We start from the raw sequence: 288,358 nt of genomic DNA on the forward strand, positions 1-288,358 counted from the left end.
CGAAAGGGATCAAAGGGTATGGGGAGAAAGCAGGAGCAGGCTATTGAGTTGGATGATCAGCCATGTTCATAATGAATGGCGGAGCAGGCTCAAAGGGCCAAATGGCCTACTCCTGCTCCTAGTTTCTATGTTTCATCAGCACCAAATTGAACCCATCCTGTTGGCATAGACTCTATAAACTTTACATCTCTTTTTCAAGGAGTCCTGAACTGGATGGATGATCTGGAACATAGAAGCACTGAGCTCCAGAGATGTCTGAACCCCAGTGATGTCTGAGCCATTGTAGCGCCCCAGCTTTGCGCCGGAAGTAAAGTCGCTGTCACCCGGAAGGACTGACCCCAGCAACTGGGTGCGCGTCCCTTAGCAACGGCCGGCCGCCCACCCGCCGGTAAATATGCCGCTGCTGGTCAGAGATTACACCTGGGATCAGACTGAAACTCAGTTGTTTATAACGGTGCCACTGAAGGGGGTGAAGGCCGGGAAAGCGGATATCTTCTGCACAGAGGATTATTTAAAGGTGAGGGGTCGGCTTGTGTTCCTTGTTTGTAATAATTTAAAGCTGAGGTGAGGGGCTGTCTGTACATCTGCCATTGGTCTATGGTCTTACATAACAATGTCAGCAAAGTGTAGGCTAACAGTTTCTTCTATTACTAACAATTTTATTTTGTGCATCTGAAGTGGTTCAAAGTTTCAAATGTGAATTCGTATCAAAGGCTTTCTGAAAGTCTAAATATATGCTATCCACTGGATAGCCTTCGTTCACTATTTTTCAAAAGTTATACTTCATTCATAAAGTACGTTGCATAACACAAAGTACAATCTCGTTCAATATCTGTCAATTATAGTATGTGGCACTTTGAGATGTAGTAGACAAAAGTATGATGACAAAAATACATAAATAGCAGCGCTGATGTCTCCCTTTAAGATATGTAGGCTGGTGGAAAAGGGCAGCAGAATCCACTTCCTTTTTCAGCAGAAAGAACTCTCTCCTCATCTCCAGATAATATACACATATCCCTATTAATGCTGATTTTTTTAAGCGGGGCACTAGAAAGTACACCAGAACCGACAGAATGATTCACTCTCCTTTGTAGAGGTTCGCAACCTTTGTTTGAATCTCCTCCTGATTTTACAGCCAAGATAAGGAAGTCATGTTTTAGGAACATTTTAAAGATGAAAACAGTGAAACTAGTGATGCATCATCAATATGTATGCCAACTTAAATATACCCTGAAAATGCTGCTTGCCCTGCTGCCACTGCATTCTTTATGGCATAAAAAAACTATCCTCCATCTGTGGGTTTCATACAGGCATCATTCTAGTCTGGTGCGGCCCAAAATTGGCCATTTTGTAAGATTAGAGTCTGTTACTGATCCACAAGGCAGTTGATACAATAATACCATTACTGTGACAATATCTTTATACTGTTAAAAGATCTAAGATGTTCAACAGTTTGAATGTTCATGGTTGTAGATTGTGGGCCAACATTTGAATGTATTGTATCTATTAAAGTCACACATGAATGTGGCAGCGGGGGAACCCTTAAAATATTATCCATCAACAAATAATTTAATGAAATTGCAGACATATTGGTACCCAAAATACATTCATGTTTTTAGTTTTTGTTAAACTAAAGAATTAATTCACTTTGTATAGTTTGGAATTGCAAATCTACATTTCACTCCAAATTTTGATTCTAAATGGATTATTTTAACAGGTGAACTTTCCTCCATTTCTGTTTGAGGTGGTGCTATTTGCTTCTATCGATGAGCCAAAAAGCTCAGCTAAAGTTGGCAATGGTGTTATCATCTTCGCCTTGCGTAAGAAAGAATCAGGAATGTGGGAGCAACTTACAATAGTTGAAGGTGAGGAAAGTGTTAGAGATTTTTGCTTTATGTTGATTCCAAGAGATGAAAATTTGACTGAAATGCGCTCACAACGCTGTTCATGACAATTACTTTAAATCTTGTAGTCATGGCAAAATTAGTTTTGTCTTTGCATCATACAATCTCATTGACTTTTCTTTGATAGTTAGTAAGGAAACGTTGCAAAAGAAGAGGGAGAGTGCAATACTTGCCGCTCAAGAGAAGGCACAAAAAGCTGCAGAAGAAAAAGCAATTAAAAAACGAGAAAATAAGAAGTACTCATTGGAAAAGATGATGAAGGTAATTGTTGTAAGAACTGTTAAATATTTAATTTTTCTTCTTGTGCACAAGATTATCTGTTTAAAATTAAGTTACTGACAGAGTAATTTGGTATAAAACCATTCATTGTCATAAAATTCAAACCATTATGTGCAACAAAGCTAAGTTATTAAAGACTTAAAAATGCAGTTCAAGATGGTCATATGTGTAGTAGTATAGTAATTTAATAATTTCAGTAAAACAAGGCCATTCTCACATATACAGATTTCATGCATTTCCTGTGACATTCTTTTCCTGTCACGTGACAACACTACAAGTTATAAATTTAAAACTGAGTGATGGTCATGGGAAATACTAGTTCAATCTCATGAATTAAAAGAATGTAAAATTGCATAGATAATCCACTTAATCATTATGAGGCTTCTCTCATATTTGTACTATAAGGTTGTTGTATTAAATTACTTCAGCAAACCTACCAAAAATGAATACTAGAGCAATGATGAGATGGATTCATTTATGATCGGGACAGTGGTGTAGTGGCATCGTGGGGAGGAAATTCCACTATTTTTATCTCGACAATCACAACCTCCACTCTGAATCTGAACAGATTATCATTTCTTCTCTCCTCCACACAATATTTGCCATGCTCCAATAGCTTCCACTGTATAAAGCTATCTTCATTTCTCTATATCTGAACTATGCTTGCCGACACAGTTGGATTTTGATTTTCTATGCTAGTTACCAGCATTACACAAAGTACCAATGTAATTTTCACCTCTGCTTTCTCCACTAACATTGCAACGTGCCTCATTAGAGATGTAGACCAATCTTAAAGTGCTCCTAAACTTCACTGTGAAGCTAAGGTATATTTGGATATATAAAGTTCCCAGATGAAACTTTGATGAATGTGTGTTTTAGTTCAAGAGAAGGTTAGAAGCTATGGAAATTTGGTAGAAACATGACACACATGGTTAAGATTGATAAACTTACACTAAAACTGTACAGATAGAGGAAGATAACAGAAAACAGATCGAAGAGATGAAAGAGCAAGAGCGAAGAAAAGCCACTGAAGAGTTGGAACAGTGGAAGCAGCGGAAGCATGAGGAAGAGGAACTAAAGAGAAATGAGGAACTAAAGAGAAAGGAGGAACTAAAGATTGCAAGGCAGAAGATTGAGGCAGAGAAAAGGAGGAGGATGAGGAAGGAAGAAAACAAAATACAGAATTTTGCCTCTCGAACTCCAGACAAGCATTCTGTTAAAGGAGGTAAACCTATTTCAAATCCATGATTCAATTCCGAAGCAATCTCACATTCCTAACCTGACAAATGAATGTGAAGTCTCTCCCTTCCAGAGAGGAACAAAATCAGCAAAAAAAAAATTAAAATAGTATTCATGCAAGTCATAAGAATATTAATAAAAGATGCAGTTTATGACATTAGACCAGATGGATTTCAGATTTATCATTCTATAGTAATTTTTCTCCCTTACTTTGGGTTCCCCCTCTCCTATGCTCTAACTCATTCTTGACCAAGAAAGTTTAGGATAGCCCCTGCTATATGGAACGATGTATCTAGATTGACAGAATGTTTACAGGTAGAGCCAGCATGACTGTCTCCTGATTTCCTGGTAGTGGGAGAAGGTGGAGGGATGGGGTAACTTCTGTTTTATGCTTCCCTGCATGACTGAACATTGAATTTGATGGGATGTGTGGGGCATGCTAATTGTAATTAAATGAGTAATCAGTAGTCAATCCCAAGAACATCTTTATTTTATGACATTACTTGCTGTATGTATAAAACAGGTGCTTCTAAGAATGCCTATTTCTTTCAGTCAGGTCGTTGTTTAAGTTGCATTGCTGTTTTTCTTAGCAACTGACTTCAACAAAGGAAAGACGATTTGCGAGAAGATGGGTTTTACCGACATGCCCAGGACAATAGCAACCTTGTGGTGTGTGTGAACTTGCAGCTGTAAGAAACCTTGTTGGCATAGTGCTTTATACTTGACCCATTTAATATCCAACATGGGCAGCTCTGTGTTATAACAACAGGGCCCAGTGACTCAAAAGAAAATGAACATCCCTGTTCGTATACTAAGATCAGGGTTTGCAAATTTCCATGACTTCTCCCTTTATGGTGGTAGACCAAGTTTACAGTGAACAACAATAACAAATCCTGGCAATATAATCTATTAAGATATCATTACATTAGTGTACTTACGCTGTTGATCTTGTGTAGCCCAAAAAAAAAAATTTCTCACTGGCTCAAGCAGTGTTTATCACCTCCACCCATGACACAGAAGAGTGGTGCTCTCCTCCAACAAGAGGCACCTTTCATTGTAGGACCTACAAAGCCTGCTCACTGAAAGAGCTAATTCTGTCCAGAACATATTTTGAATGAAAAAGAATTAGTTTTTTAAGGATAACCAACAATCTTTAAGAGCTCTGGCACCATAAGTACTATGCCCACAAACTTGTTGCGTCACATCAAGCAGACGTAATATGCCAGGTGTGACATCCAAATATGAAAATTGGCTGACCTTGCATTATTGGGATTAGTCAACCTTGTGGCCTACAGGTGTAGGATATGTTTGGTACACAGTAGTCCCAGTGCCACCTTGACACGACCACATCATCAGCTCCAATATCTTCTGTTTAAGTAAAGTTAGTTAAGATGGATTAGCACTAACTCTCATTTTTCAGCATTCTACTTGACAATAGATAGGTTCTATGGGTTGAAGTTCCTTGTTCTGTGCCTTCAACACAGGAGTCAGTTATTTCCTGATACATCTATAACAAGTAGAGATCATATCACAATAAGTTTCCTTTTTCTCATATTTTAGTTCTATCTCTGCAAACAAAACGTGTAGTCATTTTTATACAGGAAAGTATTTAATAGTTAGATTCTAACCATGGATTAATTGCAGGTACAACTGGCAATATATTTGCTGAAAACTCCAAGGAGAAAATCATCCCAGCTCCTCGTTCAGCTGGCAACATTCAGATACACTTCACGCCACGAGTTTTTCCTACTGCATTAAGAGAATCTCTTGTTGCTGAGGAAGAAGAGGTAAGGATTTTGTTAAAATGAATACGTTTCTTCAAACACATGCCATAATTAACTGAGATATTGTTATTTATACCTTGTTAATTCTGTTGATTTGGCAGCTCATGTAATTGGTTAAAATATCAACCTGGAGATGAATTTCAAATTGAATAAATTGAAAGGAGATCATGGTTGTTTCTTATTGATTTTTTGTAAAGCCTGTTGTTTGGAGAAGAAAAGAATAGGTAGAAGAAAATGAAGCATCTCTGATTGGGAGTTGGGAATTAATACTGTTTCTGATTGATTCTTTTACAATTTGGTTACCTTTTTCTCCCCTTTGTAGATACTTATGCACTTACACACACTTCCCCATCCGCAGCATGAATAGGCAGATTGTTTTTGGGACTCTGCCAGTGCTAGTTTGTTATGGCTTGGAGGAGGTGTGCAGGAGTGCCATGATTAAACTTACACTCAGACTTTTCTCTGATTCATTTCATGTCTCACTTTTCATCAATCGGTGGTCCAAGTAAATTCTGGAACTCACTGTGTGAGGAATCCTGAATGTGATTCTCTGTGGTTCTGCTGGTCGATGTGCCGGTTGCTATATGTGCTTTTTGGTTTCATTTAGTCCTGTGCTTTTGTCATGCATATATTATGAGAGAAAACCTAGGATGCAATAAAACTTTACACTTAAAATGTTACTTACAGGTTTTTCTGAAAAAAGAGACATGATATCTAAGCTTTCCGTCTTGTATCCATCAGGGTAGCTCACAAGGAATTATCCAGTTGTAATGGGAGAACAACAATTTATACTTCATGAGAAGAGAGTGCTAATTGGTTGGCACATGGACTCTGATTGTTTGAAATGTTGCCTTGGAGAATGCAGCATGGAGCAGTTAGGTATTCGGCTTTGTTCAAATTCAAACTGGGCCAGTCGACTCTGGTCAAGGCATTGCCCTGGGGAATGAACCAGTGAATGATATTCCCTAAGCTTTTGTTTAGATGAACAAGGTGCAAAGTGTGTATTTGTTCCTTCAGTTTGCAAATGACAGGGCCCTGTGTGTGAATGTGTGTGGCTTCTCGCATGCGTAAGTGAGCCACACTGCGAACCTGACTGACAATCTTAAATTGGTTTTCAGTGTAGTTCTTAGCACAATCAAGATTGTTTAACAGGTGTTGTACATTCACAGAATCACATCTAATGTTGGACACTATGTTTTGAGTTTTGCTAGCACGGGCTGGCAGGGTGTGTTCTGTACTTTGCCTGTTGCAAGCAGCTGAAGGAGCATGCTGTTTGATTCGGTCCAGGCCAATCTTTGGGATGTATGGCCTATATACCTGGCATCACACTGGCACTGAAATTCTTGTACTACATTGCACCTTTGTGTGATAGGCAGAACATTTTTTTGGCTTGACAGCAACATCTTGTTAGTGGAGAATATCACTTGCATTGCTACTGCATAGTAACAGCATGCAATGGCTAGCTTTACCCATTGCTCAAATTTATGAGACACCTCACCCTTCCGGGGTAATCTGAGGGAGACTAGGCACTCTTCAGGGCCAAAAGTGGCGGCCTTGGGTCCATTCATGCGTGATATACAGCAAGTGATGATCTGATCAGGGTAGCCATTATCCCGCAGGATGGCTTTGATGCGCACTATTTTGGCATCAAGCTTGCACGGTGAGCAAATGGCTTGGGCCCACTAAAAGGATGCTGCTGTCAAGCCAAAAAGATGTTCTACCTATCACACAAGTGAGCTATCCAGTGATGTGATGCCAGGTAAAAAGGCCATACATCCCAATGACTGGCAGATCGTATCAAACAGCATGTCCCTTCAGCTGTTCTTAACAGACAAAGTACTGACTGTACCCAATTAGCCTGTGCTCGCAAAACTCAAATTGTCCAACATTAGATGTGATTCTGTGAGTGGACAACACCTGTTAAACAATCCTGATTGTGCTAAGAATTACACTGAAAACCAATTTAAGATTGCCAGTTGGGCTTGCAGTTTGGCTCACTTACGCATGCTAGAAGCTATATATATTCACACACACACACACACACACACACACACAGTGCTGTCCTTTGCAGACAAAAGGAACATGTGCAAACTTTGCACTTTTTCATCTAAATAAAAGCTTAGGGAACAGTCATTACTTGATGAATTCCCCAGGGCAATGCTTTGACCAATTACAGTCAACCTGCCTGTTTTGAATTTGAACAAAGCTGCTGCATTTCTCCATGGCAACGCCTCCCCAATCAGAGTCCACTTGCCAACCAATCAGCACTCTCTTCTCATGCAGTATAAATTGTTGTTCCCCCATTACAGTTGGGTAATTTCTTGCGAGCTATCCTGATGAGTGCAAGATGAAAAGCATAGCTTGCATGTCTCTTTTTTCAGCAATACTCAAGTTCTGTACTATTAAATGACTGCTTACAGTTTTGTTTCAGAATTTTTAGAATATACATGCTGGGTTTATAAAGCAGTTCTGTACAATGATCTTACTTTGGAAATTTAAGATATCTTCTCTGTCATACCGCATGTGAACTAAGGTTCTTCAATGGTTTACAGTGGTTAAGAAAACAGGCAGAAGCTAGACGAGCTAAAAATGCAAATATCCCTGATCTTAAAGACCTGAAAGAAGAGGAAAAAAATCCAGACTGGCTGAAAGATAAAGGGAAGTAAGTTTTGACATTTTAAATCATTAATTTTAATTTTAAAAGAACTTTTCACACCTCAATATCTCATCAGTAAAATGCAAGGAACAGCACCAACTGCTTTTGAGCTCACAAAAGCCTTGACTCTGTCAACAGTGAAGGCTTATTGAGTATCCTCCTCTAAACTTGGCTGCCCTCTGAAATTTGTCGCCATCTTCCACCAGTTCCTTGATGACACAGAAGCTATGATCCTCGACAATGGAACCACCACAGATCAAACAAGGCTGTGTCATCACAGTAACCTCTTCTCCATTCTCCCCACTGCAATACTGCATGGGAAACTATTCAACCTATTGCCACCTTCAATTCCAAAATCAAAATCACTCCAACATTAGTCATTGAGCTCCATTATGTAGATGATGTTCGTGTGTGCACTTACTCAAAAATTGAGCTCCAGATCATTGTCGACTTCTTCTCTGAAGTGTATGAGAAGATCGGCCTTTCACTGAATACCCAGAAAACTCAAGTCCTTTTCCAACCAGCACAATACTTCCCTCACCATTGATAAAGATCAGTGGTGAGATCCTGGACAATGTGGACCATTTCCATATCTGGGGAGCCTCCACACGACAAAGGCAGACATAGACAATGAAATTTATCATTGCCTCCAATGTGCCAGCTTGACCTTTGGAAATGAGTTTTCGATGACCAGGATCTCAAGCCCAAGATTAAGGTCATGGTTTACCAGGCAGCAGTGATCCCCATGCTCCTATATGATTTAGAGTCTTGGACAACCTTCCGCAGGCACCTCAAAGTACTGGAGAAGTACCACCGAAGTACCACGAAGTTCCTTCGTAAGATCTTCCAAATCCAGTGGCAAGAAAGGCAGACCAACAGCAATGTCCTCTTCCAAGCCAACATTTTTTATAAACTTATTCTTTTCACAGAATGTGAGCTTTGTTGGCTAGGCCAGTATTCATTGCCTATCCTTAATTGCCCTTGAGAAAGTGTTGATGAGCCCCCTTCTTGAATAGCCACAGTCCATGTCGTGTAGGCACCTCCAACAATGCAGCACTCCTCAGGACTGCACTGCTGTGTCAGCCTAGATTTAGTGCTCAAGACTCTGGAATAGGGCTTGATTGCACAGCACTCTGATTCAGAAATATTTCTTTTGTTTCTGAAATGTTTGTAGTAGTACAAACTGCTCAAGGAATCAGTCCTGAATTACTCAAAACATATACTGCTCTTCAGCTTTTCTTGTGTCATTTTTTCAATCTGCTTAATTGAAATCCCTTATGATTAAATTCCAGCCTTTTTACAGGTTCCTTCTGTGATCTGTAAAAAATATTTTCCTTTTTATCTGCTATCCAGGTGGTTGGAACTAATTTTCCATTCAGAATTTGGGTACAGTACTACAATTAGTCTAAAAACAAAAAACTACTGCGGATGCTGGAAATCCAAAACATGCTGCCAGACCTGCTGAGTTTTTCCAGGTACAATTAGTCTAATTGTCTTTGGAAAAGGATGCATGAGTGGATGTTAGGTGATGGAAGAACATGTTCAAATAGTTTATTAACAGTGACTGCCTGGTCTCTTACATAAAGATATGGCGCTTGGAAAACAGTGCAATGATTTGCTTATTAAATGTATCCTCTGAAAGACATTCTGGAACCTATCACATGATGTTGACTCCTAAACAATGACTAACCGTAGTGAGAGATCTTGATTTATGGCAGTTAGCACTTTGCTAGCCTGTGAAGGTCTGATTAGCTTCTGTATAATAAACTTTAAATCAGGTTATTATAGTTGTTCAAATATTATTTTCCTTTTTCAGTAAGCTGTTTGCATCAGGAGATTATCTTGCAGCTATTAATGCCTATAACCTGGGAATACAATTGAATAATAAACTTCCAGTCTTGTATCTGAACCGGGCTGCAAGCCACCTTAAACTAAGAAATTTACACAAAGCCATTGAAGACTCCTCCAAGGTTAGTTCACATTCAGATTAATTAGTTAACACTAATTAATTGATTAAGGCAAAAATTGACCATCGATAAAAGCAAAATACTGCGGATGCTGGAAATCTGGAATAAAAACAGAAAATGCTGGAAACACTCAGCAGGTCTGGTAGCATCTGTGGACAGTTTTTTTTTCCAGCATTTTCTGTTTTTATTTATGATTATTAAAAATTAACCATAGTTTAGTTTATTTTTACATTGGGGCACCTACCTGTGTCAACTCAGTTTTTGAATAAGGGTCAGTCACAAAAATGAAGGCAATCCATAAACTTCCATCTGTTACAGAACAATATGAAATAGTACCTTTATTATTGAGGTTGGTACACTTTGCTGTTTGATTATTTGTCCCATTTCTTATATCTTCTCTTTTGTGGAACACATCACCTCTTGACTCAGAGGATACACAGGCGACCAACTCTTTCCCTCATTTGTGCCAGTGCAACTCACTAAATTAAAGATGGCAAGAGCATCTAAGCCAAAATGACAGAGTTCTCTTTAAACACATGGATTAAATTCTAGTGATGTCACTGGGGCCTGATCTGCTATTTTAATCTGTGGGTTGAATTGGGGGAGCAGTGATTGCTAGGCTGGTACATGAAGCTTGAAATTACATCCCACCCTTAGAAAATTTATACATTTGGTTTTTGAAACATTAAAGGGAATCTAGCACTTTTGTATTATACCTTTTTATTTGTTTAAGTAACATGTTTATTCTTTCCTTTAGGCACTTGATTTGTTAACTCCTGCTGTTACAGACAATGCAAATAGCAGACTGAAGGCCCATATTAGAAGAGGTGCAGCATTTTGTGAACTGGAACTATATGTGGAGGGTAAGGACTTTTTAGTAATTAAGTACACAGAAATTGTGGAAACATATAATTCGCAAATGTTGGAGTTAACACTTGGCTACACCAGTTTTCCCTTTTCCAGCTTTTTCCTGCTTACTCCTTCTGGAAATTAGTACTGTAATTTGTGAAGACCCATGTAAGGTACTAGTTAACAAAGCCTTTACGTTATTCAGAACACATTTCAAGCATTGTCATGTAGAGAACCGAATACGTTTCTTCATAAATAGTAACTGCAGTCAGCAAGACAATAGCACATAGTCTTTTCCTTCTGTTTCTCTCTGTCCATCCCTGTCTCTATCTATCTTTCTCACACAATCTCTCTCTTTAAGCTCATGCTTTATAAACCCAATGGGGAGAATTGGGGAGTGGGCGCGGGTGGGCACGGAGCCGATCGCCACCTGCGATCGGCTCCACACTGCCATTTTACATGGGTGAGCCAATTAAGGCCAGCATGAAGCGCAGCTCCCGAGGATAGTGGGAGTGGGTGGGCGGCAGGTGGGGGAGTGTAATGACCATCGGGTCCAATGGCGACCCAGCAGCCTGTTCAAATAGAGTGCTGGCAGCCTTGCAAAGGCTGTTCATTATGGCCAGTAAAAAGGCTCCCCAGAGCGCTGCTCGAGAGCAGGCCAAGCAGGAGGGTAGTGCAGCGGGACAGTGTGCCCCTCGGTTTTCTGATGAGTGCCTAGCTGCCCTCCTGGAGGAGGTGGCAGCACAGCGGGAGGTCCTCGTTCCAAGGAATGGGAGGCAGAGACTCACCTGACCAAACGTGCCTGGGAGAAGGTGGCAGGCATAGTCAGCTCCCATGACATGGTGCGACGCACATGGGACCAGTGCCACAAGCGATTCAACAACCTCTTGCACTCGGAAAGGGTGAGTACCATATTGGCAGAGGTCACTTAACTCCCCCCAAATACCCCCCCACCCCCCAACCCCAACCCCAACTCTGAGTGCAGTTACAGCATTGAATCATTCATGGCATGTTCCCTCGCTGGGTGGGATATTGCCCGTGCCTAGTTCACCCTGAGAGGGTAGTGCTGAGATGGGTTCTGCACCCGCAGCATGTATGACACTGACACCCAGAGTACTGTTTTAGGAGCAATCTCAAGGATCTGCACCTAGGCGCAGTGCGGGAACTGCGAAACATATCAAAGTCAGGATGCTGACATGCTGGGAGGGGAGCTTCCAGGTGGCGGGGAACCCATCCATCTGCTGCCCTTGGCGTTCCACGTGCTTGCTCCTTGTTGCTTTGCAAGGTTAGACCGTGTGGTGCCAAATGCGATGGAGGCAGCATGTGGAAAAGGGGGGTCAGCCCTGGCTTCTTGGTATGAGTGTGCGGCAGCTGCAGGGTGACAAATCACTGGAGCCCTGCAATGTCCCACTCTGGTTGGGGTGGCAGGGATGCGATGGGAATACAGGTACACGGTGGACTAATCAATGCTCGTCTCTCCTTTTCAGGAGAAGACCACACACAGTGCCGCCAAGCGGATGCGGACTGGCGGAGGCCAGGCCCTGTTGGCCATCATCACCAGATACGAGCAGGAAGTGATGAATATGGAGAGGCGCCATGCACCCAGGTCCACCGGTGGCAGTGAGGCTGGAGTGCCACGGGGAGGTAAGATTGCCGAGCACTGAGGCCACCATGTGTGTCCCAGCAGCCATGGCACTGTTGAATGTTCAGTGATTGAAGCTTGCAACATGGGTTGACCATTGACTATAGAAGGATGAGCGCATACTGATCCGGGGAACAGGCATGTACATTGATGTTGTCTCCACTTTAACTGATCAAATGTCCTTGTTCTTCCTTTCAGCATCATCGGAGCAGGGCCGGGAGGAGGAGGAGGCAGATGGGCCACCTCTCACACCTGAGGGCCCTGAACAATTGGACTCACCAGCGTCACACCATTTCTGCCAGACAGGCACCAGCGCAGATACTAGCACCTCGGTGGGAATTAGATCATTGGCTAGTATCCCGGGGCACAGCGGTGAGGGCACTTCACACTCGCTTGAGGTGCAGGTGGAGACAGAGTGCCCATGGCGTCGGCAGTCGGAGGACTGCTGGGGACCAAGCACATGCTCGGTCGGATGCTGATGATGTGCCTCTAGAGTCGTCCGTGAGGCAGCAGACGCCGGAAGTGCAGCAGGGTAGGCGGGAGGATCTGGCAGAGATACAAGAGGCAATGTGTGGCATGGTGCCCATGCTGGAGGAGTCCACGCGGAGCATCACCGATGCAATGAGCCTCATGGCCGAGCGTTATGCTTCCTCCATGGAGAGAGTGGCAACTCTCGTGGAGAGGATCTTCCAGGAGAACAATCAGGGCCTCCTGGGGTTGCGCTCGGACCTGCAAGCCCTCACAGCGACATTGACCTCAGCTAGTCAGTGCCAGTTTGGGAGATGGTTTGGGCACCAAGTATCCCAGCTCGGTGCCCATCCATCAATGGTGAGCAAGGAGGTCCAAAGCGACCTCACGCCGGCGCAGGAGCTGCCTGTCTCTGTGGGCTCCTCTCAGGGTGCTGCAGATGAAAGCAGCAGCTTCTCCACCCCTCTGCCAGTGACTATGGGATCCGATGATGCTGCAGTGATTGGGGAGATGCCAGCTGTGAAACTGGCCACTCCCTCCCAGGCAGGGTCATCGAAGGCTCCACAGGCCAGAGGACTCCTGCCAAGGTCATCGAGGCCAACAGGACAGCACAGTGAGCAGGCTGTCTCAGTTGCAAGTGCCAGCGAGGGAGGAGCACCTAGACGTAGCACCCGGAAATGTAAGCTTAAGGCACTTTAGGCACACTCCCGGTTTCTCATTGGTGATGTTATGTTGCCCTGCTATTAGTTGATGACCACTTGGTGTGATGTGTAACACCTTTGCAATTATTTGTTTTTGTGCCTCATTTTGTTAAATCATTAAATTTTGATATGTAAGCATGGCTCAGGGTGATCCCTTACTTCTGCAGGTGGACAGGAACCTATGATGTTATGAGGGACTTGTTTGACATTGGGCTTTATTGACAAGGCACTTAATGTTCCTACCCAGGCAGATTTTGCACTCAGGTATTGAGTATGGAGCCTGCAGCTCTGGCTTGTGTTGGAGGTCTAGTTTAAGGTTTGTTGGATTAAAGCCTCCCTGGAGGATGCCCAGGTCAGCATCTACCCCCTCAGCATTCTCCTGTGCATGCTCATCCTCGGAATCACTACTGGACTCATTGTGTGCAGCTGGAGCAACTGCGTCTCCATTTTCTTCCTCCACTGCATCCCCCCTTTCCAGCGCCAGATTGTGGAGAGCACAGCATGCAACCACTATCAGTGACACATGATCTGGAGGGTATTGGAGTGCGCCCCCTGAATGGTCCAGGCATTGGAAGCGCATCTTGAGAAGACCGATGGTTCTCTCTGCCACAGCCCTTGTGGAGGCATGGCTCCTATTGTACCGCTGCTCAGCCTCTGTTCTTGGATGGCAGAGGGGCGTCATGAGCCACCTTTTGAGGGGATAGCCCTTGTCATCCAGCAGCCATCCATCCAGCCGGGCTAGAGCACTGAAGAGCATCGGCACCTGGGAGTGTCTGAGGATGTAAGCGTCATGGGAGCTGCCTGGGTACCTTGCATAGATTTGAAGAATCTGCATCTTATGATCACACACTATCTGCACGTTCAAGGAATGGAATCCCTTCCTGTTGACGAAGGCACCGGGCTCACCCGCTGGCACCTTGATGGCCACATGTGTGCAATTGATTGCACCCTGGACGCGGGGGAAGCCAGCAATCGCTGTGAAGCCTCTGTCTTGCTCTGTCTGGCTGGCCTCATTCCAGAGGTAGTGGATGAAAGTCAATGCACGCCTGAACAGAGCATCCGTCACCTTGACACAAGTGTGGACAGCTGATTGAGAGACTCCGCAAAGATTACCCACCAACCCCTGGAAAGAGCTGGAGGCATAGAAGTTGAGGACAGCCGTGACCTTCAAAGCCACTGGCATGGGGTGCCCACCCACACAGTTGGCGCAGATCTCAGGGCCTAGCATCTGACAGACGGTGGTCACCGTCTCCCTTGAGAGATGGAGCCTCCTTCGGCACTGCACCTCAGACATATTGAGGTAGCTGCTTCGCCGCCTGTATACCCTGGCAGCAGGATAGTGGTGTCTTATGCAGCCCCTCCCGCCTTGCTATTCCTTATGGCCCTACGACCCTTGTGCCTGCGCCTCTCCTCCCAAAGGTGGCTCTCCTGGAGGCTGAATGTGGATTCCTGGCCTCCTCCTGTTTCTGGCCCTCCCTTCCTCCTCAGAGGAGGTGCCTCTAGCACAACTCCCATTCTCAGGCTGAGGGAAGGCTTCCTGAAACCAGCAAGGCCCCAGAAATGATGTTTACTCAGAGTTCTGAAGGCTGTTACTCCTGTCCAAGCAGCTGTGAAGAGTTTTGAAGTATTCCTGTTCACACAGGCAAGTATCAGTAACTTTAAGCATTAAATGTCTGACAAATAACACTCGCGACCCCACTCACCCCTCTTATCCCACCCGTGGATGAGGTTTATACAAATGTGGCCTGCCCATTGCGCCCATGCAACGACCTGAAGATCACGCGGGCTCTGAAAAATCACCATCAGTTGCTGCCTTAAGGGTCTTAAGTGGCCTGTTATTTAATGGCGGGCGCGCATTGGAGATCATCGTGCACCCGCCCATCGAAATATCACGATAGCGCATGGTAACGTCAGGACGCTCACCCGACGTCACCGTGCGCCACTTTACGCATGCCAACGAGAAAATTCTGGCCAATGTCACAGGAGTGAGAGAAGATAAAACTTCTCCTTTTCCCAACATAGCTTGTCTATCTAAACCTTTACAAACTCATGTGGGAACATGGATTTATGGGACTTAGGTGTTTGTGTGACTGTCAGTGTTGGTGTATGATGCAATTTTGAGGTGTGCTATAACCAACTTTCAACTTGCTATCATCGAAGATCACCCAGAAAGTGTGCAACATCTGCAACTGCTTGTTGATCATGATCTATAATCCTGACAAATTTTTCCTCTTCCTAGCCTGCTACCGTGGCTGAGATCATGCAACCCAGTACATTCTGGGGATTCAAGCTGGACCCTTCCTGATCTTTGTGGCTCAGTATCGCATCACAACTGTTTTGACTTATTCAGTAGATGCTTTTATTTATGCTCTGACAGGCCTCCAGGATTATGAAGCTGCTCTTAAGATTGACCCAAGCAACAAGATAATACAAGAAGATGCAGAGAAGATACGTCAAGTGATTCAAGGAACACCTCCAGATCCCTAAAAACCATGTGAGAAATGTCAAAGACTTGCTGAAAATGTATTTCTACGTATCACCCTTTTGTTAGGACACAGGCATTGTATTCAGGGACAGTGGTAAATCCAAAGCCTAAATCCAAACTAGCATTTGATTTCCTGAGGAAAACCTGAATTGGGATCAGTTTGAACTGAAAGGTGCTAGAATCTTTAACTAAGATGCTGTTGTGTCTTAATTGTTGGTGCATTTGCATTTCCCCTTTCTTTTGGAGAGTAGAGGCCTTTTGTGGTTTATGATAATCCTGTTGGGAATTTAGCATACGGCTTCGCTATAATGGGAATAGAATATTTAATCATATGCCTGTTACACTACCAGATTATAGAGTGGTTTATACAGTTGTCACAAAACTAATAATTTTCATAATATTATCATGGTTTATTGTAAAGTAGATTTAGGGTATGAGTGGTGATGGTTCTGTTGATTTAATTAAATTGGAGTCAGCTGGAATGCAAGCTTGAAATTATGATAAGGAGTTAGATATAGAAAGGTACTTGAAATGCTAATGAGTAAACATGGATGAAGTCTTAGCATATAAGGTATGAAGGAAATTTGCATTTTTAGATAAGTGAAGGAGTTGTTTGGATTTCAAAGGGATGGTCGAATGCTTACAACTGGAAAGGTAGGCAAGGCCAAGCAGTGTGTTTATTTTTACCACAAAGAAAGAGATCATATTGGCAACATGAAAGATTTTTATATTATGGGAAAAGTAAATTTGGAAAGACATATGGAACAATGGAATTTACACATTAAAGAGAGAAAAATGTATATAAAGGGAAATGTAAGATCTAACAGGAGTGTGTGAAACAGCCTAGAAGAAGTCTCCAAGCATTTTTGCAAAAGTCTGCTGTGTCCAGTAACTAATGTTGGAGAAAAGCCTTTGGAATTCGACTGTTGAGTGGGTGCTGTGGTAACTTGCTGGCTTGCTTTTTAAATTTAAAATTTATTTTGGACTGTTGTCTTAAAGGGGTGTATATTTGGGAGTTAGGTTAATTAAGAATTTTAGGATTTGCATAGTATTAAGTAATTAAGAATTTTAGGATTTGTTATTGTATTAAGTAACTGTAATCTTATGTATATGCTTGAAATCTTTGCTTTTTATAATAAATATTTTAATTTAATTTTTAAAATATCTAAAGGTCTTACTGGACTCGTTACTTCTGAATTCAGTGCACAAATCTTCTTGTAATAAAAACAAATTGCAAAACCATTATGATAGCATGGCCAAGTTTCCCTTGTGGATTTGGTCCGCCTGGCACACACCACCTGCCACGTCATAATAAGAGGATCTTCGCCTGCTCTAGAAAGTCTCCAGTCAAAACTCCAAATGGTGGATGTACTCACCCATGTGACTTTAGAATGGCTTCTAAAGTTAAGTTCAGTTAAGAAATACTGCTATTTGAAGTTACACATTTGAGTCAGTGGACCTTGTCCCCATTATAGTGAAGCTGCACGTTCAGTTTCCAACTGGACTACCATGACTATTCAGTAACTTATTCCTAAAAGTATCTTTGTGGAAGATGAAAACAAAATAAGTCTTAGTTGTGATGCCCGTGATAAAGTAATAGCCACTAAAGTAAAGGGGTGAATTTTAATGTGTAGGAGCAGGTAGTGTTTAAAACTAGGGAAATGGACAGTGCATTGGGAAGCTGACTCCAACCCACCAACTTCCACATTTCACCACAGCATGTTAGGCTGCACGCGAACAACCCCGCGGGAGAGGCAGAGTTTCAATTCCAACATGCTAATTGGTCAATTACAGCATTATTAACATGGCTTTGCAATTTAACTGTGGATCTATGCATGTCCCAAGCATCCTGGAACCTGCCAGTCTAAGTAAGGTGAGTACACAGCGGCAATTGAGGGGGCTAAGGACATGGCAGGGAAATGTGTGAATGAAACCTCACAGCTGCTTTCTTGCCTGCTTGTGTGAAAGACTTTGTTCACAGTACTTGTGTTGAGAGGTAGCTCTGACAACTGTGGTGATTACTTTGACAACTTGGGAGATTTGTATGTCTGATCTGCATTTTGGAACTGAGCTATCAGATTAACATGGGTGTCCTTTATGTTGTATCACTTTTATTTACTTAGATGAGGACTAAGATGACCAACACCAGCAGGAGCAGCAATAGCCTGCTTCTCTCATACCTGCAGCTCTACAGGACAGGTGGAGTTGTGAGCAAGTGCATTGGCAAAGAAGGATAGGTGTACCTGTGTTATGACACATCAGTTGGTAAAGGCTGAGTTGTTTAAATCCCAGAGGGAAACTTGAACTGTCATAACCTATATTTTCAATTGGTATGTTTGAGATGCAGCTCTGAATTCAGGAATAAGACCACCGAGCCTGGAAAGGTTTTTTATATAAAACTAAATTAAACATTTATTAATTTAACAACAACATTCACATCTACAAATTACTAACATAATAACTTTTAAACTAATCCCCAAATTAATCACTCCCAGGTAAATCTTCACCAAGGCAACAGTAACCCATAGACTTTAAACAAACACCAGGCAAAGCACATTTGACCTTACAAATTCAAAATGAGGTTCCTTGCAATTTGGTTCCTTTGCAGACACAGTTGCAGGCTTACAGGCTGGTTAGATGTTAAATGCCACTGACTTACACACACAAACTCCTTTCTGTTCATACGTACTTTTTCCTTTGAATGTACAATTTCCATTGTATTACTAGGTTTTTTAATTTTACCTCTCCTAACAATAATCCTTTCATTCCACCAATTTTATTAGTAATATAAACACATTGCATGGCGTTTCCCAGCTAGGTGCAAGATTTTAATCTATTCTTTTGAATGGTTTATTCAACAAATGCAAATTTACATCTTACCTCCTCCTTATGTTTATATAATTAACATCTCAAACAACTATACATCAAAGCACCCAGACTAGCTGGCTTTAATCCAATTAAGACACACATAGACACAGACCCTACTACAATTCCAATTTAATAATAATTTCCAATAACATTTTAGACATTAATATCTCTTCATGACAACCTGTAAGGTAACTTGGTGTGAAGAGTGCTGTGCTGGTGTATGGTTGAGAAAGCAAAGAGGGGTTTGGGTGATACACACATCAGGATGTAGGTGAAGTGCTATTGTACTCACATTCCCTGCCCTACTTATGTTATTGAATCCATGAGTTTAGTATCACAATCCTGCTGCTGAACACATGGGCAAGCTCCAGGCACACCTTCTTTGTTTCATTGGCAGGCTTCTTCCTCCTGTCAATAGGGAAGCGAGTCTCTTTGTTGGCCCTTACAGCCTCCAGCTTCACACCCAGAAAGGCATCACTGAAACAAGGCATAGCCTTTGAACTCTGGAGAAGAGTCATATGAACTCAAAACATCAGCTCTGTTTCTCTCTCCACAGATGCTGCCAGACCTGCTGAGTTTTCCCAGCATTTTTTGTTTTTATTTATTATAGCCTTTGAACTTATGGATTCAATTCTGCCAGTTCCTTTCGCTGTGCTCCCAACTCCAAAATCCATCAAATTACATGGTTGGAGTGTCCCTTGGAGTGTACTGGAGTTGAAATTGACTCATCTGGGTTGTCATTAAGCTGGTTCATACTAATTGGTTGTAAAACCAAATGATGTAATGCAGTGGCTGGATTAAAAACCCGATGGAACCCTTGCTCCTAGCAAGTTGGGAACTTAAAATCTAGCTGAAAGTTTCAGAGACCAGCAGAAATATACCCTAGAAGAATGAGTTATTGCAAATTGCATTTTATGCAATCTTACTATGAGTACTAGTTCGTCACACTCTATCTAAATACATGCTAGGACCAAACAAAAGTTAAAGCTTTTGTATTGTCCTTCTACAGCACTAATATCAATTTGGCTGTTCAGATACAATAATACTACATATGCAATTTCAGCCAAACAGTACTGCTTTGCCATTTGTAAATTAACAATAAAAAAACCCACAAGTTTTTGAGGTAACTACCAGAATAACATAATGGAGGCTTTAGTCAAACAGGATAATAATGCAGTACTCGCACTCCTGTATTTCATTTGAATATTATTCATCAAAAACATTAATGTTTCCACATATTGGTAATTGTTTCAAAGCCCTAGCAGAAGCTGAGACCAATGGAGTCTTTCAGTCAAACACCACAGTGTATTTGCTTCAAATGTAAATGAATGTTGCAATGATACATTGGAACATTGTATTGTTTACACTACCATTATTGTATTTTAAAGATGTTTTAAACCTTAAGTTTTGATTGAATAGTGAAATTAGATAACCCATCTGGAGTAGAAGACAGGTGTTAATGAGAATATAGAAAGGAGAAAAATAAAATTATTATTTAAAGAGGAAAGGGAATGCATCCAACTGTAACCCATGTTTTCAATATCACAGAAATACTCAGCAAAAGAAGAAATCTGCTGACAAGCCAGGAGAGAATGAGATTCAGGACAAACTGCTGACGACACAGATTGGAGATAGACCCAGTTCCATAGAGGAAGACACAAGATTGACATTAAACTGCTGATGGACTAAGGTGATCAGATCTTATTCTGAACCTAATAAAATTTGGACAGAACTGTTCTATTGTTAATCAATACCATCTTATTTTTTAAAAACTCCCAAAATATGTACTGTGGTATTTTAGTTATAAATGTAACATATTAACATGAACTGAATCTAGCACGTGTTACACCTTGGTAATCTTATACTAGACTGTTGTGCTTTAGTTACTAAATTGATATTATCTTGTTTATTGTAGTTAAATACATAATTGTGTCTGTCAAATGTGATACCTCAGAATAGGGAAGTTTTATTGGTGGTTCACATAATGATATGTTGTACTGGTAGCTGAATAAAACTGAATGAAAATTTTCTAACCTGAATTGGGTTTATATTGAATGACTCAGAACAAGTTAAGTCAGTGTTTTATACAGTATCTTAGATAAATGTAAATTCAGATACTTCTCTTTAAATATATTCTGGCATCTCTGAGACAGTTGGTATATGATAACAATGAACATTCTGACTTTATACATTTACATTTTCAATGAACATTCTGACTTTATCAGGCATAATATAATCTAAAACAGTCAGGTTTTAGACAGATGCAAAGGATATGGGGCCCTGCCAGCTGAACAGTTGGTGAGGAACACATCCCTGAGGAACGCTAATTAGCTGGAGCAGGGATTTCAGCCCCTTATTAGGGCGGAAGTCCTGCCTCAAGAGCTGCCAGTCAATCCGATTGGCCGGCAGCTCTATAGTCCCAGAAACACCAGCGGCCAGCACTGGGACTACAAATGCTCCCCAGATTCTATGTCCTGGAGTCCAGGGCCAGGTAAGTGCAGGGGCTCTTACGGCGAGGAAGGCAGATGAGGCTGGGATGTGGGGGTGGTGGGGGGAGAGGGGGGTGTGGGAGGCTGGGCGTTGGGGGGGTGAGGAAGCACCCATGGGGTGCTGACTTTGGGAGCGGAATGTGGAAATGGGGCCCTTGAGGGAGGTGCTCCCCACTTACTGTCTGAGGCTTGAGCAGAGTGATCTGTTGGGCTTCCCCCCTCCCCCCGCTTCCCCTGAAGTCGTCCCATCAGCATCAGAACCTCAAATACCTGATGACAATGTTAACTGGTATATCTATTGTTACACTCAAAAATCATTTTGGTTTTGAGAATATATTGAACAATACAGAGGTATTTTATTGAACAGCAAGCTCCATTACAAATACAAAAGCATGTCTATAGCCATCTGTAGTGTCATTTTAAAAATGTATTCATGGGATGTGAGCATCAGTGGCAAGGCCAGCATTTACTGCCCATCCCTAATTGTCCTTGAGGATGTGGTGATGAGCTGCCTTCTTGAACCGCTGCAGTCCATATGGTGTAGGTACACCCATAGTGCTGTTAGGGAGGGAGTTCCAGGATGTTGACCCAGTGACAGTGAAGGAACGGTGATATATTTCCAAGTCAGATGGTCTAATAAATTCTGGCTGTTAGGACTTCTTTTTGATTCCAGCATTATTAATTCATAGCCTAGAAATACAGGTATTGTTTCTAACATTTGGGTGTGCATGGTGACTGTTTATCCCATGTACATAGAACTGTTGATAATCAACTCTATTTTAAGTACCTCATGCAGAATGGAAAGAATGCTATTCTTTCAGCATCCAATGCAAAAACCATTTCAAGCAGTGCATCTTCTTAAAATAATCCATTTTTAAGTTAAGAAAAATAATACACCCAGAGAAAAGTCACAAATGCACATAAAAATTTCCTGTTTTTGTTATAACCACCTCCTAGTACCCTTACAATAATACAGTAACAGAAAAGGACCAGTGATTGGCTTCAGTAGTGAAACTGTCCTTTAACTTTGATTCTGCAATTGACAGGGGAAAGTTACTTGTTTCATTGAAAGTCAAGTTGTATTTAAACAACAGCTATCAGTCTCAGACCAGAAGCTGCAATGTTACTTCAAGTCAAGTGCACCCTGTTTTTGGTTTCTGGAACTCCAATTCTACCGCCCACAAGATAGTTTGGCAAATGCAAGTTATAGCCATCAGCAGAGGTCCTCTCATAACAGTTAGAACTTCAAATGTTTAGAATGCATGTAGGATGATGCACACTGCCTAAACATTTAAATTAACTGAATGTCACCATTTTTGAAACCTGCTTTGACAGCGCACTAGAGTTGTAGTACACGCAGCATCAAAGAATTGTGTACAACCATTTTGCTATCTGGAGTGCAGCCAGACACAGAGCCTGGATTTAGACTACACCTTTAGCATTGGTGCAGCACTAAAGTTGTAGGATGAACAGACACTTTGTATAAAATCCATTTAAAAGTTAAAATATTACTCATTAGCAGATCCCCAATGGCATTGCTAATGATAGTTGAATCATACGCTGTTATCTATTAGAGGAGTCATCAACAATGTATGATTGGGAAAGTGATACAGGAAGTAAGTGTGACATTTTTAGGAGGCGCATTATATATGCAAGAATTTTAATGTATTACTTAATCAGCAAGAGCAGGGCCAACAAAATGGGAGTAGGACCAGTGCGTCTTTAAATAGTAGGATGGGGCTGGAAAGTCTTTTAATTCATGGAGGTATTTTGAAGTTAAAGTAATATAAACAATAATGGTATTTCAGAGCATAGATGATCACAGATTGGAAAGCAGTGCCTAAACAAATGGCTGACATAGAACGGGGTAGGAGCTAATATACAACTGAAGTCAAATCTGGAACTATTTTGCCAAACTACAAGCATAAGGGATATGGGACAGAATAGAAATGAAATGGGAGTGGGGACGGGGGAAATCAGAAAGCAGGGCAGAGCAAAGATTGGAACCGGGAGGTATTTTAAATTCTAATACACCCAAAATAGAAAGAGGAGTCAGGCAGAGCTGAGATATATTCTGCTTAAACGACTGGAAAGGAGGAGTGGGACCTAAACAAACAATGAGAAGCAGTCAAGAACGGGAATAGAGCCTAAAGCGGGGTGTGATTTGGAAGGGAGGTATCATTCTTAAATGATTGCCACAGAGAAGGGTTATCTAAATGGTTAGGAGGGGGAGATGGTTTTGAGCTGGGACACTTTTAAAATTCAGATGTAACAGAGCAGTTCTTCAGAGTCCTGCATTGTATTGGCCAGCAGAAGTAGAGTGCCAAGTGAATGCAAATGGAAGGTGCAACAACACCATCCAGTATAGGGGCTCTGTAAGACTTTATATTAAATGTATGTGACTGCTAGTTCTTGACATTTAAGATGTTGGGCCTGTCTGTATTCTTCTGACTGCTGCCCTATCAAGCATGACTGAAAGAAATTTTGACACAAGAATAAAGTTCTATACAGAAATATATACTGCATGAAGGATTTATAAACACATATCCATATATATGCACATAAATTCTAGTTTTGCACATTCTCTCCCAAAAATTTCCCATAAACAAAAATGAACTGTTCTATTCACTATGCCAACTACTCAACAAATATTACCATGGTATTTCTTCCAGTTGGCTATGATAAAACCATGTGGACTCATGAACCATGCTATGCTGCCTTTGCTCTTTTGAGTATCAAATCAAAATGGAATTAAATCGTGCACTCTGTTCCTGTCTGAACCAGTATTCAAGGATCGGTTACGGTACATCCCGCCACTTTGGAGTATTGCAGAGAAGGACTGCGATAATGGTTTGAAGACAGAAGGTGCAGTTTCACAAGTTGGTTGGTTGGATCCATATGCCGCAGAGGTGGTTCTGTAAAGTGGGTTTTGAGGTTTAACGAACGGAACTGGGGAATATGAAGATGTTGGGATCTTTGCCATGCAGGAAAAGATAGGGTTTCCGGGATTCACACAGGGAGACCACAGCTTCTCCTTGGCCTCTGCCTTTGCAACAACGGCAGGGATGGGATCATCATCACTCGTTTCCTTTTTATGCTCAACTTTTGGAGCAAAAGATTGATTGTAATCATCACGCACCAAGTCTTTACACTCATCCTTTTGAGCAAGGGATAAATTGAGATCATTACACACACTGTCTTTACATACCTTGACAGTAAATGATGGATTGAAATCATCACGCAGTTCGTTCATCTGAACCTGCTGAGCCTGGGGTAAGTTAAGATTATCACACAAAAGGTCTTTAGATTCAATCTTAGGAACAAAGGATGGATTGAGATCATTACATATAGAGTCTTCACTCTGAACCTTCTCGGGTTCAACGTTTGAAGCAAAACGTGGTTTGAGATTATCACACACCGAGTCTTTAAAGTGAACCTTTCGAGCGAGGGATGAATTGATACGATCATTTTTGGGCTCAACCTTTGAAGCAAAGGATGGAGTCGGATCATCACACGTTGGGTCTTTAAACTGAACGTTTCGAGCAGACGTTGGAATGGGATAACGACTCATGGTCCCCTTAAATAGGTTGATCGGATCTTTCCAGGTGGAACAGTAACATTACACGGTCACCTTTCTGGGAATGATCACCGATCTCTCCAGCTCATCATCAGTTTGATAATGGAATGCAACAGTGTCCACAGGGAGGTGATCCTAGTTGTATCCAATGCAGTCAGCTGTCCCCTTGCCCTAGTCGCTGCACTCCCTTACCCTCCCGCTGTCTGGTTGCCATGGATCCATTGTGTGGCTCGAGCTGTTTGTTGTGACAGCAGTGCCTTGGTAACGGCGTCTGATTGGCCCACTGGAATGACGTGTGCGAATTCTCGAGGGGGTCCCTGGGAGCTGTAGTCCGGATGACGCGGCGATCGGCGGTTGGTCGGCGGGGCCGGGACTGCAAGTCCCACAATGCTGCGCACGCGGCGTGCCGCCCCCCCCCCCCACACACACACTGAGGGAGGGGGCGGGGTCTGTGTTTGTGCTTCGCTCGGTAGCGTCACCGCTCGTCAGTCAAAACATCACAAGGGGGCCACGGCTGGAGGCTGTTGTTTTTTAACCAGTCAACAGTGTTAGTTATCGCTGGGTGAAGGGGAGGCAGGTAAGGTGCTAGGCCCGGCTTGGGTGCGAGTTGCCGGAGCGATGTTGTTTCCCCAGGGGCTGAGGGAAGGGGAGAACGGCCGATGTTTGCGGCGGGTCCGAGGTGTCAGATCTGAAGGGCCGCAGCCGGGAGGGGGTGAGGGCTTCGGCCTCGGCTTCTCCATCAGGGAGGGAGGGCGGGGGGGTGGGGAGCGATGGGGCTGGAGCCGGAGATTAACCTGCCCCGAGTGACCCATTTCCCTGCCACCGTGTTTCCGACAGTCCCGAGGCTAACGTCAGGGCTGGTTTATATTTTTTTATTTTGCACCGGTGGAAGCGTCAAAAGTCACCGCACCACCGGCTGTTTGTTTTGGTTGAGCAGCGGATTCGCTTCCTTTTGGCTTCAGATCCAGGGGTTAGTTACGCAGATTACAACCGATCGCAAGATCTGATTGTACTCATGTAACTTCCACTTTCTCCCGATATCTGTTGTAATAATGAATAACACACGCACTCCACACCACAAATATCGAGGGATGGTGTAATTAAACTTAAGCTTCTTCCTCAAAACCTTTCATCGCAATCAGCTATTGGGCGAGGGATAGTTGCTGCAATTATAGACACTTTCTTTTGTATTACTTTCCACATTATTTTTAACCACAGACAAGATCTATCTGCATTTGAGCAGCACTGTCCACACTTCCCTAATTTTCGTGGAAAGAGAGGTTGCCACTAAGTAAATATTCCTGAAACCTACAATTTTCCGCAACCTCCAGCGGCTATTTTATTAATCATTTCCCTCACTACTTGATCAATAATTTTTTACAGAAGTGTGGAAACAACACTCCCTATCTCTGTGGTTTGAGTGAAGCTTTACACTTTGTACCCATTTCTCAAAGCAGAGTTACCGTGAGATATCGAGGTCCTAATTTCGGAATGGAACCGCTTTGATGTAAAAATTCAACTCCTTTGTCTTCAACGTTGTTGTGGATTTTAAATGTGCAGAACAAGTAACATTTCTAATAATCCTAGATTTCCTCCGTTGTTGTTATTAACCTACCATGGATTCAGATAGAAATCTTAAGCTTTAATGGAGCACACTGTGACTGTCATGGTGAACAGGGGTATCATTACTTCTGAATATTCTTTTTATGCTTGAGGTTATGAAACCTCTTATTTTATAAGGTCTTATAGGCTCATCCTCCTCTTCCCTCCCCCACTTGATTCCTGGTTTCTGCCTGGCATTTTCTCTCAGCAGCACAACTGAAATTGACAGCTCAACAGAGGGGAAGATAACATGATTACACCACAGAAGATGATCATTCAGGCTTGCGGGAAGACACTCTTGTGGGATGTGGGTGGGAAGACAATGCATTATCTCAATAACTGTAATCTCAATAACTATTTTGGATTTTATTCAACTGTAAGATTTGGAAAAGGCCATTTGGTCTGTCAGGCCTGTTTCACTTTCATTGACTTCAATCCTCACTTTGTCTTATCGCTTCATCCATACAAATGTACTTGTTTTTCTTTTATATTCATTTATATTATGACTTTGGTGGCTTTTCTGGGAACTTATTTCACTGATTTATTTTTCTTTATGTTAAAAAAAAAGTTGCCTGATTGCCCCTTTTGCTTCAAATTTCCTCTTTGTTAACTTGTGATCCCTTTGCAACAGTGAACAATTTGCCTAGATCACCTTAGTTAATCCCTTTCATCATTTATGATTATGAATTTAATCTTTAAATTTCTGTCTGGTTTGGGATTAATGGTTATTATAAATTTTCTTGCAGTAATAAAGCTACTGAAACATATGGCAGAGTATTAGCATATTTAAATTGATCCTACACTGCAAAGATTTGAAGCAGTTTTTATATAAAATAATGACCTTTCTGCCATGTCATCTCATTTTGTTCCTATTCTGTCTTTCACTTTTTTTCTTTCTGCCCTATATTTTTATTGGCATTTTGCTGAGCGCTTGATTTTTTACCATTTAATTGTTTAAAATGCTTAGCTTGCTTTTATTCTTCCTGCTTGCATTGCCATTTCTGGAAGTGAGAGCAATGTATTTTTGTTTAAAAAGCAGGGAGGGATATTCATTGGCTGGAAACCAGCGTTAAAGGCAGGGTTCCACTAATGAAAAGCCTGAATTTGTTGACATGGTTGCATCATAGATGTGTAAAATGAAACCCATGCAAACCAAAAAATGAAACCAGAATTCAAAATATAATGTTAACTAAAAAAAAAACCACTTCTGCTTGCAATATTGCCTTTTCTGTCCAATATTTTTATTCTTTACCCTTTCCCATTTTTTAAGTTCTAATTTCATTTTAAATTATATTTTTAGACTTTTTTAAACCTTATCTTTTCTACGTGCTGTTTTCTTTTTAAAATGTCTTACTTTTTTCTTTCTGGTGACTGTGATCCATTCTGTATTTGGGAGCAACTTTCAAAATACACTGGAAATACTCAGTTGAAAGTCCAGATTGTCAATGTGTGACATGTGTAAAATGCTGAAGATGCTGTGTTGTTTGAGTATATATTGTCAATCACTGGAGCTCAGCACTGGCAGGATGTGAGATCTCATCCTGAGTGTTGTGAGAGCAAACACTAGCAAATTTTTGAGTTTAAATAAATTGGTGATTTAAGCAAAATGGTATTTGTGTTTATATATTTGTTTTGAAATTAAGAATTTTGACAGGATACATTTAATGTAGTAGTGTAATAACTTAATTTACAGAACTATACACATAATTTTCCCTGTCCTTCTGTTTGCAGTATAATTGTTACTATGAAGCTTGACTTTTAAACTAAAAGCTTAACATTTCTAAATATATGCTCACTACAATTTGCAAGTGTATTAGGCAGTCCTTTTGGCAAATTATGAAAGTATTGATTCAGATACTATTCACTTCACCTATAATTTATAAGACAAAAACTTCAAATAACTCACTAAACAGCGAAAGTAACTTTTGCTAGTAATGTACATTGTGTTTTTAATGTAACCAGGAAAACAAATTGTAGCTGAACTTGATAATGTGTGTAGCATCACAGTTATACAAAAATAAATATATTTTATTAATTTACCTAAATTACATGAAGACATATTTCAACAGTTGAAGAATCAATTGTCAAGTTGGTGTGACTCTTTGGTTTACAAAGTAACATTTTTCAAAGAGTGCTATTAAACATATAATGTTTGGTAGTGATGATTCAGAATACAAGATCTTGGTTAATGGATAGATAGCTAAAATTAGATAGTTTATTAAAAAATGATTAATATTGTTATTATTCAGCATTTGAATTTTTAAGGAATGTCAAAGGTTGTGGTCAGTTCAAGTATGTGACTGAAAAGCTGACACATGGAAAAACATAGCAGCTGGTTATACCTGGATGTAGCTGGTTATAGCTGGATATCTTGCCATTTTTCTATTACCTATCTGCCATCCCAGCTAAAGATTATTCAAAGCGATCCAGTTTGGCAAAGCTATTAATATAATTCACAATCCTGATTACATCTTCCTAATCATAGCAATTACAGCACAGAAGGAGGCAGTTCCAACCCATTGTGTTGGTGATAAATCCTTAATTGGACCTATCTCTTGTAATCCTATTTCCTTAATCTTTTCCTTGTACCCTTCAAATTCTTTCTTTTCAAATAATAATCCAATTATTTTTAACTGATATGGTATCTGCTTCAGAAACCTTTTGTGGGAATGGATTCTATTTCCTAAAACCACCTGCATGAGAAGAAGAATCTTCCAACTTGCCCCTTTGTCTTTTTGGTAACAATTGTGAATTTGTGCTCTCACCTGTTTCCCCCCCTTTCCCCCTCTTATTACTGATTTACGAATCAGTGAAAACTTTCTGCCCTTCCAAAACCTTTCATAATTTTCCAAACCTTTCTTAGGAATTACCTCCTTAATCTTCTTTGTTGCACTGAAAATAGCCCCAATTTTTGAGTATTTCTGAAATATATATTCATAACCATTATATGACAATGGGATTGATAGGAGTTGGGGGTTTGGGGTCAGGCCATATCTTTCAGCTTCTGAGCTGCAACTTGGGCCTTCCGTGCACTTCAATGAAACCTCCATGTACACCTTGGTTAGCCTGTGTCACACCTTTTACTGGGTGTCAAAAGCTGTATTTGGAATAAAGTTCACTGCATAGAATCATGCATCTCAAGATGGGTCCCATCATTTGTGGGGACCTTTTAAATTTGAACTGCCACTTCAGTGCAAGGACTGTGGTGCGGACTTGTATCAGCATTGAGCTCCAATTCAGTTATGCACCAATTATGATTATCCATTTGACTACCCTTCATTATGCTGGGTGATCAAAATTCCACTGTAATTTGAAAAGGAAGATATAATGTTGATTTGTTTTTTAATGTCAACAACATATTAGTGACTATTATTTACAAGGCATGATAATGGTTTCCTCCATTTTGATTTAATACATCCAGTACTGGATTCCTGAAAATTGAATGTGATAGTCTGAATGGATGCTGATCTTAGGGTTCTTGATGTAAGGATTCCATTTATTAAAGCAGTTTGTAATCCCACAATCAAAATCTTTTGACATGCCTATCATCTAATAGTTTTCTAATGTAAAACATTGACGTGTGCTAAAATTTTGATTTGCTGCTGAATATTGATCAGTAACATCTGGGGAAAGGTAACGCACATGAAGGTGAGGTCCAAGTTTTTGCTGTCAGTTTAAATTGCTTACATAATGACATACAATTTTAGAATAATCTTGCGAGTGCAGAGCGGCATAGCATAATTTTGCCATCAGTGCCATTAAACATAATGGGAGGGTATGAAAGGTTTTCAACCCCTATCAAGTCCCATGCTAGTTATTGGGATACATGTTTTTTCCATTTCATCCAAATATAGCTTAAAGCTGTATTGCTGTATAAATTTTATGACTGAAACCTGCACATGTTCAACAGTTGCAGTAAACTGGCTTAATTACCTGTATAATCTTTTAATAGTGGCTTTGTGAGTTTCAATGTCACTTCCATTTTGAATGCAAAGTTTGACACAATTGAAAGGTTTTCTGAAATGTCAGCAAATCTGGGTTTTATGAATGTGTGAGGGTAGGGTGGGTGGTTGTGAGAGAAAAGCAAAATACTGTGGATGCTGGAAATCTGAAACAAAAACAAAAATGCTGGAAAAACTCAGCAGGTCTAACAGCATCTGTGGAGAGAGAGAGAAAAAAACAGTTAACGTTTCCAGTCGGTATGACTCTGAAGAAGAGTCATACGGGTGTGAGAGAAGTTGGGTGAACCTTGGAAATATGTCTGGCTTTTTTTTGCATCTGGTCCATGAAAGAAAATTGAAATAGGAAGAGGTTGCATTTAATTTTAAAAAAAGTCAACAAATGGCTGTCTTGTAGCTTTAAATTCAGGTTGATATTGGTAACTGTTAGAACACTCTTGAGTTTTAGATTGGCTTGTAGCTGTGGACTAAAGGTGTCATCACAAGGATATATTTAACATCTATATATAAGTATATAGTGTTGAAAGCCCCACTTTTATTTTAAGTTTGTACTGTGTGCAGCTGCTTCTGTGAATAGGGAGATTGCCTTCTAGATAAAATGCAGGGAGGAAAGATGGGTCACATGCTTCATCAAACAATAACAGTCTGTTATTACAGTGCAGTCTACAATCAATCCAATTTTTAAAAACTGGAACAAATTTTAATTATTCACTAATATGAATTAAACAATTTTAATTAAACAACATAGAAAGTTTTCCTTTGTGCACAAATTAAGAGCAAACTGTACATGTTGGCTTTTAATGGGGACCTGTCTGGTTCAACTAATGTTGTCTGGGTTTTAGGAACTTTGATTAGAAGTGTTATTAACAATAGACTAAACCAAATGATTGTTGCATAGCAAAGTGTTGGTCTTAAGTTAAACTTTGATTTTCTTTTGCTGATTTTGATATACTTTGCTTTGCAGTTACCTTGGCTGAAGATGTCAGAGAGTTCCAGTGATAGTGAATCATCCTGTGGTTGGACCATAATTAACCATGAAGTATACAATATTTTTCTTGTTCTATCTCTTAAAGCACAAAGATAATATTTAATTGTGCACTTGAAGAATTGAGTTTTTAAAAACATGAGAATCAAGAACTGACTGTGCAATAATTTGCATTTTAAAAAAGGGAAACATTTCCTCTACACATTGTTACAGAATCATGTCTCTGGTCTTTTTACAAGTGTGTTTACAATTTTAGAATGCAGGAGTAGATAGTGGAAACCTCCCTTCCTCCCCCATCCTACCCACAGTTCTTTCAAGTTGTACACTAGTTTGCATAGTAAATTCAATTTGATATTTGCATTGTTTTCTTTGAAGCTGGTCACTTGATTAACTATCTTGCCATGCTTTTATTTTGTACCAGGTGTCTAGCAATAGATACACATGAATAGTTATAATGTAGCATTTCAGATATATTGTGGAAAATCCCAGCTATGTTCTATTTGGAGTGCAGCATTTCTGCATCTACGCTGATGTAGCAGATGCAACATCTTCATAATTGTTTAGAATTAAAAATAAATCCCACAGTGGAAATTTTTTAAAGGGCTCCTGGTTGAAATATATCATACGTCATTAACATACAAGGGGAAGCTAGGTGTTATGTTATTTTGAGAACTAATAAAGCGTTTTTGATGAGTAAAATTTGGTATTGTCTATTCAATAGCTATTGCAAAAGTTGTTCAAAATAACACAGCAAGCTGTTTTTTTTAATATCAATAGTCAAGTCCTGGAAGTTTACTCAACTTGTACACTTTTTCAAAAATGGAAGTAGATCCATCATGTGCAGAATTAGGGCATAATGGTTTCTGCTCACCATTGTTTTTATAGTGGCTGTCTGGTATGCCAGAACCACCGCAGAATGGTTTTAAATCTGATTATCTGCTGTATTTTTTTCACTTACAAGTATATATGTAAATGTATGTTTGAAAAAGTACTTGAACAGCAGTGAGATTAGATTGGAATAATACTGAGCATATATTGAGAGATGTGATTTCTAGTCAAACCTATTATCGTTCTTTAGCTTCTAAGGGTGCCTGTAGTTGTCTACCTTAAAGATGGAGAAGTTTGCCGTAGAAAAGAGCATGGCTTTCCATCCTTCCCAACCTGGGCGAAAAGTAGTAGGCATTTAAGCAGGAAAATATAGATAAACACCATCCCATCTGGTTAACTGACACTGATAATTTTGGTTTTGGATTCCTTAATGTTGGCAACAGAACAAGAAATTATGCTGATTTGCATTAATTATTGATGCCCACATCTATGAGTCCCTATTTGAACAGAACTAAAGTTGTAGTTTTCTGGAAGAAGGAAAATCTGAGATGAATATCAACCACGTAGCTAATGGTGGTGACTTTTTACATTCAAAATATTTTCCCCTGCTTTTGGCTTCCCCATTTAATAAATGGAACCCAGGAATTAAAGAAACTAAAATGGCTGCTCTTGAGGATATTTTGTATTGGAAATGAAAAAAAGACTTATTCTAAGAACTGTGTGGCTTTATTCCAGTATATGGCTGTGCAGTTTTCACATACAAAATTACCTGTAAATTTTCCTTAGCATAAACGAGAAATAGCTCCAAAAAAATGCTCTCACTGTATTTAAGCCAAAAAGCTGGATTGGCTAGAAGTTTTAGTAGTGATATTTCTACAGGAGGTATTTAATTGGAGTGAGGTAAAATTGTACCACGCACATCAACTGACACTGGAATTTCCTCGATCCTAATATTGAAATATATGCTGGTTTCCACATCAATCATGTTGACAGCAGCTGATGCAGAAACTTGTGAGGTTCTCGTTTGCATACACCAGAGTGCCAGTTTTTACAATCGGGCCCCGAGGAAAGGGTGGATTACGTGCTATCTTTCTTCTTTAAGTCCCTCCTTATCTAATTGATGTTATGAAATTTAAAATATGAATCCATCAAATTATTTATGTACATTAAGAAAATGCAGCTGTGGAAGCTTTTTTTTTTAAAGTAACAGGCTATGATGCATTAAAAAAGCATTTAAATATATAGAAAATACTGACTTCAGTAAAAGTAAATGAAAGATCACAAAAAAAATGCTATAATGCCAGAAATAGAGGACTTTGGTCTTGCTGCTTTTAAATTTTGGATGTCAATTTATGTCTGTTCAGAATGAGCTTTTGCTTGGGGGAAGAGCTATGTTAATGAGCTAAGTGGGTTTCAGCAGATGTATCAGGAGTAGTGCTATTGATTGAGGAAATTTGTGCGTAGAGGTTCTGGTGTAAAATATGCAGAAATTTCCTTGGAAAACACGACTTTGCTGTTGCCGTTGATGCGTCTAATGCTGTTGGTGCATTTGATGCCATTGTATATGGATTTGGGAATCCAGACAAGTTGCCTGAAAGAATATTAGAAATAGGAATAGGCCATTTAATCCCTTGAGCTGGTTCACCATTCAGCAAGATCATGGATGATCGGCAACCTAACTCCATATACCTGCCTTTGGCCCAATATCCTTAATACCTTTTGCTAACAAAAATATACCTTTGGATAACAAAAATAATTGGGGAACATTCATATATCATTGAACATGGGACTGATTCCTGCTAAAACAAAATGTGCTTTTGATATGCTGATTTTGATTGAATGTTGAGGCTGTGGGGTGTGCTGTACATGTTTGATGCTATGTTTGATCTCCAATTATCACAAACATTTCAGACTGAGGCTAATATCCTAATGTGTCTCTTGAAAGCATTGTTTGACTGGTTATGAAAAGTACAGCATCTCATGATTTTTGTTCTGTATCTTAAAAAGATCTTGCAAAAAGTTAGTTAAGGTATTCTGGCACAGATTAGAGAATCAGGGCTCACTTCCTGCCAAAAGAGGGCCAGGGATAGTTGACTTCATGGTTTTTTGGCACAGGAACGAAGCTGCCATTTTCGAGATATAATTATGATGAAAGATGGCTCAGGATGACAATGTTATTGTTTTGATATATGTAGTGTGAAGGATTTGTAAATATTGTACACTGTTTTGCGCTGAATATCTTCCACCTTAAAATAAATTGCCTAATGGTTTGAAGCTGGACTCTTGATCTGAGAGAATGTATATTCAACTTGCCTTTTGAAGAGAGGAGAATCAGTTTGTGGCATAATATACAGTCTAGTGGTAAGGGATTTGTGGGTTTCCCCATCGATTACCTAGATATAGGGCAGACAAAGGCACACTCTGGATTGTAGGAACCATGAAATCCACTTAGGGAGAGGTCAGTGATCCTGAACCCAAGTAAAATAGCTCGTGTAAAATGCAAGGCCATAATGTGCACATCTTCAAATTGATCTCTGAATGGAGAGTTACAAACTGTATCCCTATTGATACCAGTATTATTTTTAAATGATTAAAGTGGTACTTGTTAACTGGTGATCTCCTTTGCTTAGGGTTCTGATGTGGAGGTACTCAGTTCAGACAAAGGAGAGGCTGAAGGCACATCACACTCTTTACCAGATCAACAATTTGACAAACCTTTTGAATTGCAAGGTAAGCAACATAGCTAAGTGGAAATATCTAGACACGTTCTTATTTTTAATTTTCTGCTACAAAAGAGACGCATATAAATAAGTACATACAAAATCACTATTTTGTTTCCAATTTTGCCCTTTCCTCTCCTGCTGGGATACAGTTCCATGAGCACTGGATACCCATCAGTAGCTTGCTCAGGTGGCTGTCATTCATGTGTAAGCCTTGATAGACGATTTCTGCGTATGGAGAGGAGCAATTCATTGTGCCCAAGTTCGTTCTTGTCTGGCATCTACTGTCCACTTTTCCTGCAAAGTTCTGTTGCCTGAGATCAGGAGTGGGGAACCCTGGCTGGTTTTTACCTTTTTAAGCAATAGGCAGTTTTGTTTCTCCATCTCATACTCTGGTTGACATCTGCTAACAGTAGAGACTGTGAAGTAACTCTGGGACTTTTCTGGTGCTTATGGCTCAGCTGTTCACTGGATAAACTTTCTGTCACATGGGGATAGCAGGATCACTATCAAACTTTTGCCAAAAGGGGAAATTTACTACTATAGTATAAATTGTGATTTATGAGTTAAGTTTTGAAGTTTTTAATTCCTTCATTTTTTTGTCTCAGTAGATAATCAGCTTCTTTGTGAATCTTATTAGGCAAAATTACATCTTTAAAAATTTTAAGTGGAAAAACTGTTTGGTGACACGGTGATCTACATTTTAGACATTACATGTAATTTTATGCTGGGAAATGTAGGATGCTATAGTGTAGATTTCATTTTTCTTAGTTTGAACAGAGTCATTAATCTACCTGCTCACTCTCCCTATTTTCTAGGTTGAGAAAATTTGTATAAGTAAAAACCTTGTTTAGTTTTACTACATGTCAATTAATTCCTGTGAAATGCAGGCCAATAAATGCGTCTCCGATAGTCAGATGGATTTCAAATGGGATGGGGATTCATTGGGTCTTAGGAATCACCTGGGGATGTAATCCATCCATCTTAGTTTCCACTGTCTGCTAGCAAATCTTGAGACCTGAACAGACAGTTTTTGGAAAAAGCACTAGTAGCAAAGAAGCAACCGGCTAGTGAACAATTATCTTTCCTGCAAAGTGATATATTTAGGAGTTTAAGGCTCACAGTGCTATTGCCCCAAGGTGATTTAAATGGAAGGAGGGAATCCTTCAAATTGTTTACAGCCATATTTCCCACCAGCCATGCTCAAGGTTCCATTAGTAATGGTGTCAGCCTTGGCTTGGTGGTCTCACTCTTCTCTCCTTTGAGTCACCAGGCCATTGTGCTATGATCCCTATAGAGACCGATGGTGTTTAAAAATAAATTCCACTTCCAGTAATAGAAGCCCTTAGCTTGGGTGGAGGGATCTAGAACCAGGGGACAGTCTCAGAATAAGGGGCAGGCCATTAAGGACCGAGGTGAGGAGGAATTTCTTCACTCAGAGGGTGCCCCAGAGGGTTGTGGAAGCTCAGTCATTGAGTATGTTCAAGACTCCAATCAACAGATTTCTACACACTACAAACATCAAAGAATATGGGGATAGTGCAGGAAAATGGTGTTGAAGTAGATCAGCTATGATGTCATTGAATGGTGCAGTGGGCCCGAAGGGCTGAATGGCCTATTCTTGCTCCTATTTCTTACTGTAATAAATGATTAAAAACACTATTAACTAAACAATATTTTGTAAGCAACTTGTGCTTTAAAGTACAGAAAGGAACATACTACTTTTATACTTTTCACACATTTCATGCTCCATGGAATTGCAATCCTTTGTAGCAAACAGTCCACAGCGGCTCCCAGCTTGCAGTGGGTTCACGTTTCCTTGTTTCGATGAATAGTAGTGTCACTTGACCGTTTCCTGGCACTTCCCTTGGTTTTAGGAGAGTTTCCCAAATCTACTACCAAAAGAAAAGCCCGCTCTGATAATTCTTCTTTACCCCTCCCTTCCCCAAACCCCACCGCCCCAGCCATGCTAGGATGAATCTCCTGGATTCCTTACATTGCTGCAGAATGCGCCTCTGCGAGCAGAGATTGTTGTAAAAATTTATGGTTTGTGTTTTAAAATACAACTTTTTATTTTAGGAATAAATGGGACATCTGATTGAGAAACTGGTAAAAACAACTCCATAAATGCAACTCTCATACAAGCCTAGGTTTATTACAAAGTCAGAGTTGATAGTGAAAAAATTTGAACAATGAATGATCCATATGGAGAAAGGGTTGTAAAATTCCATTAGCGATACATATTATTCATTCGGGTTGCAGAATCAAAGAGTTGTGTTGAAGTTAAAATAATTTGTTTGCATTTCTGTTTAAACTATTGCAAAGCATGCAAGTTGCCATAGAGATAGTGATTCAGGATGGAGCCTTAGTTAGAAATTTCTTTAATTTATCTATGTATGTTTGCTGACAGAAGCAAGCAGTTCAGTTTGGGGAACAGACAGAGGCAGTTGTAACTTTGCTTTGGTGTAGACGCTGCATCTCACTGGATTGTGAGAGCCAACAGGACATGATAGTCAGTTAGGCCTTCAAGCAGAGAAACTACTAACTTAATTGTTTACCATGTGGAATGTGAGTAGGGTTCTATCTCAGTTTGGATCTTGTGAGGGAAAAGCAGCTGGAAGATTCGCTGTAGCTTGCAGCTAGTGCAAGAGATCTACAGTGGCCCTCACAGAGCCTTGTGGCAGAAAGAAGTCAGCAGAGTTAGCTTGGAAAGCTATGGGAAGGCAGTTGCATATCTGCCAGCAACAAGGAGTTGAGATATCCACAGTTGTGAGGCCTGTAAAGAAAAAGTGGAGGATCGCGTGACCGAAAAGCTAATGGAAGGACCTCCATAGAAACTTACCTCAGAGGATATCTAGAACATGGAAGAGAATTAGTGAATTCTGGAGAACTCTAGCATACCTTTGGGATGGCCCCAAAGAAAGTTAATGAACCTTCAAGATTTCATAAGATAAAAGGGAATTCTTAGGGGAAAGTAACAGGTAGAAGTAGTTTATAGCACAAGTCTTTGTAAACGATATTGTTTGCTCAAATATTTTTGTACACAATAAAGTTTGTTTTTGTATTAAAACACATGAAATTTTGTGACATAGCTCTGTCAGTTAATTATGGAGTGTTTGTATTTCTTTTTAAACGTTAACAGTCCTTAACAGATGGTAACAAGATTGTCTCCCTCCCACATCTAGTTTCAATAGCTCGCAAGGAGCCTGCAGCCTCTTCTCTCTGCTGACCGCGCCAAATGATTTTCTTTTCCTCCCTCTCTTTTCCCTTCTGCCCCAAAACCTTGGACTGGCAAGTCTATTTACTGTTAGCACAACTGTCTTTGCCCATTGTTTCCAGGGATGAGAACTTTGCACCATGCTTAGCAGGCCCCTTGACTTAGCCAGGCTTTTGTCAGGCAAGATTCTGAATAGTCACATGACCCTTTTCATTTTAAGTTAAGTTTAAAGACACAGTCCAAAACATATTCATTTTATAAACCTCATAATTGTAACAATTGGTTCAAGTCTCATTTAAGGAATTAGGCACATAATCCAGGCTGACACATACTTTGAGTTTTAAAAGAATGCTGCATTATTGGAGGTGACATCTTTCAGGTGAATCGTTAAACTAAGGCCCCATTTGCACGCTCAGTTGGGCATAAAGATCCAATGGTGCTATTCATTGAAGAGCGTGGAGTTCTCCTGGTGTCCCGACCAATACTTGCACATCAACCAACATTACTAAAACAAAATATTTAATCATTTATCTTAAAGATTCTGTGAATTTCTGCTGTTTGTGTTTTCCTACATTACAATAGTAACTGTGCCCTAAAAGTGCTTCATTAAATGTGAAAAAGCTTGGTGTGTTCTAAGGTCCTGAAAGAGGCTATATAAATGCAAGTTCTTTCCTTTTCTTTCTCGCTTTCTCCTTTCGTTTGATCCTTTTTTATTCTTTCATGGGATGTGGGCATCGCTGGCTAGGCCAACATTTATTGCCCATCCTTAATTACCGTTGAGATGGTGGTGGTGAGCCACCGCCTTGAACGGCTGCAGTCCATGCGGTGTTGGTACACCCACAGTGCTGTTAGGGAGTTTGTTCCAGGATTTTGACCCAGTGACAGTGAAGGAACAGTGATTATAGTTCCAAGTCAGGATGGTGTGTGGGTTGGAGGGAAACGTGCAAGTGATGGTGTCCCCATACATCTGCTGCCCTTGTCCTTCTTGGTGGTAGAGGTCGCAGGTTTGGAAGGTGCTGTTGAAGAAGCCTTGATGAGTTGCTGCAGTGCATCTTGTAGATGGTACACACTGCTGCCATTGTGTGCCGGTGATGGAGGGAGTGAATGTTTTTTGTGGCGGATGGGGTGCCAATCAAGTGGGCTGCTTTGTCTTGTCAAACTATGTGTTACCATTGGTTTCGGGTTCTGTCGTTCTTAATGAAACACATGATATGTTGCATTTGAAAGAGAGAGGGCTTTGTTCCAAGGGATTGCACTGCATTGTTGTGGCCAGAGCTTTCTAATTTCAACTGCTTATCTTGTTTATCCTAGCAAACAGGATGCTCCACTATGCTGAGTTCCAAATATTGGCCATGTTAAGCAGAAGAACAGTACCTCTTCATGTTTATTGCTTTCCTATGAATGAGCCTCTCACTGGTTGGGAGCAAGCCAATCGCAGTACCTTACTTTCTAAGGGGAGAGAGACTTACTAATGGGGAGAAAAAACTCCTTAGAATATGAGAGGCTAAAATCGCTAGAAGCTACAAGACACTAGCAATTTTAATTGTATAATGTATATTTAATTATAATAACACAAAATTTGAGGTTAAAAGTTTTGGCACAGGGAAAACTTTTGTTATTAATATAATTTGAGTTGGCAGCATTCTTATTGAATAAAATCCTCACAATAAGAGTTTCAAGTGATTTGATTTTCAATTAATCAAATTGTCCTATGTGTGATTTAATTCAATCCCTAATACGTTTTCTATGATATAGCATTATGAAGGGATTATAATCAGCTTCTACATTTTCATTATATTTGAATGTTAAATTGTAATTTATTAGAATAATAACTTGCAATAATCTGATTTGAATAGTTTAAATATTGATTATTTTATTAAATGGAAATGTTGCATTGCATTCTTTGGTTTCTGCTATTTAACCCTGCAATATGAAGTTTTTTTTAAGAACTGTGGTCAACCCTGGCATTTGTAGAAAAGGAACAGACATTTGTCTCCTGGGATTTTCACTGTGCTAACTACTTGGCTTTATGTTTTAGAATAATTTGTTGCACTTGTTACATTTAGTAAAAGCTTGAAACACTTTATTCACCATAATTTGCTTTTCACCAGATGAAACTGGGCACACAGAACTGCCAATAGAAACTCTCAGCTCCTCTGTTACATTAGCGGAAAAGGAATTACTCTCCGAGGTGAGATTACAGTGGAACCATCTTCTGTTATGAACACAGGCACAATATTCAGTTGGTCAGGTGATAACACATTGTAGCTTTTGGGTGAAGTATAATAAATTTAAAGAACAAAACTGAAACTCATCAACAATTTGCAAGGTATTGCCATTACTTTGTCTATAAAATGATTTAATAACGATAGTAGAATTCACAAGAATTCTGATTAAAGTGATTATTTGGATTACTAGTTAGTATTTAGGAATTGATCACGCTGTGTTGCACATAATCTTTAACGGTACATAACTGATTTTAACAGAAGTTATACTGCATGCATACCTATGGGAACGATCTAAGATACAAGCACTTGAAAAAAATCTAGAGTATGGAAGGGTAAAAAAGAACTAAAAATATAGCACTGACTTTTCATCATCATATGAGGTCTGCACAGTGGGGCTCAGGAATGCAGAGTACCTGAATAGTATAAGAATCCTGGGGGTATGTCACAGCACTACTTAAGCTAATTGGTCCTACCCTCAATCACACAGGAAGTTTGAGTGGAATATGGCTTGCTTGCATTTGTTTCTCTCTCTCTCATTCCACTCGAGCTCTAAGTATTTCTGCAAACTTCATCTCTTTCCTGAATCCTGTAATGAAATCAAGACATTGCATCATCTCTACTCCAATTCAGCCTTTCCCAAGCCAATGGAACTTATTACATGTCCTTTTATTCAACATTTTATAGGAAAATCACTAGTTTTTGATTTACTGTATTGTTTCCTTTATTGTTTTATAATTAGTGGTCTCCTATGCACTTGACAGTTTGGGAATAGACAAAAGATCTTTCTCGGAAATCAAAAGCTTTGTATTACTGCAACTCAAACTATTAAATAGTGATGAAAATCATGTTGCCAGAAGTGTTCTACCAAATGTAGCTTTAAACACCTGACATGGGTGTAAGATAGTTAGATTCTGTTTGGCTGATTTACAGGAATAGGTTGTTGCTGATGCTGATTTTTTTTTTTAAATGAAAAGTTAACAAAAGATTCCTGTTTGCTTGTTTCAGGCACCGAAAGAAAAATTGGCTGATGACAGTACTTTTGTTGGTGCAACTAGTGATGATTCAGATATTGTTACCCTTGAGCCACCACCTGTGGAAGATCTTCAAGCTGTCCAGGAGGAACCTGAAGTTGCAGCAGAAGAGCAGACAAATGATGACGAATTGAACCTAGGCTCATCTTCCAGTAGCCAGTATACCTTTGCCCCACCAGAAACTGGTAAGGGCAGGTCATTTAGGGTATAACTGTGTACAAGCTAACAATTTTGGACTGCAGTAACTTAATTCTGTATTGTAGATGTTTAGGTAAATGTGAACTAAACACTAGTATTATTTTCAACTAGTTATTTGTGTTCAGCTGTTGGAATACTATTGAGGTTAAAAGTTAATCATTTTATTATCCCAATAGAAGTTACTTTTATTCTTCTTCGATGTTCAAGTGAATGATTTTTCTGTTTGCTTACATCAGACTTTTTTGATGCCTCCTTAATAATATAGCTGCCTTAGACTGCATTCTGCACTGCTAGGTTATTGAATTTACAGCGTTCATGATATTAAATTGAAATTACAGGCAAAGAGTAACAAATACTTGAAAATACATTTATAACACATTAAAAGAAAGTTAACTGAACCTCAAAAGTAAACATATGTATTTTGTATGTACATTAATTGCCTTTTCTACCTGTATGTGACATTCTTGCCATGCTTCACCCACAGAGTTCAATGCAGATTTTTGTTTCTTCTATTTTTCGGGGTCTCCATCTCCCACAACATTCTTGCCTCTGTTGACTTGCTCATTAATTCCTTTGGTTATGTCCTTGATGCTTGTGCTCCCACCAAGTCATCCATTGTCTTCCACACCTCTAGTTCCTCTAGTAGAGTTCCCAGCTTACATTCAAAAGTCTGAGGGTTGCACTTGAATTTGCCTAATGCTGCACCAAAGTTGGGCTTCTATATTTGTATTGTGATCTCTTAGTTACTAAAGTAAACAGAGCTTCACAATCTTCCCAAATAAAATTTGTTTAATAATCACACTTTCTTTTTTAAAAATGAAATTAATGTGTGGTCCGCACATCAGGAAAGTGAGGTAAATGTTTTCGGAAAACAAATGGGTGAAATGAAGTATGCAGGAGCAGCTGTGGAAGACTCTAGAACATGTAAAAGAATTGTGTAGTTGAAAGAGCATCTGTCTGGCAGTCTGATTTTCCCAAGTGGCGTGATCAAACTGAACCAGTCGGCTTTATTTATGCAGGGTGACTAATAGTGATTCATAGGACTGTTGTTTATACATTTTTTTTAACTGAGCCCAATGCAATTAACTTAGTATTCTAACCTGCAAAAGCTTTACATTTTATTTAAACCTAACTATCTAAAATTATCTATGATTTTTAGCTGTACTGTGAATGATTGAAAAAAGCATGTTATGCAAGGAATGAGATTTTCTCATAACTTGTTCAGACTTGCCTCAGAAACTTGTATGTGGGTCATACTGATATACTATTTGTTTGTGAATTAGTGACTTCATGCTTATCAAGGTAGGAAATATTTGTACCAGAAGTGGAAGTTTTTGCAATTGCTCAACAATAAGTACACCTTAATAGCATGGTTTGGTTGCAGAGTAAAACTCCTGCCCTGGCCCAACAATAGTCTTTTTAACTCCAATTTCAGAAGAGTACTACCTTCTGAAAAGGGTAATCATCAATTTCTTATGTTGGGCATGTTGCTCATTGTGCCTAATCAATGACATGGACAGAATTTAATGTCCACAACTGTGGTGAGTTTAGTGGTGCATGAATGGCATCCCCATCCCATTGTTATTGATGCCCTTAAGTGAGCAATTAATGCCCCCTTAAGGGCATCATCCCTCTGCCACTGGTATTCACCCATTGGCAGGTGGTGGACTTGCCGTGCGAGAAACCCAAAAATGAAGCCCTGTTTGGGTTGCTTGTGGGCTTCGAGGATGGGGTCCCTTGTTGTCAGGCACTCAGTGCCTGATTGAGGGATCCAGCATCAGGAAGGGAGGACCCACTGAGAGCCACCTCTTTCCCTTGCTGCCTTCCCCACCCCGCCATCACTCACCTGTGGCATGGAATTCAGCAATGATAATAGGCCTTGGATGGGTGTTGCTGTTCAATAGAGGTGCCAGCCCCTGATTGGCTGACAGCTCTCAGGGGGCAGGACTTACGCCCCCGGGGTCCCTGATCTCGGGGAAGGCCCACCGCTGTCCAATTAAGTGCCTGAGTGGCACTTAATTAAGTGGACCTTCCCTAAAAGAGGTGACGTGTGGGGCTATTGCTGGCTCGCCCCCTAACGGGCAAGACCCACCCACCCCCACCTCCATTAAACACCACTCCATTAATTCCACCACGCAATTCTATTTAGAACCAATTGAGATCATTTCATTCTGAGTCTTTAGGAGGTAAAATGACGACAGCAGCAAACTATATTAGTGCATTTCAAATCAGTGATTTGCTAACCATTCCAGAACTTTGCAACCATTTACAAGATCACCATTTGTTCCAATTTTGTTCAAAAGTAGTCAGTAGGAGACACGTTTCATTTTAAAAACCATGATATTTTTAAAACAGAAAACTTAATTATGTCACTGTCCAGTGTTTAATCCTTTAATTTATGTTCAGTTTTCCATTTATGTGCTCAACCCAATTAAATCAGTTGTAGATTCTTCTGGCTTTATTTTTATCAATACCTACATAACAGTAATTACACTTCAAAATGCAATTGATTGAACATATATGAGAAAAGGAGCAGGAGTAGGCCATATGTCCCCTCAAGCTTTCTCTGTCATATAATAAGATCAAGGCTGATCCTCGATCTCAACTCCACTTGCCTGCCTGATCCCCATTTCCCTTAGAATCCAAAAATCTATCACTCTCAACCCTGAACATACTTAATGACTAAGCTTTCTCAGCTCTATAATGTAGCTCCAAAGCTTCATGACCCTTTGAGTGAAGAAATTTCTTTTCATGTCAGCACTAAATGGCTGACCCCTTCTCCTGTGTGCTTTAGGACATCCTGTTTATAAACTATAAATGCATTCTTTTTTTCTTGCTTCCTAAATATTTGTATAATTTCTGCCAAAACCAACCTGTTAAGCTTTTGTCTCAAACTCTGGGTGCTCATTCCTGATTCAGTTCCTTCCAACTCCTCCTTTCAGGCTGAATCTAGCAGTCTGTATCCTCAATGCTCTGCTCCATCCTGAGCCAAGCTTCAAACTCCAAATCTAGTCCATTATTAAGACCACTCATAACTACCTTTGAAACATTATTTGCCACTGTTTCATTCAACCTCCCTCCCACTGCTTCTGGAACACATATCCATGACTTTGCGATCCCCAGGCCTGACTTTTCCAACAGGGAAAGCTTCCAAGAATCTTCTAGCCTACACAAAGCCCCAACTTATTCAGAACTTAACTGCCACATCTCATCTGACCCATCAGCTCAGTCCTCATGAACTCATAAACCCCAATGAATTCATTTCCAAACATTGCCCTTGTGTACAGACCCATTTGTGAACTTTCCTCATCCACCAGCTCTGAGCCCCATTTTGCAATCTGCGCTGTTACGAATCTTAATCAATATGAATGTTTCCTCCAGTGGCCCATCTGTGTGGCAGACATTTTGCTGTCATGCCCTGCACTCTGGAATTCAATTTCTTAATCCATTCACCTTGTGGCATCTCTATCTGCCTTCAAATGCTCCTTTGAAAACCTACCTTTTTGAATATTCCTTTGACCACTTCCTCTAACCTGCTCAATGTCTACTACCCCAGGTTTTGTGAAGTGGACTAGTTTGTTACTTACAAGATGTTAGGAATATAAGCTCTTAACTGAACTGAACAGGGTTATGTTTTCTTTTCCCTCTTCAATATTGAGTAAAAGCTTGGAAAGGGGAAGAACAATCCACTGGGGGAAGGAAGTTCTTTATCTTGGCAAGCTTGACTGTATTGCTTAAAAGATTAATGTGTTAACTTGTTTGTCTTCCTTGTCCAATTTTGAAATGAGCTGCACAGTGTAAATGTTATTTTGTTTTTTGCATTTGACATTTCAGTGTGTGTGTTAAGTATGACTTACTTCAGTTTTGAAGAAAGTGGATCAGGTGTCATAGAGTCATAAAATACAGCACAGAAGGAGGCCATTTGGCCTGTGGTATCCTTGCCAGTTCTCTGCAAGTGCAAGTCACTTAGTCTCACTCCCCTTTCCTTATCCCTGTAGCCCTGCAAATTGTTTCTGTTCAAATAATTATCCAATTCTCTTTTGAGCCTCAATAGAATCTGCCTCCACCGCATTCTCAGACAGTTCATTCCAGATTCTAACTGCTCGCTGCATTGAAAAAGTTTTCCTCATGTCACTGTTGCTTCTTTTGCCAATCACCTTAAATCAGGGCCCTCTGGTTCTTGGCACTTCTGCCAAGATCCTCCCTATCTATTATGCCTAGACCCCTCATGATTTTGAACACCTCTATCAAATTTCATCTTAATCTTTTCTTCTCTCGGGAGAACAGCCTCAGCTTCTCCATTCTAGATTGTTTTCTGAGTAACAGCTTTGTATAAACCCTGTTTGGTTCATTTCGGAGAAGGTCCTGAGCAGCCCCATCCAACCTAGTTGCTAGGATCTTGGCTAATATTTCATAGTCAGCATTGAGCAGGGATAGGAGTCAACAAGCATAGAGCCTTTTTCCTTTACAGAGCTTTATAAATGATCCCATTGTCCCATGTGATAAATTAGTAATAACCACAGGTAGACTTTATTGCATTGATGCTTATTGTACAGTATCCTATATAATCTTTATCATAACTTTTTCAGTATCTGCGATTGAAGGAAGCAGAGAGGAATCAAGTAGTGATGAAACCAGTGGTAGATCCAGCCCCACACTGCGAAGACGACGAATTAGGAAAAAAACTATCTCTTCTTCTGAAACTGAGGATAAACCTGATGAGGATGTGGTGGATGGTGAACAGCAGCAACAGCATCGGTTCAATACCACTCTGAATAAATGCATTTTACTTGCACTGGTTATCGCTTTCAGCATGGGATTCGGACACTTCTATGGTAAGCTTAACAGAATCAACTTGCGTGTATATAGCCCCTTTGCCATAGTTAATGTTCCATAGTGTGCCACAGAAGAGAAAGGGAAGAGGAGAAGAATATTTTGTTGTACTGGAGAATTAGAGGAAAAGATCGAAGAAAGAAATTTTGAGAAGCGTTTGAAAGTGGGGAGAAAAGTAGCAACATGACAGCTTAAGGCTCTAGTATGGATACTGGAGTTGAGAGAAGGGAGAACACATAGAAGGGACAACTCAGTGAGATAATTAAGTTGTGCTGCAACATTGGATAGTGCAGTCTTGTGGTACACCAGTTTGACTTCCTTTTTATTAACTTTGACATCACCAACTGAAACAAGACAAGTTTCTACAAATCTGCAGCTTGTGCAGAGTCATCTGCTGAGTCTCCATTTTCCTGTCAATCTTGAAGGTATGTGAGCTTAACAAACAAAAAGGAACAACAAAAGCTTAGGGGAAAGAAAGGAAATAATAAGCCAACATTGATGTTTACAAAGGTCCAATGGAGTGCAATGTTTGTTCAGGGTAGGTGGGGGGTGGTCTTATCGGCTTGAAAGAACGTTTGCTACATCTTTGTCATTGTTGGAGGCCAGAATTTGGAGGAATGATTATTTTTAAATCTTGAATAGTAGTAATTTTATTGGAAATTGCAATCTTGAGGATTTCCCCCCAAAAATACTGTAAGTTGAGCAATAAACAGAATTTAAAAATCTTCTGTATCAGTAGTTGAATATAGTTGATGCTGCTGGGAGCATTGAACCAGGTATAGAGATGCCATATTTTACTGTTTCCAGGTCCTGGGAAGCCAGTCAGTAGTGTAAACTGTTTTGCTTGGCAGAACAGAACTTGAGCATTACTAAAAAAAGAGACATGCTGTAAAAGCTTTTCATTTGCACTCATCAGGACAGACACAAGAATACCAAATTTCAAAGAGTGCAACAAGTGCAAGCCAAAAAGCGTCGCTAGCATGTCTTTCTTTTCGGCAATACTCAAGTATAACCTTACTTATTGTTTGCTAAATTTTAAAGTAGAAGATGGAAAAAGACACTGCTTTTTATTAAGAACATGCATATTCTGACTGTTATAGTAGAGCATACCTTTCAAAAATCTTTCCAGTCATGAATTGCACAAGGAAATGTAGTGTCACTTGCTCACTTGTATGATTTTAGGGGACTGAGCTGTTGCATCTTAGTTGTGCATTTTGCTTGTAATGCAGTTAGTTTAAAGGCCATTCTGGTACGTTGTGTCATCTAAGTGCATTTTGGTTTATGGTTAGTTTTTTTTAATGTATTTTCAGGTGAATTTGAAGGTAAAAAAGGCAGTGAGTACAATCACCAAAGTTATGAGAATTGTGTGGAAATATTTTATCAAATTTACATGCATTGGAGTGGTAACTAGAGTCTTGGAACCTTTCTCGATGCTGCAAGTTTTATTGCTCTAATGGGTTCCTTTTGATTTTTAAAAAAAATGTCAAGACATTTTGTTTTTTAAGTTTAAAAGAAAAATTAGTGACTTCTTTCAAAAGAAATGAACACCAGCAATGTCCCAGCTGTTTACATGTGTGCAACACAGAAGTGCATAACTCCTCTTATTTTTGAATTTCAAGGGGATATTGCACCTAATATTGGACAGACATACTCAAGACTCTCCCACTGTTCTGATGGTCTCCAAAGATGTATGAGATTTTAAAGTAACACCCTGCTCCATAGGGGAATGATGGTCTTCTACCTGACACCCTCACTCGAGCAAGCGAGACTACTAACTCAAGAGCGTGGGGTGGATCAGGTCTTCATTCTGTCACTTCACAGCACCACATGGCAGTGCCTCAAAGCGTATTCTGTAACTTGGTGCCCCTTTTCTTTGGAAGTTGTGATTTACAGTATTTGAAGAAGTTATGTACATAATCATCCACTGGAGCAAGTGGTAATACTTGCAGTAGCCAAGATGAGGTTTTTAAATTTAGGATTTAAGTTGGTACTTGAAAGCATTACGGAGTGTATGCAGCATGTAAAATTTGATTCAATATTGGTTGGTTGTCCACATACAGCAGCAAATGCCCCTAACGTTTTTTTCAGGTTTGGCTGGCTTAAAGCATGTACATTATTTATTGAGATTAATTAATGTAATATATACCATTTGTAATCTGTTCACTTTTTTCCTGTAGCATGCAAAAAATTCAAGTATCTTTATATTGTAATTTGAATGTATTTGATATAGAAAAATATCATTTTCTTTGAACATCTGTGCATGAACTTTCAGTAAAATAAGTGCTGCTGTGAAGATCTGTAAATTTATTATGCATGGCTTTCTTCACAAAGTGATGGAAGTAGCTTGTGAACTCATTTGCTTGTGATAATTCTTAACAAAAAAAGTGAAAATGAATGGGAAAATCTAGACAAACTAATATTAGAATGAGCTAATAATGTTGGTATTCAAATCCACACTACTTTTTAACTTGAAAAATATTGTACATAATAAATTAAAGTGCCACTGTACATACACTGTGACCTGCCTAATTCAGGTTTTATTTAGATTTTTTCAATTTTTATAATCTGCACATTCAATTAATTTTTTTACAATAGTAAATCAATGCATGTACTTAAAAGTAGAGCAATTAAGATAAACCCTAAAGTGAATAATTGGATTGTAAGAACAGCTCTAGTTATTTTTAACGATTAGTTAGATTTTTCAGTTGGTAAGATATTTTGTATCATGTATGTTCTTGAAACTGGCACCCTTCCACATATCCTCCATTTTTTAGTTTGAAGCACTGTTACTGCTTTTCTCCTAATCCAGAATTCCAAATACCCATCCAAAAGCCAATTTGAAACTAAAGCAATTGGCTCTTTTGTGGCCCCAAATACAATTAATACAAATAGGGTTTTACGTCTTTGACATGATTATAGAAATCAAAAATAAAGGCAGCAAAATAAGAGTGGTAAGTCAAACCTGCACAAAGCTTTGTAAAATTTTCAAACTCAGGAATGGTTTAAAAAGTGACCAGTATGCCAAGTTTTACAATGCTGCACTGACTGGCGTTCAACTGCAATACACGTTTGAGCTTTGCACAGGGATGCGGTGTGAAGCTGCACTTGTGTAGTGGTAAATGAGACTATATTGCTACATTTTCAGCTGCCTGTCATATTGAACTGAGACAGTAAAATGTGTGTGCATGTATGTATGTGTGTGTGCACAGAGCTGATTGTAAACTTGGGCATGTAGTTGATTTTTAAAAAATACTTGTATCAAGTCTCTGTTGAAATAAATTGTATTTGGGGTTGAGACTAACCTGCGAATTTAATACTTGATCCCCGTTTAGGAGACTTTCAAGATGGCAGCCAGTTGCCTCTGAAGAGGGGTGAGACGAAGCTCATTTGAAATAATGGGGAGTATGAGAGGGCCATCCTTGCTCTTGATAGCCCCCATTAAACTTATTTTTAAAAAATGCTTTAAATGTATATTTTAAGTTTATACTTTAGAATTTCAGCAGTATAGAATGCACCTGGGGATTATTTGTCACTTAGAATGTTATATTCGTGCACATTCATACATTCTGGCACTCGATCTTTCACTTGCACGTTTATTTTCTCCTTGGTGATGGGTATCTCTCCGTAGTGTAGCTGTATTCATTTCATGTTTCTACTATAGTCCATCAAATTGCATTAACTCTCTCATAATTCACGGCAGACTTCATACACACATTGGTGTGCACTTTTTAACTTTCTGCAATGTATGAAAAATGGGTCACTTTTTGATATGTGAACCATGCTTGCTAGAAGCTGACTTGAGGTTGCCCAGTTCATTATTGTATAGGAGCATTACAATTAATAGAGAGAGGAGGCTTCTATGCTACCAGATCATGCATGAATAAAACTAATGTCTCTCATTGTGCTAACTGTTCTTCCCCCTCTGTCCCACCAGAGTTTGTTTTACAGTGCAGTCTAATGTGACTAGCAAGAAGAAGAATAATTCTAGTTCCCACAGCCATTTAGCAGTATTACTGAACTATTTCCAATAGAGGGCACTTTTTCTTAAAAAGAACATGAAAATTATTTTAAAAGTAATGTGCTTTGTAACATGGTATACTTCAGAGTAGTAGCAAATTAGAAAAATGAATCAATTTGATGTGTTTCAAATTAATTTACCTGCAATATTCCTAAATTACGTAGCCATTGTTTATAGCTTTCTGCTTTCTTGGTTTTTTTTTGTTTTTTCCCTCATGATCCTACCCAATGGCTGCTGGTTGCTCTGTTACCACAACTAAGTAGCCAATTTTACTGTATAATCCTGGATGGTGAGCATGGTCAGGTTTTTCAATGTGGGACCACAAAGCTAAGTCTGATCCTGTTCTCATGTGATATCCTTGCACGGGCTCTTTCCTGCACTGTTTGCTGGAAAGAAATCGATAGCTGATCTATCTTTGCCAGTCTCTCAACACTGAGGCCAGATCAAGCACTCCATCCTGACTGAGATTTGCTAACTCCATACACCAGAAATCACACCTGGGATCTTCTGGGCTATGTAGCAGAGCTCTTCATTAGGTGGTGCCTTTACCCACTAAGCATCAGCAGAACTGCCAGTCACAACTCTCTGATCCCAGTTGCAAGAAAGATTATTAACTTACTTGTCATTAGAATTCTTGAGTTACTTGTTTGACTTGTGGAAGTCACGTTTCATTGTTGGCCATAAGTGCATTTATTAGAGTGAAGGATTTTCCTCTCTAAATCTTCAAAGAGTATTACAAAACATTATCAGAAGTAGAAACCTAAATCATGGGGATGTGACTGAATAAAATTTCATATTCTGTTTTATGCTGTTCTTTAGAGATCAGTTTGGGGTTTAAATCCACATTGTGCATCTCAAATCAATATTACTTGTAATTAAATTAATTTTGGGTCAGCTTTTCTGATGGAGCCACTACATGCTGTGGCTCCCCTCTTATTTCTTGCCATATCCCACCCCCCACCCCCGCTCCCTGGAATATGATTTGACTGCATGTCTAGTGTGCAGCGGTTGCAAAAATTTATTTTTGTGTGTGTGTCTCGCAATGAGATGACAGTTTAGTTGAGACCAGTCCACTGAGGAATATTTTCCTCCAACTGCTAATATGAGTGAACCTCAGCTGTGCAGTATTTGTATTGAACTGGGGCTCCATATGTACACAATGTTAAATTGGTTGCTCATTAGTTATTAACAAGATAACTTTTTTGGATGCTTGGGCAACTTGTTCAAAACTTGAGGCAAATGTTTTAAATAAATATGGGCACTGAGATATGTATGTAAAATAATTACTGTTGCATTTTTCTGATGCCTTATCATGTTAAAATAGAATGCTTCACATAATGAATTGCTTTTGAAACAAAGTAACTATCAGCAAACATTTAAAAACAGGCCTCTTTTAGCAATACAAGAATGTTTAAAACACATACTGGCTACTTTAATAAGCATAAATTAAAGATGCCATGCCAGGGCTAAGAACTGTAATACCAAAGTTCAATGCTCAAAAGAATAGAAGCAGGGATGGGGAAGTTGCCAACTGGGTATTATCTCATAGTGGCAGGAAAAAGGGGAAATGTGGCCTGCCTGCATATTTGGTAGCAGAGGTGTGAATCTGGGTGGACTTGAAGAAATAAGGGAATCATTTGCATCAGGAAAAAATTACATAAAGCTATGCTTTTAAAAAAAAATGTAATTTTTTAATTGTCAGGCAAAAGTGGAACAAAATATTTATCTGATTTGCAGAAATCCTGAACCATTGACTTGCTAGTTGAGCTACAATGGAGAGGTTTGTGTTGGACTTTGCCCTGTGCAGTTTAAGACGTTGCTCATCTTTGGGAGGGAATAATTGAAGTGGAGCACACTGTTGCAATATAATACTCTACATAGCATAAAGAGAGAGAATTGGATAAAACAAGTGGGTAATCTCAAAGATAATTTAGTGCAATTTGAGTTTGTAACTTAATGTCTGCGAGCTCATTACTACTGGATTATTATTTTATTTTGTATCTGCAGTATGTAACAGTGAAGACTCAAAATTCTACTATTCTTGGGAAATCTATCTACATGCTGAATTCATCAAAATAATTATTTGTTACAATGCAACATGTATAATTTACTTCATTCTGTGCACATTCATGTTTTATTTGGAGATGATATTAATCATTGGGATTTGAAAGGAAGATAAGACAGTGAATGCAAGCTTAAATATAATTATATAAAATTGCAGTGACCTGACGGGACAAACTACACCCAATGAGAGAACAATCACCGGATTTATATGAAAAAAAAACTTGGCAAAGATTTGTCCCTCAGTTTTATTTGTACCAATCATGTTACATTATTGAATTTATTTCACAAATCAGCATCATCGTCATTTGCATGTGCTACTTGTGAATGATGGATCTTTCATTTTTATCAAGTAATCAGCTTTTAATGCAGTGATAAAGGAAAATCCAAAAGTCTGTCTTTTTGATAGTACCATGGTGTGTTTTCTTTTGACTGATTGCAGGAACGACCCAAATACAGGAACAACAGAAAATGGTGAAGAAAATTCATGAAGATGAGTTGAATGATGTTAAAGATGATCTTTTTCAGTGTCAAAAGGATCAGGTAAGTAAATGCCAGAAAGTAATTACAGGCCTACAGGTATTAATGCTGTCCTGTGTTTAACCCTCACTCCAGCTGGAAAAAAATAAAATCTTCATTACAATAAAGCCTCAATAAAACAGCAAAATATTGATGCGATGTTTTAGTTGAATGAGTATTTTATACCGTTTGTCGAGAAGTAGATTGTTTGGCACAGTAGTTGTGGTTGGGAGAATAAAACTCTGATGCTCTGCAGTTTCTGATATTACTACTTAGTAAGAATAAAAAGTGCTTTGCATTGTTACATGGCTTTACTGTTGCTCAATTTTCAGAAAGGTGTCAGAATGTGTTTTGGCAATAAGATTCACAAGCAGAGCCATTGAAAAATTGTGGCAAACAATTGCAAGGATTTTCATTCACTTTTCACATGCGGAATAATGTGCAGAGGTGTGGATACTCTCTTCCCCTGTTCCCGACTCTTAAATTGTTTTATTAATCCCCCTCCCTTCCTAGCTAGATCATGTAGCCAAATTTTTCATCTACTCATCCACAGTTCATGCCAGTACAGCACTCCACTGCCTGCATCAGTTCATCTTGGCACTCTTCTTTTCATCTCCTCCCCACTGCCCCAATTTATATTGGCACCTTTTTCCCAGCTCTCTCTTTTTGATTCTGGCATTTTTGCATTTTTCCTCAGTTCATGCTTGTTACTCTTCCTTTCGCATTCTCACTCCTCTAGCCACAAAACTATCGAGGTCAGAAATTCCTGCCCAAAGAATACAGTATAGATTGCGTTAGGGAGTGGAGCAACAATATGTTTTTGCAGATTCCGTGATTTAAAAACAAAGCCAGCGCTTTACAGTGGCCTTGCTAAGAAATTTATGAAGCAGTGTTGCCCAATTCCATTTGGACTTTTCTCTATCAAAACAAAGTTGATCTTCAGCAGGATTTGATTTTAGCAATTTCTGCAGATATTTTTCTTTCCAGAACAAAGCATACATTCTGCCACTTGATGGTGTACCACGTCGATCATTTTACTTAAAATAACTTACCCTGAACTGCCGGCTCCAGCCATACCAATAAATTCAGTGAAGTAGCTGACTTAATACCTCACGACCAGTTGGCCAACTCCAAAAAGCTAAAGTAACATTCCAGTATGCCTGGCGATTATTCCATCAGTACTGTCAGACCCTTTTGACTTTCCCAATATCTGACTGATCAGTCAACTAAGTCTAGTTTGTACCGGTGCAAATTAGAATCAGCACTTGAGAGGAGATTCAACCAATAAAGAGGTACATCAATTTTATATGTTCTAGTCCCAAAAGCACTAAAGAACACAAAATTCTTTACTATTTCTTCTTTGTGAGAAATGCTAAAACAAAGTCTGCTACTTTTTTAAGAATGTGACTGGAATGTTCCATAAATTTTCTAAATATTTCTTATTGGTTTTAGTGACATTTCTCATTGGTTGTAATGGAGTCCAGCAATAACTAATAACAAATCATTTCATAAAATGGCTGGACAGGATTTGCAGCAACAACAAATATAACTAGGAAGTAATTAAAGAGTAAAATTTTTTGGCGATGAGTACCAAATAATACAAAATCCTCTGGATTTTTTAACATTTCTCAGTTCCTCCTATTGCAATGTTGCTTAGTGCCAAAGAGGGTCAAGTATTTTATCCTTAATGGCCATTAATTAAGAGAGCAGTATAGTTAGATCTTTTTGAATTAACCTGGTTAACATTTTATCTCAATATGAATAGATATGATGTTTTATTTGTAAAAAATATTTATCTAATTGAGCTTCAGTTCCATCAGAGTTAGAATGGACTCCACACCTTTCCTGATGAAGAACCAGTGAGTAGCTATGCCATAAAGACCAGAAGGTCTTTGGTTCAAACTCACACCTGTCCTAAGTGACCTAGTCTTATGACACAGCAGTAGGAATTTTTCTGTCCAGTATCATATGGTTAGGGGAAGATTCAAGATGTATTGCAACAACTCGCCTAGGCTCTTTTCACACACCTTCCAAACCCACAACCTCTACCACCTAGAAGAACAAGGGCAGCACGCGCATGGGAACACCATCACCTGCAGGTCCCCCTCCAAGTCACACACGTCCAAAGTTGGAAATATATCGCCATCCCTTCAGTGTCACTGGGCCAAAGTCCTGGAACTCCCTTTCTAACAGCACTGTGGGTGTACCTACACCACACGGACTGCAGCAGTTCAAGAAAGTGGCTCACCACCACCTTCTCAAGGTGTTGACCTTGCCAGCGACATCTCATGAACAAATATTTTTTAAAATGCTCAGAATTTCCACTTGTTCACTGTTCAGCAATCCCTGCTGGAAGTGCATGCTGTTGGATGTTCAATCAAGACTGAATCAGGCTGAGCAGTGATGTCCTTTGTGGTAAGTAGCTTGTCGATATTTACTGTTGAAGCTCATTCATATGTAATGGCCACTAAAAGGAAACAGAGGTGAGCAGTATCATATAACCAGCACAGCAAACAGTCAATGCATTCAGAAGGGAAGGGTGGGTGGTTAAGGTTAGGGGAAGTAATCATCATCTTGATTCAGCTAAAGTACCAATGATTTCATACAAAAATATAAAAAGTGGTATGTGCAGCAGCCATATATATCACTGATAGCTGCCATGTTAAAAATTAGGCTGGAACTGAGGAACTTTTGGAAGATATAAAGGAAAAACCGGACATATTGGTTACACTGACAGAACTTATGGATAAAATGAAAAAAGAGAATGAGCAACTCAAAGAAAAGCAAGCTGAGCTTCAGGTAACTCGACTGCTGTTGGATATTTATGTGACCATGCTCAATATAGTACAAATAGTCATGTAAGTGTGCTTCAAATTAGTGACTTATATTCAACTATTATGATTCAAATACCTGATCTGACCGTGTTTGCTTGTTGAGCTCTGAAGCCTTCAAACTATTAAACCTACACAAATTTAGTTTTATGCTATTATTGTTCAGATACAGAAACATTAATTAGTTTGAGTGAAATTAACTAGCTCAGGAATAAGACTCATGAATGATATAGCATGAGCGAGTGAATTAGCACTTGTTTCCAGGAATCACTAATCAGGAATTATTAGACAGATATTCAATCTATTTTCTGTTTGAAATGCTTGATCCTTCCTTCTCCTGTGTTTATTTTCTAATTTGTACCAATTAGAAGGAAATCAACCTGCTACACCATCCATCTGTTCACTTTAAATTACACCCTGTTCAAAATATGTATTGCATTGCAATAGATGTCTGTACAATGCATTCTTAAAACATACCATTTTAATGAAATGAGCCAAAGCTTTTTTGGTATATTGGAATTATTTTAACTTTTTAATTTGTATCTGGCACTCTTTAAATTTAAGCTTCCTTACTCTCCTCTGTTTTTGTTTTCTTTTTCTTAAAATTGGCCTGATCTCGCAGGTCGTATGTTTCCAGAGGAATTCGAGCCCAGGACACCACCAACAGTTCCAACTGTGGAGTCAGAAAAAAGACTTGGGAACAGAGAGAGAAAGAAATACAACTATGAAGCCACAGGAGTGGAAGCGGAAATTTGGGAGGGGGGACCCACAGTATTTAGAAGGGAGAGTTCTGGCAAGGGAGAAAAATATAAGGAAGAAAGACAATAAGGGCAGGCTTGTATTTTGTCATCTGGAACCATGGGAGATCAATCTAAGAAAGAGCCGGTTCCACAAGCAGAGAAAACAGACTCATAATGTCCACCGGAAAATATCCAGAAGAAAAATTGCAAGTTTTCCTAAAAAGAAAAGAACCCATAACCCCTGCCAAAATATAGAGAAAAAATCTCATAGCATTCACCAGAATTTCCAAAGAACCCACGCTATCCACCAAAAAAACAGAAAAAGACCTTCGACTTTCAACAAAAAAAAGAAAAAGCACACCAAATGTGCCGTGAGATCTGGCATGTGTCCCCAAAACCCCACAAATAAGGCTACAAAAAAGAGCTCACAGCGTCTTCTGCATAAAAATAGAAAAGACCAGAAAGTCTTCCAAAAACCCTCTCATAAAAAAACCCACAAGGCTAATCAAAGAATCTGCAATGTCAGCACAAAATCGCAGAAAAAACCCTACAATATGCACCGACAAAAGAGAAAGCAGCCTGTGCCTAGCAAAAAAAGCCCGTATCTGCCCAAAGACACCTGCAAAAAAGCCCACAGTGCTTATCACACAAAAAAACAGAACACAGCACACCATATTTACCACAAAGAAACCCAGAACAAAGCCCCCAAAATCCAAACTAAAGCAGGAAAAAGCCTACAACATCCACCAAAAAAGAGAAAGCAGCCCATGTCTGCCAAAAATGCCCACATTTGCCCAAAGAACCCCAGAAAAGAGCCAACAATGTCTGCTAAAAAGACAAGAAAGGGCTCACAATATTTGACAAAACAAATAGGAAAACAATTGCAACATCCATCAAGAAAAAGAAAGCAATCACCATCCATCATAAAAAGTCCACACCACCTATCTAAAAAATCCCAGAAAAGAGTTAATAGTATCAATCAGAAAGACCTCCATAAACAAGCCCACAAAGTTCGACAAGTCCCCCACAGAATCCGCAACAAAAACTAAGTTGAAATAAGCAGATTATCTCGGCAAACTGTAGTTACTTCATGTTTCTCTTGTCCTTTTGTCTCCTTCTCTGCCCTCCCAATCTCCTGCCCATCAGTCCATCTGGGTGGCTTCTGGAATGTTTTTATTTGCACAATTGCTTCTCATTCTCTCACTGCTCCTTGGTGTCTGCACAGCCCGTTTCAACCTTTATGGCTTGCATCATGCATGGCATATAGTTTATTTTATCTGCATATGTGTGCAAACATATTCACAGATTGTTGTTTTCCCCTAGCAAAGTGCAATGTAGCATTTTTCACTTAGCAGTTTTGATAAGTGCCAGATGCCTGAGGGCTGTGCTGATGTGCAATTACCCAGTAAGTGTATGCATTTTTAAAGTACTTTGTGTAAATTGCGACCTTACTACCATTATTAAGTCATTTTCAATCTCTCATGTACCAGTGAATAGGGAATTAGCAGAATTAAGGGAATACTCCAAGGATAGATCTTTAAAATTATATTTGTCAGCTTCTTTCTGCAACCTGACATTTAAATAAAATGAATGGCTACATTTGCCTGCATAATTTATCATGTATATATCCTCCTTTGTAATGATGAGATGCCTTCTGTGCTTGCTTTCAGAATTCCTTAAATGAGATTGTCTGGAAGTGCTGGTCTTGGGTTCCAACACTTTTTGGCAATCGTAATGGTGTGCAATGACTGCAAACGTTTTGATATGTGGGATAGCTATTAATCGTTAACTTCAGAGCATGTACAATTACTGGTCCTTGGAGACTTGAAGAAAGGAGGAAAATGAAATAATTTTAGGATAAGCATTAAATTATTATGTTTGTGGTGTTGTTCTTTGGCAGTGAAGAATTTTAAATTAATTTTTCAGTTGCCACGTAGTTTCATTGGTCTTTGGGTTGACTGTAAGGAGTTAGAATTTAGTCTTCATTCCAAACGTATCTTGTTCTGCAATAAATTTCTGATGTTGCAGCATATTTACCTTCCCACAAGATTATAATTTTCACCATCTTCCCATTCTGCTGTGGTGCTGTTGAGGCCCTCATCACCAAATCGTACCTTGGTTTCTTCCTCTACTCCTGGCACTTCTCCTTCGAGCACCTTTACTGTTCCAACCCTCTTCCCTCCTATTTAAAATCCTTGTTCTCTGCTGCATTTCAAGTTTCTTTGCAAGATATTTTCCCTCCTTATCTCTTTCAGATGCTGGAGTCCAAGCTCAGTGATATCAGTTTCCAATTCAATTTATTTTGCCCTCTCTCCTTATTTCACTGTCACCCTATCTTACCAAATCTCCCTCCATATTAAACCTGCTACCACTTTCCTTGACCTGGACCATGACATCTCTCATAACCTCTACTTCTAGCGTCTTGATCACAGATGGACTATCTCTGATCATCTCCTTGTGTCTCTTGTCATCCACATCTCTTCACACTTTTTCACTCCCACTTCTCTGTTCAACACTGAATTAAAAAATTCTCCCATGTTACAATTGCATTTTTAGTCTCTCAACTGTCTAGCCTTTGGCCTTCCTTTTACTACAATATTTCAGCAACTGTTGAATTACTTAACCACTCCCTTACCCACATTTTGGATGCCCTTTTCCTCAATGAAGCTTTACTGTTTTTCACCTGCATTATTCCTCCTGATATAACCAGCCTCCATCTTCCCACCAAGTTTTGCCATCCATCAGCAGAACTGATTGGTCAAATTAAATACCTCTTATTGAAGGCCTCACTTTTATCTGCCAAAAATATCCAGTGTTCCAGGCTCATGCTGGAGAGAGAAAATAACCCTGGCTTCTTTTCACTACTAGCAACCATCTATTTAAATCCTCCTGCTACCTTCATTCTCCCCTCCAACAATAAGTGCAAGGAACTCATGGACTTATTTTGATACTAACATTGAGACCATCTGTTCAACTACTTCTACTGCTTCCTCCCTTTCCCTCGCCCACCAAGCTGAACCTCCCTCCTTGGATCTGGCCCCGATCATGCATCTTCCTGTCTTTCTCCTATCACCTCTCATGGTCTTTCCAAGCTCATCTTGTCAAGGAGATCCACTTCCTGCTTCCTTGACCCCATTTTTTCTAAACTCTTGACCACTCAGCTCCCCTTCCTGACCCCTACGCTAAATGATTCAGGCACTGAGTACTATTCCTCTGCCTTTCAAAACAGCTGCCCTTCAATCTCCTCTTCAAAAGATGCATGCCTGACCCAATTACCAGATAATTATCTCAGCCTCAGGTGCTTTTCCTTTGAGTCTGTTCCACATAGCCATTACTTTGGGGGTGGGGGAATTACTAATAACTCTCTAGTGTCTCTGTTTTTAAACCTCAGTTCTCTAGCTCAGCAGTCAAAATCTAATAGCCAGTTTAGAAATGCACCAATTTTTCCTCTCAGTGTAGGGAAGACTTGTGCCTTTTTAAAAAAAAATCCTTCATGACATGTGGACATCATTGGCAAGGCCAGCATTTATTGCCATCCCTAATTGCCCCTGAGTAGATGGCAGTGAACCTCTGCAATCCTTGGTGTGTAGGCATGCCTCGGTGCTGTTAAGGAGTTCCAGGATTTTGACTGAGCATCAATGAAGGAACTACAATATATTTCCAATTCAGGATGGTGTGTGACTTGGAGGGGATCTTCCAGGACCGTGTCTTAGTTTAGCTCTGACCTAGAGCACTTAGTCCTGGAATTACCCTTGTTGCTCTTCTTTGAATCTTCTTCAACAAGTCAATGTCTTTTTGAAGGTAGGGTGCCCAAAATTCTATGTGGCCTCACCATTGATCAGTACAAGGTTGAAGTAACCTTTTTGACTTGTAGTCAGATGTCCTAGAGATAGATCTTTTATTATTTTGTTTAGCTTTATTGTTACAGACTAGGAACTTATTGAATGATTACTCTTTGTACCACGATTTTTCCCCTTTCCCTCTTTTTCTCTAAGGGATACTCCATTGCAAACACTATCTCTGCTTCCATTCAGAACGTATCACCTTATATTTACTTACCTACATTAAAACCCATCTGCAGTTACTTAGTTCATCTGCTTAATTGTTCCATATCATTTTAACTATTAGCCCCTACCTATTCAGCTTAGAATCATCAAACAATGGAATAATATTGCAGGAGGTTCTCTTTTTCAGTCACTCGTGAATGGTGTAAGCAGCATTTGCCTTAGTACAGATCCTTGTGGAGCTTCACAGTTTACTACCATCTAGAAAGCTTTTTCTCCCAGTTATCATTACCTTCTGGTTCATTCACTGCGCAAACCAGTTTCAACCCGCTAACTAATTTATCATTTTTTTGAGCATCACCGCTAAACGTCTCACCTGTGCAATTTTATCTGATGCCTTCTGAAAATTATAATATATATTGGCCTGGATTCTGTGGCAATAATGATGGCTTTCACCATCATTACCCCTTTGCAACTGACTAACCTTTGGAGTCTGCACATAAGCAGTTAAAAGCAGAAATCCGGAAGTTGCTGTCAGTGATTCTATGCTTCTCCTATAGGGTGTACTATTGAAGACCAGCCCCCACTCCCCCTGCCCACCCAGACATACAATCATGTAGAAACCACTGATCTGACAATACCACGGTTTTTTATGCCATTGCCTCACTGCAAAACCCATGGAGAAAGTTACATCTTGTTTAATGAGGTACTAAGTTTGTATTTATTGCTGAAAAACCTCTCTGGCCCAGAAAACTAATTTTATATTTGTGCAATGTCAAGTTTCTTCATAAAAAAAATCTCATTTTTAAATTTTAAAGCTTACAATGTTTCAGCTTCTAATCTTGTTTGTATGTCTCAATCATTTATTTCACTCTTGGTAAAATGTAATTAAAATGAAGGATAAACAATACTTTTACTTCTTGGTTTGCTGTCTGAAAACTTCAGTATTCACTTTGCCGCTGACCAGAAAATCCAACCTCTTATGAATGTCATTCATTATTTGGTTACTTCTGAAAGAATTCTGACAAACTGTGTACGCTATTGCTTCTGAATCCATATGATTGCTTCTTCCTAACACCTGTGATCTGTAGGCTAAGGATAATCCTCCATTATGTTCTTCAGCATTTTCCCAATTACAGTTTGTATGTTAACCAGTCTGTACTTTTCATGTCTTGCTTCTTTTATGAATAATTAGATGACATTTAGTATCCTTGTGCCTTCTTAGATTATATACCCAATTAATCTTTATTTCCTTTCTTATATATTCCATCTGTGCCTTCTTGGACACTTATCTGTAATTTACTTTCTTCGTAAAACAAAACTATACAAGTTTACTGTACAGTAGGCTGTCATTTGGTCTCTTGCCTATACTTTGTTAGTGTTTGCTTGTCTTTTAGAATCTTGAGCCATACTGAATATGGAATTTGACTGCAGTGTTCGTTTGTGAAGACTAGATTCTTCACAGTCACTATTTCCCGAACCTCCACAACCTCTATTCAACATTTGTCTTTAACAGGCCTGCCTGGTCTCACATGCTTCTATTTTCTCTCACATCTACAAAATATAAAACTGAAATTGCTTGGGTCACATTATTATTAAAATATTTATTTTTGTAATTTTATTTTGTCTAATTCAAAGAATATTTTAACTGTAGCACCAATATGGTGATATCAGGAGGCAAGGTCAGCTTTGGAAAATCAGAAAGACAAAGCCCCTTTTCAAAGGAATTTGCAAATCAGTGTCATTAACAGCAAAAAGGAGATCAATTGCACTTCTACAAATGTTGTGCTGTAAGATCCTTCACCCTTATACCACAGACCACTTTCTGAATGAACGGACATTTGTGCCATTCATTGTGAAATTCACCAAATCAGATTGATCTTGTGACCTGTTTGTCCTGTTATGGACAGGTGGGGGTTTTATTTAAACAGCCCTGATTTCTCATCTCACCACCCATCCGTAAACAGAAAGGTGTTTTGATTTAGATTTCACCCTTTATAAGTGGTGGCATATTTCCCAACCCCTCAGCTTTGGTGTGATCCAATTTCTATTAATAACCTCACAACAAACTCGAGATAGGGTAAACTCAGAAGGTTAGTTTATTCGCACACACTCAAAATGCTGGAGGGATGTGTTGCTTCATAGCCCCCAGTGCATTCATACAATAAAGGAGGGATAGAGAAAGAAAGCTTTACAGAGCAAAGACCACAAAATAAAGAATTTTTGTTTCATATGAGTCCAGAATCAAAATCCAATGGTGTATTCCTTCACAGAGGTAAGCAGGTTGAAGACTGATGCTGCATAATTCACTTTTCCAGTAGAGGTGACTTCTGTAATGGGCTAGGCACGCAGAGATGAATAAGTCTTGTAGGTGCTGGTACAGAAATTCAGATGTTCCAGCAGAAACAGTGTCTGTGGGGGGGGGGGGGGGAGGGGGTGCAGGAATTCAAACCTGGATAGAGCCCTTCTGAGCTGCTGCTTGCGACAGGGAAAATGTTAGACTGAATGGCAGGACAGTAAGCAGTGTAACTGGTTCCTCCAGGTAGGGGGTCATGTCACATGACTTCCACCTGTCTGGCTTTGACAAATTATATATATTCCTTTGGATTCTTGAGATTGTTAATGTTTCAACCATTAAGAATTTGAAAGGAGATTGTGGGGTCCTTTGTCCTAGCAGACTAGTAGTCTCCATTGGCCAAGCCTAGCTTAGGAAATGTAGGTGGCCTTTGTATAACTTCCTTTGAATTTGATCTCTGCATCCACGGGTAGTTAGCGTCTCTTCAGAGAAACGAGGTGTCAGCTTCTTGGATGTTTCCAGAAAGTTCCTTTTGTTTAGGGTTACAGGCAGATATAGCTTCAGTCTTTTTAAAGTCTTTGTCCAGTTTTTTAAATTCTAGGAAGTAGCCAGGTTGATAACTCCAAAATGTCCCCAAATCCCTCTGGAAAAGTAATTTATTAGTGGTTGTTACACTTTTAAGTTATCTTCTGGTTTACGGCCAAGTGCTCGTGCTTCTCCACTATTGACCAGAGTTGCTACAGAAAACAGCGAGATTGGAATTTCCAGGCAAACTGGAAGTTGCATCCTCCAACTTGAAGCTACTGCAGATGAGTTTTTGTAAAGAAACAGCTACTATAAAACGTAAGATGTGTTTCTTCATCTGCTTCAAGGGTTCACAATACCATGATTTTTACCAAATGTTCTGCGTCAAACATCGGCTCAACTACAGAAGGACAGCTCACTAAGAGTTTATAATGTTAAATGAAAATATTTTGAAGTGTAGCGTATTGTACTCATAGGCAGTAAGTACCTTATGCTGACATTACTGTGCTGCCTCCTCCATACATTGACATTAGAGTCAAAGAGTCATAGAGATCTACAGCACAAAAAAGGGCCCTTCGGCCCATCGAGTCTGCGCCAATCAAACAAGTACTTAACTATTCTAATCCCATTTTCCAGCACTAGGCTCATAGCCTTGTATGCCTTGGCATCACAAGTGCATATCCAAATACTTCTTAAATGTTATGAGGGTTTCTGCCTCTACCACCTTTTCAGGCAGTGAGTTCCAGATTCCCACCACCCTCTGGGTGAAAAAATTCTTCTTCATATCCCCACTAAACATCCTGCCCTTATCTTAAATCTATGTCCTCTGATTATTGATTCCACCACCAAGGGGAAAAGTTCCTTCCTGTTTACCCTACCTATGCCCCTCATAATTTTATACACCTCAATCATGTCCCTCATCAATCTCCTCTGCTCCAGGGAAAATAACCCCAGTCTATCCAATCTCTCCTCATAACTAAAACTCTCCAGCCCCGGCAACATCCTGGTAAATCTCCTCTGCATTCTATCTAGTGCAATCACATCCTTCCTATAATGTGGATTCCAGAACTACACTGTACTCTAGCTGTGGCCTAACCAGCGTTTTATACAGTTCCAGCATAACCTCCCTGCTCATATATTCTGTGCCTCAGCTAATAAAGGCAAGTATCCCATATACCTTCTTAACCATCTTTTCTACCTGTCCCACTACCTTAAGGGACCAGTGGACATGCACACCAAGGTCCCTCTGATCCTTGGTACTTCCCAGGGTCCTACCATTCATCATGTATTCCAGTGCCTTGTTTGTCCTGCCCAAGTGCATCACCTCACACTTATCCGGATTAAATTCCATTTGCCACTGATCAGCCCATCTGACCAGCCCGTCTACATCCTCCTGTAATCTAAGGCTATCCTCCTCACTTTTTACCACCCCACTAATTTTCATGTCATCCGTGAACTTACTGATCAACCCTCCTACATTCAAGTCTAAATCGTTTACATATTACACAAACAGCAAGGGGCCCAACACCGATCCCTGTGGAACCCCAGTGAATACAGGCATCCAGTAACAAAAACACCCCTCGACCATTACCCTCTGCTTCCTGCCACTCAGCCGACTCTGGATCCAATTTGCCTTAGGGTTCTTGCCTTTGTTATCAGTCTCCCATGCAGGACCTTACCAAAAGCCTTGCTGAAGTCCAAGTAGTCTACGTCAAATGCATTCTAAATTTTAATTTATTAAAGATCAGAACTTGGGTCAGAGTTGCTCTACAATATGATTAGTTATTAAACTGTAAGTGTTATGTAAAGGTAATGTAACATTTTACAAATGTACATTTAACAAATTTCTTCTTTGTTTAGTCACAAGGAGAAAACTTGGAAACACGTTTAAAACAGACTGTGGATGAGAAGCTTTCTGTTGAGTCACGTCACCAAACCCTTGCTAAAGAAAACCAGCGTATGAAGGAATCTCTGGAACATGAAGAGAAAGCACTATCCTTGTTGCAAAATGAGCTTCGGAAGTTGAGGGAACAAATTAGGACATTAGAAGGAAAGGGGATGGATGCAGAGACAATCATCACTGAAAACCAGAAGCTAAAGGATCATCTGGAGGAGGAAAAGCAACAGATACAGAGTTTTCTTCAACAGAAGGGGAACCTTGTGACTGAGGCTCAGATGTTAAGAAAGGAATTGGACAAAGAGAGGGAAATTACTGATGCTCTGCGGAAGGAATTGGATTCTTTGAGTCATCTTCAGTCCTCAGCTGATACAGCACAAGAAGGTAAAGATACAGAAAGTTTGCAATCTAGACTTGCAGAACTGGAGAAGAAATTGGACTTTGAGCAGCAACGCTCTGACTTGTGGGAAAGACTTTATGTTGAAGCTAAGGAAGAAAAGGATGATCCCGAATTTAAGAAAACTTCAAAGAAGCAAGACAGGCAGCCAAATCAGGGGTTTTATGGCAAGAGGGGTAAAAAACAGCAACCCAAAGAAAGTTTTATAAGATCATTTAAGAATGGTTTTGATGCTGTGAAAAACTCAACTAAGGAGTTTGTGCGTCATCACAAAGAAAAAATTAAATTGGCAAAAGAAGCTGTAAAGGAGAACCTTAAGAAATTCTCTGATTCCGTTAAATCCACATTCCGACACTTCCAAAACTCAGCAAAAAATTTATTTCACAAAAATAAGAGACGCGAAGAAGCGCAAGATGCAAAGACCAGACGTCAAGGGTTCCAGCAACGCCACAATGAACACCCTTGTAGAACAAACCAGCATGATGTTCACGAATACAAAGATTCCTGTCATTATAAACCCAGAGAAATGGCTCATGAGCAGTTCCAGTACAGTGATACAAGGAAACCTCACAGAATGTACACCAAGGAGCCTCTCAATTTTGAAAGGAGTACAAGTGAACATGATCATTTTGGAAAACATACCTACTACAGGAGCCCCAAGGGTTGCTCTGGTGTCTTTGAATGTGCCCGTCAAGAATCGCTGAGCCTCTTTAATAAAGCCCTTGATCCCATCAAGGTTGAGGACTTCCATAAACTTCTCCATAATTACCTTCAACAGGAGGTGGTTGAGTTCCAACGCTGGAGTGAGCTGGAGAAATTTATAAACCGATTCTTCCATAATGGCCTTTTTATACATGACCAAATGTTATTCTCTGATTTTGTCAATGATGTTGAGGATTACCTTGAAGATATTGCAGAGCGCCAAGAAGACAAAATTGATCCATTTGATGACCTAGACGAATACATCTATAAGCACTTTTTTGGTGACAATTATTTCAATCGATTTGGCCCAAGGTAAGTTTATCAAATCTTAACAAAGTTTGCCTTTTTTTTCTGGGTAAGGATTTTATAATTATTTTGCTGGCATGATTGAAAGGGTACAATTATTTTTGCTTGATATGAAGAATTCTAGCAACGCAATTAAGAGGCTAACATAGAAATTAGTGTTTTTAGTGTAATTGTCAACGTTATTCTGGGATCTCTGTATTTTTTTCAAGAATTTACTCAATTCTAACCATTGAGAACTTGATGTTGATTTAAATCTCATAGTTAACTGTTGAGTACCACTTGTTAGACATGTTTGATGTACTTGGAAATAAATTTACTAAACACTGTTCCTCATTTATGAATTCCGTTAATCCATATGGCAGTTTTAAACAGATAAGATAGATTCTTCTAGTGTAGGCGTTGGCTGATACTTCACAGCTGCTGGGTCAAAATCCTGGAACTCCCTCTCTAACAGCATTGTGGGTGTACCCACATCACATGGACTGCAGTGGTTCAAGAAGGCAGCTCACCACCACCTTCTCAAGGGCCATTAGGGGTGGGCAATAAATGATTGCCTAGCCAGTGATGCCCAGATCCCACGAATTTTAAAAAAACTATAAAAATGTCTGATCTGATGGGATGTGAATCAGGCTTGTTTTACAATGGTTTGATTTGTACCCCAGTGGCCCAGTAAGTTTACCTAGTGATTGTTTCGGCCATGCAAACTGGGTAGGTCAGAGGTTCAGTCCCAGATTTGTGCTGAGTTAGCTGATCTCAGCATGGGCAGCTTTATGAACACTGCAGTTGGTCTTAGCATTCTTGGATATGTCAATCGGGGTTCCCATTCCTAATCACTGTTTAGTGATCACTGCTGGTGGACCACATGGGCGAACGTGAGGACTGTGCATTTTTTTTTGTCCGATGTTTACATTTTCTGACGTACATTTTAGTTGCTCCTGCTCTTGCAATTTGCATATGGCCCAAAGCATGGTTGTAACTGTATTTGTTACTGTCCTCTTAGTTCACAAGGCTCTAATAGAACAAGGCAATAAGTTAGAAGCTCTAAAAAATAAAATTCTGCAGATGCTGAAAATCTGAAATAAAGTCAGAAAATGCTGGGAAATATTTGGTATGTTAGGCAACATCTATTGTAGACAGAAACCAAGTTAACATTTCAGGTCAATGACCTTCATCAAACCGTTGTTGACCTGAAGACTTGGCTGAATATCTCTCTCAACAGGTCAGGCAGTGTCTATGGAGAGAGAAAAATCAAGTTAACATTTCAGGCCATCCCGTCTATTCAATTTTTCTCTCTACACAGATACTGACTTATCTGGTGAGTGTTTTCCAGTATTTCCTGTTATTTTTGAAGTTCTATAATGTGTGCAAGAAGTGGTTTACATTCAAGTAATAATAGGAATTTAAAAATAAGTCTAAGATTTTTGCAGAAAATATAGTCATTAAAATAGACATACCAGGTCACTCTCTCAGCCTCTTTTCCCATTGGCAAACCACAGGCACAGCAATAGATCTTTCGCTCTATAATAGGGTTGCCAACCCTCCTGGACTGGCCGGGAGTCTACCGGATTTGTGGCTTTTAAAAGCAATCCGGGAGATTTTAAAAGGCAAAGGGTTCACTTTGATCCCTCCTTGCTCTTGTTGCCAGGAAAAAAATGAACAAATTGATGACATAAACATAAGTTCAAGTTGATAGAATTGTTTCCCTGCATTATCTTGGAAAAAATACACATTTCTGAAACAATATAATTCACCTCACTCAATGCTTAGAAAATCTCTGATTGGTAAACGTGCCCAAAATTTGAGGTTACACAGCGAAAGTGAGCAAGCTCACCAACAGGGACAGACCCAGGCTGGGCCAACAAGGTGGAACCAGTTCTGAGCCGCTGTTGCACTGCGGATTCGGTTAGTGTGCTGAACACTTCTGGGTTCTGCAAATGGTATTAGGGTGGAGCACGCAACTCTAGCAGTTTGTGCCTTAAGTATTGGCGCGAGATTAAAACAGTTAAATATTGACATTTCAAACACATCTCAGTTTGAGTAGATCTGTCGGAGGTGAGCGAGAAGGATGGAGCTTTCTGTATCCATGCTGAGACCTGTCAGCCAGTTAAAGACGCTGGTTAAATTATTCATATCACTGCATTGGGAGGATAGTCAGAGGACTTTTATAAAGTTTAGCATCACCTCAATTGCAGTTATTGCCAAATTTGATGCACTATTATCTCAGTGTAAGTGTTGTTTTACTTGTTTTCTTCTACTCTTGGAATGTTGAACATAACTTGTGTTGGAAGCCAGAATTAAATAGTTAAAAGTGCCCAAGGTGGTTGTTGCGGGGGAGAAAAAGGAGAAACCAAAAAGGGAAATAAATGTCAAAAAACTTAATCTGGGAGAGCGGCCAAGGGAAATGAGGTGGATGAGAAATTGGGCCAATGAAGGAATTCACCCACTTGCACCATGTCACCAGCTTTCCGTGACATCATTTCTGCTGACGTCTCCCGGAATATGTCCAGCCGAGTTGGCAACCCTGCACCATGACTCTCTAGATCTCTGATCTAGTGATGTCCTGGCCTTCAAAAACTTTTTTCTTAAGTGAATTTTATTTGCTCAGTGTAAGAATCATTAACAGTGGGGAGCAAATGCTTTGCAATTTGGGCAACCAATGTCCATACTAGAAACTTGCACAATCAGATGCAGATTCCTTATTCTTCAACGACAATGTGCCTTAGGCTTTGAGGAAACCACTATTGATGCAATCGCTTCATTTTTTTTCCACAAATATATCTCTCATCTTGACATGAGGGGTGACGTTGTAAAGAAAGAGCAGAATTAACCTTGTGGGGATGGGAGAACTTTCTTTGCAACCCACCGTGTTAAATGAGAATCTGTATTAAGAAGCAGATGAGTAAGTCTGGTACATGGCAGTGGATTTTGATATTTTCAACATCGAGGTGGCTATTATGATACATGCTGCTCTGTGCAGATCCTTGCTCTACAGTGAAGGCAGATGTCCACAGTATAGCTGATGAGGGACAGCTAGAGGAGGAAAGAGGTGGCTCCATGATCAGGATGATATGGGCTGAAGGAAATTTTTCTGTTGAAAGGCTTTTGAGTTTTGAAATGTAAAAGAGAACAGTTTTAATGCACCATTTATATAGCATGAGCTTAAGCTGCATTGGGATTTTGTTGACATTAAAGGGAGCAGACTAGGGAACTCTGTTTTGGAAATGTAACGGAAGTCCATTGACTGGAGGTTTTGGGAGCAAAGGTAGTCATTAAATAAATTTGAAAAGCAGGCTGATGGGGTGACCAGGAGTTAGGGCCCATTGGATGGTAATCTTGAGGCTGTTCTGTTGATTGTGATCCAGAGCTTTCTGCAAGTTGATTGTGAATGGACTGTCAATCTTGTATTTTTTGCAGGTTGTGGTCTGGAATTATTGGGCAGGCAATAGCTAGGGTTACAGGTGAGCGCAGTGCTTTAAGATGTTGGAGCACAATATAGCTCATAATTTGCCATATGGAGTTTTGGTTATCTGAGTGATTAGTGTCAGCTGTGATTTACAATGACCTACTTTTATGGAATATGTTTAAATGGCGACAGGATTTGGTGCAGTCTTTCTTGGCTGTGGTTGTGACTTGATCTTGGTGTCATTCATTCTCCACTGTGAGTTAGTGTTATACAGTTTATTTGCTCCCTTTAGATCCCTTAGAGGTTTGCTTTCCTTTTGCAGTCAGAAATTGGTTGAATTTGGAGCAACACGTGTTGATGCTGAAGAGGCAGCAGGTGTATAACTGCAGGAGAGGCTTGAGGAGCAAAGCAGGAAGTCGGGGCAAGGGCAGTGACAAAGTTGTAAACTGGACAAGCAAGAGTGGTAGTGGAATATTACCCTGGTGAACTAAATTAATCAATGTAGATAAAGTAGAGTTATTGACAAAAAAGATACCAACAAGTTACTGTCCTTGTAGTGGTTAGTGAAGCACTAATGAATGATAGCACATACTGGTTTGGGCCAGCTGCTGAACACTGAACGTGCTAAGATTGAGACCAAAATTACCCAGCAACTGCTTATTAGCACTGGGTGCTGATGGTGAGATCAGACCCTGTAATCAAAGTTTCAAATCATTATTGCTATTGACACTGTTGTATGACACTAAAATGTAGAATCTGGTTAGATCCAAACTATAGCATCTATCAGCCCTCAACATGGTGCAGTGCCACCCACTCTGCTTTAGCTGACAACAGTATACCATATCTTGAATGCTGACTGACCTATAATTATAAACTATTTTGGGCTTGCCACTCAATAACTAACCTTCAGAAGCTCTAATTAACTAAATCTCCTTTGCCAATCTATAACCACCAGAATGGAATTGTCTGTATGCATGATTGTTCACTCACTGGACTGATCATGGGTCAAGATCATCTTATACACTGAAAAATAATTCTATAAACTACTTAATCATCATGTAGAACAGACTTGCCTGCCATTCTCTTGTTTGAGTTCACTGCCATCATATCAAATTAATATCTGTGCTAAATTGTGAAATATTTTCATTTTTGCCAAACAACCATTATGCCTGGGGGAAGGTAATTGCTTAAAGGTTTAGATGCAGAGTCAGCTCCCTCTCTACAATCTTAAAAGAATCCAACTGCAATATCTTTCATCTGCCACGCAAACTATCCTTGTACTATCTCTGAGTGTAATGGTCATTTTGGACCTAAATTATTAGTCTTGTGCTGTGGAATGCCATATTCAGTCAAAAATAGATTGATCGTATCAATATTTATTTCATTTAGATCTCACCTGCAGTGTGAGAGAAAATTAAAATAACTCTCATTGGCTCAATTAAAAATGGAGCATAATTTATATATATTTCCTGGTGATAGGGTGTTAGAATATATTTTCAAAAACTGCTGGGCTGCATAGTCATGCTTGCTTTGCCTATACTTCAGTGCAAAAATGTCAAAAGGGTCCTTTGATTAAATTAATCTGTTTTTCAAATTAGAGGGGAGGTGGTATTGTCACTGGACAGGTAATCCAGAGACCCAGGGTAATGCTCTGGTTTCTGAATTCAATAAAAATCTGGAATTAAAAGTCTAATGATTAAAGCAAAGCATGAAAGCATTGTCGATTGTCATAAAAACCCATCTGGTTCACTAATGTCCTTTAGGGAAGGAAATCTACTGTCCTTAACTGAACTGGCCTACATGTAACTCCAGACCCACAGCAATGTGGTTGACTCTTAAATGCCCTCTGAACAAGGCAATTAGGGATGGGTAATAAATGTTGGCCTAGCCATCAAAGCCCACATTCCATGAACAAATAAAAAAAATACAAGATTATATTGCTGCTTGGAAAATAGTGAAAGCACATAAAATATATCTTGCAGAAATGCTAATACAGAATTGAGCATGCAGTGACTGCAGTAAAATTTGTTTGTTACTGAAAAAGCAATAATGAGCTTTGCTTTTGTTCTTGCAGTCGACTTTATGATGCTGGTAAATACAAACCATATGGAAGGCAGTCATCTAAAAATGCAGATGGCTCCAGATACCAGAGACATGAAAGGAAACATCAGCCTGCTTATTACCATAGGGAACGTAAATGGAACAAGCCAGGCCGTACCAATGGAAGACACATGGCAAATGTTGAAATTGAGTTGGGCCCAATGCCTTTTGATCCAAAATATTAATGGGTTTTAGCTGTATAATTGTGTGTTTGAAAATGTTCAGACTTATCTGACTGCTGTTTGTGATACATGCCTAAGAATGATGACAATTTTTTCAAACAATTTGCATCTCATTTGACTTTGAATAATAAGACAGTAGAGGTAGTTATACTAATAACTTTCCATCTGTATTTGCAAAGTACTGGTCAAAAACTTCCTAAGCAGTTCTATTGTGCAAGTATGTTATGCTAAACATAGTTTGGCATGACAGAAGAGACTTAAATTTGCAGGATCTTTAATGTATTTACTAAGTCTTTGTGTACTGGTGTATGTGCATGAGATTGCAAGTCTCATTTCTTCCTTAGCAAGTTTGTAATTTGCTATCATGTGAACGTAAATTCCATAAGGTGTAAATTATTAATATTGGTGTGCAGAATTTCCTTTATTTTGAAGATTGTAATTTTATTCTGTGGTGAAAATTAGCCCTTTTTTATTCTTACCTTCCCCCTCTTGTGAATGATTTTGCACAGATTCTATTGGGATTTCTGGGGGTAAAGAGATGGGTTATGCTTTTAATTTGAATTCAGTTACATTGCTGCAGCTACATACCTTTTTCCATTTGACATTGTGAACAATTGTAGGCAAATTACAATATTAAAATCAGTTGATCAGTTGATGGCTTAACTCAGTGTTCGTTTAAGAAACAGCCATGTGTTGTGAGTTTGTATGTGCTTCCAAATATATTAACCAGGAAGGGTCCTAAAATATTTTACGTGTGTACAAATCTCTCTTACTGGATAGCTGCAAGGCCAGATATGATTACTGTAAAAAAAATAATAAATTCTGTAGTTTTGAAATAACTTTTTCACTGGTTTTTTAACTACTTGGTTTTGAAACAGCTTTACAACCATCGTTTTGAGTTTCTTGATCAACCCATCAACAGTAAACCCATCTCTAACAAAGAAAATGTTTATATTGGGGCCAAGATATTTAAAAAGAATTTTTTTTTGGGCGGGATCTTGTTTTCACTGCTATGGTTAGCTGATTTTCTGCTAAGTGGTAATAACAAAAAACACAATCCTACTAAGCTTATAAGTTATTACTATGTGTAAGCTGTACTAGTGTGTGATTGAATATATTCAGTCTTATCTGACTACTGATTGTGATACGTGCTTCATGTGTCCCAGCTTATAAGTACCAATGGTAGAGGCTTCCTGCTGAAACTTAAGAAAGGAGCAATGGAGTACCATTTCTAATTCAGAACCCTATTCTTTTGGAGGAGGCTCAGGGTTAATTCTGGGAGAGCTGAAACTTGTGACCAGCAGGTATTATCTCTTGCTACAGTAAACACTTATAGCCTCCAGAATGCATAAAAGTACACTTAAAAATAATATTTTTATATTTGCATTTTAGATGTGCAGTACATCTTTATAATATACAGATCTTCTATTAGCTTGCTCACATACCAATATAATTTAGTGCCATAAATGTTCATATAATTTAGCACATTATACTCCATCACCTCTGCTCTTGAAAAGTATCTATCTCTATGAAATTTCAGGTAACACGCACCTGACATGGAGCATCGCCCACTGGGAGTGCATAGTGGGCAATGAGTCTGTACTGCGCTCACTTTTCCTGAGCAGAAAATTATTGGGAGTCTGTCCTTACTTTCCGATGTAATTCCTCTGTAATAAATCCCCTGTATTTCTTTTAGGATCATAGATGTGAATCAGAAGAGTCCTACATTTTTAAGGAGACTCTCTGCTCAATATTAGAATTAATGTGTGCTGTTTCAACCTTTTTGATTAGTTAGATCCATTTACTCTGGGGGTGAGATCTTAGGTATCCTGTGTTTCCTATGTTAACCATTTGAATTCTTGGACCAATATATTTTGCTTTGTGCAAACATATATTTTAATATAATCAAATCATTTAGCATTACTGTACATTTTGTCTAGTCATTTACTACAGGTCGAATATTCTTTATCTGAAAGCCCTGGGCTGATTTACATTTTGGATTTCAGATAATTTCGGTTTGCGGGTACCACATATAAACTTACATTTCAATAGCCTAAACATAGGCTAGCTTTAGTCTAAAATCAATAAAATGGCTCAAAAAGTAAGCTGTATCACTGAATAATAAATAGAGTACCTGTAATAAATTTTCTAATTGACATTTCACCACAAAAATCACAAGATAAACGTACAGACAAACAACTAGGCTTCCCACACTAAAGGTTGATGAGATTCAAAAAAGTGCGGTTTTTGGATGTTTTTGGTTTTCAGATTTATGGATAAAGGAAACTCGACCTGTATTCCATGTTGTCTTGAACCTATCTTGGGTATGCCATTCAGTTTATAATTTTGATTGGTATTAATTGCAGACTGGTACTGAGTACCTATTTATATCTGATTCCAGATTCTTTCCTCCAAATTTCTTGTCACGTTCTATATCTCTTTTCCATTTTCACTATATTCCTGGAGATGTATGCTAATTCTCATAAACCTATATAGTGTAGAGACAAATGTTTTGCTTTCTGCTTAGTTCTTCTGTAAACTTTTCATGGATTTCTTAAGCCACATTTCCACCTCTGGATTGTTCCCAAGGTTTTCAGGAAGGCCGATTTTGGCACCATGTATTTGAAAATCTGAATACAGGAAAGAAAACCCTCCTGACAAATTAGACATTATTGTAATCATAAAATTTCAGGATGGCTATGCTGCTAATGCATAAAAGAGCCATTGTCAACTAAATGTGTATAAATTGACGGTTCAAGAAATTGTCGCTTGTTCAATAAATTAGTCTAATACTTTGTGCTTCCAAGTGTTATCTCTAAATACTGAAAAGATAAGGGGCTGAATTTTGCTCTAGCTGTGGAGGCACATTTCGGTTCGGGAAATATCAAACTTAGAACTGTTTGGGAGAAATCCTGATTTTTCCTCTGCATTCCTGAACCTGCGCCATTTTTTTGTATTCCTTTTTTGTTGTTGTGGATGGCTTCTATGTGAAACACATATCTAGCCCCGCTGATTTCAGGTTCCCCATTATAAGAGGGAAACAAAAATCGCATTTCTGAACCCCTGCCATTTTCTTCAGGACCCGTGTGTTTAGTGAACCAAATAAACGTACGTGTCCTCTGTGGAGTCATGAAGAATTTCACCAGGCTGGGATGAAGTCGTGGGCAAAGTGTAGCAACTTTCCTTGCTTGTTTTTTTTGCAACTTTTAAACCACAAATGGCTGCAAGCAAGTTTAGTATCTGGCAGGGAGAGGAGAGTGGAAGCCACACGCAGCACATCTGAACACCAGCAACAAGGAGCCCTGTGCTTCAAGCCCATCCTCCTGAGCATTAAGAAAAACACTTTCTAGATCTGCAATCTAGAATGGGAGCAGCCCCATCCCATCTGCGGTACATAGAGGCACAGGTGGAGCACAAGCAGCCTGAAATGCCTCGCTCGCCATGTGCACAGCTCCAAGGCAGGGAGGCACCACAAAGCTGAGTACTTATGAGAAGGAGCCATAGAGTGCTGAGGCAATATCCACTTGAGAGGCTGTACAAGAACAGGATAACATACCTTGATATGACCAAGAGGCAATGTTGGAGGAGGATGCATCTGTCTCAACAGGTAGTGCCTGAGCTTAGCAACCTGTTGTGAGAAGACCCCCAGCCAAGGAGGAACCAGAGGCATGCATCCCCAGTGGCCTTGAAGGTGACCGTGACCTTGCATTTCTTTGTGACTGGCTCTTTCCAAACCTCTGCATCTGACCCGTGTGGGATCTTGCAGTCTGTAGCACAAAGGTAACATCCATCAGGTAATCAATGCCCTTTTTCCAGAATGGGGCACTTCATCTCTTTCGATGCAGATGCTGCAGTGCAGATGCAGAGGGTGACAGGATTTGCCTCAGTCTTAGAAATCCCCTCGGTGCAGTGCACGCACGTAGTGATAAGGGCACCCTAAGTGAATGCTGAGAAGCGCATCAACTGAGGTCTACCTACTCCCTAATGTGCAACTTATTCAATCAATGCAAAAGTTTTGTTAGATGTCTGTGTCTGCTACCCTTGCAGTTGCCATGATTCTTTTACCCTTGGAGTCTGGGCTGCCACAAATATTTAGACCCACACCCCCACCCCCAGTGCATATCTGGATACTCTGGGATAAGGGCTACTTCCCTGAAAACATGGCTTCTCACACCCCTGCAACATTCCCAACTGCAGAGAAGGTACAAAAAGAGCTATCCTTATACAAGAACATTCATTGAATAGGCTATTTGCCTTCTAAAGGTGAGGTTTAGTTATCTGGCCCACTTGGGACTGGCTACAGTATGCATCTCAGAGTCTCCAGAATGATTGTGGTTTGCTGGGCACTGAGAAGAGGGTTGGTTCTGGACTGTGAAGATGAGAGATGGGGCCTCCTAGAGGAAGACTAGGAGGAGGAGGAAGCATTGCACTGGCTGGAGTCCCTTAGCTAGATCCTCCATCTGCTAGCTGAGTCCAAGAGAGGGTGGCTGTATCTGCAGAGATGAAGGTAATGCATTGAGGTAGGGCCCCAATGGGTCCCTGCAAGACGAGATCGACTGCCACAACCCTTTCGGCCATATAGTCAAAGACGTGAGCAGGGTGGGTGAGGTTGAAGGTCAGCAGGAGGGCCCCCAGAGATAAGAGAAGGGTTGTCCATGTACACACTGAGGAGTCCATGCAGGATGTCATCATCCACAGAGACTTTCTCAAACAACAGTGCTTCATGTGAAAGGACCCTCCCATGAGGTTGAAAGCTGACCAGGAGGGTAGGGTAGGTGCTTGGCTACATCAGAGGAAGGCCTTCTCTGCAGTTGAGTCTGGGAATCCTGTAATCAAGCCTGATAGAGGATTGATGAACCACATGTGGTTGCACATCTCGGGTCAGCTGAGACATATCCAGAAATCTGTAAATATATTGTACGTAGTTATTTTCCACAGATAAAAATATTTGTTCTACTTGCACATCTCTAGTTTCTTACTTAGTTTAACTACACTTATCTAAATGCTACAGTGATCCCATTAGTGCTCTAACTGACGCGGTGTCCTCCGCTCTCAGACACTTCCACATTGTGCTCTCCATGTTGCTCTGGAGGACGTGGAGGCAGGCTGCTCACGTCTTTGACTATATGGCCGAAAGGGTTGTGGCAGTCGATCTCGTCTTGCAGGGACCCATTGGGGCCCTACCTCAATGCATTACCTTCATCTCTGCAGATACAGCCACCCTCTCTTGGACTCAGCTAGCAGATGGAGGATCTAGCTAAGGGACTCCAGCCAGTGGGCTTCCTTGTGGTGTCTTTGGGAGGTGCTCAGTTTGCTGAATCCTCTGCGGGTGGAATGCTTTGAGATAGTTGCTGTGGGTGTTATGGAGTCTGAATTGGAGTGAGGGGTGCAGCAGGTGACGTGTGCTGCTGTGGCTACTTGCAGAACTTTGTGAGCTGCTGCATGGTGTTTGTTCAAAAGTCAGTCACTAACAGGGGTAAGCATCACAAGATTGGTGCAGTAGGAAAGTGATAAGATAGGGTAGAGAGACAACATTGGCATAAAACAATGAGCACATGAATGACTAAGGGAATCCAGCCAGTGGGCAGTGGGCCAGCTCACACACGGCAACCAACCAGCAAACAAATGTGTCAGGGCTATATCTGGGTTATTCTGTGGATGCTGCACCATTTCATGCCCTTTTATGGGCAGGGGACAGGAGGAACCCGCAACTGTTTTGAGTCAGCCAATCTTGAACCCAATCATGACTCACAATCTGCACCCAGAATCCACCTCCTGCCAAATTTGACGAAATTGGTGGGTGAAGTCAAACGTGTTGTACCATATAATGTACAATATATTACAATAGCAAGAAGTGTGTTTGTGTCTTGATGGCCTCATTTTTATAGGCGTAAATGGAACATCCTTCAGGGGAGTTATCTGCTACTAAGGTACAGCTGTTTTAGCCTGGTTTGGTCCTTAGTCTTAGAGCTTGATCAGAGAAACCTGATGATGTACATTCTCAACTACCACCTGTGGGGAAAATGCTTCAAAAAGACATTGAGGTCACTTAGAAGCTAATTACTATCACTCAGTGAAGTTTGTCTGTTGATTGACAGATGCTTATAAATTCCCTGTTCCATTGCCTTGGAGAGATACCATATCATAAAGATCAACAGAAACCAACAGGAATTAACTATTTTTCCCCAAAAAAGCCCCACATTTTCCTTTAGGACAAGATGATTTTCCATCAGTAGTTAGGCTGTTGTGGGAGGTGCTAGAGTGTGGGAGAGAGTTTTGAAATCAGCCATTCAGTGAAGTAAATGTTTGATTCTGTGAAAATAGTGTTTCATTTAGCCAATGCATGTAGATAAATAATTTCAATTACTTAAATCTCGACATATCGCACAGGAGGAATCAACTTTGAATAGTCCCCATGTGATTAGTGTGTAGCATTTGGTATTAAGGAAAAAAAGCAATTTGAATCTTTCCTTCTTTATCAACTATCTCTAATGGTTACTTTGTATTTTTTTTAAACTGCCTAAATTAACATGTTTAGGGCATCAAGCCAGAGGCTTTCCTGCAACAGCAGCTAGTGATGTAATGAAGCAGATGTAGGGGTAGCTGCTGCTCAAACAGTTAATTTAAATCGCAAGGATCTGGATGGCTGACAGCAATGTGCAAGACAGCCATACCTCATTCCAGGAAAATTGGCAGCAATACTTCTGGGGCAGGGAATTAACTAAATTTGAATCTGGAGAGGTAGAGCAAGATTAATTAAACTACTACAGTAGGAGGAGAATATGGATAAAGAAGCTGGCTACGAAACAGAGAGTAGTGGTTAAAATAAGATTGGCAATAGATAGGAAGTGGTATTCCACAAGGGTTGCACCAAGACCTCTGTTCACTATTTACATGAACAATTTGGATTTGGGTATTGGATGTACAAATTCAAAATTTGCTGACATCATCAAATTTGGGGTGTTTACTTAATACAGAGGAGAATTGTGACAAAATACAGGAGGACTTTATTCAACACTAACCACTTGTAGAACACAACGCAATAAAACACACCAAGGTGCTTCACAGGAGTGTTATAAAGCAAAATTTGATACCAAGCCACATATTAGAGCAGATTATCAAAAACTTGGACAAAGAGCTAAGTTTTAACAACACCTTAAAGGAGGAAAGCAAAATAGAGAGACAGAGAGGTTTCGGGAAGGAATTCCGGAGCTTGGGTCTTTGACAGCTTAAGGTACAGTTACCGATGGTGGAGTGATTAAAATTGGGGATGTTCAAGGCCAGAACTCAAAAAGCGCTGATATGGAGGCTTGTGGGACTGGGGAAGATTACAGAGATAGGGAGGGATGTGGCTATGGAGGAATTCAAGAACAAGGATGAGTTTTAAATTGAGGCATTGCTTAAGTGTAGGTCAGTGAGTGGGGGTAATGGGTGAAAGGGGACTTGGTGCGAGTTAGGAGACGAGTTTTCGATTACCTGGAGTTTAGCAAGAGTAGAATGTGGGAAGCCTGCCAGAAGTGTATTGGAGTAATGGGATCTAGAGGTAACTAAGGTATGGATGAGGGCTGCAGTAGCGGATGAGCTGAAGGAGGGGTGGGGGAGTGTGTGTGGTGTTAGCCGTGTCACAGACAGATTGAGGAGGGATCAGGATGTCATTTGCGATTTTGAGATATATCAGCCATTTGATTAAATGTGGCAGGAGCGCAAACCTGTGTGTGAAATGCACAAAACATCAAAAAGGAAATCAGTGTTGGTAGCGATAGTAACTGCGCAGCTGCGGCACCCACATTGAAAACAACTTCGGACCAAACCGGAGTGTAGGGGATACAACCTGGAAGCTTTGTGATTGGTGAGTCCTTCGGTCTCTCTGATTGGTGAGTCCTTCGGGCTCTCTGGTTGGTAAGTCCTTCGGGCTCTCTGATTGGTGAGTCCTTCGGGCTCTCTGATTGGTGAGTCCTTCGGGTTCTCATTGGTGAATCCTTCGGGCTCTCTGATTGGTGAGTCCTTCGGGTTCTCTGATTGGTGAGTCCTTCGGGCTCTCTGATTGGTGAGTCCTTAGGGTTTTCCGGTGCAAATGTGACCACGTGATTCCCGTGGCGGTTGGAGCGCATGCGCTGAGTCGGGTGCAGGGTTCCTGTGGTGATATTTCTGTCTCTCTCTCTCTCTCTCTCTCCCCCCGCTCCCCGGAGCGGTTTGGCTGCCGATGGCCCTGAGCAGACTGACATTCCCCCAGCTGGCACTGGCCGTGGTGCTGGGGGTGGCGGGCGGTTTGTACGTGTACAAGCCCATCTACCAGCGGTATAGCCTGGAGCAGCGCAAGGCCCGGGAGGCGGCAGTGGGCAGCCCGGCCCCTGAGTCTCAGCGGCCCCGATAATCCATCCGAGAGCTGAGGCTGAGGCTGCGGCCCGGACAGGACAGCAAGGGGAGAGCGGGGAGTCAGGGTCAGATATTACAGTGTCTGTGAAGCCAGGAATATGTAAAGAACTGTTCATACTGAAATCTTTAATTCAGCAACAACATGCGAGTCTCTTTAATGACGCTCATCTCTGAGACAGGAAGCTGTGGGTTCAAATCCCACTCCCGAGACTTGCACATAGAATCAAGGCTGACAGCCCAGAGCAGTACTGAGGGGGTGCTGCACTGTCGCCGCTGTCTTTCACATGAAACGTCAAGTCGTGGGTGGATGTAAAACCTATCGGAAGAAGAGCAAGGCAGTCCTGCTGTGGTCTTGGACAATATTCATCCCCCTGCCAACATCCAAAGCAGATTGTCTGGTCGTTACCACATTGTGGGAGCTTTCTGTGCATAAATTGGCAGCCATTTTTCCTTCAACAGTGGCTACACTTCAAAAGTACTTCATTGTCTATAAAACACTTTGGGACATCCTGAGATTGTGAAAAGTGCTAAATGAATGCAATTCTTTAAAAAGCCCTCGAGGTAGTAATAACACTGGAGCTTGCTAAAATGATCCAGGGTTTATCAGAATTGGATATTTTTATAACTGAATTATGATTTTTATTTGAGACCTAATTGGGCCATGGGAGACTAAAGCTTAAGAATTAGTGATGAATAGATTCATTGTGCATGGTCAGTTCGGATTTCAGTTAAGGAGAGATTTGGTTGGACGCTGGTTCTTCCTCAGCATCTTGCAAACGCATCAGCCAAACTTGAGAGAAAAAAATCTCAATCAGGCGATGGCGGAGGTGGGATTGGGAGATGTGTCTGCACGTTGACTGATAATACTATAATTTAAGTCCTTCTATGATGGGTGAAACCTTCAGAAGAAAATTTAAGGACTGCTTTGGTGTCTATGGAATGATGTGACATACTGTGCAGAAGTTGATAAGAGAATTTTGTAACTATTGGGGTTAAAGCCTCTAGTCTTTCTCTAAGTGGCTGTGGAAGGGGAGGGGGAAAAGAAGTGTGAAATGAGATACTTCCATTATTAAATACCAGGAAGTTGGTGTAAAGTATCTCAATTGTCATTCATTTGATGGTTTATTGGGTGTAATGTTCAGAAAATGCCACTGGAATGTTAACTATCAATAACAGTGAATATCTGGTTAAATGTATTTTGTCATGAAGGCATTGAGAAATCTGATTTAGTTAAAGTTTGTTTGACACTTTTTAAAAATGCTTTTTTTTTGGTAAAACCCATCTCCAATGAAGGTTAAGATGCTGCACATAAAGAAGTTGCATTTATATAGCACCTTTGATGACAAAGCAGATGGTTGATAGCTTAACAGTTAATATCCTGAGTGTGTTGGTGGCAATGAAATGTAGAAATTTGCAGCTTCTTGGACTGAGATTTTTTTTGGTGGAATTAAGTCCTATTGTAATCATTGGAGCTCATTTACATTTTTTTTGTTAAACTCCAAAAATGTCCACACTGATCTCTACTCTACCCTTGTGTTTGATTGCTGAAGGGCATGAGTGAGAAAGCCAAAGGCAAATCTGCATCCCTGATTATCCATCACTGCTGCTAAAATGTATTTCAATAATTAATTAAACTTTATTTACACTGTTTGGGATCTAAACATGTAAATAGTCCCTGTACTGGTTTAACTTCTCCGCCGTATATGACTGGTGTTACTGTGCAAAGTGAGAAAAGAAACTGCTCTCCAATGGTTTCGGGGTAAATATAAAGTGTGTTTATGTCACTAAACATCCCAAGTTTGATATGGGGTATGTGTTAAATTACCTGGTCTTATCTGAGGAAGAGAACAGCCAGGATTCCTCCTCCTATGGCTATCCAATGAGTCATATTCAAAAATCCAACTTTTCATTCCTGTTCTTGCCTCCCTAATTTCAGTAAAGGGTTTAAATTTTGATTAGGGAGGTGCTCATATAACACCTCTCTTTAAAATGTCATTGGTGACATAGAATTTTTTGTGGGGATTTTCCTTGAGTTTTCGGTAAGTCAATTATGTTTTCCCTCATTATGGAGCAGTCATTTCACAGTTGGTAGTACCCATGCCTCCAAGCCAGAAGGTTGTGGGTTCAAGTCCCACATTAGACATTTGAGCACAAAATCTGGACTGACATTCCAGTGTAGCACTGAAGGAGTGCTGCGCTGTTGGATGTGCTATCTTTTAAATAAGATGTTGAACTGAGATAAATGCCCTCTCAGGTGGATGTAAAAGCTTCCATGGGGCTTGCCGTATGCAAAATTGGCTTTTGTTTCCTACATTTAAACTATACTGTTAAAAAAAGCATTTAGTTGGTTATAAAGTGCTTTGGGATATCCTGAGGTCATGAATGGCGCCATATAATCACAAGTTCCTTCAAATCTGTACCATTTTATTTTGAGCGCACAGATTATGGTCTGATTGGACAAAGATTCTTTTCTTTCTTTCGCTCACTTCTGCAACTTAGTTATATTCAGAGAGTGCTTCTTACCAACTTTGGATTGGTAGACTTAAATATAAAATTCTTACAGGCCTCAGTAAAACAAGTCTTGGATGTCAGCTTTCAAGAGTTTTGTATCCTTGATGCTGTGATTACAGTTTCTGCTGTATTATTTTATGCCTTCTGTATAATTAAGAATAACAATGCATTTGATCAATTCATTATGCTTTTGAAAGTAAAAATTGTACTGGGTTGATATATACTCATTAAAATAGGAATGCTGCACTTGAGAGAAATCATAATTTTAAATCTGAGATTAATAGATTTTAGGTAACAGATATGGAGCCAAGGCAAGTGGAGGGTGTTAAGATATAACTCAGCCATGAATGGTGTAACAGGCTCAAGGGGCCACTAGTGTTGCTATGATTAGTGGATTCAATCAAGAATATTTGTGTGTGAATAATGTTTTCTGCCTTCGGAAATCACTATGTTCAATATACCATTTTTTTTGAGTTTGCTAACTACTTCAGTTTTCTGCTGGGTGTTTTTTTTTTCCCCTACAAATATTTTCTTAGCCTTTGTAAAAGAACCTGAATAATCAGGATTTGCCTACTTGAACATTGATTTTGTGCCTCAAGTGGCTTTCAACTACTTAAGTAGTCGAGTAATGGCCAAGGATGCTAAACCGCCTCCGGAGAGCAGCAAATGAGAGAATTTGTACACATCCACTTCAGATTTTAAAAGACTGATTTACAGATCCATAGTCTTTTTAATCAAAATATTTATGGGTGCAGAAATGTTTGAATTTTGAAATCTGAAAATGTAGACTATAAATTCTAAATTCTTAAAATGATGTATCTGTTGGTGTTGTTTACTCTGGAAAATACATATCATTTCTTAGTTCTGGCTGCATTTTATATGTCTGATAATTCACTTAAGCACTCAGATCTTAAGATTTTAATTTTTTTGTAACCGTGAGCAGCCTGTTGGAATTCGACAGTTTAACAGCTCAACTGTTTGAAATACCTCTTGAGCTCAATACTGTGCAGCTGATGGAAGTGCTGCTGAGCTCAGTGCAGGAGAATGCTTGTTTCCAGCATGGTACTTGGGGTGGATGCATACATTATTGATGCTACATTATTGAATTAACTTTCACAATAATTACAAATGAGGAAGGTCATTCAACCAATCTTAATTCACACATCCAGGGAAATGACATCATCCAGTTGTTTGCTCGGAGATTCCAGCGCATGTGCATCCACTACTCCTTCTGGAATTGTATTCCACAGGTTGCTCACAGTGTGAAAAATTTCTTGACCTTGTGCCATTTTAGTTTTCCTCAGCATAAGCTGAAACATCTAAACCAGTTTCACTCTGCTTTTTGGACAAAATCAAATGAAAAAGTGCAAAATATGGTTTCAGCTCATTTTCTAGTTTTTAGTTTTAATATTCCTCCGCCAATCAGCCATCTAGTTTGAAAAACCATTTGCGTTTCTAAAGTGGAAATAAGAAAGCAAAAAAAGGTTGTTCGATGTATTGAGCCAACTGGGTGCAGGAGGTATTTAATTCAAATTGGACTTCGGTGGAATTTTTGAGATATAAAGTCAGTATCCTAACAAGCAGGCTTTGTACTCCTCCACAGCCTCTGATCTCTCATGGTGCGTGTCTGATAAGTTGAAGGGGATTTCTTCTTTAATATTGGGAAGAATGAAGCTATTGTCTTTAGTCAACACCACAATATCTGTTCCCTATCCACCAACTCCATCTGCCTCCCTGGTTGCTGTCTGATGCTGAACCAGACTCTTCATAACCTTGGTGTCAGATTTGACCTTGAACTGAGCTCCCCAACTGTATCCTATCCATCACCAACACCGCATCCACCTCCATCAAATCGTTCTTCTTTACTGCTGCCTCAGTGCATCTGCTGAAGCACTCAACCATGCCTTCTTACCTGTAGCCTGGACAATTCTGATACACTCCTGCCATTCTTTTACCTTGCATCCTCTGTAAACTTGACCTCATCCAAAACTCTTGCCAGCATCTTGACTCGTACTGAATCCTTTTTACCCATCACGCTGTGCTCATTGATTGACACTGCCTCTCAGTCTGCAAGCATCTCGATTTTAAAATTCTCATCCTTGTGTTTAAATCTCTCCTTCACCTCACTGCTCTGTATCTCTGTAACTTCGTCCAGCCTTGCAACCTTCCAAGACCTGTCTTCCAAATCCAACCGTTATCGTTTCACCATTGGTGGCTGTGCCTTTAACTGCCTCAACTCTATGCTCAGAAATTCCCTCCCTGAACCTCTCTGCATCTCTACCTCTTTGCTTTAAGGCAACACTTTTAATTTTCCTCTTTGACTAAACTTTTGGTCACCTTCCTAATATCTCCTTAAGTGGCTTAAATTTTGTTTGATAGTGCTCCTGCAAACATCCTTGGGACATTTTACTATGTTTAAGAAGTTACACATCTAACAAAGAAACTACCATAGTGAGAAGCTATTGGCACCAATTGATGGTCAGCTCTTCATAACCTGATTTTTATTCTCGAGAGTTACCAAACTCTCCGGGTTTATTGAGACATTAAGCAGTTTGATCTCCTGTATTCCAACAGGGGCTGAAGAAAATGTGAAATAAGAATGGTTGTTAGAGGAAGTGTTGCAGCCCCAGGCCTTTGCTACAGGAGTTCCTCTGCACATAAGAGCTACAAAGGTTCAAGGAGACAGATGACCACTACCACCTTAGCTAAGGATGGACAATAAATGTCCGTATCACCTATACCATGAGAACAAATAAAACTTTCCAATAAAAGAGATATCAAGTTTTTTTTATCATTCTTGGTTTCTCAACTGCATTGTTTAATATTATGATTGGACACACTAAGTGTTGTGTTATGGACAGGGTTGGGAGAAAACCAAAACCTTTGTACCCTTTACTGTCCACAATTAGTGTGTTTTTTGGAGAGGACACTGCAGTGTGTGGACAATTTATATAACAGCAAACATTTGTGGGTTTAAATAAAGATCATTTATTCACACATTTACCCCAAAAGCCTAAACGCTACGTCAATCACTCAACACATACACACACACACGCGAGAAAAATACAGTTAAAGAGAATAGTATCCTTTTACAAATTGCAAAAGAATACTTCATAGTTCACGTGTCTGGCCCATAGTAGGAGAACAGTTATTGTGGGCCCAGTAAAGAAAGGAGTCTTTTCCACTCGGGTTGTAGTTTAGATGAGTTCAGATAGCTGGACTTGGATATCAGAATTATTGCAAGATTCCCTTGAAGAGATGAATGCTCAGTCGGTCGTGAAGTGAGGCACTTGTGGTTTCCATATCATGAAGTCCAATTTTTTTACAGGTGGACTTGGATTTAGGATTCAGGCTGGGAGGGTTCTAATTTTTCTGCCTCCTGTTTTTAAAGACCAAGGTGTTACTGATGTTTTTACATCTACTGTGGCTTGAGGGGTTCTCTGCAGACTGCCCAGATCTTTCTGGGTCTTCAGAAAATAAAACGCAAGCTGGTTTTTGGTCACATGACCAATATTGGTACAGTCCACCTGGAATTGCTTAAAGCTGAAGGCCAGTCCTGTACAATGGAGATAGTAGATGAGTTTTTCACACTTACTCAGGATGAATTGGTTTCTGCCCAGCTCTCATTGTTAGGTTTCCAACTTGGGAGACATGGAATCTGGACTTGCTAATTTTTGGGGATTTACCAAAAACGCAAGTGTACATTCCACCGATAGTACTTGTCTTGGTATGCCTATTCCATGGGCAGGTTGTCACCCAGTGTGATTCAATTAGGAACTTTCCAGAAGCTGCTGACAATCTGTGTTGAAGTTGCAAAGGTCACCTTAGTCTTGGCAGTCATCTTAGCCACTTTGTGAGTGTCCGTTTAATAAAAAATACAGTTCCAGTAGCTTGCATCCGAACACAGTCCGCGTTTGGAGTTATGAATAGGAAATGTTTTCACTGGGCATGACAATTGTGGGGTGGATATGAGATGGAGTATTTTACATTGAGAGGTTTAAGAGAAAGTCATTCATTCAAAGCCTCGTCGGGGTTGCTGTGTGATGTCAAGCGGGGACGACATTCAGCCAATAGGTAAGTGGAAAGATTGGATTTGGGGCATGTTTAGTAACCGTTTGATAACAACTGACAGCAATGTGCATAATTAGAGTCTACAATGTAGTTCATTCTTAATTAGCTTTTCTTCTAGTTATTAGTTAAATGTTTAATTGGTACGGACTTAACTGCTTTTAGTGAAAGGCATTTCACACCTCAGAAAATGTGGGAAAACAATTGAACCTGTAATCTCATTTTTAAAATAAATTCACAGGATGCAGGCATTGATTGTAAGGCCAGCATTTAATGCCCTTCCCTAATTTCCCTTAAGGTGCTGGGGAGCTGTCTTGAATATAACTGGATTAGCATGCTAGACCATGTCAAACGGCAGTTATGAATCAACCACATTGTCTGACACAATCAGAATAATAACAAAATGCGACTGATTTGGAGTAATTTGATATTGCAACAATGTTAACTCTTAATCTTTGTTCAGTAGTTAGTATGAATGTTAAATTGTGATGCCTTAAAATAACTAATTTACTTCTACAATTGTCCATTACACAGTGACTCCAGATGGTAGCTACTGAACGTTTGAACAGACCGAGTCCTACAGTGTTGTCAGTTTAATATGATTGTGTGAATTGCCTGAGAGAGGGTGGAATCACCCCAGGTTTGTACGAAGTGCGGTAACAGGCAGGTAAAATGACGTTTTATCCACTGGCTGCTTCTCACGCTGTATCATCCCAAACCCGCCACATTAATTATGCATTCCCAGGAAGCACACTGATTCCATGGTGGGTGGGCTCTCATTTGTCCACCATGCCATCACCTCGCTGCTTCAGCACACCAGGCACCAGACTTAAAGTGCAGCCGCGGGCACATCTCTCAGTGCTTCCAGCCCACGAATGCTGCATGGAAGACATGGCCCTGAAAGGCAAGAAGACTGCAGCCCCCCCTCTCGGTTCAGTGACGCGTCTCTCAAGCGCCTTTTGGATGTCTTGGAGGCCCACCGTGATGTCCTCTACCCCGGCTTTGGCCGCAGGATGGGCAGCAACATCACTAATCCAGATTGGGAGGTGGTGGTAGTGGTGGTCAGCGCCAACGCCCTGCAAAAGAGGAAAGCCACCCAGTGCCAGAAGAGGATGAATGACCTCCTCCGTTCCACCAGGGTAAGTCACTCTTCTCATCACTCTCAAACCCATCACACATCCACAGGGCCCTCACTCACTGCCAGTTGAAGGGACAGCACCATTCACACTGTCACACACAGCTTCATTGTCCTCATCCTGTCCATGGGACCGCTCACACCCACACGTGCCAGGCATACTTATCATCTGCCAGGCAGGCGTCCTGCTTACATTTTCCCATCTCTATTTATGCAGGACAAACTGGCACACAACAAGAGGGAGAGGTCACAGGCCCGGGGAGGAATGCCTGGAATCAAGGTCCTCACAGACTTTGAAAACAGCCACCGAGCTGGCCGGCGAGGATCTGGACCGTTCCTGTGCTGACGGTGAGGTCGGCACTGCTCTACCAAGTGAGGATCCAGCAGTGCAACACCCATCAGACAACCAGGCTGTGAGTGATGTGTCCTGTTTCACAGGCCACTGCCATGCACTAATTACCTCCCCTTGCTTTCACAGGCACAAATGGGAAACTGTCGACAGAGTCCATGACCCAGGGCTTCCAATCAAGCCCTAAGGGATGCTCAGAAGAGGGCTCCGCTGAAACCCTCCCTCATGACCCGTCTCTGCGCTCACCCACACCCTCCACCAGTGCAGAGACACACACCTCGGTGGGACTGAGCTTTTCAGTAGCATTGGGATCACAACCTGGTGAGCACATCACACTGCCTGATCCACAGCAGGTGGTGGCAGGGACTTCCTAGGTGTCCAGCACTTGGAGGACTGCTGGAGGCCAGAACGTTGCTGAGTCCGAGTCAGATGAGGAGCCTCTGGACTCAGTCATGTCACAGTTGCTGGAGTTGCAAAGGCAAGCTCAGGAACATCAGGAAGGGGAGTCCGCTGCACTCCTCAGATTGCAAAGCACGATGGAGGAGTCCGTCTGCCTTCAATCTGAGGTGATAGCACCAGCATGGCAACACATCGAGGTTAACACTGGTAGGATGGTGGCTGCCATGGAAACCTTGGTCTTGGACATTGCTCCTGCACTGCTGTGGGCTGAACCCCATCGCTGATGCCAATGTTGGCCTCCAACAGTGTGTATGCGAGAGGGGTGCGAGACAGCCTGATCTCACTCCATCTACCCCTTCTCCTCAAGGAGTCAGCCGGGGCCCTCGGGCACCTATAGGGAGGAGGTTCAGCAGGTCTACCCCCTGAGGCCATCTATCCAGGTGACTCCGGGAGTGTCTGGCCCATCCGAACCCCCTCTTGTGTTTCCTGTGACCTCAGCAGCTCCAGCTCCACAGGCCAAGGAGGGTGCCACTGCCACACAGCAGGACCCTGAAAGCAGGTCGGGGCCCTCCAGGCCTCGGCCTTCCAGAGGGTGCCTGCCAGGGCCATCACAGACAGGGTGTAGCAGTCAGCAGGTTGCCTCCACCTCCGCTGTGGATGTCCGGGGAGCACCAAGCTGTAGCAGCAGGGATAGGAAAGTTAAGAAGGTGTAATTGCACAGCTTGAGCATGGGTGTCAATCATTTGTACATAATGTTCACCATTGTAAATAAACTCCCTGCCTATGGCTCCTTGTTCTGATGAGCAGTGTTTGTGTCACTCAGATGTGAAACCTTTCTGCACAAGATAAAGGCAGGTGTCTCAGTCCAGGGCCTCTTCCCTGTGCTTTGTGCAACCTTCAGACCAAAGTGATGGTCCGGCTTCACACTCACTGGACACATTAGTGATGCCTGCACCTCGATGGTGCTTGTCATTGCTGCCAGAATGTCGTGGGCAGGTGTCACAGAGTTCCATCATTCTCTGTGTGGCTCTCAGCACCTTTAAGGTGGGGCTGGCCCCCATCTCTTCAGCGTCTGTGACCAGTGATGCTCTGCTCCTGAAGGGGTCAGGTGCTGAAGGCAGACAAAAGATCAGGTGCATTTAAAGTTTCATGGCTGCATCTCCATGATATGACCCTGATCACAGAGCACAAGTGAGCTGCCCTTGGCCAGACAGGAGTCAGACATTGAGAGGCTATGTGTAGATCTATGGAGTGTTCTCACTACATGTCATTATCATCCTCCTGCAATTGAGCAACTATTAGGGCCTCCACTGCATCTCAATGACAGGAGCATTAGCACAGACGATATATGTACAGCCATAAGCCAGACTGGAGTCAAACGTTCACAGATGCAATGTGAGGATCCATGGCGTCTCCTCACTGCATGTCATCATCATTCTCCACAAATCTAGCAGTTATGAGGGCCTCCCGAGCACGCCTGCCTCATCTAGCCCATGTGAGGGCCTCATCACCATCATTGTCACCTTTGAGGACCTCTTCACCCTCTTCACCGTCAATGTCCTCCTCATGGGAGGAGACCTCCAGCTCCTGCATCTCCTCCTCGGCCAGCTCCTCTCCCCATTGCAGTGCCAGGTTGTAAAGGGCGCAGCAGGCAATGACGATGCGTGACACCCTCTGTGGACTATATTGCAGGGCTCCACCAGACCAGCCCAGGAACCGGAACCTCATTTTCAGCATTCCAATGGTCTGCTCCACCAAGTTGTGAATTGCAGCATGAGCCTTGTTACCCACTGCTCTGCTCTGCTGCTGTCTGAGGCCGCTGCACAGGTGTCATCAACCACGTCCGCTGCGGGTAGCCCTTGTCCCCTAGGACCCAACCCTGCAGTCTATGTGGGCCCTGGAAGACTTCAGGGATCTGTGACCGACTGAGAATGTAGCAGTCATCGACACTCCCTGGAAACCGTGCGCACACCTGCAGGATGCATTCGTGGTGGTCGCACACCAGCTGCACATTCAGTGAATGTAAGGCCTTGTGGTCGACATAGTTGACCGCTTGTTGCGCTGGAGATCTGAGCGGCACGCGAGTGCAGTCACTCGCACCCTGCACCTGCTGGAAACTCAAGATCTGGGCAAATCCAATCGCTCTTGCATCCTGGCTGTCTTGGTCCCGGGTGAAATGCACAAACTTGTGTGCCCTCATGAAGGTGGCTTCCATGATCTCATGGATGCATTTGTGGGAGGAAATTTTTGAAATCTTACAAAAGTCACCTGTGGAGCCCTGAAAGAAGCCACTGGCATAAAAATTGAGCGCCAGAGTCATTTTCACGGCCACTGGCAGCAGATGCCCTCCATGTCCCTGTGGTACCCAATCCTATAGTAGCTGGCGAATGTGACCAACCAGTTCCTTAGACATGCACAGTCTTCGGTGACACTTTTAAAAAAATTCATTCACGGGATGTGGGCTTTGCTGGCTGGGCCAGCATTTATTGTCCATCCCTAATTGCCCTGGAGAAGGTGGTGGTGAGCTGCTTTCTTGAACCGCTGCAGTCCATGTGGTGTAGGTACACCCAGAGTGCTGTTAGGGAGGGAGTTCCAGGATTTTGACCCAGCGACAGTGAAGGAACAGCAATAGATTTCCAAGTCAGGATAGTGAGTCACTTGCAGGGGAAGTCCAGGCGGTGGTGTTCCCATCTATCTGCTGCTTTTGTCCTTCTAGATAGTAGTGGTCGTGGGTTTGGAAGATGCTGTCGAAGGAGCCTTGGTGAATTCCTGCAGTGCATCTTGTACACACTGCTGCCACTGTGTGTCATTGGTGGGGGGAGTGAATGTTTGTGAATGTGGTGCCAGTCAAGCAGGCTGCTTTGTCCTGGATGGTGTCAAGCTTCTTGAATGTTGTGGGAGCTGCACTCATCCAGGCAAGTGGAGAGTATTCCGTCACACTCCTGACTAGTGCTTTGTAGATGGTGGACAGGCTTTGGGGAGTCAGGAGGTGAGTTGCTCATCACACGTTTCCTAGCCTCTGACCTGCTCTTGTAGCCGCAGTATTTATATGGCTAGTCCAGTTCAGTTTCTAGTCAATGGTAACCCCCAGGATGTTGATAGTGGGGGACTCAGCGATGTTAATGTTATTGAACATCATGGGGCGATGGTTGGATTCTCTCTTGTTGGAGATGGTCATCGCCTGACACTTGTGTGGTGCGAATGTTACTTGCAACTTGTCAGCCCAAGCCTGGATATTGTCCACAGTTTGCTACAGTTGGACATGGGCTGCTTCAGTATCTGAGGATTTGCGAATGGTGCTGAACATTGTGCAATCATCAGCGAACATCCCCACTTCTGACCTTATGATGGAAGGAAGGTCATTGATGAAGCAGCTGAAGATGGTTGGGCCTCGGACACCACCCTGAGGAACTCCTGCAGTGATGTCCTGGAGCTGGGATGACTGGCTTCCAACAACCACAACCATCTTCCTTTGTGCTAGGTATCACTCCAACCTGCAGAGAGCTTTCCCCCTGATTCCCATTGACTCCAGTTTTGCTCGGGCCCCTTGATGCCACACATGGTCAAATGCTGCCTTGATGTCAAGAGCTGTCACTCTCACCTCACCTCGGGAGTTCAGCTCTTTTGTCCATGTTTGAACCAAGGCTGTAATGATATTAGGAGCTGAGTGGCCCTTGTGGAACCCAAACTGGGTGTCAGCAAGCAGGTTATTGCTAAGCAAGTGCCGCTTGATAGCACTGTTGATGGCCCCTTCCATTACTTTACTGATGATCAAGAGTACACTGATGGGGCGGTAATTGGACAGGTTGGCATTGTCCTGCTTTTTGTGTACAGGACATAGCTGAGCAATTTTCCACATAGCTGGATAGATGTCAGTGTTGTAGCTGTATTGGAACAGCTTGGCTAGGGGCGTGACAAGTTCTGGAGGACAATCCTTCAGCACTGTTATCAATATTGTCAGGGCCCATAGTCTTTGTAGTATCCAGTGCCTTCAGCCATTTCTTGATATCACGTGGAGTGAATCGAATTGGCCGAAGACTGGCATCTGTGCTGCTGGAGACCTCCGGAGGAGGCCGAGATGGATCATCCACTCAGCACTTCTGGCTGAAGATTGTAGCAAATGCTTCAGCCTTATATTTTGCACTAATGTGCTGGGCTCCTCCATCATTGAGGATGGGGATATTTGTTGAGCCTCCTCCTCCAGTGAGTTGTTTAATTGTCCACCACCATTCACAACTGGATGTGGCAGAACTGCAGAGCTTAGATCTGATTCACTGGTTGTGGGATCGCTTAGCTCTGTCTATCACTTTCTGCTTATGCTGTTTGGCACGCAAGTAGTCCTGTGTTATAGCTTCACCAAGTTGACACCTCATTTTTAGGTATGCCTGGTGCTACTCCTGCACTCTTTGTTGAACCAGGGTTGATCCCCTGGCTTGATGGTAATGGTAGAGTGGGGAAATGCTGGGCCATGAGGTTACAGATTGTGTTTGAGTACAATTCTGCTGCTGCTGATGGTCCACAGCGCCTCATGGATGCCCAGTCTTGAGTTGCTAGATCTGTTTGAAATCTATCCCATTTAGCACAGTGGTAGTGCCACACATCATGATGGAGGGTATCCTCAATGTGAAGGCGGGACTTTGTCTCCACAATGTGCGATGGTCACTCCTACCGATACCGTCATGGACAGATGCATCTGAGGCAGGCAGGTTGATGAGAATGAGGACAAGTATGCTTTTCCCTCTTGTTGGCTCCCTCACCACCTGCCGCAGACCCAGTCTAACAGCTATGTCCTTTAGGACTCGGCCAGCTCAGTCAGTAGTGGTGCCATCGAGGCCCCACCCAGAGTACATTCTGTGCTCTTGCCACCCTCAGTGCTTCCTCCAAGTGATGTTCAACATGGAGGAGCACAGATTCATCAGCTGAGGGAGGGCATTACGTGGTAATCAGCAGGAGGTTTCCTTGCCCATGTTTGACCTGATGCCATAAGACTTCATGGGTCCTGCAGTTGATGTTGAGGACTCCTAAGGCAACTCCCTCCCGACTGTATACCACTGTACCGCCACCTCTACTGGTTCTGTCCTGCCAGTGGGACAAAGCATACCCAAGGATGGTGATAGTGGAGTCTATGACATTATCTGTAAGGTATGATTCCGTTGGAGGGTGACTATTTCTGGCTGTTGCTTGACAAGGCAGCTCTCTCAATTTTGGCACTAGCTCCCAGATGTTAGTAAGAAGGACTTTGCAGGGTCGACAGGGCTGCGATTGCTATTGTCGTTTCCGGTGCCTAGGTTGATGCCGGGTGGTCCGTCCGGTTTCATTCCTCTTTTTGTGACTTTGTAGCAGTTTGATACAATGGAGTGGCTTGCTAGGCCATTTCAGAGGGCATTTAAAATTCAAGCACATTGCTGAGGGACTGGAGTCACATGTAGGCCAGACCAGGTAAGGACAGCAGAGTTCCTTCCCTAATGGACAAGGCTAGGAATCCTGCAACGAGTAACTCACCTCCTGACCCCCAAAAGCCTGTCCATAAACCACAAGGCACAAGTGAGGAGTGTGATGGAATACTCTCCACGTGCCTGGATGAGTGCAGCTCCAAGAACACTCAAGAGGCTTGACACCATCCAGGACAAAGCAGCCTGCTTGATTGGCACCCTTTCCAAAAACATTCACTCCCTCCACCACTGATGCACAGTAGCAGCAGTGTGCACTACCTACAAGATCCACTGCAGCAACTCACAAAGGCTGCTTAGACCAAACCCACGACCACTACCATCTAGAAGGACAAGGGCAGCAGATACATAGGAACACCACCATCTGGAAATTCCCCTCCAAGACACTCACCATCCGGACTTGGAAATATATCGCCATTCCTTCACTGTCGCTGGGTCAAAATCCTGGAACTCCCTTCCTAAGGGCACTGTGGGTGTATCTACACCACATGCACTGCAGCGGTTCAAGAAGGCAGCTCACCACCACCTTATCAAGGTCAACTAGGGATGGGCAATAAATGCTGGCCCAGCCAGCGAAGCCCACATCCTGTGAACGAATTTTTTAAAAAAGCCTTTTACCTGCCCTTGTAGCCACAGTATTTATACGGCTAGTCCAGTTCAGTTTCTGGTCAATGGTAACCCCAGGATGTTGATAGTGGGGGATTTGGCGATGGTAATGCCATTGAATGCCAAGGGGCGATGGTTAGATTCTCTCTTGTTGGAGATGGTCATTGTCTGGCACTTGTGTGGCATGAATGTTGCTTGCCACTTGTCAGCCCAAGCCTGGATATTGTCCAGATCTTGCTGCATTTGAACATGAACTGCTTCAATATCTGAGGAGTCGCAAATGATGCTGAACATTGTGCAATCATCAGTGAACATCCCCACTTCTGACCTTATGATGGAAGGAAAGTCATTGATGAAGCAGCTGAATAGGGTTGGGCCGAGGACACTACCTTGAGGAACTCCTGCAATGATGTCCTGTAACTGAGATGATTGACCTTCAACAGCCACAATCATCTTCCTTTGAGTTAGGTATGACTCCAACCAGCAGAGTGTTTTCTCCCTGATTCCCATTGACCTCTGTTTTGCTGGGGCTCTTTGATGCCGCATTCGGTCAAATGCTGCCTTTATGTCAAGGGCAGTCACTCTCACCTCAACCTCTTTTAAAAGAGGAAATAGATTACTTTTAAGGTCACGGATGGGCATGAGACCTGTTGCTTGCAATTTATGCACCATGAGAGAACTTCAGGACTGTTCACCTGTCTTGGGGATCATGTGTGCAGGAAATGTCTTTAGCCACTTGAGCTCGAGCTCAGGGTTTGACCTTAAGGGACAGCTGTAGTTACTGCAGACCATCAAAGAATCTGAGAGTTTCCTGATTGATACACTCCAGGAGAAGGTCAACCCAAAGGCAGATAGTGTGCAGGATAGTGGGTGGGTGGTCATCCAAAAGAGTGGGAAGAGGCAATGAGCAAGTGCAGGGGTCTATGGTGGGGGTGGGTCCCTCATTGTAAGGCATTCAGTGCCTGATTGAGGGACCCAGTAACAGGGGTGCGAGAGGGGTAGCAACTGCTGGCAATGCACTCACCAGAGGCCCGGATCAACAAAGGACCGCAGGCCGAAGGTAAATGAGGGCATGATGGAGGTCACAGGAATTTCAGAAGTGCTAAACACTGAGAAGTTCCTGTGTTTTGTGCTTTTAACAAAATATAAAAGCAATTTTTTGAAGAATCTTTACATCATGGTAATGGGTTAGGATAATTACATTTTCCACTCGTAATTTTCAAGCATTTTATGTAGATTGTTCCAACACAGGGCAACTATTGGAAATTAAATTAAATCCAAGATGCATGCACACACAATGTTCCTGCCATCATCAAATCTTATCCAAATGTCTAGAAACATATTGTTACCTTTGACCAGATGTAAAGTTCTATACTTGTGAATAATTTGTTAACTTTCAGACTGTGAACCAGTTGTGATCGATTTAGTCCTTTTTTTGAATAACAGATCAGTTAAATGCTGCCTGCGGTTTCTTATTAAGACATAAAAATAAACATCCACAGATTTCCCATTCATGACAGAGGCCATTCTCCCCGTTATATGGTGGTAGAGATTTAACAGCTGACGTAACTTTCAGTGAAGGTTAACCATTATCCTTTTGTTTGTCTTACTTTCAAAACGATAATTAAAAGTTATAGCACCCAAATTAAATCAAATATAGGCAGGAAAAGAAGCAACTTAAAGATCACCTTTAACATCCTGGGCATACATCACAGCTCTTTGCTGCCTGTTAATTACATATGAAGTGTAGTCATTATTGTTAGAAATGTGAATGTGGCACATTGCAGTTAATCTGTGCAGATCAGGAATACATAAACAAGTAACGGATAAATGAGCGGATAATCTATTCTGATTGTATTGACTGATTAATGAATGAGCACCAAAGAGCACCGCGGGACCTTTTATGTCGGTTTGAACAGGTAGTGGGGGCCTCAAACTTAATGTACATCCAAGAGATGACATTTCCGAAAATGCCTTAACATCTCATCTGACACTGCTACACGCCCTCAGTGCTAAACTAACAGGTTAGCTTAAGTCGTGTTCTCAAATCCTGGAGAATGACTCAAACTCATAACCTGAGTGACTGAGATGGCAGGGCTGCCAAGGAGCTGAAAAACCCATCTGGGAGGAGGGATGTGGGGACAAAGTGTACCTTATGCCATTTATTTTAAACATGTTTAGCTTCTTGTCCTTGGGCTGCCACTCTGTACTTTGTGAGAATTGCAGAAATCAGCACCATTAACAAATGTGCATGGAAGGCATTGCCATAACTGTGTAACCGTGTATTGGCATCAAAACTCCTGCAAAAAAAATCCTTTTGTCTATTTGCCTTGGGAGAGTTAATTATAGGAAACCTAGTTTAAAAATAGTTTCAGCATTTTCTGCTTAAATTTTAGATTCCTTGTCTTTGCAGTTTTCCTTTTCATGTGTCGTGGTCTGGCTATAGGTAGAATTTTAAAATCTGACCATATAGTTTGCTATTATGCTGCACTATTTCTGCCACAGTGTGGTGCAACAGACTTTGCGACTGCAATATACTGTATTTCAATAGCTAATTCCTACCGCCTTGTGGCGCCTTGCAGAACTGACCCCATTTTCTGCTTTTGCACAGCACAAATGGACGGTAAATCGATGTGGAAGGGGGGATTGGCACCACTCTGTGGAGACATCGAGTAGTGCACCCACTGCTGCTTGTGAGATTTTTTTTTCATTAAAGAGGAAGTTCAAAAGCAGAAAGGAAAATAAAATGTGGCGAAATAAAGGAAACAGAACTGCTCAGATAGCCACAGGTGCTTTCCCCTGTGAGGATCAGGACACTATCTTTGAATATAGTTCAGTGGCTTTCGGTCTAAACTCAATAAAATAAATAACAAAGAATCTGGGCAAGCGAATTGATCCCAGACTGTCAAATATGGATGGTTCTTGAACTATTGATAAGAAGGTGTTCAAGATCATTTACCATGATGTAAATAATGAGGAACAGGGTAAATAGTGGAAAACTGCCCCCACTCAAGAGAACGTCAAGAACTAGAGGGAACAGATTCAAAATAATTGGCAAAAGGAGCGGAAGTGATGTGAGGAAAAACTTTTTCACCCGCAGGGTGTTTGGAGTCTGGAACGAACTTCCTGAAAGGGTGGTGAAGGCAGGTTTGAGCGAGGTATCCAAAAGGGAATTGGATTGCTACCTGAAAAGAGAGAATGTGCAAGGTTACGGGGATAAGGTAGGGAAGTAGGACTAGGTAGAATGCTCTTTCAGAGACCCAGTGCAGACTGGATGGACTGAATGGCCTCTTTCTGCACTGTAAAGATTCTGTGACCTACCAGCTTCCTCCCAAATCCCTGCCCTGTACCTTCTTGATCTATGAAATCAACTTTTATAGGCAGTGATAACTCAAATAACCTTTCTTTTGTCTCCCAAATAATGTGCCCACATCCTCTTTCTCTCTTGTTGGCGCGCTCTCTCTTTTAGCTTTTACCATGTTACATGGGGTTGACACAAGGCTGGTTGGTCACCCTTCTCCATCTCCATCCGTATCAACCATCACTTTGTCTTTTGGCGCTTTGTTTTTTTGCAGCTGGGTGTCCTTCCTGCCGCCACCCCTCCTCATTTATCCCGACTGGGCACCGGCACCAGTGTACGTTGGCTCGCCTGCACCAGGGGCTGGGTTCTTCCATGGGCGACAAGTCCTGGAATGAAATAATGTGCCCACACTTTGCCAGGTTACATCACTGCCTGTGTATTGTCAATGGAGGGAAAATCTAGCCTGCCATTTTCTTGTCATTAACCTCATTGCTCCTCTTTGTTCAGGTTCAGGAACCATCGCTTGAGCACCATAACTCTGACGCCTCCGGTTTTAAGTCTGTGTCCGAGGTCCTTTTTTTTTTTATACGTCTGTACAGTGCTGTTGACCACAAATAACACCAGTTTTTTTGCGGTTACACAATAACATCTTCGAGCTAAACACCTTTTCTGCAATTGCTACCCTCTGGCTCATTCCTTTATTGTTCTTTTTCATTCACGGGATGTGGGCGTCGCTGACTAGGCCAGCATTTGTTGCCCATTCCTAATTGCCCTTAAGGTGATGGTGAGCTGCCTTCTTGAACTGCTGCAGCCCATTTAGTGTAGGTGCACCCACAGTGCTGTTTTGATCTTAGTTGATCGCATCAGACAGCCCACACATATAATTTTATCACTTTCAACTTTCATATTATTCACAATAAGATCAATTAATCGTGGATCCACTTTCATTGTGATTATTTTTGATTTTTGCCTTTTTAAGCATTTATTTTCATTCCATTTTTCAAACTTGTCTGATTTGCCTTCTCAAGTGTCAGCTGTGGCTCAGTTGGTATCGTGCTCGTGTCTGAGTCATAAGCTTCTGGGTTCAAGTCCCACATCAGGACTTGAGTGTAAAAATCAAGGCTGACACTCCACTGTAGTACTGAGGCAGTGCGGCTCTGTCTGAGGTACTGTCTTTCAGTTGAGACATTAAACTGAGGCCCCATCTGCCTACCTCATGTGGATATGAAAGATCCTATGGCACTATTTCTAAGAAGAGCAGGGGAGTTCTCCCTGGTGTTCAATATTTATCACTCAATCAACATGACAAAAAACAGATTATCTGGACGTTATTTCATTGCTGTTTGTGGGATCTTGCTGTGCGCAAATGGGTTACTGCATTTCTTACATTACAACAGTGATTACACTTCAAAATGCACTTCATTGGCTATAAAGCACTTTGAGATGCCTGGTGGTTGTGAAAAGTGCTAGATGCAAATCTTTCAAGTGTCGCTTGTAGTATTTCTTTGGATTAGTCATATGGAGTAAGAAGGACCAGGGTTTAACCCCTGAGTTGTGCTTAGTTAGCTGATCTCAATGTGGCCAGTACTCCTGTGTTAGGAAATGGAAAGGTCAAACAGGGTTCCTACTTCTGATCAGTATCCAGTGACCCCTACCCAGTTTGTAGACATGCTGGTATAGGTTCAGTGGCTCTTTGTTGGGTGCAATTCCATAATTGTTGGTTATTCTCTCATACCACATCCTAGTGACAATTATTCATGTATAGCCTAGATCGTGAATGTCAGCAAGCCATTTGACTGTAGGCAGCATCACAGTTGTGGTCACAAAGAAGAACTGGCATTTATACACTGCTTTTCACGACCTCAAACTCTCAAATAGTAACCAGAATCAAGCACACTCTTTGATATATTTCGCCTTTTAGCTCGGGGGTGCTGAAGTTAATTGTAGCACGTTTACCACTGTTTTCATAATAAATAGGAGAGGAGTATGCCATTCAGCCCCTCGAGTCTGCCCTGCCATTCAATCAGATCATGGCTAATCTGATTGCAGCTTTAACTCCACTTTTCTGCCTGCTGCCCATAACCCTTGTCTCCCTTGTAGATCAAAGATCTCTCTAACTCAGTCTTGAATATACTCAATGGCCCAGTCTTCACTGAGAATTCCAAAGTCTAACAACCCTTTGAGAGAAGAAAATTCCTCCTCATCTCCACCTTAAATGGGAGATCCCTAATTTTTAAACTGTGACCCCAAGTTCTAGACTCCCCCACAAGAGGAAACATCCTCCCAACATCCACCCCGTCAAGTGCCCTCAGAATCTTACACCTCTCAATAAGAGCGCCTCTCATCCTTCTTTGGCTGCTATCAGCTAACCCTGTACATACTGGGATTAAACTGGAATTGCCATAATGTGCGTGTTATAAGTAACTCATTGGATTAACTCTTCGAACCATCAGAGGAGCTAAAAGGCTCTTTTAACATTGTTTAACTTGATCTTTTTATCAGACTGAAATGCTGACGTCCTGCTTTGATGTGGTTACCCAGTTTCAGTTTTGAAAATCGGATAGAGTATTGCTGGCTGTTGTTGAATGTAACCGTTTTTGTGTGCTTTTGTACTACTGCTCATTAAAGATCAGTGAACAATGCTAACTGCAAGGCTTTTTTCGTCATGACATTAGGGTACTTGCCAACTTTTTCAGAGAAAAGCTTAGACAAGGGAAGGCAGCAAATGGGTAGGGACAACTCCCTACTCTTTGGGATTCAAACTCTCACTCTCTACCCCCACCTTCTTTTTACTATTATACCACCACCCCATCTCCTGGCTTTTCCAGGTGGTATCAGTTTTTGATACTGAGATTCAGTGTTGTTCCATCTCCACTTCAAATTAGGGAATGTTATTGAAAGATGGAATATCTCAACTTTCAGTGCTAATGACACTAAGGTCCCGCTATGGTTATGAGCTAGCAGGAGGTGGTGGTGATCCAGTGGTAATGTCACTGGACTAGTAAACCCAGCTAATACCTTGGGGACATGGGTTCAAATCCCATCATTGCAGCTAGTGGAATTTAAATTCAATTAATGTAAAAAATAATCCTGATTTTGAAAGCAGGTCTTAGTAATGGTGACCATGAAACTGTCATTAAAACCCATCTGGTTCACAAATGTCCTTTAGGGAAGGAAATCTGCCGTCCTTACTTGTTCTGGCCTACACGTGACTCCAGCTAACCTATATTTGACTCCAGACCCACACCAATGTGGTTGACTCTTAACTGCCCTCTGAAATGGCCAAACAAGCCACTCAGTTTAAAGGCAATTAGGGATGGGCAACAAATGCTGGCCTTGCCAGCGACACCACATAAAGAATGAAGTGTTAATATTATAACGGTGATTGAAATGAAATAAATCAGCAGAGACGTCGACGATATGAAATATTTTGTCCGTATATCTTCCTGTTAAGTCGACTTCCAGAATAGAAAGATACTCTACCCATTGAATCTCTCCATTCACAATCGTTATTACTACCTGTAAACTGATAATCCACAGGTCATACTTTTCTTTATCTTTGGGGTGAGGAAGCTAACCAGCAAATATACCCTCTAGTCTGCAAAAATTCAAGTATAGATGTGAAAAAGGAAAGCTGACTGAGGTACTTACTGTTGTCCAGTAGGTCCGAAGAATTCTTTGTAGGTGTACATAGGTTAACTGTAAGTCTTTATTGACTCTTATAACTATTACCAAGTATACAGTAAAGGTTACAAGCTAGAAGCTGTCTCCGTGCTTGCTGGTACGCATGGCTCTGTCTAACACTCGACAGACCCTGGGTGCAGGTCTGTACTCAGTCCCACATTAACCCTACATGTGCCAGACCCTTATACTACACGTTTCAGTAAAATTCAGCATGAATTGTGAAATCTTTCAGAATGAAAATGCAACATTGCATCAAATGGCCCCAGTGCAAAGGGGCCTCCAGGTTTAAAATGCAGTTTTGCCAGGTCAGTTTTATCAATTGAATTCCTCAGTTTAACTGTCCTGATAGAAGCTGTCCTGATATAAATGGTAATTTTGCCCCTTTCGTGGTTAGTAATTCACCTGCCCTCAATGATGGGATCTTTAAATGGGCTTTCAACATTTTTCCACTTTATTTTAGCCAGTGCCAAGACAGACTGGAGAGGACACATGTTTTCTAATACTCTGCCTACAGCAGGGAGAGTACTGTGATGTAACAAAGGCCTTTGACCCCCTCCGTGCAATTGACCACTTGCTAAAATAATTTGCGTTTCAGTCTTGAGAGTGAAAGTGAACTAATGTGTCAGTGACTTTACAGCATGTTGTGATCTCCATAGTGATGGATTAAATGACCTCATTACATCTCTTTGGAAATGTCTTGCAAGTCTGTAACTGAGAATTCAAATTTGGTAAAATGTATTTGGTAAAAATTTATCAATTTGTTTTCTTATATACAAACCAATGGTGTTTTGCACAATCTCATTGACCAATAGTCACTAAGTGACCATTCTATTGGTTTTTTTAAAGCAATTTTATTGGCTACTGCTAACCACATGAATGGTCTCCGCCTGACAGACAGGCTCCAGACCAATGCTGATAACAACAGGCCAGGATAATGGGGGCATTGATTTCTGTTTATACAGTTATTTACTCATTGATCCCATGGTAACCATATGATTGTTTCCATGGTAACTGCAGCTTCAGTGGATTTACCCACTGTGACTGTTCCGAGGGAACAATGCGACTGTAAAATTGGATCGGTCATTGGTCGGTGTTGATCTCTGCTCATTGCTTTGTGGTAACTAAGGGCCCTGACGAGCAATGGCATCACAACCCTAAAGAGGGAGCACACCAGAATTTCAATAAATTTTACTTGGGTTGCAAAGGAAAATTCCTTTCCAATGTGTTTTACCACAATGGTAGAGTATGAATTAGAATGGACTGGTTCAATATTTACTTTCTACTTACATTATCTATTAACATAATATAATATTAGTGGTTGGCAAGAAATATGTAACTATATAGTAAAATATAATTGGTTAACTATTGTCAATGAGCAATGCTACAGGAGGTCAACTAATACTAAAAATTTCAATGTCCAAGCTTAACAATTGAATTTCTGGCACAAAAGTAAAACAGGAAAGGTGGCCAAACCATGGCTCACAAGGGAAATTAGAGATAGTATTAGATCCAAGGGAGAGGCATACAAATTGGTTAACAAAAACAACAGACCTGAGGATTGGGAGCAGTTTAGAATTCAGCAAAGGAGGACCAAGGGATTGATTAAGAAGGAGAGAATAGAGTACGAGAGTGAGCTTGTGGGGAACATAAAAACTGACTGTAAAAGTTTCTATAGGTATGTGAAGAGAAAATGATTGGTGAAGACAAATGCAGATCCCTTACAGTCAGAAACAGGGGAATTTATAATGGGGAACAAAGAAATGACTGATCAACTAAATACATACTTTGGTTCTGTCTTCACAAAGGAGGACACAAATAAAAGACCAGAAATGTTGAGGAACACAGGGTTTAGTGAGAGGGAGGAACTGAAATAAATCAGTATTAGTAGGGAAATGGTGTTGGGGAAATTGATGGGATTGAAGGCCAATAAATCCCAAGGGCCTGATAATCTACATCCCAGAGTACTTAAGGAAGTGGCCTGAGAAATAGTGGATGCATTGTTGATCATCTTCCAAGATTCTATTGACTCTGGAACAGTTCCTACAGATTGGAGGGTAGCTAATGCAACCCCACTATTTAAAAAGGGAGGTAGAGAGGGAATTATAGACCAGACAGCCTGATGTCGGTAGTGGGGAAATTTCTAGAGTCCATTATAAAAGATTTAGTAGCTGAGCACTTGGAAAACAGTGGCAGAATCGGACAGAGTCAGCATGGATTTATGAAAGGGAAATCATGCTTGACAAATCTACTGGAATTTTTCGAGTATGTAACTAGTAGAGTTGTTGATGGGGAGCCAGTGGATGTGGTTTATTTGGACTTTCAGAAGGCTTTCGACAAAGTCCCACATAAGAGATTAGCATGTAAAATTAAAGCACATGGGATTGGGGGCAGCGTATTGAGATGGATAGAAAACTGGTTGGCAGACAGGAAACAAAGACTCGGAATAAATGGGTCTTTTTCTGAATGGCAGGCAGTGGCTAGTGGGGTACCTCAGGGATCAGTGCTGGGACACCAGCTATCCACAATATATATTAATGATTTAGATGAGGGAAATAAATGTAATATCTCCAGATTTGCAGATGACACAAAGCTGGGTGGGAGGGTGAGCTGTGAGGAGGATGCAGAGATGCTTCAGTGTGATTTGGACAAGCTGAGTGAGTGGGCAAATGCATGGCAGATGTAGTATAATGTGGATAAATGTGAGGTTATCCACTTCGGTAGCAAAAACAGGAAGGCAGATTATTATCTGAATGGCTATAAATTGAGAGAGGGGAATGTGCAACGAGACCTGGGTGTCCTCGTACACCAGTTGCTGAAGGTAAGCATGCAGGTGCAGCAGGCGGTAAAGAAGGCAAATGGTATGTTGGCCTTCATAGCCAGAGGATTCGAGCACAGGAGCAGGGATGTCTTGCTGTAATAGTACAGGGCCTTGGTGAGACCACACCAAGTTTTGGTCTACTTATCTGAGGTAGGATGTTCTTGCTATAGAGGGAATGCAGCGAAGGTTTACCAGACTGATTCCTGGGATGGCGGGACTGACATATGAGGAGAGATTGAGTCGGTTAGGATTATATTTGCTAGAGTTAAGAAGAATGAGGAGGGATCTCATAGAAGCCTATAAAATTCTAACAGGACTAGACAGGGTAGATGCAGGAAGGATGCCCCTGATGGTGGGGGGAGTCCAGAACCAAGGGTCACAGTCTGAGGATACGGGGTAGACCATTTAGGACAGAGATGAGGAGAAATTTCTTCACCCAGAGAGTGGTGAGCCTGTGGAATTCGCTACCACAGAAAGTAGTTGAGGCCAAAACATTGTATGTCTTCAAGAAGGAGTTAGATATAGCTCTTGGGGTGAAAGGGATCAAAGGATATGGGGAGAAAGCGGGAGCAGGCTATTGAGTTGGATGATCAGCCATGATCATGATGAATAGCGGAGCAGGCTCGAAGGGCCAAATGGCCTAATCCTGCTCCTGTTTTCTATGTTTCAATGAATACTCCTGTGAACGTATTATTATTTCTAGCTATTTATTGTCAGTGTATTGGTCTAACCTTCCTCTGAGAAGCAATGGAATATATGCCTTGCAGATCAACATAAATCAACAATTCCAATCATAAAGTGACTAATTTCTCCGCACAACAACTGAACATCCTAATTCTTTTTTCTCAGGTCTTCATTCACTCTGTCTTAGCAATTTTTCGGGAAGCAGACAACCTCAAGAGTCCAATATTTTTGTTGTTAAATATTCAGCTTGTGGTGGGTTTGAAAGCTAATGAGGTAGAGAATCATGCAACACGTTTCCGTATCGGATTGAGTCTTTAAATTAATGTCCAGAATCCACAAACTCGGACTGAAATCAAATTGAGTGGTGATGGCTACAAGTGAACACGCTTGCATCAACAAACTGTCACTCAATATTATTCAATCCACAGTGGCAAACAATGAATCTCCTAATTGGAAAAATCTTGCATAAAGTAAATAAAATTGATTTCTGTAGCACATTATCGCATCACTCAGAGAAGTCTCGAGGCACATCATACACGATGAATTACTTTGAGAAACGCTTACTTTAGTTCCTGAGCCATGTGCAGCAGTGCTTTTTTGTGCACAGCAAGATCCCACAACCAGCAACGAGGTTACTATATTTTTGGCTCTGCTGGTTGAAGAAAGGATGCCCGCTAGGGCAGCAAGATAACTTTTTTGCTCTTCTGCAAATTGTACCATGGAATGTGTCCTTAGAATAGCCAGATGGCTCATTCACAAGGTATTAATATTGCATCCAGAGGCAGTGCAGCACTCTCTCAGTGCTACACTGGCTTCGTGGTCTGAATTATGTGCTTTGGTCCTGTTGTGGGGCTTCAAACCCACAACCTTCTGATTCAAAGGTGAAAATGCTACCAACTGAGACAAGCGACATACACGACAATAAATGAAAAGAAATTTGCATTTAAACAGTGATTTATGCAACATAAGACAGTGACTGACATGTGAATCCAGACCCACAGCAATGTGGTTGACTCTTAAATGCCCTCTGAAATGGCCTAGCAAGCCACTCAGCTGTATCAAAATGGTACAAAGTCTCAAAAAAGGAATAAAACTGGACGGACCGCCCGGCATCGACCTAGGCACCGGAAACGACAAGTGGCAATCTCAGCCCTATCGACCCTGCAAAGTCCTCCTGACAAACATCTGGGGGCTAGTGGCAAAATTGGGAGAGCTGTCTCACAGACTAGACAAGCAATAACCTGACATAGTCATACACACGTAATCATACCCTACAGATAATGTCCCAGACACCACCATCACCATCCCTGGGTATGTCCTGTCTCACTGGCAAGACAGACAGATGCATCTGTGGCAGGCAGTTTGGTGAGGATGAGGTCAAGTATGGTTTTCCCTCATTGGCTCCCTCACCACCTGCTGCAGACCCAGTCTAGCAGCTATGTCTATGACAGTATCAGTAAGAGTCGTTGTGGAGACGAAGTCTCGCCCTCACATTGAGGATACCCTCCATCGTGTTGTGTGGCACCTCCACCGTGCTAAATGGGATAGATTTTGGACAGATCTAGCAACTCAAGACTGGGCATCCATGAGGCACTGTGGGCCATCAGCAGCAACAGAATTGTACTCGAACACAATCTGCAACCTCGTGGCCCAGCATATCTCCCACTCTACCTTTACCCTCAAGCCAGGGGATCAACCCTGGTTCAATGAAGAGTGCAGTAGGGCATGCCAGCAGCAGCACCAGGCATACCTAAAAATGAGATGTCAACCTAGTGAAGCTATAACACAGGACTGCCTGCATGCCAAGCAGCATAAGCAGCAAGTGGTAGACAGAGCTCCAGTGGTGGTGGACAATTAAAAAACTCACTGGAGGAGGAGGCTCCACAAATATCCCCATCCTCAATGATGGAGGAGCCCAGCACATCAGTGCAAAAGATAAGGCTGAAGCTTTTGCTACAATCTTCAGCCAGAAGTGCCAAGTGGATGATCCATCTTGGCCTTCTCCGGAGGTCCCCAGCATCACTGGATGTGGTAGGACTACAGAGCTCTGTCTATCACTTGCTGCTTATGCTGCTTGGCATGCAAGTAGTCCTGTGTTATAGCTTCACCAGGTTGACATCTCATTTTTAGGTATGCCTGGTGCTGCTCCTGGCATGCCCTCCTGCACTCTTCATTGAACCAGGGTTGATCCCCTGGCTTGATGGTAGTGGTAGAGTGGGGGTTATGCCGGGTCATGAGGTTACAGATTGTGTTCGAGTACAATTCTGCTGCTGATATGTCAGTCTTCAGCCAATTTGATTCACTCCAAGCGACATCAAGAAACAGCTGAAGGCACTGGGTAGTGCAAAGGCTATGGGCCCTGACAATATTCTGGCAATAGTACTGAAGACTGTTCCAGTACAGCTACAACACTGCCATCTACCCAGCTATGTGGAAAATTACCTAGGCATGTCCTGTACACAAAAAGCAGGACAATTCCAACCCGGCCAATTACTGCCCCATCAGTCTACTCTCGATCATCAGTCAAGTAATGGAAAGGGTCATCAGTAGTGCTATCAAGCAGCACTTGCTTAGCAATAACCTGCTCACTGATGCCAAGTTTGGGTTCTGCCAGGGCCACTCAGCTCCTGACCTCATTACAGCTTTCATTCAAACTTGGACAAAAGAGCTGAACTCCCGAGTTGAGGTGAGAGTGACTGCCCTTGACATCAAGGCAGCATTTAACCAAGTGTGGCATCAAGGAGCCCCAGCAAAACTGGAGTCAATGGCAATCGGGAAAAACTCTCCACTGGTTTGAGTCACACCTAACACAAAAGAAGATGGTTGTGGTTGTTGGAGGTCAATCATCTCAGCTTCAGGACATCACTGCAAGAGTTCCTCAGGGTAGTATCCTTGGCCCAACCATCTTCAGCTACTTCAACAGTGACCTTCCTTCCATTATAAAGTCAGAACTGGGGATGTTCACTGGTGATTGCACAATGTTCAGCACCATTTGTGACTCCTCAGATACTGAAGCAGTCCATGTCCAAATACAACAAGACCAATATCCAGGCTTGGGTTGACAAGTGGCAAGTAACAGTTGTGCCACACAAGTGCAAGGCAGTGACTATCTCCAACAAGAGAGAATCTAACCATCGCCCTTGACATTCAATGGCATTACCATCACTGAGGCCACTATCATCATCCTGAGGGTTACCATTGACCAGAAACTGAACTGGACTAGCCATATAAATACTGTGGCCACAAGACCAGGCCAGAGGCTAGGAATCCTGCGATGAGTAACTCACCTCCTGACTCCCCAAAGATTGTCCACCATCTACAAGGCACAAATCAGGAGTGTGGTGCAATACTCCCCATTTGTCTGGATGAGTGCAGTTCCCACAGCACTCAAGAAGCTTGACACCATCCAGGTTAAATTTGCCCACTTGATTGGCACCACATCTACAAACATTCACTCCCTCCACCACTGACGCACAGTAGCAGCAGTGTGTACCATCTACAAGATGCAGTGCAGGAATTCATCAAGGCTCCTTCAACAGTACCTTCCAAACCCATGACCACTACCACCTAGAAGGACAAGGACAGCAAATGATGGGAATACCACCACCTGGAAGTCCCCTCCAAGCCACTTACTGTCCTGATTTAGAAATCTATCACTGTTCCTTCACTGTCGCTGGGTCAAAATCCTGGAACTCCCTTTTTAGCAGCACTGTGGATGTATCTACACCACATGGACTGCAGCGGTTCAAGAAGGCAGCTCACCACCACTTTCTCAAAGGCAACTAGGGATGGGCAATAAATACTGGCCCAACCAGCGAAGTCCACAATCCATAAATTAATTTTAAAATTTTCCAAAATACTTCTATAGCCAATGAATTAATTTTGAAAGGTAATAATCACTGATGTTTTGTCGGCAACTGCAGGGCAGAATTTGCACAAGCGAGGTCCCAAAAAGCAGCAAAAAGATCATCTGTGTTTGGTGGAGGGCTAAACGTTAACCACAACTTCCCTGATCTTCTTCAAACGGCGCCACTGGATCTTTCATCTCCAGCTGAACGTGCAGACAGGACTTTAGATTAACATCTGCACTGAAAGGCAACAGGTGGAATCTTCCGTTCTGGAGTCTAAGTCCAGTGGCGAGCGGTAAAGTCGCCGTGATTCCCGCTGGGCAGCAGGACAGCTGAACGCGCAATCTTCTGCTGTTCAGCTCATTAATTACGCGAGGAGCCCAGGGAATCTCGTGGCAGGACAGGCAGGAAATCGCCTGCCCTGCTGTTACCTCATGGGGTCGAAGGTCCTGGCACCATATTTAAATGGTACCTGGACATACATTCACTCACTGCAGGCCAGGTGAGCCCCATTACTCCTCCAGAGTCCTTGCAGCCACAGATCATACTGGAGAAGCTGGTGGATGTGAGCAACCACATCCCGGGACATACAAGGGTGTCTTCAGCATTGCCTTTTGCTTATTTCTAGATCACAGCACCACTGGCGAGAGACCCATGCTCGGGCCAATGCTCATTGTTACAGTGTAGCTTGTTTTTAATCATCTTGACCTTCTTGAGGCCCTTCTGCCTCTTGCTGCTCAGGCCCTTGCTCCTCTTGGCCTTGTGCCAACTTGCACTTCTCCTCATCTGGATGAGAGCCATTACCAAGGCAGGGTTGCTGCAGCCTGCACCATCGACACCTCAGTGGACGTGTGAATGAATTGAAGTGAGCACGTCCTTTTCAGGTTTCCCTCCATCTCAAAGCCAATAGGCAAGGCCCTTCACCTGGCCTCCATCTAGAGGCAACCCCGCCCCACCCCCTCCATGTAAGGACATCCTGTTCATACATTAATGCATATGGAGACATTGCTCTTTGACCAGGGTGATGAGAGCCACATGCAAGAAGCTTCACTCAGACACTTTTCCGTTTGTCTCCACCACTCTTGAATCTCTGTAGAGAGACCATTGCCTTGGCAGCATAGAAAGACTAGCCACATGATCCCCTGTCAGCCATGACCATTCACCCGGGAGGATGGAGGTTTGGTGTCGTGAGTTGGCTGCCCTCCACCAGTCATGCCCCTTGGAGGCATCGACCTCCCTCCCTCCTTCACCCCTGCCTCTGGCAAATGGCACAGAGTGAACGGCAGCTTCGCACCTTGCTGGGACCTCAATGTTATGAGACCCATGAGTCGGGAACAAAGCTGTTGCCGTGTGGGATTCACCTGAGAGAGGAGAACACAAGTGAGCATCTTTGACATCCAGTTGCCTCAATATTATTAAGGTGTCCCTTTATTCAGCCACTTATGGTGACCTTGAACTCCACCCACCCAAAAAGACCCTCCTCCCACCCCAAGGGATCTCACTGACTGACTAACCGCATTGTCAACGTCAGTTTGAAAAATGCTGCCCGTCACCTTTCAAACTCGCTCCACCACCTTCTACCCTCCCCCTGTCACCCACCAACTTCCCCCACCACTATAGACCCACCCAATGTCACCATTCCTCTCCCTCTGTCACCCAGTTACCCTGGACCCTATCACGACCCACCTCCACATGTCTTTCCTCCCCTCAGCCAACACCTGTTACCATCTCCATGCTCACCCTGACCCTGACCCCCCACCCCCCCCCACCCAACCCCACCCCCCCATTATCCGAGCCACATGTCTTGTCCCACTTCATGACCGTCCCTTGAGACCTTCACTGAACAGACTCCCACCATGGGCCTGCCACCCTACCACATCTCACTCCCCCCTCTGACTGTGACTGTTCCCTCCTCCCTCTTACCCCCAGCACCCCCCCGTCGACACCGCCGACCCCGCCCCCTAAGGCAACCCACTTCCCCAGACACACTCCCCCTTGCCTCTTTTCCTCGGACATTAAACCCCTTTCCCGGACACTCTTCCCACCCTTCCCCCCATAAGCCTGTCTTCCCAGTCCAGCCTTCACTCCACCCTTCCAGCCTACCCCCACCCCCAACCCCCTTCCAGCCTTCAGTTGCCCCCCCGTGTCCAGCCTCCGTGCAGCATTTGCTAACGACACTCAAGTGAAGTTATGCGAGGTCCCCACGAAGGAGACAGCAACATCTACAGACCTCAACGTTGTGGACGAGATGAAGCTTACCCGGGATCCTTGCCACTTATATACAGTCGTATATCTGCACATTCTAATTTCCCGCTGGCAGGGAGCTTAATTTGGAGGGTGAACTGAATTCCGGTGAGGTGGTCTTTTAGTGACCGTGCGTGAGGTGCTAACATGTGCAAATTGCAATCCCGACATTGTTCGTCACGAACTTTGACCTACCTTGGAAGTCAGGAGAACGGAATTCCTACAGTTTATCCCACTGTTGGGAAAACTATTTTTTACCTCCCACCAAATTAAGTGCCCCTGCCCACCCGGCACGATTCCCACTGCTAGCGGGAGTGGAAAATTCTGCCCAATGCCTTTGACTGTACAGTACTCCCTCAGTACTTCACTGAAGCATCAGCCTAGTTTATGTGTAAAAGCCCAGAGGGGCCTGAAGGCTGCTTCATCTCACTGGGTGGTGAGAGAACCATCACTGAGCTGAGGTCTCACAGGGGAATGAAAGCAGTGAGAAGGCTTTTGAGCTTCCTGTGCTTATCAGGATACAGAAACATAACAGGAGAGAAACCCTGTTAATCTCTAACACAAAAGCAAAACATTGCGGGTGCTGGAAATCTAAAATGAAAACAAAAAACTGTGGGAATTACTCAGCAGATCAGGCAGCCTCTGTGGAGAGAAACAGGGTTAACGGTTCAGCTCCAGGTGACCTTTCATCAGAACTGAAGAAAGATAAAAATGTAAGAGTTTGTAAACCACTGGAGGGGTTGGGGGGGCAGCGGTGATGGGGAAGGAAGAACTATTTCTGGGAGCTTGCTGTGTGCATATTGGTTACTGTGTCTCCTACATTACAACAGTGACTACACTTCACAAAGTACTTCATTGGCTGTGCTTTGAGAAGTCTGATAGTCGGAAAAGCTGCTATATAAAACGCTTTTTCAAAGCAAAGGTTCCCTTTTCAACTTTGTCCAGCATTGATGCCGCACTTGGAGGCAGTCATCCCCCCATTGGCTTAGCCCATCGTTCAACAGGGCAATGGGGTGGACAGGTGATGGCATCTCATGTGTGAAAAGCAGGTTGTACAGATCTCTGTGGGGCAGACACCCTGAGACTATCCCTTACCATGACCTTTAAGGCCTTTTATTGCTGCAATACACGTTTTCAAAAGCTGGAAATTTGAATAGGGCCCATTCCCAATGTGTTAGAGGAGAGAGAGGGGCAGGGAGCTGCTATTCTGCCCGCTCAGCCTGTCCTGCAGACTACGGTACTGAGTCACCAACAGGCAGCACATTTGGTGGTTGCTAAGGTACAGGAGCTCCTGCAGCAGAGAGGTGGAGCCGTGTTACGGGAAGTGATGTTGCACTGACGGAGAAAGAAATACTTTACCACCCCCCCCCGCCCCCAGCCCCCCCGAAGAGGAAGGATGTGAGATGAATTGAAGTGCATTTAAATGCAAGTTTTGGTAGCAGTAGCTGTTTCCGCGTGTGGCCAGTGAGTGAACTTGGCTGAGTGCAGCAGGGAAAGGCAGCGTGAATAGAAGGTATCTTTATTGCTCCATTAGAAACGTTAATGATCCGGACTTTTGGGGTGTTTGATGTTTTTCTTTTTGAAAGATTTGAATCCAGTTTTAATGAAGTGTTTTTTGTTGCTGCTGCTGCTGCTGCTGCAAATATTGAATTCTGTTTGGTAAAAAAGTTCCCTGGCCACACCAGTGATTAGAATAAAGGGAATTACCTGAAGAAGTTTATTTCTGTCACTGACGCGGAACCTCCTGAAATAGACAGGTTTGTACTCGCTAAGAATGACGTGGGCTGTGCCAGGCACCGAAATGTAACCGGACCCGTGTTTCTCTGTCTTTTTATGGCTGCACTTTTTTTAATTTGTCGTTCTGTTTCCTCCCAGTTTCCCAAACTCTGCTCAGACCGGTGGAACACTTCACTGCTGTAAGCCTCAATGGAAATTCATTGCCCCCATGCGCCCGAGTGACTTGACCCCAAAGAGACTCATCGTTGCCGTTTTACACCAATGTCCTTGGCCATATTACCGCACCTTTTAACCCACGTAAAAGAGTGACTTCCCAGCTGGTGCCTCAACCCCAGTTCTTGTACAATATGTCCAGCTTCTTTTTTTTTGTTGCACCAGGATACTGGGGGTGTTTTTCAGTATTTCTCTGCAAGTCACCACATTGCTAAATCTATTGCACTTGTGTGTCAGGCCAACTCCCCTGATGACACACTCCCGAGTTCATTTCGAGGGGGGAGGGAAAAACTGCACTGGTCCAAAAGATGCCGAGTGCTCGACATGTCTGCAATATTGGCTAACCATCCTTTACTGTCTTTAGAGAGGAGCCTATGTGGTTTGTTGTGCCCTTTCTAAGAAAAGTGATTATCTATATAGGAGTTTAGAATTTGTAACCTGCGTGGGTTTTTTTTTAATTCATTCATGGGATGTGGGTGTCGCTGGCTAGGCCAGCATTTATTGCCCATCCCTAATTGCCCTTGAGAAGGTGGTGGTGAACTGCCTTCTTGAACCGCTGCAGTCCATGTGGTGCAGGTACACCCACAGTGCTGTTAGGGAGGGAGCTCCAGGATTTTGACCCAGCGACAGCGAAGGAACAGCTGATATATTTCCAATTCAGGATGGTGAGGGGCTTGGAGGGGAGCTTCCAGGTGGTGGTGTTCCCATGTGTCTGTTGCTCTTGTCCTTCTAGATGGTAGTGGTCATGGATTTGGAAGGTGTTGTCTGAGGAGCCTTGGTGAGTTGCTGCAGTGCATCTTGTAGGTGGTACACACTGCTGTTACTGTGCGTCGTTGGCGGAGGGAGTGACTGTTTGTGGATGGGGTGCCAATCAAGCAGGCTGCTTTGTCCTGGATGGTGTCAAACTTGAGTGCTGTTGGAGCTGCCCTCATCCAGGCAAGCGGGGAGTATTCCATCACACTCCTGACTTGTGCCTTGTCGTTGGTGGACAGGCTTGGGGAAGGCTTTGATGTGAAGAACTCTTATTTCCTTTAATGCTATAGGCTAAAGACAACATTGAAGATCCCACTGAAGTGATGTGGCTGATACAGTGTAGGTCTGTTTGATTGCTGTTGACAAGTTGGCGGGTGTTGGTTTGTAGGACTAGGAGGTGCCTCATCATGATGCTCCAACCATCATGACTTGATGAACTATAGCCTTTCATTTTCATAAACTTCATTCACGTCTATTCCAAAAATCAACATTCTCTGCTTTCCTGGATCTGGAAACCCTTGTGAAGCAGTGATAATAAAGTTGTTGAACACACACATTGGATCTGCTTAAGATGTTGGGTTGGTAATAGTAACATTAACCAACTTTTGTTGCAGCATGTTTTTACACTGATTCTCCATAGTACAGTGCACATCGTGGAAACACAATTCAAACATTTATTGAACTGACTGTGGATCTTTCTGGCTACAGATGAATGAGAACATTTCTGTTCCTGTCACTGATTTCTACAGCGGCTGTGTCGCAACAAGTAAGCGAGCTGTTATTACTCATTAACAGCTCACTTGCCTTGCACCACTCCACATGATATGTTTAAATTTTTTATTATAATTGCCCTCCCACATTGACACTAACAGCCCAACCCAAATGTGCCACCTATGCTGCTCCTTGGGGAAGCTGCTGTACACATTCCAATTAATTCTGGATTAAAATTCTTCCCCACTTGTTTTCTCTTCCTCCCAAAGAGCAGGGAAGTTGCCTGTTAAGAACAGACGGGTCCAGATGAGTTCGTACTGGCATTGAACGATGGACCAAAACTTCATTTATTTTTAGGATTTTTTTTCTTAGGAAGGTCATTGGGCTGTGGGTGGGGATGCATTTTTTTTTGCCATCCTAAGTTTCTATGAGAAGTTATTGGTCAGCTGTTCCCTCGCAATGCTGGTGTGGAGTTTTTATTTTAAAAGCTGAGGGACTTGTGGAGCCACCCCCCAGAGTTTTGAGGCAACTAAGTAGCATGAAATGGGGATCGCGTGTTGGCCAGACTGCTTTCCCTATCCTGAAGGACTTTAGTGAGCCTGTTTTTTTTGTGTGTCTGACAGTCTGGGATCTTTCTTGGTCATTTTTGGTTTACTGGTGTCAGTACGCAAATGAATGATTTGTTGAATTCATTTTCGTAAGGGTGTAATTGGAACTGGTTGGGGTAGAAGTGCACCTGGGGCCCTTTAGCGTGAGGCTTCATCAACATTTTTTTTTTGTGTGGAGCTGCTGGTGTCTGTCACCTCTCCACAGCAGCTTGTGACTTGAAGATGACTAATGCTGGGCCATTTGGCTTGCTATGAGGCCTGAAGGTAAGCCCTGGGAGGATGGACAGGGTTGCCTAGGGTGACGATCACTACGAGTGTTTAGTTATATTAACACTCGTGTTCTTCCTAGTTCCCAGGATGTTTTTCAAATTTTATTTTAATAAAAGCTTCCCTTTCATTGGCTGCTGCAATCGGAATGGGGTAGGCCAGCCCTGCCCCACCAATTGACCAATTTCTGTCAGGAGATATAAAACAGGCATAGGGTGTCTTGGATACAAAAGGCCTAAGGCCTAGTTGGGCACCAGGGCCACCTGAAAAATGGCCTGACCCTATTTTGGGTCAGACTTCATTTTTCGGTGTCCTTGGCATGCAGGATGTTGGTCCCTGAGATTGAGCCTTGCTAAGTCTGAAGAATGGATGCAACGAGGTACAATTTCTACCCCGCTATCGTTGTGCTATTTGTAGAGTTCACAATACACTCCCATCATGTTACTCTACCCAATATCCAGCTCCACTCTGGGGTCTACCAATCTGAAGCTGATGTTCACACACTCCTGTTAACTGGATGGTGATGTTAATTTTTCTTTCTTTACCTTGTGCACCTTGAGCCCTTAAGTGTGAGCTTCAGTCTAACAGCACCGCCTCCTCCATCATCCCAGCAGAGATCAGCTAACGTGTATGTGTGGCTTGGCTGCTGACTAGGATGGCAGGAATGTTCATGATTTGTGATGGCTTGAGATTTCGGTGCTGTAATTTCCAGGCAATCTGTGGCTGACCATCATTTAAAGAATGCAAATGATGCATTTAAATTACTTCTTCCTTCCCATACAATTAGTATGTTTTCTAAGCTGGTCAAAGTCTGAGTGGGTACTGTTGGAAATCAGCTGCAGGGTCCATAAGTGAGTGGCTACATAGGAAATCATATTGATTGACTTCCTTTGCTACTCTTGCTGCTGATTTGGGAAGTATTTTAGCTGGGAATAGCGACTGAATAGTGCTCCCCACACCTCTTGCGGAGATTCCAAAATGGTGATACTTCACAGACCAGGGAAAGATGACTGCACCCTTTAATAATTAAGTCTTCCTGACAGTGAAGGAGGAGAACGGATGTGAAAAGTACCTCCCCTGTGCTATTGCTGCCTTTGCCAACGCACAAGGTAAGCAAGTGATGGAACAAGTCCAGTGATGCACCAGCCAATAACTCTTATTCTTTCCCCTCAGTCCAGTAGTGTGCTGCTGTGTTTTTTCTTAAAGGAATGCTAGCATTCCATGTTGCAGCACGATGCTTCCCATATTTGTCCTGGTGCTGCCTCAAAACTATGGGATAAATATCAATGAAGAATACATTTTATTAAATATTATAAATGGGTAAATGAGTGGGAACCACTTCCCCCTGCACACCCCCTCCCCAGCCAGCCCCAGGAGTTTACCCCAATTATCCGCTGTTCACCATGATGAATGAGCAAAATGGAAAGTGGTCCGAGTTGCGATGAAGAATTTGCCTCAGAAATAAGAGTTCCAGTGAAGTGTTCCTGATTTACTGTTGCCTCAATGGATCCAGTCTGGGATTTCCCTCAGTGGGGGAAATGAAGGTGTGTATTCGCTCGAGGAGGTAGATATGGAGTTGAGTTGTGGAGTGTGCGTGGATAATAGTTTAGGCTGTTATTTCAAAGGGAGTGTGTAACTAAAAAATGGACACTTAACTAAGAAAATGAATGAAGTGTGAGAGATTAAAAGGAGAAGCCAGGGAGGGATCTTAGAGGTTGGTGAGGAAGCTTTATGGTGAACACTGCTGTATCTGATTGAGGTATCCTTGATACGAGGGAGCTGAAAGGGGTAAAAAGAATTTCCTCCACGCTAAATATTCCTTCAGAAACAAAAAATTCTATTTTAAAGAATATTGAGGTTTGCTATCTGTGAAATGCTCAAGTGCAGAGATTACTTTGTGCTGATCCAGCTCTTAGTACTTTTTGGGACACCACCTTTTTAACTCTTGTGACTTGGAAAAATACATCATTGAACATGTCAATAACTAAGCACCTCAGAAACCAGAGGTGTGTTTGGGTGGGGGGATACTGGGGCAGTGGTGATGGAGAGGAAGCCGTTTTTCATGGAAGGTTATGGGAGAAACAGACTTCAGTGGCAGGGTTTTTGTTGCGATAAGGAGCTGGGCAGGCACGGAATTTCCTGACGCTGGCTGGCATGGTGGTTCCCCATCACGGCCTGACTCCTGGTCATTTGTCCAGGAGGCTGGATTGGGTGCGGGAAGGCTGGCTACCTGCCCACGAGTCGCGGGTAGCTTGTTAACTCAATTAAAAGGCCAATCAAGGTCATTGATCAGAGGCCAACTGGGATTTTCCAGTTGGCCTCTGAGCCTTCAGGCAGCCTCGGGGTTGGGGGTGGGGAAAACCAGTGCTCCAAGTTCACTTGTCAAGTCCCTTCCCACCCATTGGCAGTCGTCATGCCTACTTGGCCACAGCTGCGATGGCGGTCACTTGCGGAAGGCTTTCTCTTCCACAGTGGTGGTCTGGCATCTGAGGCCATTTCTTAATTTGCGTACCCTCTTTATCCCTCCCTTGAATTGCAAGGCTGCAGCTCCTTCAGCACCAGAGGTCTCCTGTTGGCCCCAGCTTCAAGAGTCCGTCTGCTGTCCTTCAGTTGGATGATGAGCATGCCCTTTGACCATTAATTGGTCAATCCTGATAAAAAATGGCCATCAGGTGACCGTTCCCGCTGTGTTGCAGGGTCGGGACCTGCATTTGAGCTGACGCTGGGGTCCCGACCTCAAACGGAAAATCCGGGCCTTGGTGCCAAGTTTACATTTTACAAATTCCTGGGCAACTGTGACCAAAGCTTCAGGTGAAAGCGTGGACAGAGCAGAGATTGGGCAAACTGAATCTCATACCCTGATCACAATGAATGCTCAGCCCTGTTCACTGTGGAAGTGCTGGGTTAGTTCAAACAGTATATTCATGCGTAGTGCTGGAAGCAGTAATGTTGCCTCATTCACTTTACAATGGCCGCAGCGATACTGGAAAGGGGCCACTGATTATCAGGTGAAGCTGGTGGAAGAATTTTGTTCTCTCTGGAACAATAGGGCTGTGCATACGAATCTTATCTTGCCCGGTGCAGCTTCTTTACACATCCTGGCAAATAGTTGTATTGGCTAACAATGTTAGTGAAAGAATACCAGGAAACTGTGGGTTATCTTTTGCTGAATGATGTGTTCTTTTACAAATATTTTCCTACTGGGAAAAGCAAGAACCCACCTGAACCACTATAGTCACTAGAATACCTGTGAAAATAAGCTCAATTTGGGAACAAGGAATCGAATTCATGCTCTCGTTCTGTGCAAGATGTCCAACTATCTAGAATATTGACTGGGACGATACAAGGACTTTCACCACTCTGTCCTGATACCCTTGATCTCCTAAATTTCAAGATGGTCATCTATCATTCTTACCTTCTGTAATTGCTTGACCATGGGAATCGATGCATGGCTGTGGAATTAATTTAATCTATTTTTGTTGGGTTGTACATGATGACATGCTTTCTTATCCTGTAAGTAATAGTCAGCATATTACTCCTTGGCTTTGTACACTCAGTTGGTAGCACCTAGGCCTCTGGATCAAAAGGTCCTGGGTTCAGGTCCCACTCCAGGGCTTGAGCACAAAAATCTACACTGACACGCCAGAGCAATACTGAGGAAATTATCCATTGCTGGTTGTGGGGTTTTGCTGAGTGCAAATTGGCTGTGGAGTTTCCTACATTACAAGAGTGACTACACTTCAAAAACTTCATTAACTTGCAAATCCAGCCCCATCTTCCCAGTTCTTTATATTGTTAACCATAACAAAATGTGAGCCACCGCCTCAAATCTCTTTACAGGTTCCTGACTTGCCCTCCTGCAGTGGCCAATTTAACTTCCTCGCTTAAGATCCTAATCATTCACACGCCATCCTCTCCACCCTGAGCTGGTGGGGCTTCTACAAGGTGGTGCTCTTTCTTCCTACCACTTCCCTGACCCCCAAACCCCCCCACCACCACCACCACCACCCACACTTCTTTCTAATAATGAAGCCCTATTGATGTTAAAGTCTTAATAATGATTTGCAGCACAATTTCTCAAACTTCATTTTCTGAAGTGACCAAGTGAGATTTTTGTGTTTCACCTAATTGTCGAGATTTTTGCTGAAATCAGAGAGTTTCCCTGGTAGCCTGACCAATATTTATCCCTCAGTCAACATTAACAGGTTAGGTGGACGTCATGTTTGTGGGAGTTTGCGGTGTACAAAATGGCTACCACATTTTCGAAATTATACATCAAAAAGAGTACTTTACGGCTGAAGTGAAAGGCAGAATATCTATTGGAATCAGATTTGTCTTGGAATTTATGTCGCACCTTTTGTGACTTCGGAGCACTCTAAAGCACTTCACGGCCGCGAAGTAGTCTTTTTGTGTCATTTTGTAACAGCTGTAATTCTGAAAATGTGGCAGCTATTTTGTACACTGCAAACCCCCATGAACATGATATCCAGAAAACCTGTTAATATTGACTGAGGGATAAATATTGCACAGGACACCAGGGAAACACTCCTGATCTTCTTCATAACAGTGCCAAAGGAAATGTTATGTCTACCTGAGAGGGCAGACATTTAACACCTTGTCCAAAAGATGGCATCTCTCACAGTGCAGCAACTCACAGTCCTGCACTGGAATGTCAGTCTAGATTATGCCTCTGGAGTGGGACTTGAACAAAGCATCCAATCTCCCTCCCCATCTGTACAACGCTAACTGCATTAATGAGCAACTCTTAGGAAGGCCTAAGCTCAATACTGTCAGTGTGTGTATCACAGAGTGCACATAATTTCTCTCCAAAATATTGGCTTGAAAAGCTGCTTCAAGGAAGCAAATAGATGGTTTAATGCTTGCATTAGCTGGAGCACTTCTCAGTATGGATTAAGATTTGTACAAACCAGCACAAAATTCACAATGGGGTCAGCAGTAGTTACTGAGCAATATGTCCTTAAGCGAACTGACCTGGATCCCAAAATGGCGAATATTTGGAAAAGGACCAGATGTGGCCTCCCTCACTTCAATGAAATGATTACCAAAAGTATGTGCTTCAGGTGTTTGGCAGTCCCTGATTCAGTGAACTTTCTACTGTTAATGCCACTCCATTGCAGTGGATCAAAGTAAATGTGGAAGAAAATAAGATTCAGGGCAGAGAAAGAAGGAATTAATATAAAAACAACTTACATTTATATAGTGCCTTTAACATGGTAAAATATGGCAATAATATCTGTGTGTGTGTATATAAACCATTTTAGCCATGTTCAGCTATCTTCATGCTTTTTGAAACATAACTTGAAGATGCTTTCTTTAAACTGGGTATGATCAGGTCTAAGATCTTTTCAAACTGGTCAAGGCCTCTTATGAAGACTGAATCACTTTTGCTTTAGTCATGAATAAACAAATGGGCCTGAGTTCCAGGAGTGGGGGCTTTGTTTCTGATCATTCTGCCTTTTTAATTTTTCATTTTTAAAAAAAAAAGTCCAAATGGGATTTTTTTACGTGTTGGTGACTTGCACACAGGCCTTGGGCTAATGTATTTGTCATGTCTGAAGACTGCAGCATTATCAGCTGTTTATTCTGCCCTTCGGTTTAAGATTTCCAGCTTCACACAGTGAGTCATGCTATATCCTGTTAGAATGTTTTCTTTCACCAAAAGCAAGCCCTTGGACTGAATACACGCCTTTATCTCCCATCTCAACTCTGTAATTCTGTACATTTGAATTGGGGATATTGCTTGCTAGCTATGGCAACCAGTGTAGAACCTTGGACAATATTATGGAATAGAGTGAGCAGTTTTCTCAAAATTAATGTTAACCATTTTTTACTTTTGTAGAAAGTCCACCCACCCATAAAATGAGATTCAGGAAGCAATTGGTAGTTTGATATCACAATCATAAGTAATTTCTGACTTCCTTTCAGCTTTGGGTTCGCAGTCTGGACAAAATGGCTCCATAACTTTGGGATTTACTTCAATTTCAGATTTTTAGGATCGTATTCTGTGGAGAACACACTGAGGTGATGGAGGGATGAAGAGAGGACACTTTTGGGTATTAACTTCACTATCCTACTGTTTGTTCTTTTCAGGTCTTTTGACCCTAGGCCCGGCCTTCACTAGAGAGGTTCTCGCAGTACTGATCAGGTAATTCTGTTCACCTTCCATTTTGTCCTCTGGTATGTGTTAATTGATTTGGTGGTTTTGTTTGCTATGGCAACAGTCAACATTAGACGTCAAGTAGAATGACACTTTTTTATAAAGTCATTGTTCAACAATGCAACATTTTGCTTTTATGTAGAAAGACAAACTCTCTGGAAGGAATTTCCTGAGGAGGCTAATTTTGTTTGGTGTAATGAGTACAATTCCAAATCTCCAAAACCTCAAGTCTGAAGCCTTCGCTAATTTACAAAAAGAAAGACTTGCATTTATGATTTTCCACAACCACCAAACATCTTAAAGTTCTTTGCAACCAATGAAGTACTTTTGAAGTGTAATCACTGTTGTAATGCAGGAAATGTGGCAGCTAATTTTGCGCACATCAAGCTCCCACAAACAGCCAAGTGGTAAATGTCTAGTTTTTTGTGATGTTGATTGAGTGATAAATATTGGCCAAGGCACTGGGGCAAACACCCCTGCTCTGCTTTAAAATAGTGCCTTTGGATCTTTTATGTCTACCAGCGCAGGCAGATGGGCCTTCGCTTTAATGTCTCATCAGAAAGACGGCACTTCCAACTGTGCATCGATCCCTTGGTATCGCAATCACTGGAGTGTCCGCCTTGATTTTTGTGCTGGAATGGGACTTGAACCTGGAATGCTGTGACATTTACAATAGGTTCTCTCATCAATTGAAGATTTGCTTCACTGGCCCGTGATCCAATTCTTGAAGTATATGTACCAATGCTTCCATATGCTCCAACCATTGACTCAACTAGAATGTACATATTCAATGTTCCAACAAATTCATTGGACTGTAAGTCTTTAGTTTACTATATAAGCTAATTTGACCCGTGGGTTATTGACAAATGAAAATATTCTTTCAATAGTCACAGCCCCTTACTTTCTGCAATGTAGCATGTCGGTGATATGTCTTTTAAGCTTCTTTAGGATTTTTAAAGAATCTAATGTGTAATGCAAACAAGGCACCCAGAATGCGTTATTATCTCTTGTGCTCACTCTACAATGTAAATCAGTCTGAAGAGGTTTCTAAGAACTGAGTCAGATCACTCAATTAAGCAGTCTATTAACTGTAAAATGATAAAACTTGTTGGGAGTATTTATAACCTGTTCAATTAGCTATGGCCCTAAACAGAATGTTGAACCATTTAGAGGACTTCTAGTGTGTGGGCACTGCACGCAACAATGTGAAAGCATTGCAGTTATTTACTTTCTAGTTATGATCTAGTAATTTAGCTGCCCACAAGGTTATGACACCCCAGTGAAAATACTCAGCAATTAATGGTCCGTAGCAATTGTCCTTTTTTCCAGAATTCATTCAGCACTGCAAATCCAGTGTTTGATTGGATTGGTGTTAGAGGCTCGTGGCATTAACTAGATAAAGTGAATTTTCCCATTTTTATATTTTAAAAAAAAACTAATATAAATATAACTTTTAAAGGGACACTCCCCTTGTAAAATTGTTAATAAAATTTTTTTTTTCCTGAGAATGATGCTGCTTTTGACTTGTTTCTGAAAATCGGAGTATTTTCATTTCCAAAGGAGCTTTTGTGGTTTATTTTGAAGCTACAGGTCGTTGAATAATCAGTGGATTTGGTGCCAAATTGTGAATGATTTTTTTTGCATTTGCCTTATTTTGTTAGTTATGTTGTAGTATTTGGATGTTGTTACAGCTGATCAGTCTGGGGCCATCCACAGAAGCTAAATGTTTTTCCTTTTCCGCCTCTTTAAGGGGTTGTATGTTTTAACGTATGGCAATAGACACTGGTGAGGTGGTTCTTGAGTTATCGGATGTATTTTTGGCTGGCACTTGATGGAGAATAGCACTGGGCTTAAAAAGAGCAACCATGGGGAAATGATATGGAGCTGCTCCCTCAACGCTTGGCGCAGAAGAGTTACAATTCCATAAGCTTTTGACCTCAGATGGCCCCTTGTCCAACCCTTACATCACTGAGGCTCCTATACCTCTTTTTCACCAGCTGATGTCTAACAGGTAGGTGGAAGGGTGGAAGGAGGGGAGGCTGGTTAAGAGTGGTAAATGGGTTTTAATTTTATTGTCTACCCACAGGAAGTAGAGGGTTCAGTCAGTTTTTGTAAGTGCGTGATCAATGGGGCCTGATTAACTGTGTATACTGTGAAAGCAGAGCAACCTCTCTTTTCTCAATTGGTTGCTTTATTGCCAGTGTGGGGAGGGTCAGGGAAGTGGAGACTGCATGAGGGCCGATGGAGAGAAAGGCAAATGGGGATTCAGTCATTCAAAAGATCGATTGGAAGTTACTGTGTTGCTAAGGTACCCTTCAGTTGTGTTTCTTGTTTCTTTCCCTGCTTGTCAGTGACGATTCTGAATTAAAGTTGAAACATTAATTTTCAAAGACTGTCTTTTAACTGCCTTTGGTGAGTTATGAAATGGAAATTGGATTGCGTTTCTAGTTGTATTAACACCTCTGGAGGACTTGTGGCGCAGCGGTGGTGCCCCTACCTTTGTGCCAGAAGTTCTGGGTTAGTCCCGTTTCAAGATTCCTTCTTATATTTTGGATTTCCAAAAGCTGCAGTTTTTTTTAAATCATCCTAGTTTTGTAAAAAAAAAATTCCCCTCATCCTCTCTCTGTTCTCTAATTTTCCAAGTTGAAAAGCTTTTACTCTTCTGTCAGTGAGAAGCAGTCCTGTTGGGTAGTGTTAATATCTGCACCACACTGATGTACATAGTGCAAGTGCAGGCTTTTCATTGTGAGACTGTCTGTTTCACAGTGGTGGTGCAATATAAGTGTGGCTGCCCCAGCATCTGTATTGTTTTTGTTCTTTTTCTAATTTAATACAGGAAGCTGTCTTTAGCAGTTTGAATTGGTAATACAGAAAATAGTGTTTGGTGAACATGATTTGTGTGGACATGCACCTACCCCTGCTTTTCCCTCCTCACACTGCAGTATTGTAATCAGCCTGTGTGCTTTTTACTGACACCTCTATAGTCATGATGTATCACACTTTTACAGGTTGCAATATGTTGGCATTATGCCCCTTTACAACTAATGTAATATCTGTTATCATTATTTGACTTTCTTGGAATCACTCCAGGTTTTTGGCTGAAGGAATGTGTTGTGCATAAGTTTCCTAATTGGCATCTTGTTATTTCAGCTCTGGTTAGTGCAACTGGAAGCAGAGGAACTTGAAGAGCAGTTGGCTCTGATGAAAGGTCATTGGCCTGAAACCAGAGCCTTTTGCCTTCCTCTCTCCACCAATGCTGAATGTCCCCAGCATTTCCTGTGATGTATTTCACTTGGATTTTTTGGAGCAGCTTCTCTTGTTTTGTAAAAGCAAAGAACTGCGGATGATGGAAATCCAAAACAAAAACAGAAACAGAAATACCTGGAAAAACTCAGCAGGTCTGGCAGCATTGGTGGAGAAGAGCACAGTTGACGTTTCGAGTCCTCATGACCCTTCAACAGAACTAAGTAAAAGTAGGAAAGGGGTGAAATATAAGCTGGTTTAAGGGGTGGGGGGTGTTGTTGGGACAACAGGCTAGTAATAGGTGGAGATAACCAAAAGATGTCACAGACAAAAGGGCAAAGAGGTGTTGAAGGTGGTGATATTATCTAAAGGAATGTGCTAATTAAGAGTAGACAGCAGGACAAACAAGGTACAGATAGTCCTAGTAGGGGTGGGGTGGGGGGAATGAATACTAAAAGGGCTAAAAGGTAGAGATAAACAATGGGTGGAAATACATTTAAAAATAATGGAAATAGGTGGGAAAAGAAAAATCTATATAAATTATTGGAAGAAACAAAAAGGAGGGGGAAGAAACGGAAAGGGGGTGGGGATGGAGGAGAGAGTTCATTATCTAAAATTGTTGAACTAAATATTCAGTCCGGAAGGCTGTAAAGTGCCTAGTCGGAAGATGAGGTGCTGTTCCTCCAGTTTGCGTTGAGCTTCACTGGAACAATGCAGCAAGCCAAGGACAGACATGTGGTCATGAGAGCAGGGTGGAGTGTTAAAATGGCAAGCGACAGGGAGGTCTGGGTAATGCTTGCGGACAGGGCAAAGGTGTTCTGCAAAGCGGTCACCCAGTCTGTGTTTGGTCTCTCCAATGTAGAGGAAACTGCATTAGGAGCAACGAATGCAGTAGACTAAGTTGAGGGAAGTGCAAGTGAAATGCTGCTTCACTTGAAAGGAGTGTTTGGGCCCTTGGATGGTGAGGAGAGAGGAAGTGAAGGGGCAGGTGTTGCATCTTTTGTTTTGTGCTTTATTAGTTGGGGTTATTATCAATGAGGAGTGGAATTCATTAATGACTCTTCTCATTTTGCCTCCCTGGAAGGAGTTACCTCAGCACAAGACTCTCTGGACCTTTGTATTCTATGGCTCAGTTTCACATTGGGAAGTTCCCTCAATGATTAAGCCCTTTGGGAAGCGGCAGTTAGTTGTTAAGTAACCAAAATTCCACCCATTTTAAAAACCAGTAATATCAGCCAGTTGGTGGATTTACTTTTTTTTGACCAACTGACTGAATTGTGTCCAGGTTTTATCATTTGCACTGTGATATCACTCTAGCTTTGTCAATATAATTCTATTGTACCACATATATGCATCAATGTCCTTGCAGCACACACTCCCATCTTATGATATAAGAGAGGGTTTCACACCTCTTGGAGCTTGGGCTTTTCCCAGTACTCAAGTGTCTACAACTAGCAGTTTGAATAAGCAGTCCCTTTATCAACTGAAACCTGCATCTTTACTAAAAAATTGTGTTGTTGTGCGTGTACATTTTTAAAATAACAAATCTCTAGCCGTTCACTGAAGATACAATGGATATGCATTGTTCTTTTTCTATCCGAGAAGGGGAAAATTATCAGAGGAATGGGTGCAGGCTAAAACTACCAGACTAAATTTATTTACAAATGAAAATTATACAGAAGTTCTGACTGTCATAGATGTCCACATGGAGATATTTAAAAGTGAATGAGTTTCAGTTTACTCATGGAGTTTGTTATTATCAAGTGAAAACTGCAAGGTAGAGATACAGTTTATCATAAAGATTCTTTTGAATTTTTTTTTAAGTAAGCAGGCAGATGTTTCCAGACCGGACAGAAGTTGCAGCTTTCGTTTGTAAATATTCCTTATTTTACTGGAAAAAGTTCACGTGAACAACTTGGGATTTCCTGTTTTGTGTCACATTGACTTGGAGTAAAATGTTCAAGGAGAACTTTCAGTGCTGTGATGTGAGAGATATGAACTAGTTTGTGAGCAGATTTGTTTTTCATTCTGTCTCCTCTATGAAACAACAGTACATGATGAAACTATGCAAGTCCTTGGAGGATGGTAGCTGTGTGTGTCTGAACTTTGTCCTTCATGTAACTTGTGGGAATTCCCAATTGTAAGGTTCCTGCAGGCCCTGTAACTTCTTTTTCTCTCTCTAGCCAAATATCTGGAGCAGCTGCCTGTGTCCGCCTGCTAGTGAAGTTCCAAACCTATTAGTGAGATGCTGTGTAGGTTTAAAGTTGTTGTGTTTATAATTTTCATTAAGATACCCAAATGAAAATCCCTAATTGCTCTTGCAGCTCTAGTACTGATTGTAGAGCAAGGCAACTGATGTTCCATGAAATTTCTAACTCGATCTGAGGGCTACTGTTTTAAACTGTTTAACTTTGAAGCCATACCATATACTACACTGCAGACCACTTTTCAAATGTAAGCATTCCAGTTTTACCTTTGATTCATTATAATAGCAAGGTGATTGAGAAATCTGCAATGTATGTACACATGAACATGCAAAGATCTTAAACCCAACAGAAAGCACTCAATTCGAACTCCCCTCTTTTACAGGATGCAAAAGTTACTGGGGAAGAACATTGGAGCTTAAGAGTGCAATGGATTTATAGGGAATTGATAGGATGATGGGATTGATCTATTGAAAAACACTGCTTAATTTCTGGCTTTACAGCCATTACTGCAACTTCTTCCTGAAGCCGAGCCGTTTTCACAAATTCTAATTTGGGGGTGGATTATAAAGGCCTCAAGCTGACATTTTTGCCTTTTGGCAGCTTGATTAGCCAGTCCTAAGGTTTCAAGAGCTGTAAAGGCTGATGCAAGCATTTGGCTTGCCCAGCTGAGAGAGGGTAAGAGAGAACTTGAGAGGCAAAACAATCACATACTGAGATTCCTCCTTCTAATCAGTTCAGTGACTAATGACTGACAAAGTTGAATCCAGGCCTGTATCAGGCTAAGTTTGTCTAATTAGCTTTTGACATTACTATGTACAGTAGAAATCTGATTGAATCTCTGTTCAGTTCTGCACTTTTTTATTCATTCTTTGTGGGGTGTGAACAATACTGACTAGGCCAGCACTTATTGTCCATCCCTAATTTCCCTTGAGAAGGTGGTGTTGAGCTGCAGCCTTGAACCACTGTAGTCTGTAGTTTACACCCACAGTGCTGTTAGAGAGGGACTTCCGGGATTTTGACCCAGTGACAGTGAAGGAATGGCGATATAGTTCCAAATCAGGATGGCGTGTGACTTGGAGGGGAGCTTGCAGATGACAGTGTTCCCATGTGTCTGTTGCCCTTATCTTTCTAGGTGGTAGAGGTTGTGGGTTTGGCAGCTATTCTTGAAGGAACCTTAATGAATTGCTGTAGTGCAAATCTTGCAAATGGTGCACACTGCTGTCACTGTGCACCAGTGGTGATGAGAATGATTAATGTGATGGGTGGGGTGCAGATCGAGTGGGCTGCTTTGTCTTGGATGGTGTCAAGCTTCTTGAGTGTTGCCTGGATGAGTGCAACTCTGACAAATGGAGAGAATTCCATCACGCTCCTGACTTGTGTTTTGTAGATGGTGGACAGGCTTTGTGGAATCAGGAGGTAAGTTCCTCAGCATGATTCCTGCTGTTTGTAGCCACAGTATTTACGCAACTGTTCCAGTTCGGCTTTTGAACCAATCAGCAACCCCCAGGATGATGATAGTGGGGGATTCAGTGACGGTAATGTCAAAGGGCGATGGTTCAATTCTCTTTTGTTGGAGATGGTCATTGCCTGGCACATGTGTGGTGTGAATGTTACTTGCCACTTATCAGCCCAAGTCAGAATTTTGTCCAGATCTTGCTGCATATGGCCATGGACTGCTTCCGTGTCTGAGGAGTTGCGAATGGTACTGAACATTGAGCAATCATCAGTGAACATCCCCACTTCTGCCTTTATGATGCAGGGAAGGTTATTGATGAAACAGCTGAAGATTATTGGGCCTAGGGCACTACTACCCTGAGGAACTCCTGCAGCAATGTCCTGGGGCTGAGATGATTGGCTTCAAACCACAACCATCTAACTTTGTGCTCAGTATGACTCCTACCAGTGGAGAATTTCTCCCCCCACTCCCATCCTGATTCCCATTGACTTTAGTTTTGCTAGGACTCCTTGATGCTGCACTCGATCAAATGCTGCCTGGTGTTAAGGGCAGCCACTGTCTTCACACCTCTGCGATTCAGCTGTTTGCAGCCTTGGTCCAAACATGGACCAATGAGGTTGGGAACCGAGTGATACTGGCAGAACCCAAACTGAGCGTCAGTGAGCAGGTTGTTGTTGAGTAGGTGCCGCTTGATAGCACTGTCGACAGCACCTTCCGTCACTGCTGATTGAAAGTGGACTGACGGGGCGGTAATTGGCTGGGCCGGATTACCCTTCTTTGCAGGCTGGACATTCCTGGACAATTTTCAGCATTGTCTTGGCTAGATGTGTGGCTTGTTCTGGAGCATAAGTCTTTAGTGGTACAGCTGTGATGTTGTCAGGGCCCATAGCCTTTGTTGTATTCGGTGCCTTCAGCCATTTCTCTATCACGTGGAGTGAGTTGAATTGGCTGATGACAGCCATCTATGATGTTGGGGACCTTCAGGGGGAGACTGAGATGTGTCGCCCACTCAGCACTACTGGCTGAAGATGATTGTAAATGCATCAGCCTTGTTTTTTGAACTTGCTGTGCTGAGCTTTCCCATTATTGAAGATGTTCATGTTTCATGGAGCCCCTTCCTCCTGTCAGTCGTTTCATTGTTCACCACCATTCACGATGAATGTGGCAGGACTACAGACCTTTGATCTGATCTGTTGGTTGAGGAATTGCTTTCTCTGTCAATCGCGTGCTGCTTCTGCAGCTTTAGTATGCACGTGGTCCTGTGTTGTAGCTTCACTGGGTTGGTAGTTCATTTTTAGATAGGGCTGGTGCTCCTCCTGACATGCTTTGCTTTGATTAAACCAAAGATCTGGGTCACTTTATAATTTGTCTCCGCTCAGTTTGAATCAGTCTATCTAGAACATTGGACATAGAGTTTACAGTGTACGTTACACGCAAATGGTTTTGTTGTTGCAACCCATCGCTCACAGTGTTGCAAAACCATAGATATTTGACAATAAAGGCAGACTCTTCATCATAAGGGGTGCAGGACCCACTTTTACAGGTGAGGCAGAATGTGAGAGAATATCTAGAGTAGAGTAGCATTGAAATTTGTAATAATGTAGGTGGAAGATGAGAGAATCATTTTTACTTTGCCAAGTTCTGGTCAATGAAGGTTCTGAGGCCAACCCAACGCAGTCCACACCCTGATTCTAGTGTTCGGGACAACATATGATTATTAAGTTAAGTATATATAGGGTTAAAAGAGGTCAAAAGTTCAATGATTTTGGAAAGTAAAAAAACTTTAATGTTGCCTAGCAACAGCGGGCCAGACTCAGATGCAGAGAAAAAGATAGAAGGGAGAGTTCAAGGTGTGTCAGAGTGTGAAGATGGGGATTTTCAGCTCTCTGAGAAGAAAACATTCCAAGAGTATTGGGACAGTAGTTGACAGTCAGTTATAGAACTCTGTAAAGTGATCGGTTTAGCAGAGGTGCTACTGCAACATTGAGCTTAGGGAACTTGTGTTTACTCTGCATTTGAAGTAATAGTGAGTTTAGAGTGGGGTTTTGGGTGTCTCTGGGAAAGATAATAGTTAGGTGAAAAGTGTCGAGTGAATGCTCAGGACTTCACTGGAAGAAAACCATTTGCAACCGTGCAGGCCCCGAGTGAGAAGCCTTTGTGTCAAGGTAATGGTAAATCTTCACTGGTTTATATGTCTGTACAGATATTGCTGGGGTAAAGGAATAGTGTGAATTTGAAGCATTGTCTTGTATTTGTATTAAGATCTTTCTAACCTGTTTGCCTGGTGTAATGTAGTTCACTGTTCCTGGTTTAATAAATATTTTATTCTTTGTGTCACAAGTTCAACAGACTCCTGTGAATTTGTTCAGTGACTTTCCTCACCGTTTTGTTAAAAGAAAGTTAGGATCTATCGAGCCAGGTTTCGATCTGGGATCTGACTTGTCCAGTATTAACATCAACTGGGATCATAACACTAGAATGGGGCTTTGCTATGTAAACAGTGCAGGTGCCATACCATTCAAGGTGGTAACTTTGCTAAATTTTCATATCAATCCTTCTCTGCTAAGGAGTGATCAAAGTGTTCTCTCACACTCATGGCCTGTGCTAATCTTATGTTTTGATGTGAATACCACCTGAGGTCCTTGATAGTTTATCTAGTGTATCTGAACCATGCTGAGTGAGGAGCTGCCAGTTTTGATATTTCAAAGTTTTATGCTGTGATGATTCAATTGTTGCTAGGTTCTGTCCAAGGCAAAAGAAAATTGGTCAGTTTGCAGGGTCCTGATTTACTACCCACTGGTTCCTCCTAAAGGTGCTGTTTTGTGGATGCTATGACTATTTTGGGCAACTAATTAAAACAAATTAACAACAAATTAAAAGGCAGCCCCTTAAAGGTATACTGCAAAATGAAAAGCAAAATCTTAAAGGAAACTTAATCGCATTTTGATTTTAATTTAGTGAGGCAGGTTGATAAAGCACCCCAGTGTCCGTTGTGCCTGCTGGGCACAGAAGGCCTCGATCGTGCCAGCAGACACCACATGCTGCCGTTCCCCGGCTGGGCGTCCTTGAACGTAGCCACAGAAGAGGGGCAGACAGATTCACGAGGAGGTCCTCCTCCCTCTCCACACTGGGTGCCTGAAAATCAAGAACATGGGACTGAAGTGCAAACAAAGCTCAAGTAAAAGGTTTTTCAAGAAACCGAAAAGGGGTTGCAGCCTCTGTGGCTGCAATGGGAGGACCAAATACCTCAAAGTTTGATGATCACTAATGGTCCTCACCTCATCATGAAGAATGTCACTTTATCCAGGGACTGAAGACCATCATCTCCATTAATGGTACACCAGCAAGGAATGACTACATTCAGGAAATGAACAAATTATCAGTGAGGGGAGATGAGGTACATATTATACTACCGAATGTAGGAGTTTGAATTGCACTTGTATATGTTTGGCTGCAGATGCAGTTAGGTTACAGGACTAAAAAGCTGCCTGAATTCTGATCCATCTTCCTTTTGTAATGAAACTACTCCTTTTCTAACTTGTCATCCATACACGATCCTTGTTTTTGTAGCCGGAAGTCTCCTGGATATAGGTGGCACCAAGATTACGTGTTCTGTGGTTTTGCAACACAATTGCACTAAAACCTCATCTGCTTCCTGATGCAAAGCACTTCATTGCCCACCAATAACTTGTTATTGTGTCTTTTTGCAATACAGTTCTGGAAGTAAGAAATTAAGATAAACTTCTTTTGTTTAGCTAGGTATTGTGCCAAATACTGCAATATTTTGTAGAATGCAATAAATGAATTAGTGAAAAGCTAGTTATGAATCAGGAATTTTAGCCATGTGATTTGAGTATAAGTCTATTTGAATTGCGTGTTTATCAAACGCCTAATTTCTACAATTAATTGTATTCAGTGTTTTGTGGTAAATGTTCAAATATCTGGGCAGGAGAGAACATATTTGCAGTGAAATTTTCCAATTTCAAGTCTTGTTGCTACTTTTTTATTTTTTTAATAATTTCTGTCTCCTAAAAAGAAAGGAATGTGGCATTGCATCACTAACTGTCACCCGGATAGTGAGTGCTGCAAACTCAGCCATGTAAGGTGCTCAACTACAAAGAGCATTTCTTCTGCATCATCACGTTAAAATCCTCTCCCAAGGTAGCATTTCCAATATCACTAAAAATGGATTATCTGGTCATTATCACATTGCTGTTTGTGGGAGCTTGCTGTGTACAAATTGGCTGCTGTCTTTCCTATGTTACACTCCACTGTATACTATACTTGGAAAGTTCTTTCTTGAGTGTAAGTGCTTTGCAATGTCCTGAAGTTATGAAATATGCAAGTCTCTGATGCAGAACATGAGAACTGCTTTTTGTACAAAAACATGAAATATCTAATTCAAATTAAGCAATATCTAATTGTAATTCAAATTGAGCATGTTTAAATCAACTTGACTTATATCAATAAGTCAAAATCGAACCTATTAGGACATCAGAAATGCAATTAATTACTCAGCATCTGGAAAAAGAAAACACATCATTCATTTTGGATGGCTACTTTTCATTTGAATTGGTAAGTCAATCTATTGATACTCTTCAGCACATACCTCCCTAATCTCTGGTGGAACTGCCACTATTGCTAAAGCTGTCCGTGCAAAGGGTTAACACTCTCTCTCAATCCGAGCCTGTCTCTCTGTCTGTCTCTCTTTCCCATACTGCCTTAATCTTTCCTGCTGCTTTCTTTGGATTCCCTAAATTGGGCATCAGTGAATTTATCTTGACTTTTGGTCTTGTCCACATATTATTTCTGCATGTGTCCTCGGCTCCATTTTCTTTCTATTTATTATGTTACGATGTCTATAGAGACCATTACCTCTTATATATTTTTTTTAAAAAGAGATTTGACCTTCTAGCTGACAGCTGTAAGGATGGCTTGGCAAGATTTCACGTTTTAAGACTTTTACTGTAACAAACAGACTAAAAGCGCCATTAAAGAAACTCTATTGTAGGCCCCTTTAACCCCCTTTTATTTTTAAAGTCACCAAAAAACCTACTTCACAGGTATACTTTGCACTATCCCTTAAGTCATTTTTCCCAGCCCCAGTCCAAAGTGATTCCTGCCTCCTGAGGGTTTACTTTGTTCCTTTGGACCCCAGAACTGCCTTTAGTGGTTATTATCCTCCCTCTAGCTCAAGCTAGGTGAATCCTCTAGACTCGTTTCAAATCCTCACAAATTTAGTCTTTTCAACCTGAGCGCAAGCTCCTTGTCCTCAAGCTGCTCCTTTCTCTCGGATCCTGACAGACTAAGTTGTCTGTGATATTCAGTGATGTTTTAGGAAAACCTGTAACCTGATCTGACAATGGCTTCTTCTACACTCTTCCCCACTCAAAACCCATCTCCATTGCAATGTGAATCACATGTATCAGGTAGAAATGCTGATTAGCTATTCTTTAGACCCCGACTCACTCTCTTATCATGGAAGTAAATGAATAGTTTAAAGCGTAACTGCTTACACCCAACATTGTCAACACCTTCATGGGACTTTGGAGACTACCAGTCTAACCATTGTAAGCACAGATGCTGCTGCAATTGTCTCCAAGTGTGAACACCTTGCACCTTCTTCCCAGCAAATTGCCCCGGGCCTCCTTATAATCTTTAACAGCCACGTCACCGAGGCCTGTTTACAGGTAGATTTGTGAATGTGTTTGTATTGAAAGAATCCCAATACAAGTGCTTCTTAGACTAAGGTTACCGGCCTTCCAGAATTGCCCTGTGGTCTCCAGGGGTTGAGTAACTTCAAGACCACTGCTGTAATGGGGAGAAAAATCATAAGGACAATAAAAATGTTAAAACCATTTTGTTTTGTGTTTTTTTTTGACTGGTTCAATTTTCTTTATTCCTTCACTTTGCATTCTTGACCTTTTGCCTCCAACTGCCCTACCCCTACACTCCTGCTATTCGTCACCAAACATGGCAAAAAACCCCTTCCTTTGACCAATCGGAAAATGATTAGACTCATTACCAAACTGAAGGATTCTTGGCCGTCAGTCAATAGCCCTCCCCCGACCTGATGTCCGATATTTTTAAAAACTAATAAAATAAAGAACATTAGGGGGAGAATTTTCTCCCTGTCTGGTGGGCCGATCGGGAGTGGGGCTGATCGCCGCCCGTGATTGGCTGTGCGCCATTGTTTTCCATGGGCGGGCCAATTAAGGCCCACCCAGCGAGACAAGCACCCGGAAGCGCTCAGCGCTACCTGTGCAGGTGGGGGGGAGGAGGGAGAATCGGGGCCTGCACTCCTTCAAACATGCGCGCAAATGAGCACAGAAACCTCCCTGAGGGCACAGAGCTGCCTCGGAGATTAAGTTCAGTTCAAAACATGTTTGAAATAAAATTATTCAGATATGTCCCCTCATGTGACAGTGTCACGTGAGCTGGGACATGTTGATGAATTTTAATTTAAAAAATTTTATTTAATTTGTAAACCCTTCATGAAACCTCATCTCGCCCGTGGATGAGATTTCATGAGGAACGTGAAGGCCTCCTGGACTCTTCGCCTGCCCACTTGGACAGGCAGCCCTGACAATCACTTTAATTAGGTAATTAATGGTCTTCACAGGCCTTTGACAATTCGGCGGGCGCACACCAGAGTCGGCTGCATGCCCGCCGAACTGAAGCTTGGAATGACGCGCGGTGATGTTGGGTCAGAATCTTCCGTTTGGCGTGCGGGGGTGGGCCCCACACACCGATGGGTAAATTGACGCGCGGTGACGTCAGGCGTGTGTCCCGGCGTCACTGCTCGTCATTCCGATCTTCATTGGCCTTAATTGGCCCGCCCACGTAAAATGGCGGCGCGCAGCCGTTCCCGGACGCCGATCGGCCCCACTCCCAACCGGCCCACCTGACGGGGGAAAAAATTCTCCCCCTGATCTTTTATTTTATTAGTTTTTTAAAATATCGGACATGGAATTGGGGGAGGGCTATTGACTGACGGCCAAGAATCCTTCGTTTGGTAATGAGTCTAATCGCTTTCTGATTGGTCATAGGAAGGGGGTTTTGCCATGTTTAGTGACAAATGACAGGAGTGTAGGGAGGGGTAGGGCAGTTGGAGGCACAAGGTCAATAATGCCAAGTGAAGGAATGAAGAAAATGAAAAAAACTGAACCAGCAAAAAAACACAAAACAAAATGGAGGCAGAGGTTATGATCTAAAATTGTTGAACTCAACGTTGAATCCAGGTGGTTATAGACTGCAGAGTTGAAAGGTTGAGGTGCTATTGCTCGAGCTTCCGTCACGTTTCTTTATGACATGGCAGCAGGCCAAGGACAGAGAGGTCAGAGTGGGAGCAAGGTAGAGAATTGAAATGACAAGCGACAGGAAGCTCAATGTTGTGCTTGTGGGCTTAATGGCAGCATTCCGCAGTCACCAGTTGCTGTGGCGTCTGTTGCTGTATTTTGCGCAGGTAATTGAGGCAGAGTGGAGTGAACATGCTGATGTAATCTTATGTAACTTGCATTTATATTGGAGTGTGCTGTGTATGAGGTTGAACCTTCACAAGTTTACCATTAATATGAAGTTGTTTTTTTGGCTTTGCTGAACTTGGAGTCTGTAAATCTAGTGAGGCCTGATATTAACTCCCAGTGGAGTGAGACTGACTTCTCCAGGGAATCCTGCTCCTTTTCAGTGTGCTGTGGGGGGTTAGGCCCTCATTCCTGTTTTGGACTGCATTTCCACTGAGCGTTGATGTAAAGTTGAAACCGTTTCGCACCAAATACCATTATGAGAGCAAACGGTGCATTTACAATGTATCTATTTTCATTTCTTATGTACCTATAGTTTTTAATCCCAACACTGCAGGAAAGGTGAGCAGTAGTGTTTTTGTATACATGTTTTAATATGGTGATACAGATGCGTTTTGTTTATAGGAATCGATGCCCTTGTGGCCTCCCCTGAAATGATTTAATTAGCAAGCCTTCTGCAAGCACCCAGGAGGAGCTAACAATCACATTCACAGCTTCTACACCGGCACTGGCAGAACTCTGCCTTGGCACAAGGGAATAAAACAAAATACAGCAGACCAGCAATGTGTAATGACTTTGATAACTTCATTAATAATAATAGAAGGAAGTGTGCAAAAGTTTTTTCAGTTCTAGATTCACCAGCCAGGGAAAACGAGCTCTTGGCATCTGTTCACTGGTGCCCTGCCCGTTCCTTCCAAAGGGCAATTGTTCCTAATCATTGACTTCTGTATTGCTGGGAGAGAGAGGACATCATTATCCCATATGTGATATTAAACATGCGAGAGTTCACTGACTGTAATACATTGCAAGTTGTTCTTACCTTGTTCTGAGCAGAAATGGAAATTAAAATTCCTGAAATTAATGGCAATGTTGCAGATTTTTATGCCTTCAGGATACATGAATGATATAGTTGGAACACTGAAATGTTGGGCATTGCCTTGATTAAAATGAGGGAAATTAAACCAGTTGGGGAACCAGTGATCCGAATTAAACTATGACATTTTTGCATATGTCCCCACATTGACGAGACCTTGCTTGGATTCGCCAGAGTGGCTTGAGGTTGAAGAAATGTTGGCCAAAGCAGCCTATTTGGCAACCAGCTGTCTTGAGTTGTCTCTTTGTTTGAGAGCTTCACAATATGGGAATTAAGAAGCAATAGTCTCTATGATCACCACAGACTTCAAATTGTGCCTAGAGTAGCAGTAGAGGCATAATTTTATCTATAAATTTAACTTATAGATAAAATAAAATTGTAAGTTTGAACCTGGCTGTGACTAATGTCCACTTTCAGCAAAGTTTGGTGGGGGGGTGGGGGCTAATAAAATGTGGGGATGTGGCCCCATGTTTTTCACTTGCCTCATGGAGAGGAGGGAAGACATGGTGGGGTGGATAGGAGTTTTCAGCGCGCTCTCTCTTGCTATGTAGTGTCTTTGTTGTCTGAGGGTTGGTCAGTGTGACTTGTGCCATGATATGATTATGGGGCAACATTATGGGGGAAGGTGAAGTGGCAGGTCCAGAGATTGACCTCAATCAGTGTGGTGACTGAACCTGCACTGTTGGCATTAATCTGTGCCACACTCTAGTCATCTAACCAACTGAGTTAACTGGCCATTCGTACATGCTCCTTCAATCACTTTTAAAAATGGACCAGGTTAACACTTGATATGAAATTTGTGTGTTAAGCTGCTTTATGTCCTCTTTGGATAAACGTACAAAAATGGTTTGATTCACTTATTGCCGTCAGCATGACTTGTGTTTGCACAATAATATCAAAATAATAAGGATGCACTGTTCCCTCACTTCAGGTGCTCTTGCTCAGATTGGAACGCTCATTTTCTAACTTGTCTCTCCTATATATCATTCTTCTTGCAGGCTTTTTCTGTGTGCCTGTGTAATGTGACTTTGCGAAAGAATGCTTTTCTAAGTGACTTTTGAACTAGCGAGTAGTGGGCAGCATCATGTGCGAAGAGGTGAGAAAGGCACAGGAAAGTTTAATTGTTTTTCTGGTTGGCTGAGCAATAGAGCCCAGGGTACAATGGTTCTTTTGCTTTTATCTACAATGTTTCCTCACCTTGGTCTGTTGAAATCAGCTATAAACTTTCCTAAAATTACAGACATGTGATGTGGGTGTAGAAATGCAGCATTTGTAAATATAAAATGAATCAGCAGTGAAAATTCAGTTGTTGGTGTTAACAAAAAGCTGCTATTCTGTGATACAGGAAACTGTGGTATGGTTGCAGTAACTGGTCACACAGCTGACACGAGTCAGGCTTTATCTTTTGTCTCCAAGACTAATGGGATAGCCAGTTTTAAACTGAACCTTTTCAATGTGGCATGTATTGAGTCAACCACTTGCAGAATTATTGTCAGACTTCTGATCTGATGTTTCTTGTACCTCCCTGTGCTGCGCTTTGAATATAAAATATCGGCTCGGGTTTCGCTAGAATAGGGTATCTTGTGCCCTGTTTATTGGAATTATTTTCTACCCTCCACCCTTCAGTTCAAAATGCTTTGTGCTGTGTTGTGTGGGCTGATTAACGGGGCAGCTGGGACTTTAGTGACTGGACTGGTGAGGTTGAAGGTTTGAGAAAGATACAGGAACGACGACGAGGAAAATTGGGTTCAGGAGGAAGAAGAATGGAGAGGGAAAGAAAGAGATTGGATTACTGAGGGCTGCGGGTGTGGGGGGGTGGAGAGGAAAATATTTAATTGTGGAGTATGATTTATTGCCTATTGAATTAAGACTCGTGGTTTCAATTCTTTTCTGAGCTTGTGGAGATTGGTGCTGTTTTTGTGAGGCTGGTGGCAAAAATCATCACATCAATTTGTGGCATTTCACTAACTCACAGGGTATCTCTTCCTCGCCACAATTTGCTGGGTTAGTCACACGTTACAGTGTGCGTGTTGAACTCGCGTTACATTCCCTGTAAGCTCTGGGGCATTGTATTTTTGATTGATACAATTTGGAAAAACTAATTAATTTTGGTGAACTAGCTAAATGATTTGTGATTGACCATTTGAAACTCTTTCGGCCATCCTGATTCATATCTAATGATGTGAGGACTGGGATCAAGCTCTGTTGCCATCGTTCCTAGACCTGCCCTTCCCACAACCTGTGGCCACTGAGATTCATGCATAAATAGGTGAGATACCAGAATGGACTGGAACCGAATTCCAGGAAGGAGTGGACAGCTGCAGAGGAGGAGGGGACCGAGAGGGTGAAAGCTTCTTAATATTTAACAGCCAGGTGCAAAAGATCAGTTGTGTACAAGCTTTTTAAAGAAGCATATAGAATTGAGATGTTTACAACAAAAACAATAAGTTTTACAGGATTAATAAAAGATCTGTACCATTAATGAATGTCTAGTGTAAGAGGTTTCATGTTTAATATATTCAGTTAATAAATATTGCAGAACACTTTATTAAAAATGCTATGCCGTCTATGTTGAACTTCATAAAAATTTAACCTGTTTTAAATCTACATATAAATTGTCCCATAACATAAAATGGAATATATTTATTGCAGTTTTATTATTGATTGAAAATGAGTCCGTGTATTTACTGAAATAATAAAAGTAAAATTTGGGGTTTAATATTGATTTTTAAACCCAAATGAACTGTGCCTTTCTGGAATAAGGCTAATGGAGATGAAGGCTTTTCTCACTTTGTTTTCCTAGTTACAAGTTTATAAACTTAACAAACACATGTCAAAATGTTTAATTATTTACATGGGCCTTAGCAATGTTTTTGTTAACTGGTTATTTCTGTCACTGGCAGCTCAACAGACACCTGTTGGGCCTTGGTATTAGAGTTGGTGTTTTAAGTAAAGCAGCAGAATTTTGAGCTATCCGTGGCTATACAATCACCAAATGATAGCCTACTGATGGCGCGCTTTTGTTTAATCACTTAAGTGCCTTTTTTATACACATCTTGCAAGTCTGCCTTGGCATTGGTTTGATCATGTGACTGTAAATGATCAAAATCTTGGATTTTCAGTCTTTGATAAGGTCCTGCGCAGTAGCCTCTTGATTTAAGGCTAGGGTACATGGAGTTGACGAACAAGCAGATGATGGATAACAAGCTGATGATAAAACAGAAATCAGGGAGCATGGATTAAAAGGTATTTATTCAGCTTGGTGGGAAGTGGTACTCCACAGGGTTTGATGTTGGGATGACTCTTCACTGATGTAAATGTTTTGGCCTTGGGAATCGGAAGGGAAGTGTAATTTCAAAATTTGTGGATGACATTGAATTGGCAGGTTTAGTTAATGCAGAAAATTGTGATTTAAAATATAGGCAGAGTGGGCAAGTAAGTGGCAAATTAATTTTGATGTAAGTATGAGATGATGCATTTTGGTAGGAGAATTAAGGATGTGACATCTTGTGGGCTACAATTTGGATAAAATGACTACTTCCTGAAGTTTTAAGTTTGACCCAGGCCCAAATGGCCAATGTGCTGTAAAATCCTATAACGTAAGGCCACCTAGTGGCAGGCAGCCTGTGACAGGTAAATGGCTGTCACAAAATAATATTTATATAGGCAGTTTTCTTTGTAAATATCGATGGAAGAGGTGTTGCTCTAAATCCTGATGTAAAATGTGAATGTTTGCAATAACCCAGAAGTTTAATCAAGGGCAAAAGTGAAGGCCAGTTAAATGAGAAGTAGTGGGGTTCAGTTTGGAGTTGAGAGGGTTACTTACCTTTGCTTATAATCTATGAAATTGAAAAGATGTTGGAGCCTCCCTAAATCAGGTAGAAAGATCTGGGATTTATAAGAGTTTCTTGTTAGGAAGAGCTGTGTTTGGACCAAAAGGGCTTTGAGCTTGGAGCCAGCTTTAGCAATGGAGGAGATGTGACTTTTTTGTTTGCCTGACAAGGTGGTAAGGTTAAGATCAATCACTGATGGTGTTAAAGCTTCCAAATTCTTATATTCTCTCAAATGAGGCATTCAGATGCGGGTTATGCGGGTTGTAGACTCTTTGCTATGGTGCTGTAGAGTAACTTTATTGTCTCCTTAAGTTGTCGTTTCTATTTTCCATCCTAGATCATACACTAACTGGTGTACTGGGCTGTGATCTCTCTCAGTCAGTCTCTGCTTTTGTACTTGCACTGCTTTTCCATGTCAGTGTGTAGTGGAAAGTCAATCTTCCCTCCCACCACTGACCTGCCTTTGAGTGCTGCTCTTCACTTTGATTACAGGATAAAAATACCTGGAAAAACTCAGCAGGTCTGGCAGCATCTGCGGAGAGGAACACAGTTAACGTTTCGAGTCCGTATGACTCTTCAACTTTGATTACAGGCTTTGATTACAGGTACTAGAAGGAGCAAGCATTTCATTTAAACTCAGCGCTTCCCTCGCCTTCCACCTATAAATAGAAGGAACTTAGCAAGCTTGGCACTCTGATTTAGGAAATCTTATTGTGACAACTATCTGGTCAAAAAAATCTGCAAAAATCCTTTGCATGAGGAAAATTTGCCTTTTTAGATATAAATAGTTAATCTGACCGAATTAGAAAACCTCAGATGAAACCTTGCTTTTATAATTTGGCAACTTCGAAAAGCCCGATTTGGCTTAAACTGGGCCACGGTATAAAGGGTCAATTTCTGCTTGGCATCAGTCTGTGGCATTTCCTGCCAGGAGAGGTGAGTGCCTGCCCACTTTCTCTTATCAGAGGGTGGAGATCAGTGTAATCTGCCTCCTCCCTTCCCTGCAATACTTTGAATGCCTTGCTTTATTTAACAGATTACACACACATTGTTCAACATCAAGCACCTCCCAGAGTGTAAACCTGTAGCAGACCTGCACCTTAGGGGGTGTCCCGTAGCTACTCCTCTGTGTAAAACTGTGGCCTTTCTTTTTTAAAAAAAAGATTGGAATCTTTCTTCGGACTTTGGCAACAATTTTGATACTCCCACCGAAAGAATTCCAAGCTTGGTTACTGGCATTAACTAATTGCCAACAACTGTCCCTGGTTACAGTGTAACAACTGGCCTCAGTGCCAGTCTGGGAAGGAGAAATAAACGTCCAGATTTTCTCCTCCTGATTCCTGCTCCATGATTGGTATGAGCGTATATAGACATTAGGTAGGGATAGGTATAGGATTCTGCTGCAAAATCCCATTCACTTCCTCACCAACTATATCCATGTCCTGACTTGTAGGTGAAGAAAGATTCCTCGGGCCAGGTGTTGGGTGGAGTGGGGAAAGGTTGCAATCCATGAAGGCGGGATTTGAAATTATTTTCACTGATTGCCAGCTTAAAAATGAATGGACTGCTTCACTGCTGGATTCCAGGATTTAGCTCTTGCTCTTGCAGGTCAGACCCCTAGAGAGACACGAAATTTGAACGAGTGCCCCATCAAAGGATTCCAGTGCTAAGATTTTATTTTAATGTTGCTGAACGAGAGTAAATGTTTCACTTTCCAAGCTAAAATGAAGGAATGTGTCTGTCCACAGACTTTCCTTTTTTATTGAAGGAACAGCTAACTTACGTTTGTAGGTTTTGTTTTCCACTGACCTCTGGTGATCATCCCTTTGTTTGATGCCAAGTTGGACACCAGTCAGCATGCACAGAAATGACGCAAGACTTCTTAAATAGTAAAGCTTCAGCGGTTGACCATCTGACCGCAGAGGTGGGTTTATTTATTTGTCTGAAAGCGGCTACAATGGGTTATTATAATTGTGTGAAGAGATGCAGAATTGGGCCACATGGTCTCTTCGTGTGCTGTGGACTCTACAACGCTGTATTAGTCGGGAAAATAGGGAGTGTATGGACTGCAGTGGAAAGTGAGTTTCTTTAGTATGAGGACTTCCTGATCTCCCTAATCACTAAAGGATAACTGGTGTTTCACTTGCAGCCCATTACTGGGAGAGGACACTGCTCCATATTTTGTATGTGTCCCTGGTCTGCTATTGTTGGGTTATTTCGGGAGACATTGGTTTTCTTACTCTAGGAGGGATCTTGCTGGAGGCAATGGTCTTTGTTTCACAATCTTTATTTCTGTAACTAGCTAGATACAAGGTTACAAAACATCAGGACGGCGCTACAGCTTCTCTCTTAGGTGCTTCTTAGTCATCATCTCAGTGAGTGACATCACTATGGCAAAGCTCCTCTCTGTGACATCACTGATAGCTCCTTCTCTCTGTGACATCACTGATAGCTCCTCTCTGTGACATCACTGATAGCTCCTCTCTGTGACATCACTATGACGTGTGTAAGGAAGTATCATTAGCATTAACCCTTTACTCTACACCTAGGGCATTAAGATTCAAATGATTTGTGACAAAATGGTGACTGCTTAAATCTTTGAGTCTATTTGGATGTAGTGATAGGGCAACTTAAACCAGTAGAGAGTTTCAAATCGCCAACCAGCCAATCAAATAAGTTTTTTTTTTCAAGCTGAGGCCGGTACTAACTTGTTTTTAAACCGAGTCAGCTTATGCTGGTATGAAATATAATGTTTTCTGAAACATAACACCCACATGATTGATAAGTTACTGAAGCTCTCCTACTGTTGTCTCATCAGCTCAAAAGTTCATCGTCCCCACATTTTTTTTTAAAAAAACATCCTTGAGCTTTAAAATAGGGGTTCATGATACATTATTTTTGAACTAAACATTCTGTAAAAACAGAAGAAAATGACTTGGAATGCATTTTCAACATGGATTTCTTATATAAAAATCCTGATCAACAAGAAGCTCATAGAAATTGAAAATGAATGCAACCTGAAATAAACTTTGAAAATTAAATATCTGCTTGTCATAAAATGCTTCCCAACAAAACAGAGCTCATCCCACCACCGACGCACAGTGGCAGCAGTGTGCACCATCTACAAGATGCACGGCAGCAAATTGCCAAGGCTCCTTCAGCAGCACCTTCCGAACTCATGACCTCTACCACCTAGAAGGACAAGGGCAGCAGACGCATGGGAACACCACCATCTGCAAGTTCCCCTCCAAGTAACGCACCATCCAGTCTTGGGACTATATCATCATTTCCTTTCACTGTCACTGGGTCAAAATCCTGGGACTCCCTTCCTAACAGCACCTACACCATGTGGACTGCAGCAGTTCAAGGAAGCCGCTCACCACCACTTTCTCAGGAGAATGCTGACTTTGCCAGTAACACCCACATCCCATGAAAGAACAAACAAAAAAAACCCTCATTAAGATTGCATGCCAAGAAATGCACATGCTCTGGGTGCAATGATGTAACATCCAATTGAAGGTTGTGAACTGATAACGATGGTCAGGAGTTACTAACTGGTTATGTAACTGCACCCTCACTGATCCAATCTTGCGGTGTGGTCACTGTGTGGGATTCCTGGAGCTGAATTCGTGATCGGTTACTGGGCAGTGACTCTGTTTTGTAGTTCTATACACGTTGTGTGGTGTAGGTCCCTGGCATATCCCTCCTCACATTGACTCGACAAGAAAGAATTTAAACAGGTCAGAAATCGTTATTTGGAAGTGGTGTTTGGGTAACCAAATCAGACCAATTTCTTGAGGAGAGCTGGCAGTTCAAAGTTAAAAACTCTAATGAAAAAGACTCAACAGTTCAATTTGGGGGCGGGGAAAGTAATTCTTGTGAAATATGCTAGTTACAAATATTGGAAATATTAGTTGGGGAAGGGGCAGCAAAGGAAATAAATTTGTTTGCAAATTGACTGAAATGTTTGTATAATTTGCTCCTTGTTAAATGCACACTTTGACCTTTGACACGTGTTACAGATAGTCCGCCCCATGAACATGGTTTTGAATCTTTTTTTTTAAACATAAACTTACTTTGTTCTCAAAGGACCAGAACTTGCTCTGTCCCTGTTTTTTTTTTCAACCACAAGTCAGGAGTTAGCTCTTCATTTCCATACTTGCCTATTTATAATTTATTGTCCAAAGAAGTTCTTTGCCCAGAGAATAATAATGAAGGGAATGGACCCCTCGGTATGAAAGTGGAAACAAAGACCATAAATCATTTGGATGCAGTGATGTGAATGTTGCTCCTTTCTGGATGGATGATCTTGGATGCAATGAATAGTTTTTTTCTCTCGTCTGTCACTATTTTTGATTCTCTTAATTGTTCTTAATCCTGTAATCCTTTTTCTCTAATCTGAAGCTCAGCCTCCGTATGTGCACTACTATTAAGATAGTCTCGTGGGAGGCAGTGAACATTTTTTTTCAGCTCATTAGCCAGCTCAGCACCAAAGCGAGAGAGACCTTTAATGCTCAATTCCCGTATCATCCCGTGCTGTTTGAAACAGAAACATGGTGAATCTGAGCGTAGGAACAATGCAAAGACATGTGATCCCAATGTAAAGAAATAGGAAGTAGAATCGCAAAACTTGATTTAACCTAACATTGATTTGTTCCCAAGGAAGTCTTAATTTGCCTTGACAGTATATCAAACTGAAATAGATCGGTAATGCACTGTTAGAGGTGCTATTTCAAGAAGGGGGCAGTTCTTCCTGTGCCCTGGCCAATATTTATCCCTAAACCAACATCACTTAAATAACAATCTTCTCCTTGCTGATTGGGTCGTCTTGTGTGCAAGTTGCTTTTGTAATACATAGGGCAAAATTTTTAGCTTGGTGGGCGGGCGGGCGCCTGACTTGACTGACCGTAAAATGACGCGTGATGACGTCAGGCGAGTGTCCTGACGTCATTGCGTACTCACGTGATATCTCGGTCAGTGGGCACGCGCCAAAGTCGGCAACGCGCACGCCGAGAATTAAAAGGCCTGTTAAAGCCGTTAAATGGCAATTTTTCATTGCCTGACTAACCTTACAGTTGGCGGACAGGCAAAAGGCCAAGCGGCCTTTGCACTTTTTTTTGGAAACCTCATCCATCGGCGGGATGAGGTTTCCAAAAGCAAATAAAAATAAAATAGTCACATGAGGAGCCATGTTTTATAACATTTTTTTTAATAAAATCTTTTTAAAAACAAATCTGTTCATCGGAACTGCCTCAGGGAGATTTGCAAGCGCGCGCATGCGCAAAGTTTGCACTGGCCCCTCTCACACTCCCCACCCGCAGAGGCAGTGCTGAGCACTGCCACTTGCGTTTCTTGCCAGGCGGGCATGTTAAGCTGCGGTCCAGCCCGATTTGTAGGCAGCAGTTGGCTTCACGACCGCTCCTGCCTGCCCCTGCCGAGCTTGCCCGACAAGGGCAAGATTCTGCCCGGTGTGTGTGTGTGTGTATATGGACGGGGACGGGGTGGGGGGAGGTGTTAAAAGAATTGATCTACAAATGGATTAAAATATAAACTTTTAGCAAGATTGATTCTGGATAAATGCTTTTACTGTTTTGATGTGAAGAAGGGTGCCTTGTTTTTTTTGGCCCCACCGCCCTGCACCAAGCCGCAAATGTAGTAATAACTATTGCACGTAGGCTAATGGAGGCACTCATCAAATTTGACATTTTAATTCTTAATGGCAACTTCACAAGTGGCCTGGTTTGCTTGCAGGTTGCTGGTAGCATTATTGCTCAACAGCTTTTCTTTAAAATAGTTATTTTGCTGTTCATTCTGAGTTGCAGGTATTGTTACGGACCGGGATGGGAGGAGTGTGTGGTCAATTCCAGCCCCGATTCCCCACAGGTCACAACAATAGTTTAAATTTTAATTCACTCCAAAAATTGGCCAGTTGTTACCTTTTGAAATTATGATTCCCTGGATAAAAAGACTCTAACCAGCCCTCTTTCGGTAAACACAAAAAATATTGATTTATTATAAAACAAACTACTTTTTTAAAAAGAACAAGTTAATAAACTGGTTAACATGCAAGTTGTAGTTTAGAAGTGTAATGATTTTTCCCCCTTTTAAAAAAAACCCAGATATTTGAACCCTGTATACACATATGCACTCAATCTCAAAACAGGGCAAAACAAATACAGTCCCCTGCACAGCCTGGAGCATGGGAAAGTTTCTTTTAAAAGGATAAAATTCGAAGAGATCTTGACACTGTTGATCCAATAGAATTCTGGTCACAATAGATCTGGAAGTTCTTTCAGATAGATTTGTTGGTGAAACTGTCCTTGATGACTCTTTCTTATCACAGCTTTGCGAACTCTCAAAAAAAACAGATGTTATCCTGATGAGATGTTTGAGGTAAGTTTAACGTAAAGGTGGGAAAGAGAGAGTTTCTTGCAGCCTGCTTCTAAGGCACCCCACACTCACTCACTGAGAGTTTAAGATGTTCAAAGAATACCCTTAGGCCAGGTGTTTTTAACCAATCGGCAACAGTCTTTAGCCTGGCAACTGTAGCTCTTTGTTAACTTAGATATGCAAAGTATCTCTTCCCTCTCCAGGAGTTCCTTGTTGGATATCTATCTTGACCCATGGTTTCTTGAGGAATGTCATAGTCACATCCCAAATTATTATTACAAACTTTTAAAATAACACAGGAGGAGGAATGTCCAAAGCTTAGTGTCCTTCAAGTTTTTCCAAAAATGTGCTCCTCACAGTATGTTTAGGCTTTGGGAATAGGGGGGTAGTAGCGAGGTACTTCCAGCACTGTTCACTGATTCACCGTCAAATCTCAGAAGTTGAGATATTCATTTACTGCTAGTCTGAGACCCAGTTGTTTGATTTGTGACTGTCTTAATGTGCTCTTTTCTTTTTGAGGGCTGGATTGTAACATTTGTATTTTGGGAAATATTTTTTTCCTTATCTCTGATTGCCCTGTTTGCAGTCCTGCTGCAGAGTGCAGGGAAAGTGAGTTAAAACACTGGCATCTCTTCACCTTGCCTGTCCCACACATCACAGACAATGGGAAGATCATAGTATCAGCAATTCTGCAATGTCAAACTGAGACGCATTGGTTTCAAAGAATTATCAATCTTAAATTTGAAGGCAGTCCATTCCCTCCTTGTCTACAGGAGTATGTGGTTAGTTGGTATGTTCGGTTTGAAGTTGGTTTGTGTATTGCAGACTTTGCTCAATTACACTTTATATCCAGAAATGCTCTGGCTGTGCAGCAGACAAGTTTTTTTTTAAAAATCCTGCATCTTTCCTGCAGTCAAGGCAGGAAATTTAGAATTCTGCAAATTAGAATACTGCGTGAGAAGTGCGCGGTCCTGAATTGGCAATTCGAGGTAGCAACAAAGATCCTACATGATTTGAAGTTTTTGATTCTAAGCTGAATGCGAACACTGGCGTCTTAACTCAATTTGCTGATGGTCTGTTGGCTCAAGTTTTTTGAAACCAGCTGTTTTGGATCAAAAGATTAGTTCTGGGCACAACTGAGAAGGTTGTGAATTCCAGCTTCAGATCTAGGATTTGAACCCACAACCATTACTGATTAACGCCGTACTGATTAACGTTCACCATAAAATACTGAGGTGGAAGCAGTGACTGAAGTTCCATCCTTTTGGATGATAAACCTCCCTCCTCGAGTGCATGGTGCTGGTTTGAAAGGGGTTGCTGTTCCATATGGACCTTTCCAAATATGTTTTTAAAGTGATGTTTGAGAATGGACCTGCGCTGAGAAAGTCAAAGGATTTGTGCAATCCCTCTTTACAAAGGGCTATGATTCACTAACACACCTGAATTAGAAAACCAATTTGGGTTTCTTGGCTCCTCCTGTGAAGCTCTAGTCTATTCCATTTCCATTGTTATACATAAGTAAATCCTTTGGCACTGAACCACACAGGCCTTTATCTGAGCTATTTTTTCCATTTCCGGCACAATTCTCAAATGTCCATCAGTCACTGTGATCCCCATCAATAAAGCATGGATTGAAAGTTTGAATTGGCTCCTGTGAATGGGCTACAGTTTCCATTCTGTAATGCTGCTCATGCCAGGACTGCTTGTTCATGTTCTCCATCATGGTGATGTACGGAATAGGTGTTCAAATTCATGAGGGGTCTGGACAGAGTAGATAGAGAGAAACTACTCCCATTGGCAGAGGAACCAGAGGACACCAGTTTAACGTGATTGTTAAAAAGAGGTAACATGAGGGAAAACTGCACTTTCAAAAAAAAAGTGAATGGTTAGAGTCTGGAATGTGCTGCATCAGTGTGGTAGAGGCAGATTCAGTTGTGACTTTCAAAAGGTAATTGGATGGTTATCTGAAAAGGAAAAAAAAAGCATTGCAGAGCTACGGGGAACAAGGAGGTGCAATGGGACTAGCTGAGTCACTCTTAACAGCAAGCTGATGGGCCAGACAGCTTCCTGTGCTGTAACCATTCAGTGAGGGTGAGGTTAGTCTTCGGTGACAGCAAATTGTCGGCCTTTCCTGTTGAAGTTAGCAGAAAAGAAAAGCAGGCTGCCCATTTCGCTAGCAGCAATCGTTCCATCTCCCCTCTTCAACTAGTGTAGAAATTGTGTACCCTGTCTGTTACTTCACCAAAGTTTGATTTATTTTTGTAATTAAATATAAGTTAGTGCACTAAAGGTGTAACTAGATCAACAGCTGTGTTTATCTTTAAATAAACATCCGCGCCTTTTTCAGGTTAGATGTCACTTTATAGCTAGTAACTGTTTGTTTCTATCTGGAATTTTAAATGAAATTGTACCAGTTTTGCATCATGTGGAATGATCAGCTGGTGAAACACTACCTGCTATGGTACCAGATGCTGTTAGAATCAATGAAGTCAATTGGTGAAGAATAGTGTTGGAACCAAACTCTACTTAGTGTAAGGTTTGTTTATGGAATGAAGCATAGAAAACATATATCTCCTAACTCAACCACACCTTATTTTCAATGAGTGTCTCTTATCTGCACAAGTGAAACCCCAATTAATGCCCTCCACTAGTGTTTGTTTAAATACCATTAAAATGCAATCAACAGGTGCAATAATGCGATGTACCAGGGTAGGAAATGCCTCCTAGCATTCGCAGGTAGTCTTCTCACCAGGAAATATCCATTACAACTTTCCTAAGGTTTATGTTTTCCTCTGAGTTGTTGGTATTTCAGACATAAATAGCAGTATAAATATTGGCCAGTTTATCAACCTAATTGGGTGGTATTTACTTTTTTTAAGTCATCTCCATTACAGCTAAGCATTGTTAAAATGAAATATTAGAATTACAGTGCCATCACATCCAGAGATTTACTGGCCATTGTTGGTAGCTTCATAGATGTGAAGGAGACAAATCTTCTGCCTAGGTTTCCCATATTGATAAGGTTACCTCCTTTTGTGGTGGGTGATCACATTGTTCAGGGTGCTGGCTTGGGGGAGTCAGGTGGAGAATTGAGCACTGCTGTAGGGAGCGGAGCTGTCAAGTGAAGTGTAAGGTTAGAAAATAGAAATGACTTTCATTTTAAACAGTGCCTTTGGTAATTGCCAAACGTCCCAAAGTGCTTTACTTTGAAGTACTTTTTGAAGTGTTGCTGTTGTAATGTCGGAAACATGGCAGCCAAGTTAATGCACAGCAGGATCCCACACACTGCAATGTGATAAATGACCAGATAAAGGTTGATAGGAACAGTGAAGTCAGGAGAATGGAAGTGTTTCAGTGGAGACTGGTGAGAGTGGTGTTTGCAACCAACAAATTACTTTCAAAGTGCAACCAATTTGTACACAGTAATGATCCCACAGATGGAAAATGAAATAAATGATGCAGTTAAGGTCTTCCTTTAGTGATAGTGGTTAAGAGAAGACTATGTTTATAAAGAGGAGAGGGGAATATCCTGCACTTTGAAGCCTTTGAAGAATGTCATGGGATTCACAAGGCTGTACCCCTTTGACATCTCATCCGCTAGATGCCACCCATACTAACTCAGAACTCCTGTGGTTACTGCAATGTCAGGCAAGATTATGTACCGATGCCGGACCTGAACCTTCAACCTTCTGACTTGTGACTGTACAAACTGTGTCCACCTGGTTCTCTAACAATAGCATGTTTGCACCATTGTATATAACATCCCCTTGCTGTGGATATATATATTATTTTACTGCTGTCAGGGAATCTGTATTCTTGGGTTTGTGCTGTGCGCTTTTGGAGCCAAGGAGTACAAGTTCTAGCGTGCCCGGGGCATCTGTGCGAGTGCAGAGAGTGGTCATGCCGCGCATGTACGAAAGGTGACTTAAAAGCATTTTTTGTTTACTGAAACCCTAAGCAAAGGACGTAGAGGGGACGGTTCAAAAAGCTTGCTCACTTCGCCTGGTGTGCAGCGCAAAAAACCCGACCGTGGGTCTCGGGTTTTGAGCATGAGGAGGAGCCCAAATGATGAGTTAGTCCGGAGGTGAAGAGGCAGCAGAGGATTGATGGCCCCACGTGAAATGCTGTCAATGGCTCCATGCAGCTGTGATCCAGAGAAGCCCCGGAGCAGGTATTGCTCCATGCTGCTGGGGCTCGGGGAAGTCCAGGAGCTGTTTGTCAGCTCGATGAGGCTGAAGTGAAGCTGTCTGCACTGTGAAGCCGGCATTTGGGGCAAAGGAAAGCCAGAGGGCAGTCATGTTCTGCTCAGAGCAGCTAGGCAGCTGGGATTGTGCCAGTGATTAGATGCTGGGGTACAGCCTTGTGAATCCAGTGTATCAGAGTCTCGGGAGAAGAGATTGAATAATTGGGAGGTGAGCAGTTGGGGCAATCTGAGTTGGAGAAGCTGTTGAGAAAAATCAGAGGCCTTTTCCTTGAAGGAAAGGAGCTAAAATCCGTCATGAAGACAGAGTTTTCTAGGATTTGTGTGACTCAAGTGATCACTAACGTCTGGGTGGGTTGCTGAGAAATTGGTGGGATCTGTCTTGGTTGTGACTGCCACTTATTGTGCAGTTTGTGCTGTTCGACCACAGTTTGCCTATTAATTCATGTCTGCCTCATGTTAGTTTTGGATCTTATAAGATGGATAGTATTGACAATTTGCCTTATTGACTCTTGTATAATAAAATTTGTTTTCTTTAAAACTTTGGAAACTTGTCACTTTATTCTCTTAGTGATTAACTGGGATTTCAAATTTTGTTTACAACAGTTACCTGGATCCTAATAAAATTGTGGGCCTCATCCAGGAGCGTAACAGGGCTAGTTATACTTTTGTTTTCGTTTGGTTCATTGGGAAAAAATAGCTGGTTTTGGGGATGGGCAGGGAAGTGAGCTTAAGGCTGCAATCAGATCAGCCATGATTTTATTGAATGGTGGACAGGCTCAAGGGGCTGGATGGCTGCCTTAAAACTATTTCTTGCGTTTTTTTTTTACTCACCGCACTTTGCAAGTGGCCATGTATTTTTGCTGTCCATTGAAATGACAATCCATCTATCTGGTGTTTTGCCTCTGCTCCAAGATGTTTTTGTTAGACTCTGAGGAGATGGATCCTTGGGCTGTGTTCTGAGATTTGTAGTCAGCTAGCTGGTTGAGTCTCTTAAGTTTGGAAAGTTATGTCGATTCAAGAATCAGAGCTCTGAGGAGGAATGTTTGGGGAAGATTTCAAAAGTCAACTGAAATGCATAACTTGAACAAAACGTGACATAGGAACATTCCATTCTGATGGAAGGTCATCGACCTGAAAGGTTAACTCTGGTTTCCCCCTCCACAGATGCTCCCAGGCCTGATGAGTATTTCCAGCATTTCTGTCTTTATTTCAGACTTCAGCATCTGCAGTATTTTCTACTTTCGTATTATTATGGAACACAATTTTTTTTGTTTGTTGGCTACATTTGATTTGGACAAATGAAGCCTTTAGTCCACAGATAACGTGGATAGCTGGACTTTTATAATGCAGTTTACTCTGTCGACGTTTCAAAACCTTAGACGATTTGGTTAATGTGCAGGAGACATGGTTTCAGAATTTAATTGGATAGTTTGTTCTGAAGGAAAAGGCCTTGATCAGCCTTCAGGACCACATGATAAGCAGCTGATGCCTATTAGGAAAGGCTGCAGTCTTTGTAGTTGGCGACTGCTTATCGTGTTTATTGGATTTGCTGTGTAAGTTTGTGCTTCTCTCTTGATAGATTCAGTGGTTTTTGTGCATTGGGCAAGGCCCCAGTTAGATGGTCAGAGCATTCTGATTTTCTTGAAACCTTTCTCTCTCTCTCTCTCTCTCTCCCTGCCCCTCCATCTCAGCATTCTGGATGAAACAGACGTTTTGTGGCCAGGCCAGGATAGTGGAGTTTGCTTCCTAGTGGGATTGGACACGGGAAGTTTGGACACCGGGCTGGATTTTTTTTTCCATTGTACGAAGGTATGAGCTGTTTGCGCAGTTTTTAACTAGATCAATATTCCAATTGGTTTTGTTCAGTATCTTGAAGTGTTACGAAGCCTTGAACAACTTTGATCCACCGTCTCTTTTTTAAGAATCATTTGGGCAGTTTTGGCACTGGCTCTGATTTAATCAAGTGCAATGGATTTTTATTTAAACGATAAAAAGCCATTTCATTAATAATGTGAGGCGGTGAGTGAGTTTGCTCACTGAATTCAAGTGCTGTATTGAAATGAAATCATGAATGAGATCATCTGAATGTAGGAATTGTATCCTGAAGTATGACAATTCTACGTAACTCAGTTTAAACAAATGGTTTTCTTCATGCTGTACATGCTTGTGGTCTGTTGCAAAGAAGTTACTGTTTTATGCCTCTTAAGAATCTGCCTTTATTTGAGCTGATTTAAAATTAATTTGTACCATCTAGCCCCAGCTAATTGATGATGAAGCTGCTGTACATTTGCAGCCTAGTAGTGCAGTGGTATACTAGAAGGACTCGATGCTTCCTCCTTTTATCTCTCTTTTCCCCCCTACCCCCGAGTACCTGACTTTCAGCTCATGTCATCTGGTGGAGAAAGCAAGCCATGACGACCGATTTTTAAAAAAAATTTATTTTATCCCCCAAGGGTGAATTAATTTTCACCCTTCATGCTAGATTCTAACTCAAGTTGCGTCAGAGCTGGGAATAGATCAGATCCACACCACCTCTGTGATTTTTTTTTAAAAACAGGGCTACGCAAAACACTTTCCCAAACAGTTCACTGTTTTATTTTGAAAGTTGCGATTGCATAATTGATAAGATCCCTAACATATACTCATTAGGAATGGGTATTTTTTTTTCCATTCGTATTTTCTCTACAGCTGACTGACCCACTGCAAATTAACCTAAGAGTGTCTGACCCACAGTTGGGCTTTTATGATGGTTTGAGTTGGCCTCTTCCCCTAGTTTTAAATCCAGCGCTGGATCCATTTGATTCTCTGCAGTGCAAATGGGAGATTTGAACAGTCTGTGCAGGATCATCCCATCTCCATCTGGCAAAATGCAATTGGATGTGAAAGAAATATTTAATGCACCAAAAACGCATCTTAAATTCGGCAAATGCTGTTGACTTCAATGTTAATAATTAAGTCATGAAGGGAAGCAGCCTAATGGCTGGCTTTCTACTGTGTGCATGTGTGTTCTGCCTCAATGGAAAATGACAATGTAGCAACATTCTCCATCCATAAGTTTAGCACCACGGAATATTGTGAAATAACTGGAAAGCTATGTTGTAATTGCCCTTGAATTTGTCTAAGAGCAAAATTGTGTCTTTAATTTTATGACCTATTTTTGTTCTTTTAAGATGTTCTATTGAAAATACTTACTTGGGGGAGTGAGGAAAGAGTGCAAGTCTGCCAACCATTCCTCTCCCATCTGATGGAGAATTTAGGGGGAGGAGTGGGGGTGGACCCAGGCTACAGTGAGGGTCCTGGCCAGTGACTATTCCAATAGAACCTGTGTTGCCTTAAGAACTGACATCAATGTACTGAGGCTTCCAAAGGCCCCTGGACAGCCCAAAACAAAAGCAATCAAATCCCCAAGGGAAATGATTTGCTTTTAAAGCCATAGTACTTTGCTCCCTTTGGAGCATTCTTTAACAAAGCGCTGGTTTGTGTAGTTTACCATTACCAGTTTGCATCACTCTAAATGCACGTCCTAGTGTGAAACTGCTGCTTGCCCTGTGACTGCAGCTTAATATTGACCTCCCAGTTCTGCATCTCTAAAGCACCCCCAACACTTGGACTGAGTTCTTGGAGCAGTGTTGCGATCGATGTCAAGAAAATATATTAACTGAAGTCTTTGCAGCAACTGTGTAGGTTGTCTTATTTCCCCATCAGCTTCTGTAGTAAGGATTTCTGTTGAAAATAGAAACATATCGACAATGCTAATCTGGCTTTGAGAGAACCTGGAGCTGTTTTACCATCCACAATATTCCATATATAGATGCTTCAATGAACTGGAGTTCTGCAATTCAGTAGGATTATTAATTTTATTTGGATAAATTGCTGTATGTGCTCTTCTGGAGTATTATAGTTTTTGTTAATGGAGAGTTGCAGTCGACAAATCACCATACTCGCCACTTAACCTGCAGGGCAAGGCCAAACATTCTTTCTCCACTGAGAACTGCAACTCTCTTGTATCAAAAAGGTTCCTGTTATTTCCCCTGAAGTAACATTTGAATTTAGTTCAATTCTGGTTTTAAAAATTAGTGGCTCAATTAAATAGTGTTTGTGACTCCCCTCTTTGTAGCCCCACCGGGGTTAGTTTTTGTGTGTTAAAATTGGGCCACTGATGCCATATCTGAATTGCAGAATGAGGGGTCTGTGGTGTGATGGGATCTCTCCAGTTCTTAGCCTGTGGAGACAGCTGGCAATCAATCTCCATGTAAGTGCATTAAATTCAATTGACACCAAGTGTGGATTGTTCTAGACTCCAAGGCAAGATCCAAGAAATGGGTAAGGTTTACAGGTAGATGCATCAGTGGCAAAGGAAGTTCAATGTGGACATGAGTAAGTTATCATAAATTAGAACTAAAAATATGCACAACTTGCGCATCCAATAACTGGGCTAAAAAATAGAGACTTAGCGGTGTTGGCTGATGACATCTAGAGACCATAGGGCAGCAATACACAAAGCACGTAAGAAGCTGGGTTATTTTAAAATGATTATCTCCACCTAATTTCTCAAATGGTGTCCAGTTTTCTTGCTGCTGTCTGATCTCTATCTTCTAAAACTTAAGCTAATTCATTAATTTGGTGCAGGGAGGCAAGCCTCTGGAACAGTTTGTTTTCCACATTACCTTGTTCCACCACTAGAGGTCAATCCTTCAGCCATCATGCTTCTGGCATTGGGAATTCTTTTCCTACACCATTGCATCCTGTTTTCAAAATCCTCTTTAGGAATGAAATCCTGAAGCACTTCTTCTACACAGGCTCTTGGAAATCTTGAATTCGCTTGGTTTGCATTTCCATCTACAAGATGCACTGAAGAAATTCACCAAGGCTCCTTAGACAACACCTCCCAAACCCTGACTGCTATCATCTAGAAGGACAAGGGCAGCAGGTACATAGGAACACAACCACCTGGAAGTTCCCCTCCAAGTCACACACCAACCTGACTTGGAAATATATCACCATTCTTTCACTGTCACTGGGTCAAAATCCTGCAACTCCCTTCCTACAGCACTGTGGCGTACCTACACCTCAGGGACTGCAGCGGTTCAAGAAGGCAGTTCACCACCGCCTTCTCAAGGACAATTAGGGAGGCTGGCCCAGCAAGCGATGTCACAACCCAAAAATGAAATAAGGTTGGACAGAAATGGCAGGGCTGGTGGTGTGCCCTGACTGCAACATGTGACAATCTGTGGAATGTAATGCAAGCCCAGACAACCACATCTAAAGAAAGTGCCTGAAGCTTGGGCAGCACCGGCTCAGAGTTGCTGAGCTGGAGTCTGAGTTACAGGACTTGGCAGACATCAGGGAGGGGGAAGAGTTACCTGGACACTTTGTTCCAGGAGGCAGTCATTCCATTAGGTTAGACAGAACTTTAAGTTGGCCAATGGTTACGGACAGGAGGATGCGACTGTAAGTCAGGCAGGTAAGGGGAACCAGCATGTAATGACGGAGGAGCTTCAGCCTCTAAATTTGTCCAGCAGGTACGAGGTGCTTGCTATCTGTGTGGATGAAAGGACTGCAAGGTGGATGAGCAGGCTGACCATGGCACCATGGTGAAAGATGCCATTCTAGTGGGGGGAGTGATGAGGAATGTGGTAGTGATAGGAGGCAGTACTGTCAGGGGCATAGATATTGTTCTCTGCAGTCGAGAGTGAGAGTCTAGATGGCTGTGTTGCCTGCCCGGTGCCAGGGTTTGGTGCTTGGGACTGGAGAGGAACTTGCTGTGGGAGGGAGAGGATGCAGTGGTCATGTATATACCAATGACGTAGGTAAGACAAGGTAAGAGGTTCTGCATAGAGAGTATGAGGAGCTGGGCACTAAATTAAAAAGCGCAACCTCAAAGGTAAATATCTCATTTAAAAACCACCACCCCTGACAGTGCAACATTCCCTCAGTACTGCGCTGGATTGCCAGGCTAGATTCTGGTGTTCAAGTCTCTGGACTGGGACTTGAAACCACACCTTCTAACTCTTGAGGTGAGAGTGTTACTAACTGAGCCACAGCTGACACTTAAGGTAGATTATTGGTGCAAAGTTGGAAATTTATTCTGTAACTGGTCATGATCTCCCTTGGTACTGCACTAGTGCCAACCTCGATTCTTCTGCTCAGGTCTCTAGAGTGGGAATTGAAATCAAGTCTTCATGAGTTCTTTAATGAGTCTTGCACACCTGTTGTGCAAGGACTGAGTGCAGGCAGAGCCAAACAGTTCAGATTGCTCACAGATCCTTTCATGTGTCTGAAACGATGGGAAGCTAGTGCCTGAGGAATTTTACACATCAGCTTCTCCAGTGTCATATTATTGGCCTCTAGGTGTTGCATTTGGAATAATGAGCCCATTTTCAGCCAGGATTGTAAGCACAATTTTCTTTGACCAAATTTCCATTCTCTCACCCGCTTACGCAAATAATTTTTTGAAACTTGACACTCAATCCAATATTTATTCCAAGGTCCTATTTTTTTTTTTGCATGCACCAAACTTTTAAAAATTGATTCATTTTGCTCACTTGCTAAATCCAGATATCGACTTTCACTAGCACCTTTTTAAACGCTTGGAACTGTTTACTAATACTTGGGGCAGTGAGGTTCCTTCAAACCTGCCACACACATTAATTCTCCATCATGACACTTGCAGCTGCCACGCCTTCACTTCAGGAAGTTCCTGAGCAAATACAAACACGGACACGTAAGCTAAAATGCTGTGTGCTTTGCAGGTGGAGCTGTTAAAGTGCTGCCACAGGCTGACTCCAATTACTTTTAAAGTGAATCTCTAGAACTAGTGCAGGTAAGGATGGCTTTGAATGAGTGCTCTAGGTTGGTGGTTTTTGTGCTGAGAAACTCTAGCTGCCCTCTTTGCTCTCCCACCACCCCCAACGCTGCTGTTAACGACTCTGCCGCACTCTCACTCGTCAATCTTTCGGAAAGGATTTGAAATGTTGCTATCGACTCCGCACACTTTTTATTTCACCGACATGGATACTTCGGACTTTTCAAAGATTTTTAAGCGCCATTAATGGTTTCAGCTTTTTGGCACAGAATGGCAACTGGCTGTTTTTCACTCTGGCACGTAGAATGTGTTTAATGTAGTTGGACTGTGCCATTAAGTTATTGTTTTCGTACGTTTATCTGTGATTATTTTAAAGTTGAGTCTCCTGCATTCTGACACCTTGTTGTGAAGCACAAAATATGCTCGGGCATTTTAAACAAGTTGACATGTCACTATAAATAGTTTAATATTATTATCAATGCTGTCGGAAAAAGGAATGTGGAAACGGCTTTCCCAGCACTGGTTTGGGTAAATGTTGTGGCTAGGCTGATTAACATGGTACCATTTGTTTAAAGGCCTGAATGTACAGGAACTACGAAGTGAAACATACTGAGGTCAGTTTATGCACAACTGCTCAGTGCAACATTCCAGGTTTTCTCATCCAGATAGAAACAGCATTTACTTCCATTTTAATTTGCTCAGAATTGCTGGAAGGCTGTTTTTTTCATAACCTTTTTTAAAAAAAAAATTCTCTGTACGCCATGCGAGTGACTCACTGAAAACGATTCCACAGGCACAAGTGGCCATTTCGCACCTTCTTGAAACTTGATTGTTTAAAAAACTTCATTCACGGGGTACGAGCATCACCGGCAATATAAGTTTTTATTGCCATCAGGAAGGTGGTGGTGAGCCACTGGCCTTGAACTGCTGCAGCCCACACTGCTGTAATGGAGGAAGTTCCAGGTTTTTGATGAGCAACTATGAAGGAACAGCATAAAATGATAGAATTTACCCTGCAATTTGAGAGGAAAAAGCTGGAATCAGATGTAACGGTATTGCAGTTGAATAAAGGCAACTACAGAGGCATGAGGGAGGAGCTGGCCAGAATTCACTGGGAGATGAGCCTAGCAGGAAAGACAGTGGAACAGCAATGGCAGGAGTTTCTTGGAGTAATTTGGGAGACACAGCAAAAATTCATCCCTAGGAAGAAGAAGCATACTAAAGGGAGGACGAGGCAACCATGGCTGACGAGGGAAGTCAGGGACAGCATAAAAGCTAAAGAGAAAGCATACAATGCGGGGAAGAGCAGTGGGAAACCAGGGGATTGGGAAGCCTACAAAGACCAACAGAGGACAACTAAAAAAGAAATAAGGAGGGAGAAGATTAATTATGAGGGTAAACTAGCCAGTAATATAAAAGAAGATTGCAAGAGTTTTTTTAGATATATAAAGGGTAAGAGAGAGGCAAAAGTGGACATTGGGCCGCTGGAAAATGACACTGAAGAAGTAGTAGTGGGGAACAAAGAAATGGTGGAGGAACTGAATAGGTACTTTGGTCAGTCTTCACGGTGGAAGACAGGAATAACATCCCCAAAGTTCAAGAGAGTCGGGGGGCAGAGGTGAGTATGGTGGCCATTACCAAGGAGAAGGTGCTAGGAAAACTGTAAGGTCTGAAGGTGGATAAATCACCTGGACCAGATGGATTACACCCCAGAGTTCTGAAGGAGATAGCTGAAGAGATAGTGGAGGCGTTAGTGGTGATCTTTCAGGAATCACTTGAGTCATGGAGTGTTCCAGAGGACTGGAAAATCGCTAATGTAACCCCTTTGTTTAAGAAGGGAGTGAGGCAAAAGACGGGAAATTACAGGCCGATTAGCCTGACCTCGGTCGTTGGTAAGATTTTAGAGTCCATTATTAAGGATGAGATTTCAGAATACTTGGAAGTGCATGGTAAAATAGGGCAAAGTCAGCATGGTTTCATCAAGGGGAGGTCATGCCTGACAAATCTGTTAGAATTCTTTGAGGAGGTAATGAGCAGGTTAGACAAAGGAGAGCCAGAAGCCCTTTGACAAGGTGCCGCACAGGAGGCTGCTCAGTAAGATAAGAGCCCACAGTGTTAGAGGCAAGGTACTAGCATGGATAGAAGATTGGCTGTCTGGCAGGAGGCAGAGAGTGGGAATAAGGGGGTCCTTCTCAGGATGGCGGCCAGTGACTAGTGGAGTTCCGCAGGGGTCAGTGTTGGGACCACAACTTTTCACTTTATACATTAATGATCTAGATGAAGGAACTGAGGGCATTCTGGCTAAGTTTGCAGATGATACAAAGATAGGTGGAGGGACAGGTAGTATTGAGGAGGCGGGGAGGCTGCAGAAGGATTTGGACAGGTTAGGAGAATGGGCAAAGAAGTGACAGATGGAATACAACGTGGGGAAGTGTGAGGTCATGCACTTTGGTAGGAAGAATAGAGGCATAGACTATTTTCTAAATGGGGAGAGAATTCAGAAATCTGGAGTGCAAAGGGACTTAGGAGTCCTAGTCCAGGATTTTCTTAAGGTTAACTTGCAGGTTGACATGGTAGCTGGGAAGGCAAATGCAATGTTGGCATTTATTTCGAGAGGACTAGAATATAAAAGCAGGGATGTGCTGCTGATGCTTTATAAGGCTCTGGTCAGCCCACATTTAGAATATTGTGAGCAATTTTGGGCCCCATATCTCAGGAAGGATGTTCTGGCCTTGGAGAGGGTCCAGAGGAGGTTCACGAGAATGATCCCAAGAATGAAAGGCTTAACATATGAGGAACGTTTGAGGACTCTGGGTCTATACTCGATGGAGTTTAGAAGGATGAGGGGGGATCTGATTGAAACTTACAGAATACTGAAAGGCCTGATAGAGTGGAGGTGGGGAAGATGTTTCCATTAGTAGGAGAGACTAAGACCCAAGGGCACAGCCTCAGAGTAAAGGGAAGACCTTTTAGAACAGAGATGAGGAGAAACTTCTTTAGTCAGAGAGTGGTGAATCTATGGAATTCATTGCCACAGAATGCTGTGGAGGCCAGGTCATTGAGTGTATTTAAGACCAAGATAGATAGGTTCTTGATTGGTAAGGGGATCAAAGGTTACAGGGAGAAGGCGGGAGAATGGGGTTGAGAAACTTATCAGCCATGATTGAATGGCAGAGCAGACTAGATGGGCCGAATGACCTAATTTCTGGTCCTATGTCTTATGGTCTTATGGGTGGGAGCATTCTAATGCACTTGCTGCTGTGGTGTCCTTCTAGGTGGTAAAGATCGTGGGTTACGTCAAAGAAGCCTTGGCGAATTGCTGCACTGCATCTTGTAAATGGTACATGCACGGTGTGCTGGTGGTGGAGGCAGTGAATGTTTAAGGTGGTGGATGGGGTGCCAATGAATTGAGTTGCTTTGTCCTGGATGGTATCAAGTTCCTTGACTGTTGTTGGAGCGCTCTCATCCACACCTGAGACTTCTGCCTTGTGTATGTTGGATGTTGGGAGTCAGGAGATGAGTTACTCGCTGCAGCATGCAAATCCTCTGACCCGCTCTTGGAGCCATGGTATCTATATATCTGTTCCAGTTAAGTTTGTGGTCAATTGTTAACCTCCAATTTGTTGATGGTGGGGGATTCAGTGATGGTAATGCCATTGAATGTCAAAGGGAGGTGGTTAGACTCTTGTTGGAGAAGGCCGTTGTGTGACACTTGTGTGGCATGAATGTTATAACAGCCCAAGCTTGAATGTTCAATCTTATTGCATGCGGGCATGGAGTGCTTCAGTATCTGAGGAGTTGTGAATGAACATTGCGACTATCAGTGAATATCCTGACTTCTGACCTTTATGATGGAGGGAAGGTCATTGATGAAGCAGCTGCAGATGTTTGGGCCTAGGGCACTACCCTGAGGAACTTCTGCAGTGATGTCATGCGGCTGAGATGACTGACCTCCAACAACTACAACCCATCCTCTTTTGTGTGAGGGGTGTCTCCAGCCTGACTCCCATTGACTTCAATTTCACTATAGGGCTCCCTGAAGCTACACTTGCTCAAATGCTGCCTTGATGTCGAGGGCAGTCACTCGCTTCACCTTTGCAATTCGGCTCTTGTCCACGTTTGAACCAAGATTGTAATGAGGTCTGAAGTTGAGAGATTCTGTTGGAGCCTAAACTGAGCATTGGTGAGCAGCTTGTTATTGAGTAAGTGTCGTTTGATCGCACTGTCAACAACACCTTCCACCATTTTGATTGAGAGTAGACTAATGGAGTGGTCGTGGCTAGATTGGATTTATCTTGCTTTTTTGTGGACGGGGCATACTTGTTTGAGTTTAGATGATTTTTGTTTTTCTTCTGGTATTGGTGGCTCTGTTGGATTCTCTCAAAAATGACTTGCCCTGTTAACAGCTGAGGGATGGCTGGGATTGGGTGCAAGTACTGGAAGCCCTTGTTTTGATGGGTATGTGGGGTGGGGGAGTGGGGGTGGTGGCAGGGGTCTGGAAGTGATGGTCCCTCTTTGTATTGTGGACTTTCTATTAGCAGCACCATTAATATAAAGAGGGCAGAGACAGCTTAACTGCTGGCCTACTCTTCACATTGGCTGGTGCCCACAATGTCCAACTCAATGTCCACCTAGCTGAATCTATCAAGAGAATCGTTGATAAAATTAAAGATTTTAAGGTTCAAGTGCACCAATGGGAAGCTGCAGGAGCAGTTTAGGCGAGTTACATAAATGCATTTAAGGAGAATTTAAATAAACTAATCAGGGAGAAAGACATAGAAGGATATGCCAAGTGGTTGATCCATCATGGCCTCCTCTGGAGGTCCCCAGCAACACAGATGCCAGTCGTCAGCCAATTCAATTCACTCCACGTGATATCAAGAAAAGGCTGAAGGCACAGGATAGTGCAAAGGCTATGGGCCCTGACAATATTCCAGCAATAATACCGAAGACTTGTGCTCCAGAACTTGCTGCGCTCCTAGCCAAGCTGTTCCAGTACAGCTACAACACCGGCATCCACATGGCTACATGGAAAATTGCACAGGTATGTTCTGTGTACACAAAGCAGGACAAATCTAACCGGGCAATTACTGCCCCCATCAGCCTATTCTCGATCATCAGTAAAGTAATGGAAGGGGGTCATCAACAGTGCTATCAAGCAGCACATGCCTAGTAAAAACCTGCTCACTGAGTTTGGGTTCTGCCAGGGCCACTCAGCTCCTGACCTCATTACAGCCTTGGTTCAAACATGGATAAAGAAGCTAAACTCCCAAAGTGAGGTAAGAGTGACAGCCCTTGACATCAAGGCCTCATTTGACCAAGTGTGGTATCAAGGAACCCTAGCAAAACTGGAGTCAGTGGGAATCATGGGGGAAAACTCTCCACTGGTTGGAGTCACACCTAGCACAAAGGAAGATGGTTGTGGTTGTTGGATGTCAGTCATCTCAGCTCCAGGACATCACTGCAGGAGCTCCTCAAGGTAGTGTCCTCGGCCCAACCATCTTCAGCTGCTTCATCGATGACCTTCCATCATAAGGTCAGAAGTGGAGATGTTTGCTGATGATTACACAATGTTCAGCACCATTAGTGACTCCTCAAATACTGAAACAGTCCATGTCCAAATGCAGCAAGACCTAGACAATATCCAGGCTTGGGTTGACAAGTGGCAAATAACATTCATGCCATACAAGTACCAAACAATGACCATCTGCAACAAGAGAGAATCCAAACATCGCCCCTTGACATTCAAAGGCATTACTGAATCCCCCACTATCAACATCCTGGGGGTTACCATTGACCAGAAACTGAACTGGATTAGCCATATACACACCATGGCTGAAAGAGCAGGTCAGTGCTAGGAATCTTGCAATGAGTAACTCACCTCCTGATTCCCCAAAGCCTGTCCACCATCTACAAGATGCAAGTCAGGAGTGTGATGGAATACTCTTGACTTGTCTGGGTGAGTGCAGCTTCCACAACACTCAAGAAAAGAGGCTTGACACCTTCCAGGACAAACAGCTTGCTTGATTGGCACTACATCCACAAACATACACTCCCTCCACCACTGACGCACAGTAGCAGCATTGTGTACCATATACAAGATGCAGTGCAGGAATTCCTTTCTTCCAAACCCACAACCACTACCATCTAGAAGGACAAGGACAGTAGATAGATGGGAACCTAGAAGTTCCCCTCCAAGTCACCATCCTGACTTTGAAATATATCGCTGTTCCTTCACTGTTGCTGGGTCAAAATCCTGGAACTCCCTTCCTAACAGCACTGTGGGTGTACCTACACCACAGGGACTGTAGTGCTTCAAGGAGGCAGCTCACCACCACCTTCTCGAGGGCAACTAGAGATGGGCAATAAATGCTGGCCCAGCCTGTGAAGCCCACATCCTGTAAATGAATAATAATTTTTAAAATGCTAATGGACGTGAGAGAAGGCTTGTATGGGGCTTAGACCAGTTGGGCCAAATAGCTTGTTTGTGTTGCCAAGTTCATGTAATGGAATAATCCTTAATATAGGGAGTTTACCTTTGATTTTGTTCATGAAGTCCAACCCATAGGAACAGGTTTTTCCAATGTTTGTTTTCCATCCTCTGCATAACTTGAGGAATGTAACAGTTTGTCATCTTGACCTCTTGTCCGCATTGAGTTTCCCCCGGACACACCTTGAGTAGTAGAATCTGAATCCTTTGGAATAACTCCAATTTTTGAATTTCTTTTATTTTGGTGTAACTTGCTGACTAGACCTGCTGGAACCATGCACTGGAGGTTCCTGAGACTTAGCCTAGTCCTCTGAGACTATTGGAGCTTCTGTTGAGCGGTTATTGATTTGTGGGCTGTTCTGGAAGCCCTATTTTGGGTAGTTGCTGGGAATTGTTTGCAGATCTTAAAATAACAAATCTGAACCATTGTTGTTTCAAGCAATTATTTTAAGCCTTTGTGAACTCATTCCTACTCCCAAATATCGCTAATTTTTTTTACTGTTTGGAGGTTGAGAGGATTTTCTTATTCTTATCTACCGGTAATCTAGCAATGGCAGCTAACATTGGACATGTGCTGTCCGCACCATTACTCTCTCTTGTACATGTCCTAAATCAACTGCAGAAAATACATTACAAATGCATGATGATCATCCCCTGATCATATAAACTGGATTCTCTAAGTAACTCAGAATTACTCCTGGTCTGTGTTGCAAAACAATTAAAATTAACAATGAACTACAGAGGGTTCTTATGTAGTGCAATCTTACACCAGACAATTGGATTATTCAAGGATCAGAGTAAATGCAACATTGTTTTCAGAATCAAGTAGAACGGATCATTTGATGGACTTTAAAATCTACTATCCTCTGTGGTTTTCACCAATGGGATTTTTTACAGTAGTGGGCTGGAAGCGCATTGAGTTTTTTTTCTCCTGACCTTGATCCGTGGATGTGACAGGCCTACATGTCCCTGTCCTCTTCCAGTGTCTCTGAAATTGGATTGCACAGTTTGTTTTGGGAGCGAAGCTGATGCTATACTTTCCTACTGATTTTTGCCTATCAAAATGAATGGTTCAATACATTTGTCTTATCATCTTTGCTGGTGTTCAGTGCAGTCTGGCACCTGGTCAGAGATTGAAGAGCTCTGAGTTGGAGGGATCTGGGTGTCTTAGTGCTTAAATCGCAAAAGGCTAGTATGCAGGTAGAGCAAGTAGTTAGGAAATGCTAATTAGGATGTTATCATTTATTGCGAGGGGAATTGAATATTAAATTAAGGAGGTTATGCTTCAGTTATACAGAGCACTAGTGAGACCACATCTGGAGTATTGTGTACAGTGTTGGTCACATTTAAAGAAGGATGTAAATGCTTTGGAAGCAGTGCAGAGAAGGTTTACCAGACTAATACCAGGAAGGGGCGGGTTGTTTTATGAGGAAAGGTTGGACAGGCTAGGCTTGTATTTTTTTTATTCATTCACGGGATGTGTGCTTCACTGGCTAAGACAGCATTTATTGCCCATTCCTGGTTGCCCTTTAGAAGGAGGTGTTGTTTAAAAGAGTAAGAGGCAACTTGATTGAACCCTTTAAGGCCCTGAGAGGTCTTGACAGGTTGGATGTGGAGAGGATGTTTCCTCTTGTGGGAGAATCTAGAACTAGGGGTCACTGTTTAAAAATAAGGGGTCGCCCATTTAAAATGGAGTTACGGTGAAATTATTTTTCCCAGGGTCATGAGTCCTTGGAACTCTCTTCTTGAATAGGCGGTGGAAGCAGAGCCTTTTAATATTTTTAAGGCAGAGGTGGATAGATTCTTGGTAAGCTAGGAGGTAAGAGGTTACCAGGGGTAGGCAGGATGCAGATTTGAGGTGACTATCAGATCAGCCATGATCTTATTAAATGGCAGAACAAGCTTGAGGGGCTGAATGGCTCCTTGTTCGTATGTAACTTCTGTGACTTGAACAGTGCAGCAGCAGCTGAAATGTGGCCTATTACTCAAACATTACACTTGTTGAAGCAATACTTTGCTTGGCTAACAGCTTAAAAACGTTAGGCCAGTGATGCTGAAAGATACTAATTTCCCAACAATATTGCTTGCCTATATTTTGACCATCAGTGGGCTGGTCGGAATGAATTTTGGTCAAATGTCCATTTTTCACCCAGCCCATTTTTCTTTTAGTTCAATGGACCATAAAATGGAAGTAAGAAGGGAGGCCCCACTCAGACCCAGCCTGGTTTTTTTTCATGGATTAGGCTAAAATTGGATCCAGTTTTGCACATTTTCCTTTTAAGCTGTTGCTCCACAACACACACTTAATTGTATGACTTTTTTTGTATTTTGCGGTGCTTTCTGTGGTGGGTTTGAAGTATTTGTTCAAGGTCATGAGATTACATGTATTGCAGAGGCTTGACTCAGGCTGACTGTTCACTGTGGCAAGGAGAGAAACTGCACTGTTCGGAGATGCTGGGCTGAATTTTACTGTCGGTGAGCAGAGGCGGGGCCCGCTCACCGATGCGCATAATGACACGGGATGACATCGGGGGGGGAACCCCCGATGTCATCCTGCCCCGTTTAAATCTTCAGGAAGGTGGGGGCATGGCAAAATCAGCTGTGGGCCCGCTTGAGGCCCCGATTGAGGCCATTGACAGGATCATTAAAACAATTAAAGGACCTGCCGTCCAACCTTAAGGTTGGCGGACAGGCCAGGAGAACCCGGCGGCAAATAGAGAAAGCATGAAACCTCATCCACCGGGGGCACTTCGCCTCAGGGAGATGTGCGCTCTTTTGTGCACGTGCACGAATGAGTGCACTCTCGCTTTTGGGGAATTCCCCCCCCTCCTCCTGCACAGGAAGTGCATAGTGCTTCCCGGCAGACGTCACGCTGGGCGGGCCTTAATTGGCTCGCCCATGTAAAATGGTGGCGGGGCCCACTTCTCCGGCAGGGATCGGCTCCCCGCCCGCCGGAGGTTGGGTCGGGCCTGCCTGCCCCAGAAGGCAGATAACTCTGCCCGCTGTCTGTCAGATGAGGCACTTAAATGTGGCCCCATTTGTCCTCCTTGAGCGGACACCAAAGATTGCACACCACTATTTCAAAGAAGAGCAGGGGTGTTTCCTGATATCTTGGCCAATTTTTATGCCTCCACCAAAAAACAGACAATCTGGTCACTTGTTTCATTTGTGGGAGCTTGCTCCATGCAAACAGGCTGCTGTGTTTCCTATATTATTACAGTAACCATTTTTATATGTGATTAAATGTAAAGTATTGCTGAAAAAAGAGAGACATGCTATCAAAGCTTTTCATTCTACACTTGTCAGGGTAGCTCACAAGAAATTACCGACTGTAACAGGGGAACAACAGTTTTATACTGCATGAGAAGAGAGTGCTGATTGGCAGGTGGGGTCTGGTGGAGGTGTTGCCATAAAAAATGCAGCATGGAACAGTTAACTGCCCAGCTTTGTTCAAATTCAACCTGGGGCAGGTCAACTCTGGTCGAGGCATTGCCCTGGGGAATGAACCAGGAATGACTGTTCTCTAAGCTTTTGTATAGTCCTTCTGTCCGCAAAGGGCAGGGCCCTGTGTGTGAATACATGTGGCTTCTAGCTTTTGTAAGTGAGCGACATTGTGTGCCTGACTGATGATAATTAATTGGATTTCGGTATAATTCTTAGCACAATCAGGATTGTTTAGCAGGTGTTGTCCAATCGTGGAATCACATCTAATGTTGGACACTGTTTTGAGTTTTGCAAGCATGGGCTGGTAGGGTCCAGTCAGTTCTTTGCCTGTTGTGAACAGCCGACACTGAAATTCATATACCACGTTGCTCATTTGTGTGATAGGCAGAACGTCTTTTTGGCTTGACGGCAGCAACCTGTTAGTGGAGAATACCACTCCTGTTGCTACTGCTTAGTAACCATGTGAAGCGGCTAGCTTCACCTGTTGCTCAAACTTTTGAGCCACCCTACCCTCCCAGGGTAATCTTGAGGTAGACTGGGCACTTTTTTCAGGATCAAAAGTGGTGGTGGCCTTGGGTCCATTCAAGAGTTTGTTCAATATACAGTGAGCTGCAATCTGATTAGGATAGCACGGATGCTCTATTTCAGCAGCAAGCTTGCATGGCAAGCAAATGGCTCGGGCCCTATTTATGAGACTGCCAATAAGGCCAATCTTATAGGGTGTGGAACTGTAGGAATCCCAACGCAAATATTGACCAGTGAAGGTAGACTTGCGGTAGACAATAGTACTCTGCGTATTGTAGCTCTTCTGTTCTCCTACAATACCCACGATACATCTCACTCAGTTGTCATTTGGTCTTGCACACCGGACCATGTGTGTAATTAAAATTGTGCCTGGGTGTTTGTGTATAGCGAATAATTTATTCTGGTTATTGAGGGCAGCTGGAAGCTGGATCTGAAGAATCTGGGAAAAGAGTATTCATGTTTTTGGCTGAGGGAATGCTGGGAGGAAGAAAAAGGATTAAGTGGACACTGACACAAGGGGAACCAAATTCCAGTTCTATATCACTTTTTTCATTTTGATTGCAGTATGGTTAATAATTGAAGTTTTGGGTGTATGGACTGAAGGGTGCAATTAAAAATGGCACATCAAAGACCAGCAGAAGAGGAAAATGGAGGAGTGCTATTGAACAATTTTGGTCAGTTGTGCACATTCTGGTTTGTAGTTTTTTTTCAATGATTTTGGTTAATGGTTGTTGGTTTGTTGCTTTTCTTGCCCGTGTACTCAAACTCTTATTTGCTTGGTGTACATTTGGTTAAAATGGAATATTTGTGACCAATCAGCGTGGATAGGTCAGCTACTCTAGCTTTTGACCTCTGTACGTTTGAGATGAAACATGAACGTTAATCATAGAATAAAAAGGAGTATTAACTGCTAGTATTGCAAGTCTGTGCCATGGGGAAAACTTTTTTGTACGTTATACACCAAAGATCGCTGAGCATGAATGTTCATGCACTTTCTGTGCAACGCCCAGATGTCACAGATTGTCTAATGTACATTTAAATGGATCCAAAAAGTAACAAGATGGTCTAGGAACACAAGGTTCTGGAGCCACAAATCTACATTCTCTCTTTAATCCACTTCGATCGGCTTCTTAACAACAGGCGTTTACTTTGCAATTAGATTGTGCACCTTTAAAGGGGCAGACATTGGAGCCAAATAATGTGTTTCACGTGTTATGATACTCCCATCCTTCCAATAATCTCCTGATACATAATTAACATAGTAAAATAAATTAAGTCATCTCTTTCGATGATCAGCGTCTAAAACTCCTGTGTTTAGGAGAGGAGTCCTTGGTTATATTATTATTTGCAGGTGGGTTTCCCACACTCCCCCTGGAGCACCCAGTTGATATTGCTCGAAGAGACCAATTGGTTGCACAACTTTTTTGTTGTTCCTCAACCTGCCTGTCCTCCTTTCCCCCAGTCTGACACACTGAGCAGCTAACTGACGATGACTGTGAATGGATTCAGCCCAGCAGAAGAACGTGAAGATGGATGTGTTCCTCCACAAAAGTTGCTCTCTGACTTTGAAGCTGCCAATTGCCAAACGTTCTGCTTGTCGACCTATTCGTATTAGGCACTGCCTTGAAGCCTCAACTGTTTAAAGGAAACTCCAATTTTACTGATGGTACCTTCATCTCCTCCAGTCTATACCTTGACCATGTAAAAAGCCTCAGCTATTGCAAACTTACTTTCATGCCTACAAACATTGTAGAATCTAACAGGGCATGGGGATTGGGCTCTGACATTTAAGTCATCAATGGAATAAATTAGCAGCAAGAATTTACTTTATAAATGTGATCAATTTTTGGAGTGATTAAGGGAATGTGTAGATGGCTTTCTATTCAAGGAAGAGTCTGTCTTAGAGACTTATTAAAATTCAGGGATATGGACATCCAACAGCATAAATAGAAAGTTGGTTCACAGACAGAAAAACAACTTTGAATAACTGGTGTTGCTTGGTCTATGAAGGATTGGAAGTGGGCACATCCAGGCCACTGCTGAGTTTATTGTCTGTTCCCAGTGTTTTCCTATGCTCAAATCCAAAGCATCTATAGCAGAATGGGTTGACAGGTGGAGGATGCAGTTTAATGTGCATCTGTGTCAGGTAATCCGTTTTGGGAGGAGCAATCAGAAATTGGAGTCTAGGCTCAATTAAAAGGTGCGCATGAATAGAAAACCAGACGTTCAAATACATAATAACCCTGATGGTTGAGTACAGGTAGAAAATGGGTGGCAGAGTTTTGGGTTTTTGAATAGCAATATGGAATTAGAGAGTTTAATGCTAGTAGCAAAAAAGTGTATTGCCTCAGTGTAGTAAAACCTCTTTCCCAATCTGTGATTTCAAGGCCTCCACCTAGCAGTGAAGAAATAGTAGGCAACTTAGGTTCCTTTCCTAGAGGCTAAATGAGTCTCATCTCCTCCCCAAGAACTGTTCTGGTGTAATCATAATTTAAAAGAATTACTAGACCCATACTACAGAGGTAAGGGTGTAATGTAACAACGCTCAGCTAAGCACTGCAAATAACATAATGTTACTCTTTCTTATAGTTTACTGGCTGTAGTATATCATAAACTGGTTAGCCATAGAGTCATAACAGCAGAGAGAAGGCAATTTGACTCATTGAGTCCATTCCGGGGATTGATGTACAAAGCCTCCAAACATCTACAGTTATGCCAAGAAACCCGCTCTAGTGGACACTCCCGTATACGCTATAAGGAAATTCAGTAAAGTATTGATCCACTGTGTAAACCTGCCAAAAGCAAAATACTGCAGAAATCTAAAATAAAAACTGAAAATCTGGAAAAGTTCAGCAGGTCATTACAGGTCATCAGAAGGGTCAATGATCTGAAACATTAACACTGTTTCTTTCAGTTGTTGCTGTCTGACCAGAAAGAAATGGAAACTTGAAGTTCTTGAGGGTTAAGTGCCCACAAGATATGGACGATGATTTAAATTGGAACTGGGACGAAACCAATTCTCCATCCCTGCTAGGACATAAAATAACACTAATTCACATAGTCAGAGGTGTTGCCTCTGATGCCTGATCAATGACTCACTCATGTGGTGGAGAGTCTTTAATAAATATTTGAATAGGGAGGAGGTCATTAGCAAGCACTGTACAGCGAGGTAGCTTTGCGATCTCTGCACTTTTAAGATTACTTTCAGCGTCAAAGATGTTACATCATTTACTTTGGAATATTTAGGCTAAGTGAATAAGATTGTGTCTCTTAACAAGGATGTGTATCATGGGGGCAAAATGCAAAATATTACAGGTGCTGGAAATCTGAAATAAAAACAAAATGCTGGAAACATTCAGTTGGTCGGGTAGTATCTGTGGAAAGAGGGTTAATTTATTGGGTCAATGATCTGAAGTGGGAGAAGTTGAAGACTTAACAATTTATAAGCAAGTACTTAGACTTAGTTCCTCTGGTCCCATGTGGGTCAAAGGGCAGCAAGACTCCACCACCGGCCCCTGTCCATTGCAATCTCTTTAGTTCCAGTCCAGATGGTGTCACGCTCTCAAAGGTCCTCCTTAAATCACTGTGCCAGGTCTTCTTCGGCCAGCCCAGTCGTCTTTTCTCATCTGATGGTGTCCACTCTACTGCCAGTCTCGCTCATCTCTCCATCATGATGTCCTGAAGGCACTCCTGATCAGTTCTCTGTAGCACTTTGGTGGTGATGTCTCCATGTGATGCCCAGGATTTTATGTAGACAATGATGGTGAAAGTTGTCCAACTTAAATGACACCTTTGCTGTTCTCTTCCATGTCTCGCTGGCATAGATTGCAGCCAGTACTACTATAGACATGTAGAGTCACAGCTCCATGGCCATGTTGATGGTGCTGGATGCCCAGACTGTATGGAGCTATTTGAGGACTGATGCTGCTTTTCCAATTCTTATGTGGACATTGATCTCTCTACATCACCTTCCCTGGAGATGTTGCTCCCTAGGTAGGGGAAGTGGTCAGTATCTTCTATGTTCTGCTGGTGGTGGGAGGACCTTGTTGCGTTCCAGCTGTCCCTGTCTTGCTCTTCTCAAGTACAGAGCCAGGGAAAGCTAGTGAGAAGTGAGGAAAGAACAGAGGTGATGGTCTGTGATAGGTTGGATGCTAGGAGCCATTAAATGGAAAAGGGATGATGGTGCAAAGCCAGAGTGGATGGCAATGGACAAGAAAAGATATGTCCAAAGGAAATGTTGGGCATTTACAGCCTTCTGGCTTCAACATTGAAGTCACAACTTTAAATCAAAAGAAAGACTTGCAACTAAATAGAGCCTTTCATGTCTCAAAGCGCTTTAAACCTAATGAAGTACATTTTGAAGGTGGCAGCCAATTTGTGCACAGCAAACTCTCTCAAAAGGCAATATAATGACTGGATAATCTATTATGGTATTGATTTGAGGGATGAATATTGGTCAGTCCCTCGGGGATAATTCCTCAGCTCTCCTTAGAAATGGTACCATGTGATTTTTTTTTTAAACAGCTGGGAAGCCAGATGTGGGCTCTGTTTAACATCTCAACTAAAAGAATGTAGCTCCCAGCAGTGCAGTACGCCAACAGTACTGTACTAGAGACGTCATATGAACCCACAACCTTCTGATTTAGAGGCAAGTGTGCTACCAGCTGAGTCAATACTGTCGCCTGATCATAATCCTCCTCCTGTTTTCTTGAGAAGCATATGCTAGTTCTGCTGGAACCATTTACACCTCCCCTGGTTTTTCTGTGTTTTTTTATTTAATAAGTTCCAGGAAGTCTGCTCTGTATAATTCATCTCAATTCATTGAGACTTGGGCGGGGTGGGCTTGCGGGTGCTCAGTTGGGAATTCAGCAGAAATTGGAAGCATTCCAAGGAGGAAGCATTGAGCAACTGGGTTGGTGTGGAATGTGTGAAGGCTCTGAGTTTGTACAACTTCAGCCATAAATCTCCATTGCCTTTGGAAAAAGTGTTGAATTCCAGCACTTGTTCTGGCAAAGCTTGAACATATAGGAGGATGAGCATTCGCATCTGAAATGATGGGTTAATGTGTAGGATAGAACCCTTTATCCCAGCTGGACAAAGGAAAAAGAGTCCTTTTTGGAGTGTGAACAGTCTGATATGCTAATTACCATTGGAGAGGTAGATAATGGTTAAAAAGCAAAGAAACACAAAGTGCTCAATAGCTTAACTCAGTCAGGCTGTGTGTAAGGGGATGGGGATTTGTGGGAAAGCATTAGGAAGGCAAAAAGTGAGGGTTAATGGCACGGATGAAAGGGGTCGTAGTTTTAATGTGGATATAAGCTGCAGAGGAAAATGGGGAGATATCAGGGACTTGGCAGTACTGCCAGAGATCTTGCGTGGATGCTGGTAAGGCCAAGTTCCGACTTGGCTGCGATGCCTAATAACCCTCTGACAATCACTGTTTGGATTTGCTTGACAAATGAACCGTGTATTGCTGGCACTTGGGGGAGGAGGGATGTTGCTGGTTGCTGTGGAACTTCAACTCCACAAGAGTCGCGACCTTCAAGGGAGGTGAAATAAAAGGGGAAAATAAGTCTCATTGCTAGTTCCAATGGCGGCTGGTTTGGCATTGGCAAGTCATTATGTATAAATAATATATTTAAATCAAACTGTGAAATTAAATATAATTATTCGAACAAGGCTTGAATGCAGATTGTACAGATTACTAAATTCATATGGCCATACTATATTGACATAAGCTGGCTAACCTACATTATTTCTATTTTCAGTTAACTGGGTGACTTCTTTTCTCTTCGAGTGGCTGGAAATAGGGAATGGGGGTCCCTCGGGATTCTGTTCTGCTGACTGGTTTATAATCAGTGATTTGGGATTAGGCCTAGAAGAAGTGGTAAAACTCGGCACCAAAGTGGAACCTATACAAGGTGTTTGGAAAGACAAGGGAAACTTGCAATGAAAGATTGGGCTAAGAAGTGGCTAAATGAATTCACTGGCTGGAATTCTCCCATCCCCCGCCTGTGGCAGGTTCCCTGACGGGCAGGGGCAGAGAATCCAGTGGCTGGCAAAAAGTCGTAAACCCGCCGTCATAAAAAGTCACAATTCTCCCACTGGTGTGTTCGTGGTAGGTTGGTTATCCCGCCAACTAGTGGCGCAAACGCCATTTGCATTCAGTTAGCATGTCATGAATGCTCATTAAAACAGCTACTTGCCGGAATCTTGCCACACCTTCCAATCTTCCGTCACGCAAGCGGGAAATTATGTCAGCTTCAAACCTGTTTGAAAAGGGGTGGCGTGTGCAAGTCTGACCTCAGTTCACTGGTAACTTCGACGTGAGTGGGACATATCTGCCATGGTGCTGCGCTGGGCTCGATGTGATGAACACCACTCTGCTGGCTGCACTGCTCCTTCTCTTTGGTGTTCCTCGGGACAATGAAAGCACTGTGCTGTGGTACTCATTCAGGCCTCCACTTTCAGAGACTAGCACTTCAACCAGGGGTGGGCTGTGAGGTGTGGGTTGGGTTGACGTACACAATGGGGGCAACGAGGAGGGAAGGCGGTGGAATGCTAGTGAGGGGGAAGGACGAACACGGTGGGGACCATCTTGGGGTTGCCCTCTAACCTCTTGTTGCCATAGGAGTGAGCAGGAATCTGCTTAGAAAGGAGGAATACCTCCTTGCGATGAAAGCCACTTAAAGTCAATGGCTTCATTAGCACTGTTAAAGGGCTACACGGAACTCAATGGCTACACATCAGTCACTGCATCTGAAGAGTAAGACATTGGAATGTGGAATTTGGGAATGCAGGCAATAGTGAGGGAGACACAGCTGTATCATATATGGCATTCCATCAATGAAGGCCTGTCACGTGTTCACTCGATGTGACACTCCTATTGGGCCAAAGGGCATCCACTCATTGACCATGAGCAACTGGTCTTTAATACGCCACATCAGAGATTGGAGTACAGAGGCTAGGTTGGGTCACCCATCTTGCTTAAACTTTAGCATCCCACGCAGGGCTCAAGATGTTATATCTGTGATACCATCTTGGTCACCTCGATGTGTGTCTAGTGTCTCGGGGACAAGGTGGCATCAGCCTCTTTGCAAGCAGGGCAGGAAAAATTATCGACCCTTACAGTCTCCAAATGTGTTATCTTCTGAGCTTTGTTTTCTTGACCTTTGAAACATTGAAGACATTAATGTTTCTTTTCAGAGAGAAGGAAAAAAGCAGATATGGATCCAGGGCTCAATGCTGCCTTTGTCAGGATCCTAATGCAATGAAGGAGGAAGAGATAACTCCACGCGCAGCTCCAACAGGAGGGACATGGTCAGGCAGAGCCACAGCATGAACAAGGAGGGTCAGGAGAAGAGACCTAGACAACGGGGGCAACTTACCAGATCTAGGGTTTATTGTCCAAGTGTCTCCTATTTACAAATGAGTGAGAGGCAAAGCTGTGCACGTCCGCGCATGTCCCCGATCTGGGATATCATGTATGCCACATTCTTCACGGAGACCTGATGCCATGTAGAGTTGGAGAGTATCCCCGTGCCAGTGGCTGCACCCAATTTCTTGGCCTCTGGGTCTTTCCAAGGATCAACAGGTGACCTGTGCGGTAGCTCTCAATCTGCAACACATTGGTGGCTACAGGAGGTCACAGATGCCCTTTACAGGAAGGCCCATCGTTGTTAGGTTTGCTGTGGATGAAGATAGCCAGGCTGCGAGATTCACTGGCCTCACCACCATCTTAGACTTCCCAGGGTGCAATAGACTCATCCATGTGGCGACATGGGTTCCATGGCAGCAGGCCCTAATGTTTATAAACCACAAGGGCTATCATTCCATCAACAAGCAACTGGTGTGTGTGATCACCAGAAGCACATACTGCATGTTTGTGCACAGTACCCTGGGAGTTGCCGTGACTCCTATATCCTGGGTCACTCCCAGGTGCCTGAGATTTTCGAGGGGCCAATACGTCTGCAGGGATGGCTGCTCGGGTATAAGCAGTACCCACTGAAACGTTGGCTGATGACACCGGTGCGTTGCCCTGAGTCATTTCGAGGAGAGGTACAATGCTGCTCACAGCTCTACGTGCACCCTTATAGAGCAGACCATAGGGCTCCTGAAGATATGTTTTCAGATGCTTGGACCGCTCAGGTGGCTCACTCCAATACACTCTCAACAGGGTTTCCTGCATCATGGCAGTGTGGTGCACCCTTCACAATCTGGCCATGCAAAGAGGTGACCCCATGCCAGAGGATGACCTGGAGGAGGATGAGAGCTCATCGGAGGATGAAGATCCAGAGGCCCAGGAACCACAGGAGGGTGCTGAGGGTCAGTGAGTGCGATCACACCATGGAGGAAGGAAGACATGGGAGGTACGGCGATGATACATTAATCACTGACAGGTCCCAGCAAGAGTAAAGTTAAGTGAGGGAACGTGGCCACATCTCTCCTCGCCCTCGATGCCATTTTCTTTGATCTCGGGGGATGTCCACCCACTTGCATCCCACAATCATACTTGCCCCATGAATTGCCAGACCATGGTCTTTGCTTTGGGTCTGTGGGGCCCTGTGAGTGAGCTCACTCTGGGAACTTAGGAACAAGAGTGAAGTGAGAGAAGACTTGAAGCCTTCGCCGCCATCTAATGATGCAAAGACTGCTGCGACTGAGATGTGGACATGTCTAGGGATCTCCTCCTCCTGGGCATGTCTTTTCTTCCGCCACTACCACTGAGGAGACACAAATGCTGCTAGATTATCAATGCTGATGAACTGCGCTCACTCAGTGGTGTTCTTTGAGGAAGAAGGGTTAGAAATCTTACATCACACATTTCCAATAAAGATTTAAACACATCTCCCCGACATCACACAAGAGTGCGGATACTCGTTCAACTGAGGTTAACATCACAGGAATGTCAGTCTTAGTGTGGGACATTATCACTGAGTGGGAGGAAGGCTAAACCTCAAAATAAGAGGATTCCAAAGTACAAAATCACACAAAACACCTTCAGTTGACAGGAACATTCATATAACCATGAAATGTATTAACAAAAGTGCAATTTATTTACATATCCAGCACACCTGTCAACCAAAAGTGACACCAATTTTTCTTAACTTTCCTAACTGTAGCGCTATGCTTGGGTGCAGCCCTGACACCTACAGCAGAGGTAGAGGCGGCCTGCTGACTGCTATGTCCTGATGTCTGTGATGACCTTGTCAGGATGTCCTCTGGTGGCCTGTGGGCCCCGGCCTGCTGATGGTCACCTGCTCAGGGGGCCCTCAGAAGCACCCTCGGCAGCCTGAGAAGCTGGAGTGGATGGGGGGTCACAGGCAGAGGGGGCTGTGAGCGGCTGCACACTCTTGGAGTGTCCTGAGAGGAGGCCCCCAAGGTGTCTGGCTGATGCGCATCCTCCCTCTGGGTGCCTGAGGGACCCCCTGGCACCTGGAGGGAGGTCAAGGTGCCTTGTTCCCATGTCACTTACATCCTGATGGTGCCCACCAGGATGTGTGGCCATGGAGTGCAGGGCCGAGCGCAGATCTGGCAAGACCCGCTGGACCACGGTGTCCATGGTGGTCGCCAGCCTGCCCATGGTGACCTTGACGCGCTTGCATGTTGGAGCCACAGCGTCAGATACAATGCGGACGGACTCCTCCATCGTTCACTCTAGTCTGCCGAGTGACTGTCGAATCTCTGCCTGATGTTCCGCCGCCTGTCGTTGTATCTCCAGCATTGATTTGGTGGCTGCTTCCACAGGCTCATCACCTGACTCGGACTGAGCTGGTGGCTGGACTCCAGCGATCCTCTGAGTACCAGAGACCTGGGCTGTTCCTGCCTCTGTCGGCTGCGGGGACGTGTCAGTGAGGTATTCCCCAGAAAGTGAGCCCGAGCCTAATCTACAGCTGTGGCCCACCCGAAATGTGTCTCTCTGAGCTGGTGGAGGGTGCGTGAGTGCTGTGATGGTTCTTCCAGAGCTTCCTCCTCTGGTGAAGTCTCGCAGTGATGCTGGAATGGCTTTGGGGCCTCGAGGTGCTTGAGCCTAGAAAATAGAAAAGGGAGTTTCAGTCAATAAGCATGAGCTAGATAAGACTGCATGTGACTCACTGTGAATGTCAGGATTTAATGGAGAGATGGAGCTGTGATCCGTACTGGGTTGGTGGGAGAGGCCGATCTCCCCTTCCCCACAGGAGCAATCCCTGTCCCCCCCTGCCCAGCCAGCTCAGCTGCAGCCTCCTCAAACTCAGAGGGCAGTGATGTCAGCCGTCCCTCCCCCCTGGTCTGTGCTCGCTTACACACACTGTGCACCAGCTTGGCCTGTATGAAGAAGGAAAGGCGTTTGATGAGAGAGGATGGAGCAGAGGTTGGGTGTGAGATGTTCCCTGTGTTTGATGAGAAGGGACAGGGTGTGAGCAACACGGCCTGATGGGATGGTGGTGATCTGAAAGTCTCGGTGAGAGAACGAGTGTTGATGTGTCTCCGCTAATGGTTGTGAGAGACCCCTGAAGAGAGCAGCCATTTGGGTGCATGATGTTATGATGATAGTTTGATATTGGAGAGAGTTGAATGATGACTTACCCTGGTGGAGCGGATGAGATCATTCATCCTCTTCCTGCACTGGGTGGCACTTTGGGTGCGGGTGCCAGCAGCGCTGACCTGCTCTGGGACGGCCTGCCTGGCTGGAGAGGTGAGGCTGCTGTGCATCCTGCAGCCATTCCTGGGCTAGAGCACTTGCCCGTGCGCCTGCATCCCTCTGATCAAGGCCTGGAGGGCCTGGTGTGTGAGGCAGGGTGCTGCCACCTTCAGGCTCTCGGCCTACTTGCTCTAGCTGCTGAACATCCCTGATGGGCTGGAGAGAGTGAGATTATGTGTTGGACTGGCCTTTATATATGGTGCCCGGACCTGCGAACCCACCAGCTGACATCCGCCAAACGAATCAACTCCTGACCCGCCAGGTGATTCGGACCGATACGCGCCTTTGCCTAATTAATGAGGCTCCAAGCGCAGAATTGGGTGCGAGTTCCTGCCACTCAGGTTGGCAGGTTGGGCACTGCCAAAACCGCCTGCCATGGCACTTAGTCACATTTATATAAAATTCCGCCCAATATCTGAGCGTGAGGTGATTCATATTTTTAAAAAGTAACAGCACTAATTATACTCTGAAATGCTTAAAATGATGGTCGAGCAGAGAGACTGGGGGTGACAGATCACGAGAACATTAAAGACAGCACCTTGGGTCGATAAAGTTGTTAACTAATCCAGTTGCATATGGTGTAGAATCCATGGATATTGGATTAAAAGTAAGGGATTTGCAACAAGCGACAGGAGAAGCCTCGTAAGTGTGAGAAACTAAGCCAATGTTGGAGATTAGATTAGATGGGTGGATGAAGAAGCAAGGGTTGAAGGGAATTGGGTGGGTAAATATAATGGGAGCTATTTGTTCACGGGAAGGGTAAACAATGACACAAACTGGTGGGGCTGAATGGCCTATTTCTGTATTGATATGTGTACTTTTATGACAACACCTTTGAATGGAGACTGAAGTTAGTTGTATTTAGTTTTTTTGGCAGTTGGATTTGTGGCCAGCTATTGTTAAGTTTGCTTTCTGCACTATCTTCTGCTCTTAAAATTAGCAAGACGACGACTGGCACTTGTATAGTGCTTTTCACAAACACAGACGTTACAAAGAACTTTACAGTCGATGGAGAGCTTTATTTGAAGCGTGGTCACTGATGTTATGTAGGATTAAGACTCTGCTCCTTTTGCAACCGGAAGGATTGTGTTATTCAAAAAAGTTACAATCATAGGCTGGTGGACAGAAGGAGGCCATTCAGCCCATTAGTGTCCATTGCTGGCCCTCGGCAAGAACAACTCACCTAGTCCCACTCCTCTACCTTTCCTCTGTGACCCTGAAATGTTTTTCTCTTCAGGTAATTCTCTTTTGAAAGTCTTGATTTGAATCTTCCTCCAGCACACACTCAAAATAAGTTCGGGCCAAGGTGTCTAAGCTTTTACCTTCAATTAGTTTATTGCTTTTGTTAAACGGATTTGACTCACTGATTTTTATTTTAAAAAAGGAAACTTGATCTGTCGTGTTGCTTATACTTGTGGCAATTAATTGCTCGAGAAGAATGTTGAGCTTTGTCTACATGGCTTCTCATGGGGCAGTCATATGATACAAGTGACAAACTGCAGTATGTTGCTCTGCCTTCCATAGTGCCCTGTGTTTACTCATATCCGGGATTCTCCAGATTTTGGTGCCCATGGCTAAGAAGGCCTTGAGTATTTCCGGCATATTTTGGTTCACACGGATGGCAGGCTGTCTTTGTGGATTTGGTTGTTTTAGACACAAAACAAATGGCGGGGGGTTGTGGGTGGGGTGGAGGTGGGCGGGGGGATAAACTTATTCTGGAGAGTTCTTGTATTTTTGAAGCCATGTAGCTGGTGGCACTGATGATGCCGTCTCTCTTTGCTATCGATCAATTTCACTCCTCAAGAAAACCTGTGAATACACTTGATTTGTATTGGACTCAACACACACTTCCCAAGGTTGGAGTTATCTGCCAATTGCTGTTCTCTCCACCCTTGGTCCACTGTTTAGATACTGGAGATGCCTCGGTGTAAGTATCAGTGGGGAAAAATCCAGTTGAATGCATTTTGAAGGGGTGGTTGGGATGGGCAGATAGGAAGAGAGAGAGCATAGCACCTAATTCTGGCTCAGAGTCTCTTTAAAACCATGTTCTTCTTCATTGCAGGTCAGCATTAAGCTTTCACTATGTCTGATGGAGACTATGATTACCTCATCAAATTTCTAGCACTCGGTGATTCGGGAGTAGGAAAAACCAGCTTCCTCTATCAATACACAGATGCCAAATTCAACTCCAAGTTCATCACAACAGTTGGCATAGACTTCAGAGAAAAAAGAGTGGTAAGTAAATCAGAAGCAGCAGACTGATGGTTCTACCAACACTGCTTTTGCTTGATATTTGTAGCTGCCATAAGAACAACCCCTTTAGCTGCCTCCAGGGGATGTGGACCTTTTGTGAGCTTTGATTATTTATTTTGTCTTGGGACCCCTTTTATTACATTTTGTGCCTGTATCTGTAATTCAGACTTTATGTCCCTGTTCAGTACACAATGATTATTCCTTTAATTATCCTCTGACTCCAAACTAGATTTTTTTTTTAAAGAACACGCACTACTATGATGCTATGTGATATCTCCTTAAGTACTGGTTTCTTGCTTTTCTCCCTGAAGGGAGTGACACGTTGCTGGCTCCGATACCTTACTTGAGTGGCCATTTACACATGAGCCTCTGCATTGAGTGTTTGCTCATTTCTGGCTTGGCAACAGGGGCATTACATTAGAACGCAAGTTCTGCTCTCAGCTGACATGTCCTCAGCCCTGTACTGGAAATGTAACTGGTAGACGTGCCTCTCCCTCGATCAGAGGATCCGCTGTATCTGCTGAGGTCTGCATCAGTTAGTGCCATTTTCTTTTGTGGGTTCTGTCCACAAGTCAAACTCTGATCAGATTGTTGATGTTTCCACAGCATAGCTTCTGTCGACATTGCTTAATCTGAGTGTGGAAGTTCTTCACTACTGCGTCTGTAAAAATAAATCTTCACATTCACCTATTCCGACCCATTTCTCACTTCAGTGTCCGCTCTATAACATGAGATTTCCGCAATGATTTTTAAGCTTGATTTTAATTTTTACGCCTCTTCAAGACGAGACTTGAATCTGTGAACATTTTCAATTCCATCCTCTGCTTTTAATTTCCTCTAAATTGCAAGTCTTTAACGACCTTGGCAAAGCTTTTCAACTTTTATTGCCAGTGCTTGCTCTTTTATTAAATTCCACTAATACTAATTGTCAGATTCAAGTCAACAAATCAGATAATTTGTGGATTGAGAAAGTAACCATGGATTGATTTTTTTTTAACGCACGCACACATGCACGCACACGCACACGCACACATGCACGCACACACACACGCACACATGCACGCACACACACACACACGCAGACCACGGGGGGACCACCCAGCCGGTTGTCCGGAGTATAGCGGTACTGTGCGAAGGTTAGCTTTGGAGCCAAACGTTACAAGCCCTTATAAGCATTGCATGCCTAGAGTTGCACCCCTAGTTAAGGCCCACTATCTGCATATAATTAACTACCTGACATTCCTACCTGACCTTACCTCCCGTATGACTCCGGTACCACACTGTAGTTGGCTCAGTGCCTTAAGAAACGGCGTGGTTATAAAAACAATTGTCACAGCCAAAGACCACTCGCCACCACCTCCTGTATCCAGGGGTGAGGAATGAATGTGGCTTTATTTAGTGCCAGCCTTGCCTCTGAGAAGAAATTTAAAAACAACAAGGCTGAATGCTAAGAACGCTTCCTTGCTGACTGGGGAAAGGAAACTTGTCTGTCAGCTAGATATTCAACGACTATGGTGCTGCGGCCAATTGAATTCAGCTCCCAGCACCCTCAGCTGACCTCAGCGAGCTCCGCTTGGATCAGGCCTTGAACTGGAGATCGTCCTGGTTTATGTGGGCTCATTTGCTCTTGGATAAACTTGATTCAATACCCACTTGTCTCACTTTATTACTTCGGATGCCTGTTCCTCCTCTTATCTGGGTCTTTCACATCTTGCCCTTTTCCACAAGTAGAAAGCTGAGCCTCAAAGCTCTGAGGTTTCAGTACATAACTTGCAGGGGCGCTTGGTAAGGATAGGGACGATGAGAGGGAATGCACTGCAAGAAACACTGGCTGCGATGTTTTGAATTAAGAGCTTGTGGAGGCTGGTGAGGGGTGGCAGAGAGGAGGCTGGTGAGAACATTTGAGATGCAAATCATCAACAGGATAGCACAGGGTCAGGGTGTTGAGGCAGATGGAGGGAAGAGGGATGTAGGCAGCCATGTTCTGGTGGTGGGAAAATGCATTGTTATTGACTGGCCTGAATATAAAGCTCAGGTGCCAAGGTGGCATTCCAATTGGGCTGTGCCAGAGGTCCACAGTATCCATAAACTGATATAAACTTCCCTGCATAGCATTTGGAGCATTGATATCACTGCACTGTGTGGCATGCAAGAGATCCTGACCAAGCAATACTGCTTTCATCTTTGTAATCATCTTTGTAATTAGAACATTTGTCTTGAATATTGTGCACACATCTACTGATTTTGCCACCCTGGGCCATGTGCCAATCTCCATTGGGCACTGAGCTGAAGAGGAACTAGCACAAGTTGCCAAGACTTAGAATAAAGTGAGCCCCCTACTGCTGGTTTAACAAGGTTTCAAGTTCAGATCGGTAATTGATAGTAAAGAATTGCGCTTTCGATTGACTGCTGCTGTTAAATGTAAAGTTCCTGTTAATCTCTGTCTCCTGTATTAAGATTGTCCAGGCAGCAGCCCTTCAGAAACTCATTCATCAAACTTATTTGATTCTTTCTAGGTTGTCAGGCAGAGTTGGAGAAACACAAATCGCAAGGCTGCGATTTCACGGGCCACTCTCCCAAGCTGCTTAACGTGTTCTTAAATTATGATGTACAGCTGAGAATTAATTTTCTGTAAGAGGTTTCAGATCTCGGCTGTGCTCTGGAGTTGATTCTTATTTTCTCCCTCTAAACAATTTTATGTGACTCATTTTACATTGTTCAAAATGATGTTGCAAACACCAATTTTCTAATGAACGGGAAATTGATTTGTTTCATCTTCAAGCTGCATGATCTACATTTTTATTTTTAGGCTGCTGGAGGCGGACATGGTAACGTGGTATTTTGCTTCAGTCACCTCCAACTTAAAGGCAGGAAAGGTTGAAAAACATTCCCACTCTCCATTATCCAGTGTCACCTTCTAGAAGTCTGTCAGGAGGGGAGAATGGAGATTGGATATAGGCCCTGTGATCAACTAGCTCTCCAGTTTCTGTTCAAATGTCCTGTCTTATTGAAATACGCTATATAAATGCAAGTCTTTTTTTTTCCCCACTCGATCTAAGTCTTAATCTAGACAGTGGAGGGTTGTTAAACACGGGATTATTGTATACCTAACCCTTCAATTTACCTGCTGCGATGGAGTCGTAAAGGACAGGGAAAAATCCTGTACTAAGTAGTGTCACTGCTGACTTCTTTCTTAATTTCAATGCAGTGGTAGTAATTGCTAAGGCACTTTGATTTGTGTAGATCTGTAAGTTTAAAATATAATCCTATTGTACGGTATGGAAGCCTCCTGTGTAAGCTGTTGGGTGTAAACTTAAGTGTCGTGCGTGTGCACTGTGGTTTTTGAGGGCTGTTTTCCCTGTTACATTTAAACTGGCTTTTGTGGGATGATTGTCAGCTGGTGCTGAAGAGTGCCCAGTGGCAAGAACACCATTTGACCCCTTAACAGTCTACCTTACTCTCCTGTGGGTGGTTTATTGTCAGATTGGTTTATCTTGGCTGTTAAAACTTGTTTTAAGGTCCTTTTTTTTTTAAAACTGAGAGAATAGTGTTTATGATAAATTCATATTGAGTCGCTAAGGCTGAAGTAGTCAGTGATTGGTCTTAAATACAAGTACATCGAATGTAAGTTTGCTTATGAGCGGTCACATTTTAAAATCAAGGTGTTGTTTGACCAGGGGCCACAGTCAGTCAGCGATCACAGAACCGATGGGAACATGTCTTGGTGCGAGTTAGGACATGGGCAGCAGAGTTTTTGATGACCTCAGGTTTACAGAGTACATTGTGATACTCAAGTCTAGAGGTAACAAAGGCATGAATGAGGGTTTCAGCAGCAGATCAGCTGAGACAGGTGAAGTTGGACAGTGTTACGCAGTTGGAAATAGGTGATCTTAGTGATGGGTCAAATATATGATTAGAAGCTCATCTTGATGTCAAATATGGAAGTTATTGTGCATTCTTCGGTAGTGACCTCTACTGAGTAGCACATGGCGGGGTGGAGGTGGGCAAGAGATTTCCTAGTTACCTTGAGGCAACAGTATAGTCGTGGGAGTCATATTTAACACTTCTTTGAATTATCCAATAATTTAAATGAAGCAATATAAGTAAATTTAGGGCTGAAGAGAATTTTCATTGTCAGATAATTCAAACCTTAAATTGAGAGTGTAATTTCCAGTAGCCTATGTTTCACTTTTTTAAAAACAAAATTTAATTTGTTACCAGCTTCAAAATATTTATTGCACTCAGTCTGAGTCCCTGATATGCTTCTAATCTTAAAAACTATCGGTTTACCTTAAGCCAAGACTTTCCAAACTGTGGGTCACGATGGGGTCACGAGATGGGATTTTGGGGCTACAAGCTCTGGGTAGCATTCCATCTTGGATTAAGCACTAACAGCTACAAGACCCCTTGAAATCCTCAAGTTTTTTTCCCACTGATAGTCATGACCTAACTAACTGACCTTTGAGGCCTGGTCCTGCTCCAAAAAAGCCAGTGACCCTCCACTCTCGCAACTCTAACCTCCCCCCCGCCCCCCACCTCCTGGCTCACCGGGTCAGGGCAACTTTCAAGCCTCAAAATGAGGTCACAGTGAGGGAGAAAGTTCGGGAAGCACTGCCTTAAGCCTAGCGAGGTAAAAGGTCAGGTGAGATGGGAGTTGAGGAAGTTGTACAGAGAGAAGCAGCAAAAAAAATTCTGACTGGGTCCTAGGGTCACCCAGTCACTTGAGTCTCCCAAAGTTGAGGATCTGGTTTAACAGCCAGGATTCAGCTCAAGGCAACCCAAATGCAAAGCAAGATTATGGGATTTTTCATTTCATTTTCCATTTCACTTTCTTTAAATGCTTCTGTTTGTGAAAATAAATTCACAGTCGAAGTTGGTCAAGTTGGGTAATGGTCTGCTCCCTTTCCAGTTGGTGAGGGAAGCCTGAAGGGTGCAGCAATGGCAGGGGTGTGGGGGCATAAAACATAAGAAATAGGAGCAGGAGTAGGCCATTCGACCCCTCGAGTCTACTCCATTCAATACAAACATGGTTGATTTGATTGTGACCTTAACTCCACTTTCCTGCATGACCCTTAACTCCCTTAAAATTCTGTCGAACTCAGCCTTGACTATATCCAATGACCCAGCCTCCACTGCCCACTGTTGAAGAGAATTCCAAACGCCAATGATGCTCTGAGAGAAGATATTTCTATGGGAGATCTTATTTTGAAACTATGCCCCCGCCCCCAATTCTAGATTCCCTCATGAGGGGAAAGATCCTCTCAGTATCAACCCTGTCAAGCCCCCACAGAATGTTATGTTTCAATAAGATCGCCTCTTATTTTTCTAAACTCGCTTGAGTATAGGCTCAACCTTCCCTCATCCCAGGAATCAGCCCAGTGAACCTTCTCTGAACTGCAAGTATGTCCATCTATAAGTAAGGAGACCAAAGCTAAAGACAGTACTCTAGGTGTAGTCTCAGTTGTAGTAAGACTTCGCTACTTTTATACTCCATCCCCCTGCTTGCAATAAAGATTAACATTAGGGGAGGCGGTGGCATAGTAGTACTGTCACTGGCCAGTATTCCAGAGACCCAGGGTCATGCTCTGGGGGCACGGGTTCAAATCCCACCATGGCAGATGATGAAATTTGAATTCAATAAAAACCTGAAATTAAAAGTCTGATGATGACCATTGTCGATTGTTGTAAAAACCCATCTGGTTCACTAACGTCCTTTAGGGAAGGAAATCTGCCATCCTCACCTGGTCTGGCCTACATGTGACTCCAGACCCACAGCAATGCAGTTAACTCTTAAATGCTCTCTGAACAAGGGCAATTAGGATCGGCAATAAATGCTGGCCTAGCCAGCGACGCCCACATCCCGTGAACGAATAATTTTAAAAATTCTATTTGGCTTCCTAATTGCTTGCTGTACCTGTATACACAGGGTGATTTGTGATGGGAGGTCATGTAATTAAATCTTCACCCCACCAGAAATAACAACCCTGTTGGGGTCTCAGCATTATTATTGCGCATCCCAGTTCCTCTGCGAGGATGGTGGAATTTTGTGTGTCCATGTGTTGCTGCTTCTTGTTTTTAATCATGCCTTAATGGTTAAAAGGTGGGTGGGGGAGGGGAGGAAAGCTCTGCACATCCAAATACCATGTATTTCACAAATGGGTTAACCTGCAATTTATTGACCATTACGCTGGAATTCTGCAATGAGATGTTTGCACTGGCCCAGAGCAAAACGTGCTTCAAACCCAAGGGTAGCATGAAAGTGAATATGCCTGAAGCCCCTGTTCCCTGGAACTATTGTGGTAAATCTCTTTTGCACCCTCTCCAATTCCTGCACATTCATTAAAGTGTGGTATCCAGAATTGGACACGATTCCAGTTGAGGTATAACTTGTTCAAATGCAAATACAACCAGTTTTCCACAGAAATTTATAAAAAGCCTTAGTCTTGTAGAGCACTTATGCTAGAGATGTCCTAAAATATTTCACACCTAGTTAATTATCTTTTTGAGGCCAAATCAGTGTTTCATAAAGGTTCATCATTACTCCTTTGCTTTTGTATTCTATGTCTCTAGTTGAAAAGCCCAGGGCCTTTTTAATCACCTCCTTAACCTGCCCTGCCACCTTCAACAGTATGTGTACATATACACCCAGGTCCCTGTGCTCCTGCTCCCTTTCGAATTGTACCCTTTTATTTTCTAGTGCCTTTCCTTGTTCTTCCTACGAAGATGTATCATTTCACAAACATTTATTAGAATTCTTTGGGGATGTAACGAGGAGCTGGGTGGACAAAAGTAGATGCGGTGTACTTGGATTTCCAAAAGGCATTGGATAAAGTGCCTCATTAAAGGTTACTGCACAAGGTGAGAGCTTGTGCTGTTGGGGGTGATATAGTAGCATGGATAGGGGATTGACTATCCAACAGAAAACAGGATAAATGTATCATTTTCAAGTTGGCAAGCTATAACTAGTTGAATGCCACAGGAATCAGTGCTGAGGCCTCAAGTATTTACAATCCATTTTAATGACTTGGATGAAGAGACTGTCTTTTGTAGCCACATTTGCTGACAATACAAAGATAGGTAGGAAAGCAAGTTGGGAGGAGGACACAGTCTGCAAAGGAATATAGATTGGTTAAGTAAGTGGGCAGAAATTTGGCAGTGGGGAAATGTGAGGTTATCCACCTGGGCAGGAAGAATAGAAAAGCAAAATATTACTTAAATGGAGAGAAACTACAGAACACTACAGCAGAGAGGCATCTGAGTGTCCTCATACATGAAACCCAAAATGTTAACATGCAGGTATGGCAAGTAATGAAGGCAAGTAAAATGTTTGCCTTTATTGCACAGAGGATAGACTATAAAAAGTCGTCAAGTCTTGCTGCAGCTGTATAGGATGTTGGTGAGACCCCACCTGGAGTACTGCATACAGTTTTGCTCACCTTACCATATACTTTCATTAGAGGCAGTTCAGAGAATCAATTGCTGGGACAAAGGGATTGTCTTATGAGGGAAGGTTGAGCTGGTATGAGAGGTGATATTGAAATCTATAAGATTCTGAGGGGGCCTGACAGGGCAGATGCTGAGAGGATGTTACCCCTGGAACTCGAGGAGGGTCGGGGAAGGGTAGTTTCAGAATTAGGGGTTGCCCATTTAGGACTAGGATGAGGGGGGATTACTTCTGAGGGTTGTGCATCTTTGGAATTTTCTACCCCAGATAGCAGTTGCTCTCAAATGCAGCAAGACCTGGACAACATTCAGGCTTGGGCTGACAAGTGGCAAGTAACATCTGCGCCACACAAGTGCCAGGTAATGACCATTTCCAACAAGAGAGAATCCAATCATCACCCCTTGACATTCAATGGCATTACCATCGCTGCATCCCCCACTATCAACACCCAGAGGGTTGCCATTGACCAGAAATCGAACTGGACTAGCCATCCAAATACTGTGGCTACAAGAGCAGGTCAGAGGCTGGGAATTCTGTGGTGAGTAACTTGCCTCCTGGCTCCCCAATGCCTGTCCACCATCTACATTGCACAAATCAGGAGTGTGATGGAACACTGTCCAATTGCCTGGATGAGTGCAGCTCCAACAACGTTCAAGAAGCTCAACACTGTCCAGAACAAAACTCGCTTGATTAGCACCCCATCGACCACCTTCAACATCCACTCCCTCCACCACCGATGCACAGTGGCAACCATGTGTACCATCCCTAAGGTGCACTGCAGCAACTCACCAAGGCTTCTTCAACAGCACCTTCCAAACCTGCAGGTTGCCACTTAGAAGGACGGTGGCAGCAGAAACATGGGAACGCCACCACCTACAAGTTTCCCTCCAAGCCACTCACCATCCTGACCTGGCACTATATCCCCCGTTCCTTCAATGTCATTGGGTCAAAATCCTGAAACTCCCTCCCTAACAGCACTGTGGGTGGACATACACCATATGGACTGCAGCAGTTCAAGAAGGTGGCTCACCAGCACCTTCTCAAGGGCAATTAATGCAATAAATGCTGGCCTAGCCAGCGATTCAGATATCCCGTGAAAGAATTTTTTTTTTAAAGTTGAGGCTTGGTCATTGATTGTATAGACACATTCTTGCCTGTTGTTCATAACTCTTGACTCCCCTGTAGTTCAGGAAAGCGGAGTTGAGGCCAAGGCAAAGATCAGATCAGCCATGAACTTATTGAATGGTGGAGCAAGTTCGAGAGGATGTTGGCCTACTCCTCCAATTTCTTATCTTCTCTGCATTAAATTTCATGTTTTCCACCAGCCTGTCTATGTCCTCTTGAGGTCTGTCCCTATCCTCCTCACGGTTCACTATACATCCAAGTCTGTCATTTTCAAATTTTAAAACTGTGCCTGTACACCTTAGTCCAGATAATACATAACAAGAAAAGCAGTAATCCTGGGACAAATTCCTGAGGAACCCCACTGTACGCCTTCCTCCTGTCCAATAAACAATAGTTCATCAGTTTCCTGTCACTCGGACAGTTTGTTATCCATGTTATCACTTTCTCTTTTATTCCATGGGTTTCAACTTTGCTGGCAAGCCTATTATAGGTCACTTTATCGAACACCTTTTGGAAGTTGATACACACTCCATCAACTGCACTGACTTCATCAATCCTCTGTTACCTCATCAAAAAAACAGTAGTATGTGTAGATTCTAGGTACGCGTGTGTAAAATAACAATTGGGAATTACTTTAAATTATTTCTTCTCATATAAAATGAAACTAATCTACTTTAATGACTGTATAATTTTAAAAAAACTTGAGATCCACATCTCAACACAGAGCCACATGGACGGCAATGGTTCCAGAAGGCAGCTCACTCCACCTTGTCGAGCAGTTAGGGATGGGCAATTGCAACAGTCACACCCCATGAACAAATATTTTTTTTAAAAATCCAAAAGTTATGTTATGATTGTTATTCTCTGTTGCTGTGCATTGTTTATCTTGACTTGTGTTGTCCGAAACTCTGTGCCCATATCCTAGCTCTCACTAAATCCTCTTCACCCATCACTGACCTACATTGTCTCCTGGTCCAGCAATGCCTCAATTTTTAAAATTCTCATCCTTGATTTCAAATCTCTCCATGGCCAGGCCCCTCCCTGTCTCAAATTCTCCCCAGCCTTACAAACGTCCAAGATCTTTGTCCCTCCAAATCTGGATTTTCATTGCTCAAACATCAGTACTGTCTTCAGCAGCCTCGACCTTAAAACTCTTAAATTCCACCCCCACTTCCCTCAAGCATCTCTGTCTACCTACTACCTACCTCTCTCTTGCTTTTAAGATGTTCTTTAAGACTATCCCTTACATATGAACATACAAATTAGGGACAGGAGTAGGCCACTCAGCTCCTCGAGCCTGCTTCGCCATTCAATAAGATTATGGCTGATTTGATTGTAATTTCAACCCCACATTCCTGCCTACCCCTGATAACCTTTCACCCCCTTGTTAATGAAGAATATATCTAGCTCTGCCTTAGAAAGATATTCAAAGACTTTGCTTCCACTGCCTCCTGCCTTTTGAGGAAGAGTTCCAAAGAGAAAATTTCTCCTCGTATCTGTCTTAAATTAGCGAACCCTTATTTTTAAACAGTGATACCTAGTTCTAGATTCTCCCACAAGAGGAAACATCCTCTCCACATCCACCCTGTCAAGATCCCTCAGGATCCTAAAGGTTTCAATCAAGTCACCTCTTACTCTTCTGAATTCTAGTGGATGCAAGCCTTTGGTCACTAGCCCTAATATCTCATCGTGTACCTCATAGTGGCAAATTTTGTTTGATCGTGTTCCTGTGATGTGCCTTGGGACACCTTACTGTGTTAAAGGCGCTATATAAATGAAGGTAGTAGACAAGATTCCACTTCAGCTGCTTAATTAATGGTAGACACAGTGGGAGTGGGTCTTCCCTTGGCTTGGGACCTACTGTAACTGATGTGTTAGGTTTTTTCCTTCAGTCGATTTAATGAACACTGAGGTGCAGGGTGGGCTGCTGCGGAGCTCCCTCTGTTGGAATCATTGTGACTGGCTTTTTCTAATGTCTGATTATTCCTAGTATAATGTTTGTGCATTTTCTGCTGCCAGAGTTGTTCCATTGGTAAAATGATTTCATATTTCACAAGTTGGTGATTGAGGAATAAAATAGCTGAGATACTATCAAAATAGCAATATTCTCTGTCTCCTTGTGAATTTTTAAGGTGGTTTCTGGATGGTGAAGTTTCTTGGTTGCAAAGATTTCTTTAAGTACTAATGCCTGGGTTGACAGAATGTTGAGCTAGTATGTTACACTAACATTGCAGACTGTATTGACTAGGTCAGCAACTGTTACAAGGTATGTCCTTTTTTTATCCAGAATGAATCATAACCACAAAATGATCATGGAAAATATGACAAAGCCTTGCATCATCCTGAGTCATGTAAATGCGCTGATGCAAATCTGCTTCCAGAGCTTTGTGCTACTCTGCAGCAGCTTTCCAGCAATTGTATGAAAATATCTCCCAAGTGGTGACCTCCGTTCACTCTTAACCTCTTCCTGTGACCGGCTCTGCTTGGGGTTGTGACTGCAACTGGGAACTTGACAAGGGGCATTGTTCTGAGGGATCATCCACCACATCACAACTGCAACAGAATTATTTTCCTCTTTTAAAACTGATGTAGACAAACTATCCGATCTTAATTTGGCCGAAGTGATTAAACTTTAGCTTGACAACCTCTCTCAATTGTAATTTTAAGTTGGAGAAGCCATCTCTCAAATGACCATGCAGAGTTTTGCCGCTGGGTGAAGTGTTCTCATTGGACTCTGACTGGTGGGGCCAGGAGTTAGGCGACACAACTGGGCTTCCTGCACACCCATTTCCAGTGATTTATTTTAATATAATAAACCACACTAATGCATTTGTATATCTGTCCTGTTTCTGGTACCCTTGCACTGTGTGCACACAGCGGGCTGATTTTATGACCGGGGTGCCCTTCCAGCAATTAAACCCCTGATTTGGGCTGCAAGAAACTCTTGTCTGTGCAATAACTTCAAATGACACTCAAAGCAAATTGTCCAGGCTGGCAATTGACCAAAATAAAATGATGTGTTTACCACAACAGCAGAGATGCAGGATGTCAGAGAGCCTCTGCTCAGCTCCATGTGCCCTTAAAGGAGAAAGTAAGCAAGGTTTAAGCTCCATGCTTAGGGTTTCTTTAATCGCTGCAGTTTGCAGAAGTTGGTTGAAGCAAAAGTTTATACCCACAGTGAAATTTGCTTGATATGCAAATATATTGGTTGTTGCCAAATGAACCACAATCCATATAGACAACAGGTACGGCGGATGTTATTTTATCATGTTATAAGATCAGATAAGTGACGGATTTTGTTTCGGTGCTTCCTGTTGAGCAATACTGAGCTGTTTTTTTTGAGGAGCTTTTTCAGATTTGGAATTGCGAATACAGCTATTAAGGTACAAGTGAATGTTTATTTTGTAACGTGTCTATCAGTTTGGGGGGGGTGGTGGTGTTAAATGAAGGTTGGTCTGCTGACCTGCAAATCCAGAGTAATGGCACATTTTTGAAGATTGGAGAAGACTGTATTCTACCTCAACCCATACAATGTGCTGATTGGTGCCTGTGTGAACTTAACTTGAACCCACCCCCTTCCCCTATTGACTGGTTTTGCTAATCCAGATTCCTAACAATAGCATAACCTAAGAAATTCCTAGGGGTTTCTATCCTCCTGCTGTCTTGTCAGTCTTTCCATTTTTCTTCTGTCCTTTGTTTTCCTCGGAGTCTCCTTTTTTTCCGCTCCCTCGCTCTTTATATTATTTTTTTCTTAAACAAAAACAGAAATACCTGGAAAAGCTCAGCAGGTCTGGCAGCATCGGCGGAGAAGAACAAAGTTGACATTTCGAGTCCTCCTGACCCTTCAACAGAACTAAACACATTATTTTTTTCTTGCTGTCTCGTATGTGTCTTGGATTGTACATTTTTTTCTTATTCCTATAATACCTCCCCAATCACCTCAAACAGGTGCCTCCATTATGCTGAAAATGGTTCCGATCACCCGTTTACAATATACCGTGGCCTGGGATTTGGGTGGCGTCACAATAGTTCTACTGCAAAAGCAGTCTGCTGGAATTTCAGTCCAAGTCTCTCGGGATCACCGAAAATTATGCCGCTGAATGAACCCTCCCCTGCCCCACAGAATCACACAGTGCAGAAGAGGCCCTTCAGCCCATCGAGTCTGCATCGACACGTGAGAAACACCTGACCTACCTACCTAATCCCATTTACCAGCACTTGGCCCATAGCCTTGAATGTTATGACGTGCCAAGTGCTCATCCAGGTACTTTTTAAAGGATGTGAGGCAACCCACCTCCACCACCCTCCCAGGCAGTGCATTCCAGACCGTCACCATGCTCTGGGTAAAAATGCTTTTCCTCACATCTCCCCTAAACCTCCTGCCCCTCACCTTGAATCTATGTCCCCTTGTGACTGACCCTTCAACTAAGGGGAACAGCTGCTCCCTATCCACCCTGTCCATGCCCCTCATAATCTTGTACACCACGATCAGGTCACCCCCTCAGTCTTCTCTGCTCCAACGAAAACAACCCAAGTCTATCCAACCTCTCTTCATAACTTAAATGTTTCATCCCAGGCAACATCCTAGTGAATCTCCTCTGCACCCCCTCCAGTGCAATCACATCCTTCCTATAATATGGCAACCAGAACTGCACACGGTACTCCAGCTGTGGCCTCACCAAGGTTCTATACAACTCCAACATGACCTCCCTACTTTTGTAATCTATGCCTCGATTGATAAAGGCAAGTGTCCCATATGCCTTTTTCACCACCCCACTAACATGCCCCTCCGCCTTCAGAGATCTGTGGACACACACACCAAGGTCCCTTTGTTCCTCAGAACTTCCTAGCGCCATGCCCTTCATTGAATACTTCCTTGTCAAATTACTCCTTCCACCTCACACTTTTCATGGTTAAATTCCATCTGCCACTTATCTGCCCATTTGACCATCCCTTCTATATCTCCCTGTAGCCCAAGACACTCAACCTCACTATAAACCACCCGGCCAATCTTCTTTTTCAATTTAAAAAAAGCAGAGCTTCCGCAAAAAAAATTTATCTCCTCCATCTTGAGAAACCAAGTGCACATATCCTTGCAGCAAAATCCAGGTCTGAAGTATCATTTGTAAAGAATGTGGGAACTTGCCTAAATATTTGTTGAAATGACTTATTTGAGTGTGAAGAGGCATTCGGAATGATTTGGAACTACAAACTCAACAGGACATGCATTCTATTTATCTCCCAGTGCAGGTGATTTTTAAAACTGACCCACTTAATTTTGTTTTGTTGACTCCCATACTGAAGAAGTTTTGAAAAGCATTTAACCTTTATAAAATATGTTCAATACTATTTTTATACTATGCTTTTACTGTTCTTTTCCTCGTCTCCCAAGCAACTCTCTGATCTTGAAGTCTGCCAAATGGAAGTGGTGTAGTGAAGCTGCAGCCCTTGTCCTGCTCCTCATCCAGCTGTTTATCTGTGTGTCTTACCTTGGGATTTGTAGATGTTGGGTAAATAGTTTTGCAGTGGTTGAACTTTACTTCAATCTTAATCAAATTAACATTTTCTTTGTTCTGTAAATCTCTTTCTGTAATTCTGCCTACTTCTGCCTTTTTTAAGGCCATGAGTTTGTTAGCCAACATAATAAAGTTCCATTTTTGTCTCATTTGATATCCTGGTATTTCTCCCAGTGGGTTGGCATCTCTGTTTATAGTTCCATCATTTTTCTGTTAATGTCTTCAATGGCCTTGTCAATAAGACATTGGCTCCTGCTGCTCAGTCACCACAAGTGGTTTGCTGAGTGCAGCAGTTGATCCATTAGGAGTGAAACTTTGTCTCCGTTAGCTGTTAGTGTGATCTATGTATGAATTGGTTTCCCAGATGGCTCAATGACTAAGAGGTTTTCATCTTTGAAACTTATCATGGTGCAGTGCACATTTTGATGAATACCTCAATTAATGTCATGCTATTGCCTTGCCAGCTGCAGTCTTGTGGCAACATGAAATCTGTCATCGGAGAATTTGATTTCCTAATAAGTCAAAAGCTCAATTGAAGTTAACTTTTAACTATAGTAAATGCTTTTGAAAGACTTGTGTTGAACTTTTTTTGTTAGCATATCTCTGTTTTCACAGTTTTTGAGCTAAAAACATTGCTTTAAATTTGGTGTGCTCACATTTATAGTCTATGTAATTCCATGTATAGTTCTGGTCATCGCATTACTGAAAGGATGTGATCGCACTAGAGAGGGTAGAGAGAATTGTGAGGATGTTGTGTAGGATTGGAGAATTTTAGCTATGAGGAAAGATTAAATTTTAAAAATTCATTCATGGGGTGTGGGCGTCACTGACTAGGCCGGCCTTTATTGCCTATCCCTAATTGCCCTTGAGAAGGTGGTGGTGAGCTGCTGCCTTGAACCACTGTAGTCTGTGGGGTAGGTACACCCACAGTGCTGTTTGGGAGGGAGTTCCAGGATTTTGAGCCAGCGATAGTGGAAGAATGGTGACATATTTCCAGGTCAGGATGGTGAGTGGCTTGGAGGTGAACTTCCAAGTGGTGCTATTCCCATGTAACTCCTGCCCTTGTCCTTCTAGATGGCAGTGGTTGTGGGTTTGGAAGGTGCTGCTTAAGGAGCCAATGAGTTCCTGCAGTGCTTCTTGTAGATGGTACACACTGCTGCCAGTGTGTGTTGGTGGTGGAGGGAGTGAATGTTTTTGGATGGGGGTGCCAATCAAGCGGGCTGCTTTGTCCTGGATGGTGTCAGGCTTCTTGAGTGTTGTGGGTGCTGCATTCATCCAGGCAAGTGGAGAGTATTCCATCACACTCCTGACTTGTGCCTTGTAGTTTGTGAACAGGCTTTGGGGAGCCAGGGGATGAGTTACATGTCGCATGATTCCTAGCCTCTGATTTGCTGTTGTAGCCACAGTATTTATATGGCTAGTCCAGTACAGTTTCTGGTCAATGGTAATCCCCAGGATGTTGTTCGTGAGAGATTCAGTGATGAAGATGCCATTGAACATCAAGGAGTGATGGTTAGATTCTCTCTTATTGGCACTTGTGTGGCGTGAATGTTAGTTGCCACTTGTCAGCCCAAGCCTGGATATTGTCTAGTTCTTGCTGCATTTAGACATGGACTGTTTCAGTATGTGAGGAGTCACGAATGGTGCTGAACATTGTGCAATCGTCAGTGAATATCCCCACTTCTGACCTGGGATTGTTTGCTTTGGAACACTGGGTTGACCGGCGATTTATTTGGGGTGCATTAAATGATTGTGTCTAGATGGTGGATAGGAAAGGGGTCAGTAACCAGGGGGCATAAATTTGAAGAAGGATTAGAGGGGAGCGGAGAACTGCCTGAATAGGTCACTGAGGCAGAAACCCTCATCATATTTAAGAAGTACTTGGAATGGACACTTGGAAGTGCCTTAACCTAAAGGGCTACAGACCAAGTGGTACTAGGCTGGATAACTCTTTTTCGGCCAACATAGATAAGACTGGCCAATTGACTTCCTTCTACACCGTAAATTTTCCACAATTCATTGAAGGGCAGGATAGGTTAAAGTAGTTGTGACTGGGTGTCTGAAATAGTGTCAGTAGGTGGAAATCTGCAGTGACCTTCAGTTTTATTATATAAGATGTATTGCTTCTTTTGGTGTTTCAGCTCTTCAAGGAGGGAGGCAAATAAAATTGAAACAACCAGGGGACCAACAGTAAAGGAAATGTTATGACAATTTTAGAGCATATGCTGCTTTTTTTCTGTGTCGTAAGTGATAACACACCATTAAAAGTGAATGCAGGTTGGAGTGGTATGGGCAGAGAGCAGTTTAAATACGTTTTCTCTCTCTTTTCCCCCCTCCCCCTCTTGAAGTGGATACCAGCGGGGGTTTAGATCCATTCACGTTCACAATCCTCTGCATTTCACCTAGGTGCTCAGTGTGCCATGTGACAACCGAGACCACGGTATTTGGTAATGGTGGGCACCATGTTGGTGCTCTTTTCAGCAGAGGTCACTAGCATTTCTGGCAGATTCTCCTTTGGCCAATGATAGCACCACCTCCAGTGCAGTTCAGCTAACTCTCCAAAAACCCATGAACCTAGATCCTTTTACTGTTGTATCTTATTGCCTTAAAGTCCGCTTGGTCACAGAGCCCTTGGGTAATTCTTAAATATGAACAGGCAGCTACAACCTTAAGATTTATTTGTACTTTCTAGGCAACGTCATCACCAGCCTATCTGAAATAATTGATTTAATTTTTGACATTTTCCTTTTTCCTTTCTATACCGTTACATGTTTGGGCTGTTTTTGTTTTACAGTGAATGTTGATAACATCAGGGAGACTAGATTTAAGTGTATTGCCAGCATGTTGGAGCTGAATTAGTAAATGCCATTGAAATTAAGTCTCTGATCAGCCCTTGGTTAATGACTCCATCTACTAATGTTAATCTAGCTTCCTCACATTTGATAGCTCATTAACTTCTCTCAGCTAAATGTTCCCCTCTTGTCACTTTGATAAATGCTGATGATATCCCTCCCCCCTGCCCCCTCAAGCCCCTGCCGCCAAAAAATATTTGAAGAAAATCTTTAGGGGTGCTCCCAAACATGTAGCTGCCTTATTGTATATGTTAATTGAGTTCACAAGCTGTTGTCCTATGTGGATGGGATGATTGCAGACATCAGGCTACCTGAAGGCCACAATAACGAGCTGAAAGTTGACTGAGAATATTACTATCGTACAAATCTCATTTGTAGCATTTGGAATTGGAAGGTTATGTTGGTGAACACTCTGTTCAATTTTTCCCCTAGACATTATTTCAAAGTCATCATCCTTTCATAAATTTTTTAGGTTGCTGATATACCTCCTGCAGTTTTATTTGTGCATTTTGAGGTTAAGTTTCACATTCTCTTTGTGCTGTATTACACTTCTCTGTCTCCAAGGCATGTCCTTTTGCCTCTCCCAGCTCCCCTATTGGCTCTGCTGCCATTTGCTTTCTCTGTCTGCTCTCCTTTTTAAAAACTTGATCATGCTGAATGGTGGAGCAGGCTTGAGGGGCCATGTGGTCTGCTCTTCTCATATTTCTTATGTTCAAAACAAACCTCTAAAATACACCACTGCAAATTCTGCTGTTTCCCAATTGAGATTTGGTGGTGCTACAATAAAAGCAGTGTAAGCATTAGTTGCATTGCCGGAAATGTTGAGGCTGGCTGGGCCCAAATGGAAGAGGTTGGTGATGGTGACTTTAGCACAGATCTTTACTATGAACTAATAGGTGTGGAAGTTTGGATTTATAATTGATCAAGCTCTAACCTGCCTTTACAGGACCCTGGGTCACTGTCAGTAATGAAAGACCATGTGATTATTATTGGTAGTGTGATTGCTGAAATTGAAACCATGGCCGTAAAGTTACCTTTAATAAATTGTCTCAAAAAGTCTGATTTATTAAAATATGGCATTTATATAAAGGGGAACCAGGTACACAATGTGTTGAAGCATTGGCATTTCCTGTCCAGGAGCTTTATTCTAGCTAGCTGAAAACCTTTTCTTCAACAAGCCACTTCGTAATGAGTTAACAGCACAGCACAGAGTCAGTTCCAGCTTGGCTCAGTCTCAGCTGGGCCTCAACGAACGCTTGTGTAAAAAGACAATGGTGGGGCGACGGTGGTCATCTGATATGAGGCCGATGAGTGATGTCCATTGCTGGGGAAAGAGTGGAGGGAACCCCACCCTGTCTAGTTTCCTTGATTTGCTGTATGCTTTTTTTGCTCTGTGTGTATGGTCTGAACAGCTGAGGGCAGGAGGGGGTACCTGGTTGGGTCTGCAGTCTGCTGCCTTGGTTGATCTGAGCCATGCAGGAGTAGGTCTCTATAATTAGCCCCGTGTCCAGGCAATGAAAAACTAACAAGGATGCTCACACTTGTCACCTGTCCGGAGGCCCCTACAGGAATTGCATGAGTCTGGGATATGGGTGAAGAAACCTTGGCTGTAAATTCCCATTGGGCGAATCACAACTCTGAAGTACCAATTGCATCCTGACCCAACATATTTCAGGAAGGCACAAAGTTGCTGAGAATTTTTTTGTTGAACATTGCATAGTGCCATGATAATGAAGGAAAAAACGCTGAACTGCATCTGGAAATATTAGACTTTAAAAATAAGACCTGAGTTTTTAAAAATGCACACAAGCCACTGGCTGAAATGCTGCAGGGCGACTCCCTAAGAGGTAATGGAACCCCACCCTGTTGCCAGCCAAGGTACTTTTAAAGACACCGAGAAACTAATTGTTCCCTCTGGTAGAGACAATGGGACATAATGGGAGATGAGTATCACCTCATCAAGAAATCCTGTGGGCAATGCCCAAACAGATTTGTGAATTTGCTTCCCACTTGGAATATACAAAGGAGGGGTTAAAAGTGAGCTAAAAAGCTGCCCTGGTGTCTGTCTGTCTGGTGGGTGTTCTGAGAGAGCAAGTGCTGAAAGTTTGACACCGAAGTAATGGCCACACACACTACCCCTCCAAATTGCCATTTTGCAGGTATCCCAATTTCTCTCCCTCTCTACTGAAGTCAACACTACTGGAACTTCAAAACCGACCATTTGCATTCTTTCTTTTAACCTGTAAAATGGTACATACATGTATTTTATCCTTTCTTGCCTTTGGTAGTTAATAAACTTACTCTTGCCTTCAACTCTAGAAAGTCTGATCAAGTTGACTCTTTCAAAACCAGAATGATTGGGTCTGGGAAAAAGATATCCATGAAAGGGATCGTTTTTAGATTAAATCTTGTTGCGACCAAAAGGGGGAGGGGGGGTGGGTGTTGCTGAATAAAGACAGGGAGCCAGTTCATTCCTCCTCACCTGGGGCATAACAATTTGGGGATGTCCCAGCCAGATGGTGACAAATTGAGGGATCTCGCTTTGGGGAATCTCACCTGGGGGTGGGTCGTAGCAATAGCATCAAACATTACTTTCTTTTTTTTTAAAGAAGACATTAATTCTTAAATGGTGGCTCAAGAGCATGTGAAGCACTGGAGATTTCAACACTTGATTCTGGAAGTTGCAATGTGTTCAGTCTAAAGTGATATCGGTCTCTGTCCTTTCAAAGGCTTAATGGGGGGTGGTGAGGGGGAATAATGCCCCATTCACAAAAAGGAGAATGAATTCCGTCGTTTTAAATACACAGCCAAAGTTCTTGTTTTAACATTTCTGAGGAGGTTGCATGTAACTTCACTTCAGGCCCCTCTTGCAAGTAATTTGAGTAAGAAATCCAACCATCCATTGATGAGTGTAAATTGGTCTTGCTGCAGTATCAAATACGCTGGAAGAGAGAGAGGGGGCGGGTGGGGGGGAGATGAACTGCAGTTTGAAATACTGGCATTTTGCTAACGTCAATGAGGTTCTTTTTCGAAGTCCTTTTGACAAAATTGATGTTACCTCCGTCTGTTCGGAATGTATTGGATTCCGACGTTTAGGGACATTTTGTTTCTGTAGATGTAACCATGTGTCTGAACTTCCTGTAACTATTTTGATTTGTGTGAGCAATAGAATATGATTCAGCTAATGGCTGAAGTGCTAAATCTAGTATTTTCTGCTCTGCTTTTTGAAGTGCTATAATTAAAGCAATTGACTTGCTTTGTGGTTTAATAGTATCTGTCTTGATTTCAAGCAGCTAATTATTGTCTGATTATTCTGAGAGCTGTTTTTGCTGACTTGTAACTGCTTAGTTCTTTGTAGTTAGTTCCTTGTTGAATTATTTCCATTATCTCTGGCTTTTTATTGCAGTCGTTTGCTCTCTAGTCACTTCTTTCAAAATCTGTAACTGGAAGTGCCTCCTGGGCTATGCCTGAGTTCTGATTTTCTTCGTTTCATTGACTGACAATGGAGTGGGTGGAACAGCTGCCAGAAACCACTTTCAGCTGCCATTTGGTCTTTAGCTGACGGATTTTCAAGGAGACAGTTAGGTTCAGCAAGAACATATTGAACTTGAAGGATTTATAGAACTTGTTTTAATCACAGAGATTTTCCAATTAATTACTGCTGGAACTGAATTGTTCAGTAAGATAACCTACCAAGGCTTGGAATTAGGTTTATTGCAAAGCTAGTCATTTTTTCTGCCTTGTCTGTTACCACACAGACCCAGCCGACCTTCTGCCTACTTTGCTACCTCCTTGATACCTCCTTTCTATCCTGTCTTGTGTTGGCCGCATTTTGTACCCCGCTCCCCTGGACTTGATGTTTACCCCACTCCTTTTGGTTGCAAACCAGAAGTTCGTAACCCACGTCTCCAACAACACATGCCTCCACTTGGAAATCACCACTCGAGGATGTCCAGTTTGTTTAAAATTAACAAGAACAGAAAAATGCTGGAAAAACTCAGCAGGTCTAACAGCATCTGTGGAGAGAGAGAAAACAGTTAATGTTTCGAGTCCGTATGACTGAACGCTGTGAAGAAGAGTCATACGGACTCAAAACGTTAACTCCATTTTTTTTCTCTCCACAGATGCTGTTAGACCTACTGAGTTTTTCCAGCATTTTCTGTTTTTGTTTTGGGTTTCCAGCATCCACAGTATTTTGCTTTCATCTTTGTTTAAAATTAAGGCTTATCAAGATTTTTAACACCTTGCAAACTGGCAGTCAAGAAAAGGGATAAAATAATACTGTGCAATTGCAAATGTTTCATTTTTGTCACTGTTATTCACACTTTACATGCAGTGAACACTAAGTATATATGATTATCAGCACAAATGGGCTTGTTTCTTTCATGACGGATGGATTTGGGTCCGCAGTGCACATTGGCCCACGATTAGGGTGAATGATGTGGCCTGACATACGACTGATGCTATGAATTTCTACACTTTGCCTTTTGAAGTGCATTTGGTTCATGATTGCTGCAAGTTTACTTCTTACGTAAGTCCCCAAGTTGATGAAAACATCCCTGTCTGGTTGATGAGCTGCTTGGCTTGCAAAATCATCAATTCCACTCTGGAGCTATGTTAACAGAGTTTGGGGATTGTTGTGACCAGTGTTGCAGTAATGGGAACTCGTCTGAGGGTTTGGAGAGGGGAAAACCGTTTTAATTTGCACCTATCCATCCTATACTTTACCTGGTACTCGTTTTGAAAGCTTGGAAATATCCTGGTCTCCGGCACTAGGGCCTCTCTCTTGATGGATCAGATGCAGCAAAGCAGATTTGGATGAAGGTGTAACAAAAGCAGAAAATGCTGGAAAAACTCTGCAGGTCTAACAGCATCTGCGGAGAGAAAGACAGAGTTAATGTTTCGAGTCTGTATGATTCTTCAGAGCTATACGGACTCAAAACGTTCACTCTGTCTTTCTCACCACAGATGCTGTTCGACCTGTGGAGTTTTTCCAGCATTTTTGGTTTTTGTTTCAGATTTCTAGCATCCGCAGTATTTTGCTTTTATCCCGGATGAATGTGCGCTGTGTATGCCACCTACACTGAGTGTGTTGGAGACATCTGCCTGCCAGCTATAGGATATTGTAGAATGGGGCCCATGTGCGGACTCTCTACATGAAGGCTGAAGGTGCTACATGTAAACAAATATTGACTTTTCGGGTAGTAATTGCTTTAAAACCATTGTTGTGAGCATCACCCTTTGGCAAAAACCCAAGTTGAATCAGCTGATAATTTGTACTGAAATGTGCTATGTTCAACCTCCTTGACCTCATCCCAAGCTTTGGCTAGCTTGCTTGCTGCTCTGCTATTGTAACCTAACTTCTTTTTAAATAAAATTTTAAATCTTTTCATAGGTTTATAAGCCCAGTGGCCCAGATGGTAATACAGGGAGGGGACAGAGGATACACCTTCAGCTGTGGGACACAGCTGGTCAGGAGAGGTGGGTGTTTATCATTTTCAAGGGTTTTTTTTTAAGGATTATGAGATGAGATCTATGGGAACTCTGCACTTGCTTCCACTATTTTCAGTATACAATATTGAAATATCTCCTCCTCCCAACCACAGGCTCCACCATTCTGACCATGCACAGACAGTTTTCATTAAAGTTGTTCAATCCTGCAGCTTATCTGTAAATGGAACCAAGTTCGCGTATGTCTGCAGTTATTCTATACAGGAAACGGCACCGATTTGCACTGTGTGGTGAAGCCTATTTTGTTGCTCTTCCAGATTGGATTGGACTATTGGTCATACTCCATTATCTGTCACGTAAAAAATTCCTGCTTCTTACTGCAACAGGCAAGACATTAACAGATGAAAGAGTAAAACAGTGAAGCTGTGAACCTGGCTGATTTTGTTCCATTAAGGAGACATATTTGACCAGCCTTGAACCCAACCCCTCAGTCGTCTCTTCTATCGAGTGTGCTGTCGTTTCCCCAGCTCCAGTGTATCAAGAATTTTACCTGGGCCTTCCCCTGTGTTCCCTCAGAAACTTGCATTCATATAGCACCTTTCACTGCCTCTGTCCCAAAGTGCGGTACAGCCAGTGAAGAACTTTTGAAGTATGGCTGAGGGAACCAACAAGAGGGAAAAACATACTTGACCCCATCCTCAGCAACTTGCCTGCTGCAGATGCATCTGTCCGTGACAGTATTGGTAGGAGTGACCACCGCACAGTCCTTGTGGGGACGAAGTAATGTGGGAAATGCGGAAGACACCTTGTACAACAAGGCACACCAAACAATCTTTGCTAATGACCAGATAATGGGCTGGATTTTACGAGCCCTTGCTGGGTGTTTTCAACAGTGGAGGGGGACATGTCAAATATGACATGACCTTCCCACCCACCCCAACCCGGTCCTCATAAAATGGGGGTTGGGTAAGGCGCCCACTAGCTCGCAGGTCCTTGTGCCTATTGAGGCCCTAAGTGACCGATTAATGGCTACTTAAGGATCTCAATCCGTTGGCGAGAGTAGAAAGGCTCTTTTTTTCACCAAAATTGGTGAAAGGGCAGTAAGGATGGGGGAGGGGTGGTGTACATACTTTGGGGGATTTCCCCCCCCGCCCCACCCCAAGATTGTACACCCTGCCCTGCCTCTAAAACCTGGTCCCCCACCCCCTTGCCACTCTCCTGATCCCTCCCTGCCCAAAAAGTGGAGGCGATTGTGGTATTGTCACTAGACTAGTTACCCAGAGACTCAGGGTAATGCTCTGGGGACTGGGTTTGAATCCCACCACAGCAGATGGTGGAATATGAACTCAATAAAATATCTGGAATTAAGAGCCTAATGATGACGATGAAACCATGTCAATTATAATTTTTTAAAAATCCATTTGTTTTACTAATGTCCTTTAGGGAAGGAAATCTGCCATTCTTATCTGGCCTAACCTACATGTGACTCCAGACCCACAGCAATGTGGTTGAGACTTAAATGCCCTCTGCAATGGCCTAGCAAGACACACAGTTGTATCAAACTGCTAAAATCAAGTCAATAAGAAGTGAAACAGGACGGACCACCCAGCATCGATCTAGGCACTGGAAATGACAATGGCAAACTTACCTCTGTCGACCTTCCAAAGTCGTCCTTACTGACATCTGTGGGCTTCTGACAAAACTGGGAGAGCTGTCTCACAGACTAGCCAAGCAACAGCCTGTCATAGCCATACTCACAGAATCGTACCTTACAGATGATGTCCCAGACACCATCATCACCATCCCACCGGCAGGACAGGCCCAGCAGAGGTGATGGCACAGGGTATACAGCTGGGAGGGAGTTGCTGTGGGAGTCCTTAACATCGACTCTAGAGGCCATGAAGTCTCATGGCATCAGGTCAAACGTGGGAAAGGAAACATCCTGATTACCATGTACTACCCCCTCTCCCCCCCCCCCAACTCAGAATCAGTGCTTCTCCATGTTGACATGTTGAACACCACTTGGAGGAAGCACTGAGGGTGTCACAGGCGCAGAATGTACTCTGGGTGGGGGACTTCAATGTCCATCACCAAGAGTGGCTCGGTAACACCACTACAGACCAAGGTGGCAGAATCCTAAACGACATAGCTGCAGACCCAGTCTAGCGGCTAAGTGGTGAGGGAACCAACAAGAGGGAAAAACATACTTGACCCCATCCTCAGCAACCTGCCTGCTGCAGATGCATCTGTCTGTGACAGTATCGGTAGGAGTGACCACCGCACAGTCCTTGTGGGGACGAAGTCTTGTCTTCACATTGAGGATACCCTCTATCCTGTTCTGTGGCACTACCACCGTGCTAAATGGGATTTCGAACAGATTTAGCAATTCAACACTGGGCAACCATGAGGCGCTGTGGGCTATCAGCAGCAGCAGAATTGTACTCCACCACAAACTGTAGCCTCATGGCCTGGCATATCCTGCACTCTACCATTACCACCAAGCCAGGGGATCAACCCTGGTTCAATGAAGGAGGGCATGCCAGGAGCAGCACCAGGCATACCAAAAAATGAGGTGTCAACCTGGTGAAGCTATAACACAGGACTACTTGCATGCCAAACAGTATAAGCAGCAAGTGATACACCAAGCTAAGCGATCCCACAACCAACGGATCAGATCCAAGCCCTGGAGACCTGCCACTTCCGGTTGTAAATGGTGGTGGACAATTAAACAAATCACTGGAAGAAGGGGTTCCACAAATATCCCCATCCTCAATGACATGAGTGCCCAACACATCAGTGGAAAAGTTGAGGCTGAAGCATTTACAACAATCTTCGAACAGAAGTGCCGAATGGATGATCCATCTCAGCCTCCTCTGGAAATCCCCAGCATCACAGATGCCAGACTTCAGCCAATTCACTCCACATATCAAGAAACGGCTGAATGCACTGGATACTGCAAAGGCTATGGGCCCTGGCAATATTCTGGCAATAGTACTGAAGGCTTGTGCTCCAGAACTTGCCGCATCCCTAGCCAAGCTGTTTCAGTACAGCTACAACACTGGCATCTACCCTGTGATGTTGAAAATTGCCCAGGTATGTCCTGTATGCCAGAAGCAGAACAAATCCAACCCGGCCAGTTACTGCCCCATCAGTCTACTCTCGATCATCAGTTAAGTGATGGAAGGGGTGATCAACAGCAGTGCTATCAAGTGGCACTTGCTTAGCAATAACCTGCTCACTGATGCTCAGTTTGGGTTCTGGCAGGGTCACTCAGCTCCTGACCTCATTACAGCCTTGGTTCAAACATGGACAAAAGGGGTGAATGTCCGAGGTGAGGTGAGGGTGACTGTCCTTGACATCAAGGCAGCATTTGACCGAGTGTGGCCTCAGGGAAAAAGCAAAACTGGAGTCAATGGGAATTGGTGGGAAGGGGGTGCTGCTGGTGGTGGAGACTCTCTGCTGTTTGGAGTCATAGCTAGCATAAAGGAAGATGGTTGTGGTTGTTGGAGGTCAATCATCTCAGTTCCAGGACATCACTGCAGGGAGTTCCTCAGAGTAGTGTCCTAGGCCCAACCATCTTCAGCTGCCTCATCAATCACCTTTTCCCCCCATCAAAAGGTCAGAAGTGGGGGTGTTTGCTGATGATTGCACTATGTTCAGTACTATTCAGTGGCTCCCCAGATACTGAAGCAGTCCATGTCCAAATGCAGCAAGACCTAGACAATATCCAGGCTTGGGAATGTTACTTGCCACTTAAGTGCCAGGCAATGGCAGCAGGTTAAACAGACCCAGGGCAATGCCGTGGGGACCCGGATTTGAATCCCACCACGCTAGATGATGAAATTTGAATTCGATTAAAAATCTGGAATTAAGAGTCGGATGATGACCATGAAACCATTGTCAATTGTTGTAAAAACCCATCTGGTTCACTAATGTCCTTTTTAGGGAAACAAACCTGGTGTCCTTACCTGGTCTGGCCTACATGTGACTCCCGACCCACAGCAATGTGGTTGACTCTTAAGTGCCCCCTCTGAACAAAGATAAGTAGGGATGGGCAATAAATGCTGGCCTAGCCAGCGATGCCCATATCTCATGAATGAATATATTTTAAAAATGACCATCTCCAACAAGACAGAATCTAACCATTGCCCCTTGACATTCAATGGCATTACCATCAATGAATCCTCCACTATCAATAGCCAGGGGGGGTTACCATTGGCCAGAAACTGAACTGGGCTAGCCATATAAATACTGTGGCTATGAGAGCAAGTCAGAGGCTAGGAATCCTGCGGCGAGTAACTCACCTCCATACTCCCCGAAGCCAGCCCACCATTTGCAAAGCAGAAGCCCCAATTGTGATGGAATACTCTCCACTTGCCTGGATGAGTGCAGCTCCATCAACAGTCAAGAAGCCATACACCATCCAGGGCAAAGCAGCCCACTTGATTGACACCCCTTCCACCAACATTCACTCCCTCCTCCAGTGACGCATAGTGGCACCAGTGACGCACAGTAGCAGCAGTGTGTACCATCTACAAGATGCACTGCCAGGACTCACCAAGGCTCTTTAGACAGCACCTTCTAAACCCACAACCACTACCATCTAGAAGGACAAGGGCAGTAGACACGGGAACACTGCCACCTGGAAGTTCCCCTCCAAGCCACTCACCATCTGATTTGGAAACATATCACTGTTCCCTCACTGTCGCTGGCTCAAAATCCCAGAACTCCCTCCCGAACAGCACTGTGGGTGGTACCTACACCAGAGGTTCAAGAAGGCAGCTCACCACCACCTCCTCAAGGGCAATTAGGGTTGGGCAATAAATCTTGGCCTAACCAGCGAAGCCCACATCCCATGAATAAATTTTTTTTTAAATGCCTGGGATGTACCTGGGTCCAGATGCCAGTGATCGTCTACATGGGGCTGCTAGCTGTCCCAGTTGCACCCACTAGTCAGTTCTGGCACCTCTGGGACTGCAAGAACTTCTGGGCCAATCAGATTGGCCTGCAGCTCTCGAGGGTGTGACTTTCTTCCACTGAGGGACAAAAGTCTTGACCCTCTGCTTGTTAAGGCCACTGATGGGCAGCCTTTTTAAAGCCGGTTGGTTTGTGACCGACATTTCTAACGGGGGTGGGGGTCGGTGGACAAGTAATACACGCCCCTGTAAAATTCAGCTCAATGTTTTTTGGTGCTGTTTGAGAGATAAATGTTGACCAGAAAGATTGAAAGCCCTCTCTGAAATGTTTACCAAATTTTTAGTCACACAATTTTGATTTCGTACACACACAGTAAATGCCAGTTTCTATGGTGCCACACTAGGCCTAATTCTACTTGAATTTTGCTCGCTTCCTGTAAACAACAACAAAATTGTACCACTGCAAAAGACAAAGAATTGGATAGAGCAAGCCTCCATGTATTATATGTGGGAGAGGTAGCCACGAGCAAAAATTCATAGTGTATTTGGGACAGTTTCCTAGAACAATATGTTGTGGATCCAACCAGAGGTCAGGCGATTTTGGATCTAGTCATGTGTAATGAAGCAGGTTTAATAAATAAAATCAAAGTAAAAGATCCCCTAGGAAACAGTGACCATAACAAGGTAGAATTTGGCATTCAGTTTGAGAGTGAGAAACTTGGGTCGGAAACAACTTTGCTAACCTTAAAGAAGGGTAATTACAAAGGAATGAGGAGAGAGTTGGCTGGATTGGACTGGGAAAGGAGTTTAGCAGAGAAGACGGTTGATGAACAATGGCAGACGTTTAAGAAAATAGTTCATGACTCACAACAAAGATATATCCCAATGAGGAAGAAGGATTCTAGGAAGAGGATAAACCAACTATGGTTAACCAAGAAAGTTAAGGAGTGTATCAAATTGAAAGAAAAAACATAAAATGTGGCAAAGATTATGGTAAGCCAGAGGATTGGGAAAGTTTTAAAAACCCACAAAAGATGACCAAAAAAATAGAGGGAGAAAATAAATGGGTAAACCAGCAAGTAATATAAAAACAGACAGTAAGAGCTTCTTTAAATATATAAAAAGGATGAGAGAGACCAAAGTGAAAATAGGCCCCTTGGAGAATGAGGCTGGGGAAATAATAATGGGGAACCAGGAAATGGCAGAGGAGTTGAATAAATACTTTGCATCAGTCTTTACGGTAGAAGACACTAATGGAATTCCAAAAATGCTAAATAATAAAGGGGCAAAAGTGGGGGAGGAAATAAACACAATAACTATCACTGGAGAAAAGATACTAGGGAAACTAACAGGACTAAAGGTGGATAAGTCCCCTGAACCTGATAGGTTGCATCGTAGGATATTAAAGGGAGTGGCTGCAGAGATAGTGGATGCACTGGTAGTAATCTTCCAAGAATCCTTAGATTCTGGAAAAGTCCCAGAGGATTGGAAAAATGCCAATGTAACACCCTTATTCAAAAAGGGAGGGAGACAAAAAACAGGTAACTATAGGCCAGTTAGCTTAACATCCATCATTGGGAAAATGTTAGAGTCTATTATTAAGGATGTAATAGTGGAGCATTTAGAAATGCATAATATCAAGCAGAGTCAGCATGGCTTCATGAAGGGGAAATCATACCTGACAAATTTATTAGAATTTTTTGAGGAGGTAACAAGCAGGATAGATAAAGGGGAAACAGTAGATGTAATATATTTGGATTTCCAAATGGCGTTCGATAAGGTACCACACATAAGGCTACTTAATAAGATAAGAGCCTATGGGGTCAGGGGTAGTATATTAGCCTGGCTAGAGGAGTGACCAACTAATAGAAGACAGACAGTTGGGATAAGGGGGGCATTTTCAGGATGGCAATCTGTAACTAGTAGAGTGCCATTGGAATCAGTGCTGGGGCCACAATTATTTACAATATATATTAATGACTTGGATGAGGGAAATGAATGTACTATCGCCATTTTGCGGATGACACAAAAATAGGTGGGAAGGCAAGTGGTGAGGATGATGCAGTCTACAGAGGGATATAGACAGGTTAAGTGAGTGGGCAAAAACTTAACAGATGGAATATAATGTGGGAAAATGTGAGGCTATGCACTTTGGCAGGAAGAATAGAAGAGGATATTACTTAAATGGAGAAAGACTGCAGAAAGCTGCAGCAGAGGGATTTGGGGGTCCTCATGCATGAATCCCAAGAAGCTAGCATACAAGTTCTGCAGGTAATAGGGAAAGCAAATGGAATGTTGGCCTTTATTTCAAAGGGGATGGAGTATAAAAATAGGGAAGTCTTGCTAAAACTATACAAGGCACTAGTTGGACTACACCTAAAATACTGTGAACAGTTTTGGTCCCCTTATCTAAGGAAAGATGTACTGGCAGTGGAGGCAGTCCAGAGAAGGTTCACTAGGTTGATCCTGGGTATGGAGGGATTTTCTTATGAGGAGAGGTTGAGTAGGTTGGGCCTGTACTCATTGGAGCATAGAAGAATAGGAGGCGACCTTATTGAAACATGCAAGATTGTTATGGTGCTTGACAGGGTAGATGCTGAGAGGTTGTTTCTCCTTGTGGGAGAGTCTAGGACCAGAGGGCATAATCTCAGAGTAAGGGGTTGCCCATTTAAGACCGAGATGAGGAGGACTTCTCTGAGGGTAGTCAACCTGTGGAATTCTTTACCACAGACGGCTATAGAGACTGGGTCGTTAAATATTCAAGGCTGAGATAGATAGACAGATTTTTAATGAGTAAGAAAATCAAAGGTTATGGGGAAAAAGCAGGAAAGTGGAGTTGAGGATTATTAGATCAGCCATGATCTCATTGAATGGCAGAGGGGACTTGATGGACCTACTTCTGCTCCTACATCTTATGGTGTCCATGTCTGTGTGTACCGTCAACTGATGACTCCAAAAATCTCAATAGCCAAGGGAATTCATCAGCTAATGTGTAAATGTTTACTGCAATAAAAATAAATTACAGTTTTAACTTATAGCTTGGAAATCAGCAAGATAACCTCTGGCTGACTTCTGATCTTCCAGTGATGCAGAGATAGGATTCAAATTTCTCCAAATAATTTAAGGTAACTGTTGTGTCAAAAGCAGCAGTGCTCATGCTATGAACAGTGAACTCTGAAATTGTAAGAAACAGAGTGTGTGTGTGTGTGTGTGTGTGTGTGTGTTGTGATTGGGTGTACCTTGGCACTGTTTCTGATGTGAGGCAGTGGCTTTGATGTGGGGCTGATGTGACTGAAAGTTTTACCTTTTGAATTTACCTGATGCCAGTTATGGGGTAAAGTCAACATTAATGTGACAAGAGGCCTTTTAGCTATTTAAAGTATTTCAGTTGAGAAATTTTGTAAAATTATATGGGGATGTCTGAGGTGAAATGGCTTCAGACAGTTTGACTGAGGTTGGATGAATGCACAAAGCGAAGTTTCTGCCTGGCTCCTAAAAAAGATGTTTCTCCGTAATGTAACTTCATATTCCCAGTCCCTTTCTCTCCGCCCATGTGTTTCCATGATCCTGACATGCAAATGATCAGAAAGACTTCACTTGAGGCCATGTTTCACCAGAGCTGGGTAATTGTCCTGTACTTGGCTTTGCAGCCACTGTCCTTAAAGCTACTTGGATTACACACTTGCTCCCTCGTGAATAGGAGGGGGATAGTTGACACTAAACAGGAGGTAAAAGGGAAAACTTTGAGGAGGAGGAAGGGAACAGGAGAGAGGTTACAATTTGAAGTGGGATTGAAAGTATGATCAAAGATGAGGGTATTGAGAAGGTTTGTAAACAAATGGAGGAAACTAGAGAGGGAGTTCCAGAGTACAGTTACTATTTGGGAAGACTCTAATTCTTTGGGCTTCAGATTGCCAAAGTTAACTGAAGATGGAGCTCTTATCATAAAAGTTATTTTAATTTTGTAATTGCATTTTTCTAACTTTTATTTTGCATAAACTGTTATCTGTTTTCTGCTATTGGCAATTGCCGGTTACATGATGCTATTTTGAAGCCCTGTGATGATTTTCCTTTCTTCTCTTAGGTTCCGTAGCCTAACGACTGCTTTCTTTAGAGATGCTATGGGTTTTCTTTTGATATTTGACTTGACAAATGAGCAAAGCTTCCTCAATGTCAGAAACTGGATAAGTAAGTTCAGCTTTTTTTTAAATAAAAGCTTGCCTCTGTTTACTTGAGTTCAAAGTTTGTTTTTTATTTGCTTTTGCATGGCTGATGCACAAAAAGGTGGCGGCAGTGCACTGATGCTTAGTTTCTCTACAGTCGGAGAACTGATTCATACCTGCATGTCCTTGGAGCTAGGTTAACCATGGCAGTGAGGAAGGTCACTTTGCCTGCTAACCCACTGATGTCCATGTGGGAATGGGGACTTAAAAACTGCGGAGTATGTTGATGTGAAGTGGATGGGAGGAGTGAGAGAAATGTCCTTAATTAGTACAGATATAGCAGATTTCAGTCATAATTTCGTACTATCCAGTTTGACCCAATCGGCTGTTACATTTTTCAGCAAGGTTTCTAAGAACTGGTGAACTTTTTTTTACTGTTTGTCAGAAAACTAAATGGTTTATTAATCCCTTCGTCTAGGTGTATGTGCAGAATTATACACTATGTTTCATCTACCTTTTTGGGATTGTAGCATTGACAAACCTGCCAGCGTTAATGTGAATTCCCTGGCCTGTGCTATGTGTGATATTCTGATTCATTAGCTGAGCTGTACAGGTGCAAGTTCCACTCGCATTCACAATCTTTTCCTGCTTGTAACCAGACCTACGCAGCATAGCAGCAGCCACCTGTCCCCCTCCTCCACCCCAAGGAGAGGGTTTGTTCTTCCTTTTGATGCCTCCTGCTCTTGTTTATTTGTTTTATTTCTGCTGCTCCTTTTATCTCTGTGACAATCTCGTTAACCATTTTACTGCAGCGCTTGGAATTTCTGAAACTCCTTATGCACTGGCAGAGGTTACTTTTTGATCTAGTATCTGCTGAATTCAAAATGGCTTTACAATAACTTAAAATATTTCCAACTATTTTGCAGACCTTATGAGCTCTTTTGAGAGGTCACAGTTTGACAAAATGTAAAAAGGTGTTCACTAATGGTCTGAAGTTAAATGTTTCATTCCCCTAGTGTTTTTATTTCCCCAATAGCTTATTCAGCGAAAGTGTATGTATTGTGTAGGGAGCCAAAAACATTTGGATTTTAGATTTTGTCCATAAATTATAAACGAGGGAGATGTAGTTTTAATACCTGGGGAATACATGTGACCTATGCAGTTGAGTACTTTGTGCATCATGTTGCTGCTTTTGTCATACATCCCATGTACACTAATTACTCTTTGGAGTTCTGGTTTACATTGTTGTTTCCTTGTTTGCAATGTTCAACACAGCATTAATTTGGCTCGGGGCGAGACTTTCACCTACACCTGGGGAGCAAGTCCCAACCTTAGAGAGCTACCAGCCAATCGAATGGCCGGCAGCTCTGTAGTCCCTGCAGTGCTAAGTTTGAGCAGTGGCCACTGCTGGTACTGCAGCCAGTCCCCAAGCTCAAGTGGTAGAACGCTCGCTTAGCATGTGAGAGGTAGTAGGATCGATGCCCACATTCTCCACTTTGGCGTTCCCCTCAGGGAAAGGCGTGAGACGCAGCAGCCAGTCCCCAAGGAGGCCGGGCTGAAGGCAAGTTTGTGGTATCGGTGAACCCTGGCTGGCAGGCCCCAGTGAGGGAGTGAGGGGGGGGCTGGAGGTCAGATTTGAGAATCTTGTGGAGGGGGAGGGTTATAGGTATGACCTTGAGCATGTGGTGCCTCCATTTGACACAGGATCCCCAAAAGAGGTACTGCCCCCTTGCACGGCACTAGCTGTGCAGCCAAAAAGCTGCCGGGCAACCAGCTTGTCATGGGCACTCTTTCCCCCGCGCCCCCCTCCCCTCCCCACCATTGGTAAAATATCGGCAGGATGGGACCTGTAAGCAACCATTAATTGGCTACTTAAGAGCCTCAATAGGCGAGGCACCCAATGCCTCCATCATCCCCCATGAAATGGGTGACAGCCCGGGGTGGGTGGGGGGTGCATAGCAGTAGACAGGCCACATGCTACACTTTCCCAAGCCCCCGCCCCACCCCACCTTCAAACCTGCTGGCAGGGGATGGGGGTGGGTGGGGATGAGTATTGGATTCACACCTGCACCCCTGGGGGGAAAAGCGCCCCATGTTGGTTGACCATGTGATTAAGGAGTTGGGCAGCCCATTCATTCCTCCCCTTTTGGATTATTGGCCCATGTAAGCAAGACAGCTATTGTATGAAGCGGTTAAGAAGTTATAACTTGACTTAGTTTTAATGTAAAATCATACTGAAGAACAGAAATTTTGGTTTTGTAAAGGATTACTCCTGGATAAAGATCCCTCTGCTTATCAAAAAAAAAACCCACAGTTCTGAATTATAGATGTTTGTTTGGCCATTGACAAGGGCGTCTTTGCAACAAACTGTAGAATTTGAAGATTTTATTGCTCTGTCTCAGCCTTAACGCTCATCTCCTTCAGTGAACTGGAAAGTACAGGGATTTCACAGTCTTCACAAACTAGCAGTGGAGATTTACGCAGGATCAGGAGATGAACTGCTGTCTGGTGAATTTTGAAATAAAAAATTGTTTAATTAATCTTTGGTTCAGGTGTATTTTTTATTAAATGAAATACATTTGAAGTGCTGTAGTGCCTTATCCTGGAGTAATCTTTTCCAGGGAACTTCCTGTTCCTTTCTGGGGATTGGATGCTGGAATTATCTTGCGTTTTGTAATATTTGCTCTGTTCAGTGTCTCACCTGTAATGGGTGTTCTTGAGGAATTGTGAAGTTTCAAATTTTAACTGCACTGTTATCTTTTTATAAAATATAGTTGTGCGTGTCTTTCTCTCTCTGATAAATGTTTCATCCAGGCCAGCTTCAGATGCACGCATACTGTGAAAACCCAGACATTGTATTATGCGGCAATAAATGTGATTTAGAGGATCAGAGGGCTGTAAAAGAAGAAGCAGCCAGGGAGTTGGCAGAGAAATATGGGTAAGTGTTCTCCTCCCAAACTGTAAAACATTTGATGTTTATCGAATGGGAAGTCCCTATGTTCATGAGTGAATTTTACTGCGAGTCAGACATTCTTATTGGCTATCTTCAAGCAGTGTGTTCAATAAGGTTTGCTGGGGAAATATTTACGTGTTAAGTGTAAGATTGCAATACACTTCACTAATATGATTGTTGCATAAGCACAACTTTCTCATTGTGTCAGTCAGATGCAAATGTCTGGAAAAAAATTGTTTCGTTAAATGCTTTAAAGGTGGAAGAGGACCTAAAAGACAATGGTTTTTGCTCGGGCATTTAGCTCATTAAGTTGAGACTGGTCATCCATAAACCCAGTTTGGGTTTTACTCAGTCCTTGATCTCACTAGTTGGTTTATTTTTCAGTACACGAGTTAATTGAAATTGATTTTAATTTTATTTAAAAGAGGAAGCTTGAAGTGTTGCTGCCGCTAATCCTGAGTGATCCAACCAAGATCATCAAAGATCAGGGTGTAATCTATTTGTTCACATTTACACCTCTTCAGCTTTCGGTGAGATTGAATGATTGACAGCATGACATCAGCTATCAGATATTTTTCCAGCTCCCTGATTCCTATTGGGTGGATAAGTGAATTATATTGTTGTATAATCTATGGAGCCTGAAATAGTGAAATATAAATGGGGAAGTAGGATGCATTGTACCTTATTAATAATACATGGCTTGCTAGTTTTACAGTGAAAGAACAGAGCTGTGCTGCCAGCTAATCAGTGCCTGCTCCAGAGGCATTTCTGTTGTGATTTATTGAGTGTTTCTTGCTGGTGTGGGAGGAAAGTAAAGCAGTGTGATTTGTATTTGAAAGGAAGGTGATATATGTCCTGAGCTAGTATTGAATGTGTGATTTCTTAAATAGAATATCTGAAATGTTATTGCGGTGTGAATATTGTGGGGTTTGACTTTGAAAAATCAGTCTCTACTGGCCTGCCCTCTCAGATGAGGTGCCTTTTCACTAACCATTTGAGAATAGGAGAATTGAATTGAATGGACTGCTTGCTTTTTTACATTTGGTGCTAAGATCTCTGTCAGCATCGTTTGCAATGGGTAGAATTGCTTTTCCTTCCTGCATTTTATTTTTTAAAATTGTTCTTCTGTGGGATGTGGGCGTCGCTGGCAAGGCCAGCATTTGTTGCTTATCCCTAACTTCCCATGAAATTATTATCTTGCTCGGCCATTTCAGAGGGCAGTTAAGTGTCAACCACGTTGCTGTGGATCTGGAGTCACTTGTAGGCCAGACCAGGTAAGGATGGCAGATTTCCTTCCTTAAAGGACAGGAGTGAACCAGATGGGTTTTTATAACAATCGATGATGGCTTCACGGTCGCCATTACTGAGACTATTTATCAAGATTTATTAATTGAATTTAACTTCCACAGCAGCTATGGTGGGAGATGAACCCATGTCCCCAGAGCATTGGCCTGGTTCTCTGGATTACTGGTCCAGTGACATTACCACTATGTCAGTCTCCCAAATAAATTCAATTTATTGGATGTCTGCATTCATTACTATAATTTTGCAAAGGACATGTCTTTCTTCGTGATCAGTAAAGCTTTTGTTTACCATAATGTAAAATGGCAAAGCATTCATGTGTGGATGCTGTATTCTGCTTTTATATAATGGTAGGTGTGGGATGTGAGCATTGTGGCGCAGTAGGGTACAATGGTAGCATGTTGCACTGCATTGGATTGATGAGGCCTGCTGGACCATGATTTGGCAGGTATTGAGGAGAGTTCTTGCATTTTCCCATGGGGGGGTGGGGCACACAAGTTACTTAAGGCTTCCATTCTCCTCTTGTCAGGAACTCCTATGGGGGTTGGTGGTAGGGGGTTAAGATGTGTCACTGGAGAGGGAAAGGAAAAGAACATGCCTCATGCAGGGGCTCAATTATAGCCTTTTTAAAAAAAATATAGGTTGCTGCAGAAAAATATGGGGATCTGAACAATGTCTAGTTAAGTGACCACTGACTTAAATGTTGGGAATGAGCCTAGAAGCCTCACTCATTGTATCTAACTCTTGGAAGTTCTTGTCACCAATCTTTGATTGAGCAGTATCCATGCTGCTAGACGTTGCAATGTCCCATTGGAAAGGATTCTTTTTAATTGGGTGCTTTTAAAGAAAACCATGCTATTAACAGTGGAAATCTGAATACTTGAAAATATCTGAAAAATGCGCTTACTGCAGCATGAATGAGATGGCTAAACTCTCTCTTGTTGGGTTGGTCATTGTCTGGCACTTGTGTGGCGAAAATGTTACTTGCCACTTACCAGTCCTGTATGTCGTTGAGGCTTTGTTGCATGTGGCATGGACTGCTTCGGTATCTGAGGAGTCGCAAATGGTACTAAACATTGTGCAGTCATCAGTGAACATCCCCATGCACTTCTGACCTTTATGATGGAGGGAAGGGTCATTGAAGCAGCTGAAGATGATTGGGCCAAGGAGAATTACCCTGAGGATCTCCTGCAGTGATGTCTTGGGGCTGAGATAATTTGCCTCCAACAACCATAATCATCCTCCTTTGAGCTAGATGTAATTCTAACCTTTGGAGTTTTTTTACCCCTGATTCCCATTGACTTCAATTTTGCTGGGGCAAAATACCTTGATGTCAAGGGCTGTCGCACTCAGCTCACCTTTGAAATTCAACTCTACTGTCGATGTTATAATGGCTATAATGAGATCTGGCATCATATTGCCCTGACGGAACCAAAGGGATGTTTACAGCATTCCATGGAAGGCAAGGCTTGATTTGAGAACTTTTCCTAATGAGAGTGGAGTAGAGTTTCAGCAATACTTGAGATATTATGAAGTGGACTTTATTTCAACAAAGCTTTTGGAAATGTTAACTGTTTACATTAGGGTGCACCTTAAACCTGAATACAATTAACAGTTTCAGATGCTATGTAACAGCCTCTGGAAAAGAAAATTGTATCTTGATAAATGTTTGATGTGCTCTCTCTGGTTGGAATTGTGAATACAGACATTTACAATGCTGAGAACCTACTCAATAACTAATGAATTTTGAAACTGTTTGCTGCTCTCTCTTTGAGTGTTTTTGATTTGCAAAGTCCATGTGCAGCATTAGCTGCTAACCTGAATCCAAAACAAAAAGGGGAAGAAAAAACGTATTGCGAGCTGGACACAGAACTTTGTGTTTGCTTTATTGAGGGGTAATTATATAGAGAATTGTATAACTACAAGCTTTGCTTGTGCACATGAGAAAAACAAACTATATAAATGGCATTAGAAAACATAATTGATAAAGATTTAACACAATACGGTTCAAATTCCTAGGCTTCAGTATACCCACTATCCTTCAATCAATTTTTCCAACTTGTTGAAAATGTTCTTCAGCTGCTCCTGAGGGATTTTTCTGAATATTAACCGTGTTAACAACAACATATTGGTCCAGAACTTCTGTTCCAGGTTGGGGGGCGGCGGGGGTGGGTAGTCATACCCGGGAGGTACCTGAGAAGGTGCGTTGGGGGACTCCCTTGAAGTCCCCAGGCAAGGACTTCACGGAAACTGCCTGGGAAGCTTTTAAACTTCCGATGAGCAATTACCCTGCACCAGGAACCATCCGAGCTCCAATTTAAATCAAGCTTCAGATAGTTCCGACTGTCTTAGCAGAATTCTTACCCAGGAAATGTTAGGATTAAAACCACCTCTAACTCCTGGGTAACTATGGTACTGACCTACCCACCGGAGCTCCTGACTCACCTCCCAACCCCCTAACTACTCCTCCCAGACCCCTCCTACCCACTTACCTTACACCCTTACCTTCTCTTCTGTCAAAGTGGCTGGGATCTTTAAACTTACCCCCTTTACGGCAGCTAGTGTTGTAAAATGGGGGGTGGTTTTCCCTTCCCCCCCAATGCTGCTGCCCTGAATGGGAAGGAGTCCGGAGCTGCTGCGCTGTACGTTTCTCACCAGGCCCGGGTCGGAAGGTCAGGCGAGAAATGTGCACCTCCCAACTTGGGTAACTAGAAAGGAGCAGAGAGGCAGTCCGACGGTGATTGCCACTCCATGGAAGTTCTGGGCCAAAGTTTTTTTTTAATGTTAATGAATTATGCTTTCATTTGTCATTTACACATTGCTTCTATTATGTGTACATCCAAAGTTATTGAATTTTAAATTTGCACAAGGACTTTCTAAACACCTTGTACTTAGTTTCCATTTTTCTGGATTAATATAAAGGCCCACGATTGAAGAAACTTCAAAAGAGATTTTTTTTGTGTGAAACTGAAATGATTTAAGTTTCTTTTTGGAGAGTTGAGGTGATCCAACATTACAAAATTTGCTGTAGCACGAGGTGACTCTACAATATTGAATAACATCTCCATGGCGCCATCTAAATGCGTTAGTCAAGGTTGGAGTTGCATTTAAAAATAAAACAATTTCATGGTCCCTAGATAAGATTTATCCTGGCTTGAATGTGACCTCGGATCTGAATGTTTTGTCTTGAAATGTATTCCATTTCTGTATGTTCTGTCTGAGCAAGGTTAACACATAACTGAGGAAGTGGGGAACAAATTACTTTTTTCTCGTTGCGTTCCTATTGTGTTAACTTGGAAAGGTTTGTAAAAAGCACAGAATTTCCAAATGAGACCACTTTCAAGATTCTTGCACCAGACAGTTTTCCAAAAAAAAAACACTCCTGGCAAACCCCTGGGCAATGATTTAGAAACAGGAGCGCTGACCAGGTTTTGGTGTGGAAACCATCCTGTCATTTCTGCTTTGGAGCTTACTTTTTCTTTGAAAAATATACTTTATTCATAAAATATCTGGAAGAACATTCCAAAACATTTCAAAATCACCATCACAAAAGTACAATCAGATTCAACTTTTACACATGTATCACGAGGTGCATCAATACAATCAATGAATATTACAATCATTTCAATATGGTCAATGCAGACAATCAGACAATGGTATTGGAGTTATCAACATACATCATGTTGCACTCTGAGGTGCTTCAATACAATTATAATACAATTAGTATTCAACGCATACATTCATTGTGAGCCGTACAGCCAGAGGGGTCTATACAATTCCCAGTCTCTCGGTGCACTATGGCAGAAAGGTCTTAGACAGCGACCTTTCCCCATTGCGCCTTTGCGGCAGCTGCCCCAAGCTTTAGTGCGTCCCTCAGCACGTGGTCCTGGACCTTGGAATGTGCCAGTCTGCAACACTCGGTCGGGGACAACTCTTTGCGCTGGAAGACCAACAAGTTTCGGGCAGACCAAAGAGCGTCTTTCACCGAGTTGATGATCCTCCAGCTGCAGTTGATGTTTGTCTCGGTGTGTATCCCTGGGAACAGCCCGTAGAGCACAGAGTCCTGTGTCACAGAACTGCTCAGGATGAACCTCGACAGAAACCACTGCATCTCTCTCCCGACCTTCTTTGCAAAAGCACAATCCACAAGGAGATGAACAATGGTCTCATCCCCACCACAGCCACCTCAAGGGCAACGTGCAGAGGGGGTGAGACTCCTGGCATGTAGGAAGGATCTGACGGGCAGGGCCTTTCTCACCACCAGCCAAGCTACGTCTTGGTGCTTGTTGGAAAGTTCTGGCGATGAGGCATTCTGCCAAATGACTTTGACAGTCTGCTCGGGGAACCATCCAACAGGATCCATCCTCTCCTTTTCCCACAGGGCCTCTAAGACGTTACATGCCGACCACTGCCTGATGGACTTGTGGTCAAAGGTGTTTCTCTGCATAAATTTTTCCACGAGGGACAGGTGGTACGGCACGGTCCAACTACTTGAAGCGTTCCGCGGCAGCGTGGCCAGACCCATCCTTCGCAACACCGGGGACAGGTAAAACCTCAGCACGTAGTTACACTTGGTGTTTGTGTACCGAGGGTCTATGCACAGCTTGATGCAGCCGCACACAAAGGTGGCCATCAGTATGAGGGCGATGTTGGGCATGTTTTTTCCCCCTTTATCTAGAAGCTTATACATCGCATCCCTGCGGACACGATCCATTTTCGACCTCCAGATAAAGCGAAAGAAGGCTCGGGTGATCGCCACCATGCAGGAGTGTGGAATGGGCCAGACCTGCGCCACGTACAGCAACAGCGAGAGTGCCTCACACCTGATGACCAGGTTCTTACCCGCAATGGAGAGGGAGCGTTGCCCCCACAGGCCCAGTTTTCTTTTCACCATAGATACTCGCTCCTTCCGGTTTCTAACGCATGCCCCGGTCCCTCCGAACCATATCCCCAACACCTTCAGGCCGTCAGCCCTGATGGTGATGGTGAAGGGGACAAAGGATTGGTCAGCCCAGTTCCCAAAGAACATGGCCTCGCTCTTCCCACAATTTACCTTGGCTCCCGAGGCCAGTTCGAACTGGTCGCAGATGTGGATCAGTCTGCGCACCGACAGTGGATCGGAGCAGAAGACGGTGACATCGTCCATGTACAGGGAGGCTTTGACCTGAGTGCCTCCACTGCCTGGATCGTCACTCCTCTTATGCCCGGATCCTTCCTGACGGATTCAGCAAAGGGTTCTATGCAACACACAAACAGGACAGGGGAGAGAAGGCAGCCCTGTCCTACTCCAGATTTAATCGGAAAGCTATCTGTTTCCCACCCATTGATTGAGACTGTGCTACTGATGTTAGTGTAGAGCAGTTGGATCCAATTGCGAATTCCCTCCCCAAACCCCATTTTGGAGAGCACATCCACCATGTAGGTGTGCGATATTCTGTCAAAGGCCTTCTCCTGATCCAGGCTGATGAGGCAGGTATCCACACCCCTGTCCTGCACATAGGCAATCGTATCCCTGAGCAGCGCGAGGCTGTCAGAGATCTTCCTGCCCGGCACAGTGCAGGTCTGGTCAGGGTGGATCACCAATTCCAGAGCGGACTTGATCCGATTGGCGATGACCTTGGACAGAATCTTATAGTCCACATTCAACAGGTCGCCAATTTCTAATTTCCTCCCTTTCCCCCTTGTGCTTGTAGATGAGGGTGATGATGCCTTTCCTCATGGATTCTGACATGCTGCCGGCCAGGAGCATACTCTCGTACACTCCTAGCAGGTCTGGGCCGATCAAGTCCCACAGAGCCGAATACAACTCCGCCGGCAAGCCATCGCTTCCGGGAGTTTTACTCTTCTCGAAGGACTCAAGGGCCTTAGTCAGTTCGTCAGGAGTTAGCGGTTTGTCCAGGCTCTCCCGTGTACTGTCGTCTAAGACCTCCGTGATAGAGGACAGGAAGGACTGGGAAGCCGTGCTGTCCGTGGGCTTCACGTCATACAATCCGGCATAAAAGGATTTGCTGATCCTCAAAATGTCGGACTGTGATGACTTTACTGAGCCGTCTTCTTCCTTCAGGCTGCTGATCACAGAGCTCTCTCTGTGTACCTTTTGGAAGAAGAAACGTGAGTACGTCTCATCCTGCTCCACGGAGCGGACTCTGGACCGGAAGATGATCTTGGAGGCCTCCGAGGCAAAGAGCGAGGCTTGCTGGCTCTTCACCTCTTGGAGTTCCTCCTTGACATCGACCCCCATCGATTGTAGCCGGAGCAGGTTCTGCATGTTTTTCTGGAGTCGGGACATTTCCCTCTCTTCCTTTCTAGCCTTTGAGGATGAAAAACCTCTTGATGTTTCCCTTGGTCGCTTCCCACCAGTGTGTCAGGGACTCAAAGAGGGGTTTCACGGTTCTCAAACCTTTGTAATCCCTCTTGAGCTCCTCAATGTTCTCTGGGGTCAGCAGTTGCACGTTTAGCTTCCATGCCCCCCCTGCCCACCCTCTGGTCTTCCTCTAAGTGACAGTCAGCCAGTAGGAGGCAGTGGTCAGAGAAGAACACCGGCTTGACGTCGGTGGATCTGACTGCGAACACACGAGACACAAACAGGAAGTCTATCCTGGAACGGATGGACCCTTCTGGCCGCGACCAGGTGTATCTACGCTGCGCTCCGTCTGCAGGGTTGTTGAAGATGTCGTGGAGCTTGGCATCCTTAACTGGTTCCATCAGGGATCTGGACGTAGTGTCCAATCTGCTGTCGGCCCTGCTGGATCGTCCAGCCGCATCGATGATGCAGTTGAAGTGACCGCCCAGAATGACCGGCCTGGAGGTCGCCAGCAGCAGTGGGAGCTGCTGAAAAACCTCCAGCCACTCGGCCCCTTGTGACGGGGCGTACACGTTAATTAACCGGAGTGGAGCGTTCTTGTACATTACGTCTGCTACGAGGAGGCGCCCGCCCACCACTTCCTTAACCTCGGAGACGGTGAAGTTGCCTCCCTGCAGCAGAATACCCAGGCCGGAGGAACGAGAGTCGTTTCCTCCCGACCAGATCGATGGCCCATGGGACCACCATCGTGAGCATTGCCTGTAGGAGCTGAGGTGCGGTATCGCACACTCCTGTACAAACAACAGGTCAGCTTTGACCTTGGCAAGGTAGCCCAAGGTCGCAACACATCGCGTAGTAGATTTAATGCTACGCACATTTATGGATACAATCTTTGCACCCATTTTAAAGCATTTAGTCTCTTACCAAACCTGTTACCTCTGAGAGTCCCAGACCTTTGGTCTGCTCCTGCATACCCATAGTGTTCACAAATTGCCTCACTTTGGATGGGCTGAGGAAACTGTCCTGAACCTCCCCATTGGCAAAGTTCTGCTCAGGTGGCATCTGGGGGTCCGTGCAGAGAACAGGATTTGAAATGTCCTCTGTTGGAAAAGTCTCTCCAATCCTCTCCCCCTCTGGGGCGTTGCTGCTCCCGGCTTCCCGGAGCTGGGGTGCGCTGAGCGCCTCACTGCTCCCAGATTCCTGGGGCTGTGGTGCACTGGCCTCTTCGGGTTGTGGGCAAAGTTGGGGTGCGCTGCTCTCCTCATTGTCTCCAATGTTCTGGAGCTCGGGTGTCTCATCCTCCAACTCCCTAGAGCTTTGCCGCTTCTTCTGTAGGTGCCGCCCTGGCACTTCTTCGTCCGAAGAGCAGCTACCCTTGTCATCCGTGTCGGATGGGAGATGCCTCTTGCCACTTGTCTGGGAAGTGGCTTGGTCCCTTCTTAGCCCCTTCTTCCTTTTGGCTCTCTTCACCAGCTGCCACTCCCCCTGCTGCTTTTCCACTGCTGCCTCCTCCTCCTCCATTGATTCGCTCTCCTGAGGAGTTGGAGGTTCAGGGGACAGTGCTGTTGATTGGCTGTCTGCTGCCTCAATCTTTTCCTCCACCTTGTCTCTCTCTGTGTCCTCCTTTGTCCCGTTGTTCTCACTGGGGGCCATGGTGGTTGGAGTGTTGCAAGTGTCCTTGGTAGTAGTGCCACGAAGCATTTCTTCTGCTTCCCCCTCGTTGGCTTTGGCTGCCCGTGCATAAGTGAGGCAGCGTTTGGGGCAGGTCCTGTAGAGGTGATCTGCCTCGCCACACAGGTTGCAGCACTTAGTCTGTTTGCAGTCCTTTGTCTGGTGCCCTTCCTGTTTGCAGTTCTTGCAGAGGGAGGCGCTGCAGTTGGCCGCCACATGACCAGACTTGCTGCATGAGCGACAAAGCTTGGGCTGCCCAGCGTAGACAAGGTAGCCACGGCTTCTCCTGATAGCGAATCTGGAAGGAGAATGGAAGGTGGCTCCCTTACCGTCGGTCTTGAACGTGACCTTTACCTGGCGTTTGCATGTCCAAATCCCGAAGGCGTCTCTAACCTCGGTGCAGCTCCCAACCTTGTCGACGTACCTGGTGAGGAAGGTGAACACGTCGGCGACAGGGACGTGGGGGTTGTAGAGATGCACCATCACCACACGGCCCCGTTGCAACAGCAGAGCAAAGAGCGGCTCCACCGTCAGGATCTTCATCTCCAGCTGGTGTCTCTTCTCCTCGAACACCTTCAGGAACTTGACGCAAGCTGCCACTCGCTTGAAAGTCACGTTGAAACATCCAGCGCTGGGGAAGTCTTGCAGGGAGTAGATCTCCTCCGCTTCAAATCCACACGCCTTTAACAGGATCCGCTTGATGAAGAATGCCCGATCCATGGGTGCTCCTCCTTCGCTGTCTTTCACCATCACCCGAACGGTGTTAGGTACCCCATGGTATGGGGCTCGACTGGTTATAGCCATCGCTTCACGACTACAATTGATCTTAGCCAAAAGGCCGAGATCTTACTATGTCCCAGCTGGATAGGCCTCCTAGCCAAATGTTGAAGAATCTCCCCTTCAATGAATTTGTCTGATTCCTCCTGTCTCCCTCTCCTTTTAATAATGTGTCCTTGTGACGTGACCAGTCATGCCACTAACCTGGAGACCTTGGAAAACATTCTCACGAACTGGGCACCTTTTGTGGGGGTGCAAAGATTTTGGTACAGAGAAAGTATGTGGTTCGTTCAGGATGTTTAATAAAGGACCAAAGTTGCAAACTAGCTATTACTCACCAGTAATCCAATTGTGGTTTTTTAACTTCAACAGTTGCTTTAATTGTATGCAGTTTTTTTCCTCTGCAAAGCAGGATGTTATAGCTTTAGTTAAATCAGAAATTGCCATCATGCAGTGTCTGTGTGTCTGTTTCTCATATATTACAACTACAATTACCAAGGAATGTGAGTGGCATATTTGAGTGCTTCCTGAAGATTGAGAAATTTGCTGAATTGTCCTAAAAATTTTTTTCTAAGACTACTTGGCCTGGAATGATCACTGTCTGAAAGGTTGAAAATGAACAAATGTAAATTTTCAATCTGAAGCCTTGAATTGTTAAGAAGGAAGATATTCCTATTTATTCAATATGGACTTAGTAACCCCAGGAGTAATTATCAGTGGAAGGATTTTTCTTTCTTGTTGTTAGCTGAGTGTTTTCATTCTTCGATATATGCTCCCTTTATTTTCTCGCTCCCCTGTAGTTGTGCCCTCCAGGAAAAACAAAATCTGACATGACACGAAACAAATGGGTTTTTGACCTTAAGGTGAAGGAAATTGATGCTCATTTGCAGAGTTGTGCATAGTTGTGTAGAATAGGGAATCATAGAAAGGGAAGGAGGGTGGTGTGTACAATCTGATACAAGAAAGGACCTAATGTGAGAGGGAAGCCGATTGAGATGGGGCAGTGCCAATATCACAGGAAGTGGGAGCTATCAGAGAGAAACCCATTGCAAAATTGCCACACCAGCTGGAGGATTTGTATATTCTCTCAAAAGCATCATCTAGATGTAGCGTTTTGATACAACTGCTAGGCCATTTCAGAGGGCATTTAAGAATCGATCACTTTGTTGTGGGTCTGGAGTCGCATGTAAGCCAGACCAGGTAAGGATGGCAGATTTCCTTCCCTAAAGATGGGTTTTTACGACAATTGCCAATGGTGGGATTTGAACTCGTGTCACCAGGGCATTAGCCTGGGCCTCTGCATTTCAATCCAGTCACATTACCCCCACCCCCGGATTTTGATGCCCATGTTAGATGAACAGCTTACAGATCAGAATGAGTAGCTTTCATTGCCCACTGTGGACAGTTAATTCTAACTGAGCCTAAATTGATGGTTTTGTCAGTATTGGAAATATTTCTAAATGACTTTTTTTTTACACACGCTTCCATGAATCTGACTTCTTGTTGTGACAGCATCAGAGTGCAGGCAGGAACATCAATAGCAGCTTGTGAAACCAAAAGATTAAACCCGCTGTCTCTTGTGGCTTAAAATGTCCTGCTTATCAAATCTGGTTCCAGTATGTAACCTCATGTTGCATCTTGTGGGGCTGTAACATCACAATTCAAACAGACCGGGTAGGGGTGGGTTTTGGGGGCTGGAAAATTGTAGACTTTAGGTCAGGGTCTTGACGTGATCCCACCCCCTTCCAGCCCTCCCCGGCATAAGGGGTGATGGTGTTGGGAGTGCAGCGCGCTATCCCTGTGACTGAGGTAGGAAGCCGGTTGGGGTGCTTAAGGGAAAAGATTTTATTTGTTTGTTTGCGCATGGATTCCCTCATTTGCCAACAGTGCAGTTCCACACGGTGTCTGCAACCCAGACAATTGGAGCAGGTGAGAGCGCAGTGGGAGGAACTTCCTGAGTGAAACTGGCAGGAGGTGAAGGCCATGGTCAGAGCTCCAGCCATGGCAAGGTGAGAGGCTGCTGTGCAAAGCACTCCTTCTGCCAGAGAGTGCATTCACTGCTTGACAGGTGAGTGCCAACTGCTTTGTAAGGTGCTATATCCACCTTCATCTGCACCTTCCTTCCTTCCAGCCTCGAGTGTGGCACAGGAACAGCTGGTGCAACTCCATCGCCAGCTCTGCTGAGGGCCAAGAGCGGAAGCCACACCTCCGCCAACTGCAACACCAGCAGTAGCTGTCTTCTCCTTAGCCACATGCCCCCTCCATAGGGCAGAGAATGGCCACCGAGATCCAGCTGGAAGGTCTACAGGCAGGGATGCAGCCCTCTTGACATCTCTGAACACCAGAGCCTCGGGTGGCTCAGGCTCTCTCAGCAAGTCATTGCTGACCTCTGCAGCTTCCTCAGTGGACCATGTGGGCATACATAGCCAGTGTCTGATAAAGTATCTGCCACTGGACATCCACCAACCCACTCGCCTTCTCTCACCTCGCACTTCTGCCTCTCACCAAGTTGCGTGCTCTCTTATCCTGCAAGGAGAGAAAACAGGGAGGTGTGAATACTGGTAAAGACTTGTGCGTGGAGGAGGAAAGGCCACTATTCATGGAGGGTGACTGAGGGTTGGCGGAGGGCAAACGTACGTATTGGCAGCTCTGATGGGCCTACAAGGAATGAGTGGAACTGCAAGGTATTGTCCTGAGGAGTGCTGTGCGGGAGAACACTGGGCAAGTTAGATTATTAGGATTGGAACCTGGAAATGTTACGCCACTTTCCTGTCATGCCCCGAGGAGGTCCTGGATCCTCTAGGTGAGCTGACTCCATGATGGAGGGAACATGCTTCAGCAACTGACACCCTTGGCCGTTTCCACCCACACCTACTTGGTTAAAGAGGCTATCCTTCCCCCTCCCATCAGCTCGCTGCAACCCCTTGGATCCTTCAGCTGGGGGCGTGGTGGGGGTGGTGTGCGCTGTGGTGGGCAGCACTTCAGGTCATCTCTCCATCCCTGTGGGTGCTGCAGCTTCAAACATCCAAGTGTTGCTGAGCTTTTCCGAATCAAGGCATGGTCCCTTTAAACAGAAACCCCTCCTCGTTGGTTGGGGAGCCATGACCCGGGCTCTTAATTGGTTTGCTCTGATACAAAACAAGCAAAAGCTCGCTAATCAGAAGTTGGGGTTTGCAACCTGAGAATGGTTTCACCATTGTGCGACCAGTTGTTGATTTGGGGGGTGGTGGAAAGATTTGGAAGATTTCTTTGTGAACAGATTCTTGCCAGTGACTTTAGAGGATTTGAAAGCCTCGTCCCTCAAATTGTCCAAGAACATCATTGTCAAAAGATGAGTCATGCACATTGAACCCTTTGAAACTCATCTCTCAAAGCCATTAACTTACATTTCATGGCACTGAGCTGCATTTTAAATGTCCTCAGTGCTTTGTCTCTCTATCCCATAGATTATTTCAACTGTGTATAGACCAGAACTTAGTGCACAAGCTTTAACAAAACCCTTTGGGCACTTGTACTCCACTGATCATAAATATAGATGGAGAAATCCATTCATTCAATTCAGAAAGACCTTCCTCGAGGGATCAATCCCATGGCTGTTCTCTGAACTGCCTCCAATTCTAGAATCTCTTCCTTTTTCCAGTTCTGGTCAGTGAGGCATAATTAGTGGTCTGGCTGGAGCACTTGTTTGAGCATTACATGCCTTGTCAGCACTTTATGGGTTTTGCCTATGCAGTTTTGCATTGTATTTATTTTTTAAATTGCTTTGCCACATTGCCCAGCATAAGATGGCGATAGCAAAAACTGCACCCCAATGAGAAGTAGGTTGTCAATTTTGATGGGGATAATAATTGATCTGCAAACAAGTGTTACTATTATGGAAAAAGTGGAAGGACAACAGGCCAATGTTTTCAGATCCTCATCTCTCCATTTGATGGGTATCTATTGAATGCTAGGATTTGTTTTTCTGAAATTTTAGATTTCGCACACCAATGGGCCAAAGGTTTATTTGTAAAATTAGTGTGTTGCACTGAATCACTTTGTAGGAGGTGGGAATGATGTGAATTTTAATCAAGAATTAAGGAAGAGTAAATGGGAAGGGAATGAAATGAACAACAATGGAAGACCTATATTCAATCGCACCATACTCATCCAAATAATATTACTTGTCACAGAATTCAGGAGAAATTCTGTTATATTACACCAGCTGGTACATCTCTTTGGAGACAGAGGTGAGGGCTGAATTGGATTGCATTGTACTATTCAGGTATCCAATTGCATTAGAAATGTATGATTTGTAGAAAATGACAATGTCAGAGCTGCAATATCTATAATGTGTGTGGTCTTATAAATCCCTTGTTTCTGAAATTCCTGCTTTCGAAGGAGTCTTCACTTCAGCAACACATGCTTTTTATTAAAAAAGCAGTATAAAAAGACCCAGTTACTTCTCTCGTGGTAGAGGAATGAGGAATTTAAAACTGCTGTAGTTCTGGCGAATAAGATGGGTTTATCACTGAATCAGTAAAAGGGGCTAATGATTCTTTCCTGATTTGAATATCTTATATTGATTTCCTTCAATTGAAAATGCATGATGAAATTGTGAACTATTTTGTGACCCAGAATTGCATTGTATACATGTGTTCTGCAGTTGAATAAGAAGGATATTAAGCCCATTGTCAAATGCCATATGTTCATTAGAGTGCTAACCATTGCAAGCAACCTCTGATCTATCCAAGGAAACGCACAATTACAAGTAAATTTACAGACTGGAAAATTCAGTCAATTGTCATCATAATTATTAAAATAGTTAAAACTGGGGTGTCCCTTAACACAGTTACTGTTGTTTACTATTAAAAAGAATAGTTCCCATAAGCAGATGAGGTCTTGCATGGACTGAGGCTTGCATCCTACCACATGCTGTGAATGAGATACCATTCCTTAGGTCCAGTAATCAGCCTTTTTAAGAATATAATAGGAGTAGGGGTTGTCCAAACGGCCCCTTGAACCTGCTCTGCAATTCAGTACAAACATGGTTGATCATGTGCCTCAATTTCATATTCCGCTTGCTCCTCATATCCCTTTATTCCCTGAGAGATCAAAAATCTGTCTCTTTCAGTCTTGAAAAATGCTCAACAATGGAACATCCACAGCTCTCTGGGGCAGCAAATTGTAAAGATTTGCCTCTGAGTGGAGAAATCTCTCCTCATATCTGTCTTAAATGATTGACTCCTTATCCTGATTCTGGCCCCCATGTTCCCCAGCTGGGGAAACAACCTCAATGTCTACCTGTCGAGCCCCTTTAGAATCTTGTATGTTCCGATTAAATCACCTCTCATTTTTCTAAACTCCAGAGAGTATAAGTGCAATTTATTCAGCCTCTCCTCATAGGATAACCTTCTCTCGAGGACAATCCTCTCCTCCAAGGAATCAATCTAGTGAACCTTCCCTGTGATGTCTCCAAGGCAAATGTATCCTTCCATAGATATGGAGACCACACAGAATGCCAGGTCTGATCTTACCAAAGCTGTATACATTTGTAACAAGACTTCCTTATCTTTATTCTCCAGAATCCTTGCAATAAAAGGCAACATGCCATCTGCCTTTCTGATTGCTTGTTGCACTTGTATGCTAACTTTGAGCTTCTTGTGCAAGTACACCCAAGTTTATCTGAATGTTTGCCCCACTGTATAACATACTGGACATATATCCACCATATTCTTCTGTTGCTCATTCAGAGGTAGAGTTGCTTTTGTTGGACTGTATTGTCAGACTAATATGAATAGATTTACTTTACAAACAAGATAAGTTCACAATCTGAAAAATACATCAGATAACCAACAATCAACGCTTCACCTGGTCAGTACTTGATTTCAGAACAGCCTTTAGTTGGAAACTTGATGAACAACTAGTGAGTGTGGTTTGAGTTTCTGCCTATTTCTTACAAGGAAGGAAAAATGTGAAGGAGGGTGCTTTGTACCCCAGAGCTATTACCCAGTTGTGGTGCTGTCTTTTACTTTTGAGATCCAAAAAAGTACATTGTGTAGAATTTATTTGATTTTCAAAACATTAGTCAAATGAGATAGCAACCACTTCTACTTAAGAAGGTAAGAAGTAAACAGAATCCTGATGGGGTCAGATTTTATTTGAATGTCTACTTTTCCTATTTTACAAACTTGCATACATTATTAACCTTTCAAAGAATTGACTCATTATATAACAGTGTGACTCACGTAGAGGGAGTAACATCAAAATTCATGAACCTGACTCTTGGGGGAGAGAGCAGATATCTCTAGAATGTTTGGATACTGTTTCTGCTTTTGTCACGGTCATTCATGACCTTGAGCCTCATAACTGACGTTTGATTGTCTTGCGCTGTTAATAAGTTTAAAGTCCTTCAAAATAATGGTACTGCAAGGATGAATTAATGTTCTGAGGCAGTTAAGCAACATTAAAGCTTAAATGAGTTTTGTTTGATAGTGATGTGGTTGGTTTTATTAAAATGTCTAAAGTTTTTAGTATTACATTTGCATTTAATCATTGTCCTGCACCCATTAATTTAATATATTGTAGTTTGTCTCTTTTCATTTATGCCTAGTTGACAACCTGCTTTCTTCACAGACTACCCTACTTTGAAACAAGTGCAGCAACGGCATCCAATGTGAATAAGGCAGTGGAAACCCTGTTGGAGCTCATCATGAAACGTATGGAACGGTGCGTGGACAAATCTTGGATACCTGAAGGGGTTGTAAGGTCCAATGGCCACAGCTCCACTGAACACCTAAATGCAGAGGACCCGGATAAAAGCAAATGTGCTTGCTAGATTGACCTGTGGGGAAACCTTTTTGTTAATAATTGAGCTAAACACTTTTTTTTTCTTAAACCAACTGCATGCTGTCCCCCTCAAAACTAATATTTTGGTATAATGAGAACAAAGTGGACTAATTACTTATTTGCCAACCATCTAAAAGAAAAATGCAAGAGGTCACTGATGTCTTGTGTGTGAATTATTCTGTACTCTTCTGTTACTACAGGAGGTCAGGGCAGGCTGAGTATCAGCAGTAGTTTTATTATGGGCTGTTACGAGATCTTGCAAATATGAGTGACAGATAAGCCATCTTTGGCTGTTGAACTTCATAAAATTAATGAGTATAATATGGACCCCAAAATGGTAAGAATCAACAGCCAAAATCTAATCAAACACCCAATGCACAATCTTTGCTTATACAGCCCACGTTTTACGTGGGTCTTCATGGTACATCTATATGTTTATAGTCTCCTTTTTTCTCCCTTTTTAAAACATTGGGGTTTCTTCTGAAAGTCCAGCTTTCTCACTTGGTGGCTGATTCATTTTTAATGGTTTCAGCGCCAACTTCCGAATCTTGTGATTAGAGCAATACATCCATCAACACACAAATAGTGTATTAGGATTTCTATTTTTTTTTTTGAAAATTTGTTTAACTTCATTACAGGTATGTGCCCAAACTATTACTGGTGCATTGCCAAGTTTTTACACTGGAGTGATGCCAAATTGTCTAAAACCTGCCAAATACATGATTGAAAGATTAGGACTTTATTTAATGAACTCCTCTTATTCGATGAAAACATGATTTCCCTTTTTTTTTAAATAAACTTTTTATTTGCTGAGGTATTTGAGTTGATTTGATACATGTTGGGTTACTGAAATGAAAGTCAGCGAGCACTTTAGCAAATGAGTCAGAGGAGTATGAATCAGTGTGACAAATCAATATGTACTTCAGTTCAGAATTTCAGAAATACTAAATTGTTTCCATTGCATTAAAAGATTCTGGAATGTAGATGTAATTAGATTTGATACAAATTATTGTATTTTTCTCAATGTATCTGTTTACAATGCTGTTTTAAAGAAAAGTCATGTTCTGAAAATACGTTCAGAATATCCTTTCTAATAAAATAAAATCCCCTCTAAGGTTCTGTTTTGGTTTGTACATGCTTGAAGTGGTGGTATTGACATAATGAAGCTGATTGCAATGGAATTAAACGGCGAGAGGGATGGGACTGAGTCCTTGGTTTCATGCTGCCTCCTTTACTCTGTATCATTGTGCGATACAATGACTGTCCCTGGTTGCGAGCGAACTATAATATTCACAGGATGAGTAGCTATTATAACCATGTTTTTCTTCCAGTCATTTTGTTGCCCTTGCTCAAATCTTACATATTAATGTGTTAACTGATGTAGTCAAATCAATTGCTACTTCAGCACAAGTTGCACATTTGAGGACCTAATGACGATATCCTCAATTGCATTATACGGAGAATAGTGTTTGGCTGAATGGAACACCATTTTCACATAAACAGATCGGTAAAGGTCAGGAACAACTGAGGTTAAATTGCTTTGAATTTTATTATTGGAAAAAAGATAAATTTGTGAATATATTCAATTAAATTACTGGAAATGTTCATTTCAAAATGTTTCTGTCGACCATTTCTTTTTGAAACTATTAGGGGATAAAAACTAGAACACCTTTTCATTCCGACATGACCAGCAGCATGATATTTCAACACCACCCTGAAGAAGTCATACAGACTTGAAACGTCAACTCTGTTTCTCCCTCCACAGCTGCGGCCGGACCTGCTGAGTTTTTCCAGCATTTTCTCTTTTATTTCAGATTTCCAGCATCCGCGGTATTTTGCTTTCATTTCAACACCACACCCTGTTTTTGTTCTTTCAGCTGACTTCAAAGACTAATTGAAAGATGATTCATAATGGCGTCCCAGTGTCATTGGCAAATCCTGATGCAATTTGTCCGGATAATTTGTCCATTAATATGCTCTACTTTCAACAAGCGGAAGTAGTTGTCCAGATCATTGTTTGAAGATGCGTGTTTTCTGTCATTAGATATTGGTCTGGAATTTCTTAAGAGATTTGTGTTGTTACAATGGCACCCCCTGTGCAGAGCCAGGTTTATGATCCACAAGCCCCAGCCAGCTATGATAGAAGAAACTTCAACTGACTTGCAGCACTCCATAATATCCTCTGCCCACTCTGTTGTTGCTGGTAGTAAACAACTAATATAGTTCTACTTGCTATTAAAATTAATGGATGGATTGAGTTTGCCGAATGAAAGAAATCTGAAATTACTGCCGCTACTTAAATCATTGCAGAATGGTGCTGGTAGGCTGAGTATACAGGAATTATAACAGGAATGTGCTTCAAAAGAGCCAATATTGCTTCCAGGCACTATACTACAGGTGTTATCTGAATTTTCTGAATCAAAGCAGAGCCTACATCTTTGGAAATTTAATGTGAATATTTATACTATCATTGGCTGAGTTGGGAGTGGAGGATGGGGAAGAAAGAGGGTTATCCTAGAAACACTGAAAATTGCTTTTTGGGTGACTGCATTGCATTGATTCTGAAATTGGTTACATCGTGGGTAAAGTACAGCACTCTTCATAACATCCAAAGTTCCAGCCATAGGATTAGAAAGGTGATACTGCTTCTTTCCTAATGACTGTTCTTATTGCCAAGATTTATTCCTGTTTGTCTTTTAGTAACTTACTGCAAAATCTAAATACATAAATTGGGCTGAAATTTTTCAACCTTGATGTATTGTCATTTTTCCTGTAAGTTATGGTGTACATTTTCCACTGGAAGTTCAGGCGGTACAGCAGTTTAATTTATGATATCCAGTTGCCAATATTGTCATTGCAGTGAATTCTGGGCAATTTTTTTAACCAAGACTTAAGTGTAACATTTCAGCCATATGATAAAAGGAATTATTGACCAAGAGCAAGAAGTAATTCAATGAATGCTACAGGAATTCACAAGTATTGGGGATGAAGTCAGAATGTATCAGTCAACCATGTACGTTGGCTTTTATTGGATGACCCCAAACAGCAGCTTTAATTGAACTGCAGCTCAAGTGAAATTTCCTGATCATAATTTCTCATTTTCTTTTTTGGTTAAATACCTGTGGTTGTACAGTAAAGTCTGGGTTTTACATGCCCCTGTGTTTTTTTCTGTGGAGGGGGAGGGTGGAAACACCTAAAAATCAGTCGGGTGCCCTCCCCACAACCACCTCACCCATCCTGGAGTCGATCCCCATAACACGATAGGTCAGTGGGCGTTGAAATTGGCAGCCTGTCTGCCATATTTAAATAAATGATCAATTGAGTTTGTTAACAAGCCAGTTGACCCCAATAATACACTGCCCATGCCATAATACAGTTGACGTGGGCAGTTGTCAAGAGTAAGCAGGTTTTTTATTAAATTTTTTAAAAGGAAGGGGGTACAATCTACAGGGTGGGGGGTTCACTTTGTGCATCGAGGGACAGGCCCCCTCTCCCCCCAAAGCTAATACACTGTCCTCTCCTTCCTACCTGCCTGCATACCAAAACGCACCACCCCTCACCCCCTCCCTAAACTGGCCCAACCCTCCCTGTATAATACCCTGGACTTGCTTTGCTCCAGGATCCATTGGGCCACCCTCTTGGGGCTGCTTGCAGTCCTGGCAGCACCACTAATGTGCTTTTCGGGACTTCCTTCCCAGCGAGGGCTGGAAGTCCCACTGGGAGGCTATTTAGCCCAGCAGCAGTGTGTTATGGTTGTGCGGCGAGTTGATTTCATGTCAAATTTGCTTCCTGGGGGTGGGGGCTGGGTGTGAACCGTTCTGCCTCCACCTCCACCCCACCCCACCACCCCCTCCCCTCCACAACCTTCGCCTCCTGGTAATATGTAGCCCTAAGTCTATTTGTCCAAGTCTGATAGGAATTCCTATGTCCTAACCTTCAATTTATTCAAGTTAATAAACATGGCTATAATCCATTGGCAGATTATAACCATTCTGCACGTACATCTTTGTTTTTTGGAGTTAGCAAACTCAGCAAAGGAATTGTGTGCTTGTAGAGAATAATGCTTGTTCTATAGAGACTTATAGGCGTTTACAGCACAGGAGGAGGCCATTCAGCCCATTGTGTTCACGCCAGTCAACAAAGATCTGACAACACTAATTCCATTTTACAGCGCTTGGCCCATAGCCCTGGAGGCTATGGTGACGCAAGTGAGCATCTAAATACTACTTAAATATTACAAGAGCTTCTGACTCAACCACCCTTTCAGGCAGAGAGTTCCAGACTCTCCACCCTTTTGGGTGAAAAAATTTCTCCTGAACTCCCCTCTTAGCCTTCTACCTCTTACCTTAAATCTATGCCCCCTGGTTATTGACCCTTCTACTAATGGAAAAAGTGCCTTCCTACCCACCCTATCTATGCCCTTCATAATCTTATACACCTCTATCAGGTCCCGATACATTAGGTTACTGTAGTGAAGTGGCTATTACAATGTAATGTCTAAATAAACTGAGTTTGGTAGCAATTCTGAAGGTGTTGCAATTTTCAAACCCTATTTAACCCTATTGTATTGCCTATTTAAAACTTTCATTTTGTAGCCTATTGTTTGATTTAACCAAATCTTCTGTTGTACTTTCACAATCATCTAACCAAAGGACCTGCTGCAATTGTTGGTTTGGGTCCCATTTAAACTAATCTTGAAATAAGTGTTTTCTGCCCACATGTCTGTCCTTGGCCTGCTGCAATGTTCCAGTGAAGCCCAACGCAAACTGGAGGAACAGCACCTCTTCTGATTAAGCACTTTACAGCCTCCTACAACTTTAGACAATGAACCTCCATTTTGATCTTTAAAATTTTCACCCAACCCCCGCAGAGGGCCATCTGTAACTTGTTCTTATATTTTGCTTTCACAGAGTGCTGACCCTCCTGCTATTAACACATTCTGCTACCAAACCTTTATGCCACTGTTAACATCATCTTTAGTCTTTAACATTCCCTTTTGTCTTGTGTCCATGATGACATCTTTGTCAAATCTCTCAAGACCTCCCACCCATCCCTGACCTTTATTTTGCTCCACCTGCTCCAATTCCCTTCTCCCCCCCACCCCCACCACCCATTTCAATAGGATAAAATCCATCACATTTCTACCTCGTTTCAGCTCTGATGAAGTCATGGGCTCAAAATGTTAACTGTTTCTCTCTTCACAGATGCTGCCAGACCTCCTGAATTTTTCCAGCATTTTCTGTTTTTATTTGAGAATTCTAACATCTGCAGTGTTTTACTTTTATTGAAGTGTTAACTATTTAAATCTTCAAATGCATTTTTATTCCCAACTGGAGAACAGCATTGTCACAATCAAATGAAAGGAAATGTTTTGAACAGCCTCAGAACAATACATATATTTCTATGCTATAATTTATACTGTCCCAAGACTAGAATCTATAATAGAATTCTGCTACAAATGGAGTTTTCCTTTGAACTTGGATAGAATTGAATAGTTACTTTTTCTTGGTCAGTTTTTAGTATTTGTTTGAAGGCTTTTCAGTTCCCCTTGCTCTTTCTTATTTATGAATTCCTTCATCACAATCGATTCCTTTTTAAGAGCACTCTGGGTGCAACGCATGGACTGCAGTGATTCAAGAAGACAGCTCACTACCACCACCATGAGAGCAATTAGGGATGCTTGCCCAGCCAGCGATGCCTGCATCCCATGAATGAATAGATTAAAACACACAATCCCAGATTGCTCATGCATTTCCAGCAATCAAAGTTGCAAGCTGGCAGATTTACCAAATGATGAGTGAAAATAGCAGCCCTATTTTTGATGAAAATGTATTTGATCTTGTAAGACATGCCCCTGATCAGTTGCTATTTTCAGGCTTGTCTATTCACTTGCTCGAAAGGCCAGTGATCTGGTGATGGTGAGTATTTGGGGTCTGCTCAAAATATGACACCAGGGCCTGGATTTACTTTTGCTGTGCTACCCAAAAGAAAAATGGGGTGGGGAGGTCTACTGTCCACCCTTAATTTAAATCTTCTTATTCCCACCCCAGCATGGATCTTGACTGACTGTCCCCTGGCCCAGCACACTGCATTTAAATGGTTGGGGTGGAAACGAGAAGGGTTTGTGGAAGTCGTCTGTTTTTATACTCCAGTACAACTGCTAGAACAAATAGCTGGACTGGCTGGGCAAGCTAAGAGGTGGAGGGCCTCCTTGGGACCAACTTCTTTTGTCCTAAACCTTTCTTGCATTTGTGTAGTGCCATTTCCAGAGGATTATTTTAATTGAACAGTGACTTCTCCCATTCTCATTCGCCCCATCCCTCCACAGTTTTGCGCACAATGGTGGAATTGCTTCTATTTGCAGTGTTGTCTCCCTCTGTAGAGTGGTGATATGGCCAGGAATTTGCCATGCACCTCTAACTAACCCAATGCAGAGAAGGAAATCTGTCTTCAATCCATCTACACTCATAGTATCACCTCTGGAGATAACATGCCCCTGAATCTCTGGTACTAAACCTTGGATTGCCAGGTTTTGAATATTATGTGAATGGGTTTCCTGTGAGGCAGGTGCTGTAATACACTGTAAGTTTTGGGGTTTGTAGAAATCTCAAGAGAACTATTCCGCTAGTCCTTTTGCAATTGCTAGACCATAGACTCATTGTCTTGGTTTTAAAATTCTCATCCTTCTATTCAAATTCCTCCATGATCTTGCCCTCAGTGTAGCCTCTTCTAGCACCAAAACCCTCTGTAAACTCAGCCCTCCTCCAATTCTGACGACCTGTTGTCATAAAACTAACATATTTTTCATTACTATTGTGGTTTATTATAAAGTAGGTTTATGGGGTGTAAGTGTGTATGATTCTGTCTGCGTTTTAATTGAATTGGAGTCAGATAGACTGCCAGCTTGAAACTATCAAAAGAAGTTAGGGGTAAAAGGCATTTGAAATGCTAATGCGTAAACATGGATGAGGGCTTAGCATGTAGGGTGTGAAGGAAATTTGCATTTTTAGATATGAAGGGGTTGTTTAGGTTTCAAAGGGATGATGGGATGTTTACAACTAACAAGATAAACAAGGCCAAGCAGTGTGTTTATTTTTGCCCCAAAGGTACTGACCATATTGGCTACATGAATGATATTTATGTTATGGGAAAAGTAAATTTCTAAAGACATAGAACAATGGAATTTACAGATTAAATAGAGAGAAACATAGCCTTCCATTCTCTTTGTATGTGTTGGGGGGGGGGACCATGTAAGATCTAAGAGGACTGTGTAAAATAGCCTTGGGGAAGTTTCCGGCTACCTAAGCAGAAGTCTGCTGTGTCCAGTACCAAAGGTGGAGGAAAGCCTTCAGAATTTGACTGTCAAGTGGGTGCTGTGGTAAACTTGCTAGCTTGCTATTTAAATTTTAAAATCTATTTCGGACTGTTGCCTTAAAGGGGCTGTGTAGTTGGGAGTCAGGCTAATTGGGAATTTTGGGATTTGTTGTAGTATTGAGTAACTAATCTTATGTAGGTGCTTGAAATCTTTTATTTTGTTAATGTTTTAATTTAGTTTTTAAAATCTCTTAAAGGTGTTATTGGGCTCATTACTTCTGAATTCAGTGCACAAAGCTTCTTGTAATAAATACAAATTGCAAAACCATTGTGATAGCATAGCCAAGTTTCCCTTGAGGATTTGGTCTGCCTGGCACACATCATCTGCCATGTCGTAACACTCTGCATCCTCAATTTCCTTTGTCCCTCAGCTGGTGGTCATGTCTTCAGCAGCTGAGGCCCTAAACTCTGGGATTAAATCTCTCCTCCTCTCAATCTCTCCATCTTTCAGATGCTTCTTAAAACCTGATGCTTCATCCAAGCTTTTGGTCACCTGTCCTTATCGGACAAAATATGAGAGTGACATAAGACTCCTGGAAACCAGCATGGGGCGTTTTACTACATTAAAGTTGTGAAACCCAATAGCAATTTGCACATCTTTTGAGTAGTTTTCTTGTGGTTGAAAATTCCTTTGAAATAATATCAAAGTACTATTCTTATCATAATCTACAACTTAGTATAGCTTTGCACTGCAAATCATTTGTTGATATCTGGTGTCCGCATTTTCTGTAGCTGCGGTTAAGGGAATGACCATAGCAACAAAATGTTGATGGATGAATACAACATCTGCAGAAAGCCCAGCCATGGGGTAGGGTAAAGAAAGACACAGCAATGGTATGTCACCATATGGAAGGACCCTTGGCAGAGCTGCATATTAAATGTACAATGAGATAGATTGGCTGTAGTTAAAGGAACATAAGAACAGGAGTAGGTCATTTAGCCTCTCCAGTCTGTTCTATTCAGTGAGATCATGGCTGACCTGTGACCATTGCTTTTTTTCCCTCCCAATATGTCTTAATAACTTTATCAACAAAAATCTATCAATCTCAGTTTGAAATTTAACAACTTTAATGATCCATGTACCTGGATGCCTCATTCTCTTTGAAGCTCTACTATTCAGTAAGTTCCCTGTCCCATCCTTTTTATGCTTAAAAGTGCATGAGTTCACATTTATTGACACTGAAAACCATTTGCCCCATTTTTATACATTCACTTAAAATTACAAAGCGGTATTGATAGATTATGCTTCCATCAGCACTGCTTACAATGCTGCCTATTGTTGATTCACACACACACCCAATTCCTTGAGCAAAAACCAAAGTTGCTTAAAGCTTTTCATTTGCAGTCTAATTTTCATGAGGTTTAGTGACCTTGGGCTGGATTTTATGGGGGTGGGGAGGGGGTGTTGCTGGTGGACTGTTTGCCCCACTGGAAGGAAAGTTGGCCAGCAGCTGACACACCTGAAAGAAGCCCACCCTGCAGTCATAACCTTCTGCTGGCTGGTCAAACGAGGAGAGGGGTAGGAAGTCCCACCCTCGGAAGCTGCTGGCCAATCTGATTAGCGGGCAGCTCTAGCAGTCCCAGCAGCACCAGAACTCAGTAGTGACCATTGCCGGAACTGCAAACAAGCCCACAAAGGAAATAAGATGGACGTCGGAACCAAGTAAGTCGGGACGTTTTGGGCAGGGAGGGATCAGGCACCCTGGGGAGGGGAGTGAGGGGGTGGTGGGGCAGCTGGTTTTGGAGGACAGCAGGAAGGAGCAATGGTGGGGTGTGGGGGGTGGTGGGGGGGGTAGGATCCTGGGCACAGAATGATGTGCCCCCTTTTCCTTTCCGTCTTTTTACAACTTGAGCTCCAAAAATGGATTGCCCACTCCTGCCCGCTTGCTCATGCCAACCGTATTATGGCATGGGTAGCATAACATCCTGGTCAACTGGCTTGGTAACAAGCTCGATTGACTGATGATTCTTTATTTAAAAATCAGTGCCTGCCCACCAACCATATTATGGGGAACAGCTCGAGGGTGGTGCAGGAATGTGGTAGGTTGGGCATCCCTTGTATTTTACGTGCCCCCACCACCAAAAACCCACTCAATGGGGGTGGGGGGAAACCATAATATCTAGCCCTTCCTAACTGCTAAGCACCACTATCTGGGTGTAGTTGGCTAAACGGGCGGGCTCATTTCTCTTTGCTAATCCTCTGAATCATCTCATCATATACTTCCACAGGCACTGGTTATACTCCAAAACCTGTTCACATGTGAGCCTCGGTGGATGTTAATCAGCTGTTAGACTGCTTCCTTGCACAACTGAAGTTCACACAACATGTTTGCTGAATAATCAGTAGGAATGGAACATTGGCTAATTTCTCCCCTTCCTTCCTTATTACTTGCATGTCAAAGGTGTTTTGTCTTTTGCGTGATATTCAAGATTCCACTTTTGTCCTGAATTTTGTGGTAATGACAGTGAAACTGTTGGCATTCGCCAATGTTACTCCATTGAAACTGATGGCACTTTGTGAGTATGCACATCCACAATATAACACAGAGATCCAGAAGTTGCTGTCAGTAATTCTATGCTTCTCCAGAAGGTGCAATATTGTGGTTCCTCCAGGGTGCAATTCCTAAACACTTAGTGACTTACTGAAAGCTTCCACTTTTATGCTGTTAGTCACGCTCTAACAACCCTTGAGAAAATTGCATCATGGTTGAATGAGATGTAATAGGGCTTTCTGTGGTGTACTAAGTTCATAATTGTTGCTAAACACCCTCACTGGCCCAGAAAAGGTACTTTTATATTTATGCAATGTCAAATTTCTCCTTTATGATAAAATATTCCATATATTTTAATTGTCTTAAATGTTTGTTACTTTAGCTTCTACCAAAATCCAAATCATACTCATTTATTTTACTTTTTGAAAATTTAAACTAAATTAACATCCCGATTTACTGTCTGTAAGAATACTTCAGTATGATTGGTTGTTCACCAACATCACTGTTGCTGGATGCCAGTCCATCCCCTTAACTTTACGCCAGATTTAAACTACCATTGGGAATGGGGTAAACTGTGACACAACGATCACTAGATCCTTGTGGGCAACTTGCTTCAAGGTCAGGCCAATGTTGTTGTCCTCTAGTGATGTTTGCTGTTCTTGTGTTTTAACACCTAACTTTTATAATATATACGTTTACCCCAAACCTAAAACCCTTTTAGGTTTCTTCCTGATTGATTTATTGTACTTTTGACTCTGTTCATTATACCACCATGTCAAGTATGTACAAAATTAATGAATCATCAGTTGTAGCATTATATGAACAATGAGAGAAGTGAAAACTGGCCGATGAACTGATGGAGCGCATATGCTTAAGAAGTGAAAAATGGAAAATTAGTTCATTAAAGATAAATAATTGGCTTAATTATGTATTCAATTTAACCTGTTGCCCTTTACAACTGCTTTTAAATCCTCGTTGGAAATTAGGGTATGGTCGTAGCAAAATTCCCACCCCTTAAGCAGAAAAAAACTGACAATCCTGAAGGAGTGCTGCACTGTCAGGGGTGCCATCTTTCAGATGAGTTGTAAGGTCCTGTCTGCCCTTTCAGGTAGGTATAAATGATCAATTTCAAAGAAGAGTAAGGGAATTATCCCCAGTGTCCTAGCCAATATTTATCTCTCAACCACCATCACATAAAAAGATGGATTATCTGGCCATTATCACGTTGCTCTTTGTGGCAATTGGTTGTGAAGAAAAATATTTCCACTGATACCATCCTTACTTAGCATGGCAACCACATATATCGGGCAAGCAATATTTGCCCATTACCACTGGAGTCAATTATAAAGGCATAAGCTTATAATACAATGGTCCAAAAATTGGGAAGCCTTGGTGAAACTCCATGGTGTCTCTCCTGTTTGCTGGCAGACCAGCTAGACTTGTTGTTGCTTTTAGGTTATGATCCTTGGCCAGACCCCAGTCATGGGGGGAGATCCGTTTAGCGACCAATAACATTTTGTTTAAAGTAGGTGAAGTTTGAGATTCAAGATACTTAACTAAGTGAATAAGGCCACAAAATTCCATGGGCTTGTAACAAACAAAAATAAACTTTAGAAAAATTCAGGAAAATGAAACAATTTACAATATGTATCTTATACTCAAACATTCAGGGTAAGTATGGGGTACATATGAATTAACATGTGAACTGTGATTGGACACGCCACACTACACACTAAATGACAGATGCGACCAAATATCATTCCATGAGTTTCTCAACAACCCACCTAGATGTTTGTCACATTGTGAGGCAACCAATCTCACTGAAGCTTTGTTTTTCTCACCAGGTTTCCAATCTCCATCTTTTGAGGATCTCACCTTGGAATTCTCTCCTTAAGTCGCTCCCACTCGGGCGGCCTCAACAATTACCAACCTTGCAGGGGTTTCAATTGTGCCTTCCAAGATTCCTTTCCCTTGGATCTCCGAATACACTCGCGCGCCCAATTATAAGCACAATTTCAGACCTTTGGCCATGCCAAGCAGAATACCACTGCTCCAAAGAGGTACTTTTACCCCAACATCCTGCAGCACAAAGTCAACAACCTTTGGCTGCCTTCTCAGATCTTCAGGGCTTCTCTCATGCCAACTTCACTTCAAGTCCGCTCCCTGCAGCTCTTTCTTTAACTTGGAGCCTATTACTCTGCTCCTTTCTTTTAACTTCACTTCATGGGACCTATTTCTGTCCTCTGGCTTTATCCCTTACCTGGAACTTCCTTTTAGACCTCTCCCTCTCCCCCTCCTGTGTCCTGGTCCCTGGGACCTCTACTAGATAACGGCGCTCCGAATCAGGTCATCTGACCTGCCTTTTTTGCACCATTGTTCTTCCTCCTGTGCAGGTGTGCAGGGCCGGTCCTCAGCCTGAAGAGCGTCAAATAACCGAACTGCGAATGTGCGGCCATTTCCCAGCTGGCGGAAGGCCCAAGGTTTGTCAGGAATCATAGTTCAGAGTTCCCGACCTCCGCAGGTAAGTATAGGGTTTCTTAACGACACAAACTGACTGGAAGTTGCATCCCACATTAATCTGTATTTCAGTGATCAGTAGATCCTGCAGGGATCACAACGGTGGTGATTTGTTTTTGCTGTCCACTGCTTATAGAAGGTAAATCATGTTAACACCAACAGACAGAACTGCACCACTGGAAGGATATTTGCCATTAACAGTTAAATGATCACACACATAATAACTGTTAATGGAAAAATGACATGCAAAGATTAGAATTGTGCCAGATTGATTAATTGAACGAGAGACCCCTTCAGAATTCTTTATATCTGAAGACAATAGTTTGTTCTGTGTATCAATTTGAAAATGGATTTGTGCTGTCACATGCCTGGATGATGTGACAATCTTTCAGTTGCCCAAGTTACATTTTGGGAGCTGTGGCAGATGTTTTGCATTATGCACAAATGGGCATGTTACCAAACAATCATAATAGCATTGCTCTTTGGGATTGGGGTGATGAGATGCAACTTTTTAAAAAAAAAATCATTGCTGCAGCCTCTACCATCAGACGCCACAACATCTGACAGCTCGAATCGAACACAACTCCAAAATAGTGAAGCTAATGTTGATCTTAATTGTTTTGACTTTTGGAAATTCAGTGGAATTTGTGGAAAATTCATAAACATTCGATGACTGTTGGGGCATACAAGAAAACTCTTGTTACTAGACAAACAAACCCGTCTCTCAGAACCATGTGATATAAGGGTGTGTCCGGCTGTCACAAGCCATTTGAATCAAGATCCTCCAGTAATTTCAGTAATCTGTGCTATTTGTTTTACTGTGAAGGATATTTTGACATGTATTATTGGATGAAAAAGCCTGATTCATTTTCCTGCTTAAGCTGAATCTCAGAAGAAAATGAATAAATTGCAGCATACAACAAGGCCCAATTCCCTATTCATTTGTTTGGTTGTGGTTGGGCACATCTATGGATTCAGTTTTGTTTTTGCATCATTTGAATTTCACTAGCTGATACCAGATGATCCGCCCTCTGTGTCATTTAAACCAACGGCTCTAGTGTGGCATGAATCTTGTGAACAAACACCACTCTGGTACATGCCTGCCTGGGGGAGGGTACAGCCAAAGAGGGTAGTCGCTAACCCCCCTCCACCCCCTCATCCCCAGTGATTTGTCTGGGTGCTTTCTTTTAAAAAGTGGCTGAGAGGGCATCGACCTTTTATTGCAGCCAGCTGCTCCTCTGACGCTGGGAGGCCTCTGATTGGCCCTCCAGTTTCGAGAGCCCACCACAGCTCATGATTGGATAGGGATCACGTCTCCTTGCCAAATAATGGTTTGCCGCGTGAACACGTTAACTTTAATCAGTTCCCCCAGCCCCGCCACCTCCCTCCCCCCCACCACCACCCCGACCCTCGAAGCAGGCTTCTGACCTGAAAACAAAGCCGGCTCCTATTCCCTGCTTCCGTGGCAAAGATTCAGCCCATGTGTTGACAATTCCAAATTGCTAGAGTTGTGCAAGGGGATGAGGACACCAGGTTAGCATATCATCCTCCCCAGTTTAGGACCCTGTAAACCTGCTCCTGATCCTCTTGGCAAATTGGCCCTTCCCTCCCTCCCATCAAAAGTTACTATTTGGAGGCGTTTTCGAAGGAGCCATCAGTGGCAAGATGTCTGATGTTCTTCAAGGCAATTTATTTCCACCTCTTCCAATTTCTCCGTGTTTATCACATTCCATCCCCAGCTGGGACGTTAAGCAGGCAACCTAGGCCCAAAGCCTCTGGTAACTTTATCACTATAGTTCCCTTTGTCTCTGGGGGAGGAATTCCAAACACAGGATTTTCCAGCCCCTCCTGCCGGTGGGATCTTCCAGTCCCGCCGAAGTGAATGGAAGTTTGAATATCTTGCCGCATCCGCCGCGGGAAGGGGTGGGGGGTGGGGCGCAGAAAATTCCGGCCCAGGGGTCTGCTTAATGCTTCCCAGAATGGCACGGCTGCCGTATTAAATATGTGAAGGATCGTGAGCACGTGGTCCACATCTTATAACAACGTAGTGCATCGTTTCGGGGCCTTGGAATAGTGCATTGGCTGTTTAATTCGTTCAGATGGTTTTTCCCCTGTTGGGTTTTTTGTTATTCATTCACGGGATCCGTCACTGGCCAGGCCAACATTTATTGCCCATCCCTAATTGCCCTTGTTCAGAGGGCATTTAAGAGTCAATCATATTGCTGTGGGTCTGGAGTCACATGTAGGTTAGACCAGGTGAGGGCGGCGGATTTCCTTCCCTAAAGGACATTAGTGAACCAGACAGGTACGGACAAATAGATCTGATGCAGTGTCGACTCGAAGCTTCATGTAAACAGGTAGCTCCTGAGGGAGACATCTCGAATCCAATGTAGCATGGATAAAATGCATTGTAAATGAGCCCAGCCCAGACCTTCGGTTAAGCACTGTGTCCAGAAGTGGCCCTGTGCTCATAAATTTGATCAAACTGCCAACCCCAGTGAGAGACACTTTGACAAATGCTTCAATTTATCATCACAAACAGGGGGGAAGTTGCTGAGTAATTGGGTAATTTGGCTCCTGTTTGACAGCAAAAAAAGAAAAGCAGAATTGTAACAAGCGGAATTCACCTTTCCACTGGATTGAGAAAATGCTGCCTCCTGAAGCTTTAATCACTGGTGGAGCCAACTCCACTGCTGAAATAGTGGTGGTGCAGAGATGGATCTTTCCTGCTCACCTTTCCCAGCAGTGAATATGAAATCAGTCTTTGTGCTGCACATGAACACAAGAGTTTTGCTGCAACTCATGCGGCTCTAATGTCTCTGCTGGATGCAGTATGTGAACCATCAATGCAGAATTTCAAAACTCAGATTTAGAAGAGTTTTGTTCGGTGAGATATGGAAGGTAGGGGAATGGTGTTGAGGTGCAATGTAACCCTGATTTGACTGAATGGTTTAAAAAGAAAAGAAAGACTTGCAATTTAAATAGCACCTTTCATGACCATAGGATGTCCAAAGTGCTTTGCAGCAAATGAAATGCTTTTGAAGGGTAGTCACCATTCTATGTAAGGAAAGGGAACATCCAATTTAAACACAGCAAGTTCCCACAAACAGCAATGTGATAACGACCAGATAATCTGTTTTTCCTTTGTGAGATTGTTTGTGGGATAAATATTGGCCAGGACACCAGGGATAACTCCACTGGTCTTCTTTGAAATAATGCCGTGGGATCTGTTATGCCCACCTGAAAAGGCAGACAGGAGCTTGGTTTACCATCTCACCCAAAAGATGACACTGAGAGTGTAGCATTCCCTCAGTATGGCGCTGGAGTACCAGCTTTTTTGAGACGTGCTCACGTTTCTTCTTCCAAAAGGTACACAGAGAGAGCTCTGTGATCAGCAGCCTGAAGGAAGAAGACGGCTCAGTAAAGTCATCACAGTCCGACATTTTGAGGATCAGCAAATCCTTTTATGCCGGATTGTATGACGTGAAGCCCACGGACAGCACGGCTTCCCAGTCCTTCCTGTCCTCTATCACGGAGGTCTTAGACGACAGTACGCGGGAGAGCCTGGACAAACCGCTAACTCCTGATGAACTGACTAAGGCCCTTGAGTCCTTCGAGAAGAATAAAACTTCCGGAAGCGACGGCTTGCCGGCGGAGTTGTTTTCGGCTCTGTGGGACTTGATTGGCCCAGACCTGCTAGGAGTGTACGAGAGTATGTTCCTGGCCGGTAGTATGTCAGAATCCATGAGGAAAGGCATCATCACCCTCATCTACAAGCACAAGGGGGAAAGGGAGGAAATTAGAAATTGGCGACCCATTTCACTGTTGAATGTGGACTATAAGATTCTGTCCAAGGTCATCGCCAATAGGGTCAAATCCGCTCTGGAATTGGTGATTCACCCTGACCAGACCTGCACTGTGCCAGGCAGGAAGATCTCTGACAGCCTCGCGCTGCTCAGGGATACGATTGCCTATGTACAGGACAGGGGTGTGGATACCTGCCTCATCAGCTTGGATCAGGAGAAGGCCTTTGACAGAATATCGCACACCTACATGGTGGATGTGCTCTCCAAAATGGGGTTTGGGGAGGGAATTCGAAATTGGATCCAACTGCTCTACACTAACATCAGTAGCGCAGTCTCAATCAATGGGTGGGAAACAGATAGCTTTCCGATTAAATCTGGAGTCAGGCAGGGCTGTCCTCTCTCGCCTGTTCTTTTCGTGTGTTGCATAGAAACCTTTGCCGAGTCCATCAGGAAGGATCCGGGCATAAGAGGAGTGACGATCCCAGGCAGTGGAGGCACTCAGGTAAAAGTCTCCCTGTACATGGACGACGTCGCCGTCTTCTGCTCGGATCCGCTGTCGGTGCGCAGACTGATCCACATCTGCGACCAGTTCGAACTGGCCTCGGGAGCCAAGGTAAATCGTGGGAAGAGCGAGGCCATGTTCTTTGGGAACTGGGCTGACCGATCCTTTGTCCCCTTCACTGTCAGGGCTGACGGCCTGAAGGTGCTGGGGATATGGTTCGGAGGGACCAGGGCATGCGTTAGAAACTGGAAGGAGCGAGTGTCTATGGTGAAAAGGAAACTGGGCATGTGGGAGCGACGCTCCCTCTCCATTGCGGGTAAGAACCTGGTCATCAGGTGTGAGGCACTCTCGCTGTTGCTGTACGTGGCGCAGGTCTGGCCCATTCCAGACTCCTGCGCGATGGCGATCACTCGAGCCATCTTCCGCTTTATCTGGAGGTCGAAAATGGATCGTGTCCGCAGGGACGTGATGTACAAGCCTCTAGATAAAGGGGGAAAAAACGTGCCCAACATCGCCCTCATACTGATGGCCACCTTTGTGTGTGGCTGCATCAAGCGGTGCGTAGACCCTCAGTACGCAAATACCAAGTGTCACTACGTGCTGAGGTTCTACCTGTCCCCGGTGTTGCGAAGGATGGGTCTGGCCACGCTGCCGCGGAACGCTCCAAGTAGTTGGACCGTGCCGTACCACCTGTCCCTGGTGGAAAAATTTATGCAGAAAAACACCTTTGACCACAAGTCCATCAGGCAGTGGTCAGCACGTAACGTCCTAGAGGCCCTGAGGGAAAAGGAGAGGGTGGACCCTGTGGGATGGTTCCCCGAGCAGACTGTCAAAGTCATTTGGCAGAATGCCTCATCGCCAGAACTTTCCAACAAGCACCAAGACGTGGCTTGGCTGGTGGTGAGAAAGGCCCTCCCCGTCAGATCCTTCCTACACGCCAGGAGTTTCACCCCCTCTGCACGTTGCCCTCGAGGTGGCTGTGGTGGGGAAGAGACCGTTGTTCACCTCCTTGTGGATTGTGCCTTTGCAAAGAAAGTCTGGAGAGAGATGCAGTGGTTGCTGTCGAGGTTCATCCCGAGCAGTTCTGTGACACAGGACTCCGTGCTCTACGGGCTGTTCCCAGGGACACACACCGAGACAAACATCAACTGCAGCTGGAGGATCATCAACTCGGTGAAAGACGCTCTTTGGTCTGCCCAAAACTTGTTGGTCTTCCAGCACAAAGAGTTGTCCCCGACCGATTGTTGCGGACTGGCACAATCCAAAGTCCAGGACTACGTGCTGAGGGACGCACTAAAGCTTGGGGCAGCTGCCGCAAAGGCGCAATGGGGAAGGGTCGCTGTCTAAGACCTTTCTGCCACAGCGCACCGAGAGACTGGGAACTGTTTAGAGCCCCTCGGGCTGTACAGCTCAAAATGAAAGGCTGTAAATGTTTGTAATATTGTTTGTACTGATGCACCTGGTGATACATTTTGTAAAAGTTTAACCTGGATTGTACCCTTGTAATGGTGTTTTTGAAATGGTTTGGAATGTGATTGAAGATATTTTATGAATAAAGTATATTTTTGCAAAAAAAAAGCCCAGCTTTTTAAAATAAAGTTATGGTGCTCACGTTTCTGAAGTGGGTTTTGAACTTACAACCTTCTGACTCAAAGGTGAGAAGGCTACCGACTGAGCCACAGCTGACACTAAACTCCTGTTTCTGTGTTTCATCACCCTCTGAGATGCCTCTTCTGCTCCATCCTTCACTCTGGTGATGTTACAAATTTCAAAATTGTGCTGTAAGACCTCAAGCTGGGTGAAATTACTTAGATTCAGACTGGCAGAAATCTATATCTAACCTAGAAGTGTTTAATACCATAAATGGGAGGTATTGTTATCTAATACATAATGGATAAAGTCTCCATCTAATGTGCAACATAAGTGTCATCCATACTCCTGATTGACTCCAAGATTGTATTCATAAGTCAGTAACAAATCACAGTGTCTCGGGAAAAGAAAACCACTCATTTCCCATTGTATTTATTCTCAGGTTAATGATCCCTTGATGGAGGGGGTGAGGCTTTGCAAGCAAGTGCCAAATCTAAGCAAACTCTTCTCTGTGAAAGCAATTAACCTCTAATGGGCCTTAGTGTGTGCCCAGTTAGATCACTTTCCCACAGGCAGTAGTTAAACAGTGATCTTAAGGGAGTAGGCATGTTAAACATCACGGCAATTTAATAACCTAATAAGCATGCTCCAGGTAAACTGAGAGTAATGCCACAGGAAATAGGTTAGATCAGCGAGTATTGTAAAATAGTTAATTTCCAGAGCTCCTGAAAAAAAACACAATTTTAATTTTATTCACAAATTGAGAATGGTCATCTCCAATCATCAACTGGGGTTAGGTATCTGGAAATGCTGGATAAATGGGTTAATCATCTGGAGGATTTCTACTTTTGTTGATCTAGAAGGCGCCCATTTTATTCATGTTTTCTGCAATTTTCACAGTTGGACCTACATCTGCTGTGCTCAGGGGTGAAGCTGAGGTTTGGCAGGAGTAGAAAATGGGTGATAAGGAACGGACAATGCCCTGCCTGATATTCTTGTCCATTGACTTCATGACCAAGAGTAGGAAGAAAGACTTGCATTTATATAGCGTCTTTTGTGATCAAAGCATTTTACAGCCGATGAATTACTTTTGAACTGTAGTCACTGTCAAAATGTGGGAACCGCGGCAGCCAATTTACGCACAGCAAACTCCCAAGAACAGCCATGTGATAATGACCAGATAATCTGTATTGTGTGGATTGAGGAATAAAGAGAGGCTGGGACATTGTGGATAACGCAGCTGCTTTTCTTTGAAACAACAGCATGGACAGGATTTTTCCAATGAATTCCTGCCCTGCCTCCCGAAGAAGTGGGGGAATGTATCCCCACTGATCACAGCAAGCCCGCAGCCATTTAACTCCCCGAAGAGTATTGAATGATTGGAGATGGGACTTCCGGCCCTTAATCGACTCTGGAGCTCCAGCAGCAGCAGTGGTCAGGACTGGGACTACAAGCAGTCCCCAAATTTTAAGGCCCGGAGTCCAGGACCGGGTAAGTGTTGGGGAGGAGAGGCGAGGCCCTGTGGGTTGGGGGTCATGAAGGAGAGGCCGGGGTGGGGGAAGGGAGCACTCACAGAGGAAAGACTTGTGCGGAAAGGGGGCACCTGAGAGATGCCAGCCCTCTTTTTTGCCTGAGGAGGGTGCCCAGCTGGGCTTCTCTGCTCCCCACTCCAACCACTCAAAATTGAGACTGGATGAGAAGCGGGTCCTGTGGTCATTTAAGAGTCTCAACTGAGGTGAGGTCAGGCAGACTGTCCTCGGCCTCATCCATCCCCCATAAAATTGCAGACAGGCTGGGGGCGGGTGGGAGAGGGGTGGGAAGGCCACCCAGGGAATTTTACAGGTCTCCCCACCTGTCAGCCTGCTGGTGGGGGACCATAAAAACCTGTGGGATCCTTTACCTTCAACTTCGAGAGCAGCTGGGATCTCGGTTTAATGTCTGATCCAAAAGCTGGCACCCCTGACAATGTAGCACTCCTTCCGGATTGGAGCACCATCCAGAATTATGTCCTTGAATCTCTGAAGTAGGTCTTGAACTCACAACCTACTGACTTGGAGGCAAGAGTGTTACCACCGGAGAGAAAAAAAAACAAAATGCTGGAAAAACTCAGCCAATCTGGCAGCATCTGTGGAGAGAGAAACAGAGTTAATGTTTTGAGTCCAATATGGACTCAAAGTTAACTTTATTTCTCTCTCCACAGATACTGCCAGACCAGCTGAGTTTTCCCGCACTTTGTTTTTTTTCAGATCTCCAGCATCTGCAGTATTTTGCTTCTATTTTAGTGCTACCACCAAGTTGTGGCTGACACCACATAGCATAGCAAAGGCTAACAAAAAGTTTGCACCAGAAGTTACTTACATTTCTTCTAAATTATTTCTGTCAGAACATACTGTTTAGGCTAAGACTTGAAGTGAAATTTATTTATGAGAGTTGGGATTACACAGAAACAAACCAAAACAGAAAGAAACCAGCAAGACAAATAATTCTATAAAAAGACAAATTTTGATCGATGCTTAAGTATTTGGAAATGTCTGTTCAGTACATGTTTCGTTCAAGATCCAATCATGTACAAAATGTTCTGTTATCTTTATATGTGAGTAAGTCTATTGTTCTTGTCTTTCCTACTGATTTCAAAGATTGCCTTGGACACAATTCAAGCAAAATTGAAGATGCAACAACTGGCTGGCAGTATAATTTGCCCATCAATAGAAAACTGTCAATCAAGCCAGTCCAAAAACACAATGATAAGAGATGCTTCTGTGTATTTTCTCGAAATTATTAATGCTGTCCATCCAACCTCCCTCTTTTGATGACTCTGCCTGTGGAGATAGTAAATATGTCAGTTTTTATGCACCAATCTTTCACAGACAACAGATATATTGCAATTAACTTGTAATGATACCATACAGCACCTGTGCCTTTCATTCTACCTCCTGCCACACAAAGACAAAAATGATTCATTACAGAGGCAGCTAACAACACCCAGGTTTAAATTTGAAATGGTTGGTCTATGTAATATTGTTGAATGTATTCAGGAGAGAGCGTTAGGTTTTGGATATTAAGAGAAATTGGGATTCGCATGTTAATGACATGTTAGTTACATTTTTAAGATGTACAGGCAAAGGGCATTGTTTAATTAAGCACTTAGAGCACTTATAAAGAGAGACTGCTGGGACACGGGCTTGGTAGGTAGGAAGTATACATATGCAATGCTGCATTCTGTGAATAAACCCATTATCAAGAAAGCTATCGGTGTCTAGTTTCATACTTCACCAACTGACTTGGGAAGATGACATTGGGGTAGGAGATCAGCCACGAGTGTACTGAATGGCAGAGCAGGGTCAAAGGGCCAAATGGCCTCTCCTGCTCACATTTCTTATTTACATAATCAAAACATATAATAGGCATTTTATGGTAAGTATTTTTCAGCTCTGGTCTTGTTATACCTCTGCTGCTTAGCATTTAACTATTTTGTATTTCCTTCTGTCCTCTTCAACCCACTTTATGCCATAGTGGGTTCCATTAGGAGGTGCAGAGAACTTTTTGTACCTGGTCCAGTGTGGTTGAGATGGAATTTTTATATTTTCTGCTTGGGATGGAGTTTCAGTTCTCCTGAAGCTGGAAATTCAAATTACATAGAGTTACAAAGCAGTTCCAGCACAGAAATAGGTCATTTGCTTCAGGTCCAAACTAATGTTTATGCTCCACATGAGCCTCTTTTCACCCATCTTCATCGAACCCTATCAACATATGCATTTATTTCTTTCCCCCTCATGTGTTTATCTAGCTCCGCCTCGAATGTCTCTATTCTATTCGCCTCAATTACTCCTTGTGGTAGGTAGTGAGTTCCATATTCTAATCACTTTCTGGTTAAAGACGTCTCTCCTGGAATCCTTATTGGTTTTATGAGTGACTATCAAATTTAAGTCAAAAAGCAGAATACTGCGAATGCTGGCAATCTGAAATAAAAACAGCAAATTCTGGAATAAACTCTGCAGGTTAGGCAACATCTGTGGAGCGAGAAATGGAGTTCATGTTTCAGGTCTTTAATCTTTCATCAGAATTGGGAAAAGTTAAAAGTGTAATAAAATGCAATAATAGTTCTAATAGGAAGTCACAGACTTGAAATGTTAATGCTGTTTCTCCTTCCACAGATCGCTTATATGTTGTCTAGTTCTGGCCTCTATCACAGGTGGAAACTCCTCTATGTCTACCCAATTGAACCCTTTAATAATCTTGAAGACCTCTATTAGATCACCCCTCAGCCTTCTCTAACCTGGAGAAAAGAGCCCCCAGAATATTCATGTAAGAAATGCAGTGGCCTTGGAGTAATCCAGTTTTTCTTACTTTTTTTTTATCTTTAGGAGTGTTCCAGAGGAGATTTCAAGCTGAAGAAGTCAAGCGCACTCTGATTAATGAAGGAAGAAATGGGCAATATGTGTCATCTTGCAGTATACCTGAGGGAAAACTACTCAAGATTAATTGAAGAGCCCAGGAATGTCCGAGAGTGGATGAACCTCAGATAGCAGGATGTTATTGAATAACTTGTTATGATTGTGGTCTCACGGGAATGGTTTAGACCAATAAATAAATGCTGTTTCTAAGAAATCCAACACATCCCAACGTCACTAAAAGCCTTGGTTGAAAACTCTTTCCTGTCAAAGAAATCAGAACCACAGGCTGCCAACTGTTATAAATTCCCCGTGTGGAAATGTCCTTTTGTTTTGAATCAGGAGGAAGCCTTTTATGTACATTAAAAACTTACTTTTTGAATTTATATGCAATTTAATTTGAAGCTAATTCTCTTGTCCTATTCCGAATGTGATTCAAGGAGCTATCAATGTGGCTGCTGCTGGGTCATGAGGCCATTGAACAGGATTTTAGCTCCGTCTTGGCAGCAGTTAGATTCCACCGGCCACCAGTTAGCCAGAGACGTGCAGGCAAAGCGTTAATTTGCCTTCTGTTGCAGTCCATTTGGTACAAATGGCTCCATCCACGACAGATAATCAATCCATAACCATGTGTCTCTTTAATTCAGCCGATTAAGAATGGCTAAAGATGCAGTATAATAAAATGAATTTTATCATGGCACTTAATGGTACTTATATCCAACCTCAAGAGTACTCTTTCCTTAATTCCATCCTGTGAACGGTGAACCTGACTTTAAGCTCAAGTTTCTCTTGAAAGGAGTTAAACAGTGAGCACTCAACACCTGCCCCCGGTTCTTGTGAAACATAAACTGTTAAGCGCAACTCTTATTTCAGTTTGTGTAGTGAATTGCTAATTAGACACTGGCTGCTTTTAAAAACAATTTAGTGCACAAACTTTATTAATTATGTAAATACTTGCTGTGAAATTACACGTTCATTTCATTCGCAAACTTGAAACTCGCTACTAGGGCTGATTGGAGAATCTCATGGGAGTTGAACACTTTCTGATTAAAAAGGCAGGATTCAGGCATCTCCTTAGAGCATTTTTGAGGCTGATATCCTCATATCAGGTAAATATTAACATACATGGAGCATCAAATGCTATGTTAAACATGGCTCTTTGCAGCAGGTATACCTATTTTGGGGGATTTGACAGTCTTTCCAAATGTTTGTGTAACATCCTTAATTTTCACCACAATGTTTAAATAATGTAACAATAATTTAGGATCAGTGACCGTAGATCATGCTATTAATCATCCCTTGAAACATTAGACCAGTGTCAGTTTACACACAGTAAAATAATTCAAATTGATTCTCGGCATCAGTTATGATTCAGGATGAGACACATTGTACACATTTGAAAGAGTCAAATGTGTCCAATTATTTGCACCCATCCATCTGGCTGTGGTTATTGCCTTGTTGAGTTATGGGCTTGTTGAGGTTGCCTGAGCTATAGTATGACTGTTGCATCTTTCCAACTCTGCATGGTTACTGTGTTTGTCTGTCTGCAACAATACTGGACTAGATTTCACAAAGCGACAGAGGCACCAAACTTGTTGCTATTCTTTTACAAAGTCAAAACTCAGATAAGATGGACCATTGCTTGAATTCTACTGTTGCCTCTTGGTAACAACAGAAAGTCATTCATTTGACAACCTCAGGGGCAAAAACAGCTTTGTATCTGTAAAACAGAGTTTTTAAAAGTCCGGTTTACATTATAGAACATTTTCAACTCGTCACTGAAGAATCAGACGAATTGTAATTGATCTACTGGGATAGAGCAGCACCTGAAGCGGTGGAGGGGTAGAGAGGGCGTGGGGGGGCGCTAACCTGTGAGCAGTCCTCCGGGCCTGTTGGAGGCGCTGTCCTTTAGTCCTCCGGGACCTGTGGTCCTCCGGGCCATTTGGGGGCGGTGTCATGTGGTCCGCCGGGCCGGTTAGGGTCGCTGTCGTGTGGTCCTCCGGGCCGGTTGGGGGCGCTGCCCGGTGGTCTTCCGGGCCGGTTGGGGGCGCTGTCGTATAGTACTCCGGGCCGGTTGGGGGCGCTGCCCTGTGGTCCTCCGGGCCGGTTGGGGGCGCTGTCTTCTGGGCCGGCTGTCCGATGTGTGGCTCCGCCATTTTGTTGCGAGGCAGGGCGGCGGGAGGCCGGTGTCGGCGAACCGCGCGGTTAAACCACACGCCGAAGGGAAAATGCGGATCGAGAAGTGTTATTTCTGCTCGGCGCCGGTGTATCCGGGCCACGGGATGATGTTTGTCCGCAACGATTGTAAGGTGAGGTGGGGGGGGGGGGGGTGCGGGGGGGAGAGGCAGAGTGATTAGGCCCAGGTTGTCGGCCTGGAACCGGCGGCTTCTCTCACTAACCCCGCGGTACATTGTGATATTATTGCCGAATGGAGGCTCGGACCTGCTTGAGAAAGATGCGGGCGAAATGGGCTCAGCGATTAGAGCTGCTGTGGGGAATTCTTGCTGCCTTCGCTCGGTCACGGGTAGCAGTTAGAAACATGTGCATTTATATAGCCCCTTTCACGACAGCAGAATGTGCGCAAAGGATTTACGGCCGGCAAAGTATATTTTGAAGTTGGAATCGCTGTTTTAAAGTGGGAAATGTAACAGCCAATTTGAGCACAGCGAGATCCCACAAACAGCAATATGATAATGACCCAGATAATCTTTTTTTGTATGATGTTGATTGAGGATTAAAGTGTTGCCCATGATACCCCAACTCTTCTTCAGGATAGGGCAACCGGACCTTTTACATCCACGTGAAAGAGCAGAGGCCTTGGCTTAAAAGTCTCATCCAAAAGGCGGCACCAACAGTGCAGCACTCCCTCAGTATCACCCTGGATGTCAGCCTCGATTTGTATGCTCAGGCTTTTGGAGTGGGACTTGGTAAACACAACCTTCTAATTCAGACGCCGGAGTGTTACAAACCGAGCCATGGCTGGCACTTGGTGTACAGTTAGAAATTTATTTTGCATCTGCCCATGACCTGAAAATATATGTTTTAAGACCATAAGACGTAGGAGCAGAAGTAGGCTATTGGGTTCATTGAGTCTGCTCTGATCTGATAATCCTGAACTCCATTTTCCTGCCTTTTCCCCATAACCCTTGATTCCATTATTGATTAAAAATCTGTCTATCTCAGCCTTGAATATACTTTAACGACCCATCATCTGCAGCCCTCTCCAGTAAAGAATTCCACAGATTGACTACCCTCTGAGAGAAGAAATTCCTCCTTATTTCTGTCTTAAATGGGCTACCCCCTTACTCTGAGATTATGCCCTCTGGTCCTAGACTCTCCCACAAGGGGAAACAACCTCTCAGCATCTACCCTGTCAAGCCCTCCAAGAACCTTCTATGTTTCAATAAGGTTGCCTCTCAATCTTCTAAATGCCAATGAATACAGGCCCAACCTACTCAACCTCTCATCATAAGAAAACCCCTCCATACCTAGCGAACCTTCTCTGGACTTTCTCCAATGCTAGTATAACTTTCCTTAGATAAGGGGACCAAAACTATTCACAGTATTCTAGGTGTGGTCTAACTAGTGCCTTGTATAGTTTTAGGAAGACTTCCCTATTTTTATACTCCATTCCCTTTGAAATAAAGGCCAACCTTCCATTTGCCTTCCTTATTTCCTGCTGAACTTGTATGTTAGCTTTTTGGGATTCATGCATGAGGACCTCCAAATCCCCCTGTGCTGCAACTTTCTGCAGTCTTTCTCCATTTAAATAATACTCAGCTCCCCTATTCTTCCTGCCAAAGTGTATACCCTCACGTTTTCCCACATTATATTCCATCTGCCAAGTTTTTGCCCACTCACTTAACCTGCCTATATCACTCTGTAGACTCCTTGTGTCATCCTCACCACCTGCCTATTTTTGTGTCATCCGCAAACATTCACTTCCCTCATCCAAGCTATTAATATATATTGTAAGTAATTGTGGCCTCAGCACTGATCCTTGTGGCACTCCACTAGTTACAGGTTGCCATCCTGAAAATGCCCCCTTATCCCAACTGTCTTCTATTAGTTAGTCAATCCTCTATCCATGCTAATATACTACCCCCAACACCACGGGCTCTTATTAAGTAGCCTTGTGTGCGGTTCCTAATTGAACGCTTCTACCCTTTATCTATCCTGCTTGTTACCTCCTCAAAGAATCCTAATAAATTTGTCAGGCATGATTTCCCTTTCATGAAGCCATGCTATCTCTGCTTGATTATATTATGCATTTCTAAATGCTCTGCTGTTACATCCTTTATAATAAACTCGAACAATTTCTGAATGATGGATGTTAAGCTAACTGGCCTATAGTTACCTTTTTTTTGTATCTTCCTCCCTTTTTGAATAAGGGCGTTACATTGGCAGTTTTCCAATCTTCTGGGACTTTTCCAGAATCTAAGGATTTTTGGAAGATTACTACCAGTGCATCCACTATCTGTGTAGCTATTTCCTTTAATATCCTAGGAGGCAATCCATCAGGTCCGGAGGACCTATCGGCCTTTAGCCCCATTAGTTTCCCTCGTACTTTTCCTCTAGCGATAGTTATTGTATTTATTTCCTCCCTGCTTTTGCCCCTTCATTATTTAGTATTTTTGGAATGCTATTAGTGTCTTCTACCCTGAAGACTGATGCAAAGTATTTATTCAGCTCCTCTGACATTTTTTGGTTCCCCATTTTTATTTCCCTAGCCTTGTTCTCTAAGGGGCCTATGTTCACTTTGGCCTCATTTTTCCTTTTTATAGATTAGAAAAGCTCTTATGGTTCTATTTATATTACTTGCTAGTTTTCCCTCAAAGTTTATTTTCTCTCTTATTTATTTTTTGGTCATCTTTGGTTGGTTTTTAAAACTTTCCCAACCCTCTGGCTTACCACTAACCTTTGCCACATTGTATGTTTTTCTTCTTCTTTCAATTTTGATACTATCCTTAACTTCCTTGGTTAACCATGGTTGGTTTATCCCCTTCCTAGATTCCTCCTTCCTCACTGGGATATAGCTTTGTTGTGAATCACGGACTATTTTCTTAAATGCCTGCTATTGTTCATCAACCATCTTTTCTGCTAAACTCCTTGCCCAGTTCACTCCAGCCAACTCTGCTCTGCCCTCATTCCTTTGTAATTACCCTTATTTAAGTTTAGCATAGTTGTTTCCGACCCATGTTTCTCACTCCCACGCTACTTAATTCAACCATGTTATAGTCACTGATTCCAAGGGGATCTTTTACTTTGAGATCATTTATTAAGTGTGCCTCATTACACATTCCCAGGTCCAAAATAGCCTGATCCCTGTTTGAATCTGCAACATATTGTCCTAGGAAACTGTCCCGAATACACTCTGTGAATTCTTGCTCGTGGCTACCTCTGCCAATTTGATTTTCCCAATCTACATGAAGATTAAAGTTACCCATGATTACTGCCTTTTTACATGCCCTCATTATCTCCTGATTTATTCTATTCCTACAGTATAGCTACTGTTAGGAAGCCTATAGATTACTCCCACCAGTGTTGTCTTCCCCTTGTTATTTCTTACCTCCACCCATATGGATTCTACATCTTCCGATCCAAGATCATTTCTTGCTATTGTACTTATTTCATCTTGTACAAACAAAGCTACCCCACCACCTTTTCCTTCCTGCCTGTCCTTTCGAAAAGTCACATACCCCTGAATGTTTAGTTCCCAGCTTTGACCTCCTTGTAACCACGTCTCCGTAATGGCTATAAGATCATTATAAGACCATTAACCTCTATTTGTGCCGTTAATTAATTTTGTTCCGAATACTACGTGCATTTAAGTAAAGAGCCATCAATTTTGCCTTTTTATAATATTTTCGCCCTTTGGCCCTATTTGCTGCTTTTTTTTAATGTTTGTACACTCTGTCCCTCCCTGTAACACTCTGGATGTTATTACCTAAACAGCTGCCCTGCAATGCTGCCATATCCTTTTACTTTGTAAGTTGCATTTCCAGGAGCCGAGGCTCCTCGGACGCTACTCCCTGGATCTTCATACCTGCTTCACTTGCAGTCACACCCTCCTGCCCTTGATCACAGACAAAATTTGAATTAACTAATCTGAGCGGTGTGACTGCCTCCTGGAGCAAAGTGTCCAGGTCACTTTCCCCCTCCCGAATGTGGCGCAATGTCTGCAGCTCCGGCTCCAACTTCTAAACTCGGATTGAAAGTTGCTCAAGCTGCAAACACTTATTACAGATGTGTTTGCTCTGGATCACCTTGGTGTCCATCAGCTCCCACATGCTGCAGCAGCAACACATCACCTGTCCTGCCATTGCTATCATATTTTATTTAATTAATTAATTACTCTAGTATCCCTGCTCTTTACACTTTATTGTAATCATTGTCTCTGATGTTGAGGCCTCTGCACAGCATTGTCAGGACTGATGTAGATCAGGCATACCTGCACATGAACAAGCTGATCTCATCTCCCTTTCCTCTGTTCTAACCCCCCTCCCCCACAAAAAAGAATCAATGTGGTATGCCTGTACTGCAGAACACAGTGTGTTCAGATTGTATTTTGTTGTTGTAGAGCAGCGAGTTTTTCTGAAGTTCAGATTGTTGCGGCGCCTGACTTTTTACTTATTTAAGGGCAACATGGCATTGTGTGAAATCTGCCTTGGCCTCAGAATATCCTTTTAATATATCGGGTTCTTATAGATAGAGGGAAAATCCAAACACTCAATCAGTTTATCACATGACGTTTCATTCTTATTTGAACATTGTTTGAAACGTGAATAAATTTATGTTAGTTAACTACTGTAAACTTAGTATTTCCCAGATGTTTGTCTATGGCAGTTGAGATGTTTAAATGCTGAGCTGCTGAAGAATCAGTTTAGTTTGGTGTTTTTCTGCTCAGTCCATTCAATTCTTGAACTTGGTCAAGCTGTTGTGCCTAGTTTGAGATTAAGTGCCCTTCATGTTTTATTTATCCAATTGCCCTGCCTGCCTGACCTAGATGGGAGATGAGGTAAAGTGACACTCCAATTTCATTATTATATATTTATCAATAACATCATAAAATTTGCTCTGTAAATCGTGCACTCCTCTTGTGGGACTCATCGCCATTCTGCTGTTCTGCCAGGTGACATCTCATTGGGTTGTTTCCATTATAAAGTTACGTGTTACATGGTCATGCCTACACCTCACTTTTACCACTAAATGTGTTTTGGAAGTGTCAAACTGCAGGCCCCTGAGTCTACAGCATCACTGATGCTCTCTAAGGGAAATTCACTTTGTCCTGACTTTCTGTGAGTAACACTGCATGAAATCCAGTAATTATTTAAATTTCTTTATCTTCCAGGTTTTCAGATTCTGCAGATCAAAGTGTCATAAGAGTTTTAAGAAGAAGCGTAACCCAAGAAAGGTCAGATGGACAAAGGCCTTCCGGAAATCAGCTGGCAAAGAATTGACTGTGGTGCGTAAGAAGCAGCTTTTCTCAAACTGCAGTCCAGCTTTCCGTTGTACTCCATTTCTAATTTGATGATCTTGACATTTAATCTTTTATTTATAGGATAACTCATTTGAATTCGAAAAACGCAGGAATATGCCTGTCAAGTACCAGAGAGAGCTGTGGTCTAAGTCAGGTAAGCAGCTCTTGTGGCATTTGTGTTATGAATACATTGAACATCTGTAGGTTACAGTAGTAGTTTTGATGGATCTGATGAGATGTTCAGCCTATTTAGAGTGGAATCTCCATTTCTGTTTTGATGTTAGATTAACCTCTGTGATTAAGGGACAGTAACAAAAGTGGCATTTGAAGGGAAAATCTGAAGCAAACCTTTTAACTGAATAAATAATTAAGAAGTGGAAATGTTATCCGACATTTCAGATACATTTTCATCAGTGATGGTCTTAAGCTAGTGGATGAGTGCACAGTGGCGTACCAGAGTTTCTGTATATCTGATGTGAGGAGTAGGGCCAGGGGGGGTCACTGCGTTAAAGATGTGTGCCTCGGGTGAAAACTTTTTAACCCAACAAAAATCTAACTTACCAGAAATGTCGTTGATATCACAGGCTAGTCACGGAAGCTGTTTCTCCATTGTCTACCCATAGATTATTAAAGTATGGTACTGCATATTTAAGTGGGGTACATAGGCAGAGGTAGACAAATTCTTGACTAACAAAGGAGTCATAGATTATTGGGTGCATGTGGAGTTAAGGCTACAATGAGATCAGCCATGGCCTTATTGAATGGTGGTGCAGGCTTGAAGGGATGAATGGCCTACTCTTCCTAATTTGTATGTTCATATTGTGTATATATATATATATATATTGTGTGTGTGTATAATAGGCATCAGTTTGCATTGGTATTTCATACACAAGCAAAGAATCTAACTGCTCTGCACAATAGATGATTTTCTTTGATATTTTAGTGGATTTTATCTTTGTTGGAAGGCATAGAGTTGACGTAGTTATGCAGTTTTTTTATTATGATACTTTGTAAGGAATTGCTGGGTTCAGCATAGTGCAAGCTCATTTTTTTTGAAGATTACCACTTCAGTACAGAAAAGCCACCATAATGTTGAAATAAACTTTCCTTAATAAACATATTAAGCTCATGGGAAGTCGCTGGTTAGTTTTCCTTAGATTCTTCCTTTAGAAATAACGAACATTACATGGTGGCAGCAGTAATGGAGAGAATGCTGAATCAACAAATGTAGCTTATATTTTGTGCCAGAAGGAATTAGCCTGGTTTTACTAAGATCATCGGTTTTATAGATCTTACATTGTAAACATGAAAAATGGAGATTCTCTTAGCAATCTGGCAGTGACATGTGTGCATGTGCTCGCACGCGTGGATGAAAACTGGTGTGGGTTCAGGGAAATGCCTTCTATCTGGATTGATGGTTTTATTTAACGAATTTCTCTCCCCACCCCATTATGACTTGACTGAAGTCTGCTGGGAGGCACTGGTCGTCCTCTTAGTACCATTTCCAAGTGGTCATTCTTCATGTGCTAGCTTAGACCTTGCTTCAGCAGGATATTTGACAGTGGGTGCATCACATCTGTTCTTAGCGGGTGTCTATGTGTGCACTTCTGAGCAGTGGTTGAAATTGAATATTCAGTGGGGGGCCCTTGGCTCATCTTTCCATTTGCTGGCAAAGGGGTGTTAAAGTTTGTTGGCTTTAGTGAAGTAGCTTTTAGAATCTACTTTTATTTCTCCAGTTATATTTATTTGAGGCCATTGAGAAAATGTAATGTTTTCATTACATTAACGATGAAATTATGTTCAACAGTGGTGGCAATGCAAAAAGTTGAGGAAATCAAACAGAAACGTCAAGCAAGATTTATTATGAACAGGTGAGTGTGAACTTGAGAATTTTAAATATGTTTTAAAGTGCAACATTTATATTTACAATTTAACCCACTTGTTAAAATTTCCTGTCCTAAAATAGTTTTCTGTGTATATTTCTGGTGATTGCAAATCAAGAAATTGCATTTATATCGTATTTCATGGATGGATACAGCTAAGAAAGAGGCCACACAGTCCTCTGGTGACAATTTATCATGCCTCAAAATTCTTCATGCCCAGTTCATTACTTTGGAAGTATAATCAAGATTACGTAGTCAGATGTGACAGCCAGTTTGTACTGGGTGCACAGCAAAGTTTGATGAACAGCAAATAAGATTAATGACCAGTTAATCTGCTTGGTGGCATGAGTTGAGGGATGAATGTTGGCCAGGGCACCAGGAGAACTTTCCCCTCTTTCACTTGTGCCATAAGATCGTTTATATACACCTGTCAGATAAATGGCACCTCAGTTTACCCTCTCATGGAAAATGGACTTGCTCAGTACTCCATTAAAGTGCCAATCTAGATTACATGTTGGACTGGACCCTGAGCCTATAATCTTGTAACTATGATGAAAAGGCTACCACAGACCCTAGTTACTTGCCCTAAAGGGGGCTGTTTTTGTGTGTTCTGTGCGAGGATCTTTTGGATGCTGCATGGCCGTGCATCTTAGACGAAACATTGGGAGCAGGTTGCCTGATGAATATGGGAGGTTTGCATAGGGAAGGAGAGACGAGAGTAAGAATTTTTGGCGATTTGAATCAAATGGAAATAGACCAAATTGAGTCCATGCTGTAGTAGATTTATAGTAAAGGTGAGTGTTCACATTATGTAGGGAAAATGCTAAATGTTTGTCAATAAATTTAGATTAAGGGCAAAGTTGAATGTGTCTTTAGGTATATTTGATGAAACGTCTTCTAAATATAATCTTTTATTATTTCTGAATTAAGGAAGTGGACAAAAAAATGGCAGATGGTGTATAATATAAGAAAATGTGTGGTTGTTCCCTTTGGTATGAAAGATAGAAAAGCAGATTGTTATTTAGAAGGAGAGAGTGCTGCAGTAGAGGGGGATTTGGGCATCCTGCTACATGAATCACAAATGTTAACATAGTTACATCAAGTAATTAGGAAGGCAAAGGGAATGTTGCTCTTTATGGTGAGTGGGATGGAGTATAAAAGCAGGAAAGTCTTGTCACACCTGTACACCGCATAGGTGAGACTGCATCTGGAGTAGTGTGTGTAGTTTTGGTCTCCTTACTTCAGGGGGATATACTTGCATTGGAAGCAGTTCAGGGAAGGCTTATGAGGCTGATTCCTGAGAAGAAGCAGTTGTCTTATGGTTGAGCAAGTTGGGTCTGTACTCATTGTTGTTTAGAAGAATGAGTGGTGATCTTTTTGAAACATATGAGATTCTGAGGGGGCTTGACAGGATAGATGCTGACATTTTTTCTCTGAGGATAATTAGTCTTCGGAATTCTCTACCCCAAGGGCAGTGGAGGCTGAGTTAAACAGATTTTTGATTGTCAAGGGAGTTAAGGGTTATTGGGGACAGGCAGGAAAGTGGAATTCAGGCCACAATCCGATCAGCCACAGTCCTATTGAATGGTGAAGTATGCTTGATGAGCCAAATGGCCTACTCCTCTTATTTCTTGTGATCTTATGTATGTAACCATGCTTGTTGTGTACACTTATTTTGATTTCTAATTTGATGCCTGTTCTCTCTTTGATTCTTGAGCCTTGGCTGTGGAAGATCAGCTGCGGTATGCAGCTGAAATCTAATTTGTTGGAAATTAGTGTTTAATAAAGCAGGATTGCTGATGTAATGAATGTTCTGCTTTTTGTCCAAGATTGAAGAAAAGCAAAGAGTTACAGACAAAGGCAGACATCAAGGAGGTCAAACAGAATATCCATCTCATCAAGGCTCCTCATGCAGGTAATGGACTGGGATTGCTTAGATATTCATGGCGTACAAAGGAAACCTATAAGCCCTAACATATCAAATGTCTGCAGTCTGTAATTAAAAACTTATTTAGGGTTTAGAAGTACATCTGTTTTAATGTTCTGTTTTGATCATTTGTAATTCTGATATTTTCTTTTAACAGACACACCAAGGAAATTGGAAGAGAAGATGGTACATACTTTACAAGAAGATTTAGAAATGGCAGAAGATTCTTAACTGTTGCCCAGAAAGGAATGTACAAGATACGTGAATACATAAACATCCCATTAATTTGCCTGTTTTGCAACCTGTGGACACTAACAATTTTTAGAATTATCCACCAGTAACCACTTTTCAAACCTCCAGATCCCCAAAATTCAAGCAGTACAAACCAGTGCAAAAGAAATGTAGGTGGAAATAAAAATTCAGTTACCTGGATTTGGTGTATGAGATTAATCAGGCTCATGGGTCAAATTGTGAGGGCCTACACGCTATAGTTTGGACTCTCATGGTATCGTTTGTTGTACCATTTATGAATCGTTACCTGCCTTTTTAGAAAAAAAATCAGGATTATTGAATCATCCTCCTCGTAAAACTCCGGCAAGAAAATACCACTTATACGAAAGTGGGAATGAAGAAAACTGTCCAATATGCAGAACAATTGAGATCAGCCTTCTGCTTTAATATGAATAATCTGATGTGGTTTTCGTTTTCCTCTCTAATGATAAAAGTTTTCTGTTCCAGAAGTGTGACGTATATATTGGAATAAAAAAAATTGTTGACTGACCTGCCCACTTTAAATGTGGGTTGCTTTAAACTTGATATGCAAAAATCCTGTCAATAAATATATTTAATTTAGAAAAAAGCTTGTAGACGTGTTAATCTGCGAAATTGTGATGTGGATATTAAGTTGTCCAAATATTTTGTGTTCCTGTTTTTATTGGGTAGTGGAACTAAAGGCTTGTATTTGATTTTTCCATTTGCACCATTAAGCTACATCACACCTCAGAAGCAGGTCATTCAGCCCATTTGGTCTGTGCCAGCATTTATGCTCCACACGAGCCTCTTAAAAAACAGCCAGATGAATGAGACGCTGTTTGAATTTTAAATGCTGCATATGCTAGTGTAAAAGTCAAATTTTTGAGAACAAGTTTTTAGGCCAAAAGTCATGTGGTTGGCTTTTACACGGATACTGTTTGAGGGGTTGACGTGCATGCTTGATTTAGGTCCAAGGTCATTGCATTAGAATGAAGCAAAAACCAACAGCACTAAAAAAAAATTTGGATTAATTATCATTCATAATCTGATCACTTTAATGCTTTGCTTAAATAAAAACAAAACTTGAACATACAAATATTTTAAGCATTTATTTACTGGATTTCATTTCATTAGTATTTATTCATTTACAATGAAATCGAATTGTTAATATCTCCAGCATACTTTGGTTCTGAAATTTTTGGCTACTCTGCACCAAATTGGTATGTTTGTATGACTTATATGAAATACACATTCAAACTTGTATTGATGCTGACTGCTTTACAAATAGATGAGAATGACCTTGTTATATTTTGATCACCTCTTTATTTTACTGTAAGAGTAGTGAGCCTTGACAATTCTTTTAAACTGTTCATGTAGTACAGGTTATAAGTTATGCATTGACTACAGAAAGATAACCTACATATTGCTTCAGGTACTGTTCCCTTAATTGCAGCCTTGTTCCAAGCAATTGCAATCATTTGAAAAATAAATTTTCAAAAATAAAAGTTCTTTCATCCAGGGAAAGCATGTGGTGAAGGTTGCCAGCGAATAAGACTATTTCCACCTTGGTTCAACTGTTCTGTCACTTCTGGAAGTAAGATCAAGCATTGCTTCACTGGAGCATTAAAGATCACCTTGGGGAATTGGAAAAGCGGATTGGAAAGTTGCCTCAAGAATTACATAAGCCCTCTCTAATGCTGTGTATCCGCAGAATTGTTTGCTGCTGCTGCTTGGGTTGAATTGAAATGTGTCTGCTCTATGCCAAGGCTCTCTTGAGTGACCAAGTGACTTAATATTGGGAGTTTTCCAGTAAGGCCTTTAGCATGAGCATATATTGACAAAATGAAGGTTTGAGGCTTAATGACCTAATCAACTTGTCTGTAATGTCCGACATATGCTGAAGGGTATGTGTCTTTGGTAGTGATGATTAGGTGAAAAGGGAGAATGAAAGGATAACGTTGCATAGCTTTTAGAGTCATAGTCATTATGGCACAGGAGGAGGCCATTTGGCCCATATAGTTCATGCTGGCTCTCTTTACAACAATCTAACCAGTCCCATTCCCCCCCACTCTATCCCCATTTATTTTCCTCAAGTTCCCATCCAATTTCCTTTTGAAATCATTCATCGCCTCTGCTTCTACCACCCTTGTAGGCAGCAAGCTCCAGGTCATTAACACATGGACCAAATTAATGCTTTCCAGTCCTGTACATTATTGAAGATTCTTGAAGAATGTACAATGTGATTAGTATGAATAATTGGAGATGGTGATTTTAAAGGAGTTGGGCAATTCTTTCACGTAGTGCAGATGAGATTGACAAATTGATACTTTCCTCTCAAATATGGCTTAAAGGAAAATAAGTCAGTATAATGTTCCCCAAAGGATTCATTTTCCAGGCATATTACTCACAATCAAATCTTAATAACATTTTGTGTCATAAGTTCCTTTGTTCACATTAATGAACGCTGCCTATGTAAAGTCACATTTGAAATTGTGCCCCTTCATCAGTCGTGGCCCAGTGGCATCTTTGTCTTCTAGCTCCTCAATTTATACTCCTACGCTACTAATCTGCTTTCCAAATTGTAGGCTGATGGTATTTAACTCTTAAGAATATTGAATCAAAGTATATAAAATAAAGCAGAACATAAGACTTTTAATGGGAACTGAATTGCATCAATGCTGCTTAACTAAATTCTTGCCCATCCTCTGACACTGCTTCAAATGAAGACTACACCTGATCTTGACTCCCCATGTGCAGGATCACCAGAAATCGATGAGTGTATTTTAAAATCTTGTGTATGTGCACACTTCCTGTCCAAATTCCAGTTGTCACGATTTTTCACAACATTTGACATCAAAGCTAAATGTAGCATTGACTTTAGCTCAAGTATATATACAGTATCATGTGACAATATGGTTATACATGCAGGTCAATAGGTTTGTGCTGTAGAGTGAGTTTCTGAACTGCTACAATTCTGTCCATCTTGTACAGAAAGAGAATTACATTCACTATCCATGGACTGTGGCTTGGGTCTTCCCAATATTTAGTTGGAGGAAATTTTACTCATGCAGTACTGGATGTTGCACATGCAGTATTTCAAGTCAGAAACAATGGAAGAACCCAGCGAGGTGATGGTGAGGTAGAGCTGGGTGTTGTCAGCGTACATGTGAAATCTGATGTGTTTTCAGACAATGTCGCTGAAAGATGAGAAATAGGCGGGTAAGGATTGTTCCTTGGCGGACTCCAGTGATAATGATACGAGTGGGAGGAGAAGCCATTGCAGGTGATTCTCTGGCTATGACGGGATAGTGGGATAGGTAAGAATCGAACCAGGCAAATACAGCCCCACCTAATTTGATGACACAGGAGAGGAGCTGGAATAGGATGCTGTAATCCACAATCGAAGGCTATAAATAATCAAGAAGGATGAGGAGGGGCATAGAATGTATTTTCTGAAGTTATTTGTGGTACTTTCAGTGTTATGAGGAGAAACCCTGACTGGAGGAATTCGAGCATGGAAAGATGGGTACAGATTTAGGAGGTGACAGTACATTCAAGAACTTTAGAGAGAAAAGGGAGACTGAAGGTGGGTGGTTGTTTACATCCATAATAAGCTCACAGATGGCTAGGGCCTTGTTCGCAGGTGAAACGATATTCTAAAGGGAGATGCAAAAAGGGGCAGTGATAGCTGATCCAATGGCACAGGGGTCAATGTTGGGAGGGATGAGTGGGATGGGAAGGAGATTGGAAAGATTAGTCCTAAATGTGTGCATTGAGTTGGAAAGTCAGTGAGAGAGCAGGATAAGGCAGTTAGGGTTGCCACTCGCAAATAGGCAGCAATGATTGCCTTGATGGGCCCAAGAGATGCACAGAGGGAAGCTGTGGCCTTAACTAAGAGGGAGTCAAGCCTTCTTCAGCGTGTTTGGCCATTCAGCGAGACCTGCAACTTTGCCCCATATCCTTTTGGGTAAAGAAAATCTATCAATCTCACATTTAAAATTTGCAATTGTTGAGCATCAATGTCTGTTTGCAGAAGAGAGTTCTAAACTTCTATCACCCTTTATGTGTATAAGTGTCTTAATTTCACTTCTGAAAGGTCTGGCTCTAATTTTTAGACCAGTCCCCTTGTCCTAGACTCCCCAACTAGTGGAAATGTTATGTCTCTATCTCTCCTACCTGTTCCTCTTAATATTCCTGTAAACTTCAACCACATCATCCCTTAACCTTCTAAATTCCAAGGAATACAGACTAGATTGCGTAATGGTTCCTTGTAAGGTTTCCTTGGAATCCAGGTGTAAGGAAGGCTGTTTAGCTGGTCTTAGTTAATGCATCTAAAAAATCCTTGTTATGATCGATTGGTAAAGCTGTGTTATTTAAAAATCCCAGAGGGAAACTTTAAACATCTGTCATAACCAATAATTTTAAGTGTTATGTTTGAGATATGACTCTAAACTCAGGAATCAGACCACTAGTTCTCGAAGTTTTACATTAAACTAAATGAAACATTTTATTAATTTACACAAGCTAAAGTATATGTACACATGGCTACAAATTACTGCTATCTTAACTTTTAACCAATTCCCAAACTAATCTCCATGAAGGCAGCAGCAACCCATAGACTAAATTGAGGGAAAAACACCAGACAAAGCATTTTCACCGTACAAATTCAAAATGAGGTTCTTTCCACAGTGGAGCCAGTTGGAAACTTGCAGCTGCCTTTTGATCGTACATTGCCTCTGCCTGCACTGACAGGGCCCTCAACAGTGTCCGGCCCATCTCCCACACATCCGCCCTCATACCTTCCTCTCCCTCCCAGAACCATGATAGGGTCCCCCTTGTCCTCGCTTATCACCCCACCAGCCTCCGCATTCAAAGGATCATCCTCCGCCATTTCCGCCAACTCCAGCATGATGCCACCACCAAACACATCTTCCCTTCACCCCCCCAGGCGGCATTCCGCAGGGATCGTTCCCTTCGGGACACCCTGGTCCACTCCTCCATCACCCCCTACACCTCAACCCCCTCCCATGGCACCTTCCCATGCAACCGCAGAAGGTGCAACACCTGCCCCTTTACTTACCCCCTTCTCACCGTCCAAGGGCCCAAACACTCCTTTCAAGTGAAGCAGCACTTCACTTGCACTTCCCTCAATTTAGTCTATTGCATTCTCTGCTCCCAATGTGGTCTCCTCTACATTGGAGACACCAAACGCAGACTGGGTGACCGCTTTGCAGAACACCTTCGGTCTGTCCGCAAGCATGACCCAGACCTCCCTGTCGCTTGCCATTTCAACACTCCACCCTGCTCTCATGCCCACATGTCCGTCCTTGGCCTGCTGCAATGTTCCAGTGAAGCTCAACGCAGACTGGATGAACAGCACCTCATCTTCCGACTAGGCACTTTACAGCCTTCCAGACTTAACATTGAGTTCAACAATTTTAGATTATGGTCATCTACTCCATCCCCACCCCCTTTCCAATCCCCCTTTTTCCAATAATTTATAATTTTTAAAATATATATTTTTTAATATAGTTTTCTTTTCCTACCTATTTCTATTATTTTAAAATTTATTTCCATCCATTGTTTTATCTCCACCTTTTAGCCTATTTCAATCCCTTCCCCCCACCCCACCCCCACTAGGACTATCTGTCACTTGCCCATCCTGCTTTCTACACTTAATGTCACCATTAGCACACTCCTTAGCTAATATCACCACCGTCAACACCCCTTGTCCTTTTGTCTATGACATCTTTGGCAATCTCTTCTTTGCCCCCACCTATCACTGGCCCTCTATCCAGTTCTACCTGTCCCACCCACCTCAGCCAGCTTATATTTCACCTAATTTCTATTTTTCCTTAGTTCTGATGAAGAGTCATACGGACTCGAAACGTTAACTGTATTCCTCTCCGCAGAACAAAAACAGAATTACCTGAATCAACAGAAGTTCTGTTGAAGGGTCATGAGGACTCGAAACGTCAACTCTTTTCTTCTCCGCCGATGCTGCCAGACCTGCTGAGTTTTTCCAGGTAATTTTATTTTTGTTTTGGATTTCCAGCATCCGCAGTAGTTTTTTGTTTTTATCCCTCTCCGCAGATGCTGTCAGACCTGCTGAGTTTTTCCAGCTATTTTTGTTTTTGTTTCAGATTTTCAGCATCCACAGTATTTTACTTTTATAAAACTACTGAAGTTAGATCTACCAGCCCCAATGAATGTTAATTCTCATTGTATCAACAACGTCTTTGAACTTTGCCTTTTAACAATGAAACCCCTTTCATAATGCCAATTTTATTAGTAATATAAATAAATTGCTTGGTATCTGTTAGAAAGGTGTCACTTCTTGAATGCTCTAATCAGAAAATGCAAATGCACGCTATCTCCCTGTTTACATCTCAAACTAGTACATTAAAGCACCCAGACTAGCTGGTTTTAATCCAATTAAGACATAACCACAGACTAAATCTCTATTTTAAAAGAAAAATATTTTCCAAAATATTATATGCATTAATAACTTCATGACAATCCTAATGTCCTTCCATCGTAGCATTCAGTTATGTGATTCCATGGTTTTTCTCTTCTATATTCTATCTGGAAGTTTACTCCACAAATTGGTCACTCTCCCTGCATTGGATTTCCACCTATCAATGCCCAAAGCACCTTCTACTCGTTTGAACCTGTCTGGTTTTCCCACAATTTAAAGTAATATTCCACATTAGCTTTTCCAAACCCATAACAATCTTCCTTACCTCTATCAGATCACCTCTCAGATGTTTCCATTCAAAGTTGAAAATGTTAAGTCTTTCCATTTTATCTTCATAGCTTATATTCCTGACACTTGTCATCAGTCTCATGGCTCTCTTCAGCAGTTAACCCCGAAGCTTAACGCCTGCCTTTGTTTCTTTGTGACTGATGATGGCGAGGAATTTATCTCTTCTAGGTGACGGGCAATTTCCAAGTGATGACTTCCAACAAGCATTTGTAAATGCACGTCGTTTTGAGTGAATTTCCTGTGAAAGAGGCTGATTTATAGCATGGCTATAAGTGTGGGTAAGACCTGTTGTTAACAGAATAATGTAAGATTGGAAGAATGCAGCAGTTCACAATGGGGAAAATGTTGCTTCCAGATGTGTATATAATTCGTGCGTAATTTAGGAATTCTTTTTATTTTGCTTTTCTGTGTTTGATTGTTTTTCCACACTTAATGTCTCTGAGGGAGAGCATATTAGTGCTATTGTTGCATAAGAAAAAGAAATCCTAGCCACTGAGCTTTCTGTGTAAATGAAGGAAACACATACTGTCATATTTTTGGTTTTTATGAAGTCCTGGTTCCAGTTATGGAAAGATAGGACACCTGACAGTGAGAGTCATAAGATGGCTTGTTTTATGCTGTTTTCATCGGTGCTAATGAGAAACGCCAAAATGCAATTAAATTATTGAAAATATCATTGATATTCATATAAAATTATTGGAGGGATCCTTTTCTAATGCATGATTTAAGGCGTGCTTATGTTCTGAGTTGAAATTTGGAATGAAATGTTGAGAATTTCTCCTGATATCATTCCTGCTGTGAATTGTAGATAAGTGGTGATTTGTTTTGGTATAATTCCAAAAACTTGAAGAAAAGATACGCAGTGGAGAATGCGAGAATTATGTTATCAGCAGCAGTTTATTTGAAGTGTTTATACCGTAGCAGCTTTCTTTCAATTGAGTAGTTTACCATTGGCCACTTCAAAGGACAATAAGGGTCAACCAGGTAATATGTGACAGGTCATGTATAGGCCAGACCAAGTGGGCTTTCTTTGCATGAAAGGCATCAGTGAAACAGTTGGGTTGATAATTTTTCTTCAGCCAGTACATAAACTGCCAGTTTTATTGAATTAAATTTCACAACATGCCATGGTGGGGGTTGAATGCTTTGGGTTACAAGTCTAGACCCAAAACTACCATATGTGCACTAGCTTGAAATTTAGGTACAATTGAGCCCACAGTTGTGGACTGAATGACCAAGGCCTATTGAAATCAAATTAGGACCTTGCTAAGAGGACATGGGGCTGAATTTTAGCCCCGATGGGTCCAAAACCAAGGTGGGCTAGTGCACAATCTTGCGCTGGTGGCCAGCGTGCTGGTATGCTAGCACCATCCTGCTCCTGGGATATGTTAGCACCATCCTGCCCCTGGGGTATGTTAGCACCATCCTGCCCCTGGGGTATGTTAGCACCATCCTGCCCCTGGGGTATGTTAGCACCATCCTGCCCCTGGGGTATGTTAGCACCATCCTGCCCCTGGGGTGTGTTAGCACCATCCTGCCCCTGGGGTGTGCTAGCACCATCCTGCCCCTGGGGTGTGCTAGCACCATCCTGCCCCTGGGGTGTGCTAGCACCATCCTGCCCCTGGGGTATGTTAGCACCATCCTGCCCCTGGGGTATTTTTCATGAGGCAGGATTGGGGGTGGAAGGGCTATCTACCTGCAAGTTAAAGTAATTTGAAGACCAATTAACAGAGGCTGAGTGGAATTTTCCAGTTGGCCTTCAGGCCCCGTGCAGAATCAGGAACTAGGTCAGACTCCTGGAGATAGCCTCACTGTGGCTGCATAGGAACATAGGAGCAGGCCATTCAGCCCATGGAGCCTGCTCTGCCATTCAACATGGCCGTGGCTGATCATCCACTTCAATGTCTTTTTCCCACACTATCCCTGTATTCCTTTATGTCATTGGTATTTAGAAATCTGTCAATCTCTGCTTTAAACATACTCAATGAATGAGCTTCCACAGCCCTTTGGGGTAGAGAATTCCAATTCCAAAGATTCACAACGCTCCGAGTAAAAAAATGCCTTCTCATCTCGGTCCATGTGGCTTCCCCCTTATTTTGAAATTGTGTCCCCTGGTTCTAGACCCCCCAAACAGGGGAATCATCTTACCTGCATCTTCCCTGTCTATTCCTTTAAGTATTTTGTAGGTTTCAATGAGATCACCTCTTATTCTTCGAAACTCTAGAGAAAACAGGCCAAGTTTCCACAATCTCTCTTCATTAGACAGTCCCGCCATCCCGGGAACAAGTCTGGTGAACCTTTGTTGCACTCCCTCATTGGCAACAATATTCTTCCTAAGGTAAGGGGACCAAAACTGCACACAGTATTCCAGGTGCGGTGTAACCAAGGTTCTATACAACTGAAGCAAGAATTCACTACTCCTGTACTTAAATCCTTTTGTGATAAGGCTAACATACCATTAGCCTTCCTAATTGCTTGCTGCACCTGCATGTTAGCTTTTGGTGACTTATTGACGAGGACACCCAAGTTCCAATGTGCACCTACATTTTCTAATCTCTTTCCATTTCAGAAATACTCTGCACATCTGTTCCTCCTACCAAAGCGGATAACCTCACATTATATTCCTGTTCTTACCCACTCACTAAGTCTGACCAAATCCTCCTTGAAGCTGCTTTGCATCTTCCTCACAGCACACGTTCTCAGCTAGCTTTGTGTCATCAGGGAATTTGGAAATATTACATTTGGTCCTCACATCCAAATCATTGATATAGATTGTGAACAGCTGGGGCTCAAGTACTGATCTTTACGACACTCCACTAGCCACAGCCTGCCAGTGCGAGAATGACCCATTTATTCCTACTCTCTATTTCCTGCCTGTTAACCAATCCTTAATCCATGCCAGTATACTACCTGCTATCCCATGAGCTTCAATTTTGCTAACCAACCTCCTGTGGGGGATTTTATCAAAAGTCTCCTGAAAATCCAAGTATACTACGTCCACCAACTCCCCTCTATCAATTCTGTTAGTAACATCTTCAAAAAGCTCCAATAGGTTCATCAGACATGATTTCCCATGCATAAATCCATGTTCACAATGCCCAATCAGATCATTATTATCCAAGTGTCCATTTATCACACCCTTTAGAATAGATTCTAGCATTTTCCTACTGCTGATGTAAGGCTAATAGATCTGTAGTTCCCTGTTTTCTCTTTCCCTCCTTTCTTAAATAGTGGGGTGACATATGCTATCTTCCGTTCTTCAAGAACTGTTCCAGAATCCATAGAATTTTGAAAGATGAGCACCAATGCATCCACTATCTCCATAGCTACTTTTTTCAACACTCTGCAATGTAGAATATCAGATCCCGGGGACTTATTAACCTTCTTACTAATACTAATTTCCTTCAATTCCTCATTCTCCCTAGTCCCTTGGATCTCTAATTCTGGGAGATTTCCTGCATCTTCCTCAGTGAAGACAGACACAAAGTAATCATTTAGCTTCTCTGCCATTTCTCTATTCCCCATTATAAATTCTCCTGACTCTGCCTGTAATGGACCCATATTTGCCTTAGGCAAATGCTTCCTTTTTACATATCTATAGAAGCTTTTAAAGTCCATTTTAATGTTTTTGGTGTGGGGAAAAAGGGGAGCCTTTGAGGGCATCCCCACCTACGTAGCCACACAGCTGCGACCAAAGGCAGCCCTCTGAAGGGGTTGAGATGCAATGAGATTTTTTTAAATAAAAGGTTGTAGAGTTACAGAATAAATATATAACTTTTTGAAAAAGTGAGTCTACAAGTTTTGGAATGCTGTGGATGAATAGTGGTTAGAAATAGATTAACACCTTTGGTGCTTTGAAAATTCTAAGAGTCTGAGTATGAGAAAATGATGAGAGATTTAGAAAGAGATAAGGAAACCAAAGAGTGATCATGAAGAGAAAATCTCAAAAAATATGAAAGAACATCATTCTCCACATATGTTAGTAAAAAGAAAATTGTTAAATAGAAGGGGGGCTTCTGAGAGGAAAGTATAATGAGTTAGAGGCCAAGTGGAAGTTGGCAGGGATACTTAACAAGCATGAGCTCTGAAGAAGAGTCATATGGACTCGAAACGTTAACTCTGTTTCTCTCTCCACAGATGCTGCCGGACCTGCTGAATTTTCCCAGCATTTTCTGTTTTTATCTTATACTTGGCAAGTACTTTGCTTCAGTGTGATTTTGTTCTTGTGAAGTGTCTTGGGATGTTTTACTACACTCAGACTTGAAGGCTTTCCTGTGTCTCATGGCACACAAGGCAGGCAGGTTATGCCTGTTTCCATGGTTAGTTTCTCCTGGGACAGGTTGTCAGCCTGTCACCAGAGGCTATAGGAACCGCTCTTACTGCCCGTCCTAGGTGTATTGAAAGGGTTTACAAGTTGATACCCCAACCTGTTTGGCCACATTGTGAATGCATCTTCCATGGCCATCAAGTTCTGGAGTGGGACTCGCTCCAGGGCTTCTGACTCTGAGACAGGGATGCTACCCACAATGCCACAAGATCCTCTGACTACTCGAAAGGTGACATATAAAAGCAAGTTATTTACAAAAGAGAAGGATTTTGGGCTGCTGGTAAATTCAGAATTAGTTAAAAACAAAATACAAGATATAAGTTAAAGAAAGATGCTTGTCTTACTGTAACTAGGTTTTCAATGTACCATACATACAAGGAGCCTGAGAAAAATAGTGGTTAGAATAAGAGGCCCTAGGAATTATATTTCACTGTGATATTGAAGATAGTTGTGGACAGGACAATTGGGCCAATGTAATACCCATTTTCAGAAACGGTGACTGAACCAACCTGGGTAATTAGGGCAGTTTGCTTAACATTTGCGGTGGGAAAAAAATTGAAATCACTATTAAAGGAATTAATTAGAATAATTCAGCACAGATTTCAGAAAGGAAAATCCTGATAGTGTTTTTTGAAGAAGTGGTGCATATGGCAGTTTGGGGGAAATGCATTAAATTTAGCCTTTGACGAGGTACAATACAGGAGACTATTGAAGATCAAATATGGAAATGGAGGTGGATTAACCACTGTTTGGAAGGTAGGAAACAGAGTGAGAGTTAAGGGCTGTTTCTCAGAATGGTTGGATGTGAATAATGGTGTCTCAAAGGACTCTGCTCTGGACCACTTCTCTTTTATACACCAATGATTTGAATATAGGACTTGAGGGAGTGATGCCCACATTTGAAGATGATGTTGAGATAGGAAGTTTAGCAGATAATTCTGAGGAGCAACGGGATGTTGAAAAAAATGGTGTAATAACAAAAGAGCTGGCAAATGGATTCAAAGTTAATAAATTAGGATAGTACATATTGTTTAAAAAGCAAGTAATTATATTTGAGGAGAGAAGTGAGTGTTGTGGAAGAGCAGAGAAATTTGTGTGTCCGTGTTCACAAGCCATTAAACACAATACCTAAATGGATAAGGCCATAAAAATCTTTTAATGAATGTTTTTATGATACTTGTGTTTGAGGAATAGCAACATATGGGCTTATTAACTAGAATTAAAGCAATGGATTGTTGGGACTAATGATCCATTTCTCTACCAGCAAAAGCTCTAAAGTGACAGGCTAGAGTTAATGTCCATTACTGTTTAAATACGTGACCTTCAAAATGCAGCCTACGGTTCAAAGGCATATAAATGCTTTTGAAATGAATGGCAGATGTGCATTGCAAAGTTGTTGAACATTAGACAGTCTGCTGTGGTGTCCCTTGACTGGTTTCTTGTGTATGCAAAGGCTTTATTCAATTGGACATGAATTAAAATGATGTTTGTTGAAGAATGTGAATGTAAAAAGCCTGGGGCTATATTTAATGTAATTGTGGTCAATAACCAAGAAATTCAAGGGCTCTTCTAAATGTTGTGCGGATTGTGTAAGAACTCAGAATTGCAGAGTTTATTTTGTACACTGGACAAAGATGAAATTTAAAAAAAAGTAAGGAATCCCAAGATTGTGAAGGAGGTACTGGCCTCCTGCTAAACTGAGGCATTCTAACTACCACTTGGAAAACAATGGAGGTAAGTAGAGTAATGCAACAAGGTGAACATCACTGACACAGCTGCTGGACTCAGCAATTCAGGGGCACAAAATGCAAAAGGTACAGGATGACTTCACAGAGCAAACATAATTCTGGAAAATCCAAAATAATGGGGACATTATACATAAATGGGAACACAGGGGATATGCGGGAGGAATAACATGCAAAGTTCCAGAAAAGAATGAAAGCCAAAAGGAATATGTTAAGAAATTAAAAAGAATAATCCTACAGGACATAAGAGGTATTTTCCACACATTTCAGCTCTAATTATGGCTTGCTGCCAAAATGCAATATCATGGAACTTAAATCTTCACGTTGTTAAATTCATCATTTTGTTGCTGAATAGCCACAACATTCCATTAACAGTGTTCTTGGAGGTATAGTATTTCACCTGATAAGTATTTTTAGTTGATAAGTATAATTTTAGTGCCCTCTCATTTGGTGGTATGGGCTTTCATAGCTGCATGTTCTAGCAACTGAACTTCATGGCTCTCCACTTTGTCTTTGCAGTGTGAGCTCTTAAGGTCTGATCTTCAGTGGTTTCTCTTGTCTGCTGTATTCAGTGGTTGGTCATCTACCACAGGGGATATTGGAAGCTATACTTTCCTTTTGCGGCTGTAGATCCCTCAAGGCCAATTTGAGAGAACTCAGTTCTTAGGGTGCTGTGTAGGATAGAGAATCCTTCTCTACAATGTTATAGCCCCATATCCGATTGAGCTGCTATCTAATAAGACTTTATTCTGGGATTGGAGCTCTGTAAAATTACCTTATGGTCTTTAATGCCATTTGTAGGCACTGATAGCTAGCTTCACGGAACATGCTATCAAGCTGTAGTAATAGATGAGGTAGGCATAGCAAGGAGTTGTGTTGATGCTGATATTGCACTGCTGACGGGTTTGGATTGTGGTTTACATTTCGTGCTGATAACACCCCATCCACTGGCTTAAACATCCACTCCATCCACCATGAGTGGCTGCAATGTGTAATATCAATAGGATGCACTGCAGTAACATGCCAAGGTTTTTTCAACAGCATCTCCCAAACTAGATGCATTGGGGAGCACTATCATATCTAAGTTCCTCTCCAAGTCACAACAGGCCCAAACTTGGACCTATATCATTATTCCTTCATTGTTTCTGAGCCAAAATCCTAGAACTCCCTACCTAACAGCAACGCAGATGCGCCTTCACCACAAGGACTACAGTGGTTCAAGAAGAGGCCCAACACCACCTTCTCAAGGGCTACGAGGGATAGGCGATAAATGTCAGTCCTGCCAACAACCCCAAGTCCAGAGAATGACTGAAGGAAAATCCAAAGTGCAAAAGATGTAACTTTGTTATTAGATCGATGCAGATGCTTTCATTTCTCTTTTTCGAACTCTATCAAGATTGTTGCAGCTTTGATAAGAGATATAGCCATTATAAGCGGGGTCATTGAACAACTTCATGATAAGCAGACACCTTGAAATTACTGAGTTTCAGTTACCTGAGTTGTGGTGTCTTCTAGAACAAGATCAATGACTTTTTGGAGTATTTAAAATTCAGTTTAGTGGTTTGATTGATTGTTAATAGACAAAAGAAGCAGTGTGCATATGAAATAATCTCACCATGTTGCTGATCCAAATTGTTGTAATGGCTTTATTACTTTGCTTTCACATTGCATGCTGCATAATCCTGAACTGCTTTAATAGGATTAAATATACTTTGATTTTTGCTAGTTAGAAATGTGTAAGCACTTTGTGGGAGTGTTCATGTTTATTTTCTGATGCAATGATTCCAATTTAAGCTTGTCAGCAGCAAGTTAACTAATTTTTCAAGCAAAATCTTACCTGAGAATGAATGGTATCCCATTACACTCTGGTGTTCTGTATGGAATGAAAAGACTTGACCTGTGGTACTAATTAAAAGAAAATCATAAAGAGAAAGGGATCTCAGTCAGTGGAAATGTGTTTCATGCAGAACTGTCAAATAATGTGTAGACATGTCAAAGAATGTATTGGGTCATTAAAGGATGTTCAAAAGACAGCTTACAAAGAACTCACTAAATATAGCAGAAATATTTGAGTACTTTACATCGGCCTTCATTCCTGATGATGATGCTTGACTTTTGGAATTGAATGCTAAATGCTCCATTTCAAAGGTGAATTTACATATTTCTGATACATAGATGATACGTTTGCTATATTTGAATCTGAAGCTGCATGTAAGGATTTCCTTACACACCTTAGTGGACTCCATCCTGCACTCAAACTCAGCTTTAAAATGGAGCAGTCTAACAAGCTCTTTCCTCCTTGTGCTAGTTGAGAACTCCACTAATGTGTTCTCTACTACCATATACCTCAAGCCTGCCTACACTGGTCAATATACGCATTGGGATTCCTACAGTTTCATGAGCTATAAGGTTGGCCTTATCAGCAACCCCGTAAATAGGGCCTGAGCCATTTGCTCACTTTGTAAGCTTGATGCTGAAATAGGGCACACCGAAGCTATCCTGTGGGATAATGGCTCCCCAATTGAATCATTGCTCACTCTATATCACACAAACTCATGAATGGGCCTCAAGCTGCATGTTTGGCCCTGAAAAGTGCCCGGTCTACCTCAGATTACCCTGGAAGGGCAAGGTGTCTCAAAACCCTTAGCAACAGGTGAAGCTAGCTGCTTCACGCTGCTACTATGCAGCAGCAACACGAGTGGTATTCGCCACTACCAGAATTCTGCCATCAAGCCAAAAAGGCATTCTGCCTACCACACAAATGAATAATGTGGTATACCCTGCAATAACCAATGCAACTTGGTCCCATCAGCAACTCCATGAACCCAATAATAAAGCACCCCGCCAAAAATTATTTGTCAGTTACAAGAGTCTTGAATGTGTGAATTGTCACTGAATATAAAGTAGGCACTAATTTTTCCATTCAAGAATAGTGTCATTTTATTTTCACCAGATATGTATTCATTATTTTCTTTTCTCCCTGTTGTAGCGTGATAATAACCTAGAGCTTGCTGTCTATTACGATTGTGGAAGCAGAGACAATGAATGATTTCAAATGGAAATTGGATGGGCATTTACTGGGCTGTAGGGACGGAGGAATGGGACTGATTGGAATGTTCTTACAGAGAGCCAGCATGGACTTGATGGGCCAAATGACCTCTTTCTGTGCTGTAATGACTATACCTATGACTCTATGAATTTCAGTTTAAGTGTGATGCAAGGTAGGTTGGCCATATGTCCCAGTGATGGGTGGATCATATCAAACAGCATGTTTCGACAGCTGCTTGTAACAGGCAGAATACTGACTGTACCCAATCAGCCCGTGCTTGCAAAACTCAGAACATATTGTCCAACATTGAATGTGATTCTGTGATTGGCCAGCACTTCCTGAACAATCCCAAGTGTCCTAAGAATTACACTAGCAGCCAATTTAAGATTATCAGTTGGGCTTGCAATGTGGCTCACTTATACTTGTTAGAAGCTACATACATTCATATGCAGGACCCTGTCCTCTGCAAACAGAAAGAACATGTCCAGGCATTGTAACTTTTTCAATTAAACAAAAACATGAGAGACAAGTTTTCCCTGTTGTATTCCCCATGGCAGCGCCTTGACCAGAGTTCACTTGCCTTTTTTGAATTTAAACAAATGCTTGGGGATAACTGTTACCTGGTGCATTCTCCATGGCAATACCTCAGCCAATCAGAGTCCACTTGACAACCAATCAACACCCTTTTCTCCTGCAGTATAAATTATTGTTCCATTTGAAATTTGGTATTCTTGCATCTGTCCTGATTAGTGCAAGACAAAAAGCTTTAACAACTTATCTCTTTTTCATGAAAACTAATACTCTCGTACTAAATTAGATAGCATATTGTTTTAGAAAGAACTATGAACTTGAAAATAGAAAGAGCAGCTGGGCTGGATGGTATACACTTGAGAGTCCTCAGGAGATGGGACATACTGCGCAAGATCCTATCATATATTTTTAATAGTTCACTATTGATGGTTCTCATAGGCTGGGATGAGGCTAATATAGTTTCTATCTTTGAAAAAAGTGACAAGATACACCTGGGTAATTATAGGCACTTGAGTCTGACCTCTGTAACAGGAAGGATGCTTGACAGAATCATTAGGGATGCAAAATATGATTGCTTGACTATAAAGGGATACATTAAAGACATCCACCATGACTCCATAAAGGGGAGGACATGTTTTGCAAGTCTAATTGTAATTTTTAAAGAAGTTGCAAAGTTTGTGGATGAGGGAATCCCAGGAGACATTGTCTATTTAAACTTCCAAAAAGATTTCAATAAGATATTGCACAGGAGATTTCTCAACAAGATTGAAGCCACTGGTAGTACAGGTTTGATATCCAAAATCTGGCACACTCAAGATTGAGAATTTGTTGGATTTCAGGTTTTGCTGGATTTTGGATGTTCAACATGCCTGAAATAAATCACACCCTGAAACTAATGCGGAACCTGAAACTAATGCAGAACCTGAAACTAATGCAGAACCTGAAACTAATGCGGAACCTGAAACTAATGTGGAACCTGAAACTAATGCAGAACCTGAAACTAAGGACAGAACTTTCCGTGCCCGCTGGCATTGGGCATCATGGCAGGTGTGAGCGGACAATATGGCAAGAAGGCCAAAAAGCGGTTTCACGCCGTTGTGAAACACGTTTGCAACCATCCGCTCTGCCCGTCAATTGCGGGCTGCGTATCCCGCTGCCGGACATCGGGAACTTAATTGTAATACATCTGCGTGTCATTGTAAGCCCAGTTCACCGGAATCATTCCCCCACACTGGAGCATCCGAGCACACCAGGGTGAATGCACACTGGCCTGTTTCATAGCTGTACAGAAGTGATGTTCACCTGGTGAGCTGCACTTTGCTCAGGGCTTTGAGGTTTGTTTTCCTGCCTGGCTTCGGGCAGCACTCGTGGTCATCAGCGCCAGGCTTCACAGGCAGCACCACATCACTTTTAAGGGGGCTCACAGGCAGGTCTTGACTTGCCAGACCAGCTGGAAGGCTAGGGTGGCTTTTCAATGGCTGCAGGGCTAAGGCTTGATTGGGGAAGGGGGAGAAGTGACCTCAGGCAAGAGAAGAGGCTGCAGGGTGAGGGCATTACTGGGGAAGGGGGGGTATCCCAGGGTGTGTGTGGGGACACATATTGATCTGTGCAAGTGGCCTCAAGAGGGTGAGGGCTGAGGAGGCAGTCTCCAGAGGAGATGAGGCCAGATGGAGATGTGAGGGTGTGTGTGAGAGTGAGTGGTGATGCCCCTTGAGTTGGCAGTGAGAGAGATGCCAGTGAACGTGTGATGGGCTTTGGAGTGTGTGAGTTTTGAGTGATGAGATGGTTGCCTTACCCTGGCAGCATGGATGAGATCATTCATCCTCTTTCTGCACTGGATGGCCAACCTCTTCTGTGCAGAGTTGGCACTGACCACCTCTGCCACTGCCTTCCAAGCCAGGGTGGTGATACTGATGGGCCTCCTGTGGCCAGAGCAGGGGGTAGAGGACATCTTGGCTCTAATGGTGTCCAGAAGGCATCCCAGGAATGCGTTACTGAATCAGGAGGCTGCAGTCTTCATGCCCCTCGGGGCCATGACTTCTGTGCAGCAGTCCTGGTAGCACTGTGAGGTGTGCAGGGAGCTGCACTTTAAATATGGCGCCCGACATGAGGAAGCGGCGAGGTGATGGCACGGCAGGTGAATCGGAGGCCGCCCGGCAGCAAAACAGCGAGTTTCCCAGGAATGAATTATTAATAAGGTGGCATTAAAATGACACGGAGCGAAAACCTGCCATTGTGGTCAACGGGTAAAATGTCCCTTTTCCTGCTCACTGCTGCACTTAATGCAAAGACCCTGAAGCTAATAAACATCCTGAAACTAAAACACACCCTGAAACAACAAATAATGAACCTGAAATTAATACAAATGCTGAAACTAATAGGGCAGAATCTTTAGATCGGCGAGTGGGAGGGCGGGGCCCACTCACGGGGGGGCGGGGCCCACTCACAGGGGGCGGGGCCCACTCGCCGGGGGGCGGGGCCCACTCACCGGGGAGGTGGGGCCCACTTGCCAGGGGGCGGGGCCCACTTGCCAGGGGGCGTGGCCCACTCGCAGACGCATAAAATGATGCGGGATGACATCTTGCGGAACTCCCGACCTCACCCCGCGTCAGCTCCAATTTCAAGTCGGCGGGGGTGCAGCCGAATTGGCTATGCGCCCCCCGATCTATTGAGGCCGTTGACAAAGTACTTAACGTAATTAATGGGCCTGCCCGTCCAACATTCCCAGTAATGTGGCAAAGAACAAAGAGAACAGGCTTAGTTTTCCCTGATTTCTCTACACTAAAGCTACAAAATACATCCCCATGATATAGTTGGGATATTTTTATCAGATCGATTTCCCCTATAAACACTGGTAATTTGTTTCATCCCTTAAAATGATCAGCCCTGGAACATGCAGGGCCAGGTCGTCAGCAGGAGGAGTATGAGGTGATGGGGAGGAGTCCAAAACCGAAGCCAAAAGTTCTGGAGACTGGGGAAACAGCCCTTTCATTGATTCAGCCAGACAATGGCCTTGCAGGCAGTCACAAAACACTTTTGCACCCTGTTCCTAACTAATGGTGTAGGTAATACTTAAAATGAATAAATGGGTAGTAAATTTTTAACTACTTAATAATGAAACGGCTTTATGCAGGACTACTTAAAACAGAATATTGCTGCATACAAAATACACTGTGACAACTGCATGTCGGATTTGTCCTGGGATGGCCAGTGTAATTTTTAAGCTTTCATTCCAAATACAGAGCACCTTTTCTATAAATGTCATGACTGGCCATTCCATTTAGTAATAGATATAATTGACATTATAATGATATATATATATACATATATATTATATATATATAATCACATATGTGTGACACAGCCAGCCAACAGGAAACTAATGGAACAACACAGGAGCCAAAAATGTTCCCCCACAAACATACACCTGCATCCACAAATGAGTATCTGTCAGACACCAGACTAGCCGCCGACAATTAAAAGGCCTGTTAAGGCCATTAAAATGGGAATTGAAGCAAATGTTTCGCTGCTTACGGTTGACAGACAGGCGAAAAGGCCAAGCGGCCTTTGCATTTTATTTAAAGGGTCTTTTGTTTAATTCATGTTTATGTTACGTATTGAGGCCAAAAATCTTGGGTTGGGGACGGAGCTCTGGATATTACATACATTTAAATGGGAAAACTTGCTTTGATACAGGTAGTTTCAATTTAAGTAGTGGTTTCCTGGAATGTATCAACTACTTAAAATGGGATATTCCTGTTCTGTTCTTTTGTAAAAGCTCTGAATCTTGTAAATTTTATCCATATATTTTATCCGTGCACTTGGTTCAAGTTTTAACAATGGGAAGAAGGGAGCCACAACCTCATAATCACAAAGATTGGGCGGAATTTTCGGAGCCCGCTGGTGGCGGGTTTGATAGGGGGGCGTGTGCGGAGAATATGGCGGGACCCACTTCACGACGGTGTGAAAGCAGGTCGCGATCTTCTGCTCAGCGCACCGATGGCGGGGCGGGTTTCCCACTGACGGTCGGCAGGGAGCTAATTGTAATACATTAGCATATAATTAA

General features: G+C 42.5%; 5 protein-coding genes and 1 long non-coding RNA gene across 16 annotated transcripts; all 6 read left to right on the top strand.

Annotated features, from left to right (window-relative positions):
- The first annotated feature begins 348 nt into the window (after positions 1–348).
- Positions 349–20,879, top strand: dnaaf4 (dynein axonemal assembly factor 4). 2 transcript variants are annotated; one of them, XM_078530346.1, is made up of 10 exons: positions 349–517; positions 1,718–1,865; positions 2,032–2,165; positions 3,150–3,408; positions 5,067–5,209; positions 7,759–7,868; positions 9,679–9,832; positions 10,587–10,692; positions 15,867–15,983; positions 20,391–20,879. In XM_078530346.1, exons 1-9 carry the CDS (start codon positions 395–397, stop codon positions 15,974–15,976), a joined length of 1,287 nt encoding a protein of 428 aa, XP_078386472.1. In that variant the 5' UTR covers positions 349–394; the 3' UTR covers positions 15,977–15,983; positions 20,391–20,879. The 2 variants fall into 2 exon arrangements, with proteins under 2 accessions (XP_078386472.1, XP_078386471.1); XM_078530345.1 differs by lacking the exon at positions 20,391–20,879 and having other exon boundaries at positions 15,867–16,106.
- A 4,454-nt stretch (positions 20,880–25,333) lies between these two features.
- On the top strand, positions 25,334–73,329 carry ccpg1 (cell cycle progression 1). Of its 5 annotated transcripts, XM_078530347.1 has the most exons (11): positions 25,334–25,485; positions 31,434–31,508; positions 34,913–35,012; positions 40,331–40,410; positions 41,453–41,663; positions 46,266–46,511; positions 49,842–49,880; positions 53,031–53,131; positions 55,781–55,906; positions 65,364–66,811; positions 72,283–73,329. In XM_078530347.1, exons 2-11 carry the CDS (start codon positions 31,449–31,451, stop codon positions 72,491–72,493), a joined length of 2,622 nt encoding a protein of 873 aa, XP_078386473.1. In that variant the 5' UTR covers positions 25,334–25,485; positions 31,434–31,448; the 3' UTR covers positions 72,494–73,329. The 5 variants fall into 5 exon arrangements, with proteins under 5 accessions (XP_078386473.1, XP_078386475.1, XP_078386474.1 ...); XM_078530349.1 differs by lacking the exon at positions 55,781–55,906; XM_078530348.1 differs by lacking the exon at positions 49,842–49,880.
- Positions 73,330–80,653: 7,324 nt separating this feature from the next.
- Positions 80,654–84,244, top strand: pigbos1 (PIGB opposite strand 1). The gene has a single exon (XM_078530352.1). It carries the CDS (start codon positions 80,694–80,696, stop codon positions 80,862–80,864), a length of 171 nt encoding a protein of 56 aa, XP_078386478.1. The 5' UTR covers positions 80,654–80,693; the 3' UTR covers positions 80,865–84,244.
- Positions 84,245–113,210: 28,966 nt separating this feature from the next.
- Positions 113,211–234,778, top strand: rab27a (RAB27A, member RAS oncogene family). Of its 6 annotated transcripts, none has more exons than XM_078530353.1 (8): positions 113,350–113,476; positions 122,364–122,418; positions 153,852–153,969; positions 182,168–182,340; positions 204,691–204,776; positions 213,747–213,850; positions 216,640–216,763; positions 233,448–234,778. In XM_078530353.1, exons 4-8 carry the CDS (start codon positions 182,188–182,190, stop codon positions 233,647–233,649), a joined length of 669 nt encoding a protein of 222 aa, XP_078386479.1. In that variant the 5' UTR covers positions 113,350–113,476; positions 122,364–122,418; positions 153,852–153,969; positions 182,168–182,187; the 3' UTR covers positions 233,650–234,778. The 6 variants fall into 6 exon arrangements, with proteins under 6 accessions (XP_078386482.1, XP_078386479.1, XP_078386480.1 ...); XM_078530354.1 differs by lacking the exon at positions 113,350–113,476 and adding an exon at positions 114,556–114,578; XM_078530356.1 differs by lacking the exon at positions 153,852–153,969 and having other exon boundaries at positions 113,211–113,476.
- An 11,171-nt stretch (positions 234,779–245,949) lies between these two features.
- Positions 245,950–256,881, top strand: LOC144668178 (uncharacterized). The gene is made up of 3 exons (XR_013573435.1): positions 245,950–246,047; positions 253,204–253,432; positions 256,306–256,881. It is a non-coding gene; the product is annotated as an uncharacterized LOC144668178 (long non-coding RNA).
- Positions 256,882–258,457: 1,576 nt separating this feature from the next.
- Positions 258,458–268,481, top strand: rsl24d1 (ribosomal L24 domain containing 1). Its single transcript, XM_078530360.1, has 6 exons — positions 258,458–258,641; positions 263,684–263,797; positions 263,894–263,966; positions 265,620–265,683; positions 267,525–267,610; positions 267,780–268,481. The coding sequence occupies exons 1-6, from the start codon at positions 258,561–258,563 to the stop codon at positions 267,851–267,853; spliced, it is 492 nt and encodes a 163-aa protein (XP_078386486.1). The 5' UTR covers positions 258,458–258,560; the 3' UTR covers positions 267,854–268,481.
- The last annotated feature ends 19,877 nt before the right edge of the window (positions 268,482–288,358 follow it).

This window comes from Cetorhinus maximus, chromosome 26, assembly GCF_964194155.1.
Source record: "Cetorhinus maximus chromosome 26, sCetMax3.hap1.1, whole genome shotgun sequence".
NCBI lineage: Eukaryota > Metazoa > Chordata > Chondrichthyes > Lamniformes > Cetorhinidae > Cetorhinus > Cetorhinus maximus.

Coding starts and splice junctions, on each gene's coding strand:
- rsl24d1 (XM_078530360.1), top strand. CDS start 258,561: ATGCGGATCGAGAAGTGTTATTTCTGCTCGGCGCCGGTGTATCCGGGC. Junction 258,642..263,683: donor TTGTCCGCAACGATTGTAAG/GTGAGGTGGGGG, acceptor TTTATCTTCCAG/GTTTTCAGATTCTGCAGATC. Junction 267,611..267,779: donor CATCAAGGCTCCTCATGCAG/GTAATGGACTGG, acceptor TTCTTTTAACAG/ACACACCAAGGAAATTGGAA.
- pigbos1 (XM_078530352.1), top strand. CDS start 80,694: ATGGCCCTGAGCAGACTGACATTCCCCCAGCTGGCACTGGCCGTGGTG.
- ccpg1 (XM_078530347.1), top strand. CDS start 31,449: ATGTCAGAGAGTTCCAGTGATAGTGAATCATCCTGTGGTTGGACCATA. Junction 49,881..53,030: donor CCAGTTGCCTCTGAAGAGGG/GTGAGACGAAGC, acceptor GACTGATTGCAG/GAACGACCCAAATACAGGAA. Junction 55,907..65,363: donor AAAAGCAAGCTGAGCTTCAG/GTAACTCGACTG, acceptor TTCTTTGTTTAG/TCACAAGGAGAAAACTTGGA.
- dnaaf4 (XM_078530346.1), top strand. CDS start 395: ATGCCGCTGCTGGTCAGAGATTACACCTGGGATCAGACTGAAACTCAG. Junction 5,210..7,758: donor TTGTTGCTGAGGAAGAAGAG/GTAAGGATTTTG, acceptor AATGGTTTACAG/TGGTTAAGAAAACAGGCAGA. Junction 7,869..9,678: donor TGGCTGAAAGATAAAGGGAA/GTAAGTTTTGAC, acceptor TTCCTTTTTCAG/TAAGCTGTTTGCATCAGGAG.
- rab27a (XM_078530356.1), top strand. CDS start 182,188: ATGTCTGATGGAGACTATGATTACCTCATCAAATTTCTAGCACTCGGT. Junction 182,341..204,690: donor ACTTCAGAGAAAAAAGAGTG/GTAAGTAAATCA, acceptor ATCTTTTCATAG/GTTTATAAGCCCAGTGGCCC. Junction 213,851..216,639: donor CAATGTCAGAAACTGGATAA/GTAAGTTCAGCT, acceptor TGTTTCATCCAG/GCCAGCTTCAGATGCACGCA.